Here is a 288,358-nt window from a genome sequence, read left to right as displayed (position 1 = left end):
GTTTATGTAATGGCTCCAACACCATTATTTGATCCATAATTTCTCGTTTTTTATTACACATATATTCTTGCATAGAACAGCACACAACGTCAACTCGGTGGGAGGCATTTTTCTTCACGATTTCAAAAGGAATTGTTTATTTTTGTCATGAGGATAATAGAAAGCAATGAAGCGTCCCGGAAATACAATACCACAATTCAAATGTCTAATTGATTTAAACAGATTAAGTAAAAAATATAGGGCCAATCTATATTTTTGCACTCTGTAACAGCCCAAATGTCTTATTTGAGTGTTTCCTTTCTTATTCTAGGCTGAGGGATTCACTACTTTCGTTATGAATGACTGGGATCTGGCTCATGTAGAATTAGTACTAAACTGATAGAGTTTAATTCTAATGTTCTCAATTCTAAGGAATTTAGAAGAATATAATTTATCCACCCAAGTGCCTATGAAAGCAGTGTTTGATGAACTTGAAAAGGTTTGAAAGCTCAGTTCCAAGAAGTATATTAATCACAAATACTGAATTATGTTACTCAAATTCCATCATTTAAATCAAGCCATATAATAGCCAGGCTTTCATTTTTTCCTCAAACTGTATAGTTATATAGGTTTGATACATTCTCAAAAATGATTTTAATAGGACCTTAAATCTTCCACACTTTTGCAGAAAATAATTTTCTGGTAGGCACTACTGTCCTTAAAAACAGCTACCTAATCTATGTACACAAAATGCATCATATGTACACTTATAAATGTATATATAATGTTTAAAAATAAAATCATTCTGAACAATAATAAAAATAAAGCATAACTGTCATCTGTTGTATTTGAGTTGTCATTTGTTGTAATTTTAAATAACTACAAATTTTTAAATTTGCTTTTAGAGATGACTATTTCACATTTATAGTTATAGGCTTAAGCTTAATTTTCAAATGATAAATGGTTGAAATATGTGTAAGTGTTCAAAGAAAAGTGTACATTTGGACCATGGCCTGCCTGTCCTTTTCAATATTCAGAAATATCATGCATGGTGCCTGTCTTATCCTGTTGCCAAAGTGGGATATTTGCACCCAGATTTGGATAGTCACCCTTCCAATGCACACAACACACAAGTGCTGAGTAATCCCTGTGGAAATTATAACACTTCAAACCTGCTTAAAAATGCAGTTTTTAAAAAATAGCCATGAGAAGCTACAAAATGGGACTGAGGTCATTTCAGAGGGTACAGCTACACACCTTTGGGCTGATGGGAAGTTATTCACTCCAACACTAAGAGCTATGTTTATAAGTGCAATGCAAATATTTGACTGCGCAGGTGTATCTTCATTTCAAATCTGATTCCACCAGGCAGCAAAACAGGTGTTCTGGCTGCACGCTAATCAGGAAAAAAATGTCTGAGATATGCATCTGCACACTAGCATCTGGGCAGAAATTGTCCGAAAACATTCTCAAGTGCAGAGTCTTAGAAAATGGACCTCTTTTGCTTTACTTAGTACTGTGAGGCATATTTTGCATATGGAAAAACTCAAGTTTGCCACCCATTAGGGACAGCTACTATGTATGGCAGATGAGGCAGCCAGAATGCAGACACAGACTGACAAGCTGGCTGAGTTGAAGACAAGTTGGTAGAAGTTTCTGGGTTTTCTGGAAGAGTAAAGTGTTCCCTGACAACAGGATTGGATCTCCAAGAAGATAGAGGGCAGGGGTTGTTGGAAGGGAAGCAGAGAGATGTGTGATGTTTATACAGAAGCTTCTTATTTTGGTTCCTTCATTTAGTTCTATTCGCTTTTTAAATTTTAATTCCTCCCTTTTTTCCTCCTCAGGGACACCTCTGCTCTTTTCCTTCTTCTTAAGATGAGAACTGAACTTTAGTTGATGGGATTTTCAGAATACAAAAATATGGTGAGTTGGATTAATTAGAATATTTCACAGAAACCTTACTGCCTTCAGTTATCCTCTTGACAAAGATAAATGCAAATTCTTGCAGGATTCATCAAATCAAGTCACATTTTCTAGATCCATTCCTATAGGTTCTAGACAACTAAAGTAGCATAATAAAGAGGGAAACAGCTTTTAAAAAAAATGAACAAATAGAAGATATGCTGTAAAATATATTCATAGCGCCTGGAGTTTGTTCAGTTCTGAATTTTTATTTGGTCCATCTGCCCTACCATATATTAATACCACAATTTGTCTCAAAGATATGCATTTCTAAATTTAAATATTTACCTTAGATCATTATGGTTTAAGTGGGTATTTGTGCCTACTTAAGTTTCAAATTAAAATTATCTAGAGAAAGAAATAATTGTACCCTTTAGTCCATAAAAATAAACTACAAATTTTGACCGTATATTAAATTCTCTGACTTTTATTCATTAACAGAGGAGGAAGCTCTGTGGGAGTCACAACCACAGCAGTCTCTCCTTTATCAGAGGCCACGATTGCTCACCTCCTTCCCAAAGTCAGCTTCAGCTGGGCTTCTGTTAGATTCGTATTCTTCTATCATTTTGGTGGCTGAGAAGAAGATCCAGTGGACAGTAAAATCTACATTTTGACAATAGTTGTTAGATTTATCCAAATCCATCACTGATTTTACTAAAAATTCTAAGTACTGTGTGCTCTAGCTAGTGTTTCCTCTATGATAAACTTTCACTTTTTAATTATCAGAGAAGAACATAAGATCTTAACGAAACATCTCACAAGATCCTACAGTTTTCCAAAAGTCCACTGTAACAGCATCAGTAATAATAAATTTTAGACATTATAATGATGCAAAGTTTGACATAAGGTAAAAAGAAGCTTTCTCATCACTACCTCTCCCAATACTCCCAGGCCTACATGGCATTCCTGCATCAGTGTCCCTTGACATCTACTCCTACTTCAATTCCAATTCAAATGACAGCAATTCTATAATTTTTCTCATAATAACTCTAACTGGAAATCAAATCAATTCCTCCTTATTTGAAAACTTATGGCATTTAATTCATATTGAGAGAGAGAGAGAGAGAAAGAGAGAGAGATTGAGAGAGAACAAGAATTATTGCTTAAACGACTCTATAACATCCAAGAGAGAATTTAAATGTAAGGATTAAAAAAAAAAAATAACCTGGCATAGTAGTAAATTGAAATTACAATTAAGCTTATTCAGTTGCTCCAAGTTGTCTTCTTAGAATAAGTTGCAGAAAAAATAATGAAAAGTTTTATTTTACTAATTTCATTCTGAAAATGTCCTATTCTCATTATTTGATTAGAATTGGTGAAGAGATTTGAAATGAATGGGCTGTAAGTTAAGAATGCAGGCAAATGCTCCCTACAGAAAGTTTTGTATGACCTTCTATCTTGACTGCCCTTTCCATATAACTTCCTCATGGCTTTATAGATAACCAAATATCAAGATATTAAATATCTTTAGACAGATTTGTGTCAAGGAAGTCCTTTCCTATGTCATTATCTTGTAAGGTGGATAGTCACCTGTATTATTTAGCAGCAGACAAATTGGCATATACTAAGAGAAGTTATTATCTGCAAGTACAATAATATTGACTGGGGCTATTTTGCTGGTGAATAAAGGTAAAAGACACAACTGACATGATTGGAGCTCGAATCTAACTGAATACAGCTTTTAGTTTTTGTATAAGAAGCTGAAGTTACTGTGGTAAAGCAATATTGAGCTCATTTGGGTTTGGTTATAAGGTTCCTGAAATCCTTTTTATAAATGAACAAGTTCTGTAAAAGAACATCACAAGGCATCCTATAGATGCCTATGTGTTTTAACCATGTCTATTCACACAAATTACTTTGAGTAGAGAGAGACTGGAATCAAATAATCGTTTTCTTTAAAATAGCCAATTAGTTTTTGGCTGAATAACTTAAGTCCCTCCCCGACCCCAAACTGCTTTGCCTACTTTCCACTAGCCGATTTAAGTTTAAAAAAAGAATAAAGTGTAAGAAAAAGAGAAAAACAATAATCATTCCAGAAATCTTGTGAGTGTACATGGTATAAGAAAATTTGTGTTGTTTGGAGCTTCAAAGAAGGAAAAAAGAATAAATTAAGAGTCTCAGAGAAAAGGAAAAATCTCTCTGAGTAGGTCCTGAACACTTCTTGCCGAGAGCAGTGCTTATCGAGCAAGTGACCTTTATGAGATTATTGTTTATGATCACTCGGCACGTGCCAAGAATAGCAGGAAAAAATATTCCAATTTATTTCAAAGGTTACATATCAAAATTGAATATGCAGTACAACTACATTATCATATGATGTAAGTTTACATAAGAAGTTGGAGTTGAATCATACCATTGTTTCCCTTCAACCCAGTATGTTTTGATTTCTGTTCTGTGCAACATGCTCCTTTTAATTCTTAAGATAGAATATAGTGCAGTGATGCAAGTAAAAGAAAAAATGTTATTTTTGTTATTGTTGTTGTTGTTCCTCCAGCTGAGAAACTTGGTTCAAGAGTGAAAGATCTATACCATTATTTCCTCGATGTATTCTATCCAACATTTAATTTCGATTTTAATTTTTTTAACCCAGTAATCACTGTCATCTGGTAAAGTGCTTACGGTAGTTGAAATAACAATACAAAAAAGTCACCTGGAGGACAGCAAGAGAGAATTCTGCTTCTAAGACAGAAGGGAAATTGACAACGGGGACACATTTTTTTTTTTTCCCCTGCCCATAAAAGGCTTGTAGGGAGAGGCAACTGCACATTTTGCTTTCTTCAGTCTTCCTGTCCATGCAACTTAATGTTTGAGTTCAATAAGTCTGCTCATCCTCAACTTTATCACTTTGCACAGAGTGAAATGCAAACCAGGAGAGTCTCCTCTCCTCTTCCTTTCTTCTCACTTGTCAAATTCAGTTGTCAGAGAAATGCCAGTACAGGGTTGCCCACAGCTAACCTCATTTCTTTCTTTAAATTTGTACTTGGGAAAAGAATATCATTGTCTCATAGAGTGAAGAAGCAATTCTTGAAATCAGCAGATCAATCTGCAAATATCTGCTTAATGTCTTCTAGACCCAGAGCACACTAGTGTCAGAGTTCAACATCGAGGCAATGACCTTATCCTAGGAGCAAGAAAAATAAATAGAGCAAACGTCTTCTCATTTTCCTTTATCTCCTGACTCCTAAATCCTCCCCAGGAATTGCAGACATGGTAAAACAGCATGACTTATGGCTTCCTCAGGAAGGGCTGCTGCACAAGAGCCCTAGAACAGAAAACGTTTTTCCCCCTGAAACTGGGAATTTTAAATCAGGACTCTCTATGATTAAACTACAAATACATTTCAAACTGGTAGCACAGAAGCGTCCAACACACCATCTTGTAGCATCAGAGCCCCTTTAAATAAGAGAATCTGAATAGCTCCTGCCGCTTTTGAAATGCCCTCTGATCTCCATGGTCTCTAATGCCTGCTTTCACATGTACTACCTGGGTTCCCGCGGTAACTGACAGCTCAGCTTCCTACGACTTCAAAGCCAAACTTTTCACTTTGTCTGGTGAAAGGGAATTTGAAGAAGGACAACAACGAAGCAGACATAATGCCGGAAACTGGATCTTGAGGTAAACAAACCTGAAGGACTTTATGCAGAAATGCAAAGTTGCATCATCTCAGGAAAAAGCCAACACAGACACTCAAACTAAATGGCTCCTCCTACTTGCAGCTTGTAGGTTTCACAGGCCTGTCATTCAACACATCTTGTAACAGATACCTTGTTACAAAGTGTTCTCCTTCTAGAGCTGGATAAGCAGGGATGAGTGATTCCACTCTTCCCAGACAACAGTTAGTATGCTGTATCATTACAGAATCCATCAGTTTGGTTTTTTTCTTCATTCGCCCACTCAATAAATGTTTGTCAAGTACCTCCTCTGTGCCAGGTACAAGGCTAAGGGCTTTCATACATTTCTCATTTAAAAGTATCTTATTCCTATTTACAGGTTAAGAAATTGAGGCTCAAAGAAATTAACTTATTGTCCCAAATCACAACAACTTATTGTCCCAAGGTGAGGGCTAATTGTGAACCCGGGGCTTTGGACTCCATGCCCACTGCACGTGTCCCAAGTGAAAATAAATATAGTGACAAACTGTGGTGGAAGCAGAGTGGTGGGAGAGGTTAAAGGGGAAGAGTGTAGGGAAGTCTGAAAAGAATCTGTAGATTGTCAGCTGAAATAAGATTTGAGGATGGACAGAGTGTCATTGGTTCCCTTGTTATGCAAAATGAAAGGGCAATTTATGTTGGAGAGTGAGAAGGCATTAAAATGGAAGACTGTGGACTGAGTTCTGAGAGCAACGAGAAATATGATGTGTTTGTAACTGAGTAGGACACTGTGAATCTGTCCTCTGAGGAGGATCAATACAAGTATTTCTGTGTCCCTCAAGAAGTGTCATTGCTTTCCATGCAACTTCAGGGGACATTTTAATTTAAAACTGAGATTTAAACCTTGGGTGTCATGTTACTACTTATAATCCCCTATTCTTGAGGTCAGTGATTTTCAAACAGTTATTCAAGGAAACTCAAGGGTCCACAATGGTGCTTCAGGGTTTGGGGCAAGTAGTAAAACGTTTTCTGCTGAACAATGAATACTTAAACTGTCAGAGAACGCTGACTTTTATCTCATTTGTGTATTGAAGTTGTGTGTGAGAATTCATTTTATAAAAGTTTGCAAACCACTGTATCAGGTCCCCCTGTTGCTCAGAGTAGGCTAGGGTTCAATACTTGTAGATCAGCTCTTCAGTGATGTTACATGCGTAAGAATCAGAAGAACTCCAAAGTCCAAGCTAATTGTATAACAAAGAAACAATTTCTCATCAAGAGACATGCAACCCATTATACTCTGAAATAATTTGAGACTGAAAACTTTTTTTTTTTTTTGTCCATTTACCCTTGATTTATATTGACCAAACAGGCATGGAAAGAAAGTTTCAATCCATAGCACTTATTAATATTTTGTGTAAGGGTCTATCACATTATGATTTCATATCATACCTCATAAAATAACACTATTTCCAACTGTTAGTCTCACCTTGGATCTAACCGAAGGTGTTGGAATAGTCTCCTAAAATCTTGAGATTGCAGAAGTGATTCTGCTGGTATTTACAAGAGGTTTTGGTCAGTTCCCAGATTCTGAGACTCATTTTGACTCTGTTAAGTTATTTTGCTATTAGCTCATGGCAGTAAAAGCATGCTCAGGGAGTCTCCTAAACAATTAGACAAAGTCTACATTTTCTAATTTTTGTAGCAACCCTCCTGTCAGACACTCTTCAAACTCTTCTCTGGAATGACCCAGTTCATCTAGCGAATACACTCCTACTCAGCCTTCAAGCCCCAGCCCAAGTGTCTCCTGCCACCAAAGACCTCTGCATTGGCTGTATTTTGTTCGCCCTGCCATACTGATTCATTGTTCTTCTCCCCTGTGCTCTGTGGCCAGAGAAGCTGACCTGTATTGACTTTATCGATGGATCCCTCTGTCCTTTGCCTTCTTCTTGGGTTCAGCCAATGTGAGCACTGGCAGAGAATAGAGGAAAGAAGGAGAGTGACTCGAGGGTTTTTCATCTCCCCAGCTCCCTCCCTGGGAGCAAGCTGGCTAGCTAGCATCCCTAAACTGCATGGGCTAGCTGTATCCCTAAACTGAAAACCACAGCACTTGTTAGCAGTTTTTTTTTCCCCCCAAATAGCTGTTTCTATTCCAGAAATTTCTATCTCCCCTTTACTGCATGAAGCCTGGGAGTATAATGACCTCCAACATATCACACTATCTTGTTTCCCTACACTTGCTCACCTTTTGGTAAATAGTCACATTAAAAGCCTTTTCTATAACTACCTAATTTGAGGGTGCCTGTGTTTCTTGTTAGAATTCTAACTGGGACACTTTCATTTACCCTACTCTCTTAATCAGAGTGGATCTCTGTTTCCATTGCATTTCCACTACAACTCATGGATGGGTGCCACTTATACTGTTACAGTGATCTGTTTAAAAGTCTATTTCCCTTCCCAGAGTTTGAAGATACTCTTGAACCCTTGCAATGTTTGGCATATTATAGAGACTCAGCTAAAGTCTGTGAAGACATTTTCAGCCATTGTTTATTTTATCAGCCTCCCAACATGCTAGCAAGGCTTTTTTTTTTTCTTCTTTTTTAGTTAATTAATTAATTAATTTTTTAAATTTTTGGCTGTGTTGGGTCTTCGTTTCTGTGCGAGGGCTTTCTCTAGTTGTGGCAAGCGGGGGCCACTCTTCATCGCGGTGCGCGGGCCTCTCACTATCGCGGCCTCTCTTGTTGCGGAGCACAGGCTCCAGACGCGCAGGCTCAGTAGTTGTGGCTCATGGGCCTAGTTGCTCCGCGGCATGTGGGATCTTCCCAGACCAGGGCTCAAACCCGTGTGCCCTGCATTGGCAGGCAGATTCTCAACCACTGCGCCACCAGGGAAGCCCGCTAGCAAGGCTTTGAAGGAGCAGAACCTCCTAACACAACTACATTTAAATGCACATTGTCACTTTCATTCTGAGGTTCAGAGAAAAGAACAAATTAAGAGGCTTAAGAGTGTCTTTTCCCCTCATTCTTAAATGTGAATTCTTCCAGGACAGAATTTTTTTCCCCCAGTGTTTAGCAAGTGCCTGACTGAGTAAGCACTCAATAAATGTTTGTTGAATAAATTAATGGGTCTCTATTTTCCTTCTGTGTGAAATCCAAATAATCAATAAAGAAACAAAATAACTATATTCTCTTTCGTTATCTTATTTTTAGCAGTTGATATTTTTTTACACCCTAGTTCTGGGAACAAGAGTATATGGACACTGTTGATTCCCAAATACACAAAAGTTAGATAAAAGAAATCCAGTGAGTAGAGTCAAAGCAGAGATTCATTGTCTATGGAAGACCTGCATATTTTTATAAAGTCAGTGATCTTTTTATTAATATATAGGACTCACTGCATTTTTTTCATAGTTTCTGAGAACATGGAAAGAGGAAGGAATCTTAGAGAGGACCTCATCCAGTCTTTAATATGTTAAAAATATTTATTGTATACCTTCTATGTACACAACACAATTTTAAGTACAGGAAATATGCTGATGAACAACATAAACTAAAATCTCTGTCTTCATGGAGTTAACATGTTAATGAGAGAGAGAGAGACAATAAAACAGACAAATATGTAAAGTGTACAGTGGGTTGATTAGAGATAATTATTCGGGAAGGACTAGGAAATGTCAAGCGTTCTTCTTTTGGATGAGAAATTTTATCACCGTACACTTAACAGGGTGACACCGGCTCTACCATTCTAATGATAATATGGGGACATTCTAGTGATGGAATGCTCTACCCCAGAAGGTAGCTACTTGCTTGGGTGAATTCCTTTAGTTGTCAAATTTTTTCATACATTGAAACCAATTCTTAGTTGTCCAAGTCAAACAAGAAAATGCCAACTTAATGGCAGCACTTTGATTTAGAAAATAAACTATTGAGTTTCATTCCTCATGATTTCTAAGGATATCTCAAAAATTACTTTCTGACTTGTCTTTTAAACATAGTTCATCCTGGATATATGCAAAGTTGTGAAAATGACAATAATATCTACACATGTTACTGCTTTGCCCTTTGAAAAACATGTTCACGTATTTTATATTGCCTCTTACGCCTCAGAGTAACTTCAAAATAATAGCATCTTTATTATCCAAATGAGATGACCAAGCCTCTGACGTTGAGTGAGGGGTTTGGCAGATGTCTGAATTATATACTGAGGAGACATGAAAAATCTCAGTATATACCGATGTGTTTGCTCTGAAAAATCAGGCTTCCCCGGCTGAGTAAGGAACAGACAGCTGTATCTATTTTCCTTATGATTTGGCCTTTATGATCAGCATTTGACCTTGTCTTTTTATGATGTTAGTTTGATAAGAGCAATTTATAGTCCTATACATCTTCTACTGATAATTGAGAAAAAGCTTCCTAGTCATTTCCTTCCCGTTCAAATTAAACTATCCAGTTACCAAGAAATTAGCAATATGTGTATGCAAGAGAAAGCAAAAGCTTTAATTTCTAAGATGTTTTAATTTTTAAAAAAGCATGTCACCCAAGTGTTCTGGGAACAAAGACCTCTAGATGCTCTAAGTAGAATCACTTACTCATTTGGGCACTTGTGTTGCTTCAAAATCTTCAGCATTTAGCTGAAAATAAAGAATTTCTCCTTCATGCATGTAAAATCTGAATTCTCTGACTACAAAGGTCATGGAATAATGTCAATCTAACAGAGGGATGGAAGAACTCACTTAATGTCCTAAGGTATAATTAGGCCCTAGAAAAGTCCCCCTCTAAACACAGACCATTCTTTCTTTTTTTAAAAAATTAATTAATTAATTTATTTATTTATTTTCGGCTGCGTTGGGTCTTCGCTGCTGTGCACGGGCTTTCTCTAGTTGCTGCGAGCGGGGGCTACTCTTCGTTGTGGTGCGCGGGCTTCTCATTGTGGTGGCTTTTCTTTTTGCAGAGCATGGGCTCTAGGCACGCGGGCTTCAGTAGTTGTGGCACGCGGGCTCAGTAGTTGTGGCTCGCGGGCTTAGTTGCTCCGCGGCATGTGGGATCTTCCCGTACCAGGGTTCGAACCAGCATCCCCTGCATTGGCAGGCGGATTCTCAACCACTGCGCCACCAGGGAAGTCCCAGACCATTCTTTCGTAACCAAAGGCCAAGCCATGGAATCCAGTCCTATGAAATGCCTTGTTTAATAGAAAAAGTAACTAAAAGTCTGAATTTACAGTGGAGCAACTATAGCTATACCCCTTCGATGTTCTAGACAACACCTCACCCCTGGATTCAGCAGCCCAGAAATCTTGTCACCAGTACTAAATTATAATTTTTAAATCTTAAGGGAACTTAATCAGAAAATCATAGGTACCTGGGAACAGATCCACATCTTTGAGGATTTCCTAACTCTCCTGATCATTTGCTGTGCCTTGTGACCTTCTAGATAGGAGATAAGTAAAAATTTTCCTCAGAAAAATAAATGATCATAGATTGTATGTAATGTCAGAAGGAAAGGGTACTGTAAAGTGAAGGAGAGAATGTTAGTGGAGGCTGGAGGCAGGGAGGTGGAGTACCGAAGATACTTGGCTAGAGGTAGAACAAGAAGTTCAAAGGTAGCAAATGTCAGTGAGCTTTTTTTTTCTCTTGCAATGTCAGTGAAGAGTAGATTGAGAATAAGCGATGAGTCCTTCATGCCACTGATGCAGTCATCACTGGGTGGTTCACGTACGGATCTCTCATAAGAGGAAGAATACAGCAGGGCATTACTCTAAGAGCCACAGAAATGGAGACTGTCTTAATGAAAATACCCATCACATCTTTGGGTCTATAAACTAAGTTAGTGGACACATTCAAGATCCAAAATTTGGCACCAGGATATATGTGTGTAGGGGAATAGGAGGAGTGTACGTCCAGTTTTATAAACAACTACTAAATTCACGTTGCCTTTTGCTAAACATGTGACAGTAACTCAATGGTAAGAGATCCAGATTTCATATTTCAGACATGTCTGTGAATGCTAGGAAAGAGGAAAATGCAAAGCCAGGTATATCTCAGATCTCAGAGAGAATATTGCACTATTACTGGGGCTAAATTTATTGTATCTATGCCTTTAATTGAACTTCTTAGTCTTGCAGATATATGGTCTTATATATGTCTGCCAAAACATACATTTATTTTCCATCACACATGGTCACCCACCTACCAAATAGCTCACAATTAGCAATGTGTAGTAATGGGTGCTACATTTTTCCTTAAATATTTTGGGAAATCCATCCCTCATTTTCATCTTCACACATACTAAATCTAGCCACAGGGTGAGGATAAGAGAAGTGACTTCTCTCTGCTGTGATTAAAGTGGTAAAAAGTGTTAAAGTGGTAAAGAGTGGGGTGCCTTCAACTCTCTTATTTGGAGTTAAGAAGGGGTAGTTTTCTGCAGGCTATCTTGTAGGCCCATAGAATACAGGTTCTGTAATCTGTAGATCAGCTACATTCTGAATTAATTAAGCTTTTGATAAAAAAGCTTAAGTAACCACCCAGCATTATAAACCATATTCCTAAAGGAAAATACATTCTGCATGCTCAAATAAAATTTCTAAATACCAAATTTATCAGTGTGGAATGGCAGGAAGGCAGAAATTGGAGTCCTATCTATCTGTAAAGTGCTCTATCTGTAAAGTGTTAAGAGAGAGGTGGCTGAATGGCAGTGGAAAGTGTTTGGAAATTTAACAGGCTTTACCACTCAGGAACCAGGGTACCTAGGGCTTGATACCTGAAGTCTAGGAGCCTCAGTGTCTTCCAATAGAAAAAGTAGATGCTAATAAAAACTCATCATGGGGGTTTTGTGAGAATTAAATGAGAGAATGTATAGACAGTGCCTAGCACCCAATATTCACTCAAGAAATGGTAATTCCTCTTGTCATAATATTATTCCCTTTTCCTTCTCAGTTTTGCTTGTAACACCATTTCCAGATTCTCTTCTCTCCAGCTTGCTGATACTTTCTAGTTTCTTCTACTCCTGTCTTTACACCCTTGCTTTTTACCTAGACCTGAAGCAACATCACTTTATGGTCCAGCATTGAACTGGCTTCTTGTCTAACACCCACCTCCTTCTGAAGCACCCCCCGCCCCCCGCCTTTAGGATGCTTTCTACAGGTCAGCATTTTCTGCGCACCTACTGTATGTCAAAAACTTGCCATGTACTTCACAAATATTAGGGTCTCATTTAATCTTCAACTATGCAGAATTATGTACCAGGAAATCTAAGGCTCAGTGAGATTATATAATATGCCCAGAGTGGGAGAGTGGGCATATAAATGTCCTTCTGTCTGTCATATTAGAGTTTTCAGTTAAGATTAGAGAGAATGGTTTTCTTTTTAGAGTAAGCAGAGGGTAAAAGCAAAAACAAAACCAGAAAAGAAAACACAGACTCTGAGAAGTGGGAAAAGAGAAAGAAAAAAGAGAAAGAAAAGGAAATTAATTATATTTGAAGTTCACCTGATCCAAATTCCTGCCATCCACCTATTAAGAGGATGTTCAGATGTTTAAGGATTATAACCATGACTTTGAAAACAAATTTTAGTATGTGGGTCACTTTTCTATGGCTTGTCATAGATGTAATGGCATAATCTGGAAGTTGCGTTCACCAGTCATGTTGACAAAACAGTCTAGTGAGAGCTTAGCCCTGGAAGGGTGTGGTCTGTCCTGTGGGACAGACACTTGTAGTGTAGGGGGTTCTCATGGAAGTGCAGGGATCTGACACTTCGCTTCCCTAGCTCTAGCACGCCTGGCTTAAAAAAAGAAAGAGATAAACAACAATGCGATGTGTCTGCCGCTTCCCTCTGAGACGTGTCACTTGCCATAAAACATTTCTATTGCCACTTGCACTCTGAGTAATTTCCTTTTAGGCTTGGCTCCTCCTCCGAGATTTTCAGGTAAACAGCCTGAGATTAGTGTATGTAACGTATAGTTAGGAGCATGAATGCTTTTACTTCAACATTCTTATTAAATTGAAGCCATGGCAAATAAGCTTAATGTAACAGTGATTTTGAACATCAGTGGAAAAATGAGTCATTACAAAAGAATCCTAATATCAGTGGAAATCTCAGTAATCTACATGATATCTCCAAATGTCAGATTTTACAGGAAAATCTCTATGTCCAGAAATTTGTATACAATTCCAGGTAGTTGAAGTTCCTTCGATGGCTCTAGCTACACAAGTGCATCAGGATTGTGTCTGTTTTACTCTGCTTTTTCTGAGGCTAAAGTCTCCTAGCTTGGCAACGATGTGCCACAAAGACTGTTAGCTTAAGACAATTGATTCTTCCCCTGATTTGGGCACTGCACTTGAATGGCTCCCAATCCAGAATCAAGGAGAGAAGAAAAAGAGAATTGAAAAGACGAGAAGGGAGGGAGGACTCGGGCACGGGGAAGGGAAAGAGAGAGAGAGAAAAAAAGATTACTGACAAAACACTACTTGAAAACCAACATTATCAGTACAATCATTGTCACTAGATTTAAAATGGCACAATTTAAAATTCGTAATGAAGTCTATTTTAACTGCGAAATATACAGATTTTGAAAGATTTTTCTATTGTAAAAAATATAAATGCTATGAAATAGATATGTTTCTTTTTTTTCCTGTGTTTTAACCTTTGAGGGTAACTTTACTCTAAATTATGTGAAGTTATCATCCAAATCCAATTAAAAATGCTAAGCCAGTTTCATCGTGAAAGAGAGACACTGACAATATCTAAATATACATATATGGTAAATTAGTTATTGTCAAACCTATGGCCTCTCATTATTGTGCTTATACAACAGTGTCATCTAGTGGACGCTGGTCAGGCAAGTTGTAGCCAAGATTCTTGGAGGAGCTTATTTAAAATGAGCTAGTATTAAATGAAAATATGCTTTGTCTTTTTCAATTTCCTGAAACTAAAGCAATTTAAATAATTATTTCTAATCCAGGCCATCATTTCAATTCATTTCATTTTGTTTCCCAGAATAGTAAAGGGACTGAGAACTTTTTATGCCTACAGAAAGAAAATAATTTTAAGATAATTTTTCTTTTTTAACATAGCAAAGAACAAAAGAAAATAACTAAATTACATTAAAGGGTAGATATCAGCATATGTATAGCAATTAGGAGGAGGAAGTTGAAGCTGAAAGATTCTTGAGCAAGAGTCCAGTCTTTAAATGAATAGTGACTACATCAACAATGACAAAACAGAGGCAGTATATGGGAGTGCTGTTGTCTTATTTCCAAAGCTTTGCCATTTTTCTAGTACCTATTTTGTGTATTTGTAAAAAATACATCTCTTTTAAAACAGGATTTTTTAAAAGCCCATCATTTTTTTAAAAAGCATAAAATGTCATTTGAGTATTAAATATCTGCTTTATCAAAGCCATTTAGCTTTAATTTTTCTCCAAATAATCAAATCCTGGAGACACATAATGGACACTGAAATATATTCCATAATTTTGCTGATTCCCTGCATTTTTTATTGAAAAATATGAAAAGACTGCATTTGCTTAGAAATACGCAAAAGTTAGGCTTTTCAGCATTTCATCAAAATAAATATGAACAGCAATTTTTTTAAACCACAGTACAGTATCATGTGAGTGTTTTTATTAGTTAAACGGCTATTAGTACCTACATGCCCTTGGGTTTTGAAACTACTTAAAGGTAGGATGTTGTTTTACAGCTTTTTGTTTTTATTTCAGAAAAAGAGGAAAAAAAGGTATATTAAGGTTATCGATAAGTATAAAGTTCTGTTTTTCAAGCATCTAGTCCTAGTTCCGTATTCCAGTTCCTCTAAATGAATGTTTCACGCCAATTTGCTATCTTTGATAGCATTGTGTTATTTGGTTTGAAAATGTTATCGTGATCCTGTAAAAGCAGATGCTACTAAATTTATCACCCTTTGATTGGACACAATGTATTTTTTCCTATCTGTTTAAGATTTTTAAAGTATGGCTAGGATGAAATACCTAATATGACACAGTATGGTAGATGACTTAGAGAACATGATACAATGCTATATTGATAAGTTATACTGAAAATTCTTGCACAAATGTTCCTCCATATTATTAAGAAAATATTTGGTTGTTAAGATGATTTGAAGTAATGTAAAAGTTTAGCAAATTTGACCATTCATTTGAAACAGACTATTTTTTTCCTGAGTAAATAGAAAATACTCAGCCCTGCCCTAATACTATGTGATTTTGCCTTTATCTTTTACCCATGTGATACAAACAAATTAAATAAAAACTCCACATGCCTTCTGGTTGTAATCTTTATTGAATACTAATTCAAAATTAGGAGGATGCTGGTATTTCAAGATATAATATTTACGTTGATTGGTTCATAATTCATATGTAAAAATCACTCACCTTCTGTAGCGTAAAACCTGTCATCAGTAGAAATGTCATATTTTAAAATATATTTGCAGGATGTGTTCATTTGAAATGCTGAGTTTTTACTTTACAATACTTGCAAATTAACGTGGTAGAAGTGTGCAGATTATTTGGGCCTTTCAGGGAGAAGGAAAAGCTAGAGTTTTGATGTTCCCAGAAGAAGATAGATTCTTTCTAAATATGCACAGTTTTTCATTTTGCAGAATAAATGAGTACTTTGTATTCACTCAAAATTAAATTTGCAAGTCATAGAACTGAACTGACAGCTGATATGTAAGGTACAGGTCTGGTATTTTTTCAGAATCTTACCTTATCCATCAATATTTATTGAGTACCTACCAAAGACTATGAAAGACACTGTGGTTAAGATAGAAAATGGGATACATATTCTATGACCTTCCAAAACCTTACAATTCAGTTGAAGAGATAAAACATACAAAGTGAGAAATTAAATGGCAATGCAAGATTTAAATAACAGTTCAATTCAATAATAGATATGTCACAGAGAGGTTCATGCTCATTTATCATATGAGTAGTCCAGGAATTGAGAGTCCCCTACCAACAGAAAAAGGATTTTTTGTGTTAAATCCTGGAGAACAGATTCCTAATAAAGGTCTTTGTAGGGCAGATGTACAATTAAGAGAAAGTAAATTGTACCTGTGACTTCTTTGTCCATTCCTCCTTTTGTTCTCCATGGATATTTTAGTAATAAGTAGAGGCCAACACTGTAGAAGCCAACCTTTCACCGTAGATAAATGGAATTTACCTGATTTCTATGAAAATTTCAACTTTCTCAGGAAAATTACTCTCAATATCTGTCCCTGTGGGTTAATACTACTCAGCAGAAAAGCAGCACAATCTGTTGGCTTGCACTCAAAAGAGGAAAACTGTGTTCCAGACACCTTAACAGGATACCGGCTACTGAGGAACCAGAAATCTAATGAACTTTGAAGCAGTCATCCTGATTTAATTTTGAGTCATAAACTCCTTGGAAAATCAGATCAGTACTATGAACAACTTCTTTAAAAAAAGTGACATCTTTATAAAATATTATACTGCTAATAATATTCTTCCTACTGTTGCTTATTCCTGAAATATTAATATATAACTGGTAATGCTATCTCCTACTACAAGGAAATAGATACATTTTAAAAATCAAAAACCCTATGTATTATTCTATGCCAATTATGTAATATCATGGAGATTTTCATATTATTTTTAGTATCTCATATATTCTCTTCTATTGCTTGATGAATTTATAATTGAATTATCTGTGTAAAACACTAATATTTTACTAAAAGGCTAATTTTTATATCATTACTTCATTGGATCTTGGTTCAAGATAAGGTTTTATGATCAAATGTGGTATCTTACTTTTTTTCCAATCTACACTGACCATGACTATTTTGATTCCATAAGATAGACTGATTTGATTTTATAAATAAATCTTCCCAAGTGTAACTTTTGCCATCTAATCTATACTTTTTAGTATTGTATCCTACCTTAAACATTTGTTTTAGGTAGGGTACAATAGAATTTTTAAATAGATAATGTATATTCCTAAGAAGGAATAAAGAAATCAAAAAACATCCTCACTCTGACTCTGTTCCCATTTTTCCGAAGCAAATTTTGAATTTAGATGGTGGTAACTAAAATTGTTAGAAGACAGATTGTAGAACATTTAGGAAACCTCTCAAGTGGTTGCTGGGAAATTCAGTCATTCATACATGATTTAAATTCATTCATTCCTTCAATCATTTATTCAATGAATACGTATTGATTTGTACCAGGTACTTTAGTGGGGCTACATGTTTATCTCAAGGTCAAAGACAAATAGGAAACACGTATAAGTCAATATGTAGACCCATATAAACTCAGTGTGCTGCACTTTGTATAGCAACCGCGGCGATGCCCAATTCGCCATGCCTTTCTGGGAATACCTCAATCTTGACAGATCTGTTTTAATAATGTTGCTATGAGCCAAAAAGGGCCCACACCACTGAACATTCCCCAGAGTGCAAATCAGAATCGCTAATAATTCATTAGTTCACAGTTTTTAAACAACAGTTTGGTTTCAGTTTGGGTTGTATAACTAATATTGCTTGATACATAAAATTAGAAAATTATAGATAAGTTTAAGAACAAATTTTTTAAAAAATTTTATTTTATTTATTTTATTTATTTATTTTTGGTGGTGCCGGGTCTTAGTTGCAGCAGGCAGTCTCCTTAGTTGTGGTTCCTGGGCTCCTTAGTTGTGGCTTGCTGGCTCCTTTAGTTGCGGCACGTGTGCTCCTTAGTTGTGGCATGCGAACTCTTAGTTGCAGCATGCGTGTGGGATCTAGTTTCCTGACCAGGGATCGAATCTGTATCCCCTACATTGAGAGGTGGATCCTTAACCACTGCACCACCAGGGAGGACACACTCTAACAACCCAGGAAGAAGAATCACTGGTTATATTCTATTGTATTCTTTTCTCTATACTATATATGTGTGTATGTATACATTCCTTTTGCTGAAACCACATATAGCTTTTGTTTGGTTTTTTTCCATAACTGAGACCATACTGTAAAGTAAGTTTATTTTCAACACATCCTTCAAATGAATCTAAGAACTAGTGTTTACATGATTTGGGGCTTGGAGAAAGCAATCCTCCCTGAGGCAAATTCTGAGACAGATTATCCAAAGAGGCACAGAGGAAGCACTTTCTCTTATATGCTGAGGGAACATCCATTTCCAGAACTCAAGGGAGAAGGGGTTTGTTCACTTTGTGCCATTATGTTAATGTCATCATATTTTGTTACTTTAGTGCTTGAGCTCAACTGCACATGGTTCTTTCTTTATTGTGCTCTAGGGAGGCTCGTCCTAAAGCACACAATCCCCATCCTGACCAGACCTCTCCTCCACTGCGACTCGGGAACATGAGTCCTTTGGAGTTTAGATGTGATTCAGACTGTTGTTTTTCCGAAACCAAAATAAGTGCACAGTTGCAGCCAAATTCTATTGTTCTTGGAACATCATGGAATAATAGCATAACCTCTGTGCATTCAATTTTTATGTGGGGAGCAGTTTTTCTCCAAAACTAGTTGGAGTTTCTTGAGAAGAGAATTTTTGTTGGGAAATTGTTTTGGTGATGGTGTGAGGACAGATAAACAAATGATTTCCTGGGCTGAGACCAGAGTAAGGTCAGGAATGGCCAACTATAGAAGCAAGTAGCCTGTAATAGCAAGCATTGCCTAATGAGACCCAGCCTGAAATACAAGGCTCTGGGTGATGAGACCCTGAAGTTCAAGAGATTAGGTTGATTCTAGGGCAGATAACTGTTTAATAGAGTAAGGACAACTCTGCTTCCAAGAAAGATGATTTGGCAAAGGGCATTAATTTTTCATCAGAGCATAAAGAAGGCATTTCTGAAAAATAGTGTATCATACTCACCAGTTCACACTCATGGTCCCCCTTGGCTGTTCAGCCTCCCAGAGACAACCACTGACCCACCCTACCTGGCTCTGCAACGTAGAAGCCTTTTTTACTTGGAAGCTCAAGTCCAGGCAATGTGTAACCCACAACAAATTGTTTCCTAGCAAAACTCCTACTTCTAGCTTTGTGTGACTTCTCATCCATGTGTGAGTAGCTTCAAAACTCAGCTCTCTGGTGCACTTTTCTGCACCGCTGCAGTTAATTAACAGTTCTTCTTCCAAAGAGTAACCCAAGTGGTTAAAGAGGTGCTTTACCATCATGGCCACTGCCCAACTTTTCTCCTTCAACCCACCTTTAAGGTGATTTAAGAGGCTTCCACTAGGGGCTTCCTTGGTGGCACAGTGGTTAAGAATCCGTCTGCCAACGCGGGGTACACGGGTTCGAGCCCTGGTCCGGGAAGATACCATGCGGCGAAGCAGTTAAGCCCGTGTGCCACAACCATTGAGCCTGCGCTCTAGAGCCTGTGAGCCACAACTACTGAAGCCCGCGCGCCTATAGCCTGTGCTCTGCAACAAGAGAAGCCACCACGATGAGAAGCCCGTGCACGCGCAGCGCAACGAAGAGTAACCCTCCCTTGCCGCAACTAGAGAAAGCCCGCACAAAGCAACAAAGACCCAACACAGCAAAAAATAAAATAAATAAAATTTTAAAATATAAATAAATAAATAAATAAAAAGAGGCTTCCACCAGAAAGAAGATTGTGGAGATCTCTATCTACCCATGAGATAAATTTATCACAATAATGGAGATATAAATAGCTTTTTTCCTGCCAACCTGAAAGAAACCTATTATTCAAAATCATTTTTCAGAGCCTGAAAACCTTTTTTGGTGCCTCCATAGTGATTCTACATTTTGTATGAAACGAGATGAGAGCTTCCCTTTGTAAAACTCTGCTATTACTCAGAATCCATTTACTGTGTACTACTATGTGTCCATATTTGGCATTAGGTATTTGGCTATGTGTTACCACCTCTATCAGATAAGCTTCTGGAATGTCAAGATTATGTCTTCTCTACCTTTGTAACTCTGCAGAGTTAAGAATATATTTTTTTTATGAAGTCATAATGTGTGCATTATGTAGTGTTTTAAATGCAGTAAACATTTCAGTTACTAAAAACAGGCAAAAACTAATCTATGCTTTTAGAAGTCTGGAATGCGGTTAACCTTACAAGAGAGCTACAGACAGGAGAGGAAATAGGGGTTTTAGGGAACTGGTGGTAATGTATTTTTGATCTAGGCGCTAGTTCTACAGGTCTGTTCAGTTGAGCTATACCCTTATGTTTACTTTTCTTCATTATATGTCAATAAAGTGAAAAAATACCTATTCCAGGTACTATATAGAAGACTTACAATTGTTTCCTTGCCTTGGTTAATATTTTAATGATAACATTTTTAAAAAGAACATGGTAACTTTGGTTGGTAGCTGGATAGGAGGTATATTTGGTAAATTTTATAATGAAATTAAATGTTTATTTAATTATGTAATTAAATTTCACTCAGATGCTCTCCCAAGTGCCTAATTTAGTATCCCAAATGAAGAACATGTTCAACTAGCTATAGATATAGACATATAGACATGGATATATATATATAAAATACACATTTAACTTCAGAATAATATCACAATTTTTATCAATTGAATCAATAATTACATATGTAAACTAGCTATTTTGAGTGAATTTTGGCTCCTTAAAATTATGTAATTAGTGAATAGGTCAAGAAAATGTTAATAAAATAATTGGGCTCTCTTTTGAGGATGTATTTATTCATTTATTCAACAAATATTTATTACACCATGCTGGGAGACAGCAATACAAAGATAAGTGAAACATGGGCACCTTCCCAAGAATCATAGTCTATAGGGAAACAGGCACGTAGATACATAATTTCAATGGGATGTAGTAAGTCTAATGAATGAAACCTATACAAGAAATTTGTAGCATAAAAGGAGAAATTATTTCCTTTTTCTAAGGAGCAACAAGAAAGTTTAGTGGTAAATGAGCCTCCTGAACCAGGTGTTGATATGTAAGAGAAAAGTCACATGAATTGAAGGTTTGCAGAGAAAGAAGTCTTTCCAGGTAGAGATAAAAGCAAGAGCCAAGAAAAAAGCCCGTCGTCCATTTCATCAGAGGCTACTGGATGAATGGCTAGAAAGGGCCAAGCCTCTGCGCAACGCTTAAGAGTTTGAGGGGCTATAATCTCACAACTCTTAAAGTCTCTCCCTCCTTCCCTACTTCTCTCTCCCTTCCTCATTCTAGCCCTCTACTCCATTTTATTTCCTCTACTCAATCTATCTCCCCAGTTGGAATTTTCTTTGCACATAAATTATGCCTGTTTATCTGCAAATGTTTACACAAGACGCCCACACTTGGGCAACTCAATGACCTACATCCTCTCCAGGTTTAGATAAATCAAAATTGTTCTGTAATAAATCATACCTCTGAAAAACTCAGTAGTAGTGCCAACTTTAATTCTTATTCTAGATCTCTTCTTCAGCTATCTGAGTACATCCACAGAAGCAGATAGAAAGAAGTAAATAATCTGCTGCTACCTGAATGATGGTCTTTTTGTTCTTACCCATCATAAATCTGAATCTCAAATGCTTTTGGTGTCCTTACAAGTTGGTGACAACCTCAAAAGCCTATAGGGGCCCGGAAAGTAACATATATAAATAGGCATAAGAAAAAAAAGGAAACAAGCTTTATAATGAATGACAATTGTCATTGAACTTCAGTGTGGGAGAAGGAGTAGGGGTGGGGAATCTGGAAAACTGGAGAGTACACACCACTACTAAAGTGGAAACTGTCTATTAGCTTCAGCCAATTGTTGCCAAATAGGAATATGAACTCTGTGTTCACAAATAATTGGTTTTTTTAAAAAGAAGATTCAGATTTTGTGGTTCAAATTAAACATGTCTGAGGGCAACATCAACCAGCAGGCCACTAATTCATAACCTCTGTATTATTGCTAAGTACACTTACGCTCACTTCTAAATGGATTAATCCCTACTTGTTGACTACATTCTCCCAGTAATTGATAAATTCTTCTGGGGTAGGAACTGGTGTTTTAGAAGTTTTTTATGCTTAGAGCTGTGCTAAGAGCTCAATAAATGATTATCGTTGAATTCAATTTGTAAAATGGATTCTTTTTAAGGTCAAGATTCTCTGATACACCACCTCCCTAATTTTACCTGATTGGTTGTGTTTTGTAGCATGGAAAAAGAAGTTTTTACAGTAACGGCAAAAATAAAATTTTTCCTGCTTATTAGTAAATTGCTTAGGAATCCCCACCCCCTTCAAATTTTGACACAGTTAGTTCTGTTTAACAACACATTAAGATCTTGGTTCTGGATTCAGCTTCTGTATTTCCTTCTTTCCAGATGATCAAACTTAGCCCAGTTACATTTTCTCTGAATTTCCCTTTCTTCATGTGCAAAATGGAGTTGGAAATAGTATCTACCTCATAGGGTTGTTTGTGAAGAGTGTGAGTGATATTAATCAGGGAAAAAAAAATGCTTTGACACAATGCCTGCAATTAGATTCTAACTGAGCTTGTTTTTATAAACAATTGGATTGATTATGACTTCTGAAATGAAGGTCTATTTGAAAAGAAATGACATTAGGTGAATTAATAAATCTCCCTTCTCCATCAGAGACTCTCAGACCTGGGATTCATTTACTTCTGATGCCTATATTTAAATGAATTTTAATACAGTCACCCTCTGCTGAAAGTAAGACAAAACACCACCACCACCACCACAAAACAGATCTTCATTCTTTCAGGAGCCAAGGACTTATCATCTTTCTGTTTTGACTAAGCATCCTTTTCCATGTTGTAATTGTGCTTAGAACCCTAGTATCGCCAATTTTCCACTTAAACCAAAAAGAAATACACCCCAGGGTTTCAATGAAATCTCAGAATGACACCTCCTCAGCCAGTCCTCTGACTACGTTAGGGTGGCATTACAAGATGACGACGTGTTCTCTCTTTGGGAGAAAGAAAGATGAGAAAGTTCTATCTTCTTGGCTTCCAGTATGTCTTCACAGCCACCACACCTTTTCATATAATTCTTTTTAGAATGTACTGTCAGAATGAAGCCAACAGAGAAAAGTTCCAACGAATGGAATTGCCATAGCAACACCCTACATTTCTCATCAAGTTTGGTCTTGTGTGGATCATCACATTAAAGCTTGTTTTTTCAGCTTGGTGAAAGCCATGGCTGTAATCTTTGGTGTGAAAATCTCTTCGGCCCAACCAGAAGTTAAAAATAGAAGAGAATAATTTGAATTATTTCACGAAACCTCCATCTGGAATTGCAGCTCCTCCACAAATGGATTTAACTCAGAGAACACTAGCATTTGGGACCACTTAAATTTCCCCTACGGTTTCAAATTGGATTCGGTACTTGTCATTATGACTTATTATTTGTTGAGTGTTGACCAAGTACTCAATTCCTCAGTTCTGAGCAAAACAAAGAGTACAGTACTCACCTCCTTCAAGGGGGCAAGATGCAGAAGCGTAAGACTGAACAAAAATCTGGACACAGGCTCTGTGTGTGCGTGTGTATGTGCGTGCCTGTGATTTAATTGTTTTTGATAGCTAGTAAATCAGTCTATCTTAGGTCTTCTCTAGCCCGGAAAGCATTATTTTTAAAAAAGCTTTGCATTTGAGAGTTTTGCTTTGTAGTGAATTAACAATCTTAAAAAAAAAAAAAGAGGAATTCTAAGAGAAGTAACAATGTACGTTAAATGGTTTTAAAAAAATGTTCTCCCAGGCTTGCAAACTAGTCTTTGTTTGGAAGCCTGCTTTTTCACTTCCTGATGAAAAGCAGGACTTCTGAAAATGTAGGGAATATGAATACTAGGGATACTTTTTCAACTTATTCTCTACAGTTGAAATCAGATATATTCTTAGGATAAAAGAATCACATGTTCTTCATTTACTCCAGTAAGTTGTTTGTCGTGTGAACATTTTATATGTTGTACTTTAAGGTTATACATGGTTATTGGTCACAAAAACCCTAAACCTATAACTAAATAATACTGAGAATATGCACTGCCATTTTTCCTAGCAACAGGATATTATAAATTCATCATCATTTTCAAGCAATATAAACTTGAGCTACAAATATTAATTCAAAGACTAATTAAATACTGTGTGATCATAGACTTGTTGCCTAGAATTTACAAAATTAATTAAAAAATGAACCTGCAGATATGCAACATTAGGTTGGTTGGCATAGTTTTTAAATAAAAAAAGATTGAAAAACTACGTATCAGTTAGTACATAAAAATATACGTATAATTAAAGTCGATCATTTTCAAAAACAGATATCCGTAGAATTCATTTATTGTTAGCAAGACTTTGGAGTAAGGACTTTGGTTTGTTTCATACCAGGAAACAGAGCAATTATTAAACTTTAAATGTTCTTTCTCTGTCATTGAAACAGACATAGTCATGCAATTGACATATTTTTGCAGCCCTTGGCAATGATACATGCAGTTTTAATCATGGACATTAATTCTCTTCTTTAACCCACTAGCCCACCCCTGCAACTACTCTATTACTTCACCCTGGTATTTATTTCACTGCCACAAGCAGTGATGCATGGAAATTAAACTATAGATATTCATTATTTCCTGCTTTTGCCTCAGTGCATAAAATTTTCACTTGTACACTGTTAGAAGGTAAAAATTTCATCACAAGCTTGCCATCATGTGACCTCGACCTTGTGGTGATTGAATGTTATAAGGGTTTGGGCATAAAGATATCAACCAGCAAGGACGAGCTACAGGAACTGGTGACAGGGAAGACGGCTATGTAACTATGACAGCTGTGAAATAACCTATGATCTTAAGGAAAAGTCAGCATTATACACTATAACACTAACCATCACTTTGAAAGCTAAGCTTCCGCAATGAAAAGACCAGAAATTCAATTGTTTTCAAATGACACATTGGGTTACAATATTTTTGTCAGCAATTACTTTGTCACAAAATCGTTTTTGCTTCTTATTCTTTTTTTTCCCCTGTGGAGTTAGTGATGGGGATGCTGGATTTTCCCAAAATAACCTTTAATTATAGTTTTTGATCTTGACATTCTTGAAAAATGCCCTACTGGCTAGTCTTCTGTAAGTACCATCTGTAAGTTTTGATCATAAACTAACTAGTCCTAGAATCTGCCTGGCAAAAAGCATTACGAGTCATTTTGGAAAAAGTCAGGCACAGTCAATTTTCACAGTCTTGAAACTTGAAATGATTTCTTCCAGCTTTCAGAAGAAAAAAAAATATTTTCTGGCATGAAATTCTGTGTTAAAATTTTCAAACAAAAATAGAGGAGAAAGCTAGAATATAGCAAAAACAACAAAAAAAGATACAGTAGAAATTTGAATATACTAGAAACTGCATTTGTCAAGAAAATAAGAATTTTCAACTTTATTTTCACAGTTAGACCTAATTATTTACACCTAAAATATGATGAATTTATATTTCTGAAGCACATATCTAAGAATGGAAGGAAAATAAAGAAAATATATAATATTATATCAGTAATGATGAAGGAAGTACTGCATAGCATCTTAATCAGTGTCTTAATAAATAGCTAAAAGATGGCCTCAGCTAAGGGGAAAACGAAGGAGGGGGAAGAATACCTTATTAAGCTCATCTCGAGCAGGTTAATGCTGGATGGTGCTGACCTGTCATACCTGGCCATTGCTCTGTGTTGTTAGAACTAACAGCACTGAACATTCACCTTAATGGTGAAATATTTAAGACATTTACTTCTTTGACAATCTCAGTGGCCAATTAAGATCTTGACAAAAAAGTACATCTTGCAAAGATGAGATGGTGTCTGTCATAAGTGGTATTTATAGGTGGACTGCTACTTGTAGTAAACTGTTTCATTTGCCTTTATTATTCACTCTGTTAACTGTAGATTTCTTGATGTATAGAGTCTGAGATGAAATATTCTTTAAGTAGCAAAATTTTTCCTCTGTATTGATATTTTATAAAAACACATCCCCTGAAGACTCTCAAAGTTCTATATTTATGCTAATCCATAGAGCAATCCACATTTATACTTCTGGAGGGGCAAAAGTCCCTGTGGAAGGTTTACCTGTAGTGTCCTAGAGTCATCAAATTAGCATACCCTGATTTTTTGGTAATTGTCCAAGCTTGTGTTTAACAGAACATTCATGTCAATGTTCATTATAAATAAATAAAGCTATTTTAGGAAAAGTAGTTTATAGGTCACATTTTCTTCTGATCTCAGTTTCCTAATGACTCCAATATGTCTTTCTGGAAATGGACCGAGTGCTGTGATTATGGCCCCTGTTTCTAATGTGAGTTTCATTTCTAGTACCATTAAGTTTGCTCATTTAATGATACGGAAAAACATATCTTTGTTCATTCGTACTTTTACTCACTTTTTATATTTTTTTCTTGTATGAACATATATCAGCATACAAACACTTGCTTAAAATTTAAATAATACTATGCTCCACTAATGCTAATAATTATTGTGCTAGTGTGTGGTTGTAATTTGAGAGCCTACAACCTGTCAGGTGCTGGGGTAGGCATGATGTTCATCATCATCATCATCATTATCATCATCACAGGTATTATTTATTGAATATTTATCTGGGAAGTAGTCTACATTTGCTATCTATTTAAAATCCCACAAACAGAAGTACAAAAAGTCTGTAACTGGCAAGAAGTAGAGTCTAGATTTAAATCCAGGTTTGTCTACTGCAAGATAGCCCCTAAATAATTGTGCATAATATGTTTTAAAATTTAATACATTTCTCAATCTTCCCAAATAGTCCATTTTCAAAACAGAACACACAACCTATGTATTGTGTACCTATTATCTCATGGCTGTGACTATTCGAATCCAGACTCTCTGGATATAGGAGTCTACCTCTTCAGAACATCTTCTCTCAACAAAGAAATAAAAAATAAAATAAAAATATTTTTTACTAATGATTACAGATACAGAAAGAGCTCACACCACACAATGGCCTATTTTATCTGCTCTAGCCCATTTCCCCTCCCTCTTCCTTGTTCTTACCGCTTTCCTATGACAACAAAAGTTTTTACTCCTTACCTCTGGATAAGTAATACTCTACATGTGAGGGAATCTCTTTGGGGACTGAACTTTGGAGGGTGTACCCAAGTCCCAAGTGGGGTTATAAAAGAGTTACTTCAGAACAAAGTCAGTGTTCTTCCTGGAAGAAATTATGGTGAATATAATTTTCTCTGCCTCTCATGTGTAATTCACGTGGAATTATTCAAAAAGTAATAGCATTTTAGTTTCTGGGACTAGGTATAGAACATTTCCCTCAGAAAAGTGTGTCTTTTTAAGCCATGGTTGCTAAGAAGCTCTATGCATATATTCTATCAAAGGCTTGCCCTGTACACAGCTTTCCCTTGATGTGTGGGTGAGGAAAGCAGAAGGCTCACAGGATCAAAGAGGCAGTGCTTCCTCAGGGTCAGCGAAGCACGGAAAATGGCTACTGGCTGAAGGACTTGGGAATGTATCACATGGTCAGGTAGAGAATAAGAAAGAAGTTGATTGCTCACCATTTTTACTCCTCAGTTTTGGTGCAGAAGTACGATGAAGAATTTGAGACGCAATCTTCTCAAATGAGTCTACAGTTTCTTAGAATTTAAGAGTCAGGATGCCAGAGGGTCTGGAGTAAGACTAAGGAGTAGGAGAGATTAAAAAAATGCCTCGAAATTTGGGTCCAGTTTCTCATTGGCTTTGAAGTTCTTTTCTAATAAAACATCAGGAAATAGAAATGAAAAGGGAATAAAAGCCCAATTAGTAGAGGATTAATTCTAATTTGAGCTGGAGGGGAAAGAGTAGAAAGCAAAAAGCATCTCATTTCTCAAAAAAAGCTTTCATAGTCCTGTCAAATGTCCTCAATTTTGGCCAGACAAGGAATTGAGGACATTTTTCATTTTCCACTGCTGTGAATGTCTTAAGGTTACCTAACCAAAGGGTCCAAGAACATAACAAAATAGTACCAGTGAGCAGAGTCTGAAAAGTTTACCTCAGATTTGGGAAAGCAGCACAATGTTGTCATGGGAAACTCATTACAATTAGATTTGAACATTCCTCATGGTCACCATAACAGAGACAAGGCATTCATTAAAAATCTACAAATCCCATGAAAAGCTTTTTGAAATGGATTCTTTGTGGAAACAAGTGAAGGGACATAATCGTGTCAGTGTATCAGAGGAAGAACAGAGCTTGTCCAGGTGGACAAATGTTAGTGTAAGCTTGGTTGCCTACATTACTGACAAAAGTACTGCTTTGGCAAAATTTAGAAGCATGTCTCATTATTGCTTTCTTTGTTTCAATCATTGTAAAAAAATGCATTAGATTAATTCTGCCAGTTTTTCTCTTAATCCCATTCACTGTAACTGCCCCAGTAATTACTTTTCTTCCCTACATAATTCTCTGCTTCTCTACTGGCTTCAACTCCTCTACCTGCAAATATCATCTGGAGAATTTTCTTCAGTCATCTTACTCTATTGAGCTACTCTCCTGCCTCCCCATTCCCATTTCTCTCCTGATTATCCCTTTACTTCTCAAATAAGTGTTCATTGTTTCCACTACAACAGTACTCCTTCATTCCTTTGCAATGTTGTGAGTCTTTTTGTAGCAATGGCTTTCCTTTTTTGAAGGGTAGCACTACCTTGCTAGTCATCAAGTCCACTGGCTTTTAAAAACAAAACAGTTCTATCAAGATAATTTATAAGCAGTAAAACTTTCCAATTGCAAGTATACATTTTGATGCATTTTAACAAATGTATAAAGTTGTGTAATCCCAATCCCAATCACAATATAGAACATTCCGAGTACCTTAGAAAGTTTCCCTGTGTGCTTCTGCATGAGGAATTCTTTTTATTTTTAGTTATCAAAATTCTTAAGACTACTTTGAACAATAGCAACAGTAACTCTTAAAATTGAATCGTCCACAAGATTCACATGGCATGCTTAGTAAAATTTCAGAGCACTGAACCTCATTTCCAGAAATTCTAATGCACTATAAGCATTCAGATATCAGAATCCGATCATGGCACTTCATGGCTTTAAACAATGCAATGGTCCTCCATTGCCTATGGAAAACCTACAAACTCTATAGTGTGGCCTAAAAAATTTGTACTGCTTGTCTCCTCAGTTTTATCACTCTCTGCATTCTCCATCTCCCCTACTCCTAATCTAAGCTTCTGAATCACCAGTCTGTTCCATATATCCTTCGCTTTGTTACCCAGTGTTCCTCTTCCACACTTCCTAAGCCCAAAATGTACTCCCACATTCCCCAGCCCTCAACTGTGCATTGTTTTCACCTGTGGACTACCAGGATATAGCACTCTATCCTCCTCCAGGAACAACAGCCTGAAATAGAATGGATCACACACTGCTTGGGGTTGCCAACGTTTATGAGAAATACTTCATTTCCTCTTTTTTCACAATAAGCAACTTGAAGCAGAATTTTAGGTTCAATTCCCTACTCTTCGTTCTTTAAACAAACCAGATACATTACTACCTTGGAGCCTTTCCTCCTAGACTCTTCCCTACGGCAAATTCAACTGGTTCTTCAACTCTCATTTTATTTTATTAATTTATTTTTATTTTTTTAACATCTTTATTGGAGTATATTTGCTTTACAATGTTGTGTTAGTTTCTGCTGTATAACAAAGTGAATCAGCTATACATATACATATATCCCCATATCTCTTCCCTCTTGCGTCTCCCTCCCTCCCACACTCCCTATCCCACCCCTCTAGGTGGTCACAAAGCACAGAGCTGATCTCCCTGTGCTAAGCAGGGGCTTCCCACTAGCTACCTATTTTACATTTGGTAGTGCATATATGTCAATGCTACTCTCACTTCATTGCAGCTTACCCTTCCCCCTCCCCATGTCTTCAAGTCCATTCTCTACATCTGCATCTTTATTCCTGTCCTACCCCTAGGTTCATCGGAATTTTTTTTTTTTAAGATTCCATATGCATGTGTTAGCATATGGTATTTGTTATTCTCTTTCTGACATACATCACTCTGTATGACAGAATCTAGGTCCATCCACCTCACTACAAATAGTTCAGTTTCATTTCGTCTTATGGCTGAGTAATATTCCCTTGTATATATGTGCCACATCTTCTTTATCCATTCATCTGTCAATGGACACTTAGGTTGCTTCCATGTCCTGGCTATTGTAAATAGTGCTGCAATGAACATTGTGGTACATGTCTCTTTTTGAATTATGGTTTTCTCAGGGTATATGCCCAGTGGTGGGATTGCTGGATGATATGGTAGTTCTACTTTTATTTTTTTAAGGAAACTCCATACTGTTCTCCATAGTGGTTGTATCAATTTACATTCCCACCAACAGTGCAAGAGCGTTCCCTTTTCTCCACACCTCTCCAGCATTTACTGTTTGTAGATTTTTTGATGAGGGCCATTCTAACCAGTGTGAGGTGATACCTCATTGTAGTTTTGATTTGCATTTCTCTAATGATTAGTGATGTTGAGCATCCTTTCATGTGTTTGTTGGCAATCTGTATATCTTCTTAGGAGAAATGTCTATTTAGGTCTTCTGCCAATTTTTGGATTGGGTTGTTTGTTTTTTTGATATTGAGCTGCAAGAACAGCTAGTATGTTTTGGAGATTAATCCTTTGTCAGTTGCTTCATTTACAAATATTTTCTCCCATTCTGAGGATTGTCTTTTCTTCTTGTTTATGGTCTCCTTTGCAGTGCAAAAGCTTTTAAGTTTCATAAGGTCCCATTTGTTTATTTTTTGTTTTTATTTCCATTTCTCTAGGAGGTGGGTCAAAAAGGATCTTGCTGTGATTTATGTCATAGAGTGTTCTGCCTATGTTTTCCTCTAAGAGTTTTAAAGTGTCTGGCCTTACATTTAGGTCTTTAATCCATTTTGAGTTTATTTTTGTATACAGTCTTAGGGAGTGTTCTAATTTCATTCTTTTACATGTAGCTGTCCAGTTTTCCCAGCACCACTTATTGAAGAAGCTATCTTTTCTCCATTGTATATTCTTGCCTCCTTTATCAAAGATAATGTGGCCATATGTGCATAGGTTTATCTCTGGGCTTTCTATCCTGTTCCACTTATCTATATTTCTATTTTTGTGCCAGGACCATACTGTCTTGATTACTGTAGCTTTGTAGTATAGTCTGAAGTCAGGGAGCCTGATTCCTCCAGCTCTGTTTTTCTTTCTCAACATTGCTTTGGCTATTTGGGGTCTTTTGTGTTTCCATACAAATTGCGAAAATTTTTGTTCTAGTTCTGTGAAAAATGCCATTGGTAATTTGATAGGGATTGCATTAAATCTGTAGATTGCTTTGGGTAGTAGAGTCATTTTCACAATGTTGATTCTTTCAATCCAAGAACATGGTATATCTCTCCATCTGTTTGTATCGTCTTTAATTTCATTCATCAGTGTCTTACAGTTTTCTGCATACAGGTCTTTTGTCTCCTTAGGTAGGTTTATTCCTAGGTATTTTATTCTTTTTGTTGCAATGGTAAATGGGAGTGTTTCCTTAATTTCTTTTCAGATTTTTCATCATTAGTGTATAGGAATGCAAGAGATTTCTGTGCATAAATTTTGTATCCTGATATTTTATCAAATTCATTGATTAGCTCTAGGAGTTTTGTGGTAGCATCTTTAGGAGTCTCTATGTATAGTATCATGTCATCTGCAAACAGTGACAGTTTTACATCTTCTTTTCTGATTTGGATTCCTTTTACTTCTTTTTCTTCTATGATTGCTGTGGCTAAAACTTCCAAAACTATGTTGAATAATAGCAGTGAGATTGAGCAACCTTGTCTTGTTTCTGATTTTAGAGGAAATGCTTTCAGGTTTTCACCATTGAGAATGATTTTGGCTGTGGGTTTGCCATATATGGCCTTTATTATGTTGCGATAAGTTCCCTCTATGCCTACTTTCTTGACAGTTTTTATCATAAATGGGTGTTGAATTTTGTCGAAAGCTTTTTCTGCATCTATTGAGATGATCATATGGTTTTTATACTTCAATTTGTTAATATTGTGTATCACATTGATTGGTTTGCATATATTGAAGAATCCTTGCATTACTAGGATAAACCCCACTTGATCATGGTGTATGATCCTTTTAATGTGCTGTTGGATTCTGTTTGCTAGTATTTTGTTGAGGATTTTTGCATCTATGTTCATCAGTGATATTGGCTTGTAGTTTTCTTTTCTTGTAACATCTTTGTCTGGTTTTGGTATCAGGGTGATGGTGGCCTTGCAGAATGAGTTTGGGAGTGTTCCTCCCTCTGCTATATTTTGGAAGAGTTTGAGAAGGATCAGTGTTAGCTCCTCTGTAAATGTTTGATAGAATTCGCCTGTGAAGCCATCTGGTCCTGGGCTTCTGTTTGTTGGAAGATTTTTAATCACAGTTTCAATTTCAGTGCTTGTGATTGATCTGTTTATATTTTCTATTTCTTCCTGGTTCAGTCTTGGAAGGTTGTGCTTTTCTAAGAAATTGTCCATGCTTCCAGGTTGTCCATTTTATTGGCATATAGTTGCTTGTAGTAATCTCTCATGATCCTTTGTATTTCTGCACTGTCAGTTGTTACTCCTCCTCTTTCATTTCTAATTCTGTTGATTTGAGTCTTCTCCCTTTTTTCTTGATGAGCCTGGCTACTGGTTTATCAATTTTGTTTATCTTCTCAAAGAACCAGCTTTCAGTTTCATTGATCTTTGCTATCGTTTCCTTCATTTCTTTTTCATTTATTTCTGATCTGATCTTTATGATTTCCTTCCTTCTGCTAACTTTGGGGTTTTTTGTTCTTCTTTCTCTAATTGCTTTAGGTGTAAACTTAGGTTGTTTATTTGAGATGTTTCTTGTTTCTTGAGGTAGGAATTTATTGCTATAAAGTTCCCTCTTAGAACTGCTTTTGCTGCATCCCATAGGTTTTGGGTCATCGTGTTTTCATTGTCATTTGTTTCTAGGTATATTTTGATTTCCTCTTTGATTTCTTCATTAATCTCTTGGTTATTTAGTAGCATATTGTTTAGCCTCCATGTGTTTTTATATTTTACAGTTTTTTTTCCTGTAGTTGTTATCTAGTCTCATAGCGTTGTCATTGGAAAAGATATTTGATAACGATTTCAATGTTCTTAAATTACCAAGTTTTGATATGTGACCCAAGATATGATCTATCCTGGAGAATGTTCCGTGTGCACTTGAGAAGAAAGGGTAATCTGCAGTTTTCGGATGCAATGTCCTATAAATGTCAATTAAATCTATCTGGTCTACTGTGTCATTTAAAGCTTGTGTTTCCTTATTAATTTTCTGTCTGGATGATCTGTCCATTGCTGTAAGTGAGGCATTAAACTCCCCACTATTATTGTGTTACTGTTGATTTCCTTTTTTATAGCCGTTAGCATTTGCCTTATGTATTGAAATGCTCCTATGTTGGGTGCATATATATTTATAATTGTTATATCTTTTTCTTGGATTGATCCCTTGATCATTATGTAGTGTCCTTCCTTGTCTCTTGTCACATTATTTATTTTAAAGTCTATTTTACCTGATATTAGTATTGCTATTCCAGCTTTCTTTTGATTTCCAGTTGCATGGAATATCATTTCCCATCCCCTCACTTTCAGTCTGTATGTGTCCCTAGGTCTGAAGTGGGTCTCTTGTAGACAGCATATATATGGGTCTTGTTTTTGTATCCATTCAGCAAGCCTGTGTCTTTTGGTTGGAGCATTTATTCCATTCACATTTAAGGCAATTATTGATATGTATGTTCCTATTACCATTTTCTTAATTGTTTTGGGTTTGTTATTGTAGGTCTTTTCCTTCTCTTGTGTTTCCTCCCTAGAGAAGTTCTCTTAGCATTTGTTATGGAGCTAGTTTGGTGGTGCTGAATTCTCTTAACTTTTGCTTGTCTGTAAAGGTTTTAATTTCTCGATCAAATCTGAATGAGATCCGTGCTGGGTAGGGTAATCTTGGTTGTAGATTTTTCCTTTTCATCACTTTAAATATGTCCTGCCACTCCCTTCTGGCTTGCAGAGTTTCTGCTGAAAGTTCTGCAGTTAACCTTATGGGGATTCCCTTGTATGTTATTTGTTGCTTTTCCCTTGCTGTTTTTAATATTTTTTCTTTGTATTTAATTTTTGATAGTTTGATTAATATGGGTCTTGGTGTGTTTCTCCTTGAATTTATCCTGTATGGAACTCTCTGTGCTTCCTGGACTTGATTGACTATTTCCTTTTCCATGTTAGAGAAGTTTTCAACTATAATCTCTTCAAATATTTTCTCAGACCTTTTCTTTTTCTCTTCTTCTCCTGGGACCCCTATAATTTGAATGTTGGTGCATTTAATATTGTCCCAGAGGTCTCTGAGACTGTCCTCAATTCTCTTCATTGTTTTTTCTTTACTCTGCTCTGCAGTAGTTATTTCCACTATCTTATCTTCCAGGTCACTTATCCATTCTTCTGCCTCAGTTATTCTGCTATTGATTCCTTCTAGAGAATTTTTAATTTTATTTTTTGTTTTGTTCATCATTGTTTGTTTGCTTTTTAGCTCTTCTAGGTCCTTGGTAAAATTTTCTTGTATTTTCTCCATTCTATTTCCAAGATTTTGCATCATCTTTAGTATCATTACTCTGAATTCCTTTCCAGGTAGACTGCCTATTTCCTCTTCATTTGTTTGGTCTGGTGGGTTTTTACCTTGCTCCTTCATCTGCTGCATATTTCTCGTTCTCATTTTGTTTAACTTACTGTGTTTGGGGTCTCCTTTTCGCAGGCTGTAGGTTCATAGTTCCCGTTGTTTTTGGTGTCTGCCCACAGTGGGTAAGGTTGGTTCAGTGTGTTGTGTAGGCTTCCTGGTGGAGGGTACTGGTGCCTGTGTTCTGGCGGATGAGGCTGGATCTTGTCTTTCTGGTGGGCAGGACCACATCGGTGGTGTGTTTTTGGGTGTCTGTGAACTTACTATGATGTTAGGCAGCCTCTCTGCTAATTGGTGGGGTTGTGTTCCTGTCTTGTTAGTTGATTGTCATGGGGCGTCCAGCACTGGAGCTGCTGGCCGTTGGGTGGAGCTGGGTCTTAGCGTTGAGATGGAGATCTCTGGGAGAGCTCTTGCTGATTGATATTATATGGGGCCTGGAGGTCTCTGGTGGTCCAATGTCCTGAACTCAGCTCTCCCACCTCAGAGGCTCAGGCCTGATACCAGGCCAGAGCACCAAGACCCTGTCAGCCACACAGCTCAGAAGGAAAGGGAGACAAAAAGAAAGAAAAAAAATTATTAAAATAAAAAAATAAAAATAAATAAATAATTTTTAAAAAGAAGAGAGCAACCAAACCAATAATCAAATCCAACAATGATAACAAGCATTAAAAACTATACTAAGATAAACATAAAAATCAGAAACAAATCAGTCATAGACAGCAGACCCCAAGTCTACATTTGCTCCCAGAGTCCACCACCTCAATTTTGGGTGGTTCGTTGTCTATTCAGGTATTTCATAGATGCAGTGTACATCAAGTTGACTGGAGATTTAATCTGCTTCTCCTGAGCCTGCACAGAGATTCCCCTTTCTCTTCTTTGTTCTCACACCTCCTGGGATTCAGCTTTGGTTTTGGCCCCTCCTCTGCATGTAGGTTGCCCTCTGGCATCTGTCCTTGCCCAGACAGGATGGGGTTAAAGGAGTGGCTGATTAGGGGGCTCTGGCTCACTCATGCCGGGGGGAGGGAGGGGTACAGTAGTTATAATTGTAATGCAGGATGAGCCTGCGGTAACAGAGGCCGGAGTGATGTTGCAACAGCCTGAGATGTGCTGTGTATTCTCCCGGGGAAGTTGTCCCTGGATCACAGGTCCCTGGCAGTGGTGTGTTGCACAGGCTCCCGGGAGGGGAGGTGTAGATAGTGACCTGTGCTTGCCGACAGGAATCTTAGTGGCTGCAGCAGCACCCTTAGCGTTTCATGCCAGTCTCTGGTGTCTGAGCTGACAGCCATGGCTTGCGCCTGTCTCTGGAGCTCGTTTAGGTGGTGCTCTGCCTTCTGTGGGCAGACGGGGAAGGAATCCCCTCTCCTCACGCACCCCAAGACAATGGCCTCTTGCTTCTTAGGCAGTTCCAGACCTTTTCCTGGACACACTCCCAGCTAGCTGTGGCGCACTAGCCCCCTTCAGGCTGTCTTCACGCAGCCAACCCCAGTCCTCTCCCTGGGATCTGACCTCTGAAGCCTGAGCGTCAGCTCCCAGCCCCCACCCACCCCAGCGGGTGAGCAGACAAGCCTCTCGGCACTGATTCTCTGTGCAGGGATCTCTCTGCTTCGCCCTCTGCACCCCTGTTGCTGTGCTCTCCTCCGTAGCTCTGAAGCTTCCCCCCCGCCACCCCCGTCTCCGCCAGTGAAGGGGCTTCCTAGTGTGTGGAAACATTTCCTCCTTCACAGCTCCCTACCAGAGGTGCAGGTCCCGTCCCTACTCTTTTGTCTCTGTTTTTTCTTTTTTTCTTTTGCCCTACCCAGGTACATGGGGATTTCCTTGCCTTTTGGGAAGTCTGAGGTCTTCTGCCAGCATTCAGTAGGTGTTCTGTAGGAGTTGTTCCACATGCAGATGTATTTCTGATGTATTTGTGGGGAGGAAGGTGATCTCCACGTCTTACTCTTCCGCCATCTTGAAGGTCCCCCTCAACTCTCATTTTAAATGTCACTTTTTTTTATGAGGCCTTCCTGACACTCTAATCTAAATAGGTCACACTGTGGGGGCTGCCATTGCTAGGCAATGTGTTTTAAATTAGTTAAAATATCTTAATCATTAGGACAACTGGCATGAGGTCTCGTGACTATTATTCCCATCTTACAGATGAGAAATGTAAAGTTCACAGGGTAACTGCACAGCTGTTAAGTGGCTGTGACAGGAGGTAGATCTAAGCGGTGTTACCCTGAATATAAAAATTGAAACCGTGCACCTCAGATTGGAAGTTGAACCCACGCGGCCGGGACTCGAACCTGGCCAAAACCCAGTCTTCCAACTAAGATCACACACCTGGTTTCAGGACTTAATGAACCTCAGTTTCTTGATGTCTCATGGCAGAAAGAATTCAGTGAGATACAAAGTGATAGGTAAGAAGTGGATTTATTTAGAGAGAAACACACTCCACAGACAGAGTGTGGGCCATCTCAGAAGGTGAGAAAGGCACCAGGTATGGGGCTGTCAGTTTTTATAGGAGTGGGTAATTTCATAGGCTGAGTGGGAGGAGTATTCCAGCTATTTCGGGAAGGGGCAGGGATTTCCAGGAATTGGGCCACAGCCCACTTTTTGATCCTTTGGTTGCCTTAGAACTGTCATGGCATCTGTGGGTATGTCATTTAGCTTGCTGATTGTGTTACGGTGAGCATATACTGAGGCTCAAGGTCTAGTGGAAGTCGACTTGTCCACCATCTTGGACCCATCTGGTTCTAATCCGTTTATGTCATGTCCTCGGGCTATGTCATTCTTTCAAAGGTTGTGCCCTACCCCCTTCCGTCCTGTTTCAAAATGATACTTTGTGTAATTTATTTCTCAGTCACCATTTTAGTAAAAACAAATGCATGCACGTATATTTATTGCCCTCTGTTTCCATGTCTATGAGTTTCATGACCAGATATTCATTTTTGAACTGCAGTTTGACAATTGTGAGGAAAGGTGTATTAGAGTCCCAGGGAAGCAGGCTAAAGTCAGGGAAAGCTCTTTATGGGCTTCCACCCCTACAGCCTAAACTTTAAAAAAAAAAAATTTCATAGATGCCTTTTGATAAGCCATTAAAATATTTGAGTGAAAGATCCACCATTTCTCAGAAAATAAAAGTGCTTTATAAATGTGATAATATTAATATCACTGTATGTCAACCTAAAATAATTACTGGTATAATATTACTTGATAATTTATGCCTGTACTAGATTCAGACACTCTAAGCACTTTTACTATATAAAAAAGTACATCTATTTTGTTTAAATAACCACAATAATATCAGATTCTTTAAAGAAAATCCTTCTCAAAAATTCATTAATTTAATTTTGTTAATTTAATTTAACCAACTGTAGAACAGAGCTTGAGAAGTAGATAAACTGCCCAAAATGGCATTTTGGCCTTCTCTATTAAAAAAAAAATTAGTTCAAAATCCAACAATGCCTCCAGCCTATTTGAATTCCATGTTGTGTCAATGAGTATATAATCCATTACACGTAGAAAATATATTTCTAGAGAAAACAGTAACTTTTATTTACCTGACATGGCAACAGTCTGAATTGTCTGAGACATGGTGATAGGCCAAATGACTTGACATGTTTTAGAAGACACCAAGAGATAGTTGATTGACTGTAAATAAATGTTTAAAAATATGTTAATGTATTTTATATTTTAATGGTAGCTCCCACCCTTTCCCCCCCTTCTTTTGGCCACCGAGGGAAACATAATAACTCTGTGATAATGAAAGTCTTACCCATGGTGAGAAGTCCAATCTTTACTATACATCAGAGACTAGTTTTTATATTGCTTTGATTACTCTAAACCTTTAAACTGCTTTTTCTAGGGCAAATTCTGCCCTCCGAAACTTAATTGGGCAGAATCCTATGTTGACTCAGAGGGAATAAAATGCTCTCAGAGTAAACCACTCACGCATTAATTTTTCCAAGGCATCAAGGTATCATTTAGTACATGGAAGGAGGTAATTTACCACATGGTACTTCGTAGGAGCTACTGACTGAGCAGTTTATTCCTAAGGAGAATGCAACTCACCCTGGGTCCCTATAGAAACAGTATAATAATCAGGATTATTATACTCCGTTTACTCCCTTTTTCTGCCTGAGTCTCTCAGTAACAGCTGGAGGTCTCATTTATAAACAGCCTGTGCTCTAAGATACCCATGACGCTCACAGTATGAAAACATAGAAACACGGTCTATCCTTGGGCATAGTATTATTTTATTATTATTTTATACGTATTTGGTACATTTCCTCCAGGAAGCAGAAGGCATTTCATGAACTTTAAATAACCAGTGGGTATAAATCCATGCCACTGTATGTAAGTTATAGTTACTTTAATAACAATAAAAACAATAAGGGTGAAGAATTGGTATTGTTTATTTATAGTTAACACATGAGGAGGAAAAAACATTTCAATAATCATAGAAAATGCAAATGTGAACCTCTTTCCTTATTTTATTTTTCACTATGGAATTAACTAAGTTTGTGAGTTCGAGACATTCTTTGCTTTGAGTACAACAGTGTGTTTGGAGTGGCTACTTAATAAATGTTATTGACCAATCACTGAAATTATATTTTAATTGTATAAAATTGTGTAAAGTGTGTTTAACCTAGATTTCTACAGCCTAGTTATTTCTAGGTTTCCAGGCTTAGGAGAACAATCTTTTCTTGAATATGATGGTAGATTTGCTGGAACCCTCATCTTCCTCGTAGAAACCCATACCCACCCACTGCACCCACAGATAGCTTCTCAGTTCATAAGGGGCTTACATTCTTCAGGTCGCGTCTTTCTCGACCGTCTTGCTCCTGGTGAGTTTTCCATTTCCACTAGTCTTAGTTCTTAGGCTTCATGAATTATTTTCATACAACTTTGGCTTCACCTGGCACTGCAGACAGCTCCATGTTTTCATTCCCTCCCTCCCATCCCTCAATACTGTAACCAAGAACACTCCCGATTTTACAAAGGTTTGGGTCTGCTAGGTATAAATACAGATGGCAGCACAGCAAAGTTCTGTTTAAAATCCAAATCATCTAACTATCCCTCCACTGTAAATTTCTGGCCAACCATGCCCCTCTCCCCCAAACCCTAGTTTTTAACGTGCTAAAGTATTGTTAGTTTCTCGTGTAACTCTTTCCATCAAAGGATTCTTCTTATATCCATTAAAAAAAAAAAATTATGTATTTATTTTTGGCTGCGTTGGGTCTTCGCTGCTGCATGCGGGCTTTCTTTAGTTGTGGCGAGCAGGGGCTACTCTTTGCTGCAGTGTGCAGGCTTCTCATTGCGGTGGCTTCTCTTGTTGCGGAGCACGGGCTCTAGGCACGCAGGCTTCAGGAGTTGTGGCACATGGGCCCAGTAGTTGTGGCGCACGGGCTTAGTTGCTCCGTGGCATGTGGGATCTTCCCAGACCAGGGCTTGAACCCGTGTCCCCTGCATTGGCAGGCGGATTCTTAACCACTGCACCACCAGGGAAAATTCTTATTTGAATAAACTCTCTTAGCCCCAAGGTAACCTCCATTTTTAAACAAATATATACATTAAGGTAAAAGTTTTCTCCCTCATCTCTCCTCATCTCAATCAAAGAAAACTTCTTTTCTTGAACAGAATTCAGCTTCTTCTGTAGAATATGTCCCAGGTGGCATGGGATGGTCCAGGTTTGTGCCTTTTTGTGCTGGAGTAATTATTAACAGTACCCTTTTCGCTCTCAAAAGTCCTCCAGTTTTGATGATGGTGTTTTGCCCACCCACTTGGCAAATATTTTCTTATAGCCTTTTAAGAGTAAAGTCTTAAAACACATGTAATTATGTATAGTCATATATATTAACCCACACACATGTGTAATGGGATAACAAATTTAAGTGATTCTACAATGCAGAAGGTATGTAGCACCTTAAACTTAGCCTAGTCTTATAATGTAAAACGTTCCTTTGATTACACATTACTTGGTATTACTTAACTCTGAAATACTTTACCCCCAACCCAAGAGTTCTTCAAAATGATATTTGAGTGTTTGCAACATCATGGGAGAGGTGAAGAGAGTCTTGCGTAGGTTGTTTGCAGGCTTCTTTAGTCCCACACGGGTGTCCCTCTGCATCTGTGCACTGCTCACCAGCCAGCAGTTGTGTCTGTCATTGTTGCCTGGAGTAATCAAAAGTAGTAGCCTCTCTCAACTGGGTTGGACCCAGTGATCCTCGCTGGCTGACTTGGCCTGATCTTAGCTCATCTCAGGTACTCTGTGGTCTGGCTGTGCACAATTCAGCCCCTGCCTAAATTGACTGCCTGGTAGCCTCTCTGAAAAGCCACTTCATCTCTCTTAGATGTCCCCTCTGGCAAGCACTCCAGCTAGGCTCTCGAACTTCCGAGTTCCTTCTATACACACAGGAAACAAAGGCATCTCAGATTCCTACATGGGGAGGCAAGTCAAAATTCCCATTCTCCTCCCCTACTGAGTTATCATCATCTTTTGGTCCCCTTTTGCTGTCCTCCTCTCAACTGTGCGCGCGCACGCGCACACACACACACACACACACACACACACACACACGAGTTACTCTGAGCTGAAGTCCTTGCAGGGCATTAGCAGACACACAACTGACCACTCCCTTCTCCTATCCCCATATACTTTTGCCATAAAATAGAAAGTCGCTGGCCTTACTGTCCTAGGAAGTATTGGTATCTTCCCTACACATTGAGAGAAACCCTCCAGGCTTAAACTGTGATTAAAGATTTAAAGAAATTTAGAAAATATTCCCTCAGGGCAGGAGCCTTGCTTGTGAGAAAATGGACTTCTTGTATAATCTCTTTTGAATGTTAGAGGGTGAATTCATTCCTTTGCTTTGCATTCCTTAAATAGCATTTCTAGTTTCCCTACCCTCTACCACACCCCACCTCACCTCCATTTTCACCATAGGCAGATGAGCCTTTGGAAAACAATAGCCTGTGTATGAAAACTGAGTGATTAATCAGATAATCCTAATCTTAAATTCTTGTAGGGGAGCAGAATTTGCCATGCTAAAATATGTGTCTGGCATATTATTTTAAGCTGGTTATTTTCTAGGAAACAGCATACATGGGGAAAACTCTGAAAACAAAAAAGGAGTTGCCCTTTTGTGAGAAACATTTACATTTGTAAGGGAAATTTCCATTTGTAAGGGCGTCTCCCACCACATACCTGGAAGAGGAGCACGGCCAAATCTCTAGACACTTCTCAAAGGAGAAGGCTAGGACTTAAATCTGTATCACAACCTTACCCTTCTTTACTGTGCTTTTCCTAGTAACCCCATGAATGACTCTCCCTTACCTCAACATCTTCTTTTGTGTTTGGCTGAGGATGGTATTTAAGGTGAGGGCTTCTGCCATTTGGGTGAGTTACTCGTTTTTCTGGATCTCTCCTATGTATATATGCTATTAAACTTAAAAAAAAAAAATGTCTTTCTCCCTGACATCCTTATCCATTTTTTTCCCTAGATTTAAGGAAATGAAAGGCCACAAGATCCTGGCCTGAACTGCCATCAAAATTTCTTGTGCGTTGCTTCCAAAATTTTAGAAACACTTATGAGCAGACTGCTGAAAATATGTGGCCACTTTGTAAACCCAGCCGCCAATCACAAAATTTTCCATCATTAAGAACAGTATCAGCTCCTAAAACCATAGCAGTGATGATGTTTAATTGCCCAGAGAAAGAGTAGAAAAGTGGATAATTTTTTCTTTCTGGCCCGGGCAACAACTATCCATGATATGAAAATGTCATGATTGTATCCACGGTACTCATTCTTCTTTAACTGTAGAATTATTATTCTATCACTATTATAGAAATTTGCTGTGGACTTTTATATCAAACCTTTGTATATCTACCATTTTTGGTTTTTGCTATAAAACTGTACTCAAAAAGCATTCTTCAGTTGATCAGAACAAATTCTCATACATCTTCTGATTCTACTTATGACTTTCCCCTATGAAAAGGCCCAAAAAGAGGATGTCTGTTCTACTCAGAATTCTCTGGCACATCCTTGCAGTTCACTGAGGAAGATGGAGGGGATCCTTCTGCAGCAGATGATGAACAATAATTATAATCAAATGGTAGTGTATTTCAGAGGACACACATTCAGAAAATAGTTGAAAGAAGCAGTAGGGAAAGGAGGGACTGCTGAACAAATTTTTACAAAAAAGATCTAGAAGGCAAACCTGCAACATAGGATGGTAATTTTCATAAAGGAAAACTGTAATAAATGGGGACTTTTGGTTTTTTAAAGATACAAGAATGATGCCAAAAACTTGGCCTCTGTGCACCGGTGCTGAATTGAATCTCAGAGACAGAATTTTGGTTGAAGTAAAAAAGAATAGCTTTATTGCTTTGCCAGGCACAGAGGGACACAGCAGGCTCAGGCTCTTCGAAAACTGTGTATCCCAACCCCAGAGGATCTGGTGAGGAGTTTTATAGCAATGGTTCAAGGGCAGGGTTGCTGATATGGATCAGGGTGTGTGCAGGGTCTGTATGCCTTTAATCTGGCCTCAGGTGTCTCCTAGTACAGGAATGAGCCTAAATTGAGTCCTTAAGCCATGCATACTTACTTAAAGTAAGAGAATCTGAAATAAATTTTAAATTACAAATATGGAGGCTGCCTATTTATTTATTTGTTTGTTTCTGGACTACTGCCGCTCACTGCAATCAAATGTAAACTCCTTATTAATATGAATAAAACACTGAAGGTGGTTATGCCTTTCTTTTTTCATGCATCCATTCATTTCTTTATTCAAAACTATGTGCCTTTCTCATTTAGAGAAAGCAGTAAATGATACTTTTTCACCTGCAATATTCCTGACAGCACCTAAATTCTGAGATTTAGGCATGCATGGGGAAAATTTTTTTCAAAATCCAAGATTAGTCTCTGAATTGAATGTATCTTCACTCATTCACCATATAAAGTACCCACCACAGGTCAGACCTCACACTAGGAAGGGAGATATAATGACAAGCAGGGAGACATCAGAGGGCTTGGTCTGAGGCAGGAGATAGATGGGCCCCAAGCTGAGCAGCTGAAGCCTGTTCCCTGTGGGCAGATACTCCAAGATAAGATAATGGCAGGGGCAGGGAGGAGCTGAGTCCTGCCCAGATAAGTGATAAACAGACCACGTATTTCTCATTCTCGAGGTCAAGACATTCCCCACTACACATGCACAGAAAGGCTCTTCGGGGGCCAAAAAGGGAGGGGGTACCACCCCATGGTAGGTGGTGTCAATCTTCCCATAGGCCTCTGCACTAGAATACATCTTGGCTAAGAGATGCACGTGCACATGGGGGTGCGGGGGGGCGGGGAAGAGGACCCTGAGTTATACCAAATATGGACTCAGAGCCAGTGCAAGATAACTAGCCAGAGGAAACCTGGAAGAAATGCCCCATTTAAGTGATTTAAACTACCACAAAAGCGCAACTCTTTCTCTGAGCCCACCCTTGTGTGCCTATTCACACATACTTTTTTCTTCCTAATAAACACTTTACTTGTTTCACTACTTTCTGTCTCTTTGCTGAAATTTATTTCTACAAAGTAGACAAGCCAGGGATCTTGTCACTGGCCACTGGCCCTCGTGGTCTAGTGGCTAGGATTCATCACTCTCACTGCCGAGGTCTGACTTCAATCTCTGGCTGGGGAACTGAGTTCTTGCTTCAAGCCGCTGCAGGCCGAGGCCACCCGAGATCAGGTCCAGGAGAGTCAGGGATGACTTCTCAAATGTGGCGACAGCCAAGCTCACCAATTACAGAAAGCATATTATTAAATAGTCCATTTCAACTACATTATGTTTTAGTATTAGAAACATTTTGAAAGATGAAGGCAGGGCCGTGCCAGGGTGGAGTGTGATTTACATTCAAAGCTTAAAAATTCACCCTTCATTCGTCTGATTCTGAAAGGCTATTCAAAGTTTGGGGCAAGGAAGAAAAGTGATCAGAGATGCACTGCCTTTAGGAAAGCAGTTTAATCAAGTGGTGGAACAAAAGACATGACAAAGGGGTGAGCAAGTCAAGGCAGTGTGCGTAGAACAGTTTGGTAACTTTGGTGTAGAAAAAAATATGGAGTTTTTTTGGACTTGATGGTATAGGGGAGCAGAAGTTGCCACCTCAAATATGTGTCTTTGGCATGTTAATTATTTTAAGCTCATAAAATTCTTCACTGAACGCTATCCCTGCTTCTGTTCTACGCAGATTTTTTTTCACTACTTAAGTGCACCCAAATACTTTTTACATGCCAAGATTACAGCCATCATTTGTCTGCTCAACTATTCAAAAATATTTTAAAATGCTTACTATATAATAGGCACAGTTTCAGTCTGTGGAATCACAAGAATTTATAGGATACGCGTAGTTCCTGCCTTCATTAAGCTTACATTCTGCTGGGGAAGACACACTATAAACAAGAAAGAATGAATAAATAAAATACTTTCAGTTTTAATAAGTGCTGTGAAGGAAACAAGCAAAGGGAAAAGAGAGAAAATAAAAGGGGTCAGGGAGCGAGGAAGTTTCTACTATAGATGGGAAGGTCAGGATGAGGAAGATAGTACCCTTAAGCCAAGCTCTAAATGAAGAGAAATAAGTACCATGTTAACAGTTTTGTGAGAGAGCACCGCGTAAACAGAAGTCACTCCAGGCAGCAAAAATAGCACGTGCAAAGGTCCTGAAAAGAAACATAATTTGCTATGTGAAAGGAACTAATAGAGCTGATAAAACACCACAGTGGCTAGAGAAGTGCTATCTAGTACAGTAGTAATTACATGTGTATTTAAGTTTAAATCTAAATTTAAATTAATATTAAATAAAATTTAAAATTCAGTTTTCAGTGTCACTATCCATGCTTCAAGTGCTCTAGAGCTAGGTGAGGCTAGCGGCTATTGTATTGGATGGTGCAAGAACAAAATATTTTCATCATCTCAGAAAGTCCTACTGGAGAGTGCATGGATAATACATGGATGAGGGCACAGCAAGTAAAAAAGAAAAACAAGAGCAGTGGATGTAGAGAAAAAGACACCAAACAGAACTTGCAGGGCTTTGAACATGCAGTTATCACAGAACATGACCCTTCTCTGAGCCTCTTAATGGCAGGGATAAACCCTGTTGTTGTAGACAAAGGAACATCAAAACATTTTTGATAAATAAGCTAGTAAATGAATGAGTGAAAGCTGAGTTCAATATATCAAATTGATTTAATCTGTTCCAGTCATTTAAAGAGAATGGTTCAAACAAGACTGACGCTAGAAAACTGAGGAAATCAAAAAAGAAAGCTATTTGCAAGAACTCATTTGGATCTTAGCAAGTTAGAAGTTATCTGTTGAAAGTGAGAGTGGCAGGAATGGTTGCTAGGAACAAATGCTGTAGGAAATGTAAGGGAGACTTAACAGGTGATTTAAAAAAGGAAACTGAGTTAGATTGCTTAAATTTATAGTACTCTCAATCATCAAGATTTCTCCACTTTCTCTGTGAAAGAAATCTGGAAAGAACATTCATTTGTTCATTCATTCAACAAGCATTTATTGACTACCTGCTTAACGCCAGGAAATATTCTAGATGCTGGCAATCCCACGTCAAAAATGTAAGCAGATGCCCCAAAATAAATAAGTAAATAAATAAATGTAATTTTAGACTTTGACTTACTATAAAGAAATAAGCTGATATAATGAAAGAGTAATTGTGAGCAGGGTGGAAACATTAGATCGGTTAAAAAACATGGAGATTGGCAGTAAAATCAACATGTTGGAATATTCTAGTGTGTAACATGACATTGTTGATAAGAGAAGCCAATTTTGAGTAGGTAGGCAAGTGGAAGTTATATAAGGAAAATGCAAAAATGTTTAAAAAGTCTGAAGTTTGAAATAAGAACACAGATTTGGAAACATAATATACAGCACCATTAGAAGGTAATATGACTGTGGTCAAATAGAAACTCAGAATTGAGATAATGGAATTGGAGAAACTCTAAACGGTAGCAGACATAATTTTTTCCCACTTTTTCTTCAGAATTTAGTTTAATCATGCTTTCACAGGGAAAACCTCCCTAACCTCTCCAATTAGGTCAACCCTTTAATATACACAGTCATTGCAGAATACATTTATCTTTCATAGCATAGTTGTAATTTTAAGTGGCTTTGTTGATGCTTTGACAGGAAGGCTGATGATATGGTCTTTGGAATTGAAGGAAGATGAAAGTAAATAAGTTAAATTGAAGATGATGGAGGTTTGCAAAGAACAGTGGAGTCACGGTATTAGAAGAAATGGTGAGAACATTGATGTGAAAAAAGATGATGCCGGGAGGTGAATTGGACTGGAAAACTGAATCAGGTGCTACAGTCAAGAAAGGTCTAAAGTACCTCAACTAGAAATATCATAATGAAGCCAAGATTACTGAGAAATTTACTCACAATAAAAGGAACCAGTTTTGGGGAATCCTTTCTGGCATAGTGGACCAACACTGAGCATGGAAAGAGATAATTTGTGATGGGTAGTATTTGGGAAATTGCCTGGAGATGTATGGGAAGAGGCATTCTAGTGGGCAGTTTTGTTTCTTTGAAAGGGTGCAGAATTGACTTACCCCAGAGTCTCACGGGAGGCAACAGTTACACTGGGGAGGATAGGTCCAAAATTAGGCTGAGCCTCAAGGTTGAGGCGTGACTCAGCCTCTCATGGATTGACCTACATTTGTATCATGCTTTAAAATTAGCAAAATAAATTTTAAATGGAGGTACATGGAAATCAAATGTTTTGCCCACTTTTACAGTTGGTAAATGGCCAAGTTTGTACTCAGACACCAATTCCATTTATTTTATATTATATCGCAAGGTTACAAGTGGACAGATGGTCAGCAGAATGCAGGCCCAAAAGTAGACCATAGCAGATGCAATAACCATAATGATAACAGCTGCAATAGTTACTATTTGTTAAGCATCCATTTTATGATAAGAACTGTATTAGGAACTTTTCATGAGGTGTTAGTCATTTGAGCTGGTCACAAATATTTATTTCTCTCTCTCCTTCTGAATATGTGATAAGATTGTAGTTTCCCATCTTGTTGAACTCAATATGGCCATGTTGCTGTCATTAGCTAATGACTTGTGAAGGGAAGTGACATGTGTCACTTTTGTGCTGAGCATTTACTTGTCTGTATACAGCCCTCTGGAGCACTCTTTTCCCTCTGCCACATGCCTAGAAATGCTCCAGATGCTGGCTTTTCCAGATAGTGAGGACAATAATGGTGTAGGCAGAACCCCCAGCCACCTCTTGATTAGCCAAGTACTGGAATAAAAGACACATCTTTGTTAATAAGCTTCTTGTGAAAATCAAATGAGATGAGATATGTGTAACATTTAGGAGAGTTTAGACTGTGTTACAGCAAAAAATAACCCAAAATCTTATGGTAGGTGAAAACTACAAAAGCCTTAAAGAGATAGGGAACACTTGAAAGACAGAAAATTGTCATTGGAAGCTATAGAGGAGATCTTTTTTATTCAGTTATAAACATTTCAGAGCATTGCAAACGCTAAACATATCTAAAAATTGGCGAATTTGGGTAAGGAGACTCTAGGGCATATGTTGAAAGTGCCAACTGGTTTCTTTTAGCTGTATATGATAAGGTATGGCTATAGAAGAGGTGAACTAAAAAGAGTCCTATTCAATTTCTAACAAACCTATAGGAAATATAAAGGACTTAGGACTCACTCGGTTAAAAAAAAAAACAAAAAAAACACACAACTGTTTCTCATCCTGTCTCTTTGTAACCAGCAAAAGTGTCTCAAAGTAAGAAATGCCTTAAGGCGTGTATCAAATCCAGGGCATTGCAGTAAACTGTAGCCCCAGAGTAAAGCTGAAATCAAGGGTGTGGCTGGAAGCTCCTTTAGAACACACCAGAAAGATTTACGGCATGCCTAAAAGAACCTTAAGGGCATTGTCCCTCATTACAATGCTTCTCAACCAAAGGCAGAAAATAAACTATTTCAAAGAAATTTGTGGGTGAGGATTTTTTTCCTTCTCTTTTTGTCTAGACTGAACCTTAATAAGATTCATTAAAAACTCATGAAGTTTGAAGAAAATTGTATTGGCAGAAGCAACACCAGCGTGGACTGTTGTTCTAAGGACAGTTCAAAGTGAAAAGAGCCATTAAGGCTCCAGGTAGAGCAGGCTGAGAAAGTTACTCAGTGGCGAACATAGGCCATTTACAGTGAAGAGTGAAGGGTAAGCCATAGTAAAGAGTGGAGAATCACTCCCAGGGAACACAACTGCTCTCTAATCAAGGAACTGGTGACTTGTGCTGGCCTGCATTTTGGAATTGTGTAGATACTTCTGTCTCTCACCCTCTTTTTGAAGGTGTCTATTGTGGGTATCTCATACTTGTCACCATTTTATGTCAGATGTGTATATTGTACGTATCTTCCCCACACACAACATACAAAATATGTTATTACTGTGGGAGACAGATAACTTGTTGTCATTATTTCATAGGCCTTAAGATCAAACAGAATGATGTAACTTGACCCAGTTTAAATGATAAGTTCCTCAACTTCAAGTTTGAGCCAGTGTGGTAATAGGATGAGACCACAGGTCTTGGGTGGGAGATGAGTAAATTTTGCATGTATTAGAGATGTGGCTCACTGGGGACCAAAGGGCAGAGAGTGGTAGTTTGCAAAATAGTCTGAAAATGAGCCACACCTCTCAATATTCATGACCCTATTCAGTCCCCTCCACTTAAATCTGTCTGGCTCAGAACTGACCAATAGAATGTACAGGAAATGATTCTGTGTTATTTCCGAAACTATGTCTTAAGAAGTCTCGTAGCTATACCTGGGCTTCTTGGAACACTCACTCTTGGAATCCAGCTGGCATGCTATGAGAGGCTCAAGACACATGGCGAGGCCATGTGTAGGCATTCCTATGGATAGCCCCTGCTGAACTTCCTGCCGACAGCCAGAATCAATTGCTAGCCATGTGAATGATGCATCTTGGAAATTCAATCCACTGGAACCTTCAGATATCTCCAGCTCAACTCTTAAGAGAGTGTGAATGACATCAGAGATCCCAAGTCAAAACCACCCGGCTGATCCCAGTTCATAAATGTCACTGTCACTGTCACTGTCACTGTTTTTGTTTTAAGTTACTAAAAATCTCTAAGTTTTGGTGTGGTTTGTTACTCATGGAGATACAATCAGAACAGACACTTAACATTGTCCATATACGTGTTCTAATTTCCATTGTAGATCATAAGCACCTTGAGAATATGATCTGTATCTGATTCATTTTTGAATCAACCATAGTGCATAGTATGCTTTGCATATATATTCAGTAAATATTTATTAAATGAATGAACAGATTCTTCCTACACTACTAGTATCCTACAGAAACTTTATCTTTAAACAAAGCACAGCAAAATAAATAAAAATAATTAGCAGAAAATATGCTTGTTGTGTTATAATGTCTTTGTTTCTCTGTTTTCTAATATGTGTGATAGTAACATTTTTTCCCCCAATTTTAGATGTGGACCACTGCTTCTGAGTAAATAAGCATCATCAAACAGAGAGTAAGATTTTTGAATCAGAAAGATTTTGGTTATATTCTGGTGTGAACTTAATTGTTTACTCTTCAGTGAGTCATTTACTAAACTTTAGTAAGGCATTCAATTATGAATTTTCATCACTTGTGAAATAGAGAAGAATCTATCTAGTTCATAACGTTGTTCTAAAGATTATACAAAATTATGTTTTAAAGGACAGAGCCTGGCATACAGCAAAGATTATACAGATATTATTTTTAATTTTGTTTTTTTAATTTGCATATAGTAAAACTGACCTTTTTTTGGTAAATAATTCTATGGATATGAACACATGTATAGTTTTATGTAACCACCACCACAATTTAGATATAGAACAGAGTCATCACTCCCAAAACTCTGGTGCTATCCCTTTATAGTCACACCCTCCCCCCATGCCTACCCCTTGCAATCACTGATCTGTTTTCCATCACTGTAGTTTTGTCTTTTCTAGAATGTCATATAAATGGAATTACACAGCATGTAACCCTTTGAAAATGGCTCCATTCACCCAGCAATCTGTCTTTTTAGTTGGTGTGTTTAAACCATTTACATATAATGTAATTATTGACATGTGCTTCAAAATGTTAGAATTTAGGTATAGCATTTTAGTATTTGTTTTCTTCTTATTTTTTCTATTTTCCTTCCTCTGTCTCTCTCTCCTTTCCTGGTATTTTTGGATTGTTTCATTTTTTAATTTCCATTTTTAAATTTATTGATTGAGTTTTCTATTATATCTATTTGTAGACATTTTTTTCCAGTGATTTCCTTAGAGATTACAATATAGATACTTAACTTTTTGCATTCTATTTATAATTAATATTTATCACTTCAAGTGGAATATGGAAACCTTACAACCATATAGGTAGGACCTTTTCACCTTCCTCTTTATGTTGCAGTTTTCATATGTATTACATTTACATATATAGGAAACCTTATCTGACCATGTTAATTTTTGCTTTCATCCATTATACATATTTTAAAGAATTTAAGAAAAAATAGTTTAATATATTTATCCAGATATTTACCATTTCTATTTCTTCCTTTGTTCCTGGTGTTTCAAGTTTCCCTCTAGTATCATTTTTCTTCTGGCCAGTCTACTGGAAGTAAATTCTTTTTGTTTTCCTTAATCTGAGAACATCTTTATTTCACCTTTAATCTTAAAATATATTTTCAGTGGACACGGAATTCTAGGATGACAGTTCTTTACTTTCAGAACTTTAAAAATGTTCCATTTCCTTCCCATCAACATGGATGCTGATGAGAAGTCCATAGTTATTAGAATCATCAAACACCTATATGTTATGCATCATTTTTCTCTGGCTGTTTTTAGCTATGTTTGTTTGGTCTTTAGTTTCATTATCATGTGTCTGGGCATGGATTCCTTTGAGCTTATCCTCTTTAGAACTTGCTGAGTTATTCAAGTTTGTATATTTAGACCTTTCAACAAATGTGGGGAATTTTCAGCCATTCGAATATTTTTTTCTGCATCACACTCTTTCTCCTCTCCTTCTTTGACTCCATTGACAAATGCTAGATGTTCTGGTATTGTCCCACCAGTTCCTGAGGCTCTGTTTATTTATTTTTATCTTTTTACTGTCTGTCATTCAGGTTGGATAATTTTTAATGATTTATCTTCAAGGTCACTGACTCCTGTCATTTTTATTTTGGTTATTGTATTTTTCAGTTCTAAAATTTTCTATTAGTCTTTTTTACATCTTACCTTTCTTTGCTGAGACTTTCTATCTTCCCATTTGTTTTAAGTGTTCAGCCTTTCCCCTTGGGTGCAGAGTTATAATAGCTGCTTTAAAGACTTTGATAATTCCAAGATATGTGTCCTCTCAGCATTGACATCTGTTGATTGTTTTTATCGCTTGTGAGCTGATATTTTCCTGGTTCTTCATATGCCTGATTCTTCATTTGGATTGTATCCTGGACATTTTGAATATTAGGTTATGAGACTCTGGGTCTTATTTAAGTCCTATGATAATAGTCAAATTTTTGTTTAGTTTTGTTTTACTAGGCAATCGACCTACTTAGGTTCAGGCTACAGTTTCCATCCCACCTTCTGTGGGCTGTGGTTCCAGTGAAAATCTCTTGCACAACTAACTCAGTGTCCAGTCTTGGACCTGAGAAGAGGTTTTTTTTTTTTGTATTGTTTTGTTTGTTTGTTTGTTTAAACTAATTAATTAATTAATTTATTTTTGGCTGTGTTGGGTCTTCGTTTCTGTGTGAGGGCCTTCTCTAGTTGTGGCGAGTGGGGGCCACTCTTCATCACAGTGCGCGGGCCTCTCACTGTCGCGGCCTCTCTTGTTGCGGAGCACAGGCTCCAGATGCGCAGGCTCAGTAGTTGTGGCTCACGGGCCCAGTTGCTCCGCGGCATGTGGGATCTTCCCAGACCAGGGCTCGAACCCGTGTCCCCTGCATTGGCAGGCAGATTCTCAACCACTGCGCCACCAGGGAAGCCCTGAGAAGAGGTTTTGACCATAGTTCTCAAAGCCTTTGGGATGCTGGTTGTGTACCAGATTCACACATGCATAGCATGGGGATGTGAGCCCAGTAGTTCACACACCAGTTTATGCAATATCTTGCTAGAGTTCCCTTCTCTCTGTGGTCTCTTCAATACTTTCTGGTCCTCTGGGTCCCCATTTCATGGTCTTCTAATCAGAAAGCCAGGCCTTTAGTGCCCCTATTTTTCCACTTTCCAGTTGATACTGTAGCTGGGTCTTAGTAGGAAGAGGACAAAGGAGGAATAAAAAGCAAAGTATCTTCAGCTCTAGTTCTTTGAATCACAGCTCCTTTGGTAATAAAGGAACGTCCCTTCCTTCAGTATTTTAGGTGCCTGCTCAGCTTCTGTGCCACTGAGGTCTTGCCTGGAGGCTGGGACAGGAGAGGAAAGAAAAGAAAACAGAGGATTTAATCCTATTCTTTCTGGACCTTAGGAGTCTTCTTTACAACTTCTTGGTACAGAAAATGAGGCTTTCTCTATCCCTGCTGGGTGGCACTGCTAGGTTTCAGGTTGCCTTTGAGTCCATGGCAGGTGATATCAGAGGGGGTAAAAAGGGATATTTACCTCTGGTTTGGTGGTACATCAAATTCTGGAATCCTTCCCAAATCTTTCTGCTACCATTTATTTTAAGTGTCAGATAGCTATCTGTCTATCTATCTATCTATCTATCTATCTATCTATCTATCTATCTATCTATCTTCTGTTCAGAGTTTAATATTTGCATTCAGTTGGAGAGAGAGGGTAGAGTATGCTTACTTCATCTTCCCCAGAACTGGATTCACTATAGAAATTATTTGAGCAAATATCCACATAATATAGAAATAACTTTTTATGCGCTATAGCCAAGGTCTAAAAATAATTCTTAGTATTAAATGAACATGTACAATATTTTGAATATATTTGATATAGAATCATTCATAAAAGTACTATGTAATAATGTAGTCATTTGAAATGATAAAAGCTTTATATATTTAAGTAATTATATTTTACATTAAACTAATCATGCTCCTGTTATAGAGTTCAATTTTATAAGTGTTAAGGGTATTTGTTTGTTATATGTCAAATCCATATTCCCCAGGTGACAAGAAAAATATTTGATAAAATTACAAAGAAAAAGAAATTTAAAAAAAGAATCACAAGGAAAAAATAGGAAAATAATACTAGTGACTAAAATGTTAAGAAATTTAGCCATTCAACATATTTGGATATGGCATTCTATTAAACATATTGCCATTTATTTTCCTCAATAACTGGGATTCATGATTGAAAACTTCATTTTTCACTGTGTTATGGGCATTGTTCCATTCCTTCAACTAGAAAAACGAACTCATAGATCAGAAAACAAATTAAAATTTAAGGAAAAATGGCCCCAACAGTACACTCTGGTGAAAGCCAAGAAAGAAAAAGAACTATAAGGAAATGTAAATCAGTCTGTCTTGTTAAGCAAATCTAAAGCACTACTTAAAGACATAAGGGAAATACAACTTTCATGCCAACTGTGGTTTCTACCTATTGTTGAGTCTAATGAATGGTTATTTCCCTTCTAATGTTTATTCTAGAATAACAATAAAGGTCATTGATCTCAAATTCTAGGTTGTTTTTGCCAATCATCCACCTACACTTTTATACTGTTTTTTATATAACGTTTTAAAGTTTTCTCCAAATCTGCAAACAACAAATTTTTTTTTTTTAAAGAAAGATTTCTTACGTTTTACAGTAATCATTTGTCACTCTATAATCAAAGCTAAAAATCCAGGACAGCATATTTTCTTAGGTTTTCTTTTGACATTGTGTTAGAGACTTTTTTGTTGTTTTATTTTTAAGTCATGTGCTAACAATCTGTTTTTCTCTGCTAAGTTTCAGGACATCTCTACAGAGAAATAAAGTATGTCTTTGGAAATAACATATTTTGTTTAAAAAATGGAAGAAAGTGTTCTTTGACAATGACATGTTGAAACCTAGTTCAGAATGCCCATAGTAAAAAGCTTATTTTTTTGGCTTTCTATTTTTCAGCTGAATGCAAATGTATGATGTTCCTTATAAGTGATAAAATGCTTTCATTGGATTTCAAGAAAAAAGGAGATGTTAGATTAATCTGGGCCCAACATTCTTATCACCATAAGCTTCAATAAAACAGAAGCTTCACATCAGTAATCTAAGGAAAATGTAAGAAGCTTTGGCAAAGGGTCACATTGCTCAACCTGGCTCTGAATAAGAAATTCATATCCACAAACCTATATTCTGTGCTCTATCAGCAAATGTTCCAAAATATCCCCATCTTAAACCTCTCTTTTCATCTTGTTCTTGGTGTTGCCTTATCTTTGGCTCTCCACATCAATAAGAGCATTCTAACATACTGGAACAGAACTTGTAAGACCTTTGAACATTTACCTCAAAAATGTTATGTCATCAATGCAGAGATTACATGAGTTTTAAAGCAAGCTAGTGAATCAAGGCAGTTTGAGTCCAATGTGGATGATATCAAACTTGTTTTAAAATTTTACCAATATTTGCTGCCTGAGAAATACATATAATATGCAGATGTAATCATTTTTATTCATTCAATAAATATGTTTTGAGTACCTACTATACACCAGTCAGTATTCTAGGCATTAAGAATGAATAAGTCAAATAAAAATCTCTGTCAGAAGAACTTACATTCTACTTGAAGAAGATAGTGGATTAACATAATAAATAAATTATAAAGCAATTAAGTACTATAGAAAGAAAACAAATCAAGATGAGAGGATAGGAGAGAGCCAGGGCTGGGGTTGCAGTATCAATTATTACAAATACTTCACATTTGGGCAAAGACTTGATAGAAGTAAGGAAATGATTCTTTTGGTTAGCTGGTGGAAGAACATTCCAGACAGAGGGAACAGCCAAGGCAAAGCCCTGAGACCAGAACGTGCCCAGACTGTTGGAGAAACAGCCAGGATACTAATGTACACTGAGGAAGAAAGCAGCAAGAGATAAAATTAGAGAAGGAAGAAGGGCCTGAAAGCATGTGGCCTTGTAGGCCATCGAACAGACATTGACTTTGTACTCTGACAGGGGAAGTCATTAGCAGGTTCTGGGAAGAGGAGAGACTTGAGTATGGTTGCTTTCCAAAATATTATGTCTAGCTGCCCTATTGAATATAAATAGAGAAAAGTGATGGAGGAAAGGAATGAAGTAGGGAGGCCAGAGAGAAGGCTCTTGCAATAATCTAGGTAAAAGATGATGATGGTTTGGACCAGGATAGTAACAATGGAAGGAGTGAAAACTGTAGGGTTTTAGATATATTTTAAAAATAGAATCTACAGAGTTTACTGACAAATTGAATGTTATATGTGTAGAGAGGAGTCATGGATGGCTCTAAGATTTTTGGACATGAAATCTGAAAGAATGAAATGTCCATTCATTGAGATATGGAAGACTAAAGGAGAATAAGGTTTTGGGGGAGAAGGTGAGGAGTTCAGAAGTCTGTTTTGGTATGTTAAATTTACATTATCTATTAGAAATCCAAGTTGAGATGTCAAGAAAGTATTTGGACATACAGTTTTATAGATAAGGTGAGAGGTCTGGGTTGAATATATGCATTTGGGCATTTTCAATATGTAGATGGTATTTAATGCATTTAGACTGGTTGTCGTCACCAAAGGAATGAATGCAGAGAAATTAGGGAGAAAAATGTTTTGGGAGAGTTATTGAACCTACTTCCAATCTTCTCATTCTCTCCTGAACCCACTCCAGTTTGAATTTTGCCTCAGTACCCCAGGATATAAACTCTTTTCAAGAACACAGTGACCACCATGTTGACAAAGAAAATGATCCAAACTCAGTCTTCCTCTTAACGTCTCAGCAGCATTTGACTGCTCTCCTTCAAATACTTTCTTCTCTTGGATGTCAGGATACCACACATTCTCCTGGTTTTCCTCTTATCTTACTGAGTACTTCTTCTTTGCCTCCTTTGCTATATTTCCTCATCTTCTAAACTTTGAATAATGGAGTGTCCCAACTCTCAGTCTTCATGCAAATTCTTTATCTACACCCCTTCTCTAGGGGTTCTCATCCAGTCTCAGAGCTTTAAATTCCATTAATATGCCAACAACTCCATATTTTCTATTTCTAGACATCTTTTCTAAACTCAAGTCTTGTCTATCCAGTTGCTGACTAGATTTTCCACATGGGTGTTGTCTTAGCTTGAGGCAAGGAGCTTGTGTTCCATTATTTTATTATGGAATACTATCTTAGGGATAAGCAAGAAATTAGGGAGAGTCAAAATAAGGATCCATCATGGAGCTTACTACTTCCAAGTCTGACTAATTATTCCATCCTTTGGGACAGCCCTGTATTTCATGGAGAAAGAGAGAAGAATATATTCACCAGTTCCTGCCTCTCATTGGTCAAGGATTCAAATCAAGAGCCATCACTCCCCACTCCCCGCTTACAGATATCACGTGTGGGAAATACATGAGATCGTCAATATCCTACCCCATATTGTCTACGGAGAAGTCCCAGGGAAGGAGGCAAAATACTTGAGGCATGAGCAGTAAATGACACTCTGATAGGACATGTCAATCGATAAATTGACAGGCCCTGAATTGCCTGCTGCTAGGATGCTGTGCTCTGCAATGGTGTCAATGGTAATGGTGACCTGTCTCCAAGACTACAGGAATAGTTCAGGTCATTTCTTGGTGTTCTACCATCAGAAAATAGATATGCTGGGCTGTGTTAATCCAAAGGGTGCAGAAGTCAATTAAACAGATATCTCTAAGATATTAAATTTAACATACTCCAAATGAACTTCTAGTGGTCTACTTCCAAACCTGCTTTTTTTTTCTGCAGTTAATTTCTGTTCCCTCCCTGTAGATGCTTGAAGTCCAAAACTCGGACCCATCCTTGACTCTTTCTCTCACATCCACATGTAGTCTGTCAGGAAATCAGTTATAGGCAACTCACTTCTTTCCCTACATCTTCTTTCTTTTAGGTTACTGAAAAGTTCCCCAGGAAGTCTTCCTGCTTTTATCTTTGTCTCCCTATAGTAACTCAGGTCATCTGACAGAGTAATCCTTTCAAGATGTAAGTCAGCTCATGCACCCCTTCTGATGAGCTTTACAATGGCATCCAAATGCACTCACAGTAAAGTCCCCAAAACTTTCATGGTGCTCTGTGATCCACTCCCACCCTGACAATTTCTCTGACTACTCTCCTCCACATTTCTCTGCATCAGTCACACACCAGTCATACGGATTTCCTTTCTGTTCTTCAAGCAGGCTAAGCATAATTCCCATGGTCTTCGCACTTGCAGTTTCTTCAGTCTGGAATGTTACTGTTTAAGAAAATCTGCCTAAGTTCCCTCCCTCACTGTCTTTAGATCTCAGCTCAAATGCACTACTTGGGAGAGACCTTCTCTGAGGACCCTAGAAGCACTCCTTTTCCTCCATTCCCTTTCATGTGCTCATTAACTATATTCTCCCCTGATATATACATTTGTTTATTTCCTTTGTGTCTGTATCTTTCACTAGAATGTACATTTCTCAAAAGCAGAGAATTTTCCTGTGGTATTAACTACTGAATCCCTAACATGTTTGCCACATAGAAGGTGCTTAGTGAATATACCTTGAATGAAAACGGCATGGATGGCATTTTGCACTATGTGAATCATGTTTTTTTTTCTTTTTTTCCCATTATTTCATTAGCAAAACAGAATATTAGCAACTCTAAGCAGGAAATAGAGCCTGACCAGCCATAATCCTCCAAGAGCCAAAAAAAAAAAAAAAAAAAAAAGGAAATGGAAAAATAAGGCATCAAAATATATTTAATTTTCTGTTAACACCCACTGACTCGTTTACTTTAAATCCTCTGTGACTTCTTTTAAGCTCTTTAATGAGGTGGACAATAATACTATCAAGTTTTCCTTAGTAAGCTGGTAGGTGAAATGTAAAGAAAAATTAAATATACTGAAATAATTTCTCCAAGTAATCAGTATCTTGTTATTATGCAAAATTGAAGGCAGTAAGCTATTATTACTGCTTGTAAGACTTTGAATTAGTCTAAAGAGTTCTCTAAGGCAGGTGTCCCCAACCCCTGGTACCAGTCCGCGGCCTTAGGAATGGGGCCACACAGCAGGAGGTGAGGAGCGGGCGAGTGAAGCTTCATCTGCGGCTCCCCATCGCTCCCCATCGCTCGCATTACGTCCTGAACCATCCCCACCCTCCATCCGTGGAAAAACTGTCTTCCATGAAACGAGTCCCTGGTGCCAAAAAGGTTGGGGACCACTGCTCTATGGGATACATAAAATAGATATTTTATATTATTCTGTAATTATCCAGAAACAAAACTGTGCTTTGCAGAGTTGTAAGACCAATTTTCACTTTTAGAGATTATTAATCCTTTGCATAGCATAGTCAGTACACAGATTCAGAACATTGAATTATGTCTGGATTTTCATTTTTCACCCATGTCAACAATCTGAACATATCAAATCATGAACATTCTGTACTCAACTTAATTAGTTAGATAAGTTGTTGAACTCAAAGGGATTTTTGAATAATCTGTATCAGCTATTATCATAATGATACAATAGCTATACTATATTGATCATTTAAAACATAAACCATATATTTCTCTCCTGCTCAAAAAATTCTAAAAGCTTTCCGTAACATACATTTTTGGCACCTCCTACCAACCTCCATATGGTCAATCTTTCAAATGTTAGCCTTTGTAATGGGTATATAGTAATATCACTTTGTGATTTAGATTTCATCTCCCTCATGACTAATAATGTCAACTATTTTTTCATGTGTTTAATTTTTTTGTGTGAAGTGTCTATTCAAATTATTACCCTTAAATATGCCAATCTAAATAACTGGTGCTTGTGGACTTAAAAAGAATGTGTATTCTGCTGTTGTAAGATAGATTGTACAATAAATGCCTATATCTAATTGATTTCATGTCTACTTATTCTATCAATTATTGAAATTTTCAGTATTTGTACTTTTACAATACTATATTTTGACAATATTTGCAGAATAGTAATTGTAAAATTTCCTATTTCTTCATGTATTTTTTAATGTGTTTTGCTTTGTGTATTTTCCTTCACAGATTTGTAAATAAAGCATTTAAGATTTTTATGTCCTGTTGATAAATTGACCCATTTATCATTATGAAATGACCATCTTTATCAGGTAATATTCTTTTCCCTGAAATCAACTTTTTCTGATATTTATATAGCCACTCCAGATTTCTTTTGATTAATGTTAGCTGTCTCCATCCTTTTACTTTCAAACTACTTCTGCATTTATATTTAAAGTAGGTTTCTGTTTTGCTACATATAATTAGATCTCGCTTTAAAAAAATCTAATCCATCAGTCTCTGCATTCTAATTGGAATGTCTTCACTGTATCCATTAATGTGCTTTTGGATATGGTTGAGTTTGAGTCTACTATCTTGCTACTTGTTTTCTGGTTGATTAATCTGTTCTTTATTCCTTTTTGTCTCCTTTTCTGCCTTCTTCGGAGAGTTATGTATTTTTCCTGATTTATCTTATCTCATTTGTTTTTTATTAAGCCATAATTACTTCTTCCAGTAGTTGTTAAAGGTATACAGTATACATGTTTAACTTATTGCAGTCTTCCTTCAAGTAATATTCTATCATTTCACACATAAGAATATTACGATAGCATTTTCCGTTTCTCCTCCCATCTCAGACTTTGTGCTATTGTCTTTGTGTGTTCTACTTAAATACACATTATAAACCACATAATACATTCTTGTTATTTTTGCTTTAAGCAGCCACCTTTTAAATATATTTTTAAAAGTAATAAAATACGTATTTTGTATTTATCTGTACACTTTCCATTTCCAGTGCTTTTTATTTCTTTTTGTAGATCCTTGTTTCTCTCTGGTCTTATTTCTCTTCTTCCTGAAAGACTTCCTTTAACATTTCTTTAATTATAATTCATGGTAATGAATTCTCTCAACATTTTATGTCTGATAAGGTCTGTATTTCACCATTGTTTTGAAAACAACTTTTTTGCAGAGTGTAGAATTCTAAGTTGACAGTGTTTTCCTATCAGTTCTTTAAAGTTGCTCCATATCCTCTGGCTTGCATTATTTCTGACACAAAGTCTGTTGTCATTCAGCATCTCTGGCCTCTACTCACTCATTCCCTCAGTTTTGACAACCAAAAATGTATCTGGACATTGTTCAATGTCCCCTTGAGAGAGTGAAATAGTCCCCAGTTTAGAACTACTGATTTATATTTATCATGTCTTTTGTTCTGTAGTTGTCTTGTGCTTTTTAACTGGCTGAAAGTAATTTTATCATGAGGTACCTTGCAGTAGTTTTCTTCATGTTTCTTGTGGTTGGTATCTTTGAGCTTCTTGAAACCCTGGCCTTAGAGTTTTCATCGATTTGGAACTTTTCAGCCATAACTTAAAAAAATATTTTTCTATCTTCTTTCCTTTCTTTGCTCCATCAGCAGCTTCAATTACATGGACATAGCCTGCTTGAAGTTGTCCCACATCTCACTCATGTTCTGTTAATTTTTTCAGTCTTTTTTCTCTCTGTGTTTTATTTTGTATATTTTCTATTGCTATGTCTACAAGTTCACTAATCTTTCACTCCACAGTTTCTAATCTGCTGTTAATACTGTGAAAGGATTAGAGATATGATGAATAACTGCTTTGGTGGTAGGACAGTGCTACTGATGCACTGAAATCATCCTAACCTCATAAAGTTTTTGGAAGGAAGGAATTCTGTGATCCCGACATGGGGTACATAGGAGAGCACCACAGGCTATCATCTTGGTTTATGTTCTCTGCAGAATGAGGTGCTAAGTGGAGCTGTGTCATTATTAGTGGATAGGAAAGGAGAACCAGCAACTACAAGGAAAGGATATGCATCTTCTTGGGTAAAGTGTATTCCAGAATGGAATGCAGGCAAAATATCTTTGAATAGCCTCTAAAAATGCTCCAAAACACTGTCAACTTTAATCTTCTAAACATCTACTCAAGTATACCGACTCTGCCAAGACCAGAGCATGAACCCAACCAGCCAGATAGGAATTCACCTATCCTCTTTACCTGTTCTCCCTCTCCCAGCTTCAATCAAAGTAGCAGGTAATGAGAAAGTGAGCAAAGAGAGAATAGATAGCAGAAGCACCATGCCTCCCATCTCCACCACTAGCTTCCAAGCAACTGCACAAAATAAGAAAGAGGAGATTTAATGGTAAATTAAGCAAAGAGTTTTTTTTTATTGGAGTATAGTTGCTTTACAGTATTGTGTTAGTTTATACTGTACAGCAAAGTGAATCAGCTATACGTATATATATATATCCCCTCTTTTTTGGATTTCCTTCTCATTTAGGTCACCACAGAGCACTGAGTAGACTTCCCTGTGCTATACAGTAGGTTAAGCAAAGAGTTTTGATCATTACATAGTGCAACACATTCTAAGTATTGAATTGTGACTAGGTTGTAACTGAAATTAACCCCAAAGAGTTTAGCTGCCTCTTTAAGACGTACAGCTAGTAACTGAAAAAGTTAGAACATAAAACACAGATCATTTCAACTCTAATTCCCATACCATCTAATAACCAAATGATCCACGTCTCTGTATTTCATATAAAGAGCCACAGCATAAAAAGATTTCTAGGGCAAGGGACATAACCCTCAGCTTTCCAACCTACAAATAGGATTAATAATAACTGTTGGTTCAATTGTCTTATAATCTCATTCAGTCAAACAAAATTCAGTGCTGTGTTTAGAGACCTTATATATTCTCAATATTTTAGGACAATTCTGTGTAACACGTTCTTTTAGTTGTCAAATTATTGAATATGAACTAAATGTATATTTTTTATAATATTTTATGTAAACAAACTTAGAAATCAAGAAGGTTATCCTTTCTCAAATAATGTATCGCATTTTAAAATTCATTCATTGATACATATAACAAATAGGTACCCGAGCCCTCCCACGAGCCTGGCAGAAGGCTAGGTGTTAGGAATATAGCAGTGATCAACACAGACACAGTCCATGCATAATGAATTGTATAATCCTGCAAATAAAATGTATAGGAACAAGAAACTGCAATTGTAAATTTTATTACAAAACATAAGTGCAACATGTTTATAATAGGAAAGCCTAATCTGCTTACAGGTGTTAGGGATGGTTTTCCTAGGGAAATGATATTTAGGTTGAGTCCAAAGAAGGTGAGTAGGAACAAACTAAATGAAGATGGGATTGAAGATGGAGTAAGGGGCTGCTTAGGTCACTAATATACATTTGTCACATATCAATCAATATAGGCTGGGGCAAGTTGTGTTGTTGGAATTTTAGTTTTTTATAATTATAAAATGATTTGGTTTTTGTTTAAAATGCAAATGGTATGAAAGAGAGATACAAAATATAAATTAAAATCTCCCTACAATTTCTATGACTGCAGCTAACAGCTTGGGGTATGTCTTACAACATTGTTTTCAATTTATCAAATATTATTACCCAACACTGAGCTATATTTTAGATTTGCTAATTGATGGGGTTGTTTGTGGATAATGGCGGCAGTCCATTTACAAAAAGAAATGTAGTTCAATTTCCTTTATTATGTTACTATGGTCTGAATATTTGTATACTCCTCAATCAATATGTTGAAATCCTAATCCCCCAAAGATGATGGTACTAGTAAATGGGGACTTTGGGGGGTATCTTATAAAAGAGGCTCCAGAGAGATCCCTAGCCTCTTCCACCATGTGAGGACACACTGAGAAGGTGCTGGTTATAAACTAGGAAGAGGACTCTCACCAAAGAATGCGACCATGTTGATGCCTTGATTTTGTACTTCTGACATCCAGAGCTGTGAGAAATAAATTTCTGTTGTTTATAAACTACCAGGTTTGTGGCATTTTGTATAGCAGCCCAACAGACTAAGATACATGTAAATATCAACTTTAAAATCTGATGTTATAATGGAATTTCACTTGTTTTTTTTTTTTAAATTATTTATTTATTTATGGCTGTGTTAGTTCTTCGTTTCTGTGCGAGGGCTTTCTCTAGTTGCGGCGAGCGGGGGCCACTCTTCATCGCGGTGCGCAGGCCTCTCGCTATCGCGGCCTCTCCCGTTGCGGAGCACAGGCTCCAGACGCGCAGGCTCAGTAATTGTGGCTCACGGGCCTAGTTGCTCCGCGGTATGTGGGATCGTCCCAGACCAGGGCTCGAACCCGTGTCCTCTGCATTCGCAGGCAGATTCTCAACCACTGTGCCACCAGGGAAGCCCGACTTGTTTTTATTTAAACAAGAAATTTCACCTTGAATCAGAAACTCTGGCCCATAAAATAAGTAGAATTTTTGAAATAAGTACCTGAAAACTATGCTCTCATTTCAATACTGGCCATCTTTTATTTATGAACTGTAATTCATCCTTTGTCTCTGACAACATAGGCAAAGTTAAAGTTATCCTATCAACAAGGATATCAAAATAAAAATGATGATTGTGATTGATTCCAGACTCATTGCTCTAGTTATGAGGCAAAACTTGATGCCCAGAGAGCCTTTACTGAATTATTAAGGAAAATCTGCTAATCTACCCCTCACAACTGCCTTTCTAAAGTGGCCCCTGTCACCTATATTCTTTCTTTGGATCCATTAATGGCTTCAGTTAGCTAAGGTCAAGTGATGAGAGTTGCTTATTTCCAATAGGTATTTATCTAATTGATTTAATTTTTTTTTAATAAATGTATTTCTTTTATTATTTCTTTTTATTTTTGGCTGCATTGGGTCTTCTTTACTGTGCACGGGCTTTCTGTGGTTACGGCGAGCGGGGGCTGCTCTTCGTTGCAGTGCGCGGGCTTCTCATTGCGGTGGCTTCTCTTGTTGGGAGCACGGGCTCTAGGCGCATGGGCTTCAGTAGTTGTGGCATGTGGGCTCAGTAGTTGTGGCTCACGGGCTCTAGAGCGCAGACTCAGTAGTTGTGGCGCATGGGCTTAGTTACACCACAGCATGTGGGATCTTCCTGGGCCAGGGCTCAAACCCATGTCCCTTGCATTGGAAGGCAGATTCTTAACCACTGCGCCACCAGGGAAGCCCCTGATTTAATTTTCAGAGTAAAATTTTCAGAGTTTATCCTAATATCCAAGTGCTGGACATCTCTTTATACAGCCCTACTCACAGTACTTGCTGGCTTTTTACCATGCATAAACTTTCACAAACTGTTGGGATATGTTCTTGGAAATGTGTCATCTTGTCTGTGGCTGTTAGGCTCTCACAGGCTAGAAAGTGCAAAATGGTTTACCATCCTGTTTCAATAAAATGTAATAGGTATAAATCAGAAGTACAAAGATTCCACATGGCATGGTGCATTTGATTTCAGAGTTACGTTTTTCTCGTTGGAAAAGTAATATTCAGTCATTGTCAAAACTTTGGAATATAAAGAACTATATAGAGAAATAAATGAAAATCACCCATGCATTTAACTCCTTAAAAAAACCACTCTTAACAACTTTGTATATTTCCTAATAGTCTTTTTCTGTACATATATTTTTTTTATAGCTGTGATGATACTGTAATTGTTTTATGTCCTGCCTAAACATTTCCTCTTGTCACTAAAACTTTCTCATGACTATTTTTCCACAGCACTTATGTATTTATTGAGCATGCAGTGGGTGCTCAATGAATGTTAAAAAGATGTCTCCACCCAGACCTTTAACTGCTAATTATCTGCTGCATCTCTTCCTCTTTAATTGCAACTCCTCATTGCAGCCTTTAGTATTGCCATTCACCTCCTTCCCCCCACCAACAGTTTATTTTGAAAAGATTTCAAACCTATTATTTAAAGCAATAATAGTACAGTCAACACCCTTGTACCCTTCACCTATGTTCACTTATTGTCACCTTCTGCCACATTTGCTCTTTCTTTTATTTTTTTCGCATCAATATACACATTTTATTGAGTCATTTGAAAGCAAGTTAGAGACTTCATGACATTTTGCCCTTAAATACTTTAGCACATATCTGCTAAGAACAAGAGCATTCTCCTGCATAACTACAAACCATTTTTACACCTAAGAAATGTAATATGTATGCAAGAATGATATTAAACCTGGATATCTGATTTATATCCACATTTTCCCCACTGTGCAAACTATGTTCTTGATAGCTATTTTTGTTATTTTTCTTTCTGTTGTTGCAAGATTCAATCACATATCACTCAATGCATTTATTTTTTATTCATTTAATTTTTTTGGCCACATGGCTTGCAGGATTTTAGCTCCCCGATGAGGGATCGACCCATGACCCCTGCAGTGGAAGTGTGGAGTCCTAACCACTGGACCGCCAGGGAATTCCCTCAGTACATTTAGTTTCATGCTTTTTCCTGAACATTTTGGTTGCGGCGTAATATATCATCCAATGTCACAATTTTACCATTTCCTCACTGCTGAATAATTGTACTGTCATAAGTAAAATTTTAAATTCATGAAATTAATATATGTTCATAATATAGAAATAAAAAATACAGATGAAAAAGTAAAGAATAGCGCTGCTTAAATGTTGATATATATTCATTCTGCTATGCTATATGCATGGGTAGAGATTTATATAAAAAATGTTTACAAGAACATGATCATAAAAATATATGTATTTATACATGTATAATATACACATGTATGCATGCATATAAATTTTGGGGGGTAACAGTATGTAGGGAAGTATTTCTACATCAAGAAATAGTCCTTGATTATTTCATTCTAATGGCTGCTTGGAACTTCTTTACTCATTTCATAATTATTTAATCAATCTCTTATTTTTATACAATTAAGATTTCAGCATTTTTAGAAAGCAATAATTAGTATTATTTTAATTAAGTTATTTTAACACATTAGTCATTATTTCTTTAAGATATATTGCTAACTTTGAGACTGATGAATTAGAGTCATATTTTTAAGGCTTTTGTTCTGTATTGCCAGATTGCTTCAGAGAAAGATTGTTATCTATTTCTACTTCTATCAGAAATTTGTAGAGTCTTTGGAAGACTATAATTTTTATTTTTCCAAAATGGTTGAACCATGTGTCCAATACACTGTTCAGTAAAACTTTCTCTGCCATATGATTTGAAATGCTTAATTTAGCACAGCAATTCTCAAACATTTTGGTTTCAGAACCCCTTTAAGTATTACTGAGGACCTCATAGACCTGCTTATGGAATTTAAACAACAAAAACAGGTTATACCTCTCAATATTTACTATTTAAAAAATGAAAATTCAGAAATTTGTGTACTATTTATTTATTGAAAAACAATAATAGACCCCTTTTACATGTTAATATAAATAACATTTCATAAAAAATAATATTTCCAAAAGAAAAGCATTTAGTGATCTGAGTGGCTTTGTCTTGTATTTTTGCAAATATCTTTAATGTCTAACTTCAGAGAAGACAGCAGGATTCTCTTATCTGGGTCTGTATTGAATCTGTTGCAATAGCACATGCTACACAGCCTCTGGAAAACTCTATTGTATGTTGTAAGAGAATGAGAGTGAAAAGGGCAAATACTATTTTTAGTACATTTAAAAAATACCTTTGATCTTATGGACTTTGGAAGAGTCTCATGGACCTGAGAGGTCTCCAACACACACCTTAAGGACCTCTTCTTTAGCCTACAATAAAAGTGGGTTAAAACAGTGTCTAAGAATGTGGACTCTGGGAGCCAGACTGCCTAGATGCAAATTGAGCTTTCACAAATGAGTTGGGTGGCTTCAGGCAAGTTATTTATGCTCTACCAAGCTTTATCTGTAAAAAGGAGCTAATAACAGTGCCTACCCCACAGGGTAGTTGTGAGAAGGAAAGGAATTAATGTTGTCATAGGTTTAAAAACATACCTGGTACAGGGTTAATGCTGTATGTGTGTGCAAGCTGTATATTTGAGTATGATACTGTATTTTCCTTTTTTTCCCCATGGATCTATTTATGTAGCAGTCCCATGCTGTTTTAATAAATATAACATTAAGATATGTTTTTAATATCTGGTAGGGCACAGCCTTCTTCATTAATATTCATTTTCAGAATATCTTGGCTGTTTAGGCAAGCATGTTTACTCTTTCAGATCATTTTACCAAGTTCTCATAATATTGAGAATTGAACAGAATTACATAATAATTAAAATTAATTTGGCTGGGGTTCATATCACTACAATATTAAGCTTTTAAAATCCAAAATAGGGTATTTATTTCCATTTATTTATGTAGACATTTTGAAATCTCAGTAATTTGTAAATAACTCAAGCAGTAAAGTTGCTAGGTAATCATAGGAAGAGTCTCTATCATGAAAAGATTTCCATTTTTAAAACCGAGAAATGAAACTTCAACTTAGAAAAGATTTAATAATTTGAATAAAGCCTTTAATAAGAATGGTTTTTATAGTGTTAAAATAAAAATGTTCAACGTCTTTGGTGGGGCTGGATGTTTAGCTGCATGATCAGCAGTGTTTTAATTTGGGTAGATAACTCCTCTTTGTGAAATAATCCACATTTCTATCACCAAAATGTTCTTATTATAAGCAATAGGAATAGATTTTCTTTTACACTAATTTTTTTATTACATCAGATAATCATAATTAACATTACATATCAATCCTGCATATTTATAGTCTTACCTGATTACAAGACCAGCAAAGAATGATATTGTTAATTGCATATGTGGTCAGCAGTAGTTGGAAAATTTTTCATCAATGTAGAAAACAGCCCAGAACCACCTGAATTAGAATAAAACCAAATCAGAATATGTAAGTGACAGTTCTACCATTAGATGTAGAAGTACTATTTTCAATGAATATTTATAAGTAAACACTGCTTATTTTAAGTACACAATTTACTTAATACCTACTATGTTTCCCTTGAGTTCTGAATGGTTAAGTCATTTGCTGGAGATAAATCATACAGCTATGAAGTAACAGCCCAATTTTGAATCCAAATCTGTTTGACTTCAAAGGCTGTGCATATCATAATTATGTGCATTCTTTCTCTAGGGGAATTGGAGTCCCTTTGACGCTGCCAAAATCTTCTGAGAATAAGGAGAGGCTGTTCACAAGTGGTTACTCTTGTGTGAGGCTTTAAAAACTCCTTCATTTTTGAGGGTTCCCCCAGTCCTGTAAAGGCCCCTTCATGCGTGCTTTAAAGTACTCCACTTATTGCCAGTAGAGTCACTGTGGCCAGAATGGCGGTCAAAGTTCCCTTCTTGCTTCTCTAAACACATTTTCCATCAGTCCTTATGGCTGCTCCCTATCCACACCCCTTCCCTTTTCATTTTTTCTTCCCACTACTTATTCTTTACTTCACATATTTATTCACTCATACACAAGTATCTGTGGAGTGTCTACCATGTCCCTTAGTGCACAGTTAGAATTGCTGTTACCTTTCCACCTTCCCCTCTTCTACCCTTTCTCGGTCTCCTCTTACTAAAGTCACATTGTTTATGCTAAGGCTATGTGGTTTATGGGTGATCTGAATTAATCATCTGCAGGAAGCAAAGGTAAAAATTTTGCCTGACACAATGCCATGAGGACTTAAAATATAGGCTTGCTTCTAATTACTCTGTTTAGTGACCTTGGTAAAAACTTTTTTTACTCTGACTTCAGACCACTGTTTTGAATTCTTGTGAATGTATTTAACTGTTTGCTAAGGTTGGGTATTGATTAACTTCATCAATATTGGATCACCTCCCAGTCCTGCAGTCTCCACAGGTGCAGGCTCACTTGTATTGTGTTAAGTTGCATGCTACCTCAGGGAAACTCCTCTTGTGACGTAAATACTAACGTTACATAGTTATCCAGAGTTTATCCTTTCACTCTTCTCTATCAGGAAAATTTGAATCATTTGTTCCACTATTAAATGGTACTCTTTAAACGGTAACCTCCTTGTGGAAAAAAATAAAAAATGTTTTTCACAGGACTTTTCCAGAAAAAAAAAAATGGTAACCTTTCATAATTCAAAGCAATGCAGATTAAAAATCTAACCCTTTACATGGATTATAAAAATCCACTCTTTGACAATACCTGCTTCCAATTCACCTATTAATTTATGGATGCCATAAGGCATTAACTAGAAATGATGATATCACATTTACTGCCAATTTAAAAAATGTCAAAACCCTGGTCCTATAGCAGTAGCAATAAAATATTGCATTGAGAACAATCAATTTTCTAAAGAAGGATTGGGTGAATAGGTCAATGTTCCCAGACTGAAAATATACATTTGACTTTATGAACACAGTGCATTTTTATACACTCAAAACAAAAATGCTAGCATGAGAGGATAAAAGGCTTTATTCCTAAGAGTCTGAATTAATCATACATCTAACTTTACTACTTCATTAAACTTGAATAAAGCTCATGGGTTTAATTTTTTAAGGAATATAAATTATTATCATTTTTTTCTGATCACCATGGTAAGGTGATAATAGAGTTGGTAGGAAAATAGTAGAGTTGATTTTTCATGTGTTAACAAAATCTTTTCAAAGGTGCAAAAACTAAGACAGCAAATGACAAATATCAAACCAAGTGTTTGTTATGTTATAATATTTAATAGGAAGTTATCTTGGCACTCTGACAAATCCTAACATATTTTGCTGAATATCTAACTATTAAAATGTAGACCTCTTTGAAGTATGCAACACCAGCTTTTGATCTGTGTGCCTACAAATAGAAATAATATCAAGGCCATAACACTTGACCATATAAACTGAGAAAATTGTCCTCTGGTAGGAGAATTTAGAGACTACTGCACAAATACTGATGATAATAGAGCAATACACCATAAGTATGAGGAGAGCCAATACCCCATCCTACATGAAGCAAGGACTACTTGCTTCAGATGAGATCTCTCATCTGCCCTTTTTCATCCAGGTTAACCCTTCTACTTACTCTCACCACTGGGTTCTAGCCTGTCCAAAGCCTGGGACTGACTGACTTACTGACTAATACTTATTTAAATGCTTTGCTAGTAAGCAGTTTATATGAACTTCCTGTTTGGTACAGAAAATGGCCTCATCTGCATTTTTTTCTCAACTTTATCTCAAAGCCCCTCATGCTTCTTATGGACATCCCTGCCTGCCAGCTTTGACCTCTGGTCAGTGTTGGTTCTTTCAGTCTTTGTCTTGTCTGCCTCAATTCCCGAACAATGCAAAATTCTAATTCTCAATGTCCATCCACTTGCCACAGATAAACTCTGGTTTTGTCCTTTACTACCATTTCAGGTGCTTCTAGATTTCCTCTAACTTCGGTCTCTGGGTCCTCTGAGATGTCTAGTAATATTCCCATCACTATTCTCGGTCTTGGTAGCCCACCTGTTTCTGGCCAAAGCTCACTCGTTCAGCAGGATGACTGGATCAGAGTTTGTTTTTATACTGTACTATCTTTCCCCTGACTACTTGTATTTAAAACTAAAAATTGCACTGGGAACTTAAAATGAATGAAGGAATGAACAGCATACATATAGGTAGAAGTCCCAGAAAGTGGCTGGTTGGTTGATGATTTGTTTATAGCAAAAGCCTCCCCCTGACAACTCTCCCCTCCTAAGATTTAGCAATCTGACTTTCTTCTTGTTTTTGAGTAAAGTGCTAAGATCAAAATAAAATTCACTGTCCCCAGGACAAAAGCACTAAATAGTAAGTGTTCGATAAATATTTATTATTATTATTGATTGCCACTTTTGACATTTCTGGAATCAAATGGTCTCATTAAGAGCAAATTCAAGCATATTTAAAACATTAAAAATACTTAGAAAAAAGAAGTCATCTGATGTCCTAAGTGACTTTGCTGTTTTTCTCATGGAGAAAGAAGAAAGAAATAACAGAATAGCCTTAAATCAATTTTAGGATTTTCATGAACTTTCAATGTAGCAACTCTTTAAAATGGTACCATTATGCTGTAACCTTGGATAAAGCACACGTTTCTAATGCTACTTCTTCATCTGTAAAATATGAGAGATGGACAGCAGAATTAAAAATAACCATTTCCCCCCCAAATCCCATAGATGTATGACTTTAAACACATACGTATATTGGATATATTGAAAATATGTTGCAGTGGCAATCATGCCTTATCAAATATACTATTCAAAGAGTCATTGTTTTTTATGCAACAGTAAGTTCAGTTTTTCAAGAATTAATCAAACTGACATTTATAATTTAAAGAATCCTTAATATTGAATGAATACAGTTTTTAAAAAATAAATTTATTTATTTATTGTTGGCTGCGTTGGGTCTTCATTGCTGCGCGTGGGCTTTCTCTAGCTGCGGTGAGCGGGGGCTACTCTTCCCTGCGGTGCGCGGGCTTCTCATTGCGGTGGCTTTTCTTGTTGCGGAGCAGGGGCTCTAGGCGCGCGGGCTTCAGTAGTTGTGGCTCGCGGGCTCTAGAGCACAGGCTCAGTAGTTGTGGTGCACGGGCTTAGTTGCTCCGCGGCATGTGGGATTTTCCTGGACCAGGGCTCGAACCCATGTCCCCTGCACTGGCAGACAGATTCTTAACCACTGCGCCACTAGGGAAGTCCCATGAATACAGTTTTAAAATTGACAGAAATCCAATTGATAAAGTGCCTTTGATGAGGTTTAAAAATTTAGGATGAATTTTGATATTGATAAAGAAGTTAAAATCAAGCACAAGTTACCTATGTTAGGAGAAAATAGTATATTGCCTGAGTTTTGTACAGGCCAAAGATCATAAATAAATACTCGAACTTTTAAATGTACTCAGGCTGAAAGTTGAAAACCTAATTGATTTGTAAAGTTAAAAACTATTTTTATAAATTTGTAACTTGAATTGCCACTTATCTTTATAAGAATCACTTGAATTTTTTCTTTTAGTTTAGATACTTGCCCTAATTATATTACTCTTCAAACGTGAAATAACATTCTAAAAATGAATGTCCCTTGTTATTTTGGCAATTCTTGAATGACAGGAGTAAATTATCACAGAAATTATCTTAATATACAGGCTCTGGTTCTGATTAAAGCCTTCCCTTAAAATTTAAACATAATTCAATAGAGCTTTACATCAAAGAGCACAGAACAAGGAGTTCCACTGCGATAACCAGCTCTTCCACTAACTTAATATGTCTTTTGAATATCAATTCACTTCTGTGGACCTAAATTTTATCCTATTACAATAAAGGTGTTGCCTTAGATAAATATATCCTAAGCTGTGATTCTAGTGATTTCAGGTAGTGTAAGATAATAAAAGTATCTATTTCAATTTTTATTTTTAAAAACATCAATACAATACTATAACCATTCAAACTTTTCCCTTTAAAATGGAACTGTATTAGAGCCTCTGTGCTTGCACAATGGCAGAATGTCTCCACATCAATGTTTTGCCAGTAAAAATACTTCTTGATTTCAATACCCAAACTTCCCAGAACGTAAATATCCTTCACTACATTTTTCATCTAATGTTTATATGGAAATTTTATATCAACATCCCCAGAACTCAATACAACATTAAAAAAAAAAGTTTAATGGAAAAAGTCTAGAAATGTAATCTAATTATAATTAGTAGTAAATATAGATTATTTGAAAAGTGTCAGCAGAACACCAATAAAGTGATTATGCATCTCAAATGCTGCTGGTATTAAGGGAGGCCATGGTACTACATACACAGAGATGTGGGGCTTTTGTTTTGCTTTTTACAAATATGTTAATTATTTGATGGTTTCAAAATGATGTTTTCCATGTTCCCAATGTAATAGTTTGTTATTATATGTAAGCTTTTTTTTTTTTCTTCCGTTCTAGCTTTGATTAGGAGTTTGGAGTTGACCAGCAACACTTTACAGTTTTTCCTTTTAAAGTGATGGGAATGCCTCCTGGCTAGATTTATTTATGTTTTGCACAGAATATCTGAATGGATTAATAATATTAAGCTAGAGATTGCTATATATAAATTTTTACTTTTATCACATGTTAGTTAATATATACCTATAAATAAAACATTTGTTAAAGGTGGAAAGTATAAGGGAAACAAGTATCTGACGGAAGAGTGATTAATCTACAATAAGGCCTTCTCTAGCTCACTGGAAAGGTTTAACAATAATTGTTTTTAATGAAATGTATGGAATAAGCTTGAAATAGGATAATTAGGGGTGCCAATAGTGAAGGGAAAAAAAGCATGGGGGGAGGGGCAAAACCTCATATTTATTGATTTCTAACTATGAGCCAGTCGGTGTGCAAGACACACTGTGCATGCTGTCCTTATACATCTTTACCAAAATGCTATTAGATAATTAGTAGTCTCTTCATCTTACAACTGAGAAAGCAGAAGATTTGAGAGAAGATGCCAAAATATTGATACCAAGTGATTTCATATTTAGCAACTGCAAATACACAGCATGAAACTTTAATTTTTTTTTAAATTGTCTACAAATGTTTAGGGATTGTTTACTAGGGGGCAGGCACTCACTCAGCAGGTACTGAAGATTCAGTGATAAAAAAAAAATATATATATATATATCTTGTAATAACCTATAATGGAAAAAAATCCAAAAGAAAAAGAATCACATTGCTATACAACTGAAACTAACATAGCATTGTAAATCAACTATACTTCAATAAAAAAAATTTTAAAAACACTTATAACAAAATTTTTATGCAATAAACTCCATATTTGACTAAACTACAAAAAAAATTATAATATGTGTATGAAAAATAAAGTAGAACCCTGCCTTGCATCTCCTTACTATTCAGTTCTGCTACACAGAGTAAACCACTTTCAACTGGTTTAGCTATTTCTCCTGGTATTTATGCCCATTTAGAAAAATATACTACTGTGTTGGTTTTTATCAATTTTAAGCATTACTATTGATTGTTACAGTAGATAAGAAGTTAACTCCTTTACACCACCATTCAATTCCTCTTTCTCTAAGAGAGTTAGTTTATTATGCATTCTGTGATATTATGGAAAGAGTGTTGCCTACTTCAGATCCACATAGGGAGCTATAATTACATTTCTTTTGTTGCACACTCTTTCTTTAGATTTTCTGAATTTTCATATATTACCTCATTTTCCTTTTTTATGTGGAAGACAATATTCCTGATCATAATTTTCTATCAAAGCTGTCATAGGTTTGACTTGTTTTCTAGTGCTCTATCATATTGTTAATTTTGAGATTGCATCATTTTCCAGAAGATCTTCTTGTTTGAGGCTTCAAAAGACCTCAATCAAAATGAAAATCAGTATTCTTCATACTCACGGCACATTCCTGTGCCAAATGATCTATTTTCCAGATCTCATGTCTTCCTTTACTTACTCTACTTTCAAAATTTCCAGAAGCATCCTATAAAACACTTTGTGGATGTTAATTTTATGAAAATAAACTTTTTATTTTAAAATAGTTTTAGATTTTGAGAAAAGTTGGAAGGACAGTACAGAGAGTTCCCCTATGCCCCACATCCAGTTTCCCCTGTTATTAACAGAGTACATGGCTATGGTACATTTGTCACAACTAATGAGTGAATATTGATATCTTATTATTAACTAAATCCACACTTTATTTGGATTTTATTAGTTTTTTTCCCTAATGTTCCATTTCTATTACAGAATCCCATCCAAGATACCATATTACATTTAGCAGGCATGTCTCCTTATGCTCCTCTTGGCTATAATATTTCAGAGTCTTTCCTTGTTTTGATGATCTTGACAGTTTTGAGGAGCACCGGTCAGGAATTTTGGAGAATGTCCCCCAATCTGGATTTGTCTGATTTTTTTTTCCTCATGATTAAACTGGGTAACGTGTTTTGGGGAAAAAGTGCCATTTCATTACATCATATCATTTCATTACATTATCAACCTGACTTATCACTGATGATATTAAACTCGATCATCTGGTTAAGGTAGTGTTTGCAGGTTTCTCTCTTGTAAAGTTATGTTTTCCTCTTTTCCATATAGTACTCATTAGAAGCAAGTCATTAAGTGCCACATGTCACTTAAGGAGTAGAGAGTAAAGCTCTACTTTCTTGAGGGGGGAGTAGCTAATAAGCTATTTGGAATTCTTCTATGCAAAAGAGTTGTCTCTTCTCCCCATGTGAGGTAAAATTTTAAGTCTTTGTATGTCTGAAAATACCTTTATTCTGCTCTCACTCAATTGATTGTTTTACCTGCTACAGATCCTGAGCTGAAATAACTATCTCTCAGTTTTGAAAACATCACTTTCAGGTAAGAAATCCAATGCCCTTTGTATTTCTATTCCTTGTGTAAGTTCACTCTGGAAACTATTGGGATCTCCTTTTTTTTTTTTTTTTAAAGAATTTCACTTATTTATTTATTTATTTATTTATTTGGCTGTGTTGGGTCTTCGTTTCTGTGCGAGGGCTTTCTCTAGTTGCGGCAAGTGGGGGCCACTCTTCATCACGGTGCGCGGGCCTCTCACTATCGCGGCCTCTCTTGTTGCGGAGCACAGGCTCCAGACGCGCAGGCTCAGTAGTCGTGGCACACGGGCTTAGTTGCTCCGCGGCATGTGGGATCTTCCCAGACCAGGGCTCGAACCCGTGTCCCCTGCATCGGCAGGCAGATTCTCAACCACTGCGCCACCAGGGAAGCCCGGGATCTCCTTTTTAACGTTGGTGAGCTGAACTTTTATGATGCTGCACCTTTTTTGGAGGGTGAAGGTAACATTCAGTGATATCTTTCAATCTGATGACGTTTGATCTTCAACTCTGGATAATTCCCTCCATTATTTTGATAGTTCCCACTGCCACTCCCCATTTTCTCTTGTCTACCTTTCAGGAACCCTTCTTGGTCAAGGGTTTAACAGACTATTTTTTTCCTTCCTTGTTTCATTTCTTTGTCATTTTCTTTTACTTTCTGAGAAATTCATTTAGCTTTATTTTCCACCCTCCTTTTAAAATTTTGGTTTGACTATCTGTCTCATGTTTTCAGATTATTTTTTCATGGCATCATGTTCTTCGATGGAAGCGATAATTTCTCTTATCTATCCAACATCATGGTGTACTGTAATGTTTGTTTAAAATCTTTAGCTTTTCCTGTCTCATCTCTATTTTCTCATAATTCCTTTTATTTGTATGTTTTTGTTTGTTTCTTAGGCTCCCTCATTCATTTGAAGGTTTGGAGGTTTTCCTCAAATGTCTCCTCATTCATATTTTCAAGTGTAGTTCTTAAAAGCAGCAAATTTTAGTTGCAATCCCCTTATCATAATTTGTCAGACTTGGGAGATCCTTTCTCTTAGACCTTTTAGTTTCTCCAAAGAAGAGGTTTTTTTTTACTCAGTTCCGGTATACTATCCCATCCCTCTGGTATGCTTAGATCCAAGCATCTTCTGTTTAAATTATATTAAGGATATACCTCCAGACTACATCTGTGAGATTTGGAATTTGACTGGCTGGTGGAGGAGAAGAGGGTACCAGATTCTTAAACATCTCTCTATTTTTAGTGATGTACCCCACTCACATATCTGTTGCAGCAGGTAACTCCAAGCCTCCATCCTCTCAGGGGTTCTTTGTGCAAGTTATCTTTTTTTTTTAAATTTTTATTTATTTTTGGCTGTGTTGGGTGTTTGTTGCTGCGTGTGGGCTTTCTCTAGTTGTGGAGAGCGGGGACTACTCTTCATTGCGGTGCATGGGCTTCTCATTGCAGTAGCTTCTCTTGTTGTGGAGCACGGGCTCTAGGCATGCGGGCTTCAGTAGTTGCAGCACGTGGGCTCAGGAGTTGTGGCACGTGGGCTCAGTAATTGTGGCTCACGGGCTCTAGAGTGCAGGTTCAGTAGTTGTGGCACACGGGCTTAGTTGCTCCGTGGCATGTGGGATCTTCCCGGACCAGGGCTCGAACCTGTGTCCCCTGCATTGGCAGGCGGATTCTTAACCACTGCGCCACCAGGGAAGCCCACATTCACATATTTCTTAAAGTGCATTCTGCATGTGAGATTATTTTTAAATTATTGATTTACCAACGACTTGCTAAACAGTAATTATATGCCAGGAACTCTTCTAGGTAATAGGGATTTAACGGTGAAGAAAGCAGATAAGGTTTTCCACGAAGCTCACATTCTTGGAGTGGGAGGTGGAGATGACAGTAAGTAAGCAAACATAAATAGACAGGATCATTGTGATACGAACACATGAAGGAAATAAAGATATGATAGACAATATCTGGCTCATGGAGTGGGAAGCATTACTTTTCAGGTAGGTACATTTATCCAGTTCTTCAGGTTTTTTGGAAGGGTGTTGGACCCACTGCTGTTTCATACTTTCTTTCAAATGACTGAAATAACATAGAGAAGGCACAGTGGTTGGAGAACTCAAGCATACTGGGGACAGTCAGGGTGGTCAGCCCTTGACGGAGCCTGAACACAGGGAGTAGACACCTTTTGGGATGTCTGCTCAGCTCACATAATCTCCCTTACTGCCATTTCTCCCATTCCCAGGATCTGGTCCCCATAGTCATCTTTGTAAATCAAGACCTTACTGCTCTGGGCATATTTGATTAGACCAGGTCAGGACCAAGACCAGGTTATTGAGTTATTCCCTCAGTGTGGTTGGAAATGGAATAGGAGCTATGGGCAGCCGACTCTGACCTACCTTGTGGAAACCAATTTAATAAGACAGAAAAATGAAGCAAATGTGCTGAGAAAAGCATCAATATGGGAGAGAGTTCTCAGTTGGTTACTAGGCCCCAATTGCCTTTGGGGGCTCAAATTCAGGCCTTCTCAGGCACCACTTCTACATTCCAACTCAAAGCCTCATCAGAAAAGAACATCTTAAACAATTAAGTCTAGTTTCCACAGATTTCTATTATCAAAAGAGACTATGTTGGAAAAAATCTATTAATGACAATGCATACTTCATCTGAATATTGAATATTGATAAAACGACTAATTTTAACATGGGCATACAACAAGTCATAAATCAGTGACACTTAACTCACTACCACTGAAGCCTAAAGAAATATTTATACTACTTACAAAATGGCTGTACTGCGTGTGATTAATTTAAACTTGCATTATTTGATTTTTATTTGTACTATAAAAAAGTACAGTGCATTTTTAGGTTTGATCTGATGCCTGGTGTAATGAACTCCTGGTGAATCCCTAAACTGATCTGTAGTTAGTCCATCTTTAAAGGGAATGTGTGCACAGGGACAATTGTGACCCAATATAATAACATTAAAATCTTAAATTTTTGTTTATCTTCTGTAAAGTGTTTTTTTAAAATTTTGGACAAGTTTACATAATGTAAAATTTACTATTGCACCATTTTTAAGTGTCTAGTTTGGTGCATTAAGTATATTCACATTGTTCTGCTAAAACACACCTACACATGCCACATGCACACAGACTAGAATCATTATTACTACTTTCACTCATTGTTTAAAAAACTAACAACGTAAGTAACAACGTTATTAATCTGCAAGAGATAAGCAAAATTTTTATTAATTCATTCATCAAACATTTGCTTATTTTGTATCTGTCCTTGTGCTAGAAACTAGAGATTTAAAGATGAATAACACCTTATCTCTGCCTATGAAGAGTTTGCAATCAATTGGGGAGTTTGATATTTGTACAAATACTTGTAGTACAATTTAATGTGACAGTTTATACAGAGTAAATAGGAGAAGATAAGCAAAGGTTTCACATTGGAGGAGATGTAGAAACTAAGTTAAGTGGAAAAGGCTGGGGGAAATATCCAAGCTAAGGTACCTACACAGCAAATGCATAAAAGTCTGAAATAGGAAAGTGTATTTGCAGAAAGCCAAGTAGTTTGGCTTGGTGGGAATCATAGTTATGTTTCCCAGACTTAGTGATCTGCATCTGAGATTTCTGATTTTTGCTATATCCATGATACAAATATAATACTCTCATAATTTTTCCCGTATTGGCACACCATCTATATTAATTCTTTAATACTGTCATTAATTTACTCAATTCACTTCTTAACTGAAATAAATGTATTTAAAAAGAAAGTTCTATTTCACTGCCCTAAATAATTTTTAAAAAACATACAACACTATCACTTTTTGAAAACAGAAGGGAATGCAATAAAAACAAAACAAAGAAATTATCTAATTCTAGCTACGTAACATTGACTCTTAAAAGGCTCTAATGGAGATCTACTAGCTCTTGGTTTAAAGGAGATTAATATTATTTCATTACAGTCAAAATTGAACCTTCCCTCTTGAATTAACCTGAATATATGAAAGAGAATTGAAAGAGGAATGTTTTCTCACTATGTGATTCTATCTTATTTAAGACCATCTTAGTGTATCTTCCAAAATCATTTCAAGTACTACCATTGGGACATATCTCATACTTTAGAAAAGCTGGTCTACAGAATGGTGGTGGTAGAGAGAGCAAATGGAGAGGAAAGAAGATTTCAAATATTTAAGGGCTATAGGGCCCAGCGGACACAACTGTTAAAATGTAGTATAGATTACTTACACTACATAAGAGTTAGGGAATGAGTTAGGCCTTAAAGGAGAAGTAGGGTTGTTAAGGCAGAGAGGAAAGCAGTTTATGCAAGGGAAACTTCTTTGGCAAAAATATATTGCAGATACCCCAAAAATGGTTGCTTCCTGGCCCACTGAGACGAGTCAAGAAGACCACAGGTGTTGGATAGTAAAGAGAGTATTTGGAAGAAGTAAAATATCCATTTAATTAAAGAGGGTATGAATTAATACTGATTCAACTGAATTCAGCATTATTTCCCTCTAAAATCTGTTCCCCCCCTCCCCTGTTTTTTCTTTCAGGTAATGGTACTACTTCCTGGATGTGAATTTCTCTGGTTGCAGGACCAGAAATGGTTATGAGTTTCTGCAGCAGTGAATTTGTTGCTACCTATATCTATATCCCCATATCTAACTAAACAATAAATGTTACCTATTCTATTCTCTCAACATCTTTCCAATCTGTCTTTGTACCCCAATCCATAGTTGCTGCTTTTGTTATGCATTTAGATTTCTTAAATAAGTTGATAAAGAGTTTCCTGGCTGGTCAGATGGACTCCAGTTTCTCCTGCTCTAAGCTTTTCTTCAAAGAACTTCCAGAGTGAACTTTTGCAAAATAACAAAACAAACAAAAACAATTAATTAATATGTTACTCTCCTGCTCATTGTCATTCAATGGCTCTCCTGCTTTCAGAATTCAGTACAAACTCTATACCACAGCATATAAGGCACCCAACAATTTGCCTTCCTCTTCCTTCAAACTTCTCCAGCCTCATCTCTCATAATGAACCTCTTGAATGCTAAATTTTAGACCCATTGAGCTATTTGTGCTTTTTCACCATACCATGAGCTCTCAACTTTCTCTGGTTGGACTATCTTCCTAAGCTGTACAGAGTCAGAGCAAACTGTCCTTGAATTAACAAACTGTCAGATAACTTTTGTTTAATTAATGAATATTGGCTAGTAGCCCAGGTCTGTGAGCAAAGCCATCTTAGGAGGTTGGTGTCAAAATGGATGGATGAGCTACACCTTGTCCAGGCAGCTAGAAAGAACCGAGAGAGACCAGACAAGTCTCAACTCCGCCTTTCCTAAGGCAAGAGAGTAACTGCAAATCCATAAAAGAATGCCTTCCTTATCATCATCTACCATCATATATCTTAGGTTATTGGCAGAGGGCCTAGTGGTTATGTGATCAACAATGTAAGTGACTGGAACTTCTGGGTCAATGGATACCATGACTTCTTCGCTCTCAGGATGCTTTTCATATTTTTCATAAGGGTAGAATAAAAAAATCTTAATCTCTGACAGATTTCAATCCCTAACTTCTTGAGAAAATTTGTACAAAGTGAAAAAAAAAAAAATAGTGGACCTATCTACTCCAATTTGGGAAGATATACCCACCTGATCTCAAAAGATATAAAAGATGTTTATTATGTAGAATAAAGTTCAAAATTCTGTTTTAAAATTCTATATTTTAAAATTCTGTGACATAATTTTTATAACAACTTATCAATTATTAACATTCACTTTCCTCCTTGTTTTCTGGCATGGAAGACCAACTTTAAATTTCCTTGAGAGAAAGAATATATAGATCCTTAAACATAGCATTATCAGTGGCAAAAAAAGAGAACAGTAATTACTTGGAAACAAGAAACTGCTCCTTCAACAAGGAGTGGATGTTGGATTTAAGCGATGGACTCCATTTGAGAAAAGTGTACCCATTAAAAAAATCAATACTTCTAGCTCTAAGGGGTCACAGAAAATGTTTTTAGATCCTGAAAAAAAAAAAAGAAAAAAGCACTTGGGAGCATTTCACCTAGCAAACATTTTAAGCTTAAGATTTGTCAGACTTTCAAACTTAAAAAGATGCAAAAAACTGTCTAAGTATTGACTGACAAAGGAATAACGGAATCAAAATTTCATAAAAATGGTAACTATAGAAACAAGCTGCACAATCATATCTATGGTAGGATTGCCTAAGTCAAAAAGGAGGATGCATATTGTTTACTAATGTATTTCTTCTTTATATACCAAAGACTAAGTGAGAAAATAAATGAACTTAGTTTTCTTAATAAAAGTTGAATGAGCTCTTAACACTGATTGGCACTGATATTTATGTTTTTTAGTTTTTCGAGGGGGTTTGGAGAAATTTTAAAGTCTTGCCATTTTTAAGGGTAATATAAACTGCTACAAGTTTATCTATCATCCCAGTGAATATTTGATAATTCAGTTCAAAATCAATGACAGTTCACCATTCCCCACAGGGCTTTAATGTTTCTATTTGAAATCTACAGAAGGTTGAGCCAAGTATAAACAATAAATTTTATTTTGGACCCCCAGCTGGGATAATTCTGTGGTAAACTACAGAAAGAAAAGTCCAATTCTTCTAAGGCTCAATCAAAATATCCCGACTTTATAACCAGAGAATCATCAATGAAAATAACATATTTGGAATCAGTTAAATGTGTTCATTTTTTTTCCTTCAGGTCACCGTATATCAACAGATCTATCCCTCACAATAAAATAGAAGGGAACCTTTCACACTCTCCTATCCCACTGTTATGAGTTGTAGGTATAAAAACCAAGCAGAACACAAATATGAACTCTGCTTAGAAAGTTGAGTCACAGAGGCAAGATAGTGTGAGGGAATTACATGGAATTTACTCTAGGGTGAGGGATTATTTTATTCTGATTGGACACCTGCACAATTTATTTGTTCGTGAAATATGAAAGGGATGATTAGCAACACTAATGATATCTTTTGCTTGCAAGTTAAAAAAAAAAAAACTGAAAGTAACCCTGATGTTTTTATTATATGAAACAATTAGACTGGCTAAGGGGAACAAAGGAGAGCGCTGGGTAGGTGTAGCTGTTGCAGTTACATGCAAAAAGCCTCCTTCAATCTGTGCATTTAATTTCTACTCTAAAATAACCTAAGACATTCAGGGTTTTCAATTTTCTTCTTTTTCTTTTTCCATATCCCTTTCCAAATGCTTATAGACATCTCACAAATTTGTATCCTTTCAAACATTTTTTTTCGTCTTGCAGGGGATTTTTTTCTAAGCAGCTAGTAAATATTAGCTTGAATCCTAACATCAATTTGATTCTTGATGTGGGTCAATTTTATGAGTCACCTTTGTATTTCTCCTTGACTTTGCTTATCTTTCCTTGAGCTTTTCTCTCTAAATCACTCTTTCTTGGATTGCTTTCCAAGAAACAGAGCTCTGTATCATTCTGTTGATATAAAGGGCTGCATTTTGAAGACAGCAAAATGGCAGTTAGATATTGATTTGTTGTTGCACTGGAACTTTACTGCCACATTTCCCACTAATCTCAGACTTTTGGACCATGATGGATTTCAAATTTGTTGATCCTGTTGTTTTGAACTATTCAAAAAGTAGTACCAACAAGAGCCAAAGAATCATATAGGGTGAATGCACAGTGGGACCTCAGAAATCATCCACTCCAATCCCTCAGTTCTACAGATGAAGAAATGAACCAAGAGATAGTACGTTATGTACCTAAGAATGCACATTTACTAAGTAGCAATGACATCACTTGAAACTGGGCCTTACGACTTCATCTGCAGGGAGGAATACCACAGATGGCTTTCCTTAAGCTAAATATGAGCATGTGTGAGTAATCTTGTATGCTTTCTTTATAAGAGTTAATAACTGATTTGTTTTTAATAGTTCATCCTTTATTAAAAGTAAAATCAATATAGGAGAATATATGGACAATTAAATATTTGTATTTCCATTACCATATGGAAACCCTGCTGTATTGAAGTCTAAGAACATTTTCAACTTTAAAATAATTATAGTTTTATATTTTGCTCAGTGTTTTATATAGATGTTCTCACTTAGATCTTAAAACTACCCTATGAAGCAGGTTTAACTATTATCCTTATATTACGTATGAGCAAACTGAAGTTTAGAAAGGTTAACTAACTTGCCTAAGACCACACAGCTACTAAAACTGTGGAGCCATTTAGAAGAGGCAGATATTACGTTGTCATGAATAATGGTTAGGGTTTTTCCATAGCCCTTTGTTTTGGGACCATTGCTCAGGGTGAAATTATTCAAAGGAATCACAGCAAATTTCTCTCTTGGAGAATGCTTTTCACTAAGCTGCACTCAGTGTTATGGCCTCGGTTTATATATTGCAGGAACTCTGTGTATGGATGGGCAGTGTAAATCCTGTGTAATGTCAGTGAGAGCCATTGGCACAGAAGACATTGCAAATGATGCCTTCTAGAGTCATGAACTACACAGAGGCATGGACATGGGCACTGCTGTGATACCATTACTATGTTTATTATTGAGAAGTTGTTGAGTAGCTCACTTACACAATGAAGTGTCCCTCTTATGAAAAACTTTTTTGAGACAAATGTGTCCTGAATACTAGGGAAAACTGTTTTCTAAAGAATAAGTTCACATTTTCCTTGTGGGAAATTTAAATTAGTGTTCACTATTTGTGTTTTGACTGCTGTGAAGTTCAACTTCAGGACCACAGCTGAAACAATAGACCAAGTATTTTCTTAATCTTATATTTTATTCCATCTTTGTATTTCCTGGCTTCTCCTATATATATATATTTATACACTTTCCCCTTAACCTGAGTATTAATATTTGGTGTATCTATAGTAGAAGACCAGAAGTACAAGGCCAAGATTTGCTACGAATGGAATATATTCATCCCTCGGTATCCATGAGGGATGGGTTCCAGGACCGGCCATGGATATCAAAATTTTGCTGATGCTCGAGTCCCACAGTTGGCCCTCCATATCTGTGGTTCAGCATTTGAAGATTCAATGAACCACAGATCATGTATTACTGTCGTACTTATTGAAAAAAATTTGTATATATGTGGACCTGTGTAGTTCAAATCCAAGTTGTTCAAGGGTGAACTGTATATAAAATTGGTTATAATTTTCAAAATTGTGCTGTGTAAATCTCATGCCAATTGCTAATAAGGACCCCTTTTTTCCTCTAAGTCTCAATAACATAAAAAAATGATGACAAAAACCCATTTGAAAGTTACAATTATAATATTACAGCTTTAAAATAAATCATAATGGAAAGGAAGTTTTAAAAATTTATTTATTTATTTGATTTTGCCAGAGTTCAGCAATGGAAAGGAGCTTATAAAAGAAATTATAATGAAAATTAGAAAATACTTAAAACTGAACAATAATGAAAGCATTATGTATCAAAACATGGGGTGCAGCTAAGCATCACTTAGAAGAAATAGTATGAAATGAAAACATTACAAAAAACCATTTTTTCTTAAAAGAGCTGAGCATTCCATTCAGTAAACTACCATGAAAAAAGAGTAAAACTAAGAACAATAGAAATGATAAAATAGTTAATGCAAAATCTCAAAGTAACAAAATAGAAACTAAAGAAAGCATTTCTATTTTGTTAAGTAGAAATAATCATGGAACAAAATGACTCAGAAATACCTTGATTAAATGAAGAACAGAGTAGATCTGATGTTTTTAAAAACAGAAAGTACAAATAAACTGGGGAGCAGAAAACTTTAGGAAAAGTTAGTAGAAATTAATCAACCTGAAAAGAAAAAGAAAATGTATGAAAAACGAACAGAAAAAAGCATTCAAGAACTGTGGGGCAATATCAAATGGTCCAATATACATGTAACTTTTGAACCCCAGAAGAAGAGGAAAAATAAGAAATTATTTTATGAAGAAATATGTAAAGAGTTAACAGTGAAGAATTTTCCAGAAGTAATAAAACATGACAAAAGATATATCCAAGAATCTCAGAGAAACCCAAGCAGTAAAAATAATATTTTAAAATCACAAAGACAATACACAAATTGTTAAAAAACAAACAAAGATAATGAGAAAATTTGAAGGCTGACATGGATAAAAAAAGACAAATTACGTATAGAGGAGCAAAAGTTAAAATTACAACAGATCTTATTAGAAACTATACAAGTCACAAGACAATATCATCTTTAAAGTACTAAAAGAGAGAAAGAAATGAAGAAAAAAATCTGTCAACCCAGAATTGTATACCCCGTAAAAGTAAAGATCTCTTTATATAAACAAGAAATAATAGAATTCATTACCAGTAGTCACACACTTTAAGAAATGTTAAATAAAGTCCTTCAGAGAGCAAATTAGAAATATATATAAAAAAATGAAGACCCCTGGAAATAACAGAAATTAAGATAGCTATAAAAGTATATTTTTAGGGGGCTTCCCTGGTGGCGCAGTGGTTGAGAATCCGCCTGCCAATGCAGGGGACACGGGTTCGAGCCCTGGTCTGGGAAGATCCCACATGCCGCGGAGCAACTAAGCCCGTGTGCCACAACTACTGAGCCTGCACTCTAGACCCCGCGAGCCACAACTACTGAGCCTGCGTGCCACAACTACTGAAGCCCGCGTGCCTAGAGCCCGTGCTCTGCAACAAAGAGAAGCCACCGCAATGAGAAGTCCGCACACCACAACAAGAGTAGCCCCCGCTCGCCACAACTAGAGAAAGCCCGCACACAGCAACAAAGACCCAACACAGCCAAAAATAAATAAATAGAATAATTTTTTTTAAAAAAAGTGTATTTTTAAATGTTCTATCCCAAAATTATCTAAAGAAAAATAAAATACCAGTAACAATGTTTTTGAATTTATAACACAGGTAAAATAAAAAGTATGATAATAATAGCACAATGAAAGGGAGGGAAAAATTGAAAGTTTACTGTTACAAGTTTCTTACAGGATAAACAAAGTGATATTATAATATTTGAAGCTAGACTGAAATAAATTAAGGCTGTATACTGTAAACTTTGTTTAGTAGTAGGGCAACTACTAAAAACAAAATTAGAGAAAGTAGTTTAACTAGTAAAACAACTAAGAAGATGAAGTATAATTATATAAAATATTCAACTAATCAAAAACAGACAGAAAAAGAAGACAAATGAAAGAAATAACATGTCTTACAAGAAATGTTAAAGAGACTTCTTTAAGCTGAAATAAAAGGGCACTAATTAGTAATAGAAAAACATAACAAAGCACAGTTGACCCTTGAACAACATGACCCTTGAACTGTGCGGTCCACTTAAACATGGATTTTTTTCCAGTAAATACATACTACAGTCCTACATGATTTACTGTTGGTTGAATCCATGGATGCAGAACCAAGGATGTGGAGGGCTGACTTTAAAGTTATATGAAAATTTTCAACTATGCAGGGGGGTCGATACCCCTAACCCCTGCATTGTTCAAGAGTGAACTGTGTAAATCTCATTGGTAAAAGTAAATACATAGTAAAATTTAAATAATCTAATAGTGTAAAGGTGGTGACTTAATTATTTATAAAGCTAGTAAGAAGATTAAAAGACAACAATAATAAAAATAACTATAACTACAGTATTTTGTTAATGGATACACAGATAAAAAGATGTAAATTGTGACATCAAAAACATAAAGCATCAGTGGGGGAATAAAAACATAGAGCTTTAGACTGTGTTCAAACTTAAGTTGATATCAACTTAAACAGACTGTTATCAATATAAGTTGTTTTATGTAAGCCTCATGGTAACCACAAAGCAAAAACCTATAGTAGATACACAGAAAATAAAGGGAAGAGGGAAAAAAAAAAAAAATAGGTAGGAAAAATAGAGAAAAAAACTGCAGTGTTGATTTAAATGTAACAATTAACATTAAAAGTAAATTGTCTAAGCATTCCAATTAAAAGGCAGAGATGGTAAGATTGGATTAAAAAGAAAATCAATATCTAACTGCTGAGCTAACTATAAGAACCCAACTTTAAATATAAAAACATAGATTGGTAAGAATAAAAGTGGAAAAAGAAGACATACCATGTAAAATTTAATCAAAAGAAAAATTGGGAACTTCTGGCAGTCCAGTGGTTAAAACTCCCTGCTTCCAATGCAGGGGGCATGGGTTCGATCCCTGGTCAGGGAACTAAGATCCCACATGCTACACGGAGCAGCCAAAAAATAAAATAAAATAAAATATAATAATTAAAAAAAAATTGATCGTTTATATTAATATCAGACAAAGTAGACTTCAGAACAAGGATTATTACCAAAAAAAAATAAGAGAGACATTACATAATGTTAATGATTATCATCACTAATAATAAAAGGGTTTATTTATTAAGAAGGTATAATAATACTAAATGTATATACATCTAACAATAGAACTTTAAAATAGATGAAGCAAAACTGATAGAACTGACAGTAGAAATCAACAAATCCACAATCACAGTTGGAGATTTCACACATCTCTCTTAGTAACTGATAGAATATATGTACTGGAAATCAGTAAGGATATGGAAGAAGTGAACAACACTATCAACCAGCTTGTCCTAATTGACATACATAGAACACTATACTGAATGTTAGCAGGGAAAAATAGGAAAACTTTAGGAAATCGTTATAATTAATACCACCAAAAAAGATGTATTTCATTTCTAACACAAAAGAGATGCTGTGATAAAGGGACAAGAAAGAGCACGTGGAACTTAAAAATAAGATAACCCCAATTTTTAAATTCCATGGAATGGCAAAAGACACCTTCAAAAAGTGAGACTTAAAAAATATACTTTTTCATGCACCACTTCTTCGTAAGCTAGTGAAGGATGTCATCCAGAAAAACAAGGCACTAAACCAAGAAAGAAGAAACCACTGGATTCAAGAAACAGGAATCCAATGTAGAAAAGTAGAAAGAGAAGTTCCCAAAAGGACATCTATGCCTTAAAAGAAACCTGTCCAGAATAGAGAGGATAACTGCAAGGGTCTGGAGGACATTCTCCAGAAAGAAAGAAAAAATAAATATAGGTTAGTTGTATAAGTATTTGGAAAACCATATGAACTTGTTGGTGCTACTGGGAAGAATTAGCAATACATACATAAAGTTCAGTAAATGAAAAAGCAAGCAAATTATTAATTCTGGGGATATGGAGGATAGAGAAGACTGTGCCGGAAGGGAAACAGTCATGATATGTTACTTGGCTCCACAATGAATAATATCCATAGTGACATGAGGTAGACACTGCCTATTGATTCAATCAAACGTTGTGATAGAACTATTATTAGAAGGATGGAAAAGGGAGAATTAAGGGGGGTTAGGAGAGCTAATATAAAATGAAGTTAATATATTAAAAAGATTAAGTCAAGTAATAGCAACATATATATTATGTTCAAATATCAGGAAAAAACATGAAAAAGTTGTAAAATAATTGTTCGAGGGGAGAAGGACTGAGGGATAAAACAGAGGGAGGGTCACTGTGTCTCATTATGGCCCTTTTAATACTGACTTTTAAATTTTTTGCCTTAATAAAAATAAAAATTTTTGGACCTAGAGATTGTCATACTGAGTGAAGTAAGTCAGACAGAGAAAGACAAACATCATATGATATCACTTATATGTGGAATTTTAAAAAAGGGTACAGATGAACTTATTTACAAAACAGAAATAGAGTCACAGATGTAGAAAAAAAACTTGTGGTTACCAGGGGGGAAAAAGGGGAGGAGGATCAATTGGGAGATTGGGAATGACATATACACACTACTATATATAAAATAGATAACTAATAACTAATATACAGATAACTAATATACAGTTCCCTGTATACCACAGGGAACTCTTCTCAATACTCTATAATGACCTATATGGGAAAAGAATCTAAAAAAACAGTGGATATATGTATATATATAATTGATTCATTTTGCTGTACAGCAGAAACTAACACATTTTAAATCAACTAGTCTCCAATAAAATTTTTTAAAAAATAAAATAAAATAAAATATACATATAAACATTTTTATTGTAAGCCACCTCAAGTTCTTTTCGGAATCTAAGGAGCGGAATTATAAATAAATAACTAAGGCTCTTTGTGCATTCATTTACCCACCATCAGTCATTGATTTACTAGATAATTGTCCTCAAGCCCAAATGTACAAAAATGCACTTCTATAATGCTTCTTCAGAGTAGTTATCAAAAGCTTCTTGTTAATTTGACTCAGTATCAAGAATTTCATGAAAGATGCCGTCTAAACTGTGAAAGTTTCAGACCTGTCTCTGTTCTAGCTTCCCTTTTTAAAAAAAATCAAAATGGTTTTAGTTATCCTTATGAGAGTTGGATATATGCTTTCTTTCCAACAAACAAAAGATAGGCATTGTCCTTTATACTGATGGCACGGACTATTTCTTTTAAATGAAACATTAGAAATTGCTGTAGGTGTTGACTAAGTGTACAGCCCATTCTCTTTTGTACTCACCTACTTCTTCGGCTTTGCAAGAAGTTCTGCTAATTGTGGCAACTGCCTCCCCCGGGGGTGCTGCTGATTAGCTGGTGTACACTGAGTGTTAGTGCTGTTGGGGATTGTCTCCTCCTGCTCAACTCAGCCCCATTAAAAACAACTTTATACTCCGTGTTTGAGGAGAGCACTAGAAAATGCCTAATTTCTGGAAATTTTATGGCACCATGCTGGCATGTAGAACCTTGCTGACCCTAATAAAGGACAAACCCACGATTGAAAAGTGGTGTGTTTTAAAGGTACTAGGAAGCCAATAGGCCTCTGTTCCAATGCCTGATTACCCTCTGAGGCATTCTGATCTTGAATTCAGCTGTAACATAACTTATAGAACATATGTTTAATCTTCTTTCTATGAATGATTACTGACTTCCGTGTTTCTATTGGCTGTCTAGCCCTGCTCCTGAGCTCTGGAAACTCTATCCAGTGCCTGTCAGATGTCTCCATTTGAATGCACCTAAAATGACTCAACTGCACCTTCTTCAGTTTGAAATTTGTCTTCTTCTCCTTCATTCATTCCTAATCTCAGTAAATGTGCCATAATTTACATGGTACTCATTCTATTTCCCAGGGCTTCTTTATGCTGGCTGACGGGATCATCCATGAAATCTTTACAAAGTGTAGATGCTTAGTTCCCACCCAGGCCTATTGAATCAGAATCTCCAGGAATGATATTTAGCATGTGTAATTTTTAAAAGCACCACAGTAATTATGCTAAGGAATTAAATTTGAGAACCACTGTATGTCTATTATCTCTTCTCCCATTCCCTCAACCACTGTCTGCATTTAGACCCCCATAACCACTTTCCTAGATCACTGCTCTAGTTTCCAAATACATTTCATGTATCCTGTTTCAACCCCTTTAATACACTCTTATTATTTTTAAAAATTTAACAAATATTGATTGAGGGCCTTGATTATCAATGAGTTTTCCTCTACCATGTGGCTAGAATCATTTTTCTAAAACACAGGTCTGTTGCTTAAAATCCTGTAATAATTCTTCCTTCACCCTCAGGATAAATTCCAAAGTCATTAATAGAGCATTGATCTTGCCCCATTTCTTCCATCAACTCAAATCCATTCAATGTCTTGGCCATGGTATTTGCTGTTTTCTAAATAGCTAAAAATCTGTTGGCATCATATAATATAATGTTTAAGAGCTCATGCATGCATGGAATCACTTAGATCTGGTTTCAAAACACCCCTTTGGTACTTATAATCTGTGTGACATAGCAAGATGCTGAATTTTTTAAGTCTCAATTTTCTTCTCTGCAAAATAGACATAATAATGACTACTTCATATGGATATTGAGATGAGTAAATTAAATAATTTATGTAAAGTGCAGAGTACAAAGTAAGTACTCAGTTTTGGTGGCTATTATAGATGGCTATTATTTGCACATGCTATTTTATGCTTTGCATATTATTCCTTCACTCATTTTCACCTAAATTATCTGTACTCTATATTTAAACCTGTTTGTCATACTTTTCTCCAGAAAGACTTCCCTGAAAAACACTCCTCCCAGGAACCCTGATCCTTCTACCTCAGGAATCAACAAACTACAGGCAAAAAAACTATGGCCTAGAGACAAATCTGGCCTCCTACCTATTTTTGTATAGTCTGAAACAAGTGCTTTAGTACTGTCGATTGAAAAAAATTCACAACATGAGAGTTGTGAGTTAAGTTTGCCTCATTTGGGGGCCAAACGAAGACTATAACCCGGGAGGCAGCATTTCAGATAGCTCCGAGAAACTGCTCCGAAGATGTAAGGGAGTAAGTCAGTATATATGTGACTTTGGTGAAGGGGGAGCACATGCAATCAAGCACGTATTTTAACACAAGGTTGCTGATAGTCTTGTGAAGGCTACTGCTAGTCCCGAAGAGCAGATGTCACCGTTTATGATTTTAGTGCTTTTCCAGATATGAGGAGATCCAAGAGTTGGGCTCATAAAATCTTCTCCTGAAAATATCTATCTATCTGAAGGTCTGTTCTGTCAGTTTTTCCCAGAGCACAGAGTGCCTCATTCTTGATCTCTACCCTGAACTCCTTTCAGGGGGTGTTGAAGGTCAGCAGTCGTAGCAGCTTGTGATTTAATCCTTGTAGAGGCAGATGGCAAATGCCAATTTTTAGCTGGCAGTACAACAGCAGAACTGAGTACTTGCAACAGAAACTGCATGACCCAAAGAGCCAAAAATAATTAACTATCTGACCTTTTTCAGAAAAAGTTTGCTGATCCCTGCTCTTTTATATCATAGCAGCTATCATCTTGTTTTGCTGTCTCCTCACTTGTCTCCCTACAACCAGTTACCTCCTTTAGGTCAGAAACAGTTTTTATCCTTCCTTCAATACTTAGCACATTGCCTGACAGATTGTAAACTCTCAACATATCTTTACTGAGTGAATGAAAGAATTATCTTCCTAAAAGTTTTTTTTTGTCAAAATGACAACTGTGTATAACTAAACATTCTGTGTGAGTTCAGAGTAATAAGAAGTTCCTAATGTTAATTAGGTGCTACCTATGTGCCAATTTTATAATCCCTAACATATATTATCTCATAAAGCATAGTCTTATGAAATAAACCATATCATTATTTCCTTTACATATATATAAGAAACTAGAGGTACAAAGAGCTCAAGTAATTTGACCAAGGTCCCAGAATTAGAAGTGATAAAGCCAGGCAGTCTGACTCAGAACCCTCTCAATTAGTAAGTTATGAAGGCTTCTTACAGTAAAATGAAGAGCGAGCTGAAATAAAATAAGGTTTTTGTTTTAATAAGCACTATTTTAAACAACAATGTTTTAAAATAAGTTCAAAATAAAATGTAAAAATTTAGACTAGCTCCTTCTGGACAATCTTTTGCTGCAAAATGCAGGAGAGTACATGCTAGGTCATAGTGTATGCTTGAATCTTAATATCTGTTTTTATTGTCACTTTTGTCAGGCAAATGCTGGAAAACATTCAAAGAGCCTTATTACTTCTCTATTATATAACGTATCTTAAAAGCTAGACTATTGATTATGCTTACAAGTAAAAGTGAATAGTAAGAATACAAGATAAATGCAACTCTTTAGAAATATGATTCTGTTAGCCCCCAAAATATATCTCACATCTTAGAAGAAATATAAAGAAAGAAACATTACTAAATAGAAACCTTCAAGAGTGGCATAAATTATTAAATAATTGAAGTGCTATGGTAGAGAAAATTCAATTACATTCAAGTACCTTAAAAGCATTTGCTTAGACTGATAAAATATGACAAAAATAAATAAGATATTTAAACACAAACTGAGCTTACATGCTGATATAATCTCAGTTTTTGACAATATGTCTCAAGTTGCTTTAAGTTTATTAGATAATTCCACTGTTAATGTTTTAGCTGTTTAAGCTCATTTTTCATAGCAATCATCATCATTATTACAACTTTTATGTAGCATAAGTCTATCTACACACAAAGAATGATTATACTATTTTCAACTCTTTACAATCAATGGTGAAGATAAAATAAAAACTGTAAGGATACATTGAATATTTATAGCAATAGAAAGCTTCCCAGGAGAAATAAGCCTTTCTGTATATTAAGTAGAAATTATTAAATAGAAATGGTAAGTTTAATTTTTCATTAGAAAATAATGGACAAAGATGGTAGATCTTTAGATATGCAGAAAATACAATCATTTCTAAATACTTCAAGAAATATTCAAGTGACTTGTCTCACGCAAGTGGGATGGGAAAATATCAAGGTTGGCCTTTTGGTTCTGTCTGATGGTCACCCTTGATTCTGTGCAGATAAAATATCTCTGAATAAAGTTACGTGAATGTAGTAGAGAAATTCTCATTCCCTCCTAGAAGAATAGGAGTCAAGAAACAAATGAAAAAAAATTTTTTTTCTTTTCAAAGAAACAAAAAGGGAAGCTTTGTATTTATTTAGATTTCCTCTCTCTTTCTCTCTCTCTCTTTCAAGATCAGAGCTTACAGGTTTAACTCTCTTCTTTTAAAATAGGAACTATTTAAAAAAAAACAATAAGTTTAACTTTCCATTAGAAAAGAACAGTCAGTTTTATGTACATTCTCATGTCATTAGTGACTGGATACATTTCTCCACCTTCCTTTCCAATCTGTATTCCTCTTTTTTGTTTTCTTGTATGTGGCATTGAATAGGTAAAGTAACAAAGTTATAGAATATTTTAATAACACCATCAACTTTCTGGACTATAAAAATGTAAAATTATATTATTACACAGTATTATAAAATATAAATATATAAATTCATAAATATAATTATATATATAAATATCCATCCCAAAACATTGAATATAAATTATTTTCATGTGTACATGGAATATTAATCAAGATAAGCAATATTCATGCTCATTCATAAGACAAGTCGCAGCAATTTTAAAAAGAATGAAATCATAGAGTATTTTTTTTACCACAATGAATTCAAGTTAAAAATCAGTAACAGAAAGCTTTCTAGAAAACCTAAAATATTTGGAGATTAAACAACACATTTCTAAATAATTTGTTGCTCAAAGAAGAAATAAAAAAGGAAATTAGAATACATCGTGAAATAAACTAACTAAATGAAAATGAAAATACAACATGAATATCTGTGAGATGCAGTTAAAAAAGTGATTAGAGAGCAATGTATAATTATAAATGTTGACATTATAAAAAAGAAAGATCCAAAATGAATTCTCTAAGCTTCAACCTTAAGAATCTAAAAAAAGAAATCTGAAAACAAAATAGAGAAGAGATAAAGAATTTTAAAAAATAGCAAAACCGCATGTCAGTTCTTTGAAATTATAAATAAAATTGGTAAAACCTTATTAGACTGATGAAGGAAAAAAAAGAGAAAGTGAACACAAATTACCAGTTGAGGAACATAAGAGGATTTATCACTACAGATCATACAGAAATCAGAAGGACAATAAGAAAAAATTATGAAAAACTTTATACCAATAAATTCAAGAACTTAGATGAATAAAAAATTTCCTTTGAAGATAAAATTACCAAAACTGCCTCAAAAAGAAATTGAAAATCTGAATAGGCCCATCTCTGTTAAAGAAATAGAGTTGTGATATAAAAGCTTCCTACAAAAAAACTTTCAGCCAGATGGTTTCACTGGTGAATAATATCAAATCTTTAAGAAATAAAAATATTAATACTAACTCTTTGAGAAAATAGAGGATGCATTGCACTGATACCAAAACTAAATAAAACAAGGGAGAGAGAAAGAGAAAAAGAATAGCAGACCAGTATGTCACATGAACAACAATAAGAAAAAAACTTAAAGAAAAATTAGCAATAACATTCAACAACATTTATAAGTATGAGAAATCTTGAGCAAGTGGAATTTATCCCAGAAGCGGTGTTTATCCCAAGGTTAGTTTAGCATTTAAACATCAATCATAATCCACCATTTTAACAGAATAAGGAGAAAACACATAGAACTATCTCAATAGATGCAGAAAATCATTTAATAAAATTTGACTTCCATTGATGATGAGCTCTTGAAAAAAATAGAAAGGAACAACAGGGAGCATCTTAAGAGGGCGCATCTTCAAGATTAGTTCAAGATGGCAGAGTAGAAGGACGTGTGCTCACTCCCTCTTGTGAGAGTACCAGAATCACAACTAACTGCTGAACAGTTATCGACAGGAAGACACTGCAACTCACCAAAAAAGATATTCCACATCCAAAGACAAAGGAGAAGCTGCAATGAGATGGTAGGAGGGGTGCAATCACAATAAAAATCAAATCCCATAACCCCTGGGTGGGTGACTCACAAACCGGAGAACAAATATACCACAGAAGCCCACACACTGGAGTGAAAGTTCTGAGCCCCACATCAGGCTTCCCAACCTGGGGGTCTGGCAATGGGAGGAGGAATTTCCAGAGAATCAGATTTTGAAGGCTAGAGGGATTTGATTGCAGGACTTTGACAGGACGGGGGGAAACAGAGACTCCACTCTTGGAGGGCACACACAAAGTAGTGTGCCCATCAGGACCAGGGGAAGGAGCAGTGACCCCATAGGAGGCTGAACCAGACTTACCTGCTAGTGTTGGAGGGTCTCCAGCAGAGGCAGGCAGTGGCTGTGCATCACTGAGGGGACAAGGACACTGGCAGCAGAAGTTCTGGGAAGTACTGCTTGGCATGAGCCCTCCAGGAGTCTGCCATTAGCCCACCAAAGAGCCTGTAGGTGCCAGTGCTGGGTCACCTAAGGCCAAACAACCAACAAGAAGGGAACTCAGCCCCACCCATCAGCAGACAAGTGGATTAAAGTTTCACTGAGCTCTGCTCACCAGACCAACACCCAGCTCTACCCACCACCAGTCCCTCCCATCAGGAAGCTTGCACAAACCTCTTAGATAGCCTCATCCACCAGAGGGCAGACAGCAGAAGCAAGAAAACTATAATCCTGCAGCCTGTGGAACGAAAACCACATTCACAGAAAGACAGACTAAATGAAAAGGCAGAGGACTATGTACCAGATGAAGGAACAAGATAAAACCCCAGAAAAACAATTAAATGAAGTGGAGATAGGCAGCCTTCCAGAAAAAGAATTCAGAATAATGATAGTGAAGATGATCCAGGACCTCGGGAAAAGAATGCAGGCAAAGATCTAGAGGATGCAAGAAATGTTTAACAAAGATCTAGAAGAATTAAAGAACAAACAAACAGAGATGAACAAAACAATAACTGAAATGAAAAATACACTAGGAGGAATCAATAGCAGAAGAACGGAAAAGTGACCTGGAAGACAGAATGGTGGAATTCACTGCTGTGGAACAGAATAAAGAAAACAGAATGAAAAGAAATGAAGACAGCCTAAGAGACCTCTGGGACAACAATAAACGCACCAACATTCGCATTATAGGAGTCCCAGGAGGAGAAGAGAGAGAGAAAGGACCCAAGAAAATATTTGAAGAGATTATAGTCGAAAACTTCCCTAACATGGGAAAGGAAATAGCCACCCAAGTCCAGGAAGTGCAGAGAGTCCCAGGCAGGATAAACCCAAGGAGAAACATGCCACGACACATAGTAATCAAATGGACAAAAATTAAGGACAAAGAAAAATTATTAAAAGCAACAAGGGAAAAATGACAAATAACATAAAAGGGAATTCCCAAAACGTTAATAGCTGATTTCTCAGCAGAAACTCTACAAGCCAGAAGGGAGTGGCTCGATATATTTAAAGTGGTGAAAGGGAAGAACCTACAACCAAGATTACTCTACACGGCAAGCATCTCATTCAGATTTGACGGAGAAACCAACAGCTTTACAGACAAGCAAAAGCTAAGAGAATTCAGCACCACCAAACCAGCTTTACAACAAATGCTAAAGGAACATCTCTAAGTGGGAAACACAAGAGAAGAAAAGGACCTACAAAAACAAACCCAAAACAATTAAGAAAATGGTAATAGGAACATACATATCAATAATTACCTTAAATTTGAATCGATTAAATGCTCGAACCAAAAGACACAGGCTTGCTGAATGGATACAAAAACAAAACCCATATATATGCTGTCTAAAAGAGACCCATTTCAGACCGAGGGACACATACAGGCTGAAAGTGAGGGGATGGAAAAAGATATTCCATGTAAATGGAAATCAAAAGAAAGCTGGAGTAGCAATTCTCATATCAGACAAAATAGACTTTAAAACAAAGACTATTACAAGAGACAAAGAAGGACACTACATGATGATCAAGGGGTCAATCCAAGAAGAAGATATAACAATTGTAAATATTTATGCACCCAACATAGGAGCACCTCAATACATAAGGCAAATGCTAACAGCCATAAAAGGGGAAATTGACAGTAATACAATCATAGTCGGGGACTTTAACACCCTACTTTCACCAATGGACAGATCATCCAAAATGAAAATAAAGAAGGAAACACAAGCTTTAAATGATACATTAAACAAGATGGACTTAACTGATATTTATAGGACATTTCATCCAAAAACAACAGAATACACTTTCTTCTCAAGTGCTCATGGAACATTCTCCAGGATAGATCATAAATCTATAAAGGGTCACAAATCAAGCCTTCATAAATTTAAGAAAATTGAAATTGCATCAAGTATCTTTTCTGACCACAACACTATGAGACGAGATATCAATTACAGGAAAAAATATGTAAAAAAAACAAACACATGGAGGCTAAACAATACACTACTTAATAACCAGGAGATCACTGTAGAAGTCAGAGAGGAAATCAAAAAATACCTAGAAACAAATGACAATGAAAACACGACGACCCAAAACCTATGGGATGCAGCAAAAGCAGTTCCAAGAGGGAAGTTTAGAGCAATACAATCCCACCTCAAGAAAAAAGAAACATCTCAAATAAATAAGCTGACCTTATACCTAAAGCAATTAGAGAAAGAAGAAGAAAAAAAACCCCAATGTTAGCAGAAGGAAAGAAATCATAAAGATCATATCAGAAATAAATGAAAAAGAAATGAAGGAAACGATAGCAAAGATCAATAAAATTAAAAACTGGTTCTTTGAGAAGATAAACAAAATTGATAAACCAGTAGCCAACCCCTCAAGAAAAAAAGGGAAAAGACTCAAATCAATAGAATTAGAAATGAAAAAGGAGAAGTAACAACTGACACTGCAGAAATACAAAGGATCGTGAGAGATTACTACAAGCAACTCTATGCCAATAAAATGGACAACCTGGAAGAAATGGAATAATTCTTAGAAAAGCACAACCTTCCGAGACTGAACCAGGAAGAAACAGAAAATATAAAGAGAACAATCACAAGCACTGAAATTGAGAATGTGATTAAAAATCTTCCAACAAATAAAAGCCCAGGACCAGATGGCTTCATAGGCAAATTCTCTCAAACATTTAGAGAAGAGCTAACACCTACCCTTCTCAAACTCTTCCAAAATATAGCAGAGGGAGGAACACTCCCAAACTCATTCTACGAGGCCACCATCACCCTGATACCAAAACCAGACAAAGATGCTACAAAAAAAGAAAACTACAGGCCAATATCACTGATGAGCATAGATGCAAAAATCCTCAACAAAATACTAGCAAACAGAATCCAACAGCACATTAAAAGGATCATACACCATGATCAAGTGGGATTTCTCCCAGGAATGCAAGGATTCTTCAATATAGGCAAATCTATCAATGTGATACACCATATTAACAAATTGAAGGAGAAAAACCATATGATCATCTCAATAGACGCAGAAAAAGCTTTGGACAAAATTCAACACCCATTTATGATAAAAACCCTCCAGAAAGTAGGCATAGAGGGAACTTACCTCAACATAATAAAGGCCATATATGACAAACCCACAGCCAACATCATTCTCAATGGTGAAAAACTGAAACTATTTCCACTAAGATCAGGAAAAAGACAAGGTTGCCCACTCTCACCACTATTATTCAACATAGTTTTGGAAGTGTTAGCCACAGCAATCAGAGACGAAAAAGAAATAAAAGGAATCCATATCATAAAAGAAGAAGTAAAGCTGTCACTGTTTGCAGATGACATGATACTATACACAGAGAATCCTAAAGATGCTATCAAAAAACTACTTGAGTTAATCAATGAATTCGGTAAAGTAGCAGGATACAAAATTAATGCACAGAAATCTCTTGCATTCCTACACACTAATGATGAAAAATCTGAAAGAGAAATTAAGGAAACACTCCCATTTACCACTGCAGCAAAAAGAATAAAATACCTAGGAATAAACCTACCTAAGGAGACAAAAGACCTATATGTAGAAAAGTATAAGACACTGATGAAAGAAATTAAAGATGATACAAACAGATGGAGAGATATACCATGTTCCTCGATTGGAAGAATCAACATTGTAAAAATGACTGTACTACCCAAAGCAATCTACAGATTCAGTGCAATTCCTATCAAACTACCGATGGCATTTTTCAGAGAACTAGAACAAAAAATTTCACAATATGTATGGAAACACAAAAGACCCCGAATAGCCAATGCAATCTTGAGAACGAAAACCGGAGCTGGAGGAATCAGACTCCCTGACTTCAGACTATACTACAAAGCTACAGTAAGTAAGACAATATGGTACTGGCACAAAAACAGAAATATAGAGCAATGGAACACGATAGAAAGCCCAGAGATAAACCTATGCACATATGGTCACGTTATCTTTGATAAAGGAAGCAAGAATATACAATGGAGAAAAGACAGCTTCTTCAATAAGTTGTGCTGGGAAAACTGGACAGCTACATGTAAAAGAATGAAATTAGAACACTCCCTAACACTGTATACAAAAATAAATTCAAAATGGATTAAAGACCTAAATGTAAGGCCAGACACTATAAAACTCTGAGAGGAAAACATAGGCAGAACACTCTATGACATAAATCACAGCAAGATCCTTTTTGACCCACCTCCTAGAGAAATGGAAATAAAAACAAAAATAAACAAATGGGACCTAATGAAAGTTAAAAGCTTTTGTACAGCAAAGGAAACCATAAGCAAGATGAAAAGACAACCCTCAGAATGGGAGTAAATGTTTGCAAACGAAGCAACTGACAAAGGATTAATCTCCAAAATTTACAAGCAGCTCATGCAGCTCAATATCAAAAAAAAAAACAACCCAATCCAAAAATGGGCAGAAGACCTAAATAGACATTTCTCCAAAGAAGATATACAGATTGCCAACAAACACATGAAAGAATGCTTAACATCACTAATCATTAGAGAAATGCAAATCAAACCTACAATGAGGTATGACCTCACACCAGTCATAATGGCCTTCATCAAAAAATTTACAAACAATAAATGCTGGAGAGGGTGTGGAGAAAAGGGAACCCTCTTGCACTGTTGGTGGGAATGTAAATTGATACAGCCACTATGGAGAACAGTATGGAGGTTCATTAAAAAGCTAAAAATAGGGCTTCCCTGGTGGTGCAGTGGTTAAGAATCCACCTGCCAGTGCAGGGGACACGGGTTTGAGTCCTGGTTCAGGAAGATCCCACATGCCACGGAGCAACTAAGCCCTTGTGCCACAACTACTGAGCCTGTGCTCTAGAGCCCATGAGCTACAACTACTGAGCTGGCGTGCCACAACTACTGAAGCCTGCATGCCTAGTGTCCGTGCTTTGCAACAAGAGAAGCCACTGCAATAAGAAGCTGGCGCACTGCAGCGAAGAGTAGCCCCTGCTTGCCACAACTAGAGAAAGCCTGCGCGCAGCAACAAAGACACAACACAGCCAAAAATGAAAATAAATAAAATCAATAAATTTATTTAAAAAAAAAACCCAAAAAACTAAAAATAGAATTACCATGTGACCCAGCAATCCCACTACTGGGCATATACCCAGAGCAAACCATAATTCCGAAAGACACATGCACCCCAATGTTCACTGCAGCACTATTAACAATAGCCAGGTCATGGAAGCCACCTAAATGCCCATCGACAGATGAATGGATAAAGAAGTTGTGGTACATATGTACAATGGAATATTACTCAGCCATAAAAAGGAATGAAATTGGGTCATTTGTAGAGACATGGATGGACCTAGAGTCTGTCATACAGAGTGAAGTATGTCAGAAAGAGAAAAACAAATATCGTATATTAACACATAAATGCGGAATCTAGTAAAATGGTACAGAAGAACCGTTTGCAATCCCGAAACAGAGACACACGTGTAGAGAACAAACGTATGGACACCAAGGGGGGAGAGCAGGGGGGTGGTGGTGGTGGGATGAACTGGGAGATTGGGGTTGACATATATACATTAATATGTATAAAATAGATAACTAATAAAAACCGGCTGTTAAAAAAAAAAAAAAGAGGGAGCATCTTCAATTGGATATGCGGTTGTGTGTAAAATCTTTCTCTATCCTCATAATTAATAGTGAAACACTGGATGTTTTCCTCTTAATGTTAGGAACAAAGAAGTCTTATTTAGTGTAATATGTAAGAATACAAAAAGATGCATACAAATTGGAAAGGAAGGTGTAGAAATCTCTTTATCCTTATACGGTCACAGGATACTAGGCTTAAGACACAAAATGCATTGCATTTCTGTATTACTAATAAAAAAATGGAAATTGAAATTTAAAGAATACCATTTACAACATCACCAAAAAACATAAATATCTTCTGGGGAACAATATATACAAGATATACACAATAACAACTGTAAAACATGGCAAAGAAGAGGATGAAATAAGTGAAGAGTTATATCCTATTCATAGATTGGCTGACTCAGCTTTTTAGAACTTTAAGTCACCCCAAACTGACCAAGAGATTTAACACAATCTTGATCAAAAATCCCAGCAAGCTTTTTAATAGAAATTGACAAGATGAATTTAAAATCTGTATTGGAATCAAAGGAACCTATATAGGTAAAACAATTTTGAAAAAGCAGAAAATATTTGGAGGAGTTACACCACCTAATTTCAAGATTCACTGTACAACTACAGCAATCAAGACAGCATGATACTGTTGTGAAGACAGGTATATAATCCAATGGAATTGAATTGAGAGTTCATAAGTATGTCTACAAATGTATAGTCAATTATTTTTTTTAAAGATGAAAAGGTAATTTATGGGTAACAGAGAATGTTTTCAATAAATGGGCCTGGAAAAATTACATATCCACATGTAAGAAAACAAACTTGATTTAGATGAACCTTACCTCCCTCCACACGCAAAAAAATAATTCAAAAAGATTCATAGACATGAGCATAAAAGCCAAAAGTATAAAGTACCTAGGAGGAAACATAGGGTAAAATCTGCATTATTTTGGGACATGCAGAGATTTCTCAGCTAAAACAAATAAATACACTTTTACACAGTGATAAATTTGTATTAATCAAAATGAAAAACTTCTGCTCTTCAAAAGACATCGTTTAAAAAATGAAAAGGTGAGCCACAAACTGGCAAAAAGTTGTACATTTATCTGACAAAAGGCTTGTATCCAAACTATATAGATAGATGATTGATAATAGATGATGAAAAACGATAGCTAGATAATAGATACAGATATAGGTATAGTTATAAACTCCTATGACTCTGTAACAAACAAACAACTAAATTTGTTTAAGTGAGCAAAAGATTGAATAGAAATTCAGAAAAGAAGATGTAAGAGTGGTTAATGAGTATATGTAAAGATGCTCAACATCCTTCATCATCAGAGAAATGCAAATTAAAACTGTAATAAGATAGCATTATAGACTCACTAAAATGGCAAAAATGTAAATGACTGATGATATCAAGTGTTAGAAAGAATGCAGAGCAAACAGAATTCTCTGTATTAGTAATAGGAATGCAAAATTTTACAACCAGTTTGCTCCAGTTGGCAATCTCATAAAGTTTGACCCAGAGATTCCACTTTTAAGTATCTACCCCAAAGAATGGAAGACATATGTACACATAAAAATTTGTTCATCAATATTGATAGTAACTTTATTCAAATGTCCAAAACTAAAAATAACTCATATTCATTAATAGGTGTATTGATAAATTAATTGTATTTTTACAATGGAATACTACTCAGCAATAAAAAAATAATAGACTACTGATACACACAAAAACATGACTGAATCTGGGCACAAAGGAGTACGTACTGTACAATTCCACTCATGTGAAACTTGACAAACAGCATATATAATATATAGCAACACAAAGCTGTCCAATGACCTCCAGGTACTAAGGATGGGTATGGGAATCACTTGGGTGGGGCTCAAAGGAACATTTAGGGTGATAAAAATTTTTTTCTCTTAATTGTGGAGGTAGTTATACAGGTGTATAAATTTGTCAAAGCATATTGAAGTGTACATTTAAAATGGGTGTGTTTTGTCATATGTAAATTATATCTCAATAAGGTTGATTTTAAAATAGTGGATACCACTTTTCATTCACCAGTATAAAACATTTTGATAATAGGCTGTGGAAAAATAGATATTTTCAAACATATTACCACCTGAAATGCATAATTTTTAAGCCAAGGCAATTTCACAATATTTTTCCAAAAATTAAAAATTTGTATATATATATGTACATATATATATATACACCTTCTGATTCAGTACTTTCACAACAAAGAATGTATACTAGAGTTACATACCCCCATATTCAACATGATATGTGCACAAGGTTTTCAATCCTTAACTATTTTTAATACCAAAAAAAAAAAAGAAATGTCAATAGAAGATTGGTAAAACAAATGAGGTTATAGTCATTCAACAGAATACTACCCAGCTATAAAAATAATGAAAATGTGCATTATATCCTGAAGTGGAATAATCTGTAAGATTCACTATTTTAAAGGTACAGATCAGTTTTTATAGTACACTACTTTTTTGGCTTATAATATATTTGCTTGTGTATGCTTAAAGTTCTCAGGGAGGATATACAGGAAATCTATCAAACTGGGTGATCTGAATGGGAAACACTGTGATTGAGAGTCAGGAGTTGGGAGGAGAGTTTTTAATGTACACTGTTCTAAACTTTCTGACTTTGAACCGTTCAAAAATAAATATAATTAAAAAGCAATATAAATGTTAAAAAATGAGAATACTATTGGTTTAGAAATAGACAAAATAGACAAAGAAGTGGATTAGTGTTAAGGAACAGATTCATAAATTTTTGCAAATTGATGTTACAAAAAAGGAGTCATTCAAATTATAAAGATAGAATCGGCAATTTTATAAATGTTAGTCACTTAAAAAATCAGACCTTGAATTATGTGAGTAATGTGTTCAAGTCAAGTACATAGCAGAAAAAGCAACCTCAAAGTGGTTTTAGAGAATTTATTGGCTTACCAAACGAATGTTTAGGAGACCACTGAGTTCACATGTCGCTTGATGCCACAATGCATATTGCCAGGACCTGGTTTTCTTCATCTCTTAGTTTTGTTCTGCTTTTTTCTGTGTGTTGGCTTCATTCTCAGACAAGGTCTTTGCCCAAGCTATAGCAGCTCTAGACATCATATTTCTCTCTCGTCATATCCAGTGAATAGTCTTACAATTATAAAATAAATTGAATTTCATCTATCAATTTTAATTTGTGACATTAATAGTCTAAAGAGAAAAATTTGTAATTTTCACAATTGAGCTAGAAAGGCATTTGATAAAAGGCAAGCTCTATTTTTCACAAGAGACATTAGCAAATTAGGAATAAAAGAGAACTATCTTTAACTTGGTCAAAGGTATATACCAAAATCTACAGTAAACCTTGTAAGAAATGAAAAAACTTTTAATGCAGTCCCTTTAAGATAGGAACGAGACAAGAAGATCTACTAACACTGCTCATGTTTAATATAATATTGGAAGTTCTGGTAAAGACTACAAAGAAATAAAAAGAAATAAAGAAGATAAGCATTAGAAGGTAACACATAACACTGCCATAATTGGCAGGTGATGTGAATATCTACTTATGAGAGATTTGGTTCTCTACTACAATAGCCAAATAGAAATTAACCTTAAGAGGATAACTTTCATAATAGTAACAAAGACAGTAAAGTGCCTAGGAATTCCTTTAGAAGAATACACAAGATCTCTATGGACAAAACTTAGAACTCAAAGTAACATAGAAAATGATCTGAATAAAGAGAGAGGCATTCCATGCTCTTGGATGATATGTCTCAATACTATAAAAAGTCACTACTCTCTAAATTAACATAAATATTCAAGGAAACCACAAACAAAAAGTTGTATATTTTTTTGAGGAATGATTTTGAAAAAAAGAAATGATCCACAAATAGTAAAGTCAGACTTTACAAACAAAAGAGGGGAACTTGTTCTACCAGATATGTTAGGATAGTCTACAAAATATAGTATAAATGTAACATGCTATTGGTGCAATAACAGATAAATGAGCTAATGACTATTCCAATGAGTCCAGATGGATCCATACATCATGATAACTTCACATACAGTGAAGGCAGCACTACAAATCAGTGAAGAAATGTCAAGATCAAATGTTGCAGAGAATTTGGTTCAATGGGAATTCTTATGCCAGAGGGAATGTAAGTTGCTACAACCACTTTGGAATGCAATTTGGAATGAACATTCTCATGAACTATGATACAATAATTTTTGCACAGGTTCCCTGAGAGTCTTGCACTATTCATTATAGAAAGAATATGGAAGCAACCCAAATATCCATCAATGGGAGAATGAATTTTAAAAATTATGTTGATTCAAGTTGTAGTCACAAGACAGTATAAATAGTCGTAAAATGAATGAACTACAGGTATACACAAAACAGATGAATTTTGGAAACATGATGTTGAATGAAAAAAGTAAGTCTCAGAAAACTATATAATGTGTGATATCACATTTATGATAACACAAGACTGAACAATATATTGCTTAGAGGTGTGTGTGTGTGTCTGTGTGTGTATGTGCATGTGTTAAAACATACTAAAAAAGAACAAAAAGCAAGTTCTCTGGAACTTCTAGCCTACCTTATCCACTCCAGAGAAATCCCCTAGACAGAGAATTGCAGACACTGGCAGTAAGAATCCATCTGCATTTACAAGAATGGTGAGTGTCAAGAGTATGAAGGTGGGGCACGGACAGTATCTGCTACACAAAAAATAAACACAAATTGAAGAGAGCGATTACTTCTGGAGTGGAAACAGGTATACACGATAGGGAGAGCACTTAGTAGGAAATATTTGTCACCTCTAGTTCTTAAGTTGCAGCTTGGTTTGTGTTGTTACTTTTATTATTATGCTTCATATCCTACATATATTCTTTCAACACTTCATTAAAATGATGAAAGGAAAAATAAAACATTTTTCTTGACATGAAAAAGTAAGTTTAAAAAAAAAAAGAGTTCCCAATTAGGAAAAAATTGTTCCCAGCTACAAAAACCTGTTAATTGCACAGTCTGTTTTCTGTAGAATACAAATATGAAAATGCTTTATTTTTTCTTCAAAACCTGCTCTGTTTACTTTTCCTTTTTGGTCTCTTAAGACATATTGGGCAGAATATGCATTCATTTTCAGATATTAAAAATCCAGTTGATTGTATCTCATAGATAATTTGGTGTTCACCTTCTCACTGCCAGTACCTGCAAGGTATCAAGTGAAAAGGAAGTGCCAGGTGGAGGACATTTTCAGTCCTCTTGCCCCACAATACCGCTCCTCCTTCCAGCATCTCCAGGGTTGGGAAAAGACAAGAGGCATAAGTCTTTCTAGCAAAAGTCTTTCTGGGTAGCCATATATTACAGAAAGGGTAAGTCTTACTAGCTATTATAGTCCACTCTTAGTTGATGATGTCCTGGGCACCAGTGGGTGCCCGCTTGCTTCTCCCTGAGTCATCTGGGAAGCCCCACGAGAAGAGGCTAATTGCCACTGCTCAATTCCCTCATGTAAAAGATGCATTCATCTCCAGCCCCCTATGTTCCCACAGCCTTTGGTACACTCCATTGCCTCTGGCTGCTGGGGTCTCTCATCTGGCCATCTTCTTGAGAGAGATGCCAGTTTGGGATGCCAGTAAGGACAATGGAAACTCAGATATCTGCCATGTCCGTTTTACTTATGAGATGCCCACATTAGCATACTGAACTGTATTATCTTATTTAATTCTTGCATCAATCCTAGGAAGTAAGTACTATTCTTAGCTTCATTTTACGAATGAGGAAAATGGAGCTCAAAGATATTAAAAAGCCTGCACCTAACTATTGAATGCTGGGGCTGAATAGAACCAAAGCACTCTGACTTCAGAACCTGAAACCAAATGATAATCAATAGGATGCTTGGAGGAAATGAAATCAGACAAATAGAGGTAATTTCATCCAGGCCAAGTTCAGATAGGATGAATCATTCCTGTCTACACCAGAAACCTTATTCATTGTCCTTAAGATTCAGTGCCCATCTTCCCTGAAATGTGCTGATCGTTTAATTACTAACCTATAAATGTCAAAACTCTGTCTGGTCTCCTGGCTTATTTTTTCTAAATGCCATATCTATTAACATTTTCTTTAGATATGTTTAAAAACATCAGTTAGGCTACAGTTTTATCATGATTAGAATTTTGTATATATTTTACTTTTTTTAAATAGGGTAATCTCTCTCCAAAATCTAAATTATTTGGAAGACATAGTATTGTTTCTTACTTTTTAGCTACCCAAACAATTGCCATGTTTAAACATATGATTATATATGTAGAAAAACCAAAAGAGTCTACATAACATCTTCTGGAACTAATGAGCATTTTTAAGGATGGTCTTGGGATACAAGAAAAACATACAAAAGTCAATCATATTCTTAATTACCAGCAAAACTGGAATTTACAATTTTAAAAATACCATTTATAGTAGCACTCTATAATATGAAATCACTGGGAACAAAGCTAACAAAATTCATACTAAATCTATATGCTGAAAAGTAAAAAATCATTGATGAAAGAAATCGAAGAAGACCTAAATAAATGGAGAGGCATACTGTGATTATGGATTGAGGATACAGTATTGCTCTTATGTAAATCCTTCTCAATTTAATATATAGATTCAATGTAATTCTAATCAAAACCACAGGTGTGTGTTTTTTTTTAATATTTACAAGTTGCATATAAAATTTAAACAGAAAGACAAAGGAACAAAATAGTCAAAATAATTCTGAAAAAGATTAAAATAGAAGACTCACACTACCCGATTTCAAGACTACATGTAAACTACAGTAATGAAGAGAAGAACATGGTACTGGTGAAAGAATAGACACACAGATCAATGGAACGAATGGAAAGCCTAGAAATAGACCCACACAATACAGTCAACTGATTTTTGACATAGGTACAAAGGCAATTCAAAGGAGAAAGCAAAGTCTTTTCAACAAAAGGTTCTGGAGCAATCAGATTACCATATGCAAAAAAAAGTGAACCTGATCTAATTGTCACATCTAACACAAAAATTAACTAAAATGGAATTATAGATGTAACTGTGAAATGTAAAACTCTAAAATTTCTAGAAAAAGTCTACCTGATCTTGGGTTTTGTAAACAGTTCTTAGATATGACACTAGAAACACAATCCACAAAAATAATATTTTGGATTTAATCAAAATTAAAAATGATTTGGCAGTTTCTTATAAAGTTAAACATATACTTACCATACAAACCCACCAATCCTGTTGCTAGATATTTAGCCAAGTGAGTTAAAATATTTTGTTCATACAAAATCTGTATGAGAATGTTTATAGCAACTTTATTCATAATCACCAAAACCTGAAAACATGCAATTGCCCTTTAATGGGTGAGTGGTTCAACAGTTATACCCATATGATAGAATACTACTTAGCAACCAGAATTAATGAACTACTGCTTCAAGTAACAACATGGATAAATCTTAAGTGCATTTTGCTAAATGAAAGAAGCCAGCTAAATAGTCTACATGTATATATGATATTCTGTGAAAAACAAAACTATAAAGACAGAAAACAGATGCAGGATAGAGGGAAGAGTTGACTATAAAGGAACACACGAGAAAATTTTGATGGTGATAGAAATATTCTGTATGGTAAATACATGATTATACATTTGTCAAAACCCATAGAACTGTACACCAAAAAAGAGTGATGTTTACTGTATGCGACTGAAAAAATAATCAACCATGATGTTGAAAAGGATCCCAAATGGAATACAGTTGGCGATACATGAATCTAACTGTATTACAAATGTATGACACAACCACACTGAAGAGGATATGAAAGAAAGGAGCTGACCTTTGTAATGCTGTAAAACAGTATTTTAAGTAGATATTGTAATGCTAAAGACAAAATGAACTACACAAACCCTTTAATTGGTAAAATTGTTTCTCACAGCGTATGGGTTAGTAAATCTGAAACTATGCTACATGTATAACAAGGCTGAAGAAATAAGTAAATATATTGTAGATAATGACAGCCAGGTTCCTCACTGTCAAGAAGTAACAAATAATCAAGGTGGCAGGCTATAAGGAACCCCTTAATGTTCCTTATGTATACTAAATATATTACTTTAATGTAATGTTGCATTAGAGTCTTTGGAGAAACGAGCATTTTAATTTTAAGATTTTGATTTCTAAGTACCATTTTTTAATAAAAAGTATTAGGGCTTCTTGTGAAGTGGTTGAATATTGGCCTTGAGCTGGGAAAAAAAAAGGTGAGCCTGGAGCATTGTGTGGTGTCAAAAAGGAAAGAAGAACTCCAAAAATGAAAAAAAATAAGTAAAAAAGGAAGCAAGGAAAGAAGGGAGGGAGGGAGGAAGAAAAAGAAAGACAGAGAAAGGAAAAGAAAGGATGGAGGAGGGAGGGGGGGAGGAATGGAGACACGCCAACCAAGAAGAGCCCCTCAGTGTCCAAAGCTGGAACAATTTGAGCAATAACAACAAAAAATAACATAGTATTGGATTACAACCCAAATTATAAAATAAATATTCACGAGTTCATACTAAAATAAATAAACTATTGACTGAATAAATGAGTGAGAAGAGACAACTGTTCTTTCCAGAGAAATTCTAATTAATAAATGTAGAAGATATGAGGGAAATTGAAAATTACCATGATACAACTAATTTTTATATATTGACCTGGTATCCTGCAATCTTGCTAAACTGATGTATTAGTTCTAGTTAATTTTTTTGTAGATTCCATAGAATCTTCTGCATACGTGATCATGTTGTCTGTGGATAAAGACTGATTTACTTCTTTCATTACAATCTGGATGCCTTTTATTTCTTTTATTGCCTATTTCATAGGCTAGAACCTCCAGAACAGGATGCTTAGCAGGGATGATGAGAGCAGAAATTCTTGCTTCATTACATGTCCAAGGGGAAAATAACTCACTCTTTAACCATTAAGTATGATGTTATCTGTAGGTTTTTTGAAGATACCTATCTTAGTCTGCTCAGGCTGCCATAACAAAACACCATAGACTGGGTGGCTCTCCTTTTTCCTTCTTTTGGATTGAGTATTTTTTATTATTTCATCTTCCTTATTACTTATTAGTTATAACATTGTGTTTTGTTAGTTTAGTGGTTGCGTCAGCATTTATGGAGTACATCTTTAACTGATCTGCTTCTGAGTAACATTCCATTTTACCTTGAGCATATATTCCTTACAATAATATCACTTCATTTTCCCCTTCCAGCCTTTGTGTTGTTGCTCAACATTTCCTTCTACATGTTATAAACTCCAACACACAGGGAAGAAGTATTGCTCTCATATGTTGTTGTTTGTCCTGAAGCTGATTTTCATAGTAGAATACTTCACTTCTGGGAAAACTATTCTCTTTCCCTATAGATGAAAAAAGATGGTCTCTCTCTGCCTATAACTGGAGACATCCAGGTAGAAGAGAACAAACTAAGGTCTCTTAATGCCCTTAGTAAGCTGTCTTCTATTTTGAAATAACTTTTTTCAACTTTAGGTCTGTTTTGCCAATCTTCAGCAGAGGTTTTGATGATGCTAAGCAATAATTGCACTAGCATCTAGTAATCTTGTGGGGAAAAAAAATCACATATAGATGATTTATAGTATACAAATCATTTTATATGCTAATATTCATAACAGGTGATCACTGCTTATGAGCACATATAAATATGATCTTTATAATTCAGTATTCAAATTTCTACATTGTATAACACTTAACATGACAACTATTTTGCATCTTAATATACTGGATAAAATGTTTATAAAAGTTGCAGGCATGGGACTTCCCTGGTGGCGCAGTGGTTAAGAATCCACCTACCAATGCAGGGGACACGGGTTCGAGCCTTGGTCTGGGAAGATCCCACATGCCACGGAGCAACTAAGCCCATGCGCCACAACTACTGAGCCTGTGCTCTTGAGCCCGCGAGCCACAACTACTGAAGCCAGCGCGCCTAGAGCCTGTGCTTTGCAATAAGAAGACACCACAATGAGAAGCTCACGCACCGAAACAAGGAGTAGCCCCCGCTTGCCGCAACGAGAGAAGACCTGTGCGCAGCAATGAACACCCAACACAGCCAAAAATAAAAAAGATTAAAAAAACAAAGTTTCAGGCACACAAGAATCTCTTGGTTCAGATGCTTGATAAATTGGCTTATGGCTTCTGAAAAAAATGGATACATTCACAGACAAGTATATGGCAACTTCTCAAATAATGAATCATTGGATTCCTTAATTATTATATGAGAAGACAATGAAATATATGGATAAGTAAAGAAGTCATTTCAATATTTTAGTGATTAGTAAGATCTGATTGAATGGAATATGGTGTACCATATACAGGTATTTCAGCAATAAAAATACAAGTTATTGAAGAAAACTATAATTTTATTGAAAGATATACAATATAATCTGAATAAATGCAGAAACATTCTATGTTCCAGTATTTGATCTAAGAGCCTTAAAATATCAATCCTTTCCAAACTTATGTGTATTTGTCTATATATGTATATTTAATGAAATTAAATTACATTAGATGTAATGCTTGACAAACTGGAAAAATATTATTCTAAAGTTCACAGGAAAGCATAAATGTGAGAATTTTCAAGGAAATTGCCTTATCAGAGAATAAATCTTATTAGAAAGCAATGATGATCAAAAAAATATAGTAGTGAACAACAAATAGTACACAGAAATATCAGTGAAAGAGAAGTCCTAATAATGTTTACATGTTTAAGAAATTCAAGTACAAATTTTAAAAATTCATATGAGAAAGGGGAAAGAAAGTATTTTAAAATTATTTTTGTAGGACAACTGGCTCTCAAATTAGAAGAAAATAAATGTATAACCCTATTTTATTATACACATAAAAATAAATTCCAAATTTAGTAAAGATAAAAAACAAAGAATAAAGTAGCTAAGTATGAAAAATAATACAGGTAAGTATAGTTATAATGTGGAGTGAGGAAGATTTTTCTAAGCATTTAGAGGAAATCAGGAGCCATAGAGAAAAACAATACCTGATTTGAATACATAAAAATGAAAATTTCAGTGTGACAAGAAATCGTTACCAAAGTTAAAAAAAAAGCCAGGAAAAATGAGTAGCACAAAAGGGATGAAACGTTACCATTTCTAAAATTAATTTTAAAGCACAATAGGATAAAAAATGGGCAATGATTATGAACAGGCATTTGGTGAACAAGGAAATATAAATGGCCAATCAACATGAAAAATGCTCTATCAGTTCGTGTTCAGAGAAGGAAAACAGAAAACACTGAAAGTATTTCTAACAGGAAGAGATTTATTACAGGAAATTAAGTGCTTACATACTCATTGAAATAGCTGGAGGAAAAAGTCAGGAAAGGCTACTCTGGCTCTGAGGTTCATCACTAGGCTTCAGAAAACTAGGAAGCTGCTACTGTCACCAAGGCCAGGAACCATGGTAACCTGTGTCCCTGGTAATCACAGCTGCCACAGGCAGAGGTGGGAGATTTGCACTTTGGTTAAAGCTCCTGCGTTTGCCTACCACTGACAGAAAAAAACTTCTGCATGACAGAATTTTAAATGGATGCCTCTGGCAAGGGATTGTGGAAAAGATAATTCTCAGAATTCCAGCCCAGTCTTATGGGGAGAAAACAGAGATGCTCAACTTTATGAATGCACGATGAATCTGCATGGCAAAATGGGTGAGGTATTTAAACTGTTACTTTGTAAATTCTTTTTAAAAGCTTATTGGGATTGTGGTGACTTGGTCGCACTTTGTGTGTACGCTACTGTTCGCATACTCCCGGCCCAGATTGATGGCACAATCAAAGAAACAGCAAGCAAAAAATACTTTCAAAATAACTCTTTATCTTATTTGCCTTTCTTGAAAACTGTGAAGGGTACACATAGATCAAAGTTACACTCCTTAAAATCCCTTATGCTCCATTTCCTCAAATGCAGGTGATTCCATGCTTCTGTCTTTTAAATTCTTCCAAAACAAGCCTATGTGTAAAAATCTTCATTTGTTACTCAAACAGCCGCACCACATCACAGTTCTATATGACCAAACCTCAAAGAACCAATCTTGCAAGTGGTGACTTTAATGAGTATAGTATATTTGATAATATTTCCAAAATATTCATTCTTTACCCCAATCATTACATGGGAAGTGTATATTTCCCCAACATGTTGAAGTTGTGCTTGGCCATGTGACTTGTTTCGGCAAATGGAATAGGTGATATATCTAGGGCTTAAGAGGCATAGCCCTTGTGTCTGTGTATGCTTTGGAGTACTTCCATCCTTGACCATAATAAGAACATCACTGTGACCAACTGCTGTCCTCAATCTGGGGGCCAATTGACCCACAGTCTTGCGATGTTGCGGGTATTGTTCTAATTGCTTTACATGAGTTAAGCAAATTTTATCCTCATAACAACACTTCGAGGTAGATAAGATTGTTGCCTCTATTTTACAGATTAGGAAGTTGAAGCAAAAAAAAAAAAAAAAACTTAATTACCCAAGTATACAGCAATAGATGAGATTTAAATATAATCTAGCTTTAGAACTGTTCTTTGATTGTATGACATTTAATACTGCTTTCCTTTTCCAAAACGTTACAAAAAATCTTCTATATTTTATTCTAAAATGTTTTTAAAATTTCATCTTTCAGTTTTTAATTTTTCAGCTAAGAAAAATTTGCTTTTGTATGGTATGATGTAGAATTCTCTTTTAACATGGAATGCTAAAACTCCCTCAGTACGTAGTATTTACTTTTTCTATAGAAGACAAATAAATCTCTGTAGAATTAAAATAATGTTTCATATTGGCAGCTGTCCACTCCTGATTGTCTAGGGCATCATTGTCTCAAAGTATATTCACATAAGTAAATAAATGGATAATAATATTTATAATACAGAAACAGAAACATATCAATACCTGATGCAGAAAAATTTGTTTCAGTTTTACTGCCTAAAAGCCACACAGTAATCTCCATCCTCAAATTCATCATATAAACCAGACCACAGAAATTTTTTTCCACATGGCTAAAAGAATCCCAACAAAGGAAACCAATGAGTAAATGCATCCATTAAGTTATAATCGAAAATTGTGAAGAACTGGGAATGATGAAGAGGAGGTAAAAGAGAGTAACTGAAACTGCTGACATGACCAGTGCGCTTTATAAAACCCACTTACTAAAAGCTTATACTTACCTATTTTACTTTTGGATGACAATATAAAAGTATGATATATAATAGATCAGGGTGAGTTCATCTGTCACTAAAATACATTAAACTAAAACTAGATTATACTATGAGAAAAAATAATTGATCTTTTGCACTTACCATCACTTTTTGAATAAGAAAAGATGAGCTTAGATATAATTTAGGTAATTTAAAAAAATCTTATTTTAAGAAGTGCTTTATATGCAACATATCAGTGTTTTTCATTGTGTCTGCTATATATAAAAGATTAATGGAATTCTTCATGGAATATTCAAGCCTTGAGGGAACATAGCTTTATAATGAAAGTATAAAGTCAATACTCTTTATGGATTATTTATTGTTTTGAGCTTCTCATAGCATTTATATAATGTTATATATTTAAGGAACTATGCAATTATTTCTGAATGTTGGCTCATCACTTGCCAATAATCTAGCTCAATATTTTCATCTCCTTTTAATAGGAAGAAAATGTGAGGTTGGAGATTAAATGAAGTACTTCTCACACAAAATTAGAAGATGTGATAAGTTTATTATTTTTAGATTTCTTAGGCTAGGCTAAGAACTTCCTTCACTGAATTATAATTTACTGAAGTATAATGTGCTCTTTCTACTAAAGTTTGAGTGTTTCTAATGCTGGCACAGCATGGTCTCAAGAAAAAAAAATGCATTTTAGGAGGAAATGTTAATAAGTAAAGGCCAAATTATGCCTTTAAAGTTTTATATTTGTGCATGTGTGTGTTTGTGTATGTGTGTGTTACATCAACCATCCATTCCCAAGGACTCTTCCTCCTATTGCCCCATCAATAGCACTATTCTAATATGACTGCATGTTCCAGAACACAACACAGAATGTAATGTACAACCCCTCATCTACTATTTTCAGCATTTGCTTCCTGGAAATCGTACTCTCCTAATATGTGAACAAATGTAGGGGATGCTAGTGCAGTAAGGGAGTAAAGGGAAGATATTAGATGTTGATGTGGCAAAGAGGTAAAGGCTAGGGAAGGACGCTGACATTTATGCATGAAGTGTCATCTGATGTTCTGATCAGAATGACCTCTGCCACCAAATGTTAAATGCTGTCTCTAGAAGTCATTCAAAGTCTTTATACCTTCTTTTGGCCACTAATACTTTTCTAGTTCAGAATATAGAGCATATATACTACTAGTTTATTCTTACAAAAACAAAATCCCCAATGAAAATGCTGCTAGTAAAAAAATTTCCCAGGAAGTCCTACTTTTACTCTTTCTTTTCAAGCACACAGGCAGGGTTTCTCTCTCTTTCTGTGTGTGTGTGTATCGTTAAGAACATTCCTATGGAAAGTCAAGGAGAGTTACAGAGCTCCCAGTCTGCTGCTTAAATAGTCCCTGTCCTACATTTTTGGCATTGGAAATTTAGCCAAGGACTGCATATGAATATCCACCTAATTTCTGGGACTAAATCTAAGGTGAAGTGTGAGAGTGAACAAGCAGAATGTAAGGAACTATAAGAAAACTGTATCTACCTTGTCTGACAGCAAATTAAAGACCTGCATAGATCTCTTCTATTTGAAAATGAGTAATGAGGAAACAACAGAAAAACAAAAACAATATGGAGTCCTTGAAAAACAATTTGATGCCAAGAGAAAGAAAGAATCACTGAAGAGAAAACACTCTGACTTTGAAAGTGACTTAACATAGGAAACAGAAGAAAATTTTAGAAACATGCTTCATATCTTCTGTAAACTCAAATAGGCATCTCCACAATGTACCACAAGCAAGGGACAGTTGAAGATAATGGCAGAAATGAAAAGGAATATGACTGAATGAGAAAATAATGCAAGGAAATGAGAATGGGTTAATAGAACTAGGTCTGCACTTTAAAAAGGAAAAAAACAGACACACTATAAAAATAAATAATTGATACTGGGGGAGGTGAGAGAGACCCAGATAATTGAGAAAATGCAAGGAAGTACCATGTTCACCAGAAACAGGCTAGCAGAATGGGTAGGAGGAGGTGAAATCATGTGTAGCAAGATGGCTCTCGCTGCCTACCCTCGTCTTCTTAAAAGAAACAAAGGCTCAGGACCAAATTGCCTTACACAAAAACTGTTACACCAGATTTACCTGTGAGCTAGAGCTCCATCAAATAGGAAGGGAAAACGCTTCCTTTTGTTACTGTCCAAACCCAGCTTAATACAGTAAATTTAAGGACCAACAGTACTGTTGTATATCAATGCAAAAAATTCTAAATAGCATTCAAAGTATGTATTTTCCATGATAAAAAGTTCTTGCTAGGAGTAGATGATTTAATATAAAGCAATCTATTATTATGATCTACTATTTGGTATGTCCAAGAGAAATGATTATTATCTTCATAAGACTAAAAGGTATTAGATAAAATTCAAAACATTTATTTAAAAGATTCCCATAAAAATAGGAACAGAGGGCTTCCCTGGCGGCGCAGTGGTTGAGAATCTGCCTGCCAATGCAGGGGACACGGGTTCGAGCCCTGCTCTGGGAAGATCCCACATGCCGCTGAGCAACTAGGCCCGTGAGCCACAATTACTGAGCCTGCGCGTCTGGAGCCTGTGCCCCGCAACAAGAGAGGCCGCGATAGTGAGAGGCCCGCGCACCGCGATGAAGAGTGGCCCCCACTTGCCGCAACTAGAGAAAGCCCTCGCACAGAAACGAAGACCCAACACAGCCATAAATAAATAAAAAAATTAAAAAAAAAAAAAGGAACAGAGAGATACCTCCTTATTATGGTGAATAAGTGTACATAAGTATTTGTATACATAATGTAAAGCATTAACATGAATGTGTGTATGTATATGCATCAATCCAAAAGCTAACCTCAGACTGAAAGTTTCAACAATAGAAACATTCACATTAAAACCAGAAAGAAGAAAAATGCTCATTATTGCTACTATCATTAATTAGTCTGGCAGATCTAGCCAAGATAAATAGCAAGAGAAAGAAATATAAGGTATAAACATTAAAAGGAGAATGCAATATTTTCATTAAGGCAGATAACTATTATTATGCACCTAAAAAATTCAAGGGAATAATTTGTCCAACTACTAGACACAGAGAGAGAATTCAGTAAGTATGCTGGATTTACATAGAAATTTATTACATCTATATATAAACAGCAGCCTGTTATGAAATACCATGGAAATAAAAGTCAAATTAAAAAAAAAAACCTTCTATATGAGACACTAAAGGAAAAACAATGAGAAAAGCAGTACATTTATATAATGAAAAATTTTTAATGTTACTAAGAGATATCAAAAGGATTTGAATAAATGCCAAGATTTGTTATATTCTTGGATAAGAGAAGTCAATATTGTAAATATGGCATTTTTTTTAAATTTCAAAATTATGCAAGCTAATTCTAAAGTATATATGGAAAAAATAAATTAGTGAGAATAGTCAGCCAACTTTGAAATATCAGTGTTTTGAAATAACATTGATTTAATAAATAACAACCCCAAAAAAGTTCTAAAATTAAATATAGGAATATTTTCCCCCCATAATCTTAGAATTAGGAATGCTTTAAAGACATAAAACTCAAAAACCATGAGAGAAATTAATAAATTTGACTATTTGAAAATTAAAATATCCACATAAAAACATAAAGTCAAAAGACAATAAGTTGGAAACAGTGCAACATATTTGACAAATGGCTAATTTCTTTCATCTTTGTAGAGGTATTTCAAATTAATAAGAAAAACACTGGCAATTTAAAAAAAGGCAGATGACAGTTCTCAGCAAATGAAAAATATTCGGTGTTTAAATATTTTTAAAATAAATATTTTTAAAAAGTTGCTTTATCTTGATTATAAAGACATCCTAAATAAAAATGAGGATATCACTTAACCTATTATTTTAAGAAATGAAAAAATATTTGAAAACTCACACTTTCAGAGAGGGTATGGAAGAAAAGTCATCCTCAGACAGTACCAGTGGGAGCATAAATCACATAAACTTTGTAGAGACTGATGTGGCAATGTCTATCGAAATTACAAATGCACACACTCTTTTATGAGGTAGTTCAACTGAGTGATACCTGCAGGTATACTGGCAAAATTGCCAAATGACATATGTATAAGTTTACTTATTGAAGCGTTGTTTTTAATAGCAAAACCATTAATGATTTCTTAGTTCAGGCTTCCATAACTGGAATGCCATAGACTGGGTGGCTTAAACAACAAACATTTATTTCTCACTGTTCTGGAGGCTGGGAAGTCTGAGATCAGGGTGCCAGCATGGTCGGGTTCTGGGGCTCTCTTCCTGGTTTCCTTGCTTGGCAAAGAGAGCTCCAGAGCTCAGGTCTCTTCATCCCCTTACAAGAGCACCAGTCCCATCATGGGGGCTCTACCTCTACCTTCATGACCTCACCCAAATTTAATTACCTCCCAAAGGCTCTACCTCCAAACACCAGCACATTGGGGATTAAGGCTTCAGTCTATGAATTGGTGGAGGGGGCACAAACATTCAATCCATAACAATGGTTAAATAAATTATGGTTCACCCATACGATGACATGGTTTGTAGTAATTCAAAATTTCTTTCAACATTTTTATTCATCATTTTCCTTGACTTACAGAACTCACTTTAGTATCAGTTTTTAGTCAGTTTATGAGAAACAAATTCTCTCAGTTATTGTTTGTTCAAAAATATCTTAAATTCACTTTCATTTTTTTTCTTTTGTTATTGGTTTTTATTTATTTATTAAAAAAATTAAAATTAAAAAAAATTTTTAAACAACTTTATTGGAGTATAATTGCTTTACAATGGTGTGTTAGTTTCTGCTTTATAACAAAGTGAATCAGCTATATGTATACATATATCCCCATATCTCCTCCCTCTTGCGTCTCCCTCCCACCCTCCTTATCCCACCCCTCTAGGTGGTCACAGAGCACCGAGCTGATCTCCCTGTGCTATGTGGCTGCTTCCCCCTAGCTATCTATTTTACATTTTCACCTTCATTTTTGAAAAATAATTTCATTGGTTAGCAGTGGGTTTATTTCGGCACTCTAATACTCTGTTTCTGGGTTTGGCTTATAATGTTTGTTTTAAAAAGAAGCTGAAGCTCTTATTTTTCTATTTTAAAGTAATGTGTCTGTTTCTTTTTAACAGTTTGTGATATACTCTTTGTCTTATGAGCCTTGGTGTAGTTTCCTTTGTATTTTACTTGCTTGGGGTTTGTAGCAATTTGACTCTATCAGTGATGACTCCAGTTTTCAATTTCTAAAATTCTTAGCCATAATCTCTTTCAATATTGCTCCTTTCTCATTCTTTCCTCTTTCCTGATATTTTAAGTACAAATATTTTAGGTTTTTTTTTTTTTTTTAATCATTTCCATATGTCTTTTAGGCTCTTTTCTGAATTTACCATCTTGTTTGTCCTCTCCATGTTTCAGTCCAGATATTTTCTATTGACCTTTTTCCCAGTTCACTAATGTTATCTTCACCTGTCTTTAATCTACTGTTAAATCAGTCTATTGATTTCTTAATATAATTATTTTATTTGTGCATTCTAGGGTATCCATTTTGCTCCTTTTATGGATTTCAGTTCTACTAAAAGTATCTATTTTGTCATCTATTTAAAAATATATTAATCAAAGTTATTTTAAGTCTAAGTCAAATTACTTCAAACTATGTACCACCTGTGGTTCTTTTTATATTGCCTATTTTCTCTTGCTTTCAATTATTTAATACTGTATCCTATCTTACAGGAATTTTGTTTTGTTTTGTTTTTAATGCCAATGTGTACACACACATTGAAGCTTACATGAGGTTCTGGATGACATCTTCTTTCTTCAGAGAAGATTTACATTTGTTTCTGGCTGTCAGCCTGCTATGGGAGTGGATCACCTTAATCCAGTGTGGACTGAACTGTGGAGAAATTGGGTTTCAATCTTTGTGAGGGATAATCAATTTCCTTTTATCCTTATTCCTTGGATGTGATCCTTCAGGAACACCAACTATAACTTCCAGAGGCCTCACCCTTGGCAGGTCCTGAACTGAATTTTGTCTTCCTCACACCATGAGAGTGTTGAAAATTCTTCTAGGCTTCTCAGCTTTTTAGTTGCTGCTTTCTGCTTGACTTCTCAGACTCTTAGCTACAATTTACAAACAATAAACACTTCAAGGGGAATAGTGACACCAAATGTTAGACCAAGCGCAATGCATTTTTCTTCTCTCAGGGATCCTGGTCTCTCAGGTTCTGGTCATTCTCTAATGTTTATGAACAGTTTAAATTTTTTATCTATAAAGCTTTTTCATTCACTGTGAGAATATTAATCTGATACAAGTAGACTCTTAATAGCCAAAAGTAGAAGTCTGAATTAGGTGTTTCTGGGGTATTAAAATTTTGAGCAACTTTTTATTTCTGTTATAATCACACACACACACACACACACACACACAAACCAATAAATTCAGCTTATTTCATGTATGTCTATTATAGAAGATGCATTTAAAGTTAGATATGGGGGAAATACACTTGCAGGTGACTAAAAAGGAGTAGATGGATGGACAGAAGTAAAACCAAGAGAATGTGGAATAATGAAAGTCGAGAAGATTATTCAAAACTGTAGAAAAGACTAACTTATTGGATGATACTGTGAGGTTAAGATAAAGAAAAAGGGAAATGGGTAAGGATAGCAATGTTTATTTCAGGTATTGATATTAACCATTAGGTCACAAATATTACAAGTGTGGTACAGGTGTCAGATATATCAGTTGAGTAAAATAAAAAGCTCATAGACAGATACAAGAACTACATTATCTATGAATGTAATTATTTTGTCGTAAATGTAGTGTTTTGAGCCAGTGAAGAAAGGAAGATTGATTAAATAAATAACATTACAACCCCTCAGTACTCTTAGAAAAAAAAAAGTTAGATCCTAATTCACACCGTATATCAAAAAGAATTGCAGATAGATCAAAGACAGAAACCATATAAAATATCATATGGATACAGAGATAAATAGGCTTCAATTATTTTCTTATTTAACAAAGAAAAAATTCATAAATACATATTTAGGAAAATATTATTTAAAAATTTTTTAAACTTTAGGGAAAATAACTTAAAAAATAAATCATTTATAATATACACATTAAAACTAGAAATCAGGAAAATATTGGAATTACTAATTCTAGAAAACCAGTATATTGAAAAAGACTTAAATAGATAAATCTAACTACAAAAAGTGAGAAAAATTAAAAATAATACGAAAAAGCAAGTAAGTTAAAAATAACTGGTTGTTTTAATTTAAAAGAATGCTATATACAAATCTAAACTAATAGATGTCAATGGAATAGATGTTTTTTGTAGAAATATTAAAAGTGCCATAATTGACACTGGAATATATCTACTAGTTAAACAGACAATTTATATAAGATAATTTTGGAGAAAATATCACATAATTATAATTATCACTGCTCGAAAGATTCTGGGCCACAAAGGTTTGTGGATGTGGGCTTTCAAGATTTTAAAGAATAGCTATTTCTGATCCTGGCATAATTTATTCCAGGCCAAGAAAAATGAAAAAGAGCTGTCCAATTAATTTGATGTGTCTAGGGTAATTCTAAACTGAAATCAATAAAGGATGCAGAAAAGAATTATGTAGACAATTTTATTTGCATAAAGATTCAGACATCTTAAATAAATCGTTTTTAAAACAAGTTCAGCAATTTATTTTTAAAATAATTTTCTATAATCAATAGCTTTTGCTTAAACAGGTATTCAATACCATTCAAAAGCCATTTCTTATTTTTAAAATGGTTTTAAGGAGTACTAAACATTGGGCTTCCCTGGTGGCACAGTGGTTAAGAATCCGCCTGCCAATGCAGGGGACACGGGTTCGAGCCCTGGTCCAGGAAGATCCCATATGCCACGGGGCAACTAAGCCCATGTGCCACAACTACTGAGCCTGTGCTCTAGAGCCTGTGAGCCACAACTACTGAGCCCAAGTGCCACAACTATTGAAGCCCACGCGCCTAGAGCACGTGCTCCACAACGAGAGAAGCCACCACAATGAGAAGCCCGCGCACCACAACGAAGAGTAGCCCCTGCTCGCCGCAACTAGAGAAAGCCAGCACGCAGCAACAAAGACCCAACACAGCCAAAAATAAATAAATTTTTTAAAAAAGTACTAAACATAGTCTTAACATAAGGAAAATCTTGCACCAATGGTAAAATTATGTTTAAGAATAATTTTAATAGTTTCTGCCATTTATTGGGCATTTATTTAAATTAATCATTTCAACAATACTCGAAGGTAAGTTACTGTCCTGATTTTAAAGAACCTTTTATTTTATACAGATAGTAAGTGGAGAAACTAGGATAGAAAGACTCAACTATTATAGTGAAATAGTAGAGGCATTCCCATTCATTGTGGGTATAAAAGAGATTTGCTTCATAAACAATAAAAATCTCACACCAGAAAATACTAAAAACAAAAGTGAAAGGTCAGTGCATTCTGGGAAAAATATTTGCAACTCATCTGATAGAAAATGGGTTAATATCATTAATATAAAGTCAGAAAGTATTTTTTTAATTTAATATATTTTTTAAAAGAGCCATCAACTCACAATTTTACTTTAGATGTTATAACCATTTTCTCCTTGATAACAATTACAGATTTCTCTCCTTTCTTAAGCTTATTGCCTTTTCTGGAAAGGGAGAAAGAATAAGCATTAGAGAAATTCTTCATAAAAATTACTCCATACTTAACTTCTATGAAAATGCATTATCTTTGATAATTCATTCCACTTTGACTTACAACTACTTTAAAAATATTCATGGGATTATAGTAAGACACTATCACATTTGCATTTTTTTTTACTCTTCAAAACAAGCAATTAAATTTTCTCACTTTCATATATTGATTTCATTCTTAGCCTGAATATATCCTAATTATGTATTTCAGGAGATTCTGACTTTAGTCACTGAAGAAATTTAATTCCCTTTGATCAGCTAACCAGGTTAAACAGTTTCATCAGGAGACAAAATTTTAATTAACAAGGAAATGCTTTGGAACTAAAAGTAAAAGTTGCTAAAACAAATTGAATTCAAAATGTTATCCATTTTTATTCATTCATGATAAAAATATCAGCTGACTACTTATGAGGTATGAGACATTTACTACCTTCTCATTTTTTTTCAGTCTTTGTCTGCTTCATTTATTTAACTATTACAAACGGTTGGCCAGAGAATTAAAATACACTTAATTTTTCAAAGAGACATTCCTAAAATTATTTTCATTCTTATTTTCATGGAAGTTACATATGAAATAGCCAATACAGGTAGGTCTCTCTATCAGGGTTTCAAGAGGCAGTAGGCCAATTTAACATCTCTGTTCTCTCATCTCTTTAGGTATAACACCCTGTGGTGGGCTGTCAGTCCAAAAGCATTGTCTCCTGCCTCTACCTGCAACCTCAAAGAAACTCAGAGCCAATATCAAAAGAACATTTTCTTACATTCTCTTACAGTTTGCTCTCATGTTTATTCTTCCTATCCTGGGCACTTCAATTTAATTTCAAATCACCATCCAGAAATGTTAGTTGACTGTCTGTCTAGAAATTGGTCATAGCCATCTCTCATGCGATTTCATTATGAGAAGAACACCTGTTATTTGAGATCATAAAGTTTATGTTTGGGGTTCCACTACTACATCTTTAGCTGTCTGATATCCTAGGTGTTTAATGGTAAGCTATAATCCTGTAACCTCTCACAGCTTATCACCATCTATATATTATACTATGTTCTGAATCATACCTCATTGATTCCACTGTTCACCAAGTATTTATTGCATGTTCACTGTATGCCTGACATTACACAAATGATTGGAGTTATGTGTAGAAATAAGGCACAATCCCTTGCCTATATCTCTAGTCTCATCTCTTCTCATTCCTTAGGTCACGCTTCATGCTCTAAAAAAAACCCAAAAAAAACAAAAAACAAAAAAACACATTGCCCAGGCTGTTCACCTCTGCACCTTTCCTCATCTTTCAAGATTAAGCTCAAGTACCATTCAAGCATCCTTTTCTCATGTCTTTTTATTATTCCTTCCTGCCAGAGGCTTGACTAATTGCTCCTCTTCCGGGTCTCTTAGTAGCCAGGTTATCATTGTGTTTGCTTCATTGTATTGAAAATATCAGGTTATAAGCCAAGATTGTAAGAACAAAATTGCATCATTTTCATCTTTATATCATCGTCATCTAACTGGTTAGAAATAACAGCCACTCTATAAGTGTTCATTGAACTCGTCTCAGCTATACTTAACTGAGTCTAGTGGGTGAATGACATCTCCAAATAGAGATATAATCTGGCAAAGCAGCAAATATAATCAAGGTAAGAAAAAAGTATTGCAGAACTAGAATGTAAAGAAGGAAAAAGTAACTAATTCTGTGTGCAAGTTTTTTAGCTATTATCTCAGCTCCAGATTCACTTTTTTTTTTTAACAACTTTATTGGAGTATAATTGCTTTACAGTGGTATGTTAGTTGCTGCTTTATAACAAAGTGAATCAGCTATACATATACATACATCCCCATATCTCCTCCCTCTTGCCTCTCTCTCCCACCCCTTTAGGTGGTCACAATGAACTGAGCTGATCTTCTTGTGCTGTGAGGCTGCTTCCCACTAGCTATCTATTTTACATTTGGTAGTACATGTAAGTCCATGCCACTCTCTCACTTCGTCCCAGCTTACCCTTCCCCTTCCCTGTGTCCTCAAGTCCATTCTCTACGTCTGCGTCTTTATTCCTGTCCTGTCCCTAGGTTCTTCAGAACCTTTTTTTTTTTAGATTCCATATATATGTGTTAGCATACGGTATTTGTTTTTCTCTTTCTGACTTACTTCACTCTGTATGACAGAATCTAGGTCCATCCACCTCACTACAAATAGTTCAGTTTCATTTCGTCTTATGGCTGAGTAATATTCCATTGTATATATGTGCCATATCTTCTTTATCCATTCATCTGTCGATGGACACTTAGGTTGCTTCCATGTCCTGGCTACTGTAAATAGAGTTGCAATGAACATTGTGGTACATGTCTCTTTTTGAATTATGGTTTTCTCAGGGTATATGCCCAGTAGTGGGATTGCTGGGTCGTATGTTAGTTCCATTTTTAGTTTTTTAAGGAACCTCTATACTGTTCTCCATAGTGGCTGTATCAATTTACATTCCCACCAACAGTACAAGAGGGTTCCCTTTTTTCCACACTCTCTCCAGCATTTATTGTTTGTAGATTTTTTGATTATCGCCATTCTGAAAGAATGAAATTAGAATACTCCCTAACACCATACATAAAAATAAACTCAAAATGGATTAAAGACCTAAATGTAAGGCCAGACACTATCAAACTCGTAGAGGAAAACGTAGGCAGAACACTCTATGACATAAATCACAGCAAGATCCTTTTTGGCCCACCTCCTAGGGAAATGGAAATAAAAACAAAAATAAACAAATGGGACCTAATGAAACTTAAAAGCTTTTGCACAGCAAAGGAAAACACAAACAAGATGAAAAGACAACCCTCAGAATAGGAGAAAATATTTACAAATGAAGCAAATGACAAAGGATTAATCTCCAAAATTTACAAGCAGCTCATGCAGCTCAATATCAAAAAAACAAACAACCCAATCCAAAAATGGGCAGAAGACCTAAATAGACATTTCTCCAAAGAAGATATACAGATGGCCAACAAACACATGATAGGATGCTCAACATCATTAATCATTAGAGAAATGCAGATTCACTCTTTTATAATTTCTCTGTGACTCAGCCTGGGACTGTATTTTGTCAAAAGAAGAAAATAAAAGGAGATTGAGAGGCAAGAGGAGGAGACAAGGGGCTTCCTCCTTCTGTGTTCTCCTTGCTGATCTTGACAGTGTTTCTTAGCAATGGAGTGTGTTGCCACAGGGGCAGGAGTTGGTTTCAGCTTCAGCTACTTTCAAGACTCCCGAACCATCTTCATCTTGGTCCTTTATAAAAGTCATCAGCCGTCCAGAGTGGCTCCATCCATAGAGGACTGAAACTCAGCTCCATAGGAGTCTACCTCTGGGCTTTTAGGTTCTGATAACCCCAACCTTTTTTCTTTGTTTCCCCAGCCTTTGTGTGGTAGCTGCTTCCTGCAAGTATTATTTCTTGCTAACTCATGTTCTGTGTTTTCATTTGTTGGCCTTCTAACACCTATGTAACTAGTTCTTTCTGTTAAATTCCCTTTATGAAATATTTTGGTTGGGTGTTTTTTTGTTTTGTTTTTTGTTTTTATCCACTGGCCCCTGAGACTAATATATTTTGCCTAGATACATTCTTCTTACAGAAAATATGGTATTGGAGCTAATTTTTAAAGGATATGTAAGAAAGCTAGAGAAAACTCTGTGGACCTCAAAAAGCAAAAATGAGCTAAATCAGCCCACTTTAATCAAATTACTAAAAACCTAGAGTGATCTAAGTCTAGCTGGAGTTTCACAAGATTTCATTTGAATAGGGAATTCCTCAGCTTAAAAAAAAAATAAAGTTTGAGAAATAATGCCCTAATCCAAAGATAAACCTGACTGCAGACAATTATATTCAATCCTATTGATGATAAAATCCTATGTGGTTCATGTATATGATCCACTTTGATGTTTCCAATAATACTGTAAAGTAACCTGTGTAGCTATTTTAAATAGGTTTTCCAAAGTCATATGGTTTGTAAGAGACAGATTCGAATGTAATATAAAATCCAATGTATTGTTCACTCTACCACGTGGCCTTTAATTACAGACAAAAGCTGTTTGGATGCAGAGAGGTTCTGTAGCCCTGTCAGATCATAGCATGTTCCCAGTGGGGCCCTCTAAACATAGGCATGGGATTCTTTCCATTGTAATAACTAGTGCTCATTTGGTACTTACTATTTGCAAGGCATTTTGCTGAGTGTTTCTCATAGGTTATTTCATTCAATTCTCACAACTATAATTATCTCTACTTTAGAGATGAGAAAACTAGGGCTTGGAGGTGCTGAGGAATTATCACACAGTTGGGAAGGGACAAAGTCAGAATTTTATAGCAGGCATTCTGAATCCAGAGCCCACATGCTTAAACACTACACTCTAATACCCCCTATAAGGAGGTATTTTTAAATATTGTGGGGAAGGGTATTTTCATCCTAAATGTCCAAATGAATAAAAATGTTTTTACATTATAGGTTAAAATGAATTAATATAGTCATTTGTATGTCACTGTAAGTTTGAAACAAAACAAATTTATTATAATAGAACATTTTAAAGTTGGAAGAAACAATCGAATTCTTACACTAAACTGAAATTGCTTGCTTTTTACTGAAGTGTTACCAAAATTTACTAACGCTGGAAAACTGAAATTACCTATATATTAATTACTGAAGCAAATGCACAAATGTTCATAATTATTCTGAATGATTATTTTTTCTTTTGTGAATTTAAAATGTGATACCATGTGAAAAAGTTAATTTTGTTGAAAAGACTGCTATTATTTTTCCAAAAGACTTTGATTTTATTGTATATTTATATACTAGAGTTTGTACCACCTTCATATTCTGCTTTTTTCCATTTATAGGTACTAATGAAAGGCAAATGCCACTCACTTTCTCTCACATGATCTGTCCCTAATATTTCAATTCCTAAAGCACTAACATCAATTACTTTTTAAAAGCTACTCAATTGTCAACTGAACTGACAAATAAAATCAAGGTAAAATATGAGTCACTGCTTTTGTAGTCTAAATTGATTTTTTAAAACACTAATAAAGAAAACTTTTATAGAAAATTTCTTTTTGAAATACAAATGAATGCCTAGTAATTGTATCAAATAACAATGTAAGTCATGGAAATGTTTTTGATAAAAGTTTTTTAATAGTCACAATGGAAATTGTCATATTTGGCATATGTTGATGTGAAAAACTTTAAAAATTGGTCTTATAGAGCACGAGAATAAAATGTGTTCATTTTATCTGTCCAGTATGCTGACTTTGGGACCAAATCATATGTAGTGCTATCAACTATCTTTTCTTCTTCTAAGCCCAGTGGCAGTGCAGCTCTCAGCCTAGTAGGGTTAGCCCCACAAACCAGCAGGTTTTGGAAACTGTCATCACTGTTCCTGAGCTAGAGTCTAAAGCTCAAACAGCTAAATCAGGCAGTTCCTTCCCAAATTCCTACAGGACAGCTGGGCTGCCTTGGATTCTTCTGCCCAGGGTTCTTAGATGTCTCATTTTGCCATCTTTCCCAGGACTACAGGAGAGGCCCTGCCTCAGCCTCCAGTTCTCTGGCTTCATTTTCTTCATGCTAAGTCTTGCTTCTTCTTTCCTTAGTCTTCTATCAGGACAGAATTTCTAGAATGGCATCCCCAGTTCTGTATCTGACACACTTACAGTCTGTATTCAGCAATTGCAAAGCTGTGTTTTCACCAACTCCCAATCAATTCTCTGCAGATCACTCTGCCCCTTTAGCTCCCCAAATTCAGTTTTTTTTTTTTTTTAATTATTCTTTTTTTAAAAAAAATATTTTTATGTACTCTCTTTCATTGTTGTTGTTGTTGTTTTTAATTTATTTAATTTATTTTTGGCTGCGTTGGGTCTTCGATGCTGTGCACAGGCTTTCTCTAGTTGTGGTGAGCAGGGGCTACTTTTCATTGCGGTGCATGGGCTTCTCATTGCGGTGGCTTCTCTTGTTGCAGAGTATGGGCTCTGGGCACGTGGGCTTCAGTAGTTGTGGCTTGTGGGCTCTACAGTGCAGGCTCAGTAGTTGTGGCGCATGGGCTTAGTTGCTCCGCTGCATGTGGGATCTTTCCGGACCAGGGCTCGAACCCGTGTCCCCTGCATTGGCAGGCGATTCTTAACCACTGCACCACCAGGGAAGCCCCCAAATTGAGTTTTAAACATGTCATGATCAGATGATCGTTTTCTAAACATTTACAAGATTAAATATAAAGTATATATAAATATAGGTTTTTATTAATATTGTTATGTAAAGTAAATTATATTTTTGTCTATAGGCATATTTTTACCTATAGACATAGAAATACTTTGGAAAATTCAGTCAAGTGAACATGTATGGCTGGAATTCATTACTTGTGCTACCTGCATAATATTCCAGAGCATGAATATTTCATAATTTATTCACCCAATCAACTATAGATAGGCATTCAAAACCTTTCCAGTTTTAGCCACTATATACACTGCTATAATTAAAAATTGTTATAGACTGGTTCTCTTACTTTTAAGGAATAGAAGTCAGTTTTTAAATTTTAATAGATATTTTAATAGATATTCTTTATATTTTAGTATATATCATGTGATTGCTTTCCCAAGTGGGGTAATAATTTATCTGTCCATTGGTATTTAGGAGAGTAGTTTCTACCTGCATCTGCAACAGCAGTAGGACTGATTCATTTCCAGTCTTCTTCTGGGTAGAGGAGAGTAGTTCCCAGGCTCCATGGCAAGGAGAGTCATCTGCACATCTAGCTATTCCTCAGCCCACACATTTGCAGCCAATGGTACTTGAGGCCTCCAATTCCTGAATGTTTATGAAGTGGAAATTAGGTAACTTTTCCCGCTTTCCCCCCAACTCCTGAAGACTTGCTTTCTTTGGTATGTTAAGTCAGGTGCTGCTGGCCCATTTTTTCAGTGTCATCTGGCTTCCTGTCAAATTTTTGATTGTCTGCTCATCCATTCTCTGTCCTTGCAGGTTTATGCCTTTTAAAAAATTCTTTTATTCTAATTTTCTTGGGGTTTCAGGGATGAGCAGAGTTAAGGAGTATGTTTTTCCTGTGGGCTTTTTCACTGGTAGCTATTTAGTCAACTTTCAGATCGTATTGACTACTCTAGTTTTTTTAGCCTTTTTGGTTTTCTTTGGCATTCTCTTGTAAACATTGATCATTTATATTTTTCCAGGAACTATCTATTTTCTGCAGTTTTTTCAAATGTCTGGCCATAGAGTTTATGCAACATTCTTTTATAATTATTTTAATCTCCTTTGTATTTCTGGCTATTACTCTCACTCTTAATCTTGTAGATTTGGTCCTCTCTCTTCTCTTTTACCATTCCGATGGGGAGTGCATCTATTTTCCTTGGTCTTTTACAAAAGTAGCCTTTGTATTTACTTTGACTTTATCCTATTGTTTTGCTTTTATCTATTTCAGATTTTATTATATAATTTCTTAGTATTATTATCTTTTTATTGTGTACCTAATTTCTTAATATTTGTGTTCAATTATTTTGTTTTGTTCTGTAGTTCATCTCTCTTCTTTAGTGATAAAGGTAAACGAAGCCAAACATTTCCTCATGAATACAGATTTCCCTGGGTCTGTAGACTTTGGTGTGATGTCTTCTTTCATTGTTGTTTTAGTCAGTTTGGGAGGCTATGACAAATATACCATAGACTGGGAGGCTTAAACAACAAACATTTATTCTCACAGTTCTGGATGCTGGGAAGTCGAAGATCAAGGTATCTGGTGAGAGTCTTCTTCCTGATTTACAGAGGGGTGCCTATTCATTGTATTCTAACCTGGTGGAGAGCAGACAGAGAGCAAGCAAGCTCTTTCATGTCTCTTCTTATGAAGGCAGAAATCGCATTTACAAAGGTTCCACCTCCACGACCTAATCACCTCCAAAAGGCCCCATCTCTTATTACCACCAAATTGAGGGTTAGAATTTCAACATATGAATTTTGGGAGTACACAAACATTCAATTCATAGCAATTGTTTTCTAGATAGTTTGCTGTTTTCTTTTGAATTTCTTTTATCAAAATGTTGTAGAGCGTATTTCTAATATCTAAGCAATTATGGTTTTTGTATACTCCTTTTGTGTTTATATTTAGTTTTATTCATTCAATCAAAAATACTTATTGTGTAGCTACTATATGCCCAGAATGAATTGTGATGCCCGAAATTCATCAGTAAACAGATTTGCTATGCAATCCCACTATGGTTATATCTTATAATCATTTTGAAATCTCCCATGCTTTGTTTCTACATTGATTCCAAAATTTGAAGAACAATAAATAATATTCACTTACGAGGGCCATGTAAATGTGATTCACCTCAAGGCAAGCTAGCATGCTGAAACCATCAAAATTCCAATAAAAGAAGACACTCCAGACCAAAAGGATTTTCTTTCCTTATATATTGTTAATCTTCAAACACTTCACTATATTTTACTTTTCTTCTTTTCTGTACCATAAATACCTTGTACAGTTTTACTTTGGAGACGAAACATATGCCTTACTACTTATAACACCTGTACCTAATGTTTTACTTATGCTGTATGTTTCTTGCCATCTACTTAATTGTTCTTCCTGATCACACTTTTTTCTTGGAATCCAATGATTTTTTAATCTAATTAGGGCCGGTACTCTTGTACAACTGCCATCCCTGGGATCCTTTTCACTGGATTCTTGTGTTAGTTTCATCATTTCTATTGGTAAATATTTTCCTTTTCTTATTTTTCTTCCTCCTTTTGTTCAGAGTAATCCCCAAGTAGGTAATTGAGCTTGCATTTCAGGAGACACATAATTTGTCCACCTATTTTATTAACAGTTTGGGTATAGAATTCAAGGTTAAAAATAATTTTAATTAAAAGTTTGGAAGATTTGCTTTTTTGCTTTCTAAAATTTAATTTTGCTGATGACGTATCAGATACCAGTCTAAATCACATTCTTGTATAGCTGACTTTTTTTTCCTATCTATGTTAGATTTTAACACTATTTCTTCATCCTTGGCATTTTGAAATTTCATGATGATATGTTTATCTCTGGATCTTTCTTCATTTATTCTGCTCACAGTGAATATTTTAATTTGAAGATCCATGTCTCTTTTCAACCCTGGGAACTTTACTTCCATTTTCTCTGAAAATTTATTCCTCTATATTTTTCCTCTCTCTCTCATTCTGGAACTTTCAGGATTTAGAACCACCCACATTTATTATCTATATCTGATTACTTCCTCGAACTTTCTCTGTTGTTTCTTCTATTTTAAAGAATAATGCCTTAAAAGCAATTTTAAATGATTCAATTACATGTTTAATTTCCAAGAGCTTTTTTCTTTTTCTCTGATTTGCCTATTTTGAATTTTTTTTGATAAAATATCTTCTCAACTATTTCACAAGTTAATTAGAGTAGCTGTTTTGTTTTTACTTTTATATTCTTTCTTATTTTTCTCTGGATTATCTGGATATTTTTTTTGAGTGATTTGCTTTGTTAGTATGTCTTCTACTTCTCTTTTAAGCTATTGTATCAATATTACTTCATTCACTTCAAGTGAATGTATTTTTTAAAGTGAAGGACTTGGTTTTATTTTCTTTTTTTGAGGTATAATTGACATATAACATATTAGTTTCAGGTGTATAACATAGTAATTCAGCATTTGTATATATGGCAAAACTCAGTTGGCTTTTCTGCATAGCTGATGTGGATTATATTTGTAGGCTTGTTTTTTTCTCTTAGGTCCCTGTGTTGAGGGTCCCTAAAACTACACTCAGGTTTGGTGATTCAATAGACTTATTCACAGAATTCAGCATATAGCCATACACACAGGTACAGTTTACTACAGTAAAAGGATAAAAAGCAAAATCAGAAAAGGGAAAAGGCACCAGGGAGAAGTCTAGAGGAAACCAGGCACAAACTTCCAAGAGGAGACTCACAGAACACATTGAATTTTTCCAAAAATGAGTTGGGACAACATTTTCAAAGTCTCCCAGGGAAGCTCAATAGAAACTTAGCACCTAAGATTTTTATTGGGGTCTGGTCACATAGCATACTCTGCCTTGCTTGTGCCACAATTCCAAACTCTCAGAAAAAAATCAGACGTTTAGCATAAACCATATTGTTCATAAAGTCTAGGCACAATGAACCACCCTTATCAGGTAACTATTGACTGAGAACACTCTGAGAGCCAACTTCCCAGATGCCAGCCAAGGGCCACCCCTGCAGACAGGCCTTTCTAATGATAACAGTCCCAGGCCTTCTAAGTGAACTCTTTACTACACATTCTCTCTTGTGAATAGGTTTACTTCGGAGCTCTGTGTTTGTAAGCTGGGCTGTTAACATTCACATTATGATGAGTAGGTTGGGATCTGGCCTTCAGGTCAGGGAAAGTGGATAGACATGCTAGAAAAGGGGGCAGGGTGGTGCAATAATACCCTAAAGCACTGGCATTCATCCTAGCCCCCCATTTCTCCCTAGCATCTCTTTATATCTTTGGAGAAGAACCCTATGTCAGACCCACAGCTCTCAGGAGGGCTCTGCACTTTCAAACCTCTCTATGAACATGTTGTCTCTGCTCAGATGCCATAGCCCCCACTTCTCCACTTAGAAAAGTCTTTTAAGTTTAAGAACTAGCTGATATCTCCACTAGAACCTTCTCCATTGCCACCAGGCAATACTTTCTTAAAGCATTCAACAAAAATGTACTGATTGCCAGGTAGAGCACGGGAGATGAGAAAATCAGCAAAGTTGCTGCACGCATAGAAGTTACAAGTGCTATAATTTTATTACTAACATCACATGTTTACATCATGCTATAAATCCATATGTCTTTCTCAATAACAGTGATTTCTTTGACATTCCACAATTTATTTATTTTTATGTCTACTCTATTACAGAATGCATTCACACAATAGATAATAAATGAAACACATTTTTGTCAAAGGCAAATACAGGCTTATACAGTTCAATAAGTATCTTGGGACATTTAGAATATTCCAATCTGGTATGTACATATTTGGTTATGTGTATTAACTCTGAAACTGAAAAAAAAAAAAAGAGAATGACACATTGAAAGAACATGAATAGAGTGGATGGCAGTGTATTCACATCTGGATGTATATTACATTAACTCTAAAACTTAAGAGAAGATGAGAATTCTGCCCATCACTCATAAAAACCTTTTTCTAGCTCTAACATCAGAACACCCCAATTCTACTTTCATTTTCTGGGATGAAATGTTTCTAATGTTTTATCTTTAAATAAAAGACATCTTTGTAAGTGACAATCCAAACCAAATTGGTTTTGTACAAGATTGCAATTATGGTTTCTTTGCTGTTTCCACTATCATTCTGATAATACTTCTAGGTAAAATCAGAATTGAAAAACCTGAGAACCTGGAACTGGTCACATATGTTTCCTCAGTGAATATACTGAGCAGAAAAGTTAGAGAAACTCAAGTTTCCCTCAAGAGACGGAAATGTGGAGGCCCCTGTTAATCTTTATTTTAATACTAGGTTATCTGACTTTTACATTTATTTTATTTTAGACTTCATTTTAGACTTTGAGACTTTTATTTTAAGGTCAGTTTGAAAGACTTATTCAAATTTACCTTAAAACTACTTAGCATATTTAATTAACTTATCCAAAACAATCAGCTTGTTTTTTGCTTTTATAGAAGCAAAGTTACAGATATAGATTTTTCCTTTTATGAAACTAAAATACTTGTTATTCTACTGATTCTAATATTGAATATTGCATAATTTCAGCATAGAGATTAGTTATCCTCACAGTGTATATCTGTGTCTGAAAATTGTAAACCTTTTAAAACTATTACCTCTTAACTCACTGGTTGCTCTCTCTCTTTTTGCTGGTTCCCCTTCATCTTCTCAAACTCTAAACACGGGAGTACCACAGACTCAATCTTCAGATTTCTTCTGTTTTACACATTAAGACAGATTTCTTCTGTTTTACACATGCACTCATTAAATCTTAGAGCTTTAAATGCCATCTATATACTCATGACTCACATTTTTTATCTCCTGACTAGACTTTCCCTGGAACTCCAGTCATAATATCTAACTGCCTACTCAACATTCCCACTAGGATAGCTAATAGTCCTCTCAAATTTAACATACCCAAATTTGAACTCATGATTTCCACCCTTCCTCAGACCTACTCATCACACAATTTTTCTCTTCTCAATAAATAGAAATGTCATTCCTCGTATTGCTTATGCCAAAAACCTTCGAGTCATCCTTGACTCTTCGTCTCCTGGAAACTAAATTAAAGGAGACTGGCCTTTCTTATGGCAATCCTGTTTTTTTTTATAGCCACCTTTTTCTTCGGTATGAATCCCTGGCCCAATTGATTGTGGTCTGGGAAGCAGGACCACATGACCCAAGTCCTAACACCTAACTGGATGGGAAATCCAGTTGGTTCAATCTTCAGGATTTATCCAGCAGTCCACCACTTCCTTGCTGTTCTGAGCCACCATCATCTGTTTCCTGGATTGTTGTAGTAGTCTTCTTCCTGGTGTTTCAGCTTCCACCTTCGCCCTCCTAAAGTCTGCTCTTCACACAATAGTCAGAGTGATTCTTCAAAAACGTAAGAGAGATTCTTTTGCTCAGATGAGTTTCTCAACGTTTTTCCATCCTCCCCAGATTAAAAGCCAGAGGTCTAGATGATCTGGTCCCTGGCCACTTCCCTAATCTCATATTTATCACTCTTCCCCTTACTTACCTCCATGACCTCGCCTAGAATTAAACTGCCACAGGGTCTTTGTACTTACTGTTCCTTCCACCGGGAATGCTATTCTCCAAGTGTACCATTTCCTCCCTTCTTTTGGGTCTCTGCTCAAATATTACTTTATCAGAAAGGCCTTCCATGACCATCCTATAAAACAATAACTTCTCCCACACTAATTCCCTCACCCAGCTTCATTTTTCTTCTTGTGCATTTAACCATATAATATACTTTGTATTTATTCTTTTTAATTGTCTGATTCCATCTACTGAAATGGAAGTTGCAAAAAGGTAGGGATTTTATGTCTCTACCTTAGACATAAAATTAGTCTGTCAAGTTATAGATGCTCACCAAGTAATGATTTAAAAGTAAGTAATATTGATTTTATTTTTCATATATGTTAATATAATGAATGTTATCAGTGATTAAAATTTCAAAACATATATATGATAATTTTAGTACTAGCAAGAAGTTATTCTTAGGCTTAGTACTAAATATTTCATGAATCATAAGTGTCTGCCATGCCTAGAGTTTTCTTCTGAAGGAAACAACCACAAGCCACTCCTTCCAAACAAAAGTGTCAAGCCTTGGGTCACGTGATTTTCTCTCCCAGGCCACAACTGATTGGGCCAGGGATTCTGCTGAAGGTAAACAGTGAATAAAGGAAAAACAGAGTTGACATTAAGAAGGTCATCCTCCTATGGTTTACTTATCAAGAAACTATGTCTTGATACTAGAAACTGGCAAATCATCCCAAACAGATCTCTTTTGGAAATTCTGAAATTGAGATTCACTTTGAGTGAAAAATAGGTAACAAACATACAACTTCAAAGAGTCTAGAAGAGGGTAGCGGTCAGAGCTATTGAGCTAATAAAACTCTTGTTCTCTCCTGGATGGTTATGGACCCCTGATACAGCTTTCCCTGAGGCTGGCTCTGCTTTCTGTGCTGAAAGCACTGGGACCTGACTGCTGAGATATTTTCCTTTGCTTATTCACCTCTCCAAGTGCATTTATAACAGCAATATTTTCTAAAGTAAGTATGTTAACAAGCATTACAAATAAACTGTTTAGTGACCAAATGTGTTGAGGAAAATTCTAGGTTTAATATAATAAAATACATTTCTTTACCATCAAATGAGAAGTATAGCATGTTTGTTAAAAGCAGGGGTTTTAGATACATACTGCCCTGGAATGAATCCTGACTCTGCTGCTTACTAGCTAGGTGATCTTGGGCAGTTATTTAATCTTTATGTTCCTCAACTTCCTCATCTGTAAAATAGAGGCAATAATATTACCTACCTCTTAGGGCTGTTGCTAGAATTAAACAAGTGAATATGCATGAAGTTCTCAGAGAAGCACCTGGTACAGAGTCTGCATTCCATAAGTACTAGATACTGTGGTATACTATCTCATGTAATACTTAACATCTCCACGACATCCATTCTATTGTGTAGGAGGAAAATGAAGCTTAGAGATGGTGAGCAATATGTCTCTGACTGAGCCAGCATTCCAAACCAAGCTTTCTGCCTCTGAAGCCCATGTGGCTAACCACTCCATAATCCCAAGATGCATTTGATTGTGGATTTCTTTTCCTCAAGACCTTGCAAGAAACTAGTGCTCTATGGAACACAGCAGACAGTGCTAACTTAAGGTAAATAGCCATTGTGGCTCCAGATTTTGGGGGCCTTCCTCAGAAATATTTTAATATGGTTCATATTTTAGAGTTAACAAATTGGCATATATTTGACTCACTGTATTTCATGGCCATCAAACTAATTAAGCAAGAATTGTTAACTTTCATCTACAGTAAGAACTACTACACTTTTCAGTTAAGAGAGCTAATAAATCCCCTTTGTTGTTCATCAATATTTGTTGGGTTTTCTCTTATTTTCAACTGAAAACATACCAAGTGCTACCATGGAGATATTTTGAAATGTTCTTTTTCCTTGTTATCACCTTGAACAAAGCCTTAAATAATATTTCTATGTCTTAAATTTGCCTTCTTACCAAGGGCAAAAAATCAATGCTTGAATAACTTTCCAAATTTGAATTTGATAAAATTTTGATATTAGAACATTAGAATTCTGTTCAGAATTGTTAATTATCAGTAATTAAATTAAGTAATTCTAAGACTTCTCATAAGTGCACATGAAAACAGATTAAGCACAGGCAAAAATCTAAAACACCTTGGTGATTCAACTCCAGATTTGGAATTCAGAACTTGAATAGAAATTGCTTTTGATTCAATACAATAAACAATATAATTAGAGTAAGGAAATTCTTTTAAATAATTAACTATACTCAATCATTTGTTCTTTAGCTATTTTTCCATTTTTTATTCCCTCAACACAGACAAGCTAAAATTATATTGATTCCTGAGAGACAGCCTATCCCTGAGAGATCCCTACAGCCCTTCTTTTCATTTTGTCCTGTCATCCCACCAGACGGCCACTGGAGCCCACTACATACATAATCTCGTTCTCAGTTTGCACTCTTCTGCATGAGTGTTTGTAAAGAAGGAAACAAGGCCCAGAACCATGTCCTTGAGAACTAACACTAACATATTTCATGACCAACTTGAGGAGAAGACTGAGACAGAGAATGAGAAATGAAGAAAGAGATGGATGAGATGACCAGGCAAGAATGGTGTTGATTCAGTTATGCTTTCAGTTAGAAGGGAGAACTTAGCTCAAACTAACCAACAGTGAAGGATTTATTGACCCTCTTGAATTAAAAGTCCAGAAATACAGAAAGCCTCAGGCATGGTTCTATCAGGACTCTGGTTCTGTTTCTCAGAAATTCTCTCATCATTGCCTTCTTCCATGTGGTATTGTTTCCACAGGATTGTGTCACTTCTATGACAAAATGGAGTTAAGCAGAACACAGGCTACATGCTTCTCCATTTACTTCTGAGGGAGAGAGAAGACCACTTACAGGGATCATGGGAAAAAAACTCATCAGTGTGACCATGTGGATGTCATGATGGGCATAGATCTCAGATCCATAACCAGTATTGAATAAATTACTGTGGCAAGAGTAAGGTGACCAATAAATACCCACCCCTAAAACTGGGTTGGTTCAATCCAACCCAAACTTCGCCTCTGCTATCTAATGGGAGAGGGATGGCATGGATACTGTACAAACAAAATGTCTTTTGCAGATGTTATGGGTGTCAGGGTAGGTAACCGTATCAAGAATGAAGGAGTTATCAACTATATTTAATTTTATGGAATTGAATTGGCAGAAGCCATGCTGGAGAGGGCAGAGGTGTGAATGTGTGATACAGAAATGGGGACAGAGTGTATAGGTGATTGTACTAACGTGGCTTGGATGGGAGGACAGCAATGCAGCAGTAACTGCAGTAGGACAGCGGGGTCAAAGGATGATTTTTTAAAATAGGAGCCCTTACAGTATATTTTTTGCTTTGGGGAATGATCTAGTTGTTAGAGAACAAGAAAAAAAAAAACTTGATAAAGCTGAAAGAAAAGACCATAACTGATTGTTATGTTCCAAATTCATATGTTGAAGTCCTAACCCCCAGAACTTCAGACTGTAATCATATTTGGAGATAAGGTCTTTAAAGCGGTAATTAAGTTATAATGAGATGTTTAGGATGGGCCCTAATCTAATATGACTGACGTCCTTATAAGAAGAAGAGATTAGGACACAGATAGGCACAGAGGAAAGACCATGTAAAGACAAAGGGAGAAGATGACCATCTATAAAAGAAAGAGAGAGGTCTCGGGGATGAAGTCAACCCTGCTCACATCCTATCTCAGACATTTAGCCTCCAGAACTGTGAGAAAATAAATTTCTATTGTTTAAGCCACCTAGTCTGTGGTATTTGTTATGGCAGCCCTTGCAAACTAATATAATGATAAATCAAAGCCAGTGAGACAATGAGAAGGCTTGGGGACAGGAGCATGTGAGAAGAACTGGCCTTTCATAAGAGGAAGGCCCCTTCTTCACAAGATATAGCATCAACGCATCTGCTAGTGGAAGATGGTTAAGTTCCCATCAGATAGTTTCAATTTTTTAATGAAATATGATACCAATTACTAGGTACATTTTTTGTTGTTGTTGTTGAAGGAAAGGATGGGCTGTCAGCATCAGAAATTTAAGAAGAAAAGGGAAGGCATGAAATAATTGCTTCGATGAATGGGAAAGCAAGAACGGTCATTACCTGACACTTAATTTAGCTGAATACTTATTTTTGGAAAATAAAAGTGTCTCACTTTAGTTCTTACATAATATATAACTTTTTGAATTTTTAATTTAAAAAATAGGAAAAAAGAAAAAACCCAAATCTGTCACAAGTAGCCACAGTTTATTAGGTGTTAGTATCTAGATAACATAATCTCAGGATTAAAAAGGACTTTTTTAAAAAAACTTTTACAAATGCAAAAACTATAAAATTCTAATCTCTTGGAAATGAGGAAAACAGATTTTTCTTTAAGAATTCAACTGTTCGTTTCGCAATTCATGCTCAATTGAAATCATTATAAACTTTCTCCTTGCCAGCAATGCTACATGTTGGTCAGAAGAGATGGGTCAACTATATTAAAAAAAAATCTGAGCGAGAGAATCAAGTATTGGCTAGGACTATCCAAGTACTTTCCAGGGAATAGAGAGTCTCAGCCACTGAAATTCAAGTAGGTTAAATTTCAATGGTGAGCTAACCTTGTTGAGATGAATGTGTGAAATTATAGTCAATGACTGCAAATCTTTCAGTTGCATGGGAAAGATCACCCTATCATTAGCTGGTTACATGAGAGTGTCTTACTTAGCCTAATGCCATTAAACAAATCATCCCTAACTTCCTTTAATCCAATTTCAACTTCAGAACTCACTTTCTGATACCCATATTGTTCTGCCAACATAGACAGACTGCACACTGAATAGTCTTTCATTGCTGTGAGAGTGATATCTTATGGCAAGTCAATACAGTTGCATCTTATTATAATTTGGAATCTTCTGTTGCTTCACTGCAGGGAGAGAATGTGCTGACCATGCTAAAATGTGTATTTTGGGACAGTCTCCAACTATATTTAAGGGTAGAATCAATTGAACCTTTTGATATATCAGACGGTGGGGATGGGAGGAAAGAGAGGGTATTGCATCTGGATTTCTGACTTGGGTAACTAGTTTGATGGTCAGCCCATTGGCTGTGATAAGGAAACTGGAGAAAAATATAGCAGGGAAAAATAGTGAACTAAAATTTAAAGTTAACATAAAGCACAGGAAATTATTTTAGTAAGACACAATATTTCTGGGCAGATACTCACTTAGAAGGTAAAGAAAAGACATTTATAACCTCTTATTAAGATCAGAACAATCATCTAAGAAAATTTTGTCATTTTAACAGAGAGAAAACCAAATCTAGTTTTATATCAGTTTAATAACTGATACTAAAGTTTCTATTTAAAATCTTATAAATAAGCCCATAAATCTTAGCCAGGTTTTTACCACAAGAAATAAAATTCCTTTACCATAAACCTTCTACAACTTTCCATATTCATTCAGACTTTGTCCTACACTTTCTTATTTCTCATTCTGAAACAACCAATCATTTTACTTTAGGACAAAATTACTCTTCTTTCTCCTTAACAGAAACACAACCACAATATTTTGCATAATTAATTTAGCATAAATCTAGGGTTTTAAGTTACCAAAAGATGTTAGAAACTACCTTCAAGTTGACACACTACATATAAAAAATAATTACTATTGAAATAAAGTTGTTTCAGAATAAGTTCAGTTTCATTAATTTCTGGGAAAATCAGGAATATTCAAAGTCTAAGGTGGTAAAAAGGAGGAATGAGGAACAGGGATGATGGCTTAGATAAGCCAGTTTGAGAAGTTGCCAAGTTCCCCTCAAAGGCAATTGAAGTTCTAAATTGCCTTTTGAGAAATTTAGCTACTTCTGAAGATATTAAACTGACTCCATGCCAGAATGGAAAGTATGGAGTCTCATGTTGTCAACAGAGAATAAGAGGAAAGAATGAGCCTTATAGAATGAGAGTTACACATGGGATTAACAGACAGTTAAGCCAGGACCAGAGTTTGAGGGAACACCTCCCCCCCGCAACACACACACACACACACACACAATCTCCATGGTTCTGAGAACTGAGGAAATTCCCACATCCAATCCCAGTTTAGAGAATCCAAGGGAAAATAGAAGATGCCCCAAAAAAGGGGTGAAGAAAAATCTCTTTGCCAGAAAAAATATGTAAAAGTAACTCTTTGCTACCATGCTACAGCAGACAGATGTCCTGAGCACTGGATTAGATTAGGAGTTGTGATTCATCACCATGGATCCTGATTTTTCTAACTAGAAAAGGACACAGAGGGTCTGAGAAGCCACTATGAATACCTATGTGAAGACAGTGGGGCCCGAGGGGCAGTCAGCACTCCATCCGAAGCATAGCACCATTAATTGTCAAATGAGAAACAAATCTGGATTTAGTAAAGAGAGATTTTATTCAAAAGGATTATTACAAGGAGTGGGAAATGACTCTTACAATAAAGGGAAGGGGGCTTTTGCAATAGGGAGAATGCTTTGACCACAGATCTGCAAGTATCTCTGAATTCAACTTTAGAAATGTTAACTCTGAGGATTCTGAAACAGGAGGTGTATTGGAGGAGGTCATCAAGAGGTCGTGACTTCCCGCTGACCCCAGAACTGGACCTGGACAATCAGAGACTCCTCTCCCCTTCTCCTGTCCTTGGAATGTACATTCTGCCCACCATTACCACAGTGGGAGCTGTTTGTAAGGATGTAGCCTTGAGAGAGCACTGTGCTGTTGAGACCATCTGGACAGTACATGTGACTGAACCCAGTTAAGGCCTCTATATACAATTTTAAGATTGTGGTGGGTGGGTGCAGAGATCTACTCATCTTGCAGCCACCCAAGACAAACCTCCTATGTAAGTTCCCTTGCTTATTAAACCTGCCACCTACCAAACTGGAGTGGTCTGCCTCTTTCTTGGGTCTCTCCTTACCCTCTGCATTTGGGGTCCGTTTCAGATTTCACCCAGGAAGCTTCCAAGGTTTTAAACCAACAAGGTGTCCTACAGGCAATTAGATTTATTAACCTGAAGCTTAAAAGAAAGAAATCTGAAAGTATAAAGTTTAACAATTCCTGGCATATAGAAGAAGCAACTGAAGCACTTTGAATGCATAATGTGACCTAGGAAGAGTATGTAAAGAGAGAAGAGAGTAAAAGACAAAATTCTGAGGAGCACTGACACTTAAGAACGAGCTGAGGAAGAAGTGCCTTACAGACAGTAGAAAGGATCACCCAGAGGGCCAAGGGAAAATCAGGAGCACACTCCACAAAATCCAAGCAAAAAGGACCTTTCAAGAAAGAAACAGAGGGGCTTCCCTGGTGGCGCAGTGGTTGAGAATCTGCCTGCCAATGCAGGGGACACGGGTTCGAGCCCTGGTCTGGGAAGATCCCACATGCCGCGGAGCAACTGGGCCCGTGAGCCACAACTACTGAGCCTGCGCGTCTGGAGCCTGTGCTCCGCAACAAGAGAGGCCGCAATAATGAGAGGTCCGTGCACCACGATGAAGAGTGGCCCCCACTTGCCGCAACTAGAGAAAGCCCTCGCACAGAAACGAAGACCCAACACAGCCATAAATAAAAAAATAAATAAATAAAAATTAAAAAAAAAAAAGAAACAGAGATGGGAACTTGTAGGATAAAAAATTTGAATAAAATTGCAGTAGAGATCACAGACACTAACAAAATGAACCAAACATTTTTTTTTAAAGCAAAACAAACAAAACTCTGCAATGGTTAGGAGTACAACCAAAGGGAAGAATGACCATAGAGAACAGTCCATTCCTGCCCGCAGCCATGATCCTGCCTACCAGCCATGATCCTGTCATCCGCTTAGTAAACATTTAATGAATTAATGAATGAGCTGTCCCCATCCTTATTCCCTGTCACCCTAGTACTAGTATAGGTTCCCTATGCTACCTGTAAAATGTGGCACATGATGGACCAGACATGCTCTACCAGGAATTTGAAACTTGAGTCAACTAGAAAATCCATCTTTTGGGTTGAATTGCTTTTTATGGGTGATTATTTCTTACCATCCAGTAATACAAGTGATCTTGGGGTTAGTTTGTTATGACACCTCATCCCCATAGTCTATGCCAAGGGAGCCCCCAAATACCCAACAGTAACCATGAGTAAGATCTACTCCATCCTTTCTCTGGATATCACATTTCCCATATTTTCCTAAAACTAACATTTTTGCAGTGATCTCTGAAGAAATTTTCAACAATCGTTTACTCAAGAGTTCATATGGTGAGTATGGGGAACACCGCTAGTTGTTCATTCACTATCTTGCCAACCAATCCAGATTTTTCCTGATTAAAAACCTCAAATTTCCGGACTACTCTGCAGCTAGGGATGACCCTGTGACACAGATCTAGCCAATGAGATGTAAGTTGATGGCTGCTCATTGGGGCTTCCAAAACACTATGTCTTCTCCTGATTAAAATAAAAAAATATAGACTGACAATATTCACATTTTACCCTTTGTCTTTCCCACTTCTTCCTAACTGGAATGTAGACTCAATACATAGAAATAAAGTTGCCATTATGAAACCATGAAAGCAGAAGCGACATGCTAAGGACTGCCAAGCAGATAGCTAGAAGAATCATCTGACCTTGACCAGAGACATAAAATTTGGAGTGTTTCTTTGGACTTATTGTCTAAAAATATTATTACTAATAACAGTAACTCCTTACTTGTTAAAGCTACTCTAGACACTATGCAACCACTATAGACAATATGCACCCAAACACAATTTAACAGACTCAAAACATCCAAAGACACACTCAAGGAAGTGGCATCTGTTGTCATAATCCCAACTTGACTAACCTGCCTTTTTAGCTTTTTCTCTCATCATCTCTTCCCCCCCAGATTCCTGGAGAATGCTGCTCTTTATTTCCATGCCCTTACAAATTCAATCTCCTCTTCCTAGAACTCACTCCTCACCTCTACACTTCACTTACCTCACCTAGATAACCTCTGTCTTCTACATAAGTTTCAGCTTAGACATTACTTTCTCCAAGAAGCCTTCTCCGAACTACCATATGTGAGATGGGCACCTCCTCTACGTGTTCCCCGAGTACCCTCTACCTATGCTCCGCAATCCTGATCACATTATATTGCCATTGTCTGTTTACTTTTCTGCAACCCTGTCTAGACTGCAAACTCCTCAAGGGCAGGCTTCCTGTCAGTTTTGTTCACCTTTGTATCCCGAAAATCAAGTATATTGTATGGCTCATAGTATACACTGAACACATGCTTATGGAATGAATGAATGGAAATATATAAGCATACATACATATGCACATACACACATGCAAACAACAAATGGTGCCTTGGGCAGAGTTTCTATCTTTAAAGAACTTACTGTCTTTTTAATTTCAAATACACTGGAAGATCACGTGAAATAATAAAGGGAAGATATTGTGTAATTATAGCTGGATTCATACTTCAGTTTTACCACTTATAATCCTAAGGCTTGGGGGAACCCCTCTATATTAATTAGTATACTGATTTAAAACTATCTATCTTATGGGTTATTTGTGAGTACAGAAAGAGATGACATATGCAGTGTCTACAATAGTAGACTTTCAATAACGTTAGTCCTCTTCCTCTCTTAACATGCAGCTTCTCTTCCAGTTAACATCAACCATCTGCTCGTGCATTCATTTAAAGGACTCAACTTTATAGTGAATTCAACGTGCTCCTCCGTACACAATCCCTTTTCGTTCCCTCACTTAAACAATCACAAAATTACTACAACTTTTTAAAGTACACAGAAGAGGGAAAAAAGAAGTAATGTTTGTTTAAAATTATTCACAAATATAATAAATTTAAAGAATATGTAAATATGAAAAATGTATTATGGTTTTAAGTCAAATTTTGTGAATCCAGGTTTTACATATGACAAATGGCTACCAATGAACTATTTTGACTGATAGGAATACTCTGTATCATAATTTTGGTTGTGGTTATACAATTGTATATATTGTCAAAACTCAACAAATTGTATATTCAAATTTGGTGAAATTTCTTGAATGTAAATTATACCTCAGAAAAGCTGATTCAAGTTTTAAAAGCTATGGTAGCATCTATATGCAGTAAGAGTATATTAGGTATTTACGATTAACCTCTCTATCAGAAAAAAAATACCAAATTAAGTACTCAAAACATATGAAATGAGCTTTTGTCCTGAAGGCATTTAGCAATCCAGAAAAATAGAATTTTAGTCTTTCCAGTCGTATAGGAGTAGATACGAAATCCCATGCCCTACATAATATGGGGGTCTAACAGGAGCACCCATCCCACCTTCCACAATAAACTGGATTCCCAAAGGGCTGCATATCAGAATGAAAGGATATACTGAGTAGAATCCCCATGTAGCCATTTTCAAGTCTTCCTGAACTAAGCATTCTTTCAGAATATAGAGGGTTTTGAAATGTAAATAACAAGAAAAAAAAAGGATGAATCAAGTAACTTAAATGATGAAGATATTTATCATTTCAGTCTGCATGTACAACCATGGAATCTCTCATAAGGACACTTTGAAATTTGCTTGTAAAATACTTAATACTGTCAATGAGGATCTAAGTATTTTCCCATTTCTGTCTGTTGACTTCAGAGTGTTGGTTTTGTTTTCAGGATTAATCCTCCTGCAGTCCCAAGATGGGTCCAACATTTCCAGAGTTCATATTCAGGATTGACAACTTCCCTGTCTTCAGAAGTGGGATAAGTATTCCGTTACAAATGGAAGGAGAATTGCATGGAAGCAGAAGTGTGGGTCTATATATCTGACACCTGAAAGCTTCCATTTGCTTTGTAAAATAGGAGATTAAGTCACCTGCTGAACGTGAGGAGGGAGTTTATGCCAGCTAGGTTCAGAGTCTTCTCTGAACTTTTGAGTTACATCTGACTTTTGAAATAGCCATTGCAGTGAGTAGGAATAAAGCTGAATAAAGAAACACAGTAAAACTGTCGGTGGGCCACTATGGAGAACAGTATGGAGGTTCCTTAAGAAACTAAAAATAGAACTACCATATGATCCAGTAATCCCACTCCTGGGCATATATCCAGATAAAAACGTGGTTCGAAAGGATACATGCACCCCAATGTTCACTGCAGCACTGTAGACTATAGCCAAGACATGAATGCAACCTAAATGTCCATTGACAAAAGAATGGATAAAAAAGATGTGGTACATATATACAATGGAATATTACTCAGCCATTAAAAAGAATGAAATAATGCCATTTGCAGCAACATGGATGGACCTGGAGATTATCATACTACGTGAAGTAAGTTAGACAGAGAAAGACAAACATCATATGATATAGCTTATATGCGGAATCTAAAAAAAATGATACAAACTTATTTACAAAACAGAAACAGACTCACAGACTTAGAGAACAAACTTATGGTTACCAGGGGGGAAGGGTGCAGGGGAGGTATAGATTGGGAGTTTGGGATTGACATGTACAAACTGCTATATCTAAAATACATAACCAACAAGGACCTACTGTATAGCACAGGGAACTCTGCTCAATACTCTGTAATAAACTAAATGGGAAAAGAATTTGAAAAAGAATAGATACCTGTATATGTATAACTGAATCACTTTGCTGTACACCTGAAACTAACACAACATTGTTAGTCAACTACACTCCAATATAAAATAAAAATTTTAAAAATAAATTAAAAAAATAAAGAAACACAGTAGAATAACTGTGAGGTGAGGACGAAGTTGAGGTGAGTGATTATGAAGTTACTTAGAACAATTTGTCATGTTCAGTAATTCTGTCTTCCAACAGCAATCAGTACTCAGGTGTGAATACTGAGAAAATAAACAGTTGTAATTGTCCACATTGAGGGCATTAGAGGCACATGCAAAAGAAGAAAAAAGGGGCGAGAGGACTGATTACTAGAATGACTGAAATGAAGGACCAGGAAATCTAAGCTGAATGGTGCTGTATTAGAGAGAAGTAAAGAGAGCACTAACCTGATGGCTGAGTGAGACACAAGAATGGTCATGGAATAGTTGAAAGAATAAGCTAGAATAATAGAAGATTGTGCTCAGGAAGCACAATGTTTTAACTAGTGTTTTGGTGGCAGAGCAGCTTTTCAAAAAATTAATTCTTTAAGGGGAAAGTGGGGGAGTGAAAATTAGGAGTTTGAGATTAACAGATACACACTACTATATACAAAATAGATAACCAACAAGGACCTACTGTATAGCACAGGGAGCTACAGTCAATATCTTGTAATAACCTATAATGGAAAAGAATCTGAAAAAGAATATGTGTGTGTGTGTATATATATATATATATATATATATATATATATATACACACACACATACACACACATATATATACATACACACATATATATGTGTGTGTGTGTATATATATATATATATATACACACACATATATATACATACACACATATATATGTATAACCAAATCACTTTGCTGTATACCTGAAACTAACACAACATTGTAAATCAAACATACTTCAATAAAATGTTTTGTTTTGAAAAAAATTAATTCCTTATAAAGCATGAAAACATGAATGCATTCTCCTTTAAATTTCAGAGAAAAGCCAAAATTCTTAGATGCACTTGAGTAAAAGCTAAAGTCGTTTTTGGCCACCCATATTCTCTCTCCCTCTCTGCAAAGGTAAACCATGATAATAGTTTGATGTCTATTTCATGTACAAACATACGTAACCACAGAAAACACATTATTGGTTTGTGTACGTGTATATAGATATAGGTATACATTTGTTGTTTATCCATAGTCTGCTACTTTCTTTTTTCATTTGATACTTTATCAAACAATCATATTTGACTTTGTTGATACATGGAGCCGTTGTTCATTCCTTTAACTAGCACACATCATTTCATTTCATGAATATATCATACTTAATTTTGTCATTTCCTTATTCAATGTATGGATTTGGGGGGGGACACAATTCAGCCCATATTAAGTATGAAAAATTTTTATTTGCTAATTACTTATGAATTGCTTTTTTCTAATTATTATCAAATTGAACTAAATATATCAAATTCTCTAAGAAACAAAATTTGAAAACTTTTAAAAACTGAGATCTTAGACAATTACATAGATAGAAATTGGAACTTGAGAATTTTATCTATATTTTTTATTATTGTGTTTGAGTGTTTTTTATATACTTAAAATCCATTTATATAAATTTTTTTCTGACAGAAATGAGTGACTGAGTTGAAATGGCCAAGAAAACCTTCAGTGTTGAAGAAGATAAAGAACTTGGGAGTCATTATGAAGAACAGATTCAACCAGGATGACTATAGGATTTTGAATATAAGGAAAGACTGTGGACCTAAAGCCAAAAAGCTTATGTATTTAGGGGAGTGATAGAGAAGTAAGTAGATGGCATTACCAAGAATGGGAGGAGTATGCTACTATCCCAGTGCCATATGCATCAATGGCATTTGATATGCAAGTTCAACATTTCAACAGCTAACAATACTAACAATAGTAACAATACTAACAATACTAATAGTACAATACTAATACTAATACTAACAATACAACAATACTAACGATAGTTCAACAGCTAACAAATACTCTCTAGATTCTTATGAAAGACGATATGCCAAGGTTTCTACCTTCAAAGAGTGATATAACCATTCAAAAGAGAGAGAAACATTTTTATCTGAGACTTCTACATATTAAAGTCTTATCTTTAAAAAAAAAAAAGTTCTACTATATAAGATCAAACATTTACATAACATGTTTGGAGCAATATTCAGTCTCATCATAATAACTGCAATTTTTTCAAAAGGATAAGGTCAAGGTTAAAATTGCTGTTTAATACTTATATTCAACACTGTTGCCTCTGTTCTCAAAGTATATTAATAATTCACTGCAAATTTTTCTCTTTTTCCTAAAGATATTAAATGTGGGAGTTTTAATGCACTTATTTATTTATCCCTCTTCTATATATTTATTTGGCATCATTGTTATTTATAGCCGGGGTATTTTAAAGAGTTAATTTTTTAAACAAGAACTGTTTAATTTCCATAAACTGTATCTAACATGGATCATTTAAAATATTTCTCCAGGCCAAAGTGTTGATACTAAGTTCCAATCCTAAGGAAATTGTGTGACAAGTTTCTTTTTGAAACAAAAATTCAATTTTAATTAAGAAAAGTTAAAGAAATAAAAGTTTTCCCTGGGATCACACTGCATTACAAAAATCGTATCTTCCAAATTCTGCATCATGATGAAAAGGAGTAAAAGCTACTCTAGCTCTGAGCAATTTTCTAGATGTTCTGTTATTTATAGAAAGTGAACATTAGAGACAACTTCCAGAATGGTTGTATGAGGAGCTCCATAGAACTGCTTCCTAGTGAAACTATTGAGCCCATGTATGGATTCCATCTCTGCTACCATAGTCACTTAGTTTATGGGCCCATTTAGCAAGGACTGTGATGGCTAGGAAGAAAGGACGACTGCCATCCACAGCGTTGGTAATTTTATTTACCTGATCATTACGAACCTCCTCTGCAGTAATGGTCCTCTAGTAGACATTTAGCATTCACTAATATCTCCACAGTCTGTGCCCATTCTGAAAAGTCCATCCACATACTTCTTCTTCCTTAAGCTCCCTTTTCATCAATTTTTGAATATGGTTCCTTTCAAATCCTTCACTATTCCAACCAAACCATTTGCAACTACCCATAAATTAATACAGACCTATATTTTTGGACATTTCTCACTCCAGAGATAGTAGATGACTGAATGTCACACTTGAAGTTCTGATCACTAGGAGGATTTTCTTTTACCACTGTCCTCAGGTTTACCCTTGAGTGAGGGGGGCTATAGTGCTGCAGCTGTTACTTTCAAGCAATACTAACATATCATGAAGACCACTCGGTAAACCAGGCTCAGGAGTTTTCTTCCTCAGTCAACTGGTTCTAAGGAGAGTTCCAGAATGCCATTTTTGCAGGGTTTTTTTCCTGGGACCATTCCTGGTACCAATTCTGTATTGTTTGGGGTCCAGTCAGGAGATAGGACCACATAGTCATTTGAACAGGGAAAGTTTAATATAAAGCTTTATTAACAGGGGCTTGGAGTAAGGAGGAATTGGCCAGTGAGAGTTAAAAAGAATTCTAAAGAATCCAGGAATAGCAGATATAAGATGTGGTCACTACCCCTAGGGCTGAGATAAGTACCCAAGGAAAAGCCTTCCTTCTATGGCTGAGATGCAGATGCCATTGGAAAGAATACCACCTTGGCTTCCTGAATGTTGAAGTCAATGAAGTAGCTTAGTAGTGGGACCCGCTGGAAATCTACCCTCTGGGAAGTGCTGAGCCTCAGAACTTGTTAGGTACCAGGAGAATCTACTGGACACTGTTGGAACCAGGAGCTTGAGAGGTCCCCCTCTCCAGGAGGTTAGTGCACTTCCATGAACAGCTCAGATTGGGTCAGCTCTGGGCTGGCTGTTCAGGACAAAGGTTAGGGGATGGCTGACCTCCAGTTCCCCTGGTGTGTGTCCATGTCCTGGACTGAGGAGAGGATATGGGGTGCAGCAACCTGGGCCGGGGACAGGCCCACAATATCTGGGTCTCTAGACTATGCCTCCGTAGCTGCATGAGTTTGCTCAAACATCATAAAAAGTTGTGCCCTGCGGGAACCTTACACTAGAGAAACTATGCAAGGGCTGAACAAAGGAGAAAAAAATAGCTTTCTGCAGGACACTAGTAAGAGAGCACACCTGAAACAGGAAAACCCTTCCTCCTCCAGTGTTCTTCCAGGCCTTCTACTGACAAGGCTTAACATCATGCTGGGTAGCAAAGGAGAAATATTTATAAGACCCAGCACAATTATTACAGAGTAGGCAACAAGAGCCAATTTGAAGTGAAAAGGCAAAAAAATCAACCACCAGCACAATGATTGTGTTTTTTCATTTTTGGATTTTTGGTTCTTTTTTTTTTTTGTAGCATCTTGTAGTTATTTTTATTCTTTTTATTTATTAAATAATTTATATTTTTGGCATATTGTTTAAAGTTCTTTGAGGCTCTAATCCTTTTAATAGTTTTGTATAGTAATTCTGGCACATGGTAGACCATTTCCTTCAATGTTTTTCATTTGGATTGTGATCTAATCTGCAGTATAGCTTTATCCGTAGTGGCTCTGCCAGAAGTGGGTTGAAGAGATTTTGTATTTGCTTGTGCCAGATATCCCAGGGATATATCGTTCAACCAGGGTCACTTGTAGTTTTTTGAATTGTGACTTCCTGAACCATGGTTAGGATTTTGAGGGGAGAGATCTCTCCCACTTTGAGCGTAGGCTGATCCAGAAGAGTTTTATTATTAACTGAATATTTTACAAATTTCCATTTCCATTATTCTTTCATGATAATTCAAACTCACACTTTTAGATTATTTAGGCCAATCCTACCATCCTACCCTGGGGGCCGGCAGAGTATTAGCTCAAATGTTTAGTGTCATTCTCTCACTTAAGCTTACTTTGTTTCTTGCCCTTGGAAGTCAATTAACTTCCTTGAAAGCTCATCCATGCATTTAAAAGATTCTTGTTATAGTTTGTCAGTATATTTAGTGGAAGGATTGTAGGATTATCTATTCTGCTAAATTCTAATAATGAAGAATACCCAAGTATCCTTATAAATCCTCTCTTCTATTTTTTTAAGGCAACATCTATAACACTTCCTTTCAGCGAGCCTTAAATTACTTACCCCTTATTACTTACCTTGGGTAAGTTATTAAACCTCAACTTGCCACAACTACTCCTGGTCCTCCTGCAGCCACATAATCTGGAGGATGTCATGATTTGTCCTTAATGGAAAAGATACATTGGGTTTGCTTTTCCTGCCCAACAAGTTTCTGCCAACACGATCATCCACGAACTTATTGACTGGTTTATTTCCCATCAGATTTCGCACATAACATTTTCTTTTTCTTATCAATTAAATCACCTCCAGCAAAGGAAATAAAGCCATTGGGCAATGCCCATGGGGTGATTTGTTTTATCATGAGTCCCATTACCAGAAACAGCTGACTTTATGGATGGTTGACTGGCATATTAAACACTCAGTTATGGTCTCAGGAGATCCTATCTGGAAAGTGTGGGAGAGAGGGAGCTTTTTGACAAGATGTGTATGCTTGGAACCAAAAATTAATATATGATATTAATCAGAATAAGAGTCCAAAAACCAAGGGACAGGACTGGGTAGGGCTTCTCTTAATATTATACCTGTACTTAAAGTTTTGGACTACGACGATTGAGAGAATTTAGCACCCAAATAAGAACTCTTCCATTAAAGAAGCCAGTGATGATCCCATTTAATGGGAATCTGGGACTGTTATGTGGCAATTTAGTGTTTTTCATACGACTGAATAAGTAGGCATGGCAAGTTGGATGTTAAATTCAAAAATTTAGTCCATCGATTATAAAATATCAACAGAATTACAGCAGAACTACAGGAGGAATAGACATATTAGACTTGGAGCTGCACAAATAATGATTACGTTTGGATTTTCTTCCTTTGGGGAGCTGAGGACTATATTCCCAGGTGTTTGAGGCATAGCTGAACTATATTTAGCAGGAATGGGAAAAAAAAAAAAAAAGTATGTGAACAAATGTGATTTTAATGTTGGGCGGCCAAAGGAATGAATAATAGTAAGGGTTTTTTTTTTTCCCTTTTTTTTTGGCTGACCGGTATCAATATGGCCATTCTATGCTTAGAAATCTAATTTGCCTTCGAAATCTCTGTGGGACTTAGCCAGGTGGGTCAAGCAGATCTACCCTTCAGGGTTTTGAAACTAGAATAATTAAAACAGAGAAACAGGACTGTGGGTACTTTTGTGGTAGTGATAGCAAAGGCAGTTCTCAGAGGCAGCTGTGGTACTGATGTTGGTGTCAGCACCTGGAGTCCAGTGACATCACTGTCAATGGCAGTATGTGGAAGGGGTGTGGCATCTGGTGCTCAGTAATGGTGGCAGCAATTTCTGCGCTATTAGTTCTGTGGCATGGGTGTGGCTGTGATACAAGCTCTATAGTCTTGGTTTGTTCTGCCCATTTTCTGAGCCTGTCTCTATGCTTTCTGGCAATTCTGTGAGTCACAGTATCCTTAAGAATTTCCTGGTTCAGACTGCAATTCGAAAAACTTGAATCTTCCTCACTAGGTAGAATGAGCTTAGAGAGAAAAAAATAGCCTTTTAATAACTTGTATTTTTTGTATACCCTAGCAGAGAGCCTTTTTAAGTGAGTACATCTACTACTGTGGTTTATTAATAAATAATGTGAGCCCTAACCTTAAAATGTTATAATTTACTAAGGAACGTAAGGCATTTACATGAAATAAATACAATCTATAGCATGAAATAAAATTAAATGTTAAATTGGGAACAGACTGTGTCAATCAGAAAGTCTTCCTGAAAGACATGGGATTATAGTTAATTCCTGAAGGACAGGCACGAGATGGCATTTTGGGTACAGGAACTATAAAGCATAGGAAGGAGCCTGGATATTCACCCCGCAGAGAGACCAGCTTGACTGAATAAGTGCGTTCAGGAACTGAAACCAGTATGAACGGTTAAGAGGGAACATATTATTAAGGCCTTGTCCTCTAATTGGAAAGAGAAATTCTCTTACATACGTCTTTTTTTTCCCAAAGGTAATAGCTTTAAACATCAGGCTAAACATTTCGCCAGGAGAGGTTTTGGAAGTTAAGTCTGAATTAGCCTCTTCTCTATGTGCAAAGTTCTTAGATGTTCTTTCCTGGCTGATGGGAGAAAAGAGCTGGGGCTGAGGCGAGTAAGTAATAAAACCTGAAGATAGTTCCAAATATATCAATTTGCATTCAATTATCCATTATTTTTGGAATTTAGTTTTTTTTTTTTAAATAATAAGCAGTGAACAACTAAATAATTAGTTTTGCATTGGCAGCGTAAGGACTGAAGATTATTTCTTGGTGTCAATGTCCAGTCCTGCTCGCTGTCCTCGACTCTTAGTAACATTCTTGCTCATTAACTTCAGGATGACCTCCAGGAATAAAGATACATTTGAAAGTGGCTGAAAATAGTTTTTAAATCCAACTTCCCTGGCTTGACAGTGAAATGACCACACAGTCCGGTCACTGGGTCAAAAATCAATTACAAAACAGAGGAGGTTTTGCATTGGCCTTAGTAAAAGACGGACTCGAAATCCACAACCAAGAAAAAAAGGCAACCATTAAAATACAGGAAATACAGTACTGGCTTTTTCTCTTGGCGAGATGGGTCGGCTGCTTTCCAGCCCCGCTGTGGATGCTCTGAAGTTCATGGTTCGCTCCGTCGCTTCTGCCCAGACCTCCGCCCCCGTGGAAGCGCTCGCAGGGTAGCCCCGCAGCCAGGTCCGCACGAGGACGCCCCCTCCTACCTTCAGGGGACAGCGTCCCTGGCCCCACCCTAGCCAGAGTCCGAGAGTCCCACCCCTCCGCCTCCGGCAGGCCCCAAGCCAAGTGGGGATGAGCCCGGGCCCCGCGTTCGCCCTGGCAGTTCCGCGTCTGCGCAGCGGACGTGGGGCTGGAGCGGGGCTGGCCGGGGAGGCGCAGGATGCGCGGGAGCCAATGGGCACGCTCGGGGGAGCCGGGCTGGCTGCGGCGGCCGGCGGGGCGCGCACTCTCGGGATGGAGGGCGAGTGCTGGGCACCTCAGGCGCGCTCCTCGGGCCTCCCGGCTGGGGGCGCCGGCGGGGAGAGTCCGGGGGGCGACGCCCCCCTCTCCGGCAGCAGCGGCTCCTCCGCCCTCCTGCAGGCCGAGGTGCTGGATCTGGACGAAGACGAGGACGACCTGGAGGTGTTCAGTAAGGTGAGGGCGGCGCGGCGGCGCGTCCCGGGAAAGTTCCAAGTCAACTCCCGGAGTTGGCCCCATCGTGCGGCGGCCGCCCCAGCGCGCTCGCTCGGCCCCGCTGGAGACTCGGAGCTGGGGCAGGGTGGGTCTCCCCCAGCTGCCCGACCCTGCCTGGCGGCTCGCCGGCTCCGGGACTGCGTCCCGGCGGGTCCAGAATAGCAGCCGCTCCCTCGTCTGCACTTTGACCTTATGTTTGGCAGGGCCGTGGCTTCGTGGAGTCTGCAAAGTTGTGCTATTTCCCCCTTTTCTCCTCTTCCCTTCTTTGACGCGGACATTTCCAGTGACAGTGCCCGAACCCGGGAGGCAGTGGCCCAAAAGTGCCCCCGCCCCTGGCAGCTTCTTTTCAGGCGCAGCCAGCCCTGAACTCTGGGAACGAAATCACCCGAGTCTAGAGAAATTATTCCTGATTTAGTGTTGTTGCTGGTTGTGGATTGGAGACTTGGGTGGCGCCGGAGGTGAGTCTCAAAGTCTAGTGGGAAGAGGCGTGAGGGAATCCCTCTTCAGGAGAAAACGGTTCGTGTGTCCAACGGGGAAGCTCCTGCGCTGCGGAGCTCAGGATTTTTCAGATAGTCGGCTCCTGCTACCCAACCCACAGACAGCGCTTTCGTTTTTAAACGTTACCCGGGGAAATCGAGGACCAAAGGGCCCTCTGAACTTGTAGGATAGTTGGAGAGAAATTGACAAGTGTTACTGGCAGACTTGTGCGTGTAGGCTGGTGGTTGTAATTTTTTTTTTTTTTTTTTTGGAAAAGAAAAATATCATTCTTGCGGGGCCGTTCAATGCCACTGCATTTTCTCTCGTTGCTGTTGGCAGAAGACTTGAGTTGAGATGGGAACATTGTATTAATTACTAAGAAGCCTGTACAGTAGGTAAATGTTATCTTGAGCTGTTAAGTAAAGCCAACAAACTTCACCACTGCTTTATTCTGGGAAAGAAGTTGGAAAGTGAACAAGCATACTCTGACCCCAAAGAGGAATATGTAAAACTCCCCTTTTTTTTCCTTCAGGATTAAATGAAATGGTAGGAACAGTTGTATTTGGGAGGTTCAGAGAGAGTATCAGTTCTGTACCCTTGATGAAGTCACTTGACCTTTCAATGTGTTTAAATTGTAAAACAATGGAATTATTTTATGTTCACTTGTAAAAAGTTTACACTTTTATGTTCCACACATATTTTATGTTCAGATCAAGGACAATTGGCCAGTTCTTGTTTATATTGCCTTCTAAGGTACCATTAGGCTATGGTATTAGTGTATGGGACCCTGCACTGTGAATCTTTGGGCCGGGGGGTACAGGGAGAATGTAGGGAGTGGCAATTGCATATCAGAATCATCTGGGATGGTTTAAATTTGTCATGTGGTTTCTCTTTCCCCAGATTCTCAGTGTCCCAGCCTCAACTGAGAATCACTGTTTTAATGAGCCTCTGTAGTCAGAGGCGGATTTTAGGTGAAGTTAATGAAATTTAAGCTTGGGCTGTTTGTTGGCTTAGGCCTCTGTAAATTGTTGTAAGTTACTGGGAGTTGTACAGGTTCTAGGTAGAAAGGGAATGACAGGTTGTAGCCAGAAGCATCTCTAAGTAGGCATTTCTGGTGAATTGCCTAAAGCTATCTCAGAAGAAAGGAATCTAGAACTCTATGGCTCCAATCAGTTGTTGAGATTTCTTTTCTCATTCTAAATAAAGTTTTTCCACCTAATTTTGTGTTTGTAATATTGTGTCCTGTTTTAAAAGGATGTAAGCTGCAGCACCATACTTAACCTCTGCTTTATTAAGCAGGGCATATAATAATGTGCAATATTGTATCTTTACCTTAATCTGTATGGCTGGTTTCTATAGAAGAGGGTCTTAACTTTTTCTAAGTGTCCAACACATGTAGTTATACAGCACTAGCAAGCAGGGTGGATCCAAGTGTATGGGCCCTGCCTGCTTCTATTTCAGTAAGTTGAATTTTTCAACCATTAACCACAGGTAGACAAGCAAATTTAAGAAAGTTGTCTTCATTTGGCCTACTCTCTCTACTACTCCCTTTTTAGTCTGCTCCTCTGTAGAACCCTGCCACTGTCCAGCCTACCCTAAGATGGTATCAACCATTACTACCAAAGTGTACTAACTTTACCCTTTAGTACTTTGAGATTGACCATTTTCATATTCAGTTTATATTTACAATTGTAGTTTCTTATTTCCTTAGATTATTTATGAATATATATACTGTGCCCCCTCCAGAAGCTCTTTCTTTTTCTCTTTTTTTTAAAAATAAATTTATTTATTTATTTATTTATTTTTGGCTGAGTTGGGTCTTTGTTTCTGTGCGAGGGCTTTCTCTAGTTGCGGCGAGCAGGGGCCACTCTTCATCGCGGTGCACGGGCCTCTCACTATCGCGGCCTCTCTTGTTGCGGAGCACAGGCTCCAGACGCGCAGGCTCAGTAGTTGTGGCTCACGGGCCCAGTTGCTCCGCGGCATGTGGGATCCTCCCAGACCAGGGCTCGAACCTGTGTCCCCTGCATTGGCAGGCAGACTCTCAACCACTGTGCCACCAGGGAAGCCCTTTTTCTCTTTTTTTAATGGAAATATAGTTGATATACAATATTATATTAGTTTCAGGTGTATGACATAGTGATTTGACATTTATATACATTATGAATTGATCACCATGATAAGTCTAGTAACCATCTGTCACCATTATAAAGTTACTTCAATATGATTGACTATATTCTCTACACTGTACATTACATACCTGTGACTTAGTTGTTTTATAACTGGAAGTTTGCACTTCTTAATCCCCCCACCCTATTTCCTCCTCCCTTCCCGAAACTACCAGTTTGTATCTGTGAGTTTTGCTTCTGTTTTGTTTTGTTTGTTCATTTGTTATTTTTTTTAGATTCTACGTATAAATGAAATCATAAAGTATTTGTCTTTTTCTGTCTGACTTATTTCACTTAGCATAATATCCTTTGGGTCCATCCATGTTGTTGCAGGTGGCAAGATTTTATTCTTTTTTATGGCTGAGTAATACTCAGTTGTGTACATATACACAACATCTCTTTGTCTGTTCATCTATCAGTGGGCATTTAGGTTGCTTCCATATCTTGGCTGTTGTAAATAATGCTGCAGTGAACATAGGGTGCATACATCTTTTCAAATTAGTGTTTTCACTTCTTCAGATAAATACTCAGAAGACGGATTGCTGGATCATATGGCAGTTCTATTCTTAATTTTTTGCGAAACTTTCATACTGTTTTCCATAGTGACTGCACCAATTTATATTCCCATCAGCAGTGCACAAGGGTTCCCTTTTTTCCACATTTTCACCAACACTTGTTTTTTGTTGTTCATTTGATAATAGCCATTTGGATAGGTTTGAGGTGATATCATATTATGGTTTTGATTTGCATTTCCCTAGTGATTAGTGATGTTGAGCATTCTTTTCATTTGTCTTCTGGCCATCTGTATGTCTTCCTTGGAAAATTGTCTATTCAGTTCTTCTACCCATTGTTTAATTGGATTGTTTGTTCTTTTTTGTTTTGTTTATTTTCTTTTCTGTGATTGTTAATTTTTTATTGAGTTGTTTGAGTTCTTTATATATTTTTGGATATTAACACCCTTATCAGATGTATCACTTGCAAATAACTTGTCCCATTCAGTAGGTTGCCTTTTCATTTTGTTGATGGCTTTCTTTGCTGTGCAGAAGCTTCTTAGTTTGATGTAGTCCCATTTGTTTAGTTTTGCTTTTGTTGCCCTTGCCTGAGGAGACGGATCCCCCAAAATATTGCTAAGACCGATGTCAAAGAGCAACTGCTTTTGTTTTCTTTTAGGAGTTTATGGTTTCAGGTCTTACATTTAAGTCTTTAATCCATTTTGAGTTTACTTCTTTTTTTGGTGTAAGAAAGTGGTCCAGTTTCATTCTTTTGCATGTAGCTGTCCAGTTTTTGCATCACCATCTATTGAACAGACTCTCTTTTCCCCACTATATATTCTTGGCCCCCTTTTCATAAATTAATTGACCATATAAGCATGGGTTTATTTCCAGGCTTTCTGTTCTTTTCCATTGATATATATGTCTGTTTTTGTGCCAGTACCATACTATTTTGATTACTATAGCTTTGTAGCATAGTTTGAAACCATGGAGCATGATACCTCCAGCTTTGTTCTTCTTTCTTAAGATTGAATTGCCTATTCAAGGTCTTTTGTGGTTCCATACAAATTTTAGGATTATTTGTTCCAGTTCTGTGGAGAATGCCATTGGTATTTTGATAGGGCTTGCCCTGAACCTGTAGATTACTTTGGATAGTATGGAAATTTTAACAATATTAATTCTTCCAACCCATGAGCATGGTATTGTCTTCAATTTCTTTGATCAGTGTCATATACTTTTCAAAGTATAGTTCTTTCATCTCTTTGGTTAAATTTATTCCTAGGTATTTTTTTTTTGTAGTAATTATAAGTGGAATTATCTTCTTAATTTCTCTGATAGTTCATTATTAGTGTATAGAAACACAACAGATTTCTGTATGTTGATTTTTGTATCCTGCAACTTTAAGGAGTTCATTTATTAGTTCTAATAGTTTTTTTTTGGGGCATCTTTAGGGTTCTCTCTATATAGTATCCTGTCATCTGCAAACAGTGATAGTTTTACTTCTTCCTTTTCAATTTGGATGACTTTTACCTCTTTTTGTCTGATTGCTATGGCTAAGACTCTCAATACTGTGTTGAATAAGGGCAACCTTGTGTTGTTCTTGATTTTAGAGGAAAAGCTTTCAGTTTTTCACCACTGTATATGTTAGCTATGGCTTTGTTATGGGCTTTATTATGTTGAGGTATGTTCCCTCTATGTTCTACCCACTTTGTTGAGAGTTTTTATCATAAATGGATGTTAAATTTTATCACATGCTTTTTCTGTATCTTTTGAGATGATCATATGATTTTTATCCTTCATTTTGTTAATGTGGTTTATCAGTATACATTTGCAGGTCAGAAGCTTTTTGTAGGCTCTCCTACTCAAAGAGTAGGCTCTTTGGCTTATAATTATTCCTTTTTTTCTCACAGTACTTTACAAGTACCTGGTAAATACATGTTAAGTATTTTTGTGTAAGATTCTGTGCTAAGGATTCTTTGGAAAAAAGAAATGCAAGATTCAGTTCTTGTTATCACAGTCTTGGAGTCCGGTTGGAAGATGTGACAGAAACTCTAAATGACAGTATAAATCAAGAGAGATGGAAAGTAAAACAAAGTATTGTTCTGAGTTTTCAGATAATCCAGTTAAGAGAAAATGATGCCAACTCTCAATAGAGCACAGGGAATGCAGAGGATATTGACTTAAAAGAACAAGAACAGATGTGGAAGGTAGGAGAACATAACTGATAATTTGAAAAAAGGAAAAGAAAAAGGATAAAAAGTGTAACAATAGTGTAATAATTGTTTTAGAACTGGGCCAAAATGAGATGAGGCTTGCAAAAAATTTACCTAGAGAAAAGGAGCAAACTTGTCTACATTTAAAAGAAAAAGTTCTTCTTTTTGGGGAAAAATAATATATTAAAATAAATTGCCTTTTTTAAAATTAAATGCTGTAATATGTAGAAGAAACAGCCATTGAAACAGAGCGTAGGTAAACAGGTCATAGTGAAACACTGAGATGCTTATTTGTTACTCAGTAAATTATAGCTCTTATTATTGGTCTTTTAAATGGTATTCAGGACCATAAAGTGAGATCTATATCATTTAGGATAATCAGGGAATTTACAGATGTAATTATCCTCATCACCACTAGTCGACTTCGAGAAGTCATGGTATGCAGGCTTGGTGCTCAAAAGCTAGAAATAGGTAAAAATTCTTTTCAAAAATAATGGGAGGGGCTTCCCTGGTGGCGCAGTGGTTGAGAGTCTGCCTGCTAATGCAGGGAACACGGGTTCGTGCCCTGGTCTGGGAGGATCCCACATGCTGTGGAGCAGCTAGGCCCGTGGGCCACAACTACTGAGCCTGCACGTCTGGAGCCTGTGCTCCGCAACAAGAGAGGCCACGATAGTGAGAGGCCCGCGCACCGCGATGAAGAGTGGCCCCCGCTTGCCGCAACTAGAGAAAGCCCTAGCACAGAAACGAAGACCCAACATAGCAATCAATTAATCAATCAATCAATCTTTAAAAAATAATAATAATAATGGGGAAGAAAGGAAGTTCTGGAAGGTATAGACAAGTAGGCTTAATTTCAAGCTCTGGTAAAGCTATCAAAGCAACAGAACTACTTAGTATATTTAGTATAAACACTTTGAAAAGGAGGTGATCATTTTTAATAAGAATGGTGGAAAACTAAGATTGTTTTTATGGTAAATCACAAATATAACAATGTATATGTTTATTTGAACAAGCTTTTGAAGGAATCACTTATATTTTTGTGGAAAAGGATATTTTTGAAAGAATAATGAGCTATGGTTGTGGAGACAACCAGCTCATATATATATCAATAAGTAGATATATATATATATATATATATATATATATGACCTCTATCAATCTGGCAATTCAGTGTAATGATGGAGGGACAATTATACTATTCAACAATTCTCTCAAATACTTAGAAGAAGATATTGGAAGTCTGGTTATTAATTTTTCACATTTGTTGTCTGAACCATCTTTATTTAGTTCCTATTGTTTGCATCTATTATTCATGGCCATGATAAGAATCAGAATTCTCTTCCATGATTTAAATGAAGAGAGTTTAATGCAAGGACTATTTATTTATAGCATTTTGGGCAAGTTTCAGGAACAAAGAAAGGATACTGAAGCACTTAGAGACTTGCAGTAGCAAAAAGCCTTTAGCACCCCTAGTTCTAAAGGGAAGAGAGATGGAAATAGTGTTGCTGGAACCCAGTGAGAGTTGGAGATGTGGAGAAGGGGCCATTTCCACATGAGCTGTGTTTACACAGAGATGTAGCTAGAAATGTGCCACTGCCTGAAGTGTGGCGCCAAAGCAGGGAGGAAATGGGGGTATATTCCCTGAGCTCCTCTTCTCCTGTTCTTGGATCTCTGCTTCTGGCCCCCACTAAGCAAGCTGCTCAGGTGATGGCATCCATAGGGGTCAGTCTCATAAGGGACAGAGAATAGATTGATGAGAGCTGGAAGGGTGGGGGTGAAAAGAGAGAATAACCAGCATAATACATAATACTACAAAAGTGTGGAGAATAACTGGTTAAAGACAGCCACATCACCACCTCCCATCCTATATGCTCGTCTATAATGTGACCTGCCACCTTCCTATCAAGAGGTGGGATCTATGCCCCACTCATTGAATCTGGCTAGGATTGTGACTGCTTTGACCAGTAAGGTATGGTAGAAATGGTGCTGTGCAACTTCCAGGGCCAAATCATAAAAGGAAATTCAGGCTCTGATTTTTTTCAGTGGGACAGTGTGCTTTTTGCCATGTAAGACATGCAACCTAAGGCCTCCATATTGTGAGGAAGCCCAGGCTACATTGAGAGACTACACGTAAATATTCCAATCAGCAGCCTCAGCTGAAGTCTCAGGCATCACCAGCATTCAATGACTAACTTGTGAGTGAAGATGTCTAACATGATGTCAGCCCCCAGCATTGAGGCATCAGATCTCAGCTGAGGCCACACATATAATGGAGGAGAAACAACCCATTTCTGCTGTATCCTGTCAGAATTCTTGACCCAGTAAACCAATGTTCATAATAAAATATAAAAACAAATTGTCCTGGGATGGTTTGTTATACAGCAGTGGAAACTGTACCAAAAGCTACTAGTCTGTATAACATAATCAGTCTTCCAGATTTTTGATAAATTGGAATACTGGGTTTAAAAGCAGACTATGAAATTTAATTGGGATAAATGTAAAGTCTTGAGGGAAGCTCTACTCATTATTGTAAATTAAAATATAGCAAGACATAAGCTTAGTATTTAGGAGCAGAGACTCTGTAGCTACACTGCCTGTGTGTGAAATCCTGTCTCCACTGCTTACTAGCTTTATTTCCTTTGGCAAGTTACTTAGCCTCTCAATGCCTCAGACTTTTCATCCATAAAATGAGGGCAAATAATAAATATGAGGACTAAATGACTTACTAAATGTAAAGAGCTTATAAATAGTGCCTGGCCCTTAGTAAACCCTCTTGAATGTTGATCAGTTATGCACAGCCCTTGTAGGATCCTGCTGTACAAAAAGAACGACAGTGATGGACATGTTCCAGCTCTGTCTGTTTAATGTGGCAGCCACTGGCCACATGTGCCGTTTGAGCACTTGAATTGTAAACTAGTACATCTGAGGAACTGAACATTTAATTGTGTTTAATTTGAATTAATTTACATTTAAATTTAAGTAGCCACCTGTGGCTAGTGGCTACCAGTTTGAGAAGTACAGGTCTAACCAAATTAATATTTTATTACTAGCTTGAATTATGATTACTCAAGAAATATCCTTGAATCAATGAGTGGTTTCCTACCTTGGTAATCTGTACAGAAATATATAAAACACACACACAGTATTTACATATGTACGCATGTGTGTAGTGTGGGCATATATGAATGTGTATGTATACACACACATATGTATGTGTGTGCATGTAGAGTGTGTAAGCATAATGAATGTTTCTGTGTATGTATATATGTAGTGTATGTGTGTATGCATTCTCAGTTGTCTCACTTAAAACCTAGAATACAGGATTAAAGCAGGCAAGTCATGTGTTCCCCTTTCTCTGACCTTCATACTGATCCTACCTCAGTGGGTTTTACCATTTCGATGGTTAAAAAAAAGAGGAACCGATAAAGTAAAGGAAAATAGGGCTGATTCAGGATTCCTCCCACTAGAAGCTCCACTACCATCACAGCCCTCTTAGATGTTTCCCAGAGGAGGAAGAGTAGGTGAGTGAAGTAGAAAGAAGATGAAAAATCCTCAAGTTCTCCTGATGAATGAGCATATATGGTCAACAACAGAATTAAAACCAACAAGGAGGGACTTCCCTGGTGGCGCATTGGTTGGGAATCTGCCTGCCAGTGCAGGGGACGTGGGTTCGGGCCCTGGCCCGGGAGGATCCCACAAGCTGCGGAGCGGCTGAGCCCCTGCGCCACAACTGCTGAGCAACCCCCGGTCGCCACAACTAGAGAAAGCCCGCACACAACAACGAAGACCCAGTGCAGCCAAAAATAAATAAATAAAAATAAATTTATTAAAAAAAGAAAAAAAAAGAAACCAACAAGGAACTTGCAGGATAAGTTTGGAGAGACCTTGTATAAGACCATTTTATGTACAAACATTCCTAGTGATTTTCAGTGACTGAATGATCAATATACCCAAATGACAAGGTACCTATTGAATCTGAACAAACAACATATTTTCAAAGTCATATGGAGTATTAATTGTACTATAATTTGAACTGTTCGTGCAACTTAAGTTCCATTCCACCCTCTGTATTTTAAAGGGGGAGTTGATAGTCTGTGTCCGAAAATGGCAAAGGGATATTATGTCATCTATGGATACCAGTGCCCTGATCCTTGGAATGCTGTTTTGAGATAGAGCCTTAGATCTAGTCTGGGCTTAGCAGAAAGAGGGCTTGGATCCATCAGCACTGTCTTCCATTGGCACAAGGAGTGGGGAGGGCTGCAATAGTAACAGTCTTGCCATGCATTTGCTATCATGAAGGAGAATAAACTAAGGGTTTCACTGATGATATGTTCTGGCAACTGTGAAGAAAGGCTGGGAAGAACAAAATGTTGTTTAGCTTGGAAAAGACTTGGGCTGATTCTTTTAACAACCTTTATGAAGAGTTGTTATGATCTAGGTGGATTAAATGTTTATAGTTTTGAAGGGCAAAAGTAGAACCACTAGGTTAAGAGTATGTGGAGATCAGTTTTAGGTCAATTTATGGAATAGTTTTCTAATTGAAGGTTCCAAAATGAAAGGGATTACTCAGCTAGGCCATAAATTTTGTCACTAAAAATGCTCTGGCACAAGCTGGCTGACTAACTGTCCCAGAGGAGTAGAGGTTGTGACAGTTGCACTGTCCCTTCCTGCTATTAAGAGGGAAATGAAATTTTAGCATGCTAAACTTAACCACAGGAGCAATGGAAAGCCTTAATTAGGTGGTCCTACTCATCCCCTCAACTCATCCCTACAGTTTCATTCCCAAACTGAACTATGTTTCTCCATTCCCTAATTCTTATATTTCTCTTCCCACACCTGTTATCTTTTCCATCTGATTCTCTGCTAATGATGTGACGATTTCTTAGATATCTAGGATAAAATACTAGGTCTTACCTTCTGTTTATCCCTTTCACTCACTTTCCCTGCCCCCTGCATATCTGAAATGTCCCAATTGGTTTTATCTTCTTGGTATCTCTAGAATTAGTGCCTTCTCGTTCCCACTGCTCCAGCCCCAAACCCCAAATGTGTTTACATTTGAGAACCATTAAAATAGCCACACAAGGTCTTCTTTCTTGTGATGTTTTGCCTGTAGTCTGTCCTGTGTGCTCACAGAAAACTGATGTTTCCGGAGCACCCAGCTCTGAACATAAAGAACATATTGTCACATTGTGTCATTGAAGGATCTTGGTGATTAGGCTACACCGTGGCTCCCCTCACCTCTCTCTCGCGCGCGCGCCTTAGTACTCAAAGTATGTTCCATGAATCTATTGGATTACCTGGGAGCTTGTTAGAAATGCAGTTTCAGAATCCACTCCAGAACCAATGAATCAGAATCTGTATTTTAACAGGATTCCTCAATGATTTATTTGCACCTTACAATATACTGTTGGGTCAACAAAACAAAATCCTTTCTGTTATTTACGGCCCGTTGTAAAGCGACTTCTCCCCTAAGAGCTTCTTCATTCTCCAGCTAGAATTAATTTCTTCCCACTCTGTGCTCCCCATAATACTGTTTTGAATCTCATAATACTTAATATAATTTGCCTTATAAAGAGTTATTTGTTTCTCGTCTCTAAAATCTTAATTGCTTGTTTATCTCCAATAAATTAAACTCCTTGAAGGTAGAAGAGTAGGAACTCTAAATGTTAATGGAATAAAAACATTAATGAATGATATGGCCTGTGCCTTTTTTCATATATATGGACACAGTTATTGCAGTAATTTTCCAATCATCTGTTTTCAGTAAATTCAGTTTGTATTGTATTGGTCTTTCCAATCAGGTTACTAGACCAAATAGAATTTAAAACAAATTTGTCTTGACAAATGGTGAGTAAATATTATTGATGGATGACACAGAGCTATGTTAAGCATCAATTCTGGACAAAAGCTCCTATTTAGATTTCATTAGAAGAAATAAACACAAAGCATAAGAAAACCCAAGGGAATCATTTAGAAACCTTCTTACTTGGGAAAAATAAATCCTTTGAAGCCAATAGCACCTGTCTCAATCAGGGGGCTTGGTTGCAAGCAATGGAAATCAACTCTGGCAGGAAAGGAGTGAAATAGTAGCTCACAAAGTAGATTTGAAGGCTGGAAATGCAGATGCAGAAAGGGGCAGGCACTAGCAGAAACTATACCCAGTGTTATGGTTGGAAACAAGATTGGATGTTGTATAGCCAAAAGAAGAAAAAATCCATGAGAACCTATAGGAAGAAGAACTATAGAGTTCTTTTGTGCAGATGGCAGTACTTTATTTATTTATTGGTCAATGGCAATGGGGAAAATTATTAGAAGTATTTTGGGAAAATAATGTTAAAAGACCAGATTTGAACTTAATAAAATATGTTCTATTGGGTTTTGAAGGTGGAGTTTTATTTTTGCATTTTGGGGGTTCTGATAGGATGCTCTAGTATAACTCTGAGAGCCTGCTAGTTTTGCAAGTGGCTAGTGTGATCAAAAGGAAACACAGATTCAACAGTTATGCAGTTGTAGTGTTCAAATTTATTTTATTCATGTATTTTTTAATTGTATCCCACACTTTTCAAAGAGGATATTAGACTAAAAGTTAAAATAAACATTTTTACTCACTTTAAGAATATACTTTAAAGTTGTCTCAATAAACAAATGAAGAGTTATGTGCTTGAAAGTTTTGTCTATTTTAAACAGAATATTTGATTAACTCTGACACTTCATATATCCAATCACGCTGGATAATGCAGTGCTACTTATAGTATTAATAAAAAAGGATGTAGTTAGACAATCAAAATTATTAGCAAATACTGATATAAAAATCAGTAAAACACATCTGTGATAGAACAGAAGGTTAAATCAGTAGTTCCTAAAATTGAAACTGAAATAATTTTTTTTGACCTTGAGAAATGCTTTGGTATAACATACCCCTTTTTAATTGTTTTTAACTAACTTTTTTGAGGTGTAATTATATACCACAAAATTCACCCATTTTGGGTAGATGATTTTTTGTAAGTAAATTTACTGAGTTGTACAACCATCACTGTTAACCAGTTTTAGAACATTTTCATCTTCCACCCCAAATCCATCATGCCATTTCCAGTTAATATCCATTCTTACTCCCAGCCTTAGACAACTACTAATCTACTATTTTCTGTCTTTATAAATTTGCCTTTTTAGGACACTTCATATAAATGGAATTGCACTTTTTGTGTGCCTAGCTTCTTTCATTTAGCATAATATTTTATTTTTTTAAATCATTGTTTAAAAATTTTTGATATAAGAAATAAAAATTTCATTTTAAAATGAAAAACAGAGATTACTCATTTACAATGAAACATTAGGAATAGAAATTCTGTTTACAGTTAAAATGGAAACCTTATTATGTGTGACCAAAAACAAAAGGCAAACTCTTGGTTTGTGAGTTTTCAGAATTGGGGGGAAAAATTCCTATTTTATTCTTTTGTATTAACTCTGAGAAGGTTATGTGTGTGTATCTGGGTGCATGCATACATAATACATATGTACATGTATACTTATATGTATTTAACCTGGTTGAAAGTTGAATGGTATTTTTTTGTTAGGTTTCACTAGATAATGCGGTAGTACAAACAGCCTCAAGATCTTAGTGGCTTACCTGCAATAAAGACTTCTTTCTCAGGTATGTACCTGTCAACTGTGACTGAACTGAGAGTCTGGTCCAGGCTTTGAGTCTGCTTCTTGTGTTTTCTTCATTTTGGGATCAAGATTAAAGGAGTGATGCTAATTGGGACGTGTCATTACTGTGGCAGAGGGAAAAGAATATGAACACTGGTGGAAACAGGCAATGGCTTCCAAATCTTCTGCGCAGACACATGACACCATCCAAAGCAAGTCACTGGTCAAATTAACTGGGGTGGGAAACATTTTCCTTCCATAAGGAGGCACTAAAAGTTACCTGGTAACTGACCAGGAGGTGTATTCCTTTCATAGAAAGACAAGGGGTCATTGGGAACAATCATACCGGCTCCCACAGTGGTTTTGTGGCAAAATCATATGCAAATGGCATGTTGAACCTTTCTGAATAAGGAAAACTAATTTTTTTTCTATAGACTGTTAAATACAAAAAAGAAAAATTTCCACCAGATAAGAAATTACCCAAGCATAATTGAGATAAATGGAAAGGCATTAGTCATGATTAATAACCTCTTATTGGTTAATGCTCATGAATAGTCTGAGTAGGATCATACAGATCCTTAAAAACCTCTAGCTGTGCAACAGATATCTTACTTTGGATTTCAGGTGCAACGTTCATTTATCGTGGAGTTCTCCCTTCCCTTTTTTCAAGACCTATAAGGTAAAAATGTGAATACTTAAAATTCTGCCACAGTAAATGTCAAAATGAGTTTCATTGGTTATATCTTCATCAAAGCCTGTGTTCTACCCATTTGCCTCCTTTCTGGTCTCCCAACATCCTAAGTCCTTTCCTGCCTTAGGCATTATTGGTTCCCCTGACTGGAATGCTCTTCCGTCAGTGTTTTTCATGGCTGGCTCCTTCCCACATCACCTCCTTAAAGACACCTTCCCTGACAGCTCTCTCAAAAGCATTCCTCTCACTTCCTGCCTTAACCACTTACTCCAGCAATTCACTCCACTTTATCTGGAATTTACTCCCCTGTTTATCAACACTCATTTATATCTGGACTTACCTTGTTTTTCTATACTTTTATCTGTTTATCATCTGTTACCCTCCCCCCTAACTATTGTGTAAGCTTCATGAGAGAAGGCACCATGCCAGCCAGTCTTGGCCACTGTTGTATCCCAGCCTAGTGCTTGATACATAGTTGACATTCAATGAACTTCTGTTAAATGAAATAAAGGTGCTATACTAGGTGCTTTTTGTGTGTGTGCATGGGTGGTGGTGATGGTAGTGGTGGCTGAGTCTTGGCTCTTCCAATTAAGAAATAAGTGATTTAGGGAGAATTATTATTATCCCTATGGTACAAGCTTATTTATCTGTAAAATTCAGGTGATGATCATTGAGCTTTCTTTCATCAGATTATTGAGAGGATTAAATGAAATAATGCAAGTGCATGGTGCTAAGGTGCAGTCCCTGGCACTTAGAAATGTTGGTGGCTGCTAACTGATCAGGGAGGTGGTTGTCGAAGGTTGGAGCGGCTGTGGCAGTTTCTTAAAATAAGGCAACAAAATGAGGTTTTCTGCATCAGTTGACTCTTCCTTTCACAAATGATTTCTCTGTAGCGTGTAATGCTGTTTGATAGCATTTTACCCACAGTAGAACTTCTTTCAAAGTTGGAGTGAGTCCTTTCAAACCCTCCCGCTGGTTCATCAACTAAGTGTATCAGTTTATGTAATATTCTAAATCCTTTTTTGTCATTTCAACAACCTTCACAGCATTTTCACCAGGAGTAGATTCCATCTCAGGAAACCACTTCTTTGCTTCTCATCCATTCAAGTTTTATCGTGAGATTGCAGCAATTCACTTCATCTTCACACTTCTAATTCCAATTTTCTTGCTATTTCCACCACATTTGCATTTACTTCCTCCACTGAAGTCTTGAACCCCTCAAAGTCATCCATGAGGGTTGGAATCAGCTTCTTCCAAATTCCTGTGAATGTTGATATTTTCACCTCTTCCCATGAATCACAAATGTTCTTAGTGACATCTAGACTGGTGAAATCGTTCCAGAAGATTTTCAATTTCCTTTGCCCGGATCCATCAGAGAAATCACTGTCTATGGCAGCCATAGCCTTGTGAAACATACTTCTTCAATAATAAGTCTTGAAAGTCCTTAATTCATGGGCTTCAGAATGGATGTTGTATTAGTAAGCATGAAAACATCAATCTCACTGTATATCTCCATCAGAGCTCTTAGGTAACCAGGTGCATTGTCAAAGAGCAGTAGTATTTTGAAAGGAATTTTTTTTTTTCTGAGCAGTAGGTCTCAACAGTGGGCTTAAAATATTCAGTAAACCATGTTGTAAACAGATATGCTGTCATCCAAGCTTTGTGGTTCCATTTATAGAGCACAGGCAGGGTCAATTTAGCATAATTCTTAAGGGCCCTAATATTTTCAGAATAGTAAATAAGCATTGACCTCAAAGTCACCAGCAGCATTAGCCACTAAGAAGAGCTTTGAAGCCAGATATTGACTTCTCCTCTCTAGCTATGAAAGTCTTAGATGGCATCTTCTTCCAATATAAGGCTATTTCAACTTCATTGAAAATCTGTTGTTTAGTGTAGCAACCGTCATTAATGATCTTAGCTGGAGCTTCTGGATAGTTTGCTGCAGCTTCTACATTAGCAGTTGCTGCTTCACCTTGTACTTTTATGTTATAGATATGGCTTTTTTCCTTAAATCTCGTAAACCAGCCTCTGCTAACTTCAGACTTTTCTTCTACAGCTTCCTCACCTCTCTCAGACTTCATAGAATTGAAGAGAGTTAGAGCCTTGCTCTGCATTAGTTTTTGGCTTAAGGGAATGTTGTGACTGGTTTGATCTTCTATCCAGACCACTAACACTTTCTCCGTATCAGCAATAAGGCTGTTTCACATTCCTATCATTTGTGTGTTCACTGGAGTAGCACTTTAAATTCCCTTCAAGAGCTTTTCGTTTGCATTCACAGCTTGGCTAACTGTTTGGCACAAAAGACCTAGCTTTCAGCCTATCTTGACTTTTAGCATGCTTTCCTCATTAAGCTTAATCATTCCTAGCTTTTGATTTAAAGTGAGAGTCTTGAGACTCTTCCTTTCACTTGAACGCTTAGTGGCCATGGTAGGGTTATTACTTGGCCTAATTTCAGTATTGTTGTATCTCAGGGAATAGCGAGGCTCAAGAAGAGGGAGAGAGATGGGGGAACAACCAGTGGGTGGAGCAGTCAGAACACAAATATTTATCAAGTTCACCATCTTCTATGGGCGTGGTTCGTGATGTCCCAAAACAATCACAGTGTAACATCAAAGATCACTGATCACAGATCACCATAACAAATATAGTAATAATGAAAAAGTTTGAAGTCGTATTGCAAAAATTACCAAAATGTGACACAGAGACATGAAGTGAGTAAATGCTGTTGGAAAAATGGCACCTATAGACTTGTTCGATGCCAAGTTGCCACAAACCTTGTAAAAAACATGGTATCTGTGAAGTGCAATAAAGTGAAGCATGATAAAATGAGGTATGCCTGCATTCCCTGTATGGCCCTCTCCAAGATTCTCTCTCTCTCCTGCTTAAAAGAAGATAATAATTTGAATTTTGTTTTTATCATTCATTTGGTTTTCATAAAAGTGATGGTCCTGAACTTAAAATGGTTTGACTTATGATATTTAGACTTTATGGTGCAAAAGCGATACACATTCAGTAGAAACCATACTTTGAATTGTGAATTTTGATCTGTTCTCGAGCAGTGGTAGATAAGCTTTCCTGGTGCTGGGCAGCAGCAGTGAGCCACAGCTCCCAGTTAGCCACGCGATCACGAGGGGAAGCAACCGATACGTTTGCCACCGTTCTGTACCCATACAACCATTTGTTTCTCACTTTCAGACAACATTCAATAAAGTACATGAGATATTCAACACTATATTGTAAAATTGGCTTTGTGTTAGATAATTTTGTCCAACTGTAGGCTAATGTAAGTGTTCTGATCACATTTAAGATAGTCTAGACTAAGCTATGGTGTTTGGTAGGTTAGGTGTATTAAATAAATTTTTGATTTACAATATTTTCAATTTACCATGGGTTTATTGGGATGTAAACCCATTGTAAGTCAAGGGAGATCTGTATATGTATCTTGAAGCACTATTTGTTAAGGATTTATGTGAATTTGGACCTTGTATGTTTTAGGACTTTAAAAAATGATGTTGTCCTGTGTGAATTCTTCTCTGATTTGATCTTTTTTCTTCTAATATTTAGTTTGTGATATTTATCAATGGCCTTACATGAAGTTGTAATTGATTTTCATTGCTGTGTTTTATATATATGTATATATATAAAGCCTTGTATGCATATACCACAATTTATCTATCCATTCTTATGGGCTGCCTTGAATGTTTTTGTACTTCCTTAGGTTTTGTCCACTACATGACTGTATTTTAACCATAGAAATTGATTTATTCTTGCTTTAGATTTCTATTTAATTTTGTGGGAAACTGAAAATTGAATTCAGTGACAACTCCCAATACGTTTGACTTACTGGCAGTTAGGTGGTGGTCAGATGCTGGTTCCTCTACTTAATAGCAGTTAAGAGTTTGAACAAGTGATTTAACCTATTTCCTCATTTGAAAACAAGAGGTAAAAGAGTACCTACTCAATAGTATTGCTAGCTGGTTTAAAAAAGGGAAAGAAATAGAACATACTCTATGAGGTTGTGGTAAGGTTTATATAATTCACATGAAGGTTTCAAGGAGACAATGTATACCCCACATTTATTCACCTCTTTTTATCCTCTGTGATCCAAGGTGAGATATGACCTCTCTGATGTTACTGAATCTCAGAAAAGTAACGTGACTTGACCAGGTTCACACAGCTGTATATATACGTAAACTTGAATTAAGTTTAGCTCTGCCTAACTACAGAGACTTTTTCTTTTAATATACCAGGTTTTTCTTTTTTTTTTTTTGGTCAGAGTGGAAAATTATGTCAAATAAAATTATGTGAAACATTTCTGTGGTCAGTATATAACGTCATAGTGCACAAAACCTGAACAAGTCCAAGTATATTCAAAGCAACACTGTTAGAAAATAGAAACAGAAAAATGAATAAATAGATTATGATATATGCATACAAGGGTATATATACTACATAGCACTGGAAATTATGTCAAACAAGATTATTGAGTGTTGTATGCCCCTTTATAGAACACGACATAGGCTGGCTTTTCCCCCAATCACATTTTCAACAGTGTTCCACAGAAGGCCTTTCTAATTTTTTATTATTATTATAAGCAGGCAGATTGGAAGGAGTTGTAAACCAAAACACAGCTGGTAAGTCTAAATTTAGGCCCATCAAGATGAGTGTCCCTCATAACAACATGGTTTCTCAAACTCCTTCCACTTTAAGTTGCTTTTTACCAGATGTCTCTTGGTGTACGTGTTTCTTGTACATCAGCAATTTTATTTGCATGGCCTTTTCATGCCAGTATTCTGATTTATCACACTTCTCACATTGATTTTTTTCCCTCTACTTGTAAAAAGAAAATAGCTGTTTGTGCACAGATGGTGGTTGCAATTTAGTATTATCAGAGTAATTCATGTTATATTTATGAGATGTTCCCGAGTAGCATCTTAGTGCTTCCTATATTAAGGAAGGACACCTCTTAGAGAGGTCATATCTCACCTTTTAACCTGTTTCTTTTGGAGTTTATCTCCTGAGCACTCAAATATTGGCAAGTCATTGTTTGTTTTAAATTTCAGCTCTGTATTTTATTTATTTCAATAGTAGAACTTTGGTACCATCTAATAGCATTAAAAGTGGGAGGCAAAAAACATTTCTTAGAAATTACTGAAGTTGATTGTTAACCTGTAAAAAAATTAATGGAGCAAGGATGAAATATTTTAATTATAATTCCTTCCTTCCTTTCTATCCTTGTTTCCTTCCTTAAATATTTATTGTGTACCACTCTATACACAGAAATGCTGTTCATTGCTAGGGCTACTGTAGCGAACTACCACAGACTAGGTGTCTCAAACAGCCGGAAATTTATTTTCTCACAGTTCTGGAAGCTAGAATCTGAAATTAAGGTGTCAGCAGGATTGGTTCCTTCTGAGGGCAGTGAGGGAAGGATCTGTTCCCAGTCTCTCCACTTGGCTTGTAGATGGCTGTCTTCTCCCTATGTCTCATGTTTTCCCTCTATGAACGTCTATGTCCAAATTTCCCCTTTTTTATACAGATGCCAGTCATATTGCATCAGGACCCACTCCAGTGACCTCATTTGAACTTGGTTACCTCTGTAAAGACCCTGTCACCAAATAAGGTCGCATTCTGAGGTACTGGGGTTGGGACCTCAGCATATGAATTTTGGGAGGACATGGTTCAACCCACAACAAATGCTTATAATAAACCAAAAATAAGAACAAGGAAAACTTACCCTTAATTTGTAAGTGGCTTTGTCAATAAATTTCAGTATTATGCTAGCACAGTGCTAATGTCCATTCATTTCAGGAGAGTCACTTAAATGGTTTCTCTTACAGTGAATGTGTTGGTTTGGAGTAAGGATAAAAGACAATGACTTCCTACAACAATTTGGCTTACTTCTCTATTATACATATTCAAATCTCAGCCTGAAACCATCCCAAGATTTTTTGGTGCGTGCCTGTGTGAGTGTGTGTTTTCACTATGGTAGCGATAAGAGAGGTATTCAATGTTATTTAAGAAGTGGAGATTTACCATGCAAATAATTTCCCTTCTGCTTTAATCTCTTGAAGAAAAAAAATGAAAAGATGTATTTCCATTGTGTGAAATATCATAGGATAATGGATGTATATCCAAATGCTAAGAATGAACGAATGTAAAAATAAGGTTGAGGACGGGGAGAAAGACAGAGAGAACTAGCAGGAGAAGGAGGCATGCATTATTGTGGAGGTAAGAACTTTGTTTGGAAAGAACAAATTTTAAAGATCCATTTCTCCTGAAGAGTATCAACCACAAAAAGTTAAATGAAGTTCTTTTTGGTCAGTTACTTCTTTGGATCTTCTCAAACACTTATTTTCTTTACTTATTCGTGTCCAAATGTAAATCTTTTAAGTATTGTCAGTATATTTTCTTTCCTTTTTTTGAAGCGAATATAAAACTCTTTGGATAGTCACTTTTATTGAGGTTTTAAGAATGTTTTTGAGTGATTCATAGTAATTTACATCCTTCTACTGAAATCTTGGATGTTGCTAAATTTCAGCCTGTAATTTTCTTCCTTTGCTAGATATTGAAGCATATTTTTATGACACCACACTACACTCATTGGAATTGTGAGCCTTTATAAGTTCAGGCAGATCTTTTCCACTCTACAAAAGGATGCATTTCAAGCAGAAGAAATAGAATGCTAAATTATGTAGTAGGTAAAGGAAGTGGGTTGTGGTGGGTTAAGAGGGTGACTACAAAGAACGCCAAAGCACATGGTTGTATGCACTGTCAGTGAAATTTAAAGCACATTTGCCCATCAACTTAAAAAACTACTGTTTATATGAAATGATAATTGAGAGAGATTTTTGTACATGCTGATTGCACATTTATTTGAAACCTCTAAATTCTGTTTTTAATGGCTGCTTAGTATTCCATTGTGTTAGCATCCCATAATTTATTTTGACAATCCCATTTTCATGTGATTCCAGACATATTTTTAAATTTCCTATTTAACTATACAACTTTGAATTAAGAAAAAAAACCCAAATAATCGAATATGTAATCCAAGGTCTTCTGCCAAAATGGCCCTAGACAGCTCTTTTAACTTACTGTTTTTTTTTTACAGTAGTTTTTTCAGTAGTTTTTACTGTTTTTTATTTTTTTACAGTAGTTCTTACTGTTCTGAACACGTTAGATACAGTGTTGACTCTAAACAATTAAAAATCTTTTTTCAAAATGATACACGTTTATTTTAGAATATTTGGAAACACAGCAACTCAGATAGGAAAATATTAAACTCAACAGCAATCCCAATACCTGGAATAACTTCTGTTAACTTTTTGGTATAGCTTCTAAGTTCATGAGTGCACACTTATCGTGAGTGTGCTATTTCTTACTTTTTCTCTCCTACCCTCTGGCCCCCCTCTGTCATACACACACATAAATACATGTACATGCATTAGAATCTAGTTGAATACAAATTTTATAAGCTAATATTTTCTCTTAATACCATACTGTGAATCTTTTTCCAAGTTACTATATATTCTTCTAATATATTAATCACTTTATTGTATTCTAGTATATGGATAGACTTTATTGTATCCTATGTAGGTATATACCATAATTTGTTTCACTAAACTTTTGTTGCAAGACACTTATTGTCTCCATGTTTTTGTGTGTCTGATCAACTCAACTGTAATTTGTCCTCTATTCCTTGGTCTAAATCATACCTAATATACATATATTTTCTAGCATTTATATCTTGTTTTCTAAATACCAGTCTCCTCTAAAAGAAACCAGAGCTCCTTGGAGAAATGTCTGATTCCATGACTGGGGCAGGGAAAATATAACATAAATCTGAAACATCTTGCTATGCCAGAAAATAAAGTGCTCAAGGAATAATGAAGACATATCAAAAACACACAGATGCCAGCTTTAAGGAGCTCCTACTAGGCAAATTTTGGACACTTAGAACATCAAAATAAATTATATTAATGGATTATAACCCATTGAGTAAAATAGGACTCTGAGTCTATACTCATATAATTAATTGCTTAAATAAATACTCTTCATTCTCCTTAGTAGGAAACCTACTGACAATATGAAAATTGAAAAATTAAAAAAAAAAAGAATATGTATGTTATTTTGAAATAAGGAAGGTAACAAGGAACAAAAATAGCTAATAGAATCCTGAATTTGCTTCTGAGGAGCATGAACTGGTAATAGCAATAGTGGAGCACGTGATGCTGCTTTTTTATTTTTAATTTGTTTAGTTTTATTTTAAGCCTTGTTGGATGATTTGACTTTTGAAAACTATAAATATACTTTTTATTTTGAAATAATTGCAAACTTGGAGAAGAGTTGCAAGAATACCACAAATAATCTAGATTTCCCAGTTATTACCATTTCACAACATTTGTTTTCTCTGTGTGTGTGCAAGTTGAGTAAATTAGAGACATGTTTTATTACTCCTAATTAAATCTGTGTATATTTTTTGAAAACAAGGACACTGTCCTACGTAATCACAGTATAAGTATGCAAATCAGGAAATTAACATTGACATAATACTATATTCTAATCCACAGACCCTTTCAAAATTTTCAGTTATCCCAATAATATCATTTAGAGAGAAAAAACAAAGGTTCTTCTCCTTTGGAACAGAATCCAATGCAAGATCATATGTTGCTTTGGCTCTTGTGTCTCTTTGGTCTTCATCAGTCTGGAACAGTTCCTCATCTTCCTTTTCCATCATGGTATTGGCATTTTTGAAACTGTTTTATAGGCAATGTCTCCTCCCCTCAAACATATACATATGTTTTTCCCCCCATTATCTTAATATAACTATATCACCATTTTTAGTTAAATTCAGTATTAAGAACAATTTATTTTTATTCACAGTCAAGCCATGTAATGAACTACATTTTTCATTCTTGTACCTTTTGTTTTCTTTAGAGTTCATCATTCATTCATTCCTTTATTTTAGGCCCTCCCTTTCTCCCTCTCTTGTTTTCTCTGCCTCTTGGCTTTTTTGCACCAATTCATCTACCAAATCTAACATAGCATGCTTCCTTTCATGATGCTTAAATGTATCAGGTATTCTGTCAGCCTCCCTCCCTCCCCACTTCCCTCCTCCCTTCCTTCCTTTCTCCCTCCCTCCCTCCTTCCCTCCTTCCCTCATTCTCTTTCCCTTTTTCCTTTGCTCTTTCTCTTTCCTTCCTCCCTCTCTTCCTTTATTCTTTCCTTCTTCATCTCCTTGCCCCCCGGAGTCTTTCTGCTCTAGTCTGTATAGGTTGTTCTCTAAGTCTGTTGCAAAGCTGTCAACCTGGAACATTCTTCCACTGTCATCCAAGGAATTTCCTTTAGTTCTCTTCTATGTTGAGTCTCTTACTTTCAGATCATATTTCTTCTTTCTTGGTATATGCCCTTATTTTGGAAAAATGAAGCATCTTCCAAAGAATGTGTAAGAATGGGTACATGGAAAGTCAGTTTTTGAAATCTTTCCTATCTGAAATGGCTTCATTCTACCTGTATACTTGAATGACAGTTTGGCTATGTATAATTCTAGGTAGGAAATATTTTCCTCTAAAAACTTTGAAGATAATATTTTATTATCATTTAGTTTCCAGTGTTACCACTGAGAAATCTGAAGCCATTCCTATTGTATTTTACCTGTTTATAGTCTCTCTGGAAGCTTTTAGGAATTTAAAATCCCTACTGTTATGAAATGGCATGGTGATAGATGCTTGTAGGGGTACTACCCACCCCACTACTGTCCTGTTCATTTTGAGGAGGCCTGCTAGGCCCTGTCAACCTGGAAATAGTTCAATTCAGAGTACATTTTCCTTCTTCATTTTCTGGAATTCTGTTCATTCAGGTACTATCTACCTGGATCCTTTAATTTTTAAAAATACTTCTCTCTCCTTTTCCATCCCATGTTCTTTTGGTTCAGCTTAGTTCTCAAGTTAAATCTTTTGAACTTCCTGTTGAGTTTTTATCCTTCCATCATATTTCAACTTTCATGAGCCTCCTTTTTCATTGGTTTTCCTGTTGTTCTCTGAATTTTTTTGAAAAATAACACCTGTTTTATTCATGAATTTGGTATCATTCTTATCACTAATGATTTCATCTATTTTTAAAGCATTATATTCTCTATTCTGTCTGCTTCCTGTATTCTCTTTGTTTGTTTATTTGTGAATCTTTCACATCAGCGGCTTTCCACATGTTGAGATGTTTGGTAGTTCCCGCACCAGGTACTGACAAGCTGAGTAGACATTCAACATCTTGCTGCCCACGTTCTTGGGGCCAAATGAGGGGAAAGGGCTGGATATCTTTTCATCTAGTATGTAGGACTTTCCCTTGATACCTGTATTTTCATAGGGCCTCTCTCTCCCTCCATCCTGCCTGGTGCCCTTGAGTTCAGAGACACTCCAGAAAGCAAATTTCCAGGTTTTTTGCAAAATTGAGGGAGAAAAGTCACCTGATTGCATGGGGTAGGTGAGGGAATCTGAGGTACTAACTCCTTTTTTGTTTTATGAGCTTTTTAACCAGTCCTCCGGTTTAACTCTTCCAGCATTCTATGTCCACAGGTTTCTGGCACCTCTAATTCTTTTTTTTTTTTTTTTTTTTTTTAACATCTTTATTGAAGTATAATTGCTTTACAATGGTGTGTTACTTTCTGCTTTATAACAAAGTGAATCAGTTATACATATACATATGTTCCCATATCTCTTCCCTCTTGCATCTCCCTCCCTCCCACCCTCCCTATCCCACCCCTCTAGGTGGTCACAAAGCACCGAGCTGATCTCCCTGTGCTATGCGGCTGCTTCCCACTAGCTATCTATTTTACATTTGGTAGTGTATATATGTCCATGACACTCTCTCACCCTGTCACATCTCACCCCTCCCCCTCCCCATATCCTCAAGTCCATTCTCTAGTAGGTCTGTGTCTTTATTCCCATCTTGCCACTAGGTTCTTCATGACCTTTTGTTTTTTCCCTTAGATTCCATATATATGTGTTAGCATACTGTATTTCTTTTTCTCTTTCTGACTTACTTCACTCTGTATGACAGACTCTAACTCCATCCACCTCATTACAAATACCTCCATTTCATTTCTTTTTATGGCTGAGTAATATTCCATTGTATATATGTGCCACATCTTCTTTATCCATTCATCCGATGATGGACACCTAGGTTGCTTGCATGTCCTGGCTATTGTAAACAGAGCTGCAATGAATATTTTGGTACATGACTCTTTCTGAATTATGGTTTTCTCAGGGTATATGCCCAGTAGTGGGATTGCTGGATCGTATGGTAGTTCTATTTTTAGTTTTTTAAGGAACCTCCATACTGTTCTCCATAGTGGCTGTATCAATTTACATTCCCACCAACAGTGCAAGAGTGTTCCCTTTTCTCCACACCCTCTCCAGCATTTATTGTTTCTAGACTTTTTGATGATGGCCATTCTGACCGGTGTGAGATGATACCTCATTGTAGTTTTGATTTGCATTTCTCTAATGATTAATGATGTTGAGCATTCTTTCATGTGTCTGTTGGCAATCTGTATATCTTCTTTGGAGAAATGTCTATTTAGGTCTTCTGCCCATTTTTGGATTGGGTTGTTTGTTGTTTTGTTATTGAGCTGCATGGGCTGCTTGTAAATCTTGGAGATTAATCCTTTGTCAGTTGCTTCATTTGCAAATATTTTCTCCCATTCTGAGGGTTGTCTTTTGGTCTTGTTTATGGTTTCCTTTGCTGTGCAAAAGCTTTTAAGTTTCATTAGGTCCCATTTGTTTATTTGTGTTTTTATTTCCATTTCTCTAGGAGGTGGGTCAAAAAGGATCTTGCTGTGATTTATGTCATAGAGTGTTCTGCCTATGTTTTCCTCTAAGAGTTTGATAGTGTCTGGCCTTACACTTAGGTCTTTAATCCATTTTGAGTTTATTTTTGTGTATGGTGTCAGGGAGTGTTCTAATTTCATACTTTTACATGTATCTGTCCAATTTTCCCAGCACCACTTATTGAAGAGGCTGTCTTTTCTCCACTGTATATGCTTGCCTCCTTTATCAAAGATAAGGTGACCATATGTGCATGGGCTTATCTCTGGACTTTCTATCCTGTTCCATTGATCTATGTGTCTGTTTTTGTGCCAGTACCAAACTGTCTTGATTACTGTAGCTTTGTAGTATAGTCTGAAGTCAGGGAGCCTGATTCCTCCAGCTCTGTTTTTCTTTCTCAAGATTGCTTTGGCTATTCGGGGTCTTTTGTGTTTCCATACAAATTGTGAAATTTTCTGTTCTAGTTCTGTGAAAAATGCCAGTGGTAGTTTGATAGGGATTGCATTGAATCTGTAGATTGCTTTGGGTAGCAGAGTCATTTTCACAATGTTGATTCTTCCAATCCAAGAACATGGTATATCTCTCCATCTATTTGTATCATCTTTAATTTCTTTCATCAGTGTCTTATAATTTTCTGCATACAGGTCTTTTGTCTCCTTAGGTAGGTTTATTCCTAGATATTTTATTCTTTTTGTTGCAATGGTAAACGGGAGTGTTTTTGTAATTTCACTTTCAGATTTTTCATCATTAGTATATAGGAATGCAAGAGATTTCTGTGCATTAACTTTGTATCCTGCTACTTTACCAAATTCATTGATTAGCTCTAGTAGTTTTCTAGTAGCCTCTTTAGGATTCTCTATGTATAGTATCATGTCATCTGCAAACAGTGACAGCTTTACTTCTTCTTTTCCGATTTGGATTCCTTTTATTTCTTTTTCTTCTCTGATTGCTGTGGCTAACACTTCCAAAACTATGTTGAATAATAGTGGTGAGAGTGGGCAACCTTGTCTTGTTCCTGATCTTAGTGGAAATGGTTTCAGTTTTTCACCATTGAGGATCATGTTGGCTGTGGGTTTGTCATATATGGCCTTTATTATGTTGAGGAAAGTTCCCTCTATGCCTACTTTCTGCAGGACTTTTATCATAAATGGGTGTTGAATTTTGTCAAAAGCTTTCTGTGCATCTATTGAGATGATCATATGGTTTTTCTCCTTCAATTTGTTAATATGATGTATCACGTTGATTGATTTGCATATATTGAAGAATCCTTGCATTCCTGGAATAAACCCCACTTGATCATGGTGTATAATCTTTTTAATGTGCTGTTGGATTCTGTTTGCTAGTATTTTGTTGAGGATTTTTGCATCTATGTTCATCAGTGATATTGGCCTGTAGTTTTCTTTCTTTGTGACATCTTTGTCTGGTTTTGGTATCAGAGTGATGGTGGCCTCGTAGAATGAGTTGGGGAGTGTTCCTCCCTCTGCAATATTTTGGAAGAGTTTGAGAAGGACAGGTGTTAGCTCTTCTCTAAATGTTTGATAGAATTCGCCTGTGAAGCCATCTGGTCCTGGGCTTTTGTGTGTTGGAAGATTTTTAATCACAGTTTCAATTTCAGTGCTTGTGATTGGTCTGTTCATATTTTCTATTTCTTCCTGGTTCAGTCTTGGCAGGTTGTGCATTTCTAAGAATCTGTCCATTTCTTCCAGGTTGTCCATTTTATTGGCATAGAGTTGCTTGTAGTAATCTCTCATGATCGTTTGTATTTCTGCAGTGTCAGTGGTTACTTCTCCTTTTTCATTTCTAATTCTATTGATTTGAGTCTTCTCCCTTTTTCTCTTGATGAGTCTGGCTAATGGTTTATCAATTTTGTTTATCTTCTCAAAGAACCAGCTTTTAGTTTCATTGATTTTTGCTATTGTTTCCTTCATTTCTTTTTCATTTATTTCTGATCTGATCTTTATGATTTCGTTCCTTCTGCTAGCTTTGGGGTTTTTTTGTTCTTCTTTCTCTAATTGCTTTAGGTGCAAGGTTAGGTTGTTTATTCGAGATGTTTCCTGTTTCTTGATGTAGGCTTGTATTGCTATAAACTTCCCTCTTAGCACTGCTTTTGCTGCATCCCATAGGTTTTGGGTCGTCGTGTCTCCATTGTCATTTGTTTCTAGGTATTTTTTGATTTCCCCTTTGATTTCTTCAGTGATCACTTCGTTATTAAGTAGTGTATTGTGTAGCCTCCATGTGTTTGTATTTTTTACAGATCTTTTCCTGTAATTGATATCTAGTCTCGTAGCGTTGTGGTCGGAAAAGATACTTGATACGATTTCAATTTTCTTAAATTTACCAAGGCTTGATTTGTGACCCAAGATATGATCTATCCTGGAGAATGTTCCATGAGCACTTGAGAAAAATGTGTATTCTGTTGTTTTTGGGTGGAATGTCCTATAAATATCAATTAAGTCCATCTTGTTTAATGTATCATTTAAAGCTTGTGTTTCCTTATTTATTTTCATTTTGGATGATCTGTCCATTGGTGAAAGTGGGGTGTTAAAGTCCCCTACTATGATTGTGTTGCTGTCGATTTCCCCTTTTATGGCTGTTAGTATTTGCCTTATGTATTGAGGTGCTCCTATGTTGGGTGCATAAATATTTACAATTGTTATGCCTTCCTCTTGGATCGATCCCTTGATCATTATATAGTGTCCTTCTTTGTCTCTTGTAATAGTCTTTATTTTAAAGTCTATTTTGTCTGTTATGAGAATTGCTACTCCAGCTTTCTTTTGATTTCCATTTGCATGGAATATCTTTTTCCATCCCCTCACTTTCAGTCTGTATGTGTCTCTCGGTCTGAAGTGGGTCTCTTGTAGACAGCATATATATGGGTCTTGTTTTTGTATCCATTCAGCCAGTCTGTGTCTTTTGGTGGGAGCATTTAATCCATTTACATTTAAGGTAATTATCGATATGTATGTTCCTATTCCCATTTTCTTAAATGTTTTGGGTTTGTTATTGTAGGTGTTTTCCTTCTCTTGTGTTTCTTGCCTAGAGAAGTTCCTTTAGCATTTGTTGTAAAGCTGGTTTGGTGGTGCTGAACTCTCTCAGCTTTTGCTTGTCTGTGAAGGTTTTAATTTCTCCATCAAATCTGAATGAGATCTTTGCTGGGTAGAGTAATCTTGGTTGTAGGTTTTTCTCCTTCATCACTTTAAGTATATCCTGCCACTCCCTTCTGGCTTGCAGAGTTTCTGCTGAAAGATCAGCTGTTAACCTTATGGGGATGCCCTTGTGTGTTATTTGTTGTTTTTCCCTTGCTGCTTTTAATATGTTTTCTTTATATTTAATTTTTGATAGTTTGATTAATATGTGTCTTGGCGTGTTTCTCCTTGGATTTATCCTGTATGGGACTCTCTGTGCTTCCAGGACTTGATTAACTATTTCCTTTCCCATATTAGGGAAGTTTTCAACTATAGTCTCTTCAAATATTTTCTCAATCCCTTTCTTTTTCTCTTCTTCTTCTGGGACCCCTATAATTCGAATGTTGGTGCGTTTAATGTTGTCCCAGAGGTCTCTGAGACTGTCCTCAGTTCTTTTCATTCTTTTTTCTTTATTCTGCTCTGCAGTAGTTATTTCCACCATTTTATCTTCCAGGTCACTTATCCGTTCTTCTGCCTCAGTTATTCTGCTATTGATCCCATCTAGAGTATTTTTAATTTAATTTATTGTGCTTTTCATCGTTGCTTGGTTCCTCTTTAGTTCTTCTACGTCCTTGTTAAATGTTTCTTGCATTTTGTCTATTCTATTTCCAAGATTTTGGATCTTCCTTACTATCATTATTCTGAATTCTTTTTCAGGTAGACTACCTATTTCCTCTTCATTTGTTAGGTCTGGTGTGTTTTGACCCTGCTCCTTCATCTGCTGTGTGTTTTTCTGTCTTCTCATTTTGCTTATCTTACTGTGTTTGGGGTCTCCTTTTCACAGGCTGCAGGTTTGTAGTTCCCGTTGTTTTTGGTATCTGTCCCCAGTGGTTAAGGTTGGTTCAGTGGGTTGTGCAGGTTTCCTGGTGGAGGGAACTAGTGCCTGTGTTCTGGTGGATGAGGCTGGATCTTGTCTTTCTGGTGGGCCCGTCCACGTCTGGTGGTGTGTTTTGGGGTGTCTGTGGCCTTATTATGATTTTAGGCAGCCTCTCTGTTAATGGATGGGGCTATGTTCCTGTCTTGCTAGTTGTTTGGCATAGGGTGTCCAGCAATGTAGCTTGCTGGTCGTTGAGTGAAGCTGGGTCTTGATGTTGAGATGGAGATCTCTGAGAGATTTCTGCCGTTTGGTATTACGTGGAGCTGGGAGGTCTCTTGTGGACCAGTGTCCTGAAGTTGGCTCTCCCACCTCAGAGGCACAGCTCTGATGCCTGGCTGGAGCACCAAGAGCCTTTCATCCACACGGCCAAGTACGTGGGGATTTTCTTGCCTTTTGGGAGGTCTGACGTCTTCTGCCAGCATTCAGTGGGTGTTCTGCAGGAGCAGTTCCATGTGTAGATGTATTTCTACTGTATCTGTGGGAAGGAAGGTGATCTCCGCCTCTTACTCTTCCGCCATCTTGCCCCCTCTCTTTACCTCTAATTCTTGAGTGTCTCTGTGATCCTGTGTCATAAATGCGCCTTCTTTTTCCTGGTCTACCATTCTCTCCTACGTTTACTTTAGCTCTTTCTGCACTGCTTTTCAGTTACCACTCAACCATCAGATTTCCAGTTTCCAAAAAAGTAGTTAATTTTGTTTGCTTAGTCTCTTCTTTTTACCTTGAGGGTTTATGCCTTTTTATGACTTTTTGTCTTGTTTTGTCTTTGTTTCTTTACTGTCATTTTTAAAGTGGGATTTTGAGATGAAGCAGAGATAAAAATACATGTTCCACATACCTTATTTAAGCAGGAGTTCAGTTATCCTTTTTGTTCTTGACATATTTGATTAGTATTTGTCGTGCCTAAGAAAAAGAGGATTTTAACTTTTTTTCCCTATAGATATTAATTTTTGATTGTTTTATTCCTAGGATGCCTCATTGATGGACATGAATTCCTTCAGCCCTATGATGCCAACATCTCCTTTATCAATGATAAACCAAGTCAAGTTTGAAGATGAGCCAGATTTGAAAGATATTTTCATTACAGTTGATGAACCTGAAAGCCATGTTACTACAATTGAAACGTTCATTACTTATAGGATTATTACTAAGGTAAGTATTCAATGAACATTTTCTTGAATATAGTTGCTTCTTTGAACTTTTGGAACTGCTTCTTGTTCACTTTGACACTCAACTTAGAGAATCTTAACTGAATTGTTCACTTTGACACTCAACTTAGAGAATCTTAACTGAATTGACTTCTAGTTTTTCAGCCATTTTGAGTAAGACATTGCATCTTATCTATCCTTCACTTGTTCTGTATGAATTCAATTTAACCTGAGTACCAGTCACTTGTATTTTAGCAGTTGTGCTTCTTAAAATAGGAATATTTTAGGTTTTTAGTTTAAAAATTATAAAGAAATATATTTGGAAAAGAAGAGCCTCAGTTTGCTAATAAAGAAAACAACTAATTAAAAACATGATACAGTAATTTGTGTTCACATTTCTTCTGAAGATTCCAAAAAAATAATTTCATTTGTTTTCCAAATAAGAGCAAATGGCCACTTTATCTTATATCAATATATGAGATACTGTTAGTTGTTTAATGATGCAAGGACAGATCTAGAATCCGAGTCTCCTGACTCCTAGGACAAGGCTCTGCAAAAAGACAGTTTACTCTGAAAAAGTAAAAAAACCAAATAGTATAATCTTGTTTTAAAGTCCTTTGTGTAATAGCAGCCTTCAAGAATTCTATTTATAAGTTATAATATTTTGTTTATGAAGCCTCACTCTACATCTCTTGTAGTGCATCTCTTTTGTAGCTGCAAAGCTTTTGGACCCTGTGCATATAATCACTTCTTCCAGTGCAGCCTCCACACTGCTGCTATTTATGTTGCATAAAGATGTATATATCTGATCTCTTTACTCAAATTCTTAAGATCCTTCCTTGGCTCCTCACTTCCTACAGAACAAAGTGCAGACTCCTTTGTATGATATATAGAGAACTTCTCAGTCTGGGGCCAGCATACCATATATGACTCACCTCTTACTCCCGACTTTTAATAGCCCTGCTCTCCACTTGCATAGAACTACCTCTTTTATCTGAATATTCTAGGCTATTTCTTGCTCTCATGACTTTACATATGCTTTTTCTTCTGTCTGGTATGCCCTTCCCGCTTTCAGACAGAAGAGTTACTGTTTGTTTTTCAAGATACAATTCAAAATGATGCCCACCACCTCTGCCCCACAAGCTGAGTCCTCTTTCTTCTGTTTGCTCACAGTGTTCTCACTGAACTCTTAAAGAATATAAGATACCACAGTCAGTGTAGCAAAGAAATCAAAAGCCTATATTTAGTCCTTCTAAGCCTCAGGGTTTTTTTGTTTTTTAATTTATAAGACTGAAATGATAATAGAACCTGGTTCTGTAGAGTTGCTGTAAGAATTAAGTTAGGATAACTGATCAATGTAAAACACTTAGCAAAGTGCCTAACATATAATAAGTATTCAGTAATTGTCACCTACCTGTGTGTAGGTCATTAACTGTGTGTTTATTTTTATTTATTCCCAATGAGTCTGTGAGCTTCTCAAGGAAGGTAATTGTATCTTAAGTTATCCATAATTCTAAACACAATCCTTGGGATATAGCAAGTTAGCAATTTAACCTTTTCAGTGAGTCAGTGAGTGAAGAAATTTATAGTATCATAGTCATATCAAGAGGCTGTAGAGCAGGAGAGCATGGAGTTGAATCTTGATCGCCCCCCTTCCTTGCTATTTAATTAACCTCTCTATGCTTAGTTTCCTCATTTGTAAATAAGATAACAGTACTAACCTCGTACGGTCTTTGTGAATATTTAGTGTGTTAATACCGACACACTGCTAAGAATAGAGCCAGATTTCTCCTGTTACTACTGTTATAATTATAATCATCCATTTTCATTACCCTTTCTAGCAAAGATTTTGTGAAACTGAATTATTTTCCCCTCATTTGTTTCTTTCAGAAAGACACTTTATAAGCCACCCTATGGACTTCATTCTAATCATAGACATACAGTTCTTATGAGTTATCCATATTACATCATATTTTAAATGTACTGCTCTTGTAGTAGTAGTAGTAATAGTGATAGTGATAATATTATAGTGTGTTAAACTAACTTTTATTGTGGGACTAATTTGTGCCAGGCAATGTTCTAACCACTTTATATGTTTTAACTCATCTGAAGCTCACAACAATCCTGGATCTTGATTTACCCCCATTTTGTGAATGAGCCCAATGAAACTCAAAACTTGCCAAAGGTTATACAACACAGTCATTAGCTGAGCTAAGATTTAAATCTAGACAGTTTGCTTTACTTCCTTACTATATAGATTTTCATTATACTTTTGTGCATCTGTATATGATTATGGCAAACTATCTTTTGGCTTAACTTTTATAAACTAAGTCCCTTTATTCTACATCTGATTACTTTTACTCCATCCTAGTGTATAGACTATACCTATATATACTAAAATATGCATTGCAGAACAAATTTATAAACATTTAGTAGATGTATATTGTGTTATCAAACATAATATTTTCTTTGTTATTCACTTATTATCACTTATTCATTTACTCATATATTCAATAAATTTCTGTTGAGTGCCACTTATGTCCCAAGCACCAGACTGGTATGTTGAGACTACACCAGCAATCAAGACAGACATACCCCCTACCTTCATGGAGTTTTCAGTATAGGGGGGTGATGGATCTTAAATAATTATATATTTAATTAATTAATTATAGTTATAAATACTGTGACAGAAAAATACAGAATTTTATGAGCGTGGGTACTCCATCAAATTAGGGGGTTCAAAGATGGCTACCCTGGGAAAGTTTTAGTTTTATAAAAATTTATGGACTTCCCTTGTGGTGCAGTGGTTAAGAATCTGCCTGCCAATACAGGGGACACGGGTTCGAGCCCTGGTCTAGGAAGATCCCACATGCTGCGGAGCAGCTAAGCCCGTGAGCCACAACTACTAAGCCTGTGCTCTAGAGCCCGTGGGCCACAACTATGGAGCCCGTGTGCCATGAGTACTGAAGCCTGTGCGCCTAGAGGCCATGCTCCACAAGAGAAGCCACCCCAATGAGAAGCCTGTGCACTGCAGCAAAGAGTAGCCCCCGCTCGCCGCAACTAGAGAAGGCCCGCGCGCAGCAGCGAAGACCCAACGCAGCCAAACATAAATAAGTAAATAAATATTTTTTTAAAAGTTTACATTCATGGACACCAAGATTATAAGGATAAATGCAGGAGGAGCTTCAAGATGGCGGAGGAGTAAAACGTGCAGATCACCTTCCTCCCCACAAATACATCAGAAATACATCTACATGTGGAACAACTCCTACAGAACACCTACTGAACGCTGGCAGAAGACCTCAGACCTCCCAAAAGGCAAGAAACTCCCCACGTACCTGGGTAGGGCAAAAGAAAAAAGAAAAAACAGAGACAAAAGAATAGGGACAGGACCTGCACCAGTGGGAGGGAGCTGTGAAGGAGGAAAGGTTTCCACACACTAGGAAGGCCCTTTGTGGGCAGAGACGGGGAGTGGTGGAGGGTGGAAGCTTCGGAGCCACGGAGGAGAGCGCAGCAGCAGGGGGGCAGAGGGCAAAGCGGAGAGATTCCCACACAGAGGATCGGTGCTAACCAGCACTCACTAGCCTCAGAGGCTTGTCTGCTCACCCACCGGGACAGATGGGGGCTGGGAGCTGAGGCTTGGGCTTCAGAAGTCAGATCCCAGGGAGAGGACTGGGGTTGACTGCGTGAACACAGCCTGAAGGGGGCTAGTGCGCCACAGCTAGCCGGGAGGGAGTCCGGGAAAAAGTCTGGAGCTGCTGAAGAGGCAAGAGACTTTTTCTTGCCTCTTTGTTTCCTGGTGCACTAGGAGAGGGGATTAATAGCACCGCCTAAACGAGCTCCAGAGACGGGCATGAGCCGCGGCTATCAGCGTGGACCCCAGAGACAGGCAAGAGACGCTAAGGCTGCTGCTGCAGCCACCAAGAAGCCTGTGAGCAAGCACAGGTCACTATCCACACCTCCCTTCCCGGGAGCCTGTGCAGCCCGCCACTGCCAGGGTCCCGTGACCCAGGGACAACTTCCCCGGGAGAACACATGGCACCTCAGGCTGTTGTAATGTCACACTGGCCTCTGCCGCTGCAGGCTCCCCCTGCACTCTGTACCCCTCCCTCCCCCTGGCCTGAGTGAGCCAGAGCCCCCAAATCAGCTGCTCCTTTAACCCCGTCCTGTCTGAGCGAAGAACAGACGCCCTCAGGCGACCTACACGCAGAGGCGGGCCAAATCCAAAGCTGAACCCCAGGAGCTGTGTGAACAAAGAAGAGAAAGGGAAATCTCTCCCAGCAGCCTCAGGAGCAGCGGATTAAATGTCCACAATCAACTTGATGTACCCTGCATCTGTGGAATACCTGAATAGACAACGAATCATCCCAAATTGAGGAGGTGGACTTTGGGATCAACGATATATATATATTTTTTTCCCTTTTTCTCTTTTTGTGAGTGTGTATGTATATGTTTTTGTATGTGATTTTGTCTGTATAGCTTTGCTTTTACCATTTGTCCTAGGATTCTGTCTGTCCGTTTTTTGTTTGTTTGTTTGTTTTAGTATAGTTTTTAGCGCCTGTTATCATTGGTAGATTTGTTTTTTGGTTTGGTTGCTCTCGTCTTTCTTTCTTTTTTTTTATTACTTAAAAATTTTTTTTTAAATTATTTTTTATTTTAATAACTTTATTTTATTTTATTTCATTTTATCTTCTTCTTTCTTTCTTTCTTTTTTATTCTCCCTTTTATTCTGAGCCGTGTGGATGACAGGCTCTTGGTGCTCCAGCCAGGCGTCAGGGCTGTGCCTCTGAGGTGGGAGAGACAAGTTCAGGACGTTGGTCCACAAGAGACCTCCCAGCTCCAAGTAATATCAAACAGTGAAAATCTCCCAGAGATCTCCATCTCAACATCAAAACCCAGCTCCACTCAACGACCAGGAGGCTACAGTGCTGGGCACCCTATGCCAAGCAACTAACAAGACAGGAACACAACCCCACCCATTAGCAGAGAGGCCGCCTAAAATCATAAGGCCACAGACACCCCAAAACACACCACCAGATGTGGACGTGCCCACCAGAAAGACAAGATCCAGCCTCATCCACCAGAACACAGGCACTAGTCCGCGCCACCAGGAAGCCTACACAACCCACTGAACCAACCTTAGCCACTAGGGGCAGACACCAAAAACAACGGGAACTACGAACCTGCAGCCTGTGAAAAGGAGACTCCAAACACAGTAAGTTAAGCAAAATGAGAAGACGGAGACACACACAGCAGATGAAGGAGCAAGACAAAAACGCAGCAGACCTAACAAATGAACAGGAAATAGGCAGTTTACCTGAAAAAGAATTCAGAATAATGATAGTAAAGATGATCCAAAATCTTGGAAATAGAATGGAGAAAATACAAGAAACGTTTAACAAGGACCTAGAAGAACTAAAGAGCAAACAAACAGTATGAACAACACAATAAATGATATTAAAAATTCCCTAGAAGGGATCAATAGCAGAATAACTGAGGCAGAACGGATAAGTGACCTGGAAGATAAAATAGTGGAAGTAACTACTGCAGAGCAGAATAAAGAAAAAAGAATGAAAAGAATTGAGGACAGTCTCAGAGACCTCGGGACAACATTAAACACACCAACATTCGAATTATAGGGGTCCCAGAAGAAGAAGAGAAAAAGAAAGGGATTGAGAAAATATTTGAAGAGATTATAATTGAAAACTTCCCTAATATGGTAAAGGAAATAGTTAATCAAGTCCAGGAAGCACAGAGAATCCCATAGAGGATAAATCCAAGGAGAAACACGCCAAGACACATATTAATCAAACTATCAAAAATTAAATACAAAGAAAAAATATTAAAAGCAACAAGGGAAAAACAACAAATAACACACAAGGGAATCCCCTTAAGGTTAACAGCTGATCGTTCAGCAGAAACTCTGCAAGCCAGAAGAGAGAGGCAGGACATATTTAAAGTGATGAAGGGGAAAAACCTAAAACCAAGATTACTCCAACCAGCAAGGATCTCATTCAGATTTGACGGAGAAATTAAAACCTTTACAGAGAAGCAAAAGTTAAGAGAGTTCAGCACCACCAAACCAGCTTTCCAACAAATGCTAAAGAAACTTCTCTAGGCAGGAAACACAAGAGAAGGAAAAGACCTACAATAACAAACCTAAAACAATTAAGAAAATGGTAATAGGAACATACATATCGATAACTACCTTAGATGTAAATGGATTAAATTCTCCAACCAAAACACATAGACTGGCTGAATGGATACAAAAACAAGACCCGTATATACGCTGTCTACAAGAGACCCACTTCAGACCTAGGGACACATACAGACTGAAAGTGAGGGGATGGAAAAAGATATTCCATGCAAATGGAAATCAAAAGAAAGCTGGAGTAGCAATTCTCATATCAGACAAAATAGACTTTAAAACAAAGACTATTACAAGAGACAAAGAAGGACACTACATAATGATCAAGGGATCAATCCAAGAAGATATAACAATTGTAAATATTTATGCACCCAACATAGGAGCACCTCAATACATAAGGCAAATACTAACAGCCATAAAAGGGGAAATCAACAGTAACACAATCATAGTAGGAGACTTTAAGACCCCACTTTCACCAATGGACAGATCATCCAAAATGAAAATAAAGAAGGAAACACAAGCTTTAAATGATACATTAAACAAGATGGACTTAATTGATATTTATAGGACATTCCATCCAAACACAACAGAATATTTCTTCTCAAGTGCTCATGGAACATTCTCCAGGATAGATCATATCTTGGGTCACAAATAAAGCCTTGGTAAATTTAAGACAATTGAAATCATATCAAGTATCTTTTCTGACCACAATGCTATGAGACTAGATATCAATTACAGGAAAAAACCTTTAAAAAATACAAACACATGGAGGCTAAACAATACACTACTTAATAACCAAGAGATCACTGAAGAAATCAAAGAGGAAATCAAAAAATACCTTGAAACAAATGACAATGAAAACACGACAACCCGAAACCTATGGGATGCAGCAAAAGCAGTTCTAAGAGGGAAGTTTATAGCAATACTATCCTACCTTAAGAAACAAGAAACATCTCAAATAAACAACCTAACCGTACACCTAAAGCAATTAGAAAAGAAGAATAAAAAAACCGCAACGTTAGCAGAAGGAAAGAAATCATAAAGATCAGATGAGAAATAAATGAAAAAGAAATGAAAGAAATGATAGCAAACATCAATAAAACTAAAAGCTGGTTCTTTGAGAAGATAAACAAAATTGATAAACCATTAGCCAGACTCATTAAGAAAAAAAAGGAGAAGACTCAAATCAATAGAATTAGAAATGAAAAAGGAGAAGTAACAACTGACACTGCAGAAATACAAAGGATCATGAGAGATTACTACAAGCAACTGTATGCCAATAAAATGGACAACCTGGAAGAAATGGAAAAATTCTTAGAAATGCACAACCTTCTGAGACTGAACCAGGAAGAAATAGAAAATATGAACAGACCAATCACAAGCACTGAAATTGAAACAGTGATTTAAAACCTTCCAACAAACAAAAGCCCAGGACCAGATGGCTTCACAGGCGAATTCTCTCAAACATTTAGAGAAGAGCTAACACCTATCTTTCTCAAACTCTTCCAAAATACAGCAGAGGGAGGAACACTCCCAAACTCATTCTACGAGGCCACCATCACCCTGATACCAAAACCAGACAAAGATGTCACAAAGAAAGAAAACTATAGGCTAATATCACTGATGAACGTGGATGCAAAAATCCTCAACAAAATACTGGCAAACAGAATCCAACAGCACATTAAAAGGATCATACACCATGATCAAGTGGGGTTTCTCCCAGGAATGCAAGGATTCTTCAGTATACGCAAATCAATCAATGTGATACACCATATTAACAAATTGAAGGAGAAAAACCATATGATCATCTCAATAGATGCAGAGAAAGCTTTTGAAAAAATTCAACACCCATTTATGATAAAAACTCTCCAGAAAGTAGGCATAGAAGGAACTTACCTCAACATAATAAAGGCCATATATGACAAACCCACAGCCAACATGATCCTCAATGGTGAAAACCTGAAACCATTTCCACTATCAGGAACAAGACAAGGTTGCCCACTCTCACCACTATTATTCAACATAGTTTTGGAAATCTTAGCCACAACAATCAGAGAAGAAAAAGAAATAAAAGGAATCCAAATCGGAAAAGAAGTAAAGCTGTCACTGTTTGCAGATGACATGACACTATACATAGAGACTCCTAAAGATGCTACCAGAAAACTACTAGAGCTAATCAATGAATTTGGTAAAGTAGCAGGATACAAGATTAATGCACAGAAATCTCTTCCTTTCCTATACACTAATGATGAAAAATCTGAAAGTGAAATTAAGAAAACACTCCCATTTACCGCTGCAGCAAAAAGAATAAAATACCTAGGAATAAACCTACCTAAGGAGACAAAAGACCTGTATGTAGAAAAGTATAAGACACTGATGGAAGAAATTAAAGATGATACAAACAGATGGAGAGATATACCATGTTCTTGGATTGGAAGAATCAACATTGTGAAAATGACTATACTACCCAAAGCAATGTACAGATTCAATGCAATCCCTATCAAACTACCACTGGTATTTTTCACAGAACTAGAACAAAAAATTTCACAATTTGTATGGAAACACAAAAGACCCCGAATAGCCAAAGCAATCTTGAGAAAGAAAAACAGAGCTGGAGGAATCAGGCTCTCTGACTTCAGACTATACTACAAAGCTACAGTAATCAAGACAGTTTGGTACTGGCACAAAAACAGAAATATAGATCAATGGAACAGGATAGAAAGCCCAGAGATAAACCCATGCACGTATGGTCACCTTATCTTTGATAAAGGAGGCAGGAATATACAGTGGAGAAAAGACAGCCTCTTCAATAAGTGGTGCTGGGAAAACTGGACAGGTACATGTAAAAGAATGAAATTAGAACACTCCCTAGCACCATACACAAAAATAAACTCAAAATGGATTAAAGACCTAAGTGTAAGGCCAGACACTATAAAACTCTGAGAGGAAAGCATAGGCAGAACACTCTATGACATAAATCACAGCAAGATCCTTTTTGACCCACCTCCTAGAGAAATGGAAATAAAAACAAAAATAAACAAATGGAACCTAATGAAACTTAAAAGGTTTTCACAGCAAAGTAAACCATAAACAAGACGAAAAGACAGCCCTCAGAATGGAAGAAAATATTTGCAAATGAAGCAACTGACAAAGGATTAATCTCCAAAATTTACAAGCAACTCATGCAGCTCAGTATCAAAAAAACAAACAACCCAATCCAAAAATGGGCAGAAGACCTACATAGACATTTCTCCAAAGAAGATATACAGATTGCCAACAAACACATGAAAGAATGCTCAACATCATTAATCATTAGAGAAATGCAAATCAAAACTACAATGCGATATCATCTCACACAGGTCAGAATGGCCATCATCAAAAAATCTAGAAACAGGGCTTTCCTGGTGGCGCAGTGGTTGAGACTCTGCCTGCCAATGCAGGGGACACGGGTTCGAGCCCTGGTCTGGGAATATCCCACATGCCGTGGAGCAACTAGGCCCGTGAGCCACAATTACTGAGCCTGCGTGTCTGGAGCCTGTGCTCTGCAACAAGAGAGGCCGCGATAGTGAGAGGCCCACGCACCGCGATGAACAGTGGCCCCTGCTTGCCACAACTAGAGAGAAAGCCCCCTCACAGAAACGACCCAACACACCCTCTCCCTGCTGGAGAGGGTGTGGAGAAAAGGGAACCCTCTTGCACTGTTGGTGGGAATGTAAATTGGTACAGGCACTATGGAGAACAGTATGGAGAGTCCTTCAAAAACTAAAAATAGAACTACCATATGACCCAGCAATCGCACTACTGGGCATATACCCTGAGAAAACCATAATTCAAAAAGAGTCGTGTACCACAATGTTCATTGCAGCTCTATTTACAGTAGCCAGGACATGGAAGCAACCTAAGTGTCCATTGACAGATGAATGGATAAAGAAGATGTGGCACATATATACAGTGGAATATTACTCAGCCATAAAAAGAAACGAATTTGAGTTATTTGTGGTGAGGTGGATGGACCTAGAGTCTGTCATACAGAGTGAAGTAAGTCAGAAAGAGAAAAACAAATACCATATGCTAACACATATATATGGAATCTAAAAAACAAACAAAAAAAATGGTCATGAAGAACCTAGGGGCAAGACGTGAATAAAGACGCAGACCTACTAGAGAATGAACTTGAGGATATGGGGAGGGGGAGGGGTAAGCTGCCACAAAGTGAGAGAGTGGCGTGGACATATATACACTACGAAATGTAAAGCAGATAGCTAGTGGGAAGCAACCGCATAGCACAGGGATATCAACCAGGTGCTTTGTGACCACCTAGAGGGGTAGGATAGGGAGGGTGTGAGGGAGGGAGATGCAAGAGGGAAGAGATATGGGGATATATGTATATGTATAACTGATTCACTTTGTTATAAAGCAGAAACTAACACACCATTGTAAAGCAATTATACTCCAATAAAGATGTTAAAAATAATAATAATAAAATAAAAAATAAAGATACACATTCATAAAAAAAAAAAAGGATAAATGCACATGCTCATATACCTACATGTACACTGGCAATCTCCTACTTAGAAATACTTAAGGGTGACCTGATTGTAAATAATTATATCAGGAAGCCCACATTCCTGGCATCTGTTCCCCTTATGGGAAATTACCCTTTATTCTCCAGGTTAGAGTATCTGAGGTGACTGCTCTAAAGAAGTACTTTCTGTTTCAGAGATTAGAGATGTGCCTTGACTTAGGACATGTAGGAGTAAGAACTCAGAGGTTTAATAGGGGTCTGTCCTCTCACATCCTCATCATGAAGACAAACTCATAAATGCCTGCCAGTATGTAGTTGGGGGTTAAAGTATATTCTTGATTCTGAGATTCATTTTCCCTCAAAAACAGTTTTCTAAATCCTCCAATTTAGAGTAACTGTTTGCCCTTGACCAAAGGTCAGTATTTGTTAAATAAATGCATTTTGCGGTATAGATCACATGAGTCCATTAGTCCTAAACTTCAAGTATGCAAGCTCTTATGGTCAGACATGAAACACCATTCACAATTTACTTTCCATGGAAAACTGTATTCTAGATTAGAAGATAGAGATAAAGCTTCCAAACAGTAGGAATAACAGGGTTTGATGACAAATTTCCAACTTAGAAAGAACTTGTGTTCTAAAAAGTTATTTTGGAGCACAAATAATATATAACTTATAACCCTTTAGAAGTCCAATGAAGTCTTAAAGTAGGAAGAAAGAATGCACTATCCTTAAGATTTGTACTTATCCTCTGTTTTCTTCTGTTATTGTAGTATGTTAGGGAACTCTTTTAAGTCAGTGGCAGAGTGATGAGGACAGAATCAACCAATTATTTGACTTGATTTTATATCTTTCTGTTGCTGGAATTTATACAAGTTTCTTTTGTGTTTACTTGAAGTTTGGGGAATTCTTGAAGACATGTAAAGCTCAATCTTACTTTAACTTCCCAGTGTTTGAGTGTTTTTATTGTTAGTTATGCCATTTTATTTTCTTGGAAATGGGTAGTGAACCTATACGTATGTGCCAGGTATGAGGAGGTGTCAGTAAGTGTTGTTTAATGAGTGACTCTAAACATGTTTTGTGTGCATATGTATGTATGCATGTTTATGTATTTGCATATATATATATACACATACCAACTTGTATATATATTTGTTAAACTGTGTTTCTACTAGATTTAGTTTGCCTATTTTTACGATTTCCACAACTTGTACCATTTGGCATAATAGTTAGATTTTGTAGTGTTTTTTGAACATGTAGTTCCTTAGACTTTTGCATCTCATTTACCTCCACTTTTTCCCGCTAAAAAGGGAATGTTTTGCTAAGATATATTTTATGGTATTCTAAACATTCATTTTAAAAGAATAAACTTTTCAAGTATAGCTTTTGTGAGCCTTATTTTATGACAATTAAGATTGCATCTTATTTTGACTTGAACTGCTTAATTTTACAATTGTGTTCGTCTGTGTGGGTGATTGATATTTCTGGTGAATGTGAAATATGTAATGTGTTATTTATTCCATGTTTACTTCTCCAGGAAAATCTCAAACTTAATATTACTGTGTATAATTTTTTAAAAAAAATTATATAAATGACTTTTTGTCTTATGATAGGTGAGGGCGCATTATCTAAGCTATTTTTGTATCTGGCTTGGGATTCAGGTAATAGAAGTGAGGTTGATATTTTACCCATGTTCTTCTTGTCATGTGTGTTGGAATAGATTTTTAGTTTGTTAAGAACAGATATTTTAATGTATTTGCTTAGTTTTTAGGAGTTTAGGCATGTAGCTCAGAATTCCTTGAGAAATGATAGGAAGATTTTCTTTTCACATTAAATTTCCATTAATGACATTTTTAAAAAGCGGTAAAATCACTCTGTATAATGTTAGAATTTTCAAATACTAAAAGCAAATTTTAGCAAAGCAATTCATTTGAGCAAATTCCAGGAAAACATTTTTTTCTCAGTTATGTTCAGGTTATTTTCCAAGTTGCAAAAATAGGACTTTCCTCAAATTCTGAATTCTGATCATCTTGAAAAATGAAATATATTTGAAACCTAAATTCAGAACACACTTTCTTGTTAGCAAGAAAGTCATGCCAAAGATAATAGTAGTTAAAATCTTGTGGAAGACAGATGGTTGCTCTAAGACAGATTTTTTCAGTTTGGATTTTAAATTTGAGCATGATGTTTGCTTTCTTTCTGGGAATACTGGAAAGTTTGCTTTGTTTCATCTGCTACATGAATTGATGTCTGCAAAAAAAAAAAAAAAAAGACAGGCTGACAAACACTGAATAATTAGAATTTGTTAGTTTTTCTTAGAGACCCATTTATTTCAGAATGTCTAAAATAACATTAGGCAAATGTCTTCTGTCTTATATTGCATGTGCTGTTATTTTCTCCTACTTTCTTCAGACGTCTCGTGGGGAATTTGACTCCAGTGAATTTGAAGTTAGGAGACGTTATCAAGATTTCCTTTGGTTGAAAGAAAGACTTGAAGAAGCACACCCCACTCTGATTATTCCAGTAAGTTTACATTTTTTTTTTCACAGAATAACTGCCATTTTGTCTTGTGAATCGTTAGAATGCCTAACACCCAATTTCAGACCTTTTAATTCAGTATAATTCATTTATCTTAGGAACATTTGTTTTTAAACTTTTCAATCTATGTACAGATTTGTTTTTTTAAACTATTGTAATGTGTTAAGATTTTACAGTGATTGGCTCTAGCGTTGTGAATTTTGAAAAATTATTTTTATAAGAAATGATCACACGTTCAAATAATCTTCCAAAAAGAAAAAGTGTAGAATTCCTTATAATCCTGTGCCACATAATGCTCAGATACCTTTTTAAATTTTTTTGCCCTAGCCGTTGCCAGAAAAGTTTATAGTGAAAGGAATGGTGGAACGCTTTAACGATGACTTCATTGAGACACGCAGGAAGGCATTGCATAAATTTTTGAACCGAATTGCTGATCATCCAACTCTAACATTTAATGAAGACTTTAAAGTTTTTCTTACTGCACAAGCTTGGGTAAAGGATTTTGATTTATACTCATATAATCCTTTAGTATCTATACGTATAGTAGGTTGTATGCTTCCTCTTATTTACCTTTATAAATCAGGTAGCAGTGGCCTTGAATTAAGATGTGTTTTTAAACATTGGAGAGAGATCCTTCAGATACAACCCTGTGTCAGGTCTATGTATAAACGTTATGAAAATCTTGTACCTTTCTCACATATACATCCTCATATTTCTCTTGGTAGCTGATTTTTTTTTTTTTAAATGCCTGGGTACTCCTTGCATATATTGCCAATACTGAAAATATATAAACATTTAAAAATTGACACTGTTTTGAGTAGTAATTGGTCAGGGCTTTTCAAGTTAGGATAAAAGATTTTATTAAATAGATGGATGGATGGATGGAGAGATAGGTAAATAATACAATTTCCTTACTTTCCCTTCAATTACCTAATTGAAGAGGGTCTAATTTCTAATACAGAAACCTTATATGTTCCTTTTCTTTTCTTCTATGAAGATATAACTCACCAAGAAAGATGATAAGTAGAACAATGGTCAGTATTAAATACTTACTGACCAGTGCTGAGTTTTCTATCTCTCGGTTGTTGCTAAAGTGATCGAAGCTAAAAAGTGATTCATCTCAATCTTGACGGTACTTGCTGTCTGGAAGCCCTATGTGACTTATGTGAGATGAATTTGTGGCCTGACTCCAGACCCTTAGAAGCTGTTAGAAACATTATCGGCAGTCAGCAGTTGCAGTAACAGCTTGCCAGTTGTGACTTGTGCCGTTTCTGATCATGTTTACTCTATCGAATGATGTGGTAGCACTCCTCGATAGACGTGTTGCCTGGTCAAGAATAGCATCTGTTATTATCTGCACACAAAATCATATTGACATGGAAATAAACAAGTTTATATATTATTTTGTGTAAGACCTTTAGGAAAGAAGATCTGGAGAAAGATAATATGTTATTTAATATTTGGGTAAATAATACATAATAATATTTTTATCTGTGGATTTGGTAGTCAGCATTGTTATAGATTTTTGTGTGTGTGTATGTTACTCTTCATCTTTTATTTGATCTCAAACCTATGTTTCAGTAAGTGCTACAACCATCCTCAGAATCCCTTGTCCTCCTTCTTGGTGTTCTTTTTTAGTATGCCATACTTCTGAAGGAATACTTTAGTGTATCCTTTTATAGCATTTCTACTTTGCAAGTCTGTAGCTGACCCTCCTAAGTTAACTAGAACTAGAAACAGCTAGTTACATATTTTATTAAAAATCTTTCTCCAAAGACAGTCAGCCAGTGGAGATAGTGTCACAGTTTATCCAGTTAATAAGTTAGTTGCAGAGCTATGGTCAGGGAGTATCTGTTTACCAATTATTCTAGTGACTTTAAGTAGACAAAGCAGGTTAGTGCTTAGCAGTGAAGCCCCTAAGGATTCCAATCCTTATCCACTAATTCATTGCTCTTGGAACTTGAGCACACCTTCCTTTGCTTCTGTTTTCTTCTGTACAGTGAGGATAATAATAGAACCTACTTCATAGTGTTATTGTGAGTTATGTATATAAGAATGCAAGTATAGTGCCTGTAACATTAAGCTCTTAATAAATGCTAGCTATTATTATAACTGAAGAATTAATGAAGTTTTCCAGTTTTTTTTCCAGGGAGTAGTTATACTTAGACCCTAAGAAATCTTTTTCTCAATCATTTTTCTATTAAATTCCTGTTATAAAATATGGATTTCATCTCATATCATCCTTCTTATCTTCTCCAGTAATCTCCTTAAGTGTGATTCCCTCTGTTAAACCTTGTTCTTTGAAAGATCCATGCTCTGAGGAAACATGTTTTACATGAGCACTTTGAAAAGGAATGTTATCAAGGAGACTGAGATTTAGAGAAAGAACTGTACCCTAAACTCATCTGCTTCAAATTAACATGAAAAAAAAAAGACGTATATGAAACATTTTTATTATCTTTATTTTATTCTTCTAATTAGATTTCTTTTTTGTTGTTGGGGCTTGGAATATCATTGTCTGCTTCATCACGAATATTTTATTTTTTTGTTTGTAGGAACTCTCTTCTCACAAGAAGCAAGGGCCTGGATTACTCAGCAGGATGGGGCAGACGGTCAGAGCGGTTGCATTATCAATGAGAGGAGTTAAAAGCCGCCCCGAGGAGTTCATGGAAATGAATAACTTTATTGAAATATTTAGCCAGAAAATAAATTTGATAGATAAAATATCTCAGAGAATTTACAAGGAGGAAAGGGGTATGTAGAATCACTGAAATGTGATTTCGAAGTTGTTTGATTTCTGATGGATCTTTACATTTGCTGGTGTGGTAAGGCAACATCAACTTAAGCATTTCTTTTTGGTCATTCTTAGGATTTCTGTCTCTGCTTACCGTGTCTGTCTGTTATTGCATGCTGTTTACTTTATCTATTAGAGCCCTTAGCATATTAATCAGAGTTGTTTTAAAATCCTGGTCTGATAATTCCAACATCTCTACCACATCTGTTTCTGATGCTTGCTCTCTCTTCAAATTGTGTTTTTTTGCCTTTTAGTATGTCTTGTAATTTTTTTCTTGGTAGCCGGACATGATGTACTCATAAAAGTAAACAGGCCTTTAGTAATGTGGTGGTGAGGTGTTGGGGAGAGGAAGTGTTCTAGAGGCCTGTGATTAGGGCTCAGTCCTTTAGTGAGTCTGTGCCTCTGGACCGTGAGCTTCACAAAAGTTCAGTTTTTTTTCCTCCCTGCTCTTAGTTGGGTCAGGATGGCCAGAGTGGGCTCAAGTTGGGTCTTTCCCTTCCAGGTCAGTTAGGCTCTGACAATACCCCAGCAGGTTATGCTCTGGTTAACTAGTTTCCCACGAGGGCAGGCCTTGTTAAGAAGGCTATTTCAAAATGTTTCATTTTCCCACCCCCTGCAGGAAGCAGAAGTAGTTTTTATCTGATATTTACTGTATAAGCTTTTGGGGGTAAATCTCACAATATTGTGGGGTCCCCTGGTTACTGGGTTCCTCTGGAGTTTTTAACTCTTTGAATTGTCCACACTGAGCCTCCAGCAATTCATCATTGACAGTTTCAGTCTCCCTACCGCCCGGCACTGGTTGCAGAAGTGATTTCCCCTCTTGAGTCTCTGCTCCAGGAAGCCAAGATTCCTTGTATCCATGTGTCTTTCTTTCCAGTCTTGCAGGCAGTGGTTTGTCCTGTGTCCTCCCCTCTCTCACAGATCCAAAAAAAAGTTGGCTTTTCAATCTGCTTAGCATTTTTCTTGTTAAGACCAAGTGGCGACTTCCAAGCTCCTTACAGAGGAATCACACAACATTAAGTTAGAATTTCACCTTCATAGTGTGGTTTCTTCCCAGATCTATTGTGAAAATTTCTGATTCGTAAATGATTTTGAATGTAGTCATGGCCGGTTTCCATTTGCTTTAATTAATCACTAGCGGTCTTGTTCCCATTTATAGATAATAGTGATAAAGAGCTTAATATTTTGGATGTAGTTGGTCTCAAATGTTCAACATGGGCTATAGTTTTAATCAAAGAAGTGATGTGTCAGGAAATAGGGTTTTCACAGTTTCTAGTGATTTTTGTATGGGGGGACAAGTACTCATTAGGCCTGTCCAAGCAATGTCAGAGATTTTAAATGGGAAAATAGGTCCTGTTTCCTATTTTCAAGTTAGAATTTATTCCATGATGGGACTTCCCTGGTGGTCTAGTGGCTAAGACTCCACGCTCCCAATGCAGGGGTCCTGGGTTCAATCCCTGGTCAGGGAATCAGATCCCACATGCCGCAGCTCAAGATTCCGCAACTAAAGATCCCACATGCCGCAACTAAGACCCAATGCAGCCAAACAAATAAATAAATAAATATTAAAAAAAAAGAATTTATCCCATGATGATTTTTTCTAATTCTATGATGAGTTTTTGCTAATTTTCTGATTGCATTTACCTACATTAAAAATAGATGACTGATTCAGAAAATATATTTCCTAATATAAATCGGTTTTAGAGATGAACTACTTAAAGTCCCTACATTGATGGTTTATTTCTTTATTGTCCGTATCCCCCATTAAACTGTAAGTTCCATCAGGACAAAAAGGAAAAAGGATTGATTTATTTCTGGAATCTAGATAGCACCTAACACATTGTAGATGCTCAATTAAAATCTGTTCAATGATTGAAAAAATAAATGAATAAACCTAAGATTTGGTGGTAGGAAAATCTGCTTTATCAAGAATTGATTGGTTATTAAAAGAGATATAGAAAAAATTGTTATATCTGAGTGTGTATTGCCTTTTCTCTAACTTCCTTTCCTATGTATTGACTTGGTGAGGTCATTGTGGTGACTAAATATAGTTTAATAATTTGTTTTATGCCTTCTTGGTCTGCCTTTGTATTTACCATTTGTCATTTTTTTTTTAATGTCAAGAAGCCAGTTGTTTTAACTAGGTTCTGTGATTCCAATTCTATTAAGTAGATTCTTGATGCATAGTTAAGTGGTATAGCAATTCAAAGAGGCCCCTGGAAACTCTTGACACTTAAGATTTCTGTAGAATATCAATATGCTTTATATTTGCCAGCACAAGGGACTAGTTTTAAAATCTTTGATATACTCTAATATTTGTGAAATGCTCAAAACGGAAAGTGGGTTTTGTGGTAGACTTTATAAATTTGAGCTCTCGTTTTCCAGGAGTGAATGCACACTGGCCCAAACTTGAGGGATTTCTTGGTCTTTCGAATGTGAAGCCCACTTGTCAAGATTTCATTCAAAATGATAGAATTTTTTTTTTTTGTAGTTCTGGGAGTCTAAGCTATATAGGGTGTTTCATTCATATTTAAATCATAAAGAATTTGATGATCATAATGAGTCATTTCTCTTCTAATTTACTTTTATTCAGTTTTTTTCTGTGATTTTGTTTTGTGTTCCCCAATTTATTAGGCAAATTTGTATTGATCACATGTTGTGCTGCTGCTTTGTGCTAAAGATTGAAGGAGGGTTAAGATAGTACCTGTCCTTGAGCTCACAGTTTAGTTGGGGAAACAGATATATTAACGGACAAATTACAGTGCAGCTCATTAAGTGTTTGCACAGTTTTAGAATTTCAGGGAGGCTCTATATATAAAAATAAATACTACACAGGGTTAATGACACACTTTGATATATACACAAATTGAGAAAAGAAATAAAGGAGAATATTTTCTAGAAATATTAGTTTAGTATGGCGATTATTTAAAATGAAAGATAGGCCTAGATCAGGAGGATGCAATTTGGAAGGGCTCTAGTGGTCATTAAACCGAATATCTTCCTTAGGTGACAACTAATATTTCTGTTTTTTTAAATTTTTAAAGTCTTTTTTAGTTTACTTGATCATATAAACTTTTGAAATTTTAATAGTTTAGTAAAAAGTTTAATTTAGAACAATATGACATATATTAACTAACCCCAGTGACTAGTAAGATGATTAAATATAGAGAATTTAATTGTATTTATATGGATATTAGACCAAAAACACTCACTACTCATGCATTCTCTACCATAAAAAGCCATCTGTCATTAAAAGTTGATAGTGTGAAAGCAAACATATAAAAATATTCAGATTTTAAAATGAAATCCAAATTTTTGGATAAATTTTTGGCTTATCAAACATTGAATAGTCTTTTGTTATTCATTCTTTCATTGATATGAATATATTTATTGAATATATTATGTATTAGGCTTTGAGATTAAAAAAATAATAAGACTCTGCCCAGTTGAGTCTAGGAGTGTGTGAGTTATGCAAGCAGTTATAATAAAGTGGGATAATAGAAGTATTAAATTATGATAGGCTTTAATAGAAGTATAAAATTATAATAGACTCATTGAGGACAAAGCATCTAAGAAGCCTTTGGAACAGAAACAGAAGAGATTTGTTTGTGTTAGGACTTAAAGGATTAGAAGTAGTTTGTCAGATGATAGAAATGGTAGAGGGCAAGACTAAAAGATACATGCATTGTTTAAGTTAGGAGAAATCATGAGATATTCATGAATGAGCGGTTATTTTGGCTTGAATTAAAATATCTTTGGGGGAGGATCTGAGGAGTTAGACCTGGAGAGGCAAGGTAAGGACTGATCATAAAGGACTTTCTAATTCAGCTAAGAAACTTCAATGTTCATATACTGTGACAAAAATTGAAAGAGGGAGAATTGTTAGAAGTCCCTTGCAGTAGTGCAGGTTAGAGATGCTGATGACAGTGGAAGTGAGGAGAGGTGGGTGGGTGGGTAGGTAAGTGGGTAGATGGGTGGCTGGGTAGATTGGTAGGTGGGTAAATGGATGGATGGTTAGATAGATAGATAGATAGAGATTTAGAAATATTGGAATTGCTGACTGGCTCTGTGCAGGTGTGAGTCTAGGGTCTAGGATGACCCCACATTTTTTGCTTAGGTCTCTGGAAGCAATTACCATTAAGAGGATATGTAAACAGGATAAGAGGAAAAAGAAGACCTGTTTTGTTTAGGTCATGTTGCCTATGAGGTATTCAGGTATAGTTTGTTTGGTAGGCAAAAGTCTGTGATAGATACAGTGATCGTATAATTTATCTCCCAAGCCAGGACACTTTTGAGAATAAAAAGGCATGTTATTATTGATTACACTTGGAAAGTTTTCATTCAAGGACCAGTTGAGTAGATTGGGATGACAGGTCAATTTAATGAAAGATGATATCCATATTCTTATGTTCATGTACAAGAACATGTGCACAATGAGAAAATAAGGTCCTTTCTTATTGTCTGTAATACAGGGATTTTGAAAACTATAAATTGAAGAACTTATTATTTTTTTTAGAATATTTTGATGAAATGAAAGAATATGGCCCAATTCATATTCTGTGGTCAGCATCAGAAGAAGATCTGGCTGATACTCTAAAAGGTGTTGCGAGCTGCATTGACAAATGCTGTAAGGCCACTGAAAAACGGATGTCTGGACTCTCAGAGGCCCTGCTTCCTGTCGTACATGAGTATGTGCTTTATAGTGAAATGTTAATGGTAAGAACACCTAATTTTACTTCTGCCTTAGTTCCTGACCTGATTATATGCTTTATAAAGGCAGTTTCTATTTCTTTTTGTTCACCACTATCTTCCCATCCTAGAAGGATGCTTTGCGTGTAGATGCTCATAAATATTTGTTCACTGCGTGAATGAATTGATGAGTGGAAGAATATGTTAATAAAAGGCAGGAATTTTCAACAGTAGCAACAACAGTTTATAAGATAGATTTGAAGCATCCTCAGTCAAGATTTACATAGGGAGTATGATTACTTTTCCAGCCTTCTAAAATTTTACTTTAAAATTTTTCAGCACTTTAGAAATTTCTTTTCATGAAGAGTTGCTTTCTTGCTTCTAGGTACATTTGATTTAGCAATATATTTAGTATCATTATGTAGAAAGTACTTGAGTAGGATCTTGATGTTTGTTCTGTCTTCTGGGTGCTTCTGAAAAGAAATCCTTCAAATTAACATGTTTCTTTCACTATTTGAAAAGGCTTTTATTCCTCTTATATCAGAGTTTTGCATTTAACCTCCTCAGTTCAAGTTAAGGTTTCCAGATATTTGGGATTTAGCAATGCTATCTGCAAAGCTAATGTTTTTCATCCAGTATTATTCTCTGCTCACAATACCTTGCACAGTTGAACTGATACCCTCAGCTTTCCGGTGTTGTAGGGTGACAGTGGGGGAAGGAGTCAGCTTGCATTCAATTATAGTCCATTTTTTCTGCCATTTAGACTTGAATCCGTGTCTGGTTTCTGTTTTCATGTACTCTTGATTTGGGAGGATTTAAAAATTTTTTTTACTTTATCTTATTAAGAAAAGCTCTCTTAGCCTTTCAGCATGATATCTGCCTCTTTCGTGTTTATCATGTTTAGGTTTTCCTTTCACAGAATCATTAAATATTTTGTAGGTATTTCGGATTTCTGCTGTTACTTGACTTTGTTGTGATCCTCCCATAAACACACCCTTCCTGCTTCCCAAAGTCCTCTAATGTTTCACTGCTGAGGTGCTTCCTCCTTGCCTCCATCAATTTCCTTGGCTACATTCCATTGGTTTACTTCATTATTGATCTCTCTCTTGTGTGGCTGTTCAAAGAGATCTGATTTTTATCATTAAAAATATTATATTCTTTTCCCTTAATTAGATGTTTTGCTCTTTATGTCAAGATGGAAATTATGCAATTTAAATCATATGTTATTAAAGGTGTGGAAAAATTATAATCGCAACCGGAATTGAATTATTTTATAGGTCCTCATTTGATTGTATTATTTTGTAGGTTTCTAGGGTATAATCAGTAGCACTTATATTGAAGTTGTGCTTCTGTTTTATATTGGAATATTTTCTTCAATGTGAGCTAAAATAATGAAAAATACATGCCTTGACAAAATGATTAAATTTGTGCAGTTTTTACTAGTTGTCTTCTGAAGCCACCTCTTACTTAAAATATTTCTACCTATATGAAGCACAATATTTCATATTTATGGAAACATACCTAAAATTAATGGAACTAAATTATAGTATGTGTCATTTGGGTTAGAGAAAGGAAGGGGTTCCTGACATTAATGGCCATTAAACATTGAAGTAAATATAAAAGAATTTGTGATAATTAGTTGAATTTTCTATTCATTTCTTTGAAAACAAAAGAAATGTTAATCTCTTTTGAACGTTTTAAGAGTGATTCCACCAGGCACAAAACCAGGGTGAGTCATTTTCAGGATGAATTTTATCCTTAATGCCTCTCAATACTCTCTCAAATACTATAGAGCCAGCTTATCTGGTTCCATTTAACTGATTTGTGGTTAAGGTTCTTCCCTTCCTCTGAAAACACCCAAAAGACCTGTACCTCACTAAGGCCCTTCTCTTGTATGTCCTGAAACTCTGCTCTCCCTGGTTGAACTGTTTGCTTACCCAGAGTTAGTTTTATTTTTGCCTTGAACTGTTTAGGCCACTTGTGTTCATTATTACAATTTCATTATTTAATTAATACTATGGAAACCAGTGAAAGATGAGTACAAATAAAAAGAATCTTGGTGTCTACAAAGACTGTCTTGGAAGAAAAGTGAGTCACCAAGGGAAAGACATTGAAAAAGACTAGAAAACATTATAAAAGATGTAGATGAATTCTGCACTCAAATTCCTTCACCAGGGTTTTAACTGAAACATGAAATCATGGTTATTCAAGAAAACAAGATGGAACTCCTCTTAGAGCAGAGGCCATGCTTTCTCCTCAGAGTCTTGGCTAATTGGTTAATACTTACATATTTTAAGCTAAAATAAAATCTTAAGATGTGAATGCACACTTCAATATTGATTCCCCACTGTAATTGACTTTGATTAACTATGCCTTTGGAGTCCAATAAGAGGGCTGATTGTAGATACTTTCAGATGTGTAGCCCATGTGCCCTCCCAACTGCAGCCAGTTTATACCATAGCACGTATTTTCAGTGTTCCTATTGACTTTTTTATTCCTTTGTTTTGTTCTTTGCTCTTTTTGAAGAACTGTACACGCCTAGAGTGCACCATCAAAACATATGTATTTTGTACATAAAGTACTTAAACCAGTAAGATGCACATTGGGAAAACTAATAAAAGATTATGAAAAAGTTTCTTTTAAATACTTGCTATCAGTTTAGCTTTTAGAGATTAAAAAATTTTTTTAAGTCGTTACACCCCTAGATGACTGATGGCTTGGGGAAGAGATGGTATTTATATTCTCAAATGTATATTTTTGTTATACAAAGATTATTAAAACTAAGTACAACCTATTTCATTCCTGTGTTTTAATATGAAGGGTGTCATGAAAAGAAGAGATCAAATACAGGCAGAACTGGATTCCAAAGTTGAAGCTTTGACCTCTAAAAAGGCAGATACTGATCTGGTAAGTTTTTAAATTTCTTGTTATAATCACGTAGAATTGATTGTCTAAAATTTGTATTAGCTCCATTACATGCTTATTTTTAAGCATTCAATAAATGATACTAGAATTTCTTCCAAAAATCGATTATACATTGAGTACCAGGTGAGTCTGTAAGCTTACGATGCTTTTCTGCCTTTCTGTCTTATATTTTTTCTTACAATGAGTAAAGTATGAAGTTAATTTTTTTTTGATTAGAGTGCTTGAATTCAGAAAGTATGGAAAAAAGTACCTAACATTGTTCCAGAAGGTTAGTAAGTACTCAGTAAATAAATCTACTTTTTACTAGTTTTATAAGAAATTTGTACAAGGTAAGTTGGTGTTCCTATACATTTTTTTCTAGTTATTGTAAAGATCTTTACAAAGGAAGTATCTTTGTTTTCAAGTTTAATCCTTTTCTTAAAATACTTTTTTCATGGAAATTTTCAAACATAAAAAAAGATCTAATAATATAATGAACTCATTTACCCACCACTGGGCTTCATTAATTCCCAGCATTTTGCCCAGTTTTTTTCACCTGGCTATTTCTCACTTTTTTTTTTCTGAAGTATTCTAAAGCAATTTTCAGACATTATATTTTCACCCACAGTAGTTTAGCATTTACATTTTATTGTCTTTGCATGTTGTCATGATACTTTCAGATCAGAATTGTTATCATTTTAAAACTGAGGAAGAGGCTTGAAAGGTAGAGTAACTTGCCCAAATTTATATAGTTCTTGAAACAGAAGTAGGACTGGAGGTAATAGTATCACTTGGCTTCCTCAGACCATGCTGCCTCTCAGAGAGCAAGTATAAAAGTTGGAGAAATCACTCATTACTTTTTTAACTTTTATTACATTTTCTATGAAAGAGACTTTCCTAATTTTATTTTTAATTTAAGGGTTTAGAGTACACTTATGTCAGGTGAATGGGGGAGTCCTTGAAACACCCCCCCTCCCGGCCCCCGCCCCGTTAATCCATAGTATTATCGCTGCCCATCCCAACTTGGCTTGGGAGCTAACCTTCCTCCTCCCTTCTTTAATTTTCTCTCTAGCTTTAATAATTTTCTAACACAAAAGATGATATTCTTACTGGTTTTCTTTGTATTATCTTTCTTTCTCTTTCTCTCCCTGTCCCTAATCTAAACATCTTGAGGGTAGGAATTTTTTAATTGTTTCCTGAATGTTCTCAGCCCAGAGAACAGCACCTGGTACATGGTGGTCACTCAATAAATATTGTGAATGAATGAAACTTGCAGTGATTGCTTGGCTTCATAAAAACATATTGAACATTTGAAGCAATAAGTCTCTACAAAATCAGACTTTGTGTAAAATGTTGAGATTTCACTAAAAAGTGATTATGAATTATCCTCACCTTTCTTAACTATGCTTATTTTTCAAACTCAAATTTATTCTGCATGGAGTGTGAGTGGGGAGTGGTGGCCTGCTGTGGACAGAGTAGGAGAATGGAATCTGTGAGAGAGACTAACAGAAAATGTAGAACAAATGGAACTAGTGGTCGAGGGGGAGCTCTTGCTTTTACCTCAAAATGAGGAGAAAAAAGAGGAAATCCAAGATTAACCTTCTCAATACGGTAAGGGATAAATATATATACACATTTATATATATTATATATTATATATTTATATAATATATATACACACACATATATGTACATATATATATTTTTTTAATTTAAAAAGTCAACTGGAATGAATAGAGATGGGTGAGCACATGTACAACAATTATAATTGTATCATTGGAACTGTAGCATATTTTTATTTGTTAAATAATTTCTAAAGATATTTAAATTTGTGGGATATTGAAATTTGTGATTAGATAAAATTTTGCCCTTGACTAAATACTAGGAAAAGTACAGTATTTTAAAGTTTCAGGAGAATAGTAAAATGGCTTAAAAACCAAGCATCTGTTCAGAATGGCTTATATTCGTATTTTAAATTGAAAGGAAGAGTAGTTGGGATTGTTCCAACCACAAAAACACAGGAAAAAATAGCTTAGGCCCAAATATGGCTAGGCTTTCCCAACTCAACTAAAAAACACATTTTTTCCTTTCATTTGACTTGCAAATATTTTGTCTTTTGCTCTATAAAAATTTCCTTGATATCTCATTATAACCTGATGATCCATCTGTATTTTGGATTTCATTTTGTGTCTCTGTGTGTGTGTGTGTGTGTGTATGTGTGTGTGTGTGTGTGTGTGTGTGTGAGACATGTCCACTATAAAGTATTTTTTTACCTAGTTAGCTGCTATGTTGTAAGATTGGTGAAATTTGAAACTTTAATTATCTGCATTATATTTTGCAAGATAATTTTTATTAAGGTTTGAAACAGAGACAAGTATTTTTTTGTTACCCATCAAAAACAGATCCTAAAATGCATAGGAACTAATTTAATGATTTGTGAATGGTACCATTTACATTTTCAAGCAGTTTATTTGTTTACAGACCTCACTTCCAAATACCTGTGTGTTACGATGATACCTTTGGGAGCAACCTTCCAGGGTTACTCTCAAAATGAACCTGCTCTGATTGGTTGCAGAACAACCGAAGGGAAGTTGCTTAGAAATATGCAGGATAGGGTCACCATGGAAACGTGCCCTTGTGAGGTCCTTCTAAGGAGCCCTCCTTTGCAGTCACCATGGAGACCCTGGCAGAGAACTGAATAGAGCAATATAGCCTGGTTGTTTACCATGGCAACTCAAGCAGGGCACTTTGGAGACAACCCTGGGGCCATCTCTATGGAGACCTGCTGGGGATGCCTTCAGAAGCTCCATCAAAGGCACCTTTGGGTGGGAAGTTATATGCAAACTGGGCAAAGCAACTCATAATGCAAAGGTCAGTGAAATGAAGCTCTACCAAGAAGGGCAAACACTAGTGTAGTTATAATTATTGGGTAGAAGTAGAGCACTGATGTAACATTCCGGAGGTCACGTTAGACATATCAGGTGATCTTTATCAGGTGGGCTACGTGGCATGCAAATACAAGGCTCTTGTCTTTTACCGTGCCTGTAACTTTGTATATGCTGTAAATTGGCAATTATGACATTATTATTACTTTTTTCTTATCACACAAATATGCCCACAAAAATTATGTGTTTTCCTGCAAACTAAAATAATGTTTTATAGCGAACTCCTTGATTTATTATCTGGGTAGCTGTAAAGTGCCTGCTTCTTAGAGTTTGTGGTTTGTACTTCTTATCTCACAACAATAAAATCAATTGTTTCGAAGTGACCTAAACTCAGTAAAGACTTGTAGAATACTTATTTGAAGGTCAGTTCAGCTGTTCATTTAGAGTTTTGTCATTTAGGCTTTGGAATTAGATAGACCTAGGATCAAATCTTAGCTTATCTGTTTATTAAGTCTTAAGACACATTTCCTAACATTTTTAAGCCTCATTTTATCATGTATATATAAAGAGGGACATTGTTAGTACCTTTCTAATAGGCTTGTTTAAGGATCAAATGATACAATGCAAGTCAATTATTTGGATCATAGAAAGCACTCAGTGGTTGTTAGCTGTTGTTATTTTGATGGCTTTACAGAAGTAATACTTGAGATGGGTCCTGTAAAATGAGTAAGGAATTGTTCCTTGAAGACTAGTGAGTGGATATTATGAAAAGAAGTAAAGGCTCAAAAAAGTGTGCTAAACTGAGGAGCCCTGGTTGATGTGTAGAGAGCAGGGTGCAGGAGAATTGAGGGACATGGCTCTAAAGGTGGGCCGCAGTCAGATGGGAAAGGAGCCTTATTTGTCAGGATGAGGAATATGGGCTTTTTCCTTTGGACTGTGTGGATTCAGCGAGAGCCTGAACTGAAGAGGTGGTAGTGGAGTTGCAGAGAAGAGAAATTTGAGAGAGACGTAGGTGGAAGATAGAATCTGAAGCACTTAAAGAATGAGGGTGGCCCTTGTTTCAAGTTCTTCGTGACCCTTGACATTTCTAGATTGTAAGGAAAGCAGATTGTGGCTTTACAAATTGAACTATAGCATATAAGAGGAAGAAGAAAATTGGAGATGTGCAACTTTATGTCATGATGGGATGACATTTAAGGTAGAAGTATTCAACAAAAACCTTTTAACAAATGTTTTTAGGTAGCTAACATATAAAAGACGCTATTCTAAGCACTAGGGAGACAGTGGTCAAGAAAGGCCCTCATGAGTCTTATATTCTAGTGATAGAGACAATAAGCAGCAACTGAAATTTATAGTGTACTGTCATATAGTGATAAGTGTGGAGAAGAGGTAGTGTTGGGGAGCAGTGCAATTTAAAATTAGGGGTTAGGAAAGGTCTTACCGAGAAGGTGATTGTGTAAAACCCAAAAAAGGTGAGGTCTTGAACTACATGAATACCCAGCAGAAGAAATTTCAGGCAGTGGGGACAGTAATTGCAAAGTGGAAGTATGCCTGCATGTTTCAGGAAAAGCAAGGAGACCAGTGTTGCTGGAATGGAATGAGGAAGCAGAAGAGTTGTGGGAAATGAGGTCGGAGAGGTCGCCAGGGGTCAGATCATGTAGAGCCTTATAAGATTTGGTCTCAGCGAGATAGGAAGACAACAGCTGAACAGAGGAGTGACATGTTCAGAATTGTTCTAAATCAAGGACTCTGCTTGGGAAGGACAAAAGATAATGTCTATGTGGAGTGTGTTTGGACTGGGAGAAGGCCAGAGCTGGAGACTAGCTCTTCCAATCCCAGTGAGACATCATAGTTTGGACCAGGGCGGAAGTGGTGTGGAGTGGTCAGATTCTGAGGATATTTTGAAGACAGAGAGCTGTTTGCTATTTGGTAGACTATGAATTGTGAGTGAACAAGGATTATACCAAGGTTTTTGAACTGAGCAACTGGAAGTTAATTGTTGGCATTGAGATGGCAAAGACTTTGGGAAGAACAGGTTTGGGAAGAACATGGAGAAGATGAAGAAATCAGATTTGAATGTATAAAGTTGATGTGCCTATCAGATACCCAAGTGAGGTGTTGAGTAGGGAGTCACATATGAAAATGACTATAAAAATCCAGAGGTCAGGGGAGGGATCCAGCCGGAGATTTATATGGGGAAGTTGTTAGCAGATAGGTTGTATTTAAAGCCATGACATTTGTTGAGGTCACTAAAGGATGAAAAAAAGAGGTCCCAGGACTTAATAGGACTGAGCTTTGGCATATTTCAACAATAAAAATCAAAGAAGGGATGGCTAGTGAGGAGAAGGAAAGAGAATTTATATAGCTTCGGCTGGTGGTAAATAATTGGACCAATAAGATGAACTAAACTGATTTACTTAGGGTCATTCAACTTTTTTAACCACTTCTCCATTTATGAGGTATTTATAAAAACAGCTTGATACAGAATAATTAAGGTAAATGTAGATAATAAAACATTTTAAGAGAGATTGAGCGTTAGATGCTCTGATAAAGAAGAGATTCAATAAAATAGATATTCAATCAAAGTAAGGAAATTTCTGTCTGTGGAGATGAAGGTATAACAATAACTGAGATTTTGAGGAAAACTCAGATACTTGGAGGAACTTGTGGTTTTTGCAGTTTAGTTATAAGTTTTCAGAGTCAGAGCTTCTGTTTGAAAATGCTTATTCACTTCACTGTTTAACTGTAAGATAAATAAAGTTCATCTGTGGTGCTAAATAATGCTGCATATCCATTTTATTTGTATTTTTATTTTTGAATGGATGATTTATAGTTTGCCACTCAAAGCAGCATTCAAATATAAATGAATATGAATACATTTGACATTTAGCAATATGTGCATGGAATCTGAGAGTTGGATCTAGATATAATGCCATAGCTGTTTAACAGTATATTTATGTGAACAAAAATAAAAAATGCATTTTCATAAGATCATTATAGTCTGGATTTGCATATAGCCACATTCAGAAGATACAAACAGATACCAAATTTATTTAATCTGGTCCTTGCTCTGTGTGAGTTGCTATTTTTGAACCAGTTTTTTACTCTCATCCTCAAATTGTGGTTATTAATCTTCAAATGTTCTTGATAGTGTACTAAATGATGTATAGAGCAAGAGTGCCTTCTCTTTAAGCTTTAAAGAAATGATAATATTGACATAGCTTTTTTTTTTTGTGGTGGCAGCAGAGGTTGACTCTACCTTTTCTCAGCTTTTTGTTGTCTCACCTCTCCCCTGACTTTTTAACAAATTTATTCCTTTCTATGTGCCTCATTTTCTAGTACCTGTTTTTATTTCTCTGCTTCTTTTTTGCCTGTTTGCATCTATATGTATTTCTCACACACACAGATACACACATGTACATATACACACACTCACACAGCAGTGAAGGACATGCTGCTATCCAGTGGAAGGAGAAAGGACTTTCTTCTTGTATGTTTCCTTTTATCAGTTTATCTTAGAAGGTATCAGCAGACTTTTCCTCACATCTCATTGGCCAGAGTCCTGAAAAGTCCATGATCAAACCAGTTGCTTGGAGTGGGAATGTGACCATCAGAATTGACTTGGACCAGCTACAAACTACCTTGTGATGCAAATACCTAAAAAAACTGGAGCTCTTTCATGTAGTAAGAAGGAGAGTGGGGAATGGATTTTGGGTAAACAGCTAATAAATATGTGCCTCACATACGCAGTGTACCTGTGTATTGGAGTTGTAGACACACCACTGGGTGGGGATCTGGGTGAATGAGTGACGCTTAATCAACAAAGCCCTCAGCAGCCTCTCGTCCCAGAACAAAGATCCAGGCAGTGCCTAGAATTCCTCTCCCTCCGTACCATCACAGTCAGGCCTCTCGTTCAGGGCATCATTCATTCAAGTGGTTGGGAAAAAAATCCATGTGCTGCTATTTATATAAACTTGTAAAGGATAATAATATTTGATTAAATAGCAAAAATCATGTCTACCTTATGAATAAGTCTGTTGAGCCTGGGGTGTTTATTTTTGTTTATTTTTTTGGAGGGGGAGGTCTTTATTCGGGATTTTGCCAGGTTACTTTTTCCCTCTGTTATTTATCTCATGGCATTGCAAGTAGAGCAGTATCTGAAAAGTATTTAATATAAGGTCTTAAACCCAATTGCAGAGTTGCATGTAATTTCAACCACAGTATTGTGTGCCTTTGTAGTTTGGGACAAGTTACTTACATTCTCCTTGCTTTAGTTTCCTCAACTATAAAAGTTGTGGGTAATATCTTCCTTAGAGTGTTGTTAAATCAGCCTATGAAAACTCTTAGCACAGTACCTAACCAGTGTTAGATTGTAAATATTTTGTATTTGAAGTATATATTGGATGTCTCATTTTTCTAGATTAAGGTTTGGAAAATGGTAACTGTAATCCTGCTTGGTAGACTTTCACATTGTTAAAAGAAAAAAAAGAGGCATCAATTATCTTGAGTTGACTAGTGACCACTCCCACTTGCCCCACCTGGTCACTTTAGGCAATTGAATAGATAATTTAAAATGTATATGAATTTATACTGACTATTAAAAAGTTATGTTTTGGACTCTAAACAATTATTTTAACTAAACAACATTTGGTATTGTACCACTGATTTGTTATAAGGGACATTTTAAGGAAGAGAACCATAACTCCCCTTATGATAAGCATCAACAGCACAGACTACATTCTGGTTTTCCTTTATGAGGACCCCTGAGAAAAGTTTCATTTATGTCTCAGCACCAACAATGGGATTTAATTTCTCCTGAGCCGTTAGCTTGTTTCCAGCGTGTACACATCTTGGGTTTTATACCTGTTCCTATCCCACTCTTTATACCACTCTTCACATTAGTTTCTAGACTGTTGAGAACCCCAATTCTGATCCACTTCTATCTGGCAAATGTCTTTTATGTGTCAAACTTACCCCTGGCTTTACCTTGTTATTCCCCTATTCTTATTTTCCTTTGTGCTAATGTCTTTATCCACTTAATACCTTTAAATTAGTTGTAGAGTATAATTTTGGAAGCCATCTTAAATCTAATATGAAACAAGGAACAAATTAATAAATAAGGACTAGAGGTAAAATATTCCAAATAATTTCAAAGATCAACACATTTTTTTATAATGTATTTTTGACCCAAAAAATGTGTTTTTAGTTATTTCTTTTGGAATCCTCCAAGGCCAGCATATCTGATGTGAGCACAAACTTGAACACCAAATTACTCGTGTTAACTGTTACCCAGAAAATTAGTCAGGAGATGTTTGCGGGTGAGGTGAAAAAAATTGTACTACTTCCAAAATTTTTACCCATGACATTTGCTTAGGGAAGTTACTGCATATTAAGGCTTACTGATTTGAAAAAGGAACACATAAACTTACAGTCTTGATGAATAAGGCCTGTGTACGTTTGTGGTGGGTGAGGGTGGACGGGGCAGGGGGGAGACAATGAAATACTGAAGAAGAGAGGCAGTGTTACATCGGTGTAGGTGATTTTCTAAGGGAAGATTGTAAGCTCTGTGTCTTTCTCTAGGAACATTTTTTCCCCACTGTCTTGACTGCAACAGAAAAAGTAACAGATGGATAAGTAAAAGGGGTAGTTTAAAATTCCAGTCATTTCTTCTCAGGATTTAAGAAATTCTACTTATAGTGTCCTTGTGGATTTGTGGTTTGGTTTGTGGAGTTCTGCCTACCATAGATATAATAGTTTAAACAGCTTTCCCATATAGAAACTCAAAATAGATTCAATTTCCTTTTAATTTAGACTTTTAGTTAATAAGAAATGTGTCCTAAGGGTCTGTCTTACATATCTCTTTCACTCCCGGCCCTGCCTGGGCACTCAATAAATATATGATTATGCTTCGAGCAGGAACACGCTGGGAGTCTGAAGCCTGGAGAGGGCTCTGATTCACTTTTACTTAACTTGTGACCTTAATCAGACATTAAGTATTCTTTATCCACGAACAGGCAGAAATAATGCTTACTTTGAAGAAATTTTTTTGAAGATGAATTAATGTTTATAAATCTAGAGCTTGTGTCAGTAAAAATTTTGGTAAGTTAGAAGAAGAAAGTATAAAAGACTAATATATTGGAAAACATGTAATGGTATCATAAAACATTATTTAAAGTATGAATCGTGTTTAAATAGTACTTCTAAAAATAAAAAATTATATTTCTACAAAGAACAGAACCAGTAGTTTTTCTTCTAGTACAGTGCCATATCACCAAATTAACTGCATTTTGATTTATTATATTTCTGGGTTTTGGAGAGTAAACTTTTTCTCTCTACTAAAGCTTAGTCAATAACGGAGCAGACTTAAGGGGAAATGCCCCAATCAAAGCTCCATTCAACTTTCAAAGAGGTTCTAGACCCAAACTAGTGCTTTCCTTTCTGAAGCATAGTTAGTATCTGTATAGTACCGGTTGTATGCCAGGCACTGTTTTAATAATTTACGTTTACTATCCAATGAATAATACTACACGGTAGGCATACTTTATTCCCACTTTTGTAGATGAGAAAATTGAGGCCTAGCTTGTCAGTCAGCCAAGATTTATGAGTTCCCTCCCCATCTAAGCACTTCATGGTGGGGACACTGCAGTGACCAAGACTGACATAGCCCCTCTCCCCAAGGAAATTATGGTCTAGTGTGTGTGGGGGGGTGATACTGAAAATAAAGGAAAAAAATAATAAATGACTCTGATAATTTTAGATAGTGCTTAGTGCTACGAAGAAAATAAAACAGGGTAATGTGATGGAGAACACCAGGAGGGGAAGAGAAGGCCTTTCTGAGGAGGTGACATTGAGAGGAGAGCTGAGTGCTGATAAGGAGCAGTGATTCCAAAATCTGGCACAAGTGTTCTAAGAAGAATCCATGCAAAGCTCTGAAATGGGAATTAGCTTCCTGTGTTCCAGGAGCTTTAGTTATATCTGGTGTAGCTAGAGTATAGGGAATGAAGTACCCCTTCATTAGCAGCTGGGGCGTGAGGACTGAGCAAGCAGATGAGAACATGTAGGCCATGGATGGGTTCCATCCTAGTGACTGTGGGGAGCTACTGAAGAGTTCAAGCAGGGAAGAATTCTGATTTGGTATATTATAGGCTTAAAAAATTTTTCTTTTAATCTTGAAGTGACAAAGCTATAGAAAAGTTGCACGTACAGCTCAAAAATTGTTTTTTTTTCCTTGAACCATTGAAAAGTAAACTGCAAACCTTATGCTCATGACCGCTTAAAGGTGTGTTTCCTACAAACAAGGACATTCTCCCATATAACCATAATACAACTATCAGTATCAATCAGTTATCATTGAAACAATACTGTTATCTAACACACAGACCCCTGAATGATCTTGCCAGTGTTTTGTAATGTTCTTGACAATGGTTAGTTAGATGTCTCCTTCAGTCTAGAACAGTTTTTCATCTTTCCTTGACTTTTATGACCATTACACTGAAGATTGCAGGCCAGGTATTGTGTAGAATACCTGCAATATTAACTTGTTTGATACTTCCTTATGATTAGATTTAAACTGTCAATCTTTGACAGGAATATTACTCAAGTGATGCTGCAATCTACCTGTTAGGTAGCACATGATTTTCATTTGTCCCATTAATGATATACTCTTTGATCTCACTCGATTAAGGTGATGTCTGCCAATCTTCTCCACTGTAAAATCACTCCTTTCCCTTTGTAATTAAAAAGCATTTTGTGGGGAGCTACTTTGAGACTGTATAATTATATCATTCCTTACCTTACTTTAAACTTTAGATTGATTTGTGTGTGTGTGTGTGTGTGTGTATGTGTGTGTGTGTTTCTATTTTAGTCAGTTCGTTTTAGTCCATTACTATCACTATGTATTTTGATATATAAATTGCCTCCAATTTGGCTAGTAGGACCATCTTCAAGCTGTCTTTTTTTCCCTCCTTTTAACATGTTCCCATCATTCTTTACTTCTTTCTGGTACAACAAGACTTTCTAGGCTCTTCTTATACTTTTCTTGCTCCAGCCCTGGAATCAGCCATTTTCCTAACAAGCCCTGGTTAGTTTTAGTGGAAAAAATTATGTTTAGAATATAGTATCTTGGCATTAGATATGTTCATTGCTATTTAGGTATCATTATTCCAAGATCTGAGTGGACATAGATAGGAAACATATCTATGGATATATAGATAGGAATATAATGTATAACCACACATTTTTATATCTATATTGATTTGTCTGTTTATATATATTAAAAATAACAATTTCATACCAACGCCTCCAAATTAAATCCAATATCATGAGGGTTCATTCTAGTTTTCTTTCTTTCAGTATTTGTGGTTCTCTTTCTGCCAATGAGAAACAGGCTCCCATTATCCTTTACATATCTATTTATTTGATTGATTCCCTGTTTGCAAGCAATCTTGCATAGCTCATGTCATCTTCTTTCCTAAGTGGAGGTACTCCTCACCCCACTCAAGTTTCCACACCCTGCGCTGGACCACACCCATGCAAGAGCACCCTCTTTACCACTCTAGGAGTCTGTTTTCCGTGCTAGCCTCAGCTCCCCCCATGCTGCCCACACGCAATACACACCCTTCTCACCCTGCTTGTGCTATTACTTCCCATTCTGGACCACTCTTTGCACGGAAGACCTCATCATCTTGCTAATGCCTTCATATCCTGCTCTGGGCCACCATGACTTTGCCTTCCTTCCTCCACCAGAATGGACACCAGCCTTGCTCTGCATTACCAAATAAGCTTTAGGACTGAATTGTTCAAGAAGAGAAAGGGAAAAGGAAGAACTGACAGTTGCTTTCAAGTGCTCACTGTGTTTCCTGCATGGGAAACAAAAAGACTGTTGAGTCCAGTGCAGTAGGAAGGAGATGATGATGGCATAAACTAAGGTGGTAGTAGTGGAGATTTTGATAAGAAAGATTAAGTGATTTGTCCACAGTTATACAGAACTCTAACCTGGCACTATACTCCCTGGTCTCTTATCCTTTTTTTTTTTTTTTCCTGATAGGTGGGTTTGAAGTCTAGAAGGGTGTGAGACTTTGAAGATAGATAACAATTATATTCTACTAAGATCAAAACAAAAAAGGAGTTTTAAGAATTTAGTGCTTTTTTTTTTCAATCGCTTCCAAAAATATACATATTTAGAATTCACAGTAAATTGGGAATTGCAACTTGGAAACACTTTAGAACATGTAAAGTTGTGATCTGGGAAAGTTGAAATTCCTTTTGCCTTCTTTCAAGGAATTACTATATAGAATTTTATTTTAACCAGATCAGTATGTTATGCTAAAACTAATTGATGATGATGATAATAATAACAGCTAACATTCTTTAAGCACTTACCATGTGCCAGGCAGAGTTCTAAATGCTCTACATGTATTGTCTCATTTAAGTCTCACACAATACAGTGAGGTAGGTACTATAATTTTCTTCATTTTACGAATGTGAAAACTGAGGTACAGAGAAATAAAAGTTACTGGCTTAATATTGCATATGTAGAGGTTTTCGAAGCAGGACTCCAGAAATTGTGCCAGTAACTTAAAAACTGTATTCTAGGGTAACATCTGAAAAGATACATATCAACATGCTTCATATGACTGATACCGATCAGTTAGAGTTGGCACGCATGATAAAATCTTTTTGCCATCCCTGCTACAGAACATTATTGGTGATTTGAAATATTCTGTGACAGTGAACTGGCAGTTTTAATAGTATGAATTTTAGAGTAAATTGACCTGCCTTGCTTATCTCTCAGTAAAAAAGAAAATGTGAAATGAATTAAGGAGGCATGATGTATGTCAGTAGTTCTCAGTAGCTGTGTGGCTGGGGAAGAGGGGAAGAATCTTTTGAAAATGCACCTGGTGATCCAAAACCTGGTGATCACCAGGTGCATTTTCAAAATAAACTACAAACTTGCGGAGGTTCTGTGCTTCCCGGGAGGCAGGTTCTGTTGCTGCTGGCACCCTCTGATATAGAAGCTTTTAATCTAAAATGAATAAGAGAAAGGACAAAGAAATGCATTCAGAACAAATCTTTAATGCATTAAAAGATCTATCACAGACCCTCACAGCAGGAAAATGCTGGACACATTCTGCATATTCCATTAACGAGGATACGAAAGGCACATGCACATATGCCAGATGTGGTCATCACTGTCACATGTAGAAATGCAAATGTAAGGACACCCTGACACAAGTTTCCCAAAGAAGATTCCACACCAAAAAACAAGGGTTTTGTCCAGCATCAGATTTTTAGTTATGATATTTAGATTAACTTACTCATGCACATTTAAGATCACACACATATATGAATGTGTGGTTCTTTAATATACACATTAAATAATACATTAATGTAGAAATATCACCTTTTGCACTCCCACATGCATCTTCAACACTTCTTTTGAGTCATCTGACTCTTTTCATTGGAAGAGGTTATATACTCATACAGTTCAACAACCAGGAAAAAGGAGCTCAGAGTCTCTGTGTCTGTGCCTCATTTTTAGTCCCTATATGATATGTCCCTTCAAATGTTATCTCCAACCACCAATGCTCATTTATAGAACATTAGGAATGTCAACATTTCATTTGTCCCCAAAAATATATTTCTTGATCTCTAATGTAAGCAATTAACATGTTGCTTAAAAAAAATGATTTATTTAAATATGTAATATATTCACATGATTCAAAATTCATAAATTTTTAAACACACATTTAATGAAAAGGCTCCTTCCCATCCCCATATCCTATCTTCGCAATTCCCACCACCCACTTTACAAGTACGTACTGTTGTTAGTTACTTTTGTAGCCTTCCAGGATTCTTTATGGATGTACCACAAATTCAAATATACATTCTGATTTTACTTTTTTGTGAATGTAGTAATATGCTATAAAGTTTTCTATAGTTTGCTTTATTAATATAATAACATATCTTGGCTATCCTTCCAGTTATTGGTCTTTTCAGCTACATGGTCTTCTGATGTATGGATGTACCAGAATTTATTTAATCTGATTCCAACTGGTGAACATTTATTTCTAACCCTTTGCTACTATAAACAATGCTTCAGTGAATAACCTTGTACGTGTATTATTTTGTGAATGTACCAGTAGATCTGTAGAATAAATACCTAGAATTGAAATTGCTGAACCAGAGACTATTCAGTTTTGATAGCTCATTATTAATTGTGCAACCTTGGACACGTTACTAACTTCTCGTCAACTTTGTTTCACAGTTTGTAGAATAGAAGAAATAATAGGACCTAGCTCATAGGGCTAAATGTGTAACACACATAAGTGCTTAGAATAGTGCCTGGTACAAAGGAAAAGCTAAAAGAATTAGCTGATGTTATTGTTGATGTTATTAGAACTACCACCAAATTACTTTCCGCTGGGAGAGCTGTTTACAGTCTCACCAACATGTTTGATTGCTTGTTTACTCCTGTACCCTCCACCCCAGCCTTATCAGTGTTATCAAACTGTGAAAAACTGAAACCATTTCCACTAGGATCAGGAACAAGACAAGGTTGCCCACTCTCACCACTATTATTCAACATAGTTTTGGAAGTGTTAGCCACAGCAATCAGAGACGAAAAAGAAATAAAAGGAATCCAAATCGGAAAAGAAGAAGTAAAGCTGTCACTGTTTGCAGATGACATGATACTATACATAGAGAATCCAAAAGATGCTACCAGAAAACTACTAGAGCTAATCAATGAATTTGGTAAAGTAGCAGGATACAAAATTAATGCACAGAAATCTCTTGCATTCCTGTATACTAATGATGAAAAATCTGAAAGTGAAATTAAGAAAACACTCCCGTTTACCATTGCAACAAAAAGAATAAAATACCTAGGAATAAACCTACCTAAGGAGACAAAAGACCTGTATGCAGAAAATTATAGGACACTGATGAAAGAAATTAAAGATGATACAAATAGATGGAGAGATATACCATGTTCTTGGATTGGAAGAATAAACATTGTGAAAATGACTCTGCTACCCAAAGCAATCTACAGATTCAATGCAATCCCTATCAAACTACCACTGGCATTTTTCACAGAACTAGAACAAAAAATTTCACAATTTGTATGGAAACACAAAAGACCCCGAATAGCCAAAGCAATCTTGAGAACGAAAAATGGAGCTGGAGGAATCAGGCTCCCTGACTTCAGACTATATTACAAAGCTACAGTAATCAAGACAGTTTGGTACTGGCACAAAAACAGAAATATAGATCAATGGAACAGGATAGAAAGCCCAGAGATAAGCCCACGCACATATGGTCACCTTATCTTTGATAAAGGAGGCAAGCATATACAGTGGAGAAAAGACAGCCTCTTCAATAAGTGGTGCTGGGAAAATTGGACAGGTACATGTAAAAGTATGAAATTAGAACACTCCCTAACACCATACACAAAAATAAACTCAAAATGGATTAAAGACCTAAGTGTAAGGCCAGACACTATCAAACTCTTAGAGGAAAACATAGGCAGAACACTGTATGACATAAGTCACAGCAAGATCCTTTTTGACCCAGGTCCTAGAGAAATGGAAATAAAAACACAAATAAACAAATGGGACCTAATGAAACTTAAAAGCTTTTGCACAGCAAAGGAAACCATAAACAAGACCAAAAGACAACCCTCAGAATGGGAGAAAATATTTGCAAATGAAGCAACGGACAAAGGATTAATCTCCAAGATTTACAAGCAGCTCATGCAGCTCAATAACAAAAAAACAAACAACCCAATCCAAAAATGGGCAGAAGACCTAAATAGACATTTCTCCAAAGAAGAGATACAGATTGCCAACAGACACATGAAAGAATGCTCAACATCATTAATCATTAGAGAAATGCAAATCAAAACTACAATGAGGTATCATCTCACACCGGTCAGAATGGCCATCATCAAAAAATCTAGAAACAATAAATGCTGGAGAGGGTGTGGAGAAAAGGGAACACTCTTGCACTGTTGGTGGGAATGTAAATTGATACAGCCACTATGGAGAACAGTATGGAGGTTCCTTAAAAAACTAAAAATAGAACTACCATATGACCCAGCAATCCCACTACTGGGCATATACCCTGAGAAAACCATAATTCAGAAAGAGTCATGTACCAAAATATTCATTGCAGCTCTGTTTACAATAGCCAGGACATGGAAGCAACCTAGGTGTCCATCATCGGATGAATGGATAAAGAAGATGTGGCACATATATACAATGGAATATTACTCAGCCATAAAAAGAAATGAAATGGAGGTGTTTGTAATGAGGTGGATGGAGTTAGAGTCTGTCATACAGAGTGAAGTAAGTCAGAACGAGAAAAACAAATACAGTATGCTAACACATATATATGGAATCTAAGGGAAAAAAAAAAAAAAAAAAAAGAGGTCATGAAGAACCTAGTGGCAAGATGGGAATAAAGACACAGACCTACTAGAGAATGGACTTGAGGATATGGGGAGGGGGAGGGGTGAGATGTGACAGGGTGAGAGAGTGTCATGGACATATATACACTACCAAATGTAAAATAGATAACTAGTGGGAAGCAGCCGCATAGCACAGGGAGATCAGCTCGGTGCTTTGTGACCACCTAGAGGGGTGGGATAGGGAGGGTGGGAGGGAGGGAGATGCAAGAGGGAAGAGATATGGCAACATATGTATATGTGTAACTGATTCACTTTGTTGTAAAGCAGAAGCTAGCACACCATTGTAAAGCAATTATACTTCAATAAAGATGTTTAAAAAAAAAAAAAAAAAAAAAACTGTAGAATCGTTACCATTCGTTAAGTGAAGATAGTATCCCTTCATAGTTTTAATTTGTATTTTTCTTATGATGAACAAGGTTAAGCATTTTTTATGTTTAAGTAAAATTTGTCTTTCTTTTTTCGTAATTGTCTGGTTTTTGCTCATTAGATTTTACCTATTCTTGATCTTTCCTGATTTTTAAGAAATTCTTGTTAGAGAAATTAGTCCTTTTTGTCATTTGTACTGTATTTTAATTTTCTTTATAGTGATTTTTCCTGTACAGAAAAGTTTAGTTTTTATAAAGTCAGATTTATCTATCTTTTTCTAAAGGATTTTACTTTTAAGTACAAGTTAGGATGACAAAAGAATTGTATCACACTTCTTTTATTAACTTTTGGGGTTTTCTTTTTTACATTTGAATCTTTGAGCCATTTGGAATTAATTCTGTTTATAAATGTGAGGTGTGGATTCAACTATATATTTTTTCAGGTAACTATTCTGCTGTGCCAAAGCTATCTATTGAGTATTCTTCATGTTTTCCCCAATACTTTGCAACGCTACCTTTGAAGTATACTCAGTTTTTGTTATCACATGCAACTGTTTTAAGGCGTTCTGTATGTTCCCTTGATTGGCCTGTTAATTAAGCACCAGAACTGTACTGTTTCAGTAATGGATGTTTTAAAATATGTTTTATATGTGGTGGAACTTGTCTACCCCCACTTGTCCTTCTTATTTGTCGATTTGCAGTGCTTTTAAAAGTAAACTTTAAAATACTTATTTGTAATGATAATAAACACTTGAATTATGAAGTTATTTCCTAAAGATAATTAGTGTGCTGTCTCCCTTAAAAAAAAATACTAAACTAAACTAATTCTATTCGTAAACTACTATATATATCCAAAAGTACCAAAAATTGAATTTGTTTCAAGCTAATATTCTAAAATACCATCATGTCTTTAGAATGAAGTAATTGAGAAAATATTCATTAATATTAGAGGATTTCTGGGAAACCATGTAAAAGCAGGTTTACTAAAGGATATTTTTTTGGGGGGAACCCCTAAAATTTATATACTTGAGTACATATGCTATTCCAGTTATATTGATCACAGCTCTCTAGAGCTTTGCTATGCAGTATTGTACCCACTAACCACATGGGGATATTTACATTTAAATATGAATTAATTTAAATTAAATACAAGTAAAACTTCAGTTGTTCAGTTGGACTAGCACATTTCAAAGGCATATGTGGCTATTGCTACTATTTTGGGCACTCCAAAGTTGAACATTTCTCTCATTCCAGAAAGTTCTATTGGCTAGCTCTGTTTTAGAATATGCTGCAACTTTAAGAGCTGTATTTTTTATGTGTGGTAGTTTGGTTGATTGAGTCAAAGAGGAAAGACCATATCTAATGAAGGTTTTAGCTTTGGTAGGGATTCAGATAGAAAAGAGATGAATGTCTGAAAAAAACATCAAGAGAAATCACTTGATTAAAAGTCTAATGTACACAGTACTTCAGCAAAGATAACATTTCAGTCACCAGACTTTTTGATAACGTACTCTATCACCTAAATATTTTTGAGCACACCTCCCAGTATGTGTACATTTTAAATTTACAAATTATCTACTTGCACTACTTTACTCATATATTTTATCTGTATTATAAACTATGCATGTAAGTTAAAAACATTACATGAGGGTTAAATATAAGGTGATCAAAGGGTACAAACTTTCAGTTATTAAATAAGTGACAGGATTGTAATGTATAGGGTGGTGACTGTAGTTCATAACACTGTATTGTATACTTGAGACTTGCTAAGAGAGTAGATCTGAAAAGTTTGATAGTTCTCATCACAAGAAAAAAAAATTTGTAACTATGTGTGGTGATGGATGTTAACTAGACATATTGTGGTGATCATTTCTCCATATATACATATATCAAATAACTTTGTTGTACACTTGAAACTAGTATAATGTTTTATGTCAATTAAAAAGAGTTAAATATAAATGGGAGTTCCTTCATGCAGCCTGTGAGCTGTCTTATATATGTCTTGAGGTTCATGGGCCGCATTATGGAATTGTGTAATATGGTGGGGTTGGATCACAAATTAGAGAACCTGGATTCTGGAAAAAAGTTACAAAAGAGTAACTTAAACCTCAATAAGCATTCCTTTTTCTTGTTAGTAAAACAATATTTACGTTATAGGTGTATAGTGAGAATTAAATGAGATAATACGTGAGGTATTGTTTGGTTAAATAGTGAATAAAAATATTTAATGGCAGAAAATTGTATGGCCTGTGAAGGTCTGTAAAATAAATGTTTAGATTTGGCTTTGAAATAATTTTTATAACTTTATTAAAACCTAATGATAGTATAGCATATAGCTTTTCTAGGCTTGGATTATGTTCTTCAGAAACAAATATAGGAAATTATATCAAAAGAGTTAAAAGACATTGATTAAAAAATTTTTTTTCTTAGGAGCCACATCATTCCTTTTTAAAAGGTTTATATTAATTGGACTCATGGAAGCACCTAGAAAAAATGAATCCTCTTCTGTCCTATATATTTTTACTGTGCCTCTGTTGTACAGAGGATACAAAAGAGATCACTACATTTCCTAAAATGGGGCTGTTTAAATAATCGGCTTTCTGTTGCTTCCAGTGTCACAGGAAATTATGATTATTCCTTATTCAAAGGACGTTAATGGTGTTGGAGGTACTGACTTGAAAGGTGATGCATCAGCTATATTTGTGGGTGTTATATGACTTAATTTGTCATTTTAAGAAAATACATTGTGCTTTACTGAACAAGCTACATTTGGATAACAAAATTGGCAGTGAATTTCGGGAAGAGAGGTTTCTACTTTTTAAGAAAAGTGTGTATTGTAAAGTATATAAAAAAGGCACTCACATGTAGTAATCACATGGATGCCTGAGCAGCATTGTATAATCAAGCATCTAATTTTTCAGACACATCTTACCCCTCTCACAAATCAGAAAATAATATAATTTTATTGTTAAGAGCCCTCTTCTCTCTCCCCTGCAATTTAATTAATACTTGTTAAGAAGAAGTAGCTGTCAGATTAGAATTGAATTTTTGAATTTTCTATTGTCTTATGATGGAGTGGCAATCTAAATCTTTTTATTTAGGTATATTATTTTCAAGAACTTTCAAAATGATAATTTCTCAGCTTTTCTGATTATGAAGAGAAAGTTTTAGCACTTGAATAAATAGATTGAATGGTTAATTATTTCCATAAAAGGCAATAATAGAGAAGCCATTTTAAAAAGAAAACAATGAAGATATTTTTAAGTAAGAATAGCTGTTATCCTCAAATTGTATTGTTTTGCTCAAAAATTTTGGTGATATATACCTTTAGGTTTAGGTACAGGCAGCTTGTAAGTTTCTGTGGTATTTCAAAGTGTGGTAAAACAATCCTTGGAAAGGCGATAGTAAAACAAGCCTAGATTCATTACTAATATTTTACTTTTCTGAAATCATTCATTTATTCTACAAATATTTATCACATTTCTACATAGTAAGTACTGAGGATATAATGACCAAAAGGTAGACACATGGCCCATGTTAGAACTTATATTCTAACAGGAAAGTACATAAACTTACAAAAAATAATTGTTCTAATGAATGTTAAGGAGATGAACAGTGGACTGAGATGGAGAGAGTGGTGAAAAAGTACCTACTTTGAACATAAATGCTGTTCTGAAAAGGACTATCTGAGGAACTGGTACTTAAACTGGAATTAAAAGAAAGAGAACTAGCTAGAAGATTTAAAACGGAATAATTTTTAGAAACCTCACCATTTATTTGTCTTCTTTGATATCTCTCAATAAGTTTTAAAATGTTTTTTTCCAAAACGGTCTTCTATATCTTTTCATAAATTTATTCCTAAGTACCTTATGTTTTGTTTGTATTTATCATAAATTATATATTTAAAATTTTTTATTTTATAACTTTTTTTGGGCCAGAGTATAGAAATGTAATTCACTTTTGCATATTTATCTTATATCCAGCAATCTTCTAAATTATTTTTAGTTTTAATAATTTCTTTGTACACTCTTTGGGATTTTCTATGTAGAAAACCTTATGGGTATATATTGATAGTTTTGTCTCATTTATTCAATCTTTATACCTTGTATTTATTTTTTCATTTCTTATTGAGCTGGCTAAAAAATGCATTGTAAAGTTATTAGTGTTGGGTCATCCTTGTATTATCCCTGACGCTAAAGTAAATGCTTTCAGGATTTTTTCCATTAGTATTGATGTTTGCTAAACGTTTTAAAGTATATATATTTTAATCAAGTTAAGGCAGTTTTTATTTACTCCTATGTGATGAGAAGTTGATTCATAAGTGGGTGTTGAAATTTATTGTGTGGTTTCCTGTACCGACTCATGTAAGTGTATGATTTTTCTTCGTCATTCACTTAATGTGGTGATTTACACTAAGAGTTTTTCTCATTTTAGCCATCCTTGGATCCCTGGGATAAATTCAACTTGGTTGGCCCTTGCTGGATTTGGCTACCTCAACTTTTAGGACTTTTGTGTTTATATTTCTGAATAAGAATGATTTGTCATCATGTTGTATATTTCAAACATATACAATTTTTTTTTCCTTTGGTCAATTATACCTCGATAAAGCTGGGGGCAGGGGGAGAATGATTTGTAATTACCATTGCTTGTACCAGAAATGTCAGTTTTTGTATCCAGGTCATGCTATCCTTATAAATTCTACATGCTAGACTAATTTGTGTGAGATTGCTATCATTCATTAGGAAAATAACTCTTGCAATAATGCGTTAGGAGCAGACCCTTGTAAGTTGTTCAGATGTTAGGAGCTCAGTCATGATATCGGAGAGACTCTAAATTTTAATCGTGCTGCCCACATGAACTTACTGCTGTACTTGTAAATAGAGACAGTCATAGGGTGAGGAAAAGGGGTGCTTACTTGCCACTAGTTCTAGATTATAATGTCAGGGATAAGCGATGAAGGATGGGATGATTAAATAGTCAGAGACAGTGGTTCTTTCTTAGAGAGGTAAGTGAAATTTTCCCTAGACTGCTGTTTAGCAGTGATAGATCAAAGTGGTTGAAAAAAGTCTGACTTTCCTTCTATCATCCTGGCAGCTATTCTTGGAGAAATAGACTATGGGGAAGCTGCTTTCTCAATCTGTAATTTTTATAAATGATACTTTGATAAAACCTGGTAATCATGGCAATTAACTCACCTAGAATTATCATGCCGAAGTGTATTAATTCTTTATTAAATATGTAGTTCAGCAGTCAAGCAGATTTCCTTCTAACACATTGTAATGCAGTGTGTAGTTCAAACATTTTTATGAAAAGAGTTTACTTTCTTTGGTATAGGAAAGTTGGAATGTATACCTCAGTAGTCTGAGAGACCCATTCGTGGCCAGTGCAAGATCAAAATTTCATTAAGGTCTCCTGTTTTAAAGTTACTCCAAAATATATTTACCCCATAATATATTTACTCCATAATATATTTATGTTTATGTTAATTTAAAAATATTTTTCTCTGATCTCCATAAAATATCTATGACAAGATTATGCCACATTTATTTATGACATTGGCAATCCTCTATGTTATCACTGAATATTGATTTGGATATAGAAATCCCAATTTAAGAAACACACATTAAGTCATTCTGTACTGGTCTCATCATGAAACTGTATCAGAATTAGGAGGACTTTCTGATTTAAGTAAAGATGTACCTCTGTGACATCAGTATGCCAAAAGTTGAGTGAGAAAAGAAGGAAAATATTTCACATAGGGGCACTGTGTCTAGCGTGGTACTCTTGGCACATAGTAGGTGCTCAACATATAGTTCTTGAATGAACTAATATGTTTTCTAAAAACTAATCTCTGGTAAATAAGAAAAACTAAAGGCGTAAGAGAATGTTTGGAAGTATAGGGGGTCTTCTTAAGTTGCTGGACAGGTTTTCTTTAGTCACTAGGAAGTATATTTTAAGGAACTTTCAGAATCAGTGGGGGAAGATCCATCTGCATTGTTTGTCTTAGGATTTTATCATTCCATAAATTAGCAAGATACTAATATTTCTTGTATTAGAGTGGAATAATTTATTGACGTAATGTGGTAACCTAGTTCCTCAAAATGGAGGTAATTTCTGGACTTCTTGGCCTTGCCCATCTGATTTGGAGGAGGGCCTGGTGGAATGGACTTACATAGACTTTTTGGCATGGCCACATTGTCCATTCAGCCACCAATACTCTCAGGCACATTGGAGCATTTGGGGAGCTTTCTGAGCTATTAAGGCCTCTTTGTTTCCCCTATGGCTGTTCCTTTTATATGCACGTCCTCAGTAAGTATTCCCTAACATAGTAGAAGTGAGTGAGCTGGCAGATTCAGTCAGGACATTTCTGAGACCCTAACAATTGTCCTTTCATAATCACTTTGGAGTGCCACTCTAACCCTAACATATATTAAATGCTTAAGTCCCAGGCACTTTGCTAACATGTTATTCAAAAACAATCCTATGAAGTAGGTACTTTCTTTTTCCTCATTTTACAGATGAGGAAACTGCAACCTGTCACGGAACTGAATTTAGTTAGCTAAGGTCACACGGTCAGGATCCTCACCCATGGACTTCAGAGCACAGGCTCTAGATCACTGACCTATAAATGTGTGTGATTATGAAATTTTTAAAATTCAGGGAAAAAAGAGAGGAAGAGGCAAATACAACTTATTAATACCGTAAGGCAACTGAGAAAGATGCAGTAAGGATATTTGTTAGATATAAAGATACATTTCCTTTTTTAGGGAAATTTTTGAATCTAGATGTTCTGGATTTCTTAAATTTTAGTTTGGGAGGAACTTCCTTTTTTTATGAAAAAAGAACAAGCTCATTGATAGACTCTAAGGTAGTTGGTAAGGTGACATAGAGGGAATGCCCAATGCAGTGTGGATCTGAAACCCCTACTAGGTTGTAAGCTCCCAGCAACAGGGACCTTCCCTCTCGTACTCACCCCTGTGCTCTTGGTCATGTTCCTGGGCTAATGCCTGGGACATAGTAAGCACTTAAAGATTTGTTGAATGAATGTTTACTTTTATTCTCAATTTATTTGTTCTTTCATCTTATTGAAGGTAATAAGAAACTGTATTTTAGAGGAGAATAAAGGTTTAAGGAGCACAAATAAATAAAATTAAAGTGCGGGGGGGGGGCAGGAAATATTTTTTTAAAAAAATCAACTTAGATTGAGTTTGCCAAATAATTCAGGAGAAGAAAAGCATAATTGAGAGCTGGTGGAAGGATGTTGAAAGTGCACTGTTACATGGACCCACATTCATCATATGCAAAGTCTACTTTGTAAGACTTGGACCAGCTAGACTGGGGGGAAGAAGGCTACCTCTAAGAGTTATAAAGAAAGTTAAATGAGATGCCACATGTGACATGCAGCTCAGGATCGTAGTAGGGACTCAGCATTGTAGTAGGGACTCAGCATTGTTAAGTGAGCAGGCAGATGTTAAGGATGTGCAACATACATGCACACACACAGCTCCTTTTCCTAACTCCATCCCTCACCATAGCTTCGAGACACCTCTTGTAAATTCCTCTTTTTCTTACTATCAGACCATTCTTGATAACGCTAGAGACAAAGAAAACAAAGATAATCAGAAGGCTATCCAGCAAGAATGTAAAGGAAATCAGGGCTGTTTGTCACCTCCTCCTTAGTAGTAAAGGTGATTTCACTCATCTGACTGGCTAGGTAGTTACCCATATCTTGTGGCATCCCTCCAAAAGTTAATTGCTCTCTTTCATGGTCCTTGCCAAATCTAAAGCTATTCTAAAGTAATTCCTAAATACCTGCACTTCTCTGCCAGCAAGTCCAGATAAGCTCTCAGAGTCCATTTGCAGGAGGACATAGTATAGCCAAGCAAATCCAGTGGAATAATTCTTGTCTCTATTAGTAAATGTGAAAGTTCTTGCCTCTGTATTGAAAATATATTGAGAGAAATAGCATCAAAAGATCAACCTTAAATCTTAAGAGCAAAAGGCCTACCTAATCATCTTTAAGCACACTTTAATCTCTAAGCAGAAAAACCCAATTATTTTTTAATATTTAGTATTAGATCAAATATACGTACTCTAGATACATTGTATTTACCTCTTACATAGTTTGTGAGTATACAGGTAATCCCATTTTTGTCTCCAAACTTTATTATAAAATATTTTTGGAGATGTATATTTGTGGAGTATGTTCTTTTTAAAAATATTTTAAAGTATTTTTCATACTTTATTCACTACCCTATTTTATTTGCTACCCTAACTTTGTGATTATACAGTTCACATCTGTGATAGTTTATTTATAAATAAATAGATGTTTCTGATATAATTTCCAGGACAACATTTTGTCACAAAGGAAAAAACTTGTCTTTATTATGGGATTCTAAAATGTTCTATCACTTATATCTTTTTTATTGTTAATAAAATACAAATTTTCTGTGAGAAAAAATTTTATATTTTAGTTAATCATTTGCTTAAAGAGAGGTAATAAACTGTATTTGCATGGATTTATCTAACTTTTCTATAAAAATCCATCTATTTCTGATGGTTGTACTTATGGGAAAATATGTTCTTACAAATTTAAATGTATAAAAGTCATAGAAAATTAAAATCTATAAAAGGCCTGTTTTAATAAAAATTATTAAAATGTTATAGGGTTTCTGGATTGGTTTCGCTTTCTAAAGTCAGCTTTGAGGGAATAAGGAGGAAAACCTCCAAGGTGATTAAATGGGTTTGAGGGATTCAGTGCACCTGTGGTTGTCTTAGCAGACATGTGCTTCAAAAATTGAGAAACTGTTAAAAATACTGTAATGGTCTATAATCGTAGAAATGGTCCACAGGGCTATTCCATTAGAATGTAGGCTTTATTTCGTAGCAGTAACGAATGATCTATGTGGATTCATCCAAATTATTTTACCCACTTTCCCACATGACCTGTGACAAACATTCATAACATGATATAACCAGGGTTCAGAGCTACAACTGACGTGGACGGAACCAGTATGTCAGTTCTTGGCCCTTTAGCCATCAGGCCATTCTCTAGATAACCTTGAACTGAATCAAAGAAACAAAACAAGCTCAATCTAACAAGTAAAGGAAGGGGCACCCTTCAGCTGAATCTAGGTTACATCCAAGTTGATGGGATATGACATGAACCTCATGCATCTTTTATTCTTTGATCTGACACCCACCTCCTAGACTGTACTTTTCATGGATGAGAAATAATGAAGCATAGTAATTAAATATTACTTTAACATTTAATATGTTGATGTTAATGGTGGACTATTTTTAGCATGATCATATTTTTTTTTTTCATTGTTATTTCCTTTATTTTTTTTTCTCCGTGACCCTGTTCCTTCTCAGGGATGAGTACTTTTTTTTTCACTTTGTAAGAATTGTAGTAAGAATTTTTAGTGAAACATGTCACAAGGTTGACCTCCAAAAGTTGTTTGATGTATACCTCACCCTGCAAGACTATTACTGTTGCCTTTAGGCCTTCATTTCCTATCTCACCCTACCCCACCTGTTCTTCCAGTGAATGCTATCCAGTTAAAAATATCAGATAATCTTATCTTTTCTTCCAGTGCCCACCCACACTTAGTCAATTGCCAGCCCCTACTGATTCTGTGTCTCAGGATCTCCTCCTCTCAGTATCCCCTGTATCAGGAATCTCATTGTTACTGCTGCCTTCCTGGTCCTCTTCCCTAAATTCCCTCAGTGATTCCACTTGATTTTTATTGAAAATCCAAACACTCCCCAGGGAAATCCCTTTAGTACCTGGCAGCTGCCTCTCTTTCCTCTTTTGCTATTCCCCTACTCACACTCTAGGTACCAACCTTGACAAACCACCTGCAATTTTTAGAAACTTCAAAGTAAACATGCTTCTAGGACTGTACACCCTATTTGCTTCACATGAACTGCATTTTACATTTTCTGTATCCAGTTGTTTTTTTTTTTTATTTCTCCCATTAGGCATGAGTGCTTGAGGGCAAGGTCTGTTTTTTTACCCTTCATCTTAGTTCCTAACAGAGACTAGATGGATGCTGAGTGAATGCTGCAGGATGAGTGAGTGGGAATGAACCAAATCCTCAGCATTTTTATTGCTGTCTCCATAGTCCCAGCGCAGGTTAATTGGTTTCCTTTCTTCCCCGCCTCCTCCCTTTCTCTTTTAAGCATCGTTGCATATCTCTGACTCAGGAATCTATCTGAAGTATACTTCAGCCCTGGTCAAAAACTTTCGGTAGTTTACCTTTTCCTACAGAATCCATTTCATGCTCAATATCATTTACACCCTCTAGTGGTCAATCTTCAATCAGCCTGTCCAGCTGCCTTTCCCATGTTTCTCCTTGCCCACCTCCAGCCTCCAAACCTATCTCTTATTCTTTTGTCACACTCTATAGCATAACATCCCTGTGGTTTTATTTATGCCATACCCTCATCCAGGTGTTTTCTTCCCCACTCACTGCCTAGCAAATTAACACTTGGAATGTCCCCTACCCAAGTTGGAATTAATCCTCCATGCTGTATCTTTCTATATACTACTTTAATTTTTTTCCTCCATTATGATATATATCACATTCTGCTTTGTATTATAGCCTTTGGTTTTTGTTTTATTTTTGCATATCTGCATTCTAATAGATAACAAGCTCCTTAAGGTAAGAGCTGAATCAGTTTAACCTTGAAAGCCACATGCAAGCTAGCTTGGGGCTATTCACTCACTATGGAAAGAGCATGTATTTTCACTTGAATCTCCATGATGCCACAAAAAGCTGTGTGATCTCTTTTATTTCTTTCTCCCAGTTTCCCAGCTTGTAAAAGGAAGATAATATTACCAAATTTGCAATATTATTATGCAGATTAAATGAAATAGTATATGTAAAGTATATAGCTTAATACAGTGGCCCATGGCAGAAATACAATAAGTGGTCATTATTATTGCTGCTGTTCCTGGTGCTATAGTAGGTACTCGCTATTGAAGAAGGATATTTTTTTGTTTGCCTGAGCTCTTAGTATTAATGGTTTTCATTTAATTGTGTGGCTCATTTCTAGCTGAATATAACTGAAGCTAGAGATTACCCATTAGCCTTGCGGTTAAATCTAAATCTTTATTTTTCACTATATTACAATCTTTTATTACTTATTCTGATATTACAACATTTTCCTGGCAAAAAGGATTGCTTCCGTCTTCAGTTTTTCCACCAACAGAGGGCCAAGTCGTTTTCCAGTATTTGTGAAATGAATGATTCAAGATTTAATCCTTTTAAACTCAGTCTTTTCTATGCTGTTTTCCGGTAGAAACTATAATTCCCTACTTTTAGAGTTATTGAAACCTGCTCTGTGGTTAGAGGGGTGCTGAAGCACTAGAGGGGCTTCTTTGGCCTGCCAGGTGCCTAACACGTTACTCTCCCACTTCGGTGAAATTTTGTTCAGTGTTTATGTTCAGAGCCTGGACTGCACCATCTAAATGCACAGCTCCTTGTACCAAAGAACTTGCTAAAAGTGCAGTCAACTAAGGGAAGGGAAATCTAATAATATGCCTTTGTAAATTGGTAGGAAAGATATAGTCCAGATCATTCCTAACTTGAATTAAGTGTTTTGTGCTTATTATCAATTAGAGTTTCTTCAAGTCAAAATTAGGGGAAGATGATTCAGTGTGAGGAAATACCTAATGTCTCTCTTTTCCTTTTCTGACTAAAATAATGATGGAATCATCAAAGAAATAAAAAGTGGTCAGTATATATATATATGTGTGTATATATATATATAGCCTCCAAAAAAATGACAAGAATTGATCATGTATATTTAGAACATATGTATCCTCTTCTACATGGGTGAGAATAAATCAAGAAATAGCACTAGAAATTAAGACCTAGACCCTGACAAAGGAATGGTATATTTCCAGAGACCAAAGTACTGGAAGAGGAGAGGGAATCAGTTTCCATTTCACCAACTGATGATGATGGTGGTAATGGTGGTGGTACTGGTGGTAATGGTGGTAATGGTGGTGATAATGATAGTAATAGATATCGTTTAGTAGAAAAATTGTCAGGCACTGTGCACATCAATGAATGTGTTTATTATCTCAGGCAATTTTTAACAAAAATCCCTTCGAGATAGGTACTGTCATTTTTATATTCATTTTACAGATGAAGAGACTAGGGCTTCAGAAAGTACTCTTACCCAGTGTCACACAGCTTGTGAAAGACAGACGTGGGGTCTGCGATCAGTCTAACCTGTCATTAGTCGTCTTCATCCCGGTGCCATGCTGATCGGGCTACAAAGCTTCTTTCTGTAGGTGGGCGTGAAGTCAGAGAACAGGACAGGACTTCTTTAGGAATGCAATAGCTCTGGGCCAGAGCAGAAGCATCAACCAGCCTGACTACCACTAACGAGGGCTCTTAGGAGAGGGAGTTGCAGATTGAAAAGTGGAAGACTTTGTTTCAATCCCTTACCGCAGTGACACCATTTTAAGCTCCATCAGGAGGGGAAGGAAGAAAGAATATATGATTTAGATACTGTGTTTCCTGAAGCCACTTTCAGTAAAGAACTTTGCCAGTAATTCCACTCCACTCCAGTGCATGGCAGTTTTAGACTGCAAAACCTAAGCAGTGGAGAAAAACAGTGCAGTTACAGTTGGTGTAGGTATCTCTTGATCCTAGATATAAAAAAAGACACTTTTCTAATCATCTCCATCTGGCTGTGAAAATGGCAAGATTCCATCCAACAACCCAGAGGAGTGAGGTTTTGTAACCGGCCCCTGAGAGCTTTCTCCGAATCCTGTTTGAGTTTGGCCTGTCAGTAAAATTTTACCTTAGCTTATTCCCCAGCATCCACAGCCCACCATGAGAAATCCCATTAACATCCTTTTAGACAAAGTCTCTGTGATTAAGCAAAATAATTACCCCAAAGAGTCATACATACCCATAAAGTAATAAATGGCCTCACTGAGATCGTTTACAAACAAAATAAGAAAGTGAAAAAAAAAGCACATCTTCCCGCCACACACAAAACATGAAAACCAACCTTACTACTGAAATAGATCTCCCATAGGTAATAAAAGATTTATATAATACCAAATGTCTATTCTTAGGGAAACAAAAGCAGATATGGCTGCAATGAAATAAAGTCAGCAGTGAAATTTCACAGCAAAATATTGACAAATGAATAAAAAGAATATTTCCAACAAGCATTGGAAGTAAAATAACAGTTTTTTGATTCTAAGACATACATTTTCACATTTTAGCATGTCTGTAATGGGGACCTTCTTAAATGATAGCCTCTTTCAAATACTCGGAGCCAAGGAATAGTGGTAACGCATAATGCCCCTTTTAAAACATGGGAGAGGTGGTGTCATTTCTGCTTGAATCTCTCTGGCTTTGGGTCTCACTCAATAAAACCTAAGATCCTTACCGTGGACTCCATGGCTCAGTAAGATCTGGTCACCCACTGCTTCTCTGACCTCATCTCCTAAGAGCGTCCCTCTTTTTTAACTCTGCCACCTGCTACAGCCATGCTGGTCTCCTTATTCTTCTTGGACCATCCAGGCACGCTTCCACCTGTAGGCCATTGTCCTGTTTCTTCCTCTTCCAGGAATGCTTTTCTTACTAAGAACCCCATGGTTCACTCTCACATCAACTTCAGGTATTTATTCAAATGACAGTTTCTTATTTAGGCTTTCCCCAGCCATCTTATCTAAAATTGCATCATTCTTACACTCCCTGTCTGCCTTTCTGCTTCATTTTTCTTTTTGACACTTATTATCAAATGATAGTTCATATTTCATTTATCTTGCTTATGGTTTGTCTCTCCCCAGTTGAATATCAGCTCTGGTAAAAACAGGGATTTTTGTCTATTGTCTTCACTGTTGAATCTCCAAGTCCTAGAATAATTCCTGGTATGGAGAAGGAACTTAATAAGTAAATGTATGCTGACTATATGAATAAATATGTGTGTATAAAATATGCATAAATATAAAAAAATTTATATAAATATAAATGTGCTAAATATAAAGCAATAAATGGATGGGTTCCATTCCCAAAGGTTGGTGGGTAAGTTGGGGAGGAGGTATGACTGTCACACTCAGCCTGTCTAATGGAGCGTGACTAGGTGTCAGGTGTCTTGTGATATAAACCTGCTGAGTGGAATGTGGCAAGTTAATTCCCTGGGCCTCCAGGTTGGACTACATAATCTATACGGATGTTATAACATGTCAGTTAATTGAGCATTTTGCTAAAAACAGCTGAAAAATGAGCAGGAAGGGGAAGCTGAAGATGTGAAACCATATCTTTTAACATAAATATTTTCACCACAAACAGTGATAATGAGAGAGTTATTGCATAAGAATTTTGAAATAACTTGTAGTCCAATTTCCTTTGCTTTATAAATAGTGGAACTGAAGCCCAAGATTAGAGAGATTTAGGTAAAGTCAAGTGCTAATTGGTGGCAGACCTTAGAACTCTACTTGACATCTCTGAATCCAGTGTTCTCTTTACTCTAACTAGTTAGTATACAGGGTAGATACTGGTGACTTTTCAAAAAAAGTATTCTTCTTAAACTGTTTTTTATAATATTCAGCTTAGATGTTAAGAATTCACTTAGTGGCGGGAATACATAGATCAATTGATCTCTCTTTGTGATCTAATTCAGCTTACGGAAGAGATTGGAAAACTGGAAGATAAAGTGGAGTGCGCTAATAATGCCTTGAAAGCAGATTGGGAAAGATGGAAACAAAACATGCAAAATGATATCAAGTCAGCATTTACAGATATGGCTGAGGAGAATATCCACTATTATGAACAGGTAATTAGTGATATGTGGTATTGCTTCATTTTTAAAAAGTTATCCTCTCTCTTACTTTCTGTCTTGTGTTGAAAGAGTCTGTTCAGGAACCAAGTGTCACATTCAGAAGCCTCTTTGGTGGCTCAGTGCCAGTGGAGTTGCCAGTCAATATAGTAACGCTAAACCCATCCACTGACACAAAGGTGTTTATGTGGAGGAAGGGTGATAAGTTTTCCTTCCTACACAGCATACCCAAGTACCTAATTTGAGCTGAGCTTGATGTGAGAAAGAATTATGCTACCATTTTGTTGTGTCTGTTTTCCCCTCAGTTTCTTGTTTTGGAAGGATTTGAATTCTTCAAAAGCACTTGATCATGCTTCCTAATGATTCTCCTATCTTATTTCCTTTTCCTCTCTTTTTCTTGTATTAAAAAGGGTTTGCAAAATGAGGAAAGGACCAAAGGTTTGAATGAGCAGAAAATTAGTTCAGGGCTTGTACGTTATGTCCCTGCCATCCCTACCATGCCTTCTGTAGCTATTCAAAAAATCAAAAAAGGAGCATTAGTTCAGTTTAGTTTATAGTTCAGTTGTTTTTTTTTGTTTGTTTTTTGGTTCGGGAAAGAGCCTGGTCAACATTTTGCTTTTCAAATGATTACCTTTTTTGAACAACTAATAATTCCGCAAAGTAGTTATTATTTTAAATGAATTTTATGCTATCACTTTCTTCATCTAGCATATTCTGAGAGTTTTATAGTTTTAATTCGTACATTGAGGTATTTGACCCATTTTGAGTTAATTTTTTTTTTTATATAGTATGAGGTAGGGGTACAACTTCATTCTTTTTATTTTCTTTCCTTTTTTTTTAATATTTACTTATTTATTTTGGCTGCGCTGGGTCTTGGTTGCGGCATGCGGACTCTCAGTTGCAGCATACATGCGGGATCTAGTTCCCCGACCAGGGATCGATCACGGGCCCCCTGCACTGAGAGTGCGGAGTCTTACCCACTGGACCACCAGGGAAGTTCCCATTCATCTAGCGTATTCTGAACATACTTTTCCTGGAAGGTATATTTTAAACATACATCTTTAACCTTATCTCTGAATTAATGACTATATAAAATTGATACATTAAGAGAATTATTTTATACTTTGTAGTCTATAGTGCTTGCTAGTTTAAAGGTACTTTAAACTAAAATATTTTATATTTTGCAAGATTATCTAACTGATACTGATATTTTCATTCAACAAGAATTACTTGAGCCCCTACTACCACCAGACACTGTTCTGGGCCCTGGAGAGACCACAGTATGCAAGTCAAACATGGTCCCTTTCTCATGTAGTTACAGTCAATGAGACAAACAGTCAATTAAAACAAAACGTTATAATAATAAAGTATAATAAGTTCCAGGATAGAAAGACATTGCAGGGAAAGAGGAAGATTCCTCAGAGGATGTGTTTAAGCTGAGACCTTAATGAATGATGAATGAGAGGTAGCCAGATAAAGATGTGAGTAAGAGAGTTCCAGGCAGAGAAAAGATGAGAAGTGAGAGAGTACATGTTCAAATTACTGAGGTTCTTTTTGAAGGATGGTGGAGTGGAGGTAGTGCTGAGTTGAAAAAGGAGGCTTGTAGAGGAGGAAAAATTTTCCTCAACCCTCTTAGGATCCCTGGCTAGGTCTGAAAATGAAACTGACAAAGATAAATTAACAGGAGAAAAGTATATATGTTGATTTAATGTAAGTTCTTTGTGGTACAGGAGGCTTCATGAGCATATCTAGACCAGAAGAAACAGATCTGAGTATTTCTATGCTAGGTTTGATAAAGAGTGGGCTGTCGTGTAGAAATAGGGTAGGTTAAGGAGTATGAGTTAAGTGAAATAAACTGGAGGGAATTTAGCAAGTCCTTTTTGTTAGGAGTCTTCTCAGTGTCCCTTTGTCTTTGGAGTAAAGAGGCTTCTTTTTTCCTCTGGGCATAAGGAGGCCACCTCTTGTATGAGGGTTTTATGACCTGCTTCGTGAGATAAGGGTTGGAAGAAGGTCAAAGTGACCTTTCTGCTTCTGCCATATTCTCAAACTCATTCATCTTAATATGCCAACATGTCATATTTTGCATTAGTATGTCCTGAACGCTCTTAGGCTGAAGAGGGCCTTATAAGCTTTGTCTTTTATTTTTCATTCTAAGGGAAATGGGGAATGCCATTGAAGACTTTTCAGCAGGGAAGAGACAATATCTATTGCACTTGTCTTTTAGGAAGATCACACTGGCTCTATGGGTCAGAGTGGAACAAAACTAAACATGTTGAGCCTAGTTAGAAAACGTAGCAACGAAGACAGAGATGTGAACTGACATAGAGGTTTCATGGCAGTGGGCTAGAGTTTAGTGGACAGATTCAAGTGATTTTCTTTTTAGCAGGTGGGATTGGAAAGATCATTTTCTACCTCTCCTATTTTTTTATTCTACATTAACAACCTTAAGTAGATTCAAGTCTCTAAAAGGAATTTCCCATAAATCTCAGATTTTGAAATGATTTATAATATTTCTGTTGGATAAAGCACATTTATCGACATAGGCTTTTTTTTACCACTTAACTCTTTAAATCCACAGGAATAACTTTATCTCTCCTTTACAATGGAACCGGTCCACACTGACCTTATAGGAGTGTTATGACAATTAATTGAAATAATTTTTAAGAAGATGCCTTGAAAATTAGGATATACAATATACTATAAGTGATTGTGATTATAAAACATAAGTATATTAGGTTATAAAAGTCATGTGACAAATGCACCGCCTATGTTTTCCTTTCAATGATAAAGTCTGCAAAACTTTTCTAAGTTTGTTTTTTAATTTTTTTAAGAGAAAATGTTCACGGCAATTCCATTGAACTCCAAGTGAAATGTTTGAGTTTTGACTATACCTGTCACATAAATACATATTTTTGTCATGCTCATAGGTTGCACGCAGTTTATACAAAATACAGTTTTATTAGAAATAGTTAAATTAGCATCACTGTGCCATATTGCCATATTGCAAATTTTGTTCTTCACAGCAGTTTATATCAGTATGTTTTTTACCCTTTCCTCCAAATGAATTATATTTCTACATGTTGCTAAAATTATATCAAGTGTACTACATCTTAGATGTATATATTTAGAGGAATCGCTGGTTTTCTTTATTAACTTCACAAGACCCCCTACAGCTCCAGTTATTTATTGGCTTTTTTCCTAAGTGATAACTCTTAACTGATTTGTCACATCAGTCCAAGCATAATCAGGAAATTGGGGCCCTTATATAATCAAGGCTTCCTAACTAACACACAAACTGTGTGGCCTGAAACAGCAACAGTCTGCGGTTATCTGTTAACTTCAGAATATCTCAAATATACAAGGAGGTGAAATGTTGCAGAATCTTTCCAGTCCCTTTTTAATTTAATCATATTATTATGGAAATACTTCTGTTTTCATCAACAGTTGTAAAAATAAATCACCAAAGGGGTTTGTTCCTAGTGTGATAGAAGAAATGGGGTATAAACATTTGCCTTTGGACTTTTATGAAGTAAAATGGTCACAGTTTGTTTACAACTTAAAATTTAAATATTAAAATGACAGAGGAAAATCAGTTTGTAAATATGAGGTATAGGTCTGTATCAGAAACCAATTATTGTCATATTGAAATGTTATACTTAGATGTGTGAATTTACTTGGAGACAGTTGACACCAAATATAAAACAGGTATCTCCAAATAAACTCTGAGTAGGTGAAATGAAGCTATTCCCAATTTTGTTCTATATGACCAATAACTAAGAATAAATTTGAGTCTTTTTATAAAAACAAGAATAATGAAACTATAAAACAAAAATCCAATTGAACATAGGTGAATAATTTCAAAGTATCTTGGTATCCAAATAACCAAAGAAAATTATTTCTTGCTAAAATGTGAAGGGACGCTGAAACCATAAAATATGACATGCTGGATAAAGTACGTGGACATTTTCTAATTGTTCTTTAGTAGGTACAAAAGAGTGTAAGTTTCTATTGTTGTTGATGATACTGATGCTGATGATTATGATGATGGTGAAGAGATTTGAAAGGAAGTAATCCTTGGTAGGTATTATAAACTAAAAGAATATACCCTTTGAAAGTTTAATTTTAATATCATAATCATGAAAAGATCACATAATGTTAATTTTTGCCAAGTAAAACTGTTTGTAGTTAAGTGAATATAATACTTGAAGTAATAAAATTTGTTTCTTTGCACAGTTTATTTTAGAGTTATTAGTTAATGTATGGAAGTCGTTGTTTCAGAGCCTCATTCTCTGGTTTTAAAATTAATACATGCACATGAAAAACAAAAAAACAACAAGAGCTAAGTACACAAATGTATAAAGAGGAAATAAAGAATGCCCATAACCTTATCTCCTAGAGAAGGCTACACTTAAATGCAATTATAGAAAAATAATTTGCTATATGCAGATAAAAATATTTTTAAATTTCTGATGGTTCTTTTCGAATGTGTCAACATAAAAACATATGGTTACTTATTTGTGTCATGATGATTACAGTGGATATGTATTATTTTGAGTTCTGTATTTTTTATTTGTTTAAACACTTTTCTATGTAACGACATAATCTTCTAGTACATCATGTTAATATACCTTTATTAGTGAAGAGAACTACTAATAATTAAGAATTTATGTAAATTTTTTGCTCTCATAAATAATACTATTAAAAATAATTATGAACAGTAGACTTAAAATCTTTTTTGATAAGAATTTCAAGAAATAACCAGGTTAGAGGTCGCTTCATTTCAAATGCTATCAGTCTTATTTAAGAATGTCAATTGCCTCATGTAGAATCATTCATTTAAGATTCAATTAACATCAAAACCTTATGCTAAGCAACATTCAAATTCAAAATTAAATCTTGCCCTTAGGGAAGAGTAATAAGTATATGTATTTTTCACTTGATTGATACAGCTTTACAATGTATTACTTATTTTAATGGAAGAATATTTAAATTAGTTTTTTTTTACGTGAATGGTAATGAACTGACTTAATAGAAGGGTTCTATCATTACTGAATAATAAAAATATATGTATCTACATGGACATCTAGGAAGCAGAAAAGCAATTATAGTATAGGACATTTTCTCTAAGATAAATGAAGAAAAAAAATCATTGCAAGTGTTCACCATCAAGCCAAATCAATAGTACAACTAATGCTTTCCTAAATTCCAAGTCCAGCTATATATGGACCATTTAAAAAGTAGAGAAATTTTAAAAAATAGGTATCATAGCAGTTCTTCTACAAAGTAAGTAATAGATAAGCATTGAATGTCCTAGAAGTTCTTCAAGTATAGTTGTTCTTATTTAGAAATGTATTCCTTATTACGTTGGGGAATGGTAAAAGAAACTCTAGCAAAAGAGTTGCTTGTTTTAAATTAAGTGGTGCACTACATACTTTGGAACATTGTTAAAATTTTTGTGAATATTTAAAACACCCTGGTCCAAGTAAAGATACCTCCCAAGCATTGTGACTTTAAGAGGTTAATCTATATTGGTAATGATTATAAAACTGCCAGCTAAGCAAGATTCTGATGAGTGGCATTTAGATTTCTGTCTGAAATTTCATTCTTTTTTAAAAAATTGAGACTCAGATAAATTATGGACTTTCTGTTCATCTACATGAATTAAAAGGAACAGTTAGAGGAAATAGCTTCTCTAGATCTAATTCCATCCAACAAAGAGTAACTGTTATGTAACATGACAGAAACTTGGGGAGAAGGTACCATTTTCAAAATCTGGGAGGTCAAAGGAAAGCAAAGGAAGGAAACCCTGGCCATTCTCAGTCATATTGCCTAGAATTTAGTGAAGTGATTTGAAAAAATTACAGAAAAGTATAATTTCAACATCACAGACCCAAAAAGAGAATATGACATAAGAGGAATGAACAATTCTAAAAAGTAATAAAAGGAGTGAAGCAGTTAAAGAGTCAGATACGATTACATCTGTGGACCATGGACTATGAAAGACAAAGATGTAAAGAGATACAGTGAGAGATAAATACACAGAAACAGTGTCAGGGAGGGCACATTTCAGGAAGAAGTGAGGTTTTGGAAAAAAATGGAATGACTTCCAAATAGTACCAAAGTCAAATGGAAGTGGGTGTGAGGAGCCTCTTTTGGAAACAAGAAAATTAGGAATTAATAAACTCTAATAAAATTAGTAAAGTGAATCTCTAATGGAAACCATGTTATGGAAACTGAGAAAACAGAACTACTTCATTTCTATTTCACTCCTGTTTTCTCCATCAAGGAGAATGAAAATATAAGTTGCAAGATTTAGGCAAATACAAATAAAAGGTAACTAAAATTCAGTTTATTTGAAGAGATAATAAAACATTAGCTATCCATTGCCACAAAAAGAGAAGGCTGGCATGTTCTTTTTACAATGACCCTTGCAAAGCCTTTCCTTTATCAGCCCAAAAGCAGTGCTTACAAAGCCCTAGATGAAGCCTTTAATTCTAAACTGATTTACGTAGAGAAAGATCGACTGACTTCTGCTCACCCAGGAGAAATGCGGGCTACTTTTCTTTCCTAGGTGAATACTCAGATTAGCTCCAGAGAAGGTTTTGGGAAATACTGAAACAATGACATCTGTTTCCAAAATAGTTAACCTCTGTAATTTCTACGAACCATACAGAATCACCTGCTACTGCTCAACTCTTTGTAACAGCCTTTCTTGTAAAGAGAAGGATGGAAGTGATTAAGGATTTAACCAGCTGTAGTTGCTTAGTATCATTTTGGTCCTAAGGAATGACCTGTAGTTTTTGAGTTTTCCTTTTAAATGTTGGGAGAGAGGCATACAAGTTGGTCTATTTTGAACCATTTAAATTATATTTTTATATTGACAGTCTCTTAGGATGACACAGAGTAAACAGATACTTTCTTTAAGGTTAATGTGTCTCAATTCCCTTTCCAAATCATAAGAATAAAGAATTTAGCTAGAGCTGGAATAATTCAAAGTTATCTAGGACAGGGATTTTTGAATCCATATCAGGGTACTTTTCTTTTTACAGTCATGCCTCATAACATTTACTAAAGCTGGTACCTGACCTAATCCCTAGGACCCAGGAAGACAGATCTGATGGTGCTAAAACAGCCCTTCAGAAAATAACAGTCTATCTTTGGAACTATATGAAGAATGTTTCAGAACTACATTATATACCCTAGGGGATTCAGTAGATTTCCATTAATGGGTAGGATAGATTTCCTGGAAAGTAAACACAACACCAGCTTGAGAGGCTAAGATGCTTAGATATTTACTCAACCTGACCATTTTTATGCCAGCTAAATTTTCCAATTCATTACGTTCTTGTGTCCACATTATTTACTTTTTTACTCAATGGAAGGCACTCATTAGAAGCCTGAATGTCTGGATTAGCAAATTCAGGCTGCATTACACTATTCTTCAGTGCACCATCCAATTCATTTAGGGATGGTCATCTTCATCAAAAGAAAAACACCAAGTTTTTATCTTCTTAATGCTGTTAAATGACAATCCATTGAATACCTAGGAGTTTTTCCCTGTGTATTTTGAGTAAAGAGACCAACACTATTGATTATTTAATGATTAATTTTGTCCTCTTTACCATTTATCCTATGGAGATCATTTTTTTGGTGAGCAATCAATTCCTATTTCAAATAGAATCTAAAGGTACACAGTAATAATGATTAGAACAAGGGAAACAGAGATGGAATAACCTTGTGTCATCCTAAGGCTAAAACTTTTTATTCTCACTGTCTGATAAGAAGCTTCACCATCGATTATGGAAACAAAATCATCAATAAAACACTTGCTTGGATTGCTCATGGGAGGCTATTATGTTCCTCTATTATTGGTTGATTGGTTGTGGGGGAGACATCTATGGGGAATAGCTATCACAGAGGCTGCAGAGCTGCCTTCTCAGTTTGACAGATTGTACCAGGAATCCTGGATGAGTGAAGAGGTGAGAATTATAAATTGAGCTGAGGGAACTCTACATTAAAGACATTTTATAAAATTTTTAAATCAACTATTACAAGTGGCAGAGGAAGTCCCAGGGCATAGTTATTTGGGTCTCTAATTGTTGTATATTTAAGGACATACTTGATCACACAATCATTTGCTTCCATTGATTTTACTTTGGCTGCCATTGGGTATGACAGCTTCATAGCCAAGTGCCTTCCTTTTAGGTTATACTGTTTCACTTTATGGAGAAGTTTGGCAATGCATCTTAGCACATTTAAGTTTCTAAGAAACTCCCTAGGAAAAACATCTGTTCACCTTTGTTTAAGATCACAGATTTATTTGTTCACCAAAGTCATTTATGGAATTAATGTCTGAAATAGTCTCTAGAAAATACTTAGGAAACTGATAAAAATGTTCATTAGAGCTTTTATTGTAAAACCATCTGAAGAAGTTTAGGTAAATATGAGCTCTTGACAGTAAATTTCAGTTCCACTTGGCTTAAAAAACTTCTGTTGTAGCCAACTACCTTTTTTTTTTTTTTAAACATCTTTATTGAAGTATAATTGCTTTACAATGGTGTGTTAGTTTCTGCTTTATAACAAAGTGAATCAGTTATACATATACATATGTTCCCATATCTCTTCCCTCTTGCATCTCCCTCCCTCCCACCCTTCTTATCCCACCCCTCTAGGTGGTCACAAAGCACCGAGCTGATCTCCCTGTGCTATGCGGCTGCTTCCCACTAGCTATCTATTGTACATTTGGTAGTGTATATATGTCCATGACACTCTCTCACCCTGTCACATCTCACCCCTCCCCCTCCCCATCTCCTCAAGTCCATTCTCTAGTAGGTCTGTGTCTTTATTCCCATCTTCCCACTAGGTTCTTCATGGCCTTTTTTTTTTTTTTTTCCTTAGATTCCATATATATGTGTTAGCATACTGTATTTGTTTTTCTCTTTCTGACGTACTTCACTCTGTATGACAGACTCTAACTCCATCCACCTCATTACAAATACCTCCATTTCATTTCTTTTTATGGCTGAGTAATATTCCATTGTACATATGTGCCACATCTTCTTTATCCATTCATCCGATGATGGACACTTAGGTTGCTTCCATGTCCTGGCTATTGTAAATAGAGCTGCAATGAACATTTTGGTACATGACTCTTTTTGAACTATGGTTTTCTCAGGGTATATGCCCAGTAGTGGCATTGCTGGGTCATATGGTAGTTCTATCTGTAGTTCTTTAAGGAACCTCCATACTGTTCTCCATAGTGGCTGTATCAATTTACATTCCCACCAACAGTGCAAGAGTGTTCCCTTTCCTCCACACCCTCTCCAGCATTTATTGTTTCTAGATTTTTTGATGATGGCCAATCTGACCAGTGTGAGATGATATCTCATTGTAGTTTTGATTTGCATTTCTCTAATGATTAATGATGTTGAGCATTCTTTCATGTGTCTGTTGGCAATCTGTATATCTTCTTTGGAGAAATGTCTATGTAGGTCTTCTGCCCATTTTTGGATTGGGTTGTTCGTTGTTTTGTTATTGAGCTGCATGAGCTGCTTGTAAATCTTGGAGATTAATCCTTTGTCAGTTGCTTCATTTGCAAATATTTTCTCCCATTCTGAGGGTTGTCTTTTGGTCTTGTTTATGGTTTCCTTTGCTGTGCAAAAGCTTTTACGTTTCATTAGGTCCCATTTGTTTATTTGTGTTTTTATTTCCATTTCTCTAGGAGCTGGGTCAAAAAGGATCTTGCTGTGATTTATGTCATAGAGTGTTCTGCCTATGTTTTCCTCTAAGAGTTTGATAGTGTCTGGCCTTACACTTAGGTCTTTAATCCATTTTGAGTTTATTTTTGTGTATGGTGTCAGGGAGTGTTCTAATTTCATACTTTTACATGTACCTGTCCAATTTTCCCAGCACCACTTATTGAAGAGGCTGTCTTTTCTCCACTGTATATGCTTGCCTCCTTTATCAAAGATAAGGTGACCATATGTGCATGGGTTTATCTCTGGGCTTTCTATCCTGTTCCATTGATCTATATTTCTGTTTTTGTGCCAGTACCAAACTGTCTTGATTACTGTAGCTTTGTAATATAGTCTGAAGTCAGGGAGCCTGATTCCTCCAGCTCCATTTTTCGTTCTCAAGATTGCTTTGGCTATTCGGGGTCTTTTGTGTTTCCATACAAATTGTGAAATTTTTTGTTCTAGTTCTGTGAAAAATGCCAGTGGTAGTTTGATAGGGATTGCATTGAATCTGTAGATTGCTTTGGGTAGTAGAGTCATTTTCACAATGTTGATTCTTCCAATCCAAGAACATCGTATATCTCTCCATCTATTTGTATCATCTTTAATTTCTTTCATCAGTGTCTTATAATTTTCTGCATACAGGTCTTTTGTCTCCTTAGGCAGGTTTATTCCTAGATATTTTATTCTTTTTGTTGCAATGGTAAACGGGAGTGTTTTCTTAATTTCACTTTCAGATTTTTCGTCATTAGTGTATAGAAATGCAAGAGACTTCTCTGCATTAATTTTGTATCCTGCTACTTTACCAAATTTATTGATGAGCTCTAGTAGTTTTCTGGTAGCATCTTTAGGATTCTCTATGTATAGTATCATGTCATCTGCAAACAGTGACAGCTTTACTTCTTCTTTTCCGATTTGGATTCCTTTTATTTCTTTTTCTTCTCTGATTGCTGTGGCTAACACTTCCAAAACTATGTTGAATAATAGTGGTGAGAGTGGGCAACCTTGTCTTGTTCCTAATCTTAGTGGAAATGGTTTCAGTTTTTCACCATTGAGGACAATGTTGGCTGTGGGTTTGTCATATATGGCCTTTATTATGTTGAGGAAAGTTCCCTCTATGCCTACTTTCTGCAGGGCTTTTATCACAAATTGGTGTTGAATTTTGTCGAAAGCTTTCTCTGCATCTATTGAGATGATCATATGGTTTTTCTCCTTCAATTTGTTAATATGGTGTATCACGTTGATTGATTTGCGTATATTGAAGAATCCTTGCATTCCTGGGAGAAACCCCACTTGATCATGGTGTATGATCCTTTTAATGTGCTGTTGGATTCTGTTTGCTAGTATTTTGTTGAGGATTTTTGCATCTATGTTCATCAGTGATATTGGCCTGTAGTTTTCTTTCTTTGTGACATCTTTGTCTGGTTTTGGTATCAGGGTGATGGTGGCCTCGTAGAATGAGTTTGGGAGTGTTCCTCCCTCTGCAATATTTTGGAAGAGTTTGAGAAGGATAGGTGTTAGCTCTTCTCTAAATGTTTGATAGAATTCGCCTGTGAAGCCATCTGGTCCTGGGCTTTTGTTTGTTGGAAGATTTTTAATCACAGTTTCAATTTCAGTGCCTGTGATTGGTCTGTTCATATTTTCTATTTCTTCCTGGTTCAGTCTTGGCAGGTTGTGCATTTCTAAGAATCTGTCCATTTCTTCCAGGTTGTCCATTTTATTGGCATAGAGTTGCTTGTAGTAATCTCTCATGATCGTTTGTATTTCTGCAGTGTCAGTGGTTACTTCTCCTTTTTCATTTCTAATTCTATTGATTTGAGTCTTCTCCCTTTTTCTCTTGATGAGTCTGGCTAATGGTTTATCAATTTTGTTTATCTTCTCAAAGAACCAGCTTTTAGTTTCATTGATTTTTGCTATTGTTTCCTTCATTTCTTTTTCATTTATTTCTGATCTGATCTTTATGATTTCTTTCCTTCTGCTAGCTTTGGGGTTTTTTTGTTCTTCTTTCTCTAATTGCTTCAGGTGCAAGTTTAGGTTGTTTATTCGAGATGTTTCCTGTTTCTTGATGTAGGCTTGTATTGCTATAAACTTCCCTCTTAGCACTGCTTTTGCTGCATCTCATAGGTTTTGGGTCGTCGTGTCTCCATTGTCATTTGTTTCTAGGTATTTTTTGATTTCCCCTTTGATTTCTTCAGTGATCACTTCGTTATTAAGTAGTGTATTGTGTAGCCTCCATGTGTTTGTATTTTTTACAGATCTTTTCCTGTAATTGATATCTAGTCTCATAGCGTTGTGGTCGGAAAAGATACTTGATACGATTTCAATTTTCTTAAATTTACCAAGGCTTGATTTGTGACCCAAGATATGAGCTATCCTGGAGAATGTTCCATGAGCACTTGAGAAAAATGTGTATTCTGTTGTTTTTGGGTGGAATGTCCTATAAATATCAATTAAGTCCATCTTGTTTAATGTATCATTTAAAGCTTGTGTTTCCTTATTTATTTTCATTTTGGATGATCTGTCCATTGGTGAAAGTGGGGTGTTAAAGTCCCCTACTATGATTGTGTTGCTGTCGATTTCCCCTTTTATGGCTGTTAGTATTTGCCTTATGTATTGACGTGCTCCTATGTTGGGTGCATAAATATTTACAATTGTTATACCTTCCTCTTGGATCGATCCCTTGATCATTATATAGTGTCCTTCTTTGTCTCTTGTAATAGTCTTTATTTTAAAGTCTATTTTGTCTGATATGAGAATTGCTACTCCAGCTTTCTTTTGATTTCCATTTGCATGGAATATCTTTTTCCATCCCCTCACTTTCAGTCTGTATGTGTCTCTAGGTCTGAAGTGGGTCTCTTGTAGACAGCATATACATGGGTCTTGTTTTTGTATCCATTCAGCCAGTCTGTGTCTTTTGGTGGGAGCATTTAATCCATTTACATTTAAGGTAATTATCGATATGTATGTTCCTATTCCCATTTTCTTAAATGTTTTAGGTTTGTTATTGTAGGTGTTTTCCTTCTCTTGTGTTTCTTGCCTAGAGAAGTTCCTTTAGCATTTGTTGTAAAGCTGGTTTGGTGGTGCTGAACTCTCTCAGCTTTTGCTTGTCTTTAAAGGTTTTAATTTCTCCATCAAATCTGAATGAGATCCTTGCTGGGTAGATTAATCTTGGTTGTAGGTTTTTCTCCTTCATCACTTTAAGTATATCCTGCCACTCCCTTCTGGCTTGCAGAGTTTCTGCTGAAAGATCAGCTGTTAACCTTATGGGGATGCCCTTGTGTGTTATTTGTTGTTTTTCCCTTGCTGCTTTTAATACGTTTTCTTTATATTTAATTTTTGACAGTTTGATTAAGATGTGTCTTGGCGTGTTTCTCCTTGGATTTATCCTGTATGGGACTCTCTGTGCTTCCAGGACTTGATTAACTATTTCCTTTCCCATATTAGGGAAGTTTTCAACTATAATCTTTTCAAATATTTTCTCAGTCCCTTTCTTTTTCTCTTCTTCTTCTGGGACCCCTATAATTCGAATGTTGGTGCGTTTAATGTTGTCCCAGAGGTCTCTGAGACTGTCCTCAGTTCTTTTCATTCTTTTTTCTTTATTCTGCTCTGCAGGAGTTATTTCCACCATTTTATCTTCCAGGTCACTTATCCGTTCTTCTGCCTCAGTTATTCTGCTATTGATCCCATCTAGTGTATTTTTAATTTCATTTATTGTGTTTTTCATTGTTGCTTGGTTCCTCTTTAGTTCTTCTACGTCCTTGTTAAATGTTTCTTGCATTTTGTCTATTCTATTTCCAAGATTTTGGATCATCCTTACTATCATTATTCTGAATTCTTTTTCAGGTAGACTACCTATTTCCTCTTCATTTGTTAGGTCTGGTGTGTTTTGACCCTGCTCCTTTATCTGCTATGTGTTTTTCTGTCGTCTCATTTTGCTTATCTTACTGTGTTTGGGTTCTCCTTTTCACAGGCTGCAGGTTCGTAGTTCCCATTGTTTTTGGTATCTGTCCCCAGTGGCTAAGGTTGGTTCAGTGGGTTGTGTAGGCTTCCTGGTGGAGGGAACTAGTGCCTGTGTTCTGGTGGATGAGGCTGGATCTTGTCTTTCTGGTGGGCACGTCCACGTCTGGTGGTGTATTTTGGGGTGTCTGTGGCCTTATTATGATTTTAGACAGCCTCTCTGCTAATGGATGGGGCTGTGTTCCTGTTTTGCTAGTTGTTTGGCATAGGGTGTCCAACACTGTAGCTTGCTGGTCGTTGAGTGAAGCTGGGTCTTGATATTGAGATGGAGATCTCTGAGAGATTTTCGCCGTTTGGTATTACGTGGAGCTGGGAGGTCTCTTGTGGACCAGTGTCCTGAAGTTGGCTCTCCCACCTCAGAGGCACAGCCCTGATGCCTGGCTGGAGCACCAAGAGCCTTTCATCCACACGGCTCAGAGTAAAAGGGAGAAAAAATAGAAAGAAAGAAAGAGGATAAAATATAGTGAAGTAAAATAAAGCTATTATAAAGCAAAGCTATACAGACAAAATCTCACCCAGAAGCATATACATATACACTCACAAAAAAAGGAAAAGGGGAAAAATTAATATATCCTGCTCCCAAAGTCCACCTCCTGAATTTGGGATGATTCGTTGTCTATTCAGGTATTCAACAGATGCAGGCACATCAAGTTGTTTGTGGAGTTTTAATCCGCTGCTTCTGAGGCTGCTGGGAGAGATTTCCCTTTCTCTTCTTTGTTTGCACAGCTCCCGGGGTTCAGCTTTGGATTTGGACCCGGCTCTGCGTCTAGGTCGCCTGAGGGCGTCTGTTCCCCGCCCAGACAGAACGGGGTTAAAGGAGCAGCTGCTTCGGGGGCTCTGGCTCACTCAGGCCAGGGCGGGGGGGAGGGAGGGATACGGATGCGGGGCGAGCCTGCCGCGGCAGAGGCTAGCGTGACGTTGCACCAGCCCGAGGCGCGCCGTGCGTTTTCCCGGGGCAGTTGTCCCCGGATCAAGGGAGCCTGGCCGTGGCGGGCTGCACCGGCTCCCGGGAGGGGCGGTGTGGAGAGTGACCTGTGCTCGCACACAGGCTTTTTGCTGGCGGCAGCAGCAGCCTTAGCGTCTCATGCCCGTCTCTGGGGTCCGTGCTGATCGCCGCGGCTCGCGCCCGTTTCTGGAGTTCGTTTAGGCGGCGCTCTGAATCCCCTCTCCTTGCGCGCCGCGAAATAAAGAGGCAAGAAAAAGTCTCTTGCCTCTTCGGCAGCTGCAGACTTTTTCTCGTGCACCCTCCCGGCTAGCTGTGGTGCGCTAACCCCTTCAGGCTGTGTTCACGCCGCCAACCCCAGTCCTCTCCCTGGGATCCGACCGAAGCCCGAGCCTCAGCTCCCAGCCCCCGCCCGCCCAGGCGGGTGAGCAGACAAGCCTCTCGGGCTGGTGAGTGCAGGTTGGCACCGCTCCTCTGTGCGGGAATCTCTCCACTTTTCCCTCTGCACCCCTGATGCTGTGGGGTCCGCGCTGATCGCCGCGGCTCGCGCCCGTCTCTGGAGCTCGTTTAGGCGGCACTCTGAATCCCCTCTCCTCGTGCACCAGGAAACAAAGAGGCAAGAAAAAGTCTCTTGCCTCTTCAGCAGCTGCAGACTTTTTCCCGGACTCCCTCCCAGCCAGCTGTGGTGCACTAACCCCTTCAGGCTGTGTTCACGCCGCCAACCCCAGTCCTCTCCCTGGGATCCGACCGAAGCCCGCGCCTCAGCTCCCAGCCCCCGCCCGCCCCAGCGGGTGAGCAGACAAGCCTCTCGGGCTGGTGAGTGCTGCTCGGCGCCGAGCCTCTGTGCGGGAATCTCTCCGCTTTGCCCTCCGCACCCCTGTGGCTGCGCTCTCCTCCGTGGCTCTGAAGCTTCCCCCCTCTGCCACCCGCAGTCTCTGCCCGCGAAGGGGCTTCCTAGTGCGTGGAAACCTTTCCTCCTTCACAGCTCCCTCCCACTGGTGCAGGTCCCGTCCCTATTCTTTTGTCTCTGTTATTTCTTTTTTCTTTTGCCCTACCCAAGTACGTGGGGAGTTTCTTGCCTTTTGGGAGGTCTGACGTTTTCTGCCAGCGTTCAGTGGGTGTTCTGTAGGAGCAGTTCCACGTGTAGATGTATTTCTAATGTATCTGTGGGAAGGAAGGTGATCTCCGCGTCTTACTCTTCCGCCATCTTCCGGGAGTCCCGCCAACTACCTTTTAAACTTACACCTCAATAATTTGATACAGCTTTTCAGTGATACAAATGAATGCTCCTCTGTCATAGCAGATAAGGTTAATTGTTATCCTCTACATTGATGACAAGGTCCTGCTTTCATATTCCAAGTAGTAAATCTACTTCTAACTAGTTCTACCACCACCCCCCACAAGGAATCCTTATACTCAAGCCAAAATTACTTTGCAATAAGATTATCTGCAGCATGTAGAATGATAGTATACTTTGCAGAGGTTAAGTCATTTAATTTACTAGGTCTTTATCTTGGTGACCACATTGAAATTTGCTTTTTTCAAAACTTAAGTTTCATAAGAGTCATATTGAGGTCTTTTTATATTAGAAGATACTTTTGACTTGAAAAAAAATTAGAACAAAATAATGATCTCCATTCTTTAGTAGCTATTCAAAATACTGAATTCAGACCTGATGATGCATTTTGATAGTAATATTGGCAAACTAAGGTGTAATCAGAATAAGGTTATCATGGTGATAGTGGTCTAAGAAATGCATCTTCATTGAAGGAATTGGAAAAGAAGAAAGGTATTTGGAGGGCAGTCATGGAAGGAGTACATGTTTTATTGTTGCTTCAGAAAACATATCTAGCACCAACTTTTGGAATTTGTATAATTTGAATTCACAAAAGGAATTATTTCCTATGTATTAAAATTCTCTAAATTACATTAAATTGCATTGCAAAGAAGTTCTCTGCCACTGGGAGTTTTTAAGCAATTGTTGAATAATGTGCATCAGCAATTCTGTCTATACTAGAATTTCTCAATGCAATTTATAGGAAATTAGTTTTTGTAATGTTAATGGGTGTTAATCATGAAAGAAAAGATAGATTCTGTAGTCAAATAAGTTTGAATTAAAGTTAAACAGGCGTTTTTACTAAAGTTCTCAGAGTCTTTTATGTGCTTATATGGTTTATGAATCTGAAGACATAATTTCTTTGACTAGATAAGCATTTCTTCTTATAGGATTAGCCTGTCATGGAACACAATTTAGGAAATTTTGGGTAATTATGTTGATCTCTAAAGTGATGCTACTTAAAGTATGGACTAATGCCCAATTCATAAATTGTTAATTACAGATTTATAACATGATAGATTCAGACACTAAAAGTAATCAGTTGAAATCTTCTATAGCAATTAGACATTGTCATGGCATCCAAGTAGGTGATTATTAGACTTTTGTTGAATAAGGTATAGGCCAATTAGAGTATTATCCAGCTTTTGTTGTGATTTCTTGTGGCATGAAGTACAAACTAGTCAGCTCAGTAGGATCACTTAATGGTCCTCAGCAGATTCAAAGAAAAAGACTTATTCATCATCGCAGACAGTCTGAGAAGCGCTGCTCTAAAGTTCCTTCTGTCTTCTAAGAGTCTGTTCATCTCTTACACTTAACATAGGTAGTGTCTTTTCTCATTTAAACATTTATAATCTGATTAATATTCAAGTATTATAATGTATATAAAGCACGGTTAATTATAGAATTCAGTTTAAGTGCACCAAGGTCTGACTTTTATTTACTTCTAAGGAAATCTTAAAAATCGAGTGTTTATCATTTTTAGAATTCTAAAGTATTATGTAATTAACTATTTTGTTGTTTTATTAAGTGATGATTTCTATTCTGAATTGCATATTCCAAAGCCATAGCTATAGCTCCTGTTTCCACATAACTGTGTACATCTTTTATTATAGTTCATGTAATTTTAAAGCTTTTGTTGTTTTGCAGGTTTCTGCTTTCTTAAAAACTTCTATTAAAAACATTTTCACCAGTCTCTCATATTCTGTGAGATAGTTATTTCTCAGTTATCTGTACAAGCGAAGTTGAGCTTAATTGTAAAAGGGACAGTTATGCCATAGCATAGACAGTCTGTGCCTCTTCCCACCCTTTGGATTAGATAACTTTTTCTGTAGTTAAGTTTATCAAATACTTGAATAGGTGATTACATATGATAATGAAATAATTTCTAAAATTATCTAGATTCTGAATTAAGAATTTTCATCTTATTGTTCTTCATAAATGACAGACTATATACTATGGACCCATATATAGTTCCTGTAAAGAAAAGGAAGAAATGATTTAAAACACACATGCACACACTGCATGATGTAACATCTTGAAAAAAGAAGGTGGGTTTACTAATGAAAAAAATTAAAGTTGGATATCAGAGTGCCTGCCACTAATTGTAAAATCTTCATCATATCTTCTCTATACCCAGTTTTCTAATCTGTCAAAAAGTGGTACTGATGGTCCTCCTCTTCCTCCACCCCCTATCTACATACATCCCTCACAGGTCCTAAGAAGAATAAGATTAGAAAACATGTGTGAAATGCTTTAAAATAATGTAGTTAAACATCATAGCTGTGCCTTGATAATTTTCCAGTAATCCCAAAGTAAATGTGCTCTTCTTTTTAGTTTGTTGTCTTTCCATGTATGATAAAAAAAACACAGATAAGCTTGGTGTTTGAAGTGTCTGGGGTACTAAACTGGACAAACTTCATGTAATTGGTTTGTTATTGCTAAAAAACAATGGTGATATGGTATAGAAAAGTATGAGTTGAAAAGATATGAAAATTTGGCTCTCGTATTAATTCTTTCTATAAAGATTTCCAATGTATTAGATCTTTTGGAGCCCCAATTTTTCCACATGTAAAAATGACAGGAATGGAGTTATTCGTATCTAAGCCTTTTTCTATCTTTAGCAGATCTTGAGTTAGAGATCTACAGACTAATACTACAAAATTATTTTTTAAATGGACCACAAGATGGCGTTTGTAGCTAATGAGTTTTTTGTGTTCACTCTGTTGCAGCCATTGAAGTATTTGCAGTATTTACAAATCCAAACTTATTACTTATATTCTTGAGAGATACGTAAAAGTAATTTTAGAAAAAAATATGCAAATCTTGTTATTTTGAAGTTATTGACATTTCTCAAATTATAAGTTGGCAGGTTATTCTGAATTTAGACTTTTTCAAAAATGAAATTTAATGAATAATTTTGAGCCATTGCAAAATAATAGAAGTTGCTTTCCATTTGTAACATAATCTCTAATTTCTTTCTGGATTGATTACATTTCAGAAAAATGTTTAAATTTGCAGCTCCTGAAAGTTTTCATTACTGTTTGGATCTTAGCTTTAGATGATAAAAAAAACAACTACTAAAATGTTACACACTCTGTGGCCCTCATTTTAGGCATGGCCTACAATTTTTATAATGTAATTTATTTTGCAGTGATATTGGCCTAGTATGGAGATGTTTACGTATTTGAGCTTCAGTGTTTCCTCAAATGTAGGTGATGTCGTCTGTGCCCAAGACCATTTGAGATAGCATTAAAGTACGTAAAGGACACTCAGTCATATTTCTCAGTTTTAGTTTATTAAGAGAGATGCAATTATTATGGCACTGTCTAAAAGATACTTTTAGATTAGTAGGAAAACTAGAAGCACAACAACTTTGACTTAATATGGAAATTTCTGGTTTAAAAAGGGGTACATGGTAAAGTTTGGCTTTTATTACATTTTACAATAATAGATATCATTGTTATTGTTTTAGGCAAATATATGGTTATTTTACTTTATTAGCAGAGATATATAGATAATATTTTATTAATTTGACTTATGTGATAATTTGGATGAGACTAGGTTTTCTATTAGCTGTTCCATGAACAGGGTGGTAGCATTACCTATTGAGATATCAAACTTTATGTTGGCATTATCACCTGGTGGCTAAGAGCATGGGCTTTGGACAGGCATAACTTGTGACATTAAGCACAGAGACCTTGAAGACTTTTCGTTATTTCAGTGGACCTCAGCATCCTTATCTATAAAGTGCTAAAAATAATAGTATATACATCAGTTTTATTTGGTATTAAAATATATATGTACACATATGTATGTATGTATATAATGGAATAAAGAAAGATGAAAGGAAAGTCTTAGAAGCAAAATTTAATATTCCCAGTAAGTCACTAAAAGTAAATCATTTTGAAGCTTTTATACTCATAAATACCTTTCCAGGAGTCTCAACTAGTTTATCCCTTAAGCCACTACTTATTTTACTTGAGCCCGAAATAGCCAATATAGAAAATATGTTTGAAAGCTGCTGGATAGATAAGTAAATAAATAAGTAAAATATATGTTAAGTTCTTAATGCAGTGCCTAGCACATAATAAGGTTTTGATAAATGTAAACTATTAGTAGTAATAGTAGCAGTAGTAGTAATTGAAAATATTTCTCATGTATTTCTGAATCTTACCTTTGGAAATTATTTATAGTGACAATTACCTTATAAATATCAAATACAGAGGGAAGAGGTAAAATGTTATGTTTGATGCCTTTCCACACTGTGTCAAGCCAAATAGAGCAAGGCATATTTACAAATTGTATGTGATCTCATTTGCCAACTTTTTTTTTCATTTTTTAAATTTTTATTTAAGTATAGTTGATTTACAATGTTGTATTAGTTTCAGGTGTACAGCAAAGTGATTCAGTTATACATACATATATATCTATTTTTTTTCAGATTCTTTTCCGTTACAGGCTGTTACAAAATATTGAGTATAGTTCCCTGTGCTATGCAGTAGGTCCTTGGTGGTTATCTATTTTATATATGGTAATGTGTGTATGTTATTCCCAAACTCCTAATTTATCCAACCCCCCCACCGCTTTCCCCTTTGGTAACCATAAGTTGGTCTTCTATGTCTGTGAGTCTATTTCTGTTTTGTATATAAGTTTATTTGTATCTTTTTTCTTTTTTAAGATTCCATATATAAGCGATATCATATGATATTTGTCTTTCTCTGTCTGGCTTATTTCACTTAGTATGATAGTCTCTAGGTCCATCCATGTTGCTGCATATGGCATTATTTCATTCTTTTTTATGGCTGAGTAATATTCCATTGTGTATATATACCACATCTTCTTTATCTGTTTGTCTGTCAGTGGACACTTAGGTTGCTTCCATGTCTTAGCTCTTGTAAATAGTGCTGCAGTGAACATTAGGGTGCATATATCTTTCTGAATTATGGCTTTCTTCAAATATATGCCCAGGAGTGGGATTGCAGGATCATATGGTAGCTCTATTTTTAGTTTTTTAAGGAACCTCCATACTGTTCTCCATAGTAGCTATACCAATTTACATTCCCACCAACAGTGTAGGAGGGTCCCCTTTTCTCCACAACCTCTCCAGCATTTATTATTTGTAGACTTTTTGATGACAGCCATTCTGATCAGTGTGAGGTGATACCTCACTGTAGTTTTGATTTGCGTTTCTCTAATTATAATTAGTGATAATGAACATCTTTTCATGTGCCTTTTGGCTATCTGTATGTCTTCTTTAGGGAAATGTCTATTTAGATCTTCGGTCTGCCCCTTTTTTGATTGGGTTGTTTGTTTTTTTGATACCGAGCTGTATGAGCTGTTTGTATATTTTGGAGATTACTCCCTTGTCGGTTTTGCATCATTTGCAAATATTTTCTCCCATTCTGTAGGTTGTCTTTTTGTTTTGTTTATGGTTTCCTTTGCTGTGCAAAAGCTTTTAAGTTAATAATTAGGTTGCATTTGTTTATTTTTGTGTTGGCCACTTTAGGTTCTAGGATGAAAGTTAACGGACACACATGGTCCAACCCCCCTATTCTATGAATGGGCGAATAGGCCCAGAGAAATGAAAAGATTTGCCTGAAGTCAGACTGTGGAACAGAACCTCTTCATATCCCACCATCTTGAGAAAATATTGATTCTTAAATGTGGAAGTTTTCATTGGAAGCTATATCTACAGAAACACCATTTTTGTTATCATTCATTCTTTAGAAAACTTGATCACATCTGCTTGTGGGATCACTACCTACTTATGAGAACTAAAGAGACATTTACCTTTTCTAATGGCAAAATGTCATCACTACTTTACTGGGGTAGCAAGAGATTTACTTTCAAGAAGAGTTTTGGAATTAAAACTTATTTTCTAAATATTCTGTCCGTGTATTTGAGAAGTTTTTAAGAATGTGTTTTGGGACAAAAGGGCTTTTGTTTACCTGTCAGGCCTGTTTGCCCTAGTTCTGGCTCACTTTTCTAACTGTACAGCCTCTTTCCCAGTCCTGCCCTTCATAGAGAAGCTACAGTTTTTGGTCTTTGTCTACAAACTGGAGCCACCTGGAAAAAAGTGTGCACTGCATCCTCAGTTAATGAGGATTTGTGATCAACTTGCTTTCTGGTCACCCAACATCCTGCCAATAAATATGTTCAACATATTTATGGACTTAACTTTTACTGCAGTGGAAGCGTGGGGCACTAGAAAAGAGTGCTGAACTCAATGGATCACAGTTCCCTTAACTATAAGATGCAGTTACTTGGGTTTGTCAAAGTATTGTTGTATCAAATAAAATAATGTGTATGGAAAATTATGACACATTATTCAACTAAAAGTGGAATTGTTGCTGATTCTCTTATGACAATATGAGAATCTAAAACTAGAATGAGCTGATGGGTATGATTAAAGGTCAGGCCACCCGTGACACTGGGTATTTTTGATTGTTACTCTAATTTTGATATTAGTTTGCTTTACTAATTATAATGATTTAAAAGTGGGGAAAAAGTCAATTCCTTGATAGAAAACAGTGAGAAGCTAAATAACAGAAATACATTTTTTTCAAATAATTGTTTTAACATCTTTTTCTTCTTCTTTATTTTAAATACATTTATTTATTTTATTTATTTATTTTTGGCTGCGTTGGGTCTTCATTGCTGCACGTGGGCTTTCTCTAGTTGCAGTGAGCAAGGGCTACTCTTCATTGTGGTGTGTGGGCTTCTCATTGGGTGGCTTCTCTTGTTGCAGAGCATGGGCTCTAGGCACACGGGCTTCAGTAGTTGTGGCAAGTGGGCTCAGTAGTTGTGGCTCGCGGGCTCTAGAGCACAGGCTCAGTAGTTGTGGCACCCGGACTTAGTTGCTCCATGGCACGAGGGATCTTCCCAGACCAGGGATTAAACCCATGTCCCCTGCACTGGCAGGCAGATTCTTAACCACTGCACCACCAGGGAAGTCTGCAGAAATACATTTTTTAAAAATATAATTTACAATTATAAGGAAGTTTCACACTAGATTTTGAGATTTCTTTTTGTTGTCGTTTTGATGATTCTTTATATCCTCCAATTATCACAGTCCTGGACGCAGTGAATACTGAACTAAACTATTTATGTGGTATAAACAATCCATTTCTTGAGTTTTTACTTAGTTTTTCATACTCAAAAATCCAAGAAAAGCAAGAAAGAGTAAAAAGATTTAAGGAGTTGTAGAGATTATCATTCATTATTTTAAAATAGATTTATGTACACTAACTGGGTAAATGAGCAACATATCAGGTAATAGGTTAATATTAAACATTGGCAGGAGGAGGCAGTTAACATATTTAGTTAGTAAGAAAATCTGCTATCAAAATTCCAAAAGAGGATTGGTAGCTTCAGGAGCTACACAGTTGAGAGCATGTCCTCAGTTTTGTAGATCCAGAAATCTGATGGTCAGCAACCTGAGTGGGGATCAGGCTTTTATAGCAAAACTTAACATTAACAAATTTAGAGATCAATAGAAGCCAGGATGTCAATTGATTAATATTCAGATTGAAAAATGCAGTGTTTATGATGAGCAGCATATTTGCAGCAGTAGTAAAGTACATTTCTTCTCTATGGTCTCAGAGGCATTTACTGAGCACTTACATATTCCTGGCATGTATTAACTCAGTCATCTTCAAAGGGTATACATACTCCTGGAAATACATAAAAATTTCCAAGAGGTATGTAAGGAATCAAATTCTACACACTCAACCTGCATATATACTCTTTCCTAAAAGTTGATCCCCCTGGGACTTCCCTGGTGGTGCAGTGGTTAAGAATCTGCCTGCCAGTGCAGGGGACACAGGTTCGAGCCCTAGTCCGGGAAGATCCCACATGCCGCAGAGCAACTAAGCCAGTGCACTACAACCACTGAGCCCACATGCCACAACTACTGAAGCCCATGCACCTAGAGCCCCTGCTTCGCAACAAGAGAAGCCACTGCAATGAGAAGCCCATGCACCTCAACGAAGAGTAGCCCCTGCTCGCCGCAACTAGAGAAAGCCCGCGCGCGGCAACAAAGACCCAATGCAACCAAAATAAATAAGTAAATTTATTTTTTTTTAAAAAAGTTGATCCCCCTGCAATTATGCATATTTTTTACTCATCTGCCCTCCAGAATGGTCCCTCTTCCACTATGTAAAAGAAAGGTGTCTCATCTTGATGGGCCAGTGACTTATTAAATGTATCCTGGTGGTAATTCAAGAGATTGGTTATTTTCCATTTGCTGATGAATGGCTATACCTCTTATCAGGTTTGTAATATCACAGACGTACTTAACCGTTTGATCCTCAGCTTCCTCATCTATAAAATAAGATTCATAGTAGTCATTGTGAGGTTTAAGGAAGGTAATATGTGATAAAACAACCATTATAATGCCTGACCAAGTATTCATATAGATATTCAGCCGTTGTCATGATACTTCTCTTGATTTCCTGTGCTAGTGTTCTATAATCTGTATTTCAGAATACATAAATTGTTTTTCTACCTTTCATATGGTGGATGGTAGGGAGATAGTTAAGTAGCTAATTTGTTTCTTTTACCATGTCTCACTGTCATTTTTAGGGTTTGCTTTAGAAATGAAAATGTTACTTCACAACACTAGTCAGCATGGAGGGCTGATCTTCCTTAGACGTTTATTAAACTAGAAGAGTTGAAGAATATGACAATGATAGAAGTTTCATCACATTAGGATTAATACCATCTTTGGTGCAATTTGGATCCCTTATTTGACAGGAATTCTAAATAGAGCAGACTGCTCAGATTTTTATTTTGAATTTTACCTTGAATATGTTCAAAGATTTTTTAAATGATAGCTTGGCAGAGTTATCAAAAAGATATGATATCTCCTGAAAGCACTAATTGCTTTGGGCTGCCCTGCAGGGTTACCAGGTAGTAGGTAACGTATGGATTTGCAGAAGAGGCCAGAAATCAGGTTCACAAGGGAAACAGGGCTCTTTCCAAAGGTGAACCATGGTTCTCTATCAGCCCTTCAATCCCAGTTCATAGTTTTCATTGTTTTGTAAATGTTGTGGATAGATTTTTAAACATTATCTGTATTTAGGTATTTTTGTATTTCCTTCTTTTTTATACTCAAATTTTGGTGAAGGAGATTTTGAGTATCTATAAAGCTGAATTAAAAAAATTTTTCTTGGCATCGAAAAGAAATAAAATACTAATAACTGCTAATATTTAATGCATTTCTCCATATGATGTTAATTGTAGGTATTTTGTAGATGTTCTTCCTCAAGTTGTGGAAATTCCCATCTGTTCCTAATTTGTTAAGAATTTTTTTTTTAAAGTAAGAATTTGACAGATGTCTTTCCATGTCTATTGAGATGATAATAAATTACTTTTAATACAGTCAGTTACATTGATTGATAGTTGAACATTAATCCAATCTTACACTCCTGGGATAAACTCCATTTGGTCATGAAATATAATTCTTTCTATAGATTGCTGGATTTGATTTGCTAAAATTTTGTTTATAATTTTTGTTGCATCTATGTTTATGAGGGATAGTGGTCTGTAGTTTTGTTCTTTTGTAATGTCTTTGGTAAGTTGGAAAGCATTCCTTTCTCTTCAGTTCTCTGGAAGAGTTTGTGTAGAATTAATATGATTCTTCCTTAAGTTTTTGGTAGAATTCACTGGTGAAGCCATTTGGGCCTGAAGTATTCTTTGTGGAAAGATATTTAACAACAAATTCAAATTCATTTGAATTATCTATTTTTTCTAGAGTGAGTTTTGGTAGTTTGTATCTTTTCATTGGTTTCATTTAAGTTCTCAAATGTATAGGTATAAAGTTTTCAATAATATTTTTTTTCCTTCAGTAGAATTTAAAGGGATGCCACCTCTCTCATTCCTAACAGTTGGTAATTTGTGTCATCTTTCTTCTTTTATGAACAGTCTGGCTAAAAGTTTATCGATTTTATTAATCTTCTCAAAGATTCAATGTTTGGTTTCATTGTTTTTCTCTTTCATTGATTCACACTTCTATCTTTTCTGGTTTTTTTCTTCTGCTGCTTACTTTGGTTATAATTTGTTCTTTTTTAGATTTTAAGATGGAAACTGAAGTCATTTAAGACCCTTTCTTCTTTTCTAATGAAGGTGTTTAGTGTTATAAATTTCTCTTTATGTACTACTTCAGTGGCATTCCAAAATTTTTTATACATTGTATTTTCATTTTCATTCAGTTTAAAATAAAATACTTTCTAGATTACCTTTTGATTTCTTCTTTGACACAGGGCTTATTTATAAGTGTCCTGTTTAGATCTCAAATATTTGGGGATTTTTCAGATATCTTTCAATTGCTGATTTCTAAGTTAATTTCATTATGTTCAGAGAACAAACCTCATATGACTTGATTCTTTTTAAATTTATTGAGATGTCTTGTATAACCTGGAATATGGTGTGTTTTGGTAAATGTTTTATATGCACATGGAAAAAAATACGTATTCTCTTTTGTTCTGTAGATATCAATTAGGTCACCTTGATTCGTTTCCTGGGCACATTAATGACTATCTCACCACCTAGTCCCAGCAGACCATCATAATATAATCATTGCTAATTTTTTGAATACTTACTTTGAGCCAGGCATTCTGCATAGAGATTTATACAGGTTATGTAAATTTAATTTTCACGATTGCTTTAGTGGTAAGTATTGTCATTAACCTAATTTATAGCTGAAGAAACTATAATAGAGATTAATCAACTTGCACAAACTCACACTTGATATAGTAGGATTCAAATCTGATTAAGCCATGCTTGTATCACTACTCCTCTGTCTAGGTGCTTAATGCCTGCCCCCTCAGATCCAAATGGTCCATCTATCCCTCTACAATTTATTATAGATCTGTTTTCTATCCTGACAATGGGGGAATAGTTGATTATTTCAGCAAACTAATCCATGCTAATTTTTTAACCTTTTATGTTTTCCTCTTATTTAGCAACAGTTTCCCTCATTAAGAATTAAAATATGTAGAAAATGACAGGGATCCTGGCCAGCCTATGGGAGAGAGGAGTAGGGCAGATTGCTATAGGAACAGATACGTAAGGATATATTAATCCTTCTAACAGTAAAAGTGAGCTACTGTTGACCTCCTCATGGTGTGTTTCCATTATTTAGTGCCTTGCTACATGGGAATCCTTCCTTACATCACAGACAGATCTCCACTTGGAAGAAGCCTCTGAAGATAAATCGTAATCGCATTGAAGACTTCTCTGTGATCTTTGGGAGATAACCAAGGTTAACCAAAGTTATTCTTTCTGGATGGGCTGGGTCCTTTCTAAAGTGGACGAAAAGTGTTTCACACTATCTGGAAAACCAACAACTTAAAACTCAGGTGTTCCAGAGCATTCATACGAATTTGGATATATATATACATATATATACATATAAATATTTAGCTTAGTTTTAACTATGTTCTTAAATTTGTATGCCAATAATTATACATTAAAAAGTTTTTTTCTTAAATATTTGTCTGTGGAACATGTCATTTTAAATATATTGTAAAGACTCAGTTTTAATAAAAAGTTTAATATGAAATGACTTGTGTGTGTTCTTTTTCTACTAGTAGCTCAAGCCTCTGAAGCAGATTCTAATATGAATCCAGTGTATGTTAACAAGTATACTATGTATTCACCTTTATTTCATCGTAATTTTATCTGAAATGCTATTTACTTTGATATTAGGAATTCAAAGTAAATATGCAAAAATGATTAAATATTATTAAACATTAATGATAACTTCAAAAGTTGGTTTATTAAAAGTTAAGTAACTGTTTAAAGATTACCAAGATAAATTTAAATTATTTTTTGAGTTACTATTTAGAATTCCTTATACAGTCATTTTCCAACTAGTAAATTTATTCCTTTTTTTGGTATTTTTTTTTACATACTCTTCACAATTCATATCTAGCTTTATTTTTTAATGTACACAGTGTTTATCAAATTTGTTCTCCCATTTATTTGTTAAGGGTCTACTCTTTATAAGGCACAATTGCAGGTGCTTATGATGATAATGATAAAGACACATTACACTCACTTCATTCTCCAGGCTTACATTCTAGTGATATTTATCATACAGAGTAATTTTATATTCAGTTTATGGCTATATTTAAAAATTGAATATATTGGTTATCCTAATATTTGGCAATTTTTGCAAATATATATTTCTCAAGACTTTGAGTAAATTTTGAGGTATTTAGTCATGCCTGTTACCTTACATGTATGACTTTAAGTACCATTTGGTTATTAGCACTTAAATAAGTGTCTCACACACACAAACAAACTAGACATTTAAATTATCTTAACTAAAACAAGAGATACACAAACACCTGTATAAATATAAAACTAAACATTTTTCTTAAATACTGGCATGTACAATTTTTAAACCATTTGTAATAAAGAATCTGGCTTCATTTTTCGATGTTTGACTGCTGACAGCTTTTAAGCCTCACCTCCCTTTTCCTCTCCTGCCCCGGGTCTGGACAAGCTGCTAAGGCCAAAAGAGTGCTCCCTCTTTTGGCACTCACAGGAAGTTCAAACCATACAGCCTCCTCCCATCATGCTGGGACTCACCCTCTAACCATCATAAAAACCCCAAGCCAGTCTCCTTTCCCAGGTCTCAAGACATTTTCAAACAGCCTGAGAGGCCAGCCCTGCTCTCCCCAGAAAGCCTCATTATATGAGTTATAAACCTTTTCATACCCTGTTGGTGTGTTCATGGCATCACCGGTCTTGACATACAAAACAAATTTTGGGTGAGAGTTCTTCCTATCAGGATGGCCCCAACCGTATTGTTTTGCAAGCCACTTAACCACTCCAAACTTCATTTCCCCATCCGGAGATAATAATCTTGAACTCAAATGGAGATAATAAGTAGAGATAATAATCTCCAACTCACAGGTTGTTAAACGATACAGAAAATTAGAACACCTGCCAGAGGGAAGTGGTGGTGGGAGTAGAGGAATTAGGTGAAGGTGGTCAAAAGGTACAAACTTCCTGTTATAAGATAAATAAGGCCTGGGGATGTAATGTGCAACATGATGACGATAGTTAATACTGTTGCGTGTTTGAAGATGACAAGAGAATAGATCTTAAAAGTTCTTGTCAAGGTTTTGGTTGTATCTGTGAGATGATGGATGTTAACTAATATTATGGTAATCATTTTGCGATACATAAACCAGATCGTCATGTTGTACACCTTAAATGTTTAAATGTTATATATCAATTATATCTCAACAAAACTTTAGCTTTGTATGCCTTTCCTCCCTTCTCTCCCCCTTTCTATCCACAACTGCTACCCCACATATACACCACACGCACACACAGGCTACACATGTTAACTAATACGTATCCTTTCTTACATTGCTCTGTGCTCATAGTATCCTATACAGACTTACACACGCACATACACACTCCCTCACAGTTGTTAGCTTTGTTTTATAAAAATGAGGTCATATTATACATACTATTTTGCCTTTTGTTTCCTCACTTCACAATATCTTGTGGAAATCCTTCAAAGTCAATAATTGCTCTTAATACATTTTTTAAATGGCTGCACAGTACTTCATAGTCTGAATCTGTAGTGATTCGTGCAGCCATTTTCTTGTTTATAGTTACTTACTTTGCTTCTGGTTTTTCATCATCTCACCTCATAAAGAAACCCCATACCTTTTGGTTAACACTCCATATCCATAACCCCTTCCCCCATGTCCCCAGGCCTAAGGAACCACTAATCAGCTTTCTGTCTCTATAGATTTGCCTATTCTAGATAGTAGTTCATGTTAATGGAATCATATAATATGTGATTTTTTGTGACTGGCTTCTATCACTTAACAATGTTTTCAAGGTTCATTCCTGTTGTAGCATTTGTCAGTACTTTATTCTTTTTTATGGCCAAAAATATTGTGTGTGTGTGTGTGTGTGTATGTGTGTATGTGTCCATTTATCTTTATGCTTTCACTGATAGACATTTGGGTTGTTTTCAGCTTTGGCTATTATAAATAATGCTGCTATAAAAATTGGTATGTAAATTTTTGTGTGAACATATGTTTTAATTTCTCTTGGGCCTAGGAGTGGTATTGCTGGGTCATATCACAACTGTATTTGACCATTTAAGGAGCTGCCAGACTGTTTTCCAAAGTGGCTGCACCATTTTACATTCCTACCAGCAGTGTATGAGAGTTCTAATTTCTTCACATCCTCACCAGCACTTATTATTTTTTAAATTAAATTTTATTTTATTGTAGTCATCCTAATGGGTGAAGTGGTGTCTTGTTTTGATTTGCATTTCCTGTTACATCTTTTGTTGTGGGTGTGTTGGCCATTTATATATATCCTTTGGAGAAATGTCTGTTCAGATCCTTTGCCCATTTTTAATAATTGAGTTGTAGAAGTTATTTATATGTTCTACATACAAATCCCTTATCAGATTATGATTTGCAAATATTTCTTTTTACTTTCTTGTAATGCACTTTGAAGCATAGAAGTTTTAAATTTTGGTGAAGTTTAGTGTATTTTTTCTTTTGTTGCTTATCCTTTTGGTATCATATCTAAGAAGCCATTGCCAAATCAGAGGTTATGCAGATCTATGTTTTCTTCTAAAGAGAGTTTTAACTTTTAGATGTAGGCCTTTGATGCCAATTTCAGTCAATTACTGCATATGATGTGTGGAAAGGGCCCAATTTCATTCTTTTACATGAGGATATATGGTTGTCTTAGTACTATTTGCTGAAGAGACTATGTCTTATAATTTTCACTGCTGGGGAACGGGTCCTCGGAGCTCCGTATATTGTCATCCTGGGAGTGGAACTCCTGGTGTAGCTTTCTTGAACTGGTTGTTGTGATGTGTGCTGAGATGGTGGTTGTTAGTGATACGGAAATATGATTACTGGATACCTTAGCATAAAAAAAGATTTAACAACAACAAAGTAACACGTTTGACTTTTACTTAAAGGAAAGATCTGCCCTAAAGTTTATAGGTACTTTTCATTCCACACGTGCCTTCTTTCAATAACTGCTTCCCAAAAAAACAGATTTCCTGCTGTTCAGTTACCTTTCCCCCAGGTACATAGCCTTCCCCAAAAGACAAGGATTTCAAGTGGGACAGGCCAGTAGCTGTTACATGGAATTGGTGATAGACTTGGCACATTTTGAAAATGGTTCAAGTCCATCTTGTACAATTGCTTCTAACCAGGTAATACTGTTTCTTTCTTTCTAAGGATTCCACTCCCTCCTTTCATTCCATTTACCTGGAGGGGAATTTGAAATCTTTTTACCTCAACTGGCTATTCAAAGGGGAAACATTAATGATGAATTTCTCTGTAGTTTTGACCTAAAGTCCTAGGAAGAAAGAAACTTATTTCCTGTGTTGTACTTGGATGAAAGTCATCATCATAGAGGTTGACTCGTGAATTTTAGAGTCAGTGGGTTCAGGTTTAAGATATTTTGGGGGGATGTTACTTAACGTGTCTGGTTCACAGTTTGTACTTTCCCTTCTCTCTTTTTATTATTGGCAGTTGATTGACTAGAAAACAGTATGTGCTCCTTTTTTAGAGAACCACACACAGACACACACTTTAAATAGGAAATTATCACTGGACATGTGTATAATCTCAAGAAGATGCAAATAAAAGTGTTTTTCCCGTTTCTTATGCCTCATCCCAAGACTACTACCTTAAAGATAATTTTATATTACTCTGGAACTCTTAGGATTCTACTCATGCTGTTGACCATCTATTTCATAATCAATTTATTTGTCTGCTTTAAACAGGTTTATAAGTTCTTATATTTTTTTTTCAAAACTCACAGTTAAATCTATGCCTTGATCAAACCCTATTATTGATTGATTATTTTTATTGCCTTTGGCCCAGCTTTCCCATCTCTTTTTCTGATATTGTTTCAGAATTCTTATTCCACCTGACAAAAGAAGGAAACTACTTTAGAAAAGTGGGAAATGATGGACTTATATAACCAAAAAGGAAAAGGGTACATTTGGGCATACCTGGTTCTGAACAGGTTTATTTCTCCTTCTGTCTTTATCTCCTACTTTGCTCGAATAGGTTGACCTCACTTCCACCTAGTCCTGCTTTCATGAGGCTCATTCTGTGGTTCTCAGATGGGGGCCATTTAATAGAGTCTGGAGATATTTTTTGAAACCACATTATGGGTAAAGGTACCACTGGCATCTAGTTGATAAAGGTCAGGGATGCTGCTAAATGTCTTACAATAAACAGGACAGCTCCCCATGACAAAGGACTGTCTGACCCAAAATGCAAGGTTGCTGAAGTTGGGAAATCATGGGCTAGATTAATGTCTCCTAGTAACTCCTGGCTCACGAGTCCCCAGCTCTGCTGCTAGGAAGGAAAAAGCTCTTCCCTTCCAGCTTCAATTCAGTTGAAAAACCCCAGGAAAGTGGTTTGGGATACAGCCAACTCCTCCCTCTTCCCCACATCCCTGCCCCAGGCCAATCTTTGCAGCTGGGAGCCAGGGTGCTATTATCAGTATATTCTAGGTCAGGTTCTCACATTTATACAAATTACAGCAGGCAGGGAGGTTACAGCCAAAAGAAGATGGCAGCTTTCATTCAGACCCCATGTTAGATGTACATCCTCCAAAAAAAGAGGGCTGCTTTATGCAAAAGAAAGAAGAGGTTGGGGGAAGACAGAGTAATTATGTCCACACTATAATTTTAAAATGAGCATACATTTTTATTCATTTAGATTGTATAAGTTCTATACACTTATATAATTAACAATATTCTGTTCTTATGCCTAGAATTCTTCAACAAGAAAGGACTAACATAAAAATAGCTCTTCAAGGAACATGGATTAGAGATTACAAATATAAATAAACCATTAGTCCAGCACATATAATTGCATAGGAAGTCAATCATAATTTTATTGGCTAAGAAATAGCACAAGACTGTGAAATTAGAGTTGATAGTACACACATCTGTATTGAAAATACAACCTTTACATTAGATTTGATTGAGCCCAGTGTATAAAATATATTCCTATATTGAAATACTACATTGAGATTCCATCAAAGCACACCGATGTGAAGGATATATTGAATGACAAAGCTGTGATCCTTTCTTTTATGAATATGTTTAACCAACTATATGATCACTGTAACGTGAATGGAGTAATGAGGGACTGCTGCACCCAGTTTCATTAAAGATCAAGTTCAATATTCTCACTGTTTCATGAAGATTTGAAAGTTAAGAATAATGAACTTAGTCTATGATGTGGAGATTTCCAGGTCTCTTAAGCCAGGTTAGCATGTGAAAAATGGCATGTAAACACCTTTAATTTAAATTGAAGTGCCCATGCCCGTAATTTTTTTTTGACATTTCAATAAAAATTTATTGAAATTTCAATGATATTTTAAAGAGAGGGGGCAAAAATACAGAAAACCAAAGAACTCATCAACAATTATAACACAAAGTATACCTTCATGAATTTTTGTCTTTAAACCAGCTCTCAGCACCTGACTTTTGAACTGTGAATATATATCTCTATAGGCACCAATTCAAAACACCATCAACATTGAAGGCAGTAAGTAGTCAATTCCACTTCATTTTGAAGAAATCAGAGACTAGCAAATACAAATACAAAAGAAAAATTAGAAAGTCCAACCACAGCCTCTGCACTCCCCACCGTCCGCCCCCAAGCAATCTCAGAACCACTCTTAGGAATTTCAGGTGGGGCTGCTTTCCAGCCCCACCTCCCCAGGTTTTGGTAAAATAGGCAATAGCACTTTTCCCCACTTTTGGACGTTAAAAAAGAAAAAAAATTTTCTTTGCAGACAACTCTTTTGAAAAGTGTGTTGATGTCGGTGCAGAAAGTGTGTTTTCTACTTTTAAAAGTGATCCTGTGACTTTGAAATAAAACTGACTATAGGAAAACAAAACCACAAAACCTGATAGCTGCAATCCTGTTTACACAGAGCTATGTACAATGTCAATAAATTAAAGTTTAATTTTCCGAGCATTCATATTCCACCTATTTACAAGAGTTATCAAATAATTACATAAATACTTTGTCTAATAGTCTCACTTCTTTATTATTTATTTTTTAAAACCTTGTTATTGCATATACAGGAAAGAGAAAGAACTGCCAGAGGGACAACATGAATCCTGCTACAGAGCTTGGATAAAATAAATTCATTTTTGGTGTTTCCCCACCCCTTCCCTTTAAATCATCCCCCTTGGGGTTGTCCAGAATCGAGGAAAAGGGTAAGGGGTAATGTCCTTTTCTCTCTAAAAGCAAGCATTCAAAAGTAAAACCCACAAACACATTACTGTGGAACATGCAAGAAGAGACCTATAGCTCTTAAAACATCACAAGAATATTAAAAAGACACAGATTTCCTTAATAGAGACTAAACAAGGATGGCAGGAACTTCCCTCCCCAAACAATGCTACCCAGTAATTTATTTAGAACTGATACACAGGTCACTAGAAAGCTTTTAATCTTCACAAACAGAATCATATTAATGCATCCATTTGTCCCCGGTATTTTCTTTTCAATTTTGTGTTTCCACTTGACACAGTGAAGGAAAAAATATATATATAAATCTGCACTGGGGGAGAAGCTTTTCAACCGCTCGCTCCTGGGGCCTGGCTACCTTGATCTTCCCACAGCTCCCAAACCAGCCTTGAAGGAGGTGCTCTGGATGCCAACATGCCCTTAATTCATCTTGTAGTTAATCAGTCTGTTCCTGGACTCCTCTACCATGTTATATGCTGACTCACTTTAGCAGTGCACCTCTTAATTCTGACACCTGTGACAGAGAATGTTCATTTGAAAGGCAGCTACTTTTTTCATAACCTCTCAAGTGAAACTTTCACATACAAACCGTACCGAAAAAGCATTCACAGTTAAAGCAGTAGAATTAGGCCCATTTGTTCCCTTCTCCACAGGTATTTTACAAAGGATTTAATTTGCTGTTTTATTTTATGTTGCTTTGTTTTTAAATAGGATTAGTCCTTTTTTTCTTCTGAAAATGAAAGGAACAAATCATGAAATTCATACAACTGTAGAATGACTAGAGCCACCTAGTAAGCATGGTATGACTTCCAAATTTTCTGTCCACGGCACCATATTGCACCAGATCTCTGAGGTTTAAGCTCTTGACAAATTGTTTTATTTCTGTCATTTCACAGATCTACTTAGGTTGAACATCTAGAATCAGGGCATCTGACAACCAGTTCTTAATGGTATCTCAGTCAGCCTTTGTCATGTGAGAAAAGAAAAGTTCAAAGGGGCATAATGACTCTTAGTTGGTTGCCCTCTCCATTTCATCACTCCTTTTGTACTCTCAACTGCAGAAAAGCAGGTCTTTGTCACAGCAGCCCTGGATTTCAGTGGACACCCCCCTCAATATTTCACTCCCTTTCATACTCTCTCCCTGTAGCCTCCAAATCTCGATTTTCTGACTCATTTCATCTTGGCAGTTTTATTTGGTCCACATTAAAATGAGAAAATGAAGGATAATTACTGTAGTCTTTATATTGCCAAACTTAATTCTCTTTATGAATTGTTTTGAAATTGTGTCCTATTTAAAGTCATTTTTAAAGTCATGACTATACTTCCTTTATGAGGTAATGATAATTGCAATGTCCGTACTTATTAAAATAAAATTTAATTGTATTTTATGTGTCAACTTGACTGGGCCACAGGGTGGCCAGATAGATATTTGGTCAAACATTATTCTGGGTGTTTTCATGAGGGTGTTTCGGATGAGATTAGCATTTAAATCCATACACTGAGTAAAGCAGATTGCCCTTCCTAATGTGGGTGACCTCATGCAATCAGCTGAATGCCTGACTAGAACAAAAAGTGGAAACTCCTGCTGCCTCATTGCCTTTGAACTAGGACACTGGCTATTTTTCTGGCTTTGGACTTGAACTGAAACACTAGCTCTTCCTTTGTTTATAGCTTTCCCAGATTTTGGGACTGGTGAAGTTGAGCCTGCTGGCCTTCGAACTGGAACTATACCATCAGTTCTCCTGGGTCTCCAGGTTGCTGACTGAAGATCTTGGGACTTGTCAGCCTCCATAATTGTGTGAGCCAATTCCTTATAATAATTGTATATTTATTATATATAATATATATGATATAATATAAATTTTATGATACCTTTATTATATATAATAAATTATACACACACACATCCTATTGGTTACGTTTCTCTGGAGAGCCCTGACTAATACGTCATCATTTCGTCTCCCCGTATTTCTTTTGAAATTGCACTGGTTGGTGAAAACCAGAAGTCCAGAATCTGTGCCCTGATCCACCCTGCTTTACCTGTTCTATAAAAAGACTAATAATAGTACTTTACTAATATAGTGCTGCATAAAATAATTTATGTAAACGTCTGTACACATTAAGTGCACACATTAAACATAAAAGGTAGAAACCGGATCTTAGGAGTTTTCCCAGCATAGGCTTCTTTCCTAAACGGAAGAATCAATTTGATCGCTACATAATGTGAAATAGAAACACACAACTATTAGGTACTGATCAACTCATAGATAATATAATGGATCAAGAAAAGTTTGCTAATTTCTAGCTTTTTACACATCAGATGTAGGGGTATAGCAACGTGAACCATGAACAGCCTAACTTCAGAGAGAAATAGAAGTTGTCTGGAAACAGATTTTTTTCTGGCAACCCAATTCTGACGTCTAGCTTATAAATGTAGAAATAATGTTCTTTTGTGTTTAATAATGGCTTTGGATAAACTCTTAGAGTTGTTAGAGGTAGAATTAAGTACTGAGCATACTGTAAAAAAGAAAAAAAAAGAAGCAGCAGCATTTTAGCATTTAAAATTCTGAGCTTGTTACTTAAGTATTCTAGGCCCCAGTTTCCCATCTGTGGAAAGGGGGAATTAACGTGCCAGATCTACATTGCTGGGAAGTACTAGAATAAATTATACACAACGACTTTGACTACTTACTTAAAAAAATACTAAATTCTACATCAGCTTTCCTTTGTTACTTGCCCAAATACTTGAAAATTTCAGTCCATCCATGAATTCAGGATGTCCTGAGATAAAGCATGCTAATGGTCATAGTTACTAAGGTGTATTAAGAAAGGTTCAGAATATGATGTATGTGTGTGAATATAGATAGATATGGATACACATTTAAGGTCGTACTTATGTACACGGATGTGTGTGTGTGTGAATGTGTATAGTAATTAGTGGAAAGACATGTGAATTAAAAATCATTGGCGCAGAAGCCAACTGCATGCATACTATTGCTTATCTTCCTCCCTTCTTTTCATGTATTACAGTTTCCCCAGGTTTGAAAATGTATTTATGTTCATGTTCAAAATGTTCTTGAGCAGTGAGATCCTTTAAAATAGGACAGGTATTTGTGTGTGTTTACCACCACTTTGGCTAGTGCAGTTCTTTAAGGCTATAATTACATATGTTCAAAACAGAAAAATTGAACTTCTGCAGTTCCTGTTTATATTTCTCTTAATGTAAGTCATGGAGATCGAAGACACTGTTTGTATTTTTTATTCTAAACATGACAGTCAGGGTAATCTTTCGGTAAGATCAGAAGAACAATGCTTTCTCATTTTAAGGCAAATCATCCCAGAACATGCAATTAAAGAGCTAATCAGAGCTGGTTAAATTAGGCAATTGTTAATTATACAAAAACAATTTTCTCTTCCTACTTGAAGTATTATGATTACTGATTTTAAGGTTAAATTATTATTGCTTCTAAGTGGTTTATTTAAGCAATCTGAGATTCTCAAATCTTTTGAAACACTTTGCATTCAAATATCCATCATCCGTGCATCCAGTCATAACAGTAATTCATTAATTCCACAAATATTCTACTGTTCATAGGTGCCAGATACCATCATCTGTGCTGTTGTAAACGGTAATGCTAAATAAAATAAACATACCCTGCCTTCAGTAAGCTAAAAGTCTAATGAGGAGGTGGACATCATACATAAATAAAAATTAAATCTCCATTTAATGCATGTGTTAGGCTCTAGGGCTGCCATAATAAAGCATCAAAAACTAGGTGGCTTAAAACAATAGAAATTGATAGTCTTTCAGTTATAGAGGGTGGAAGTCTGAAATCAAGGTGTCACCAGGGCTGTCCTCTCCCTGATGGCTCTAGGGGAGAATCCTTCCTTGCCTCTTCTAGCTTCCGCTGTTTGCTGGCCATCCTTGGTGTTCCTGGGATTGTAGATGTGCCACTGCAGTCACTGGGCTATCTTCTTTCTGTGTTTCTTCATATAGTTTTCCCTCATTAGTGTCTCTAAGTCCAAATTTCCTCTTTTCACAAGTACACTAGTCATAATGGATTAGGGCCCACCCTAATGACCTCATTTTAATTTGATTACCTCTATAATGACCCTATTTTAAAATAAGAGCACAGTCTGAGGTACTGGGGGTTAGGACTTCAACATATCTTCTTCGGTGGGGGACAAAATTCAACCCATAACAATGCACAATTACGAACAGTGACAAGTGCTATGATGTAGTCTAACCACCAACAGAGAGAATAACATGGAGCCTCTATTTTAAGTTGAGTAAACAGGGAAGGACTACTGAGGACCCAGAAAATAAGAATTAGCCAAATAGGCAAAGGGGAGTAGATGCAGCTGAGTGAAGCAGCACATGCAAAGGTCCTGAGGTGGGAAAAAGCTTGATGCACAAAAAGAAGTGAAAGACAGCCAGGGTGTCTGGAGTTCAGTGAATGAGAGAAAAGGGGTCTCAAGATAAGTAGTTTAACTTTATCCAAATTTTTTATTTTTTAGGAACTGTGAGCCATTACCAGAAAAGATTGAGGTTAGATAGCATAGACTTATTAAGGATGTAGTCAGTATGGTTTTATGACTTCCTTGATAGTAAGTGAAAAAGGTGAGGACACTGGAGGATATTTGCAAGCTAGGAACAGCAGAAGAACAGGGAGAAGGAAAAGACTGGAGTATAAAGAACAACATCAGTGGAATTGTTAACAACTTGAAGAAAAGCCTGCAAATGGTCATAACCAGTGTTGATATTCAGGATGATTTGAACTAATCCAGCCATACTGGCCATTATAATATTTGATTACTTTGATAACAATTGGTAAATAGCCCCTGCCATAGGCCTCCAATCACCTTGCTGGCCTCTCTCCTGGAACCTTTCCTAGACTTCCCCCAAATTTCAGAAATGAAAGTGTTAGCTCAAGAGATAGTTGGAGCCTAGAAGTTACCTGCATTCACTCTGTTGCTTGCTGTTCTCCATTCTGATTGGTCTACCCGTAATGTACTGGGCATATCCTAGTAAGAAAGGTTCACATATGATAAATATAGAGAGATACATATTTATGTGCATATATATAGAGGTTGCATAATATGTGTTTGTACACAACTATATATTTGTGAAAATTACCTAGGAGAATAAGGCTAAAAGTTACTTATTTTATATGCCTGTTGGAGCCATAATCTCTGAAATCTTAGCCATCCACTGAAACTCAAGGGGTTGGCTGATTTGGAAGTTGTAGAGGCTAGAGACAGGTGTAGCTGGGGAAATGAACTCGGCAGCAGAAAATCCAGCAGACAGTCACTAAGTTGGCTTTGATTCAGGCTGGTATCCACATCCAAATTGGTCTCATTCTATAGAAAAAGATTAGAAGTGGGAGGCTTCAGACAGAGGCAGTGCCCAAAGGCTAGAAAAATAACTGCATGCCGTTTTCAGGAGAGCAGCCCAAGGAACTGGGGATGAGGAACAGGATCCACTCCACGTGGGAGGGAACTGGCCCACATTGGATTCAGGACAGGTTCCGATGTAAGTAGAGGAATGGGAGGCTAATATTGACAAAGGAAGTAGGACACATTGATGATAATACATAGGAAAATTAACCCTAAGATGTTTAAACAGAGAGGAAATATATCCTCCCTTAATTAGGAGGTCCAGAAGAAGGGGAGGGCTTTAGGATCAACTTACTTATTCAGATCACCCCACCTCTGCCCCGCTGCAGTTCCCTTGTTCGTGAGCACTTCGCTTGCTGGCCTTTCCTCTGCTTGCTTTCCTCACCGAGTAAAAATGATGATTTTTGGTTTCATATCCACATACAGAGTATCCAGAGGATACTAGGAGCTGTCTTCCAGTGGTTATATATTTTTAAGAACAGGAAAACTCTTTCCCAGACTACCCAACAAACTTCTCCTTGTGTATCGTTTCTCCAGATTGGAATGTATGCCCATCTTGAACCAATCCCTGTGTCTGTTTAGTTATGCAACAATTGGCCTTGGTCTGAATGCCTGAATTCATCCCAAACGGGGTATGAGATTACTCTTAACTCCAATAGGCCCAATCCCAGATTTATTATCAAAATTTATTTTTCATTTATTTGGGAGTGGACAATTTGATTAGGTCCTCTCTCAATTTTTTTTTGAAAGCAAAGAATCTGAAAAGGATTTGATGCCCTAGTATTAGAGTTGGTCAGATAGGGACACAGACACCAAGACAACATTAGAAACGTCAAAGATTTATATAGGATATACCTACAAGAGATAAAGGAGCGAGGAACAGAGAAAGGCTTCAGACTACAACGCAGATCTAAACCTAAGAGGTGGAAGGAAAGGAAACTGGGTTTGAAGGGCCTCAGGATACAGCACAGCCCTGAAAATGTCTTAGGCCAGAAGGCAGCCCCAGAGCAAAGATGACTGTTGGGAGAGTCTGGTGTTGGCAGAAATGGCCCAGCTCTAGTCACTCTGCCAGGCTCAGTCACTGGCTGTGAGCAGCCTAGGGAAAGCATGACCTCCTTGTGAACATCACGGTGGAACTGGAGATGTGGCAGCTGGAGGCATCTGCTAACTACAGTGCTCACAGCAGGTCCGCTCTTGGAAGGAGATCTACACGGCACACTTAGCTGCTGTTTACATGGCTATCACACAGAGTCCTTCGTCACTTTTCAGTTTCTGGAACATATGAAAAATAGATTTTACCCAAACTTATTCAGTGACAATTACTAATTCTCTTACTCTTTCACTTAGAGGCACGTAGTTAAACAGAAAGGTTTGGGAAAATTTAGCTATTGCTAATTTTAATAAAACTTGGCCCTTACAATAAATTTTGATAAAGTGCTTTAATCTAATGTATCTTAAATATGTCTTTGTCAGAACTTTGGAGTTACAGACTTAGCTCATTCAGTTTATGGTAAATGTCTACCATATGACCTAATTAGCAAAGCAAGCCCTCATTGTCAAATCAGACTTTCTGTAAGAAATCCTGTCTTTATTTTTCAATTCAAATAAACATATAAATTTGTATATTTATCGTAATCATCTCCCTTCTGAATTCTAAGATAGTTGCATGAGAGATAAGTGATAAATGGAAGGATAAGTGGACAGATAGATAAATAGATCAGTCTTGCTACCAGTGTGTCATTTGGATAAAATAAAGCATCACAACCTTCAGCATTTCTTATAATAAAATCTTTGCTTTACTCTCATGAGACACAGTCTCTGGAGCCATGCTTTCTTTTATAATCATCCAGAGATGGATAAGATGAGGTAATTAAATAAAAATTAAGTAATCCTGCCTCACCCAAAATGCTGAACATCTCAGCATTGACAAGAATACAGCATTTTTAATTACACACACACATCATATATATATATAGTCTCTTTGTTCAGTGACCGGTGGATTTGTACCCCTGGGAAGTTAGCCACAGTAAAATTCAGTTTACTGTTTAAACTGAAGTAAACTGTGTAAACTGTGTAAGAGATATGCCTCTCCTTTGTAAAGTGGGAGAAGGTCTATTGTAAAAGGAAGATGAGAAAGAAAATTAGGCATGACTTCTAGAAAACAGAGACATTCTGAAGGAGTTTTAGAAGAGTATGTTTAGAAGTTAAGTATCTAGAAATTGGGACTTCCTTGGAGGTCCAATGGTTAAGACTCTGCATTCCCACTGCAGGGGGTGCGAGTTCGGTCCCTGGTCGGGGAACTAGGATCCTACATGCCGCGTCACTTGGCCAAAAAAAAAAAGTACTTAGGCTAAAACGGCAAGTAATTAAAAAGACGTTAGCAAAAAAGTATCTAGAAATTGATTACAAAAAAGGTCACCCATGCCAGTTCACCTTTGGGAAATTTTCTTCTGTAGCCACAGGCTAGTTTGAAGACTGCCGGCCTATATGACCTTCCGTGCTTTTCTCCCTACCCACTGAAAATTCCAATCCCGTGGACTTGCTTGGCATTCTCCAAATACTGGTACACGTTAATGCCTCTGCAATTTTGCTCGTTTTTCTTTCTACTGATGAGTTCTTCCCTTCTGCCTTTCAAACTGATACGCATCCTTTAAGACTGACCTTAACGTTATTCAATCTTTGATGAATTTTCCTATCATCTCCAAGAGTCACTCTTCCCTCCATCCTCCCATGGCACATTATAGCTAGGTTTATTTATTTATTCATTTAAATTTTTTCAGCTTTATTAAGATATAATTTACACATAATATTTGTAAGATATTTAAAGTGTACCTGATGATTTGATATATGTGTACCTTTGAAAGGATTCCCTCCGTCACGTTAACACATTCATCATCGCACATGTTTACCTTTTTTTTTTTTTTTTTTTGCTGAGAACATGTAAGTTCTACTCTCTTAGCAAATTTCAGTTATACAATATAATGTTATCACTATAGTCACCACACTTTACATTATATCCTCAAACCTTATTCATCTTATAACTGAAAGTTTGTACCCTTTCATTAACCTCTCTCTATTTCCCCCACCCTTCAGGCTCAGCAACTACTTTCTACTCTCTGTTTCTATGAGCTCAGCTATTTTAGATTCCACGTATAAGTGATACCATGCAGTATTTGTCTTTCTTTATCTGGCTTACTTCACTTAGCATACTGCCCTCAAGATTCATCCTTGTTTTCACAAATGGCAGGATTTCCTTTTTTTTTTTTTAAGGCTGAGTAATATTCTATTGTATATCCATTCAGCCATTGATGGACACTTAGTTTGTTTCCATATATTGGCTATTGTGAGTAATGCTGCAATGAACACAGGGGTACACATATCTCTTCCAGATAGTGATTTTGCTTTCTATGAATATATACCCAGAAGTGGAATTGCTGGATCATATGGTAGTTATATTTTTAATTTTATGAGGAACTTCCATACTGTTTTCCATAGTGGCTGCACCAGTTTATGTTCCCACCAACAGTACAGACATTTACTTTTCTCCTTGCCAGCAGTAGTTATCGCTTGTCTTTTTGATTTGACATCCTAACAAGTGTGAAGTGATATCTCATTGTGGTTTTGATTTGCATTTCCCTGATGATTCGTGAGATTGAGCATCTTTTCATATACCTGTTGGCCATCTGTATATCTTCTTTGGAAAAATTTCTATTCAGGTCCTTTGCCCATTTTTTAATCAGATTGTTTGGATTTTGGCTATTGAGTTGTATGAGTTTCTATTTTGGGATATTAACAATTTATCAGATATGTGGCTTGCAAATATTTTCTCTTATTCTGTAGGTTGTCATTTTGTGTTTTCTTTTGCTGTGCAGAAGCTTTTTAGTTTTATGTAATCCAGTTTGATTATTTTTGCTTTTGTTGTCTTTGCTTTTGATGTCAGATCCAAAAAATCATTGCCAAGACCAATGGCAAGGAACTTACGCCTCATGTTTTCTTCTAGGAGTTTTACTGTCTCAGGTCTTATGTTCAATTCTTTAATCTATTTTCAGTTGATTTTTATGTATGGTATAAGATAGGGGTCCAGTGTCATTCTTTTGCATGTGGCTCTCCAGTTTTCCCAACACCGTATATTGGAGAGACTATTTGACTTCAAATTAATTGACCACATATGCATGAGTTTAAATGTTTCCTTCTTGTCTTGTCCCACTGTTTCTGAAATCTACTTGTCTATGTCATCCTGAGAATACAGTCACGGTAATAATAATTATTCTCTAACTCTCTGCCTCATAGTCTCAGCCTCAAACTGTGCTAGTTTAAAGTGATTAGAGAAAATTACGTGATTCTGTGCATAACAAACTGAAGTTACATTTGAATTGGAGGCTGCAAGATTAAGAATTTGTTGCTATAGCACAGATTAGCGATTACTCAGATCTTAACTAAAGTAGTGGCAGTAGAAGTTGAAAGGAGTTGCTAAAATGTTAAGGAAGAAAATACAGAATTTTGTTTTGAAAGCAAAAGAAGGACAGAGTTTCAGGATAAATAAAAAACAAAATAAAGTGAATTGTTTCAGAGCCAACATATAGGAAATGGACCTACTGAACTTAGCAATTAGGAAATTAATGCTAACAAACAGGTCTGCTTGTAACTCAATGGCTGGAATTTACCACAATTCAGTGGTAAATGGTAGTGGTAAGCTACCATACTTAGCTTCAAGGAAGACTGGAGAATTTAATATTTATTTGTATTTGCAGCTTCCATAGAATAAAATCAAAGTTCCATAAGAAAAAGAGAAGGCTAGATATGGGGTGGATAACTAGCTGTATCTGCAATAAGTCAGAACCCTGGGTGAACAGTATAGAAATTCCATTTCCCATCACCACAAGTCTGCTGCAGTGGATAACAGATGGAAGACTGAGGGTTCTGAGATGTCTTCAAGCTTGATCCCAGACTTAGTAACCTTGCCCAGAGCCGCTCTTAAAGGCCATATCGTTTCTTTCCCCATTATTTGTTTCTTTTAAAGTATCATTGCAGTCAATTTTGCTTTTTGAAATTATTATAAAATATAAATATTTCTTAGAGTAACATCATAGCAACTCACCTTTTCCCCTTTCCTTCTTCCTCTTTTTCCCTTTATTTCATCCTTTCTTACACTCATTATTTTTTTTGAAGTTTCATGCTCATGTATTTCTGTCATATTGGAATACATTCTGACCTAAGGAATTCAGATTCTAACATTGGAAGGAAGGGAGAATTGTGCTATAATCAATATGTTTTTGGAGAGAAACCTTTTTTTAAATTATTTTATCACAAAGCCCTAAAGAGCACAAGATGGCTTGATGGCATA

The 288,358-nt window shown here is 36.3% G+C and overlaps 1 protein-coding gene across 3 annotated transcripts; it reads left to right on the top strand.

The window, feature by feature from the left end:
• Positions 1-157,218: 157,218 nt before the first annotated feature.
• SNX7 (sorting nexin 7) lies at positions 157,219-270,822 on the top strand. 3 transcript variants are annotated; one of them, XM_061186286.1, is made up of 9 exons: positions 157,219-157,415; positions 187,989-188,171; positions 201,253-201,363; positions 201,706-201,870; positions 203,934-204,132; positions 208,689-208,888; positions 211,682-211,768; positions 243,139-243,291; positions 270,468-270,822. In XM_061186286.1, the coding sequence occupies exons 1-9, from the start codon at positions 157,236-157,238 to the stop codon at positions 270,543-270,545; spliced, it is 1,356 nt and encodes a 451-aa protein (XP_061042269.1). In that variant the 5' UTR covers positions 157,219-157,235; the 3' UTR covers positions 270,546-270,822. The 3 variants fall into 3 exon arrangements, with proteins under 3 accessions (XP_061042269.1, XP_061042271.1, XP_061042272.1); XM_061186288.1 differs by lacking the exon at positions 270,468-270,822 and adding an exon at positions 264,831-264,919; XM_061186289.1 differs by lacking the exon at positions 201,706-201,870.
• The last annotated feature ends 17,536 nt before the right edge of the window (positions 270,823-288,358 follow it).

Source organism: Eubalaena glacialis, chromosome 3 (assembly GCF_028564815.1).
Source record: "Eubalaena glacialis isolate mEubGla1 chromosome 3, mEubGla1.1.hap2.+ XY, whole genome shotgun sequence".
In the NCBI taxonomy this organism is placed as follows: Eukaryota; Metazoa; Chordata; class Mammalia; order Artiodactyla; family Balaenidae; genus Eubalaena; species Eubalaena glacialis.
The sequence above is the reverse complement of the archived record's forward strand: the minus strand, read 5'-3'. Positions and strand labels throughout refer to the sequence as shown.

What these genes read in the sequence shown, in the direction of transcription:
- SNX7 (XM_061186286.1), top strand. Translation starts at nt 157,236, where the DNA reads ATGGAGGGCGAGTGCTGGGCACCTCAGGCGCGCTCCTCGGGCCTCCCG. An exon ending in ACCTGGAGGTGTTCAGTAAG is followed by an intron (nt 157,416 to 187,988) that starts GTGAGGGCGGCG and finishes TTTTATTCCTAG; the next exon opens with GATGCCTCATTGATGGACAT. An exon ending in TTCTTACTGCACAAGCTTGG is followed by an intron (nt 201,871 to 203,933) that starts GTAAAGGATTTT and finishes TTTTGTTTGTAG; the next exon opens with GAACTCTCTTCTCACAAGAA.